The sequence below is a fragment of the Oncorhynchus nerka genome, linkage group LG2 (assembly GCF_034236695.1).
Source record: "Oncorhynchus nerka isolate Pitt River linkage group LG2, Oner_Uvic_2.0, whole genome shotgun sequence".
Lineage (NCBI taxonomy): Eukaryota > Metazoa > Chordata > Actinopteri > Salmoniformes > Salmonidae > Oncorhynchus > Oncorhynchus nerka.
The window spans coordinates 22,354,146-22,639,417 of NC_088397.1; the positions used below are offsets into that span (position 1 = coordinate 22,354,146).

A 285,272-nucleotide genomic window follows, 5' to 3' on the forward strand; every position below is an offset into this window, starting at 1 on the left:
TATATTTTAGCAATTCCGTTTACTTTTAATACTGAAGTATATTTAAAACCAAATACTTTTAAACTTTAACTCAATTAATATTTTAATGGGTGACTTTCACTCAAGTTATTTTCTATTAAGGTATCTTTACTTTTACTGAAGTATGACTTTTCAGTACTTTCTCCACCAGTGCTTTTAGTCTACACCTGTTGTTTACCAATCATCTGACAAATACAATTTGATTTGTATGGTTTCCACGCATTGCCATTCCAATCTGAATAGTTTGCGAATGTTTGGCACAAGCCTGCTACGTTAGGTTAAGCACAAGCTGCACATCTATAAATGATAACTTCGTCCATGCTCTAAAGTGGAGTGAAGTCCACAGGGTTCCATATTTCAACTTCTTCCAGACACTCTTTTTTTTAAATGAAAGACACGACTGAACTACAACTTCCGTTTAAGAATAAAATGGAAATCAACAGCATTTGGAGTAAACGGTTTCTGTTGCGAAACGTTTTCCAACTAGCTCGTGAAAAATAATTGTTGTGGACTTAGAACATCCCATTTTTTTTGTTTTTCTGTAAGAAAAAGTGTGATTTAGAGAGTGGAAACAAGAAAACACTGTAGGAAAACTCAGAAACCCGGACAAACAAAACCTTGAAAACAGAATTCAGCGTAATGTAATGAAACAGCAGGAAGCAGGTCTCGAGGCCTCGACCTTCTAGCCGGAGGTCCGGCGCGCTATCGACTGTGCCGCAAAAGCATGCTCGTGCGGCAGGGTCGATTTCCGAGCATATAAACTCAGGGTCGTTACAGTAAAATAAAACAGATTTTTTAAAGGGCCTTAGAACTGACTGTTCAAAATCACCAACAAGAACACCCTTTTTGAGGTTGCGCAAGTTTTATTTTTCCCCTCAAAACAATCAATGTAAATATTAAATTGTCAAGTTAAAATGTTATTATTTTTGTATGGAGAGTAGGTTATAGGCTATACACTAGCTTGCTCAGCCCGCTTGCTCAGGCCCCCCAACTATCCGCTCAAGAAACAATTGGCCCACGGCTGAATCTAGTTGATGATCTCCACACCACGCAATCCCCTGATATTTAAATTATGCACGCATCATCCACTATCCTTTGAGATATTGGCCCCGGTCTGTATGTTTTTCATTTGGACAAGTAGCTTTCAGGTCGCACTGGCCCGGTGTTTTACTTGAACATTTACCTGAATCTTTATTAGACAAAACACTCACACACATTACCTCGTTAAAAACTGGGTACATGACAGCGTAAAGCGTCATGGAGACCATGGAGTTTGTCTCGGTTTCAATCCTCATCTCTTCCATGGTCATCCTCCAAGGAGGTGCAGAGAATACACACTCACCTTTTCCTCTCTTTCACTCTCACACACACACACAGAGAGAGAGAGAGAAGCTCCAAGAGTCCCCAGAGTGACAAGAGCCTAGAGAGAGAGAGAGAGAGATTTGTGCCCTGTTGCCACAAGGGCAACCAGTGAAAAACAAACACCATTGTAAATACAACCCATATTTATGTTTATTTATTTTCCCTTCAGTACTTTAACTATTTGCACATCATTTTAACACTTTACATAGCTATAATATGACATTTGAAATGTCTCTATTCCTTTGAAACTTTTGTGAGTAATGTTTACTGTTCATTTGATTGTTTATTTCACGTTTGTTTATTATCCATTTCACTTGCTTTGGCAATGTAAACATATGTTTCCCCTGCCAATAAATCCATTTGAATTGAATAGAGAGAACTTTGTCTATGTTGTCATGTAGACAGACCTAAGGCGTTATTAACTTCCTCTTCTACTGTGACATGATTAGCTACTGTACACAACAACGTTGCCATGTAAGTTAACGTTAAACATGTTCGGTTCCTAAGAAGCTAGCTAACTTAACTGGCACACATGCTCGCTAACATTAGTTACCAAAGTTTGGTAACTAACTACATAGCTAGTTTGCAGATTCTATGTCAATTTAGGCGGACCTTTAACTGTGAAAATCACCAAGGAATATAGCTAACATTAACTAGCTAACGTCACCCATCAGTATCATGCTCTACTGTAGCTAATACGTTAGTTACGCTTGAGCAACTCGCAAATGTGTGGCTAATGCACTGTCATTCAGTAGAGATAAGTCTAACGGTCAAATGGTGGTTATCTTAACTAACCACAGATAGTTACCTTTCTTGTCACCGTTCTAATAGCGAGAATGTCTGGTTAGCTGCGTTGTTATCATCAACTTCTCCTTCAGCGACACTTCCGGGTCACGGAATTTTGGAAACGCTCTAAATAAAAGTCCCCAACATAATAGTAGAAAAGTGTCAATATCCTCAATTATTCATGATACATTAAAAATAATTGTCGAAACATGAACAATGATTCAATTTTTTTCAAATTTAAGTGACATTTGCATTAAATGTTCCAAGGTCGAATAAATGCCCACAATAAAAATCATTGTACATTTTGCATACAGCATACAATGACATTCTACACGATTCTATGCTTCCAACTTTGTGGCAACAGTTTGGGGGAAGCCCTTTCCTGTTTCAACATGACCATGCCACTGTGCACAAAGCGAGGTCCATACAGAAATGGTTTGTCGAGATCGGTGTGGAAAAACTTGACTGGCCTGCACAGAGTCCTGACTTCAACCCCATCGAACACCTTCGGAATGAATTAGAATGCCGACTGCGAGCCAGGCCTAATCCCCCAACATCCGTGCCCAACCTCACAAATGCTCTTGTAACTGAATGGAAGCAAGTCCTCGCAGCAATGTTCCAACATCTAGTAGAAAGCCTTCCCAGAAGAGTGGAGGCTGTTATGGCAGCAAAGGGGGGACCAACTCCATATTAATTCCCATGATTTTGGAATGAGATGTTTGACCAGCAGGTGTCCACATACTTTCAGTCATGTAGTGTGTCTAATGTATGGTGTCATTTCATAGTGGTCTGAATAATATGGAGTGTTGCTGGCCTTTTACTGTGGTCAAACTGCTTAAAATGGAACCACTGGACACTGTATGGTACAAATATTGCACTGTGCAGGCAAAGCAATCAAATCGCACAACGTAAAGACTTGTGTTCAATGAGAGGCTGTAGAGAGGCTGCTCAATGTGTGTGTGTGTGTGTGTGTGTGTGTGTGTGTGTGTGTGTGTGTGTGTGCTTGTGTGTGTGTCACTGTGTGTGTTGGTGTTTGTTGCTTGGTTGCTCCTCTGGTGTCGCATGGGTATGTGTTTTAAATGGAAGCCAGTCTGTTTCTGCTGATTTACTTGATCTTTTCTCTCTCATCCAGTCCTCTTTGTTCTAAACAGAAGCTACTGTCTTTTTCCCCACTGCTCTCTCTCCCTATGCTGAGCCACTTGAAAAAGACCATTGGTCAGTGGTTTCAATAGCCTACTCTGGTAGCCTACTAATACATGTTTGGCTATTTTTGTATTTTATCCCAACTTCTGCCCTTTAACTAATTACCAATATGTCGACTTTGACTACACAGTGTTATATTTCCTGTCTGCCCTCAGGCACAGATCTAGGATCAGATAACCTTATGAGTATCATTTTAATTACAGATGCAAAGGTCTACGCCAGGGTTTTATTTGGCCCCCCAAGTTCTGAGCAAAAAAATCAAGATGTTTTTTAAATGTTCATTGTTGGATATTCAACAAAAAAAAATTAAAAACACATGAAAATCAGCTTCAAGTCATTTTAATTTGGAAAATGTGTTCGCAAGTATTCACATGAATAATAGAAACACGTGTGTCACGTTCGTCATAACGAGGAGACCAAGGTGCAGCGTGATAAGCAAACATTCTGACCTAACCAAAATAATAAAGAAAACAAAGATAACTAAAGTCAGGGCGTGACAACGTGATCATAAACAAATGTAAGCAAGGTTTTGAAAGTATTACGTTTTTATTCCAATATTATATCTGTTTGGGCTTATTATTTGTAATTATGTTCAGGCCCCCCAACTATCCGCTCAAGAAACAATTGGCCCACGGCTGAATCTAGTTGATGATCTCCACACCACGCAATCTAGTTGATGATCTCTACACCACGCAATCTAGTTGATGATCTCTACAATCTACGCAATCTAGTTGATGATCTCTACACCACGCAATCTAGTTGATGATCTCTACACCACGCAATCTAGTTGATGATCTCTACACCACGCAATCTAGTTGATGATCTCTACACCACGCAATCTAGTTGATGATCTCTACACCACGCAATCTAGTTGATGATCTCTACACCACGCAATCTAGTTGATGATCTCTACACCACGCAATCTAGTTGATGATCTCTACACCACGCAATCTAGTTGATGATCTCTACACCACCAGTTGCAATCTAGTTGATGATCTCTACACCACGCAATCTAGTTGATGATCTCTACACCACGCAATCTAGTTGATGATCTCTACACCACGCAATCTAGTTGATGATCTCTACACCACGCAATCTAGTTGATGATCTCTACACCACGCTCTAGTTGATGATCTCACACCACGCAATCTAGTTGATGATCTAGTTGATGATCTCTACACCACGCAATCTAGTTGATGATCTCTACACCACGCAATCTAGTTGATGATCTCTACACCACGCAATCTAGTTGATGATCTCTACACCACGCAATCTAGTTGATGACCACCACGCAATCTAGTTGATGATCTCTACACCACGCAATCTAGTTGATGATCTCTACACCACGCAATCTAGTTGATGATCTCTACACCACGCAATCTAGTTGATGATGATCAATCTGACACCACGCAATCTAGTTGATGATCTCTACACCACGCAATCTAGTTGATGATCTCTACACCACGCAATCTAGTTGATGATCTCCACACCACGCAATCTAGTTGATGATCTCTACACCACGCAATCTAGTTGATGATCTCTACACCACGCAATCTAGTTGATGATCTCCCACGCAATCTAGTTGATGATCTCTACACCACGCAATCTAGTTGATGATCTCTACACCACGCAATCTATGATCTTGATGATCTCTACACCACGCAATCTAGTTGATGATCTCTACACCACGCAATCTAGTTGATGATCTCTACACCACGCAATCTAGTTGATGATCTCTACACCACGCAATCTAGTTGATGATCTCTACACCACGCAATCTAGTTGATGATCTCACGCAACACCACGCAATCTAGTTGATGATCTCTACACACCACCTAGTTGATGATCTCTACACCACGCAATCTAGTTGATGATCTCTACACCACGCAATCTAGTTGATGATCTCTACACCACGCAATCTAGTTGATGATCTCTGACACCACCGCAATCTAGTTGATGATCTCTACACCACGCAATCTAGTTGATGATCTCTACACCACGCAATCTAGTTGATGATCTCTACACCACGCAATCTAGTTGATGATCTCTACACCACGCAATCTAGTTGATGATCTCTACACCACGCAATCTAGTTGATGATCTCTACACCACGCAATCTAGTTGATGATCTCTACACCACGCAATCTAGTTGATGATCTCTACACCACGCAATCTAGTTGATGATCTCTACATCACGCAATCTAGTTGATGATCTCTACACCACGCAATCTAGTTGATGATCTCTACACCATGCAATCTAGTTGATGATCTCTACACCACGCAATCTAGTTGATGATCTCTACACCATGCAATCTAATTGATCATCTCTACATCACGCAATCTCTACACCAGGTAATCTAGTTGATGAGCTCTACACCACGCAATCGAGTTGATGATCTCTACACCACGCAATCTAGTTGATGATCTCTACACCACGCAATCTAGTTGATGATCTCTACACCACGCAGTCTAGTTGATGATCTCTACACCACGCAATCTAGTTGATGATCTCTACACCACGTAATCTAGTTGATGATCTCTACACCACGCAATCTAGTTGATGATCTCTACACCACGTAATCTAGTTGATGATCTCTACACCACGTAATCTAGTTGATGATCTCTACACCACGCAATCTAGTTGATGATCTCTACACCACGCAATCTAGTTGATGATCTCCAAACCACGCAATCTAGTTGATGATCTCTACACCATGCAATCTAGTTGATGATCTCTACACCACGCAATCTAGTTGATGATCTCTACACCACGCAATCTAGTTGATGATCTCTACACCACGCAATCTAGTTGATGATCTCTACACCACGCAATCTAGTTGATGATCTCTACACCACGCAATCTAGTTGATGATCTCCACACCACGCAATCTAGTTGATGATCTCTACACCACGCAATCTAGTTGATGATCTCCACACCACGCAATCTAGTTGATGATCTCTACACCACGCAATCTAGTTGATGATCTCTACACCACGCAATCTAGTTGATGATCTCTACACCACGCAATCTAGTTGATGATCTCTACACCACGCAATCTAGTTGATGATCTCTACACCACGCAATCTAGTTGATGATCTCTACACCACGCAATCTAGTTGATGATCTCTAGTTGATGACACCCCCGCAATCTAGTTGATCATCTCTACACCATGCAATCTAGTTGATGATCTCCACACCCGCAATCTAGTTGATGATCTCCACACCATGCAATCTAGTTGATCATCTCTACATCACGCAATCTCTACACCAGGTAATCTAGTTGATGATCTCTACACCACGCAATCTAGTTGATGATCTCTACACCATGCAATCTAGTTGATCATCTCTACATCACGCAATCTCTACACCAGGTAATCTAGTTGATGATCTCTACACCACGCAATCTAGTTGATGATCTCCACACCACGCAATCTAGTTGATGATCTCTACACCACGCAATCTAGTTGATGATCTCTACACCACGCAATCTAGTTGATGATCTCCACACCACGCAATATAGTTGATGATCTCTACACCACGCAATCTAGTTGATGATCTCTACACCACGCAATCTAGTTGATGATCTCTACACCACGCAATATAGTTGATGATCTCTACACCACGCAATCTAGTTGATCATCTCTACACCACGCAATCTAGTTGATGATCTCTACACCACGCAATCTAGTTGATGATCTCCACACCACGCAATATAGTTGATGATCTCTACACCACGCAGTCTAGTTGATGATCTCTACACCACGCAATCTAGTTGATGATCTCTACACCACGTAATCTAGTTGATGATCTCTACACCACGCAATCTAGTTGATGATCTCTACACCACGTAATCTAGTTGATGATCTCTACACCACGTAATCTAGTTGATGATCTCTACACCACGCAATCTAGTTGATGATCTCTACACCACGCAATCTAGTTGATGATCTCCAAACCACGCAATCTAGTTGATGATCTCTACACCACGCAATCTAGTTGATGATCTCTACACCACGCAATCTAGTTGATGATCTCTACACCACGCAATCTAGTTGATGATCTCTACACCACGCAATCTAGTTGATGATCTCTACACCACGCAATCTAGTTGATGATCTCCACACCACGCAATCTAGTTGATGATCTCCACACCACGCAATCTAGTTGATGATCTCCACACCACGCAATCTAGTTGATGATCTCCACACCACGCAATGTAGTTGATGATCTCTACACCACGCAATCTAGTTGATGATCTCTACACCACGCAATCTAGTTGATGATCTCTACACCACGCAATCTAGTTGATGATCTCTACACCACGCAATCTAGTTGATGATCTCTACACCACGCAATCTAGTTGATGATCTCTACACCACGCAATCTAGTTGATGATCTCCACACCCCGCAATCTAGTTGATCATCTCTACACCATGCAATCTAGTTGATGATCTCCACACCCCGCAATCTAGTTGATGATCTCCACACCATGCAATCTAGTTGATCATCTCTACATCACGCAATCTCTACACCAGGTAATCTAGTTGATGATCTCTACACCACGCAATCTAGTTGATGATCTCTACACCATGCAATCTAGTTGATCATCTCTACATCACGCAATCTCTACACCAGGTAATCTAGTTGATGATCTCTACACCACGCAATCTAGTTGATGATCTCCACACCACGCAATCTAGTTGATGATCTCTACACCACGCAATCTAGTTGATGATCTCTACACCACGCAATCTAGTTGATGATCTCCACACCACGCAATATAGTTGATGATCTCTACACCACGCAATCTAGTTGATGATCTCTAGTTGATGATCTCTACACCACGCAATCTAGTTGATGATCTCTACACCACGCAATATAGTTGATGATCTCCACACCACGCAATATAGTTGATGATCTCTACACCACGCAATCTAGTTGATGATCTCCACACCACGCAATATAGTTGATGATCTCTACACCACGCAATCTAGTTGATGATCTCTACACCACGCAATCTAGTTGATGATCTCTACACCACGCAATATAGTTGATGATCTCTACACCACGCAATCTAGTTGATGATCTCTACACCACGCAATATAGTTGATGATCTCTACACCACGCAATCTAGTTGATGATCTCTACACCACGCAATCTAGTTGATGATCTCTACACCACGCAATATAGTTGATGATCTCTACACCACGCAATCTAGTTGATGATCTCTACACCACGCAATATAGTTGATGATCTCCACTGGCCTACACCTTGCAACCCTGCATACAGCTAGTTCAGCCCTGTTTATTTTTGTCAAATCACAGTTGTTGTCGGGACAAGAACTGCATGGCCATTAAACCATATGACCTGATTAGAAAAATAATCTGGTTCCATGAAAACTTCTTTTTTGCATCTGATTTATTACTATGTCATACACTACCACCAGGGAAGGGAAAGAGGATCACTGATCAGTTGTACAACTGAATACATTCAACCGAAATGTGTCTTCCCCATTTAACCCAACCCCTCTGGTGCAGGGGGCTGCCTTAATCAACATCCACTGCACAGATGTTGTGGGTGTTAACTGCCTTGCTCAAGGCCAGAACAGCCGTTTTTCCCACCTTGCCAGCTCGGGGAGTCAAACAAGCAACCTTTCAGTTACTGTCCCAATGCTCTAACCGCTAGGCTACCTGCTACTTCCAGAGGTAGCGGTCGAGTTTAGGCTGTAGCTCAGTGGGCTAACATAGAGCCTCTTCACACTTTTCATCAAAATACCGTCTGCTACACATATTACTAAAATGTAAACTTGCTACATCTCGACCTCTACTTCTGGAAGTAGCGCAGGACACTCAACAGTTGCCGCCCTTGAAGCAGGACAATGTGAACAGAATTGTCTCATTGAGCCAACATTTCTACAGTTGAAATGGTAATAGTTTTAGAAACAGCTGAAATGCACAGACATGTTCCTAATATTTGAGACTTGTTTTACTGAATTTGTAGTGTGAAGAGGCTCTATGTTAGCCCACTGAGCTACAGCCTAGACATTTTTAGGGAGGTTACTCATTATCCTATGAGCCTGGTTAGCGAAGGTGAGTGAAGGACAGAGTGTCTGGTCAGACCACATGTTGTCAGGGTGCGGTTGAGAGGCAGTAGGGAGGTGACTGGTTTGTCTAGTTTGCACACAGGATGGGCTGTGGTGGACGTGGACCTCAGTGGTGTGTGTGTGTGTGTGTGTGTGTGTGTGTGTGTGTGTGTGTGTGTGTGTGTGTGTGTGTGTGTGTGTGTGTGTGTGTGTGTATGTGTGTGTGTAGGTAGGTAGGTAGGTTGGTTGGAATTATGTTGAATATAATAAGAAACTACAAATGAACAAAAATAGAAACGCAACATGCAATACTTTAAAAACAGTTACAGTTCAAAGAAAGAAATCAGTCAATTGAAATAAATGATTTAGGCGCTAATCTATGGATTTCACATTTCTGGGAATACCGATATGCATCCGTTGGTCACAGATACCTTAAGAAAAAAGGTAGGGATGTGGATCAGAAAACCAGCCAGCATATGGTGTGACCACCATTTACATAATGCAGCGTGACATCTCCTTCGCATAGAGTTGATCAGGTTGTTGATTGTGGCCTGTGGAATGTTGTCCCACTCCTCTTCAATGGCTGTGCGAAGTTGCTGAATATTGGCAGGAACTGGAACATGCTGTCATACACATCGATCCAGAGTATCCCAAACAAGCTCAATGGGTGACATGTCTGGTGAGTGTGCAGGCCATGGAAGAACTGGGACATTTTCAGCATCCGGGAATTGTGTACAGATCCTTGCGACATGGGGCCATGCTGAAACATGAGGTCATGGTGGCAGATGAATTGCACAATAATGGGCCACGGTATCTCATCACGGTATCTCTGTGCATTCAAAGTGCAATCGATAAAATGTAATCGTGTTCGTTGTCCATAGCTTATGCCTTGCCTTGCCATACCATAAATAACCCCACAACCACCATGGGCACTCTGTTCAAAACGTTGACATCAGTAAACCGCTCGCCCACATGACAATATACACAATGTCTGCGTATCTAAAACCGTGATTTATCTGTGAAGAGTGGCCATTGAAGGTGAGCATTTGCCCACTGAAGTTGGTTACAACGCCGAACTGCAGTCAGGTCAAGACCCTGGTGAGGACAACGAGCACACAGATGAGCTTCCGTGAGATGGTTTCTGACAGTTTGTGCAAAAATTCTTTGGTTGTGCAAACCCACAGTTTCATCAGCTGTCCGGGTGGCTAGTTCAGCCGATCCTGCAGGTGAAGAAGCAGGATGTGGCGTTCCTGTGGAACTACTGGGCTGACATACTGCCAAATTCTCTAAAATGACGTTGGAGGCGGCTTATGGTAGAGAAATGAACATTAAATTCTCTGGCAACAGCTCTGGAGAAATGCTCACTAACAGTGATGTAAACAAATTTGTGCACAAAATGTTGTGTGTATGACAAACTTCTGGGATCTTTTATTTCAGCTCATAAAACATGGGACCAACACTTTATTTGTTGCGTTTATATTTTTGTTCAGAGTACATTCATTAATCTGACTTCATTATTATGTGAATGCTGTAGGCCCATAAGCATTTCCAACGTATCTATCCATGGTAGCGAGCCTTGCTTCACCACTGAATACTATTAAGGGGCTAAGAGACAAAATAACTAACATCTTATGTCCTAGCATTAAATGATTGAGTTGACCTTAGCTCAGAGCTGCACATTTAGAGGCCAAGCATTTGGATGTGTAGTGTGAATAACACTTACCATTAGACCATTCACCAAATAATAATACAAAGAATATTAGCTTCTCTGAAATATGAGGACTACAGTTTCGTATCCATTTAAAAGTAATACGATTTATTACAGTTATGCAATTAGAATACAATCATCAAATGGTACACACCATACCACATCTTTAACTTCAAAAGATACAAACATATCTAAAAGTCTATAGGCTAAGTTTTAAAAAACACACTATAGTGTAATGGAACGCTACACCAGGAGATTGGTCTACAATTTTTCAGTTTCAGGTTTTAATGTCACGTGCAGTGAAATGTCTTTCTTGCGAGCTCTAAACCCAACAATGCAGTAATCAATAGCAATGTAATACTAAAAATAACATGAGGTAGTACAAATAACACACGAGAAATAGAACTAAGAAGAACACTAGAAAGTAAATAAGCATACTATGTATATACAGGGTCAGTCAGTTCCAGTACCATATTTACAATGTGCCGGGACACAGGAGTGATAGAGGTATATATGTATAGGGGTAAGGGGACTAAGCATCAGGATATACAGTCCCGTTTAAAAGTATTTGCCCCCTTTCTGATTTTCTCTGTTTATGCATATTTTTTATACGGAACGTTATCAGATCTTCAACCAAAACCTAATATTAGATAAAGGGAACCTGAGTTAACAAATGTTTTTTTAAATTATACTTATTTTATTTATTTAAATGAACAAAGTTATGTAACACCCAATCCCCCTTACACTCAATAACTGGTTGTGCCACCTTTAGCTGCAATGAGTGAAACCAAATGCTTCCTGTAGTTGTTGATCAGTCTGACATCTCTGTGGAGGAATTTTGGCCCACTCTTGCATGCAGAACTGATTTAACTCAGCGCCATTTGTGGGTTTTCAAGCATGAACTGCTCATTTCATGTTCTGCCACAACATCTCAATTGGGATTAGGTCTGAACTCAGCCTCCAGTATTTATGCTGCAGTAGTTTGTGTCGGGGGGCTAGGATCAGTTTGTTATATCTGGAGTACTTCTCCTGTCCTATTCGGTGTCCTGTGTGAATCTAAGTGTGCGTTCTGTAATTCTCTCCTTCTTTCTTTCTCTCTCTCGGAGGACCTGAGCCCTAGGACCATGCCCCAGGACTACCTGACATGATGACTCCTTGCTGTCCCCAGTCCACCTGGCCATGCTGCTGCTCCAGTTTCAACTGACCTGAGCCCTAGGACCATGCCCCAGGACTACCTGACATGATGACTCCTTGCTGTCCCCAGTCCACCTGGCCATGCTGCTGCTCCAGTTTCAACTGACCTGAGCCCTAGGACCATGCCCCAGGACTACCTGACATGATGACTCCTTGCTGTCCCCAGTCCACCTGGCCATGCTGCTGCTCCAGTTTCAACTGTTCTGCCTTACTATTATTCGACCATGCTGGTCATTTATGAACATTTGAACATCTTGGCCATGTTCTGTTATAATCTCCACCCGGCACATCCAGAAGAGGACTGGCCACCCCACATATGCTCTCTCTAATTCTCTCTTTCTTTCTCTCTCTCGGAGGACCTGAGCCCTAGGACCGTGCCCCAGGACTACCTGACATGATGACTCCTTGCTGTCCCCAGTCCACCTGACTGTGCTGCTGCTCCAGTTTCAACTGTTCTGCCTTATTATTATTCGACCATGCTGGTCATTTATGAACATTTGGCCATGTTCTGTTATAATCTCCACCCGGCACAGCCAGAAGAGGACTGGCCACCCCACATAGCCTGGTTCCTCTCTAGGTTTCTTCCTAGGTTTTGGCCTTTCTAGGGAGTTTTTCCTAGCCACCGTGCTTCTACACCTGCATTGCTTGCTATTTGGGGTTTTAGGCTGGGTTTCTGTACAGCACTTTGAGATATCAGCTGATGTACAAAGGGCTATATAAATAAATTTGATTTGATTTGATTTTAACTTTGACTAGGCCATTCCAAAACGTACAATTTGTTGCTTTTTAGCCATTTTCATGTAGACTTGATTGTGTGTTTTGGATCATTGTCTTGCTGCATGACCCAGCTGTGCTTCAGCTTCAGCTCACAGACAGATGGCCTGACATTCTCCTGCAGAATGTTCTGATACAGAGCAGAATTCATGGTTCTGTTAGGTTCTAATTCTCAGAGTAAAAAACTCAGCAGGCATTATGGAAGCTTAACCAGGTTTATTCTTCCCAGAGGATCAATACAGCTGCATTAGACAAATACATGTTTCCACCACCACAAGTATGTATACTGTCACGGCTTTCTTCCTGGGAAGGAGAGGTGGACCAAAACGCAGCGTGGTTATAGTTCATGGTTCTTTAATAAGCAAACTTAAACATGAACAAACTACAAAAACAATCAACGTGAAAACCGTAACAGTCCTAACTGGTGCATAAAACACAAAGACAGGAAACAATCACCCACAAAATACCCAAAGAATATGGCTGCCTAAATATGGCTCCCAATCAGAGACAACGATAAACGCCTGCCTCTGATTGAGAATCAATCCAGGCAACCATAGACTTACCTAGACACCTAAAAGAACACAACCCCATAAATCTTCAAAAAACCCTAGACAAGACAAAACACATACAGTGCCTTGCGAAAGTATTCGGCCCCCTTGAACTTTGTGACCTTTTGCCACATTTCAGGCTTCAAACATAAAGATATAAAACTGTATTTTTTTGTGAAGAATCAACAACAAGTGGGACACGATCATGAAGTGGAACGACATTTATTGGATATTTCAAACTTTTTTAACAAATCAAAAACTGAAAAATTGGGCGTGCAAAATTATTCAGACCCTTTACTTTCAGTGCAGCAAACTCTCTCCAGAAGTTCAGTGAGGATCTCTGAATGATCCAATGTTGACCTAAATGACTAATGATGATAAATACAATCCACCTGTGTGTAATCAAGTCTCCGTATGAATGCACCTGCACTGTGATAGTCTCAGAGGTCCGTTAAAAGCGCAGAGCATCATGAAGAACAAGGAACACACCAAGCAGGTCCGAGATACTGTTGTGAAGAAGTTTAAAGCCGGATTTGGATACAAAAAGATTTCCCAAGCTTTAAACATCCCAAGGAGCACTGTGCAAGCGATAATATTGAAATGGAAGGAGTATCAGACCACTGCAAATCTACCAAGACCTGGCCGTCCCTCTAAACTTTCAGCTCATACAAGGAGAAGACTGATCAGAGATGCAGCCAAGAGGCCCATGATCACTCTGGATGAACTGCAGAGATCTACAGCTGAGGTGGGAGACTCTGTCCATAGGACAACAATCAGTCGTATATTGCACAAATCTGGCCTTTATGGAAGAGTGGCAAGAAGAAAGCCATTTCTTAAAGATATCCATAAAAAGTGTTGTTTAAAGTTTGCCACAAGCCACCTGGGAGACACACCAAACATGTGGAAGAAGGTGCTCTGGTCAGATGAAACCAAAATTGAACTTTTTGGCAACAATGCAAAACGTTATGTTTGGCGTAAAAGCAACACAGCTCATCACCCTGAACACACCATCCCCACTGTCAAACATGGTGGTGGCAGCATCATGGTTTGGGCCTGCTTTTCTTCAGCAGGGACAGGGAAGATGGTTCAAATTGATGGGAAGATGGATGGAGCCAAATACAGGACCATTCTGGAAGAAAACCTGATGGAGTCTGCAAAAGACCTGAGACTGGGACGGAGATTTGTCTTCCAACAAGACAATGATCCAAAACATAAAGCAAAATCTACAATGGAATGGTTCAAAAATAAACATATACAGGTGTTAGAATGGCCAAGTCAAAGTCCAGACCTGAATCCAATCGAGAATCTGTGGAAAGAACTGAAAACTGCTGTTCACAAATGCTCTCCATCCAACCTCACTGAGCTCGAGCTGTTTTGCAAGGAGGAATGGGAAAAAATGTCAGTCTCTCGATGTGCAAAACTGATAGAGACATACCCCAAGCCACTTACAGCTGTAATCGCAGCAAAAGGTGGCGCTACAAAGTATTAACTTAAGGGGGCTGAATAATTTTGCACGCCCAATTTTTCAGTTTTTGATTTGTTAAAAAAGTTTGAAATATCCAATAAATGTCGTTCCACTTCATGATTGTGTCCCACTTGTTGTTGATTCTTCACAAAAAAATACAGTTTTATATCTTTATGTTTGAAGCCTGAAATGTGGCAAAAGGTCGCAAAGTTCAAGGGGGCCGAATACGTTCGCAAGGCACTGTAAACCCATGTCACACCCTTAGGCACTCCTCCTTCTCTCCAATCCTTACATCTTTAATGGCTTGACAGGAAGACGAAGTGATGGGGTAATAAACCATTCCTTCTCCCTTAAGGTGATCTGACCTGACCTCCGCACCCTTGATGCCTAATCCAAAGATCTCCACCTGTATCACCTATAGCAATCCTGTGAATTCCTCCCATCTACCCAGCACATTCCAAAGCTAGTCTGGCTCCTACAGATAACCATTAACTTCTGATGTAAAAACCAGTATCTTTCACCCCTCATAGACTATAGTTTTACTTCTGATGTATCATGTCTCTAGGATAGCAATGTTCAAAGTTTAACCAAGTTTAACCAAGAATCCAACAGTTCCTTCTATTAAGGCAAGTTGTTCAGGTCCTGGGGCAGCAAAGCATCCCCAAACCATCCCACTACCACCACCATGCTTGACCGTTGGTGTGAGGTTCTTACTGTGGATGCAGTGTTTGGTTTTCGCCAGGCATAATGGGACCCATGTCGTCCAAGAAGTTTACTCAAGTTTGCCAAAAAAGCACCTGGAAGCACCTGGATGATCATCAAGACGCTTGGAAGAATGTTCTATGGACAGATGATTCAAAAGTATAACTTTTTGGATGACATGGGTCCCATTATTCCTGGCGAAAACCAAACACTGTGTAGCTCTTTATGAATTTTTGAAGCAATCCAAACATGACAATTTAATTCACACAGTAACATTAATTTCGTCGATTTCACGTTTTCATCTGTCTTCACACCTCACAGGGGTCTGTGAGAACGTCCCTGACCCCTGTGATACCCCACAAACAGTAACGATTTTAGCATGTAAATCTTGGTGGGGCAAACTCACAAAAAATGTTTTAGATGCATGCCAGCAAAGCCACTACACAATACATTAATTGGACACTAATGTTGACAAACGGTGCCCACAAAATTTTAGGGCCTACATGAAAATGTCCCAACACCAAAGTCCCAAAAGCAATCCCAACATCTTACCATTGCTACACCTGGCTATCAGCTGAGCCTTGTCTGGCAGCGAAACAGTTCATTCAGCCTCATTTGCAACCTTTAAAAAAAACATAGCTGATATGGATATGGCTGACTTGCTTAAACAAATGTGGTTTCTACTTACAATTGAGATGTACAAACTATGGTATAAGGGGACGACAAGCGGATAAGAGGTCCATAATTTCGATTAAGACATTAATGAGCAAGCTAGGACGAACATAGCCAATATAACTATTTGTTCAGCACTTTTGAAATGTACAGCAACAGAATTCAGAACATGGGCCGTTCATACAGTATTGTCCCTGTACACCAAGTCAGAATCCGTAGGGTAAATAAAGGAGGCATATAAGCAGACAATGAAAGCTTTTACAATATTCAATGATTACATTTCTCTAGAACAGGCTATAGGCTACATGTGCACCACCAAGTCAGAACAGTAAGCTAAATTATGAAGGGAAAAGGCACCAAATTATTAGGGTGAGGCACATGGGCTACTAACAGCTTACTACCCAACATGCACTTAGCATTACTTTCTTAGCTACAGTATACATATCTCCCTGGCATATTACATAATTTATGTAGCAGCATACAATACATTTTTGGACTCACCTTGTTTTGCTGGACTCACTTGAACAGGAAGGTGGCGCGGCGGGCCTTCGTGGGCAAATTTTGTCATCAAACTTTGTCATCAAAGTCTGGCTTCTCTGGATTTATGGTGCATTCAAGACAACTGGGAACTCAGAAAAAAAACAAGGTTGAATCATGACGTTAGTGTTCTTCAGGTCGGAGCTCTAGAAAGAGGCCAGAGTAATCCGATTTGAGAATTTCGAGTTGGATGATCAATTCAAAACTTATTTTCCCAGTCGGAGTTCATTTTTTCCTCGAGTTCCCAGTTGTCTTGAACTTACTGAAGTCTGAGATTACCCATTTCGGAGTTTCCAGTTGTTTTAAACGCAGCAGAAGTCATGCTGGATTGACAGCATGGCTAATGTTGATTGTTTATCCTTTTAAGTTTGGAAAAGAGACCTTTAAACCCAGACTTGGACCACACATCCACTCCACTGAATAGTAGGCTAGTGATTGCTTTGTAATGCTCGCAGTGAGCCACTGATTCCTTCCAAACCACTCATTGTTGAATTTGAGATTTCCAACTTGTTGTGTAATGTTTATGTCCACTGGCCGATGAGCACCAATACATTTTATCTATAATTTCTCTACATAATTTACCTTCATATGACAAGGATTGAAAAGAATTTGCCAGTATATTGTTGACTTGATTCATGATGATGACTGCTAGCTTGCAGGTAAGATTTTGAAAGTGTGACGATAACATGATCAGTCCAATCAAAACTACGGTACATATAACGTAATTTGGCATAATTTTATCTGTGGCCAATGGCCTTGAGCCTTCTTGGATGGGCACTTCTAATATGACTCTATGACAGCACCCAGGTGGCTTGAATTTTCGAGCTCTCCCCGGCAGATATTGCGGTAACATAGTGTCCCCATGAGTGACAAAACACCCAGCCAATCACGGCACAATTACAACTACAACTACAACATTACAAACCCCTAGGCTCCGTATTTTCCGCTGGCTGCCCCACCACCACAGAAAGCACTGAGCTTGGCTGAAACACCTGCATGTTGGAGGTGCCATACTTTCTTTTTTAAGTTGTTTGCCAACTGAAATGTGACACGGAATAATGCCAAAATAACATGCAAAACAGGCAACACAACATAAACAGGTGGGGATCTGCCTGCCCTGAATGACGGGTTGCCTCTGCCTACAAATGGTCAGCTATTCAAATAATGTCATACATCGTGATTTATAGTCATCAGGCTGGGCCTCCGGGCGGCTGCAAGTCACCAGTCGCCAGCATCACCTTCTCTCATTCTATCATAACTACACCATCAATGCTTCGAGAGTGATGGTAACAAACTATTTGATTCACATCAGCTTAACATTATTATCAATCACATGTATTTATGAAGCCCTTCTTACATCAGCTGATGTCACAAAGTGCTGTACAGAAACCCAGTCTAAAACCCCAAACAGCAAGCAATGCAGGTGTAGAAGCACAGTGGCTAGGAAAAACTCTCTAGAAAGGCCAGAACCTAGGAAGAAACCTAGAGGGGAACCAGGCTATGCGGGGTGGCCAGTCCTCTTCTGGCTGTGCCGGGTGGAGATTATAACAGAACATGGCCAAGATGTTTAAATGTTCATAGATGACCAGCATGGTCCAATAATAAAAAGGAGTAATCAGGAGTAAATGTCCGTTGGCTTTTCATAGCCGATCATTCAGAGTATCTCTACCGCTCCTGCTGAGAGTTGAAAACAGCAGGTCTGGGACAGGTAGCACGTCTGGTGAACAGGTCAGGGTTCCATAGACGCAGGCAGAACAGTTGAATCTGGAGCAGCATGACCAGGTGACACCGTGATTTGATTGTGAAATAGAAAAAAAGCACAACATTGTCAGAATCACTGACCAATAAATCATATTGATCAGAGTGTAATAGGAGTAATATATATTAAATAATTATAAGATATCCCTTATTAAGTATTACTTTCCATAAAGCACAAGTCAACTGCTGAAACGTTAGGACTTCTTGACTTGTATGATATAATAATGTTTTGTGTCTATATTTTCCTAATAGCAAGACTAGTCTAATTTTACTGGCGTGTACATATATGTAAATGTCAGGGATTTTGCATAGACACTCCTCTGCCTACAAGTAGCCAGTCCGGCTCTGCCACTAAGCTATCTATAAATGAACAGGGCTCTACTGGAGATCCTCCTGCACTCGCAACTGCAATTTTGGAACATCCCATCTTCAGGTCACTTGACGAATTGAAGAGGTCGGGCTGCGCTTCAGAACAAGCGATTTAATAGGTTATTAGATGAAATATAAAATAAATATCGAAACAAGCAAGCAATCAAATCAACGAATAACCGTCCGTAACCTATCATTGTTGTTTAGAAGAGAAAATTTAATCTCCTGACTCCAACGTATTCCACGGTAAGTAGGCTAAAGTGCGTAGGCTTTAAGTGCGTACTTGGCTTTTTTTTACTACTAAAGTGAATTCCCACTGTCAAAGTTCCGCAATAGGCTACTCTTCAGAAATGTGTTTTTGTAGGCGTCACGGATTAGCCTGAAACTCCTTGTCATGTATTCACAATCTAACGGTAATTATGTACAGTGTGTTAACATCAACTCGCTTGCCAAGTTTAACCAGTTGAGGATTTCTCATTTTCAGCCATCAATTTCCTTTGTGTTTCCTGTAGCCTATTGTCACTGGATCGATTGCTTTCATTTTACGCTGGCGACTCAAACCCAATCTTGCTTTTGCCATTCGTTTTTCCCGGTTAACGTTTAGTAATAACCTGTCAAACACACTCCAGTAATGGCTGAAATAAGCTCAAAGCAATACAATGTTTTTGCATCTCAGGCGATTTTGGGGTTAGCTCAAACCCGCATTTGTTTTTGAATCTCAGGCGATTTTGGGGGTAGCCCAAACCCACATTTGTTTTTGCATCTCAGGCGATTTTGGGGTTAGCACAAACCCGCATTTGTTTTTGCATCTCAGGCGATTTTGGGGGTTGCCCAAACCCACATTTGTTTTTGCATCTCAGGCGATTTTGGGAGTAGCCCAAACCCGCATTCGAACCCTGGCCCAGCGACTATCAAGCCAACACTTAAACCGCTAGGTCAAGAGATCCGAACCTTTTGACAAGGTGGCTAGGTATTGGTTAAGGTTGATATGTTACTTGCTGTCCCCACGCCTCTCTATACCAGTGGTTCCCAACCTTTTTCGGTTTCCAAACCACCAAACTGAATTTTGCTCTGCCCGGATTACCCCTGAAGTACCCCCTCATGTGCATTTTACCAGTATGTCTATGGTCTCGAGTCTTCTCAACTATCCTCTGTGGAAAAGCCAAGTACCCCTAGGGGTCCTACTACCCCTGGTGGGGAACCAATGCTCTATACCAAGTCCCTCCTCACCAGGCAGAAACTGGTTGAATCAACATTGTTTCCACTTAATTTCAACAAAAATAAATTAATGTTATGATGTTGAATCAATGTGGAAACTGGATTGGATTGCATTGCATTTGCAAAAAGTAATCAATGTAAAGGAATTCCATGTTTTTTTTTTCACACAATAAAAAAAATATAAAAAATCCAATGTCATGGTGACATGTTCTGTTGATTTCACGTTAGTTGACAACTCAACCAAATGTTAATCAAAAATAGACATTGAACTGTATGTACCCAGTTGGTCACATCTACATGCCTCTGCGAGGGCGCCATTCCCACATCTGTCACCAACTTCACCTCGGACACAGCGACTGTCAAACAACCGCTTTAACCGTTAGGCCAAGAGATCAGAACCTCTTGATGAGACCTATGTAGGCTATAGATGGGTGTAATCTAGAGCCAGGCGGGGAAAAAATGATTATAAGGGGAATTATAATGGTAGGCCTGATCACCGACAACGATGAGACAGCCTATAGGAAGGAGGTCCGAGACCTGACCGTGTGGTGCAATGACGACAACCTCTCCCTCAACGTGATCAAGACAAAGGAGATGATTGTGGACTACAGGAAAAGGAGGACCGAGCACACCCCATTCTCATCGACGGGGCTGTAGTGGAGCAGGTTGAGAGCGTTATGTTCCCTGGCGTCCACATCACCAACAAACTAACATGGTCCAAGCACACCAAGACCGATGACAAAACCTATTCCCCCTTAGGAGACTGAAAAGATTTGGCCTGGGTCCTTAGATCCTCAGAAGGTTTTACAGTTGCCCCTTCGAGAGCATCCTGACGGGTTGCATCACCGCCTGGTATGGCAACTGCTCGGCCTCCGACCGCAAGGCACTACAGAGGGTAGTGCGTATGGCCCAGTACATCACCGGGGCCAAGCTTTCTGCCATCCAGGACCTCTATACTAGGCGGTGTCAGAGGAAGACCCTAAAAATGGCCAAAGACTCCAGCCACCCTAGTCATAGACTGTTCTCTCTGCTACCGCACGGCAAGCACCAAGTCTAGGTCCAAGAGGCTTCTAAACATATTCTACCCCTAAGCCATAAGACGCCTGAACAGCTAATGCAATGTCTACCCAGACTATTGCTCCCCCCTCCTCGTATCGGTACCCCCTGTATATAGCTCCGCTATTGTTATTTACTGTGTTGTCTAATTATTTGTCATGCGTATCTCTTAATTTGGGGGGGGTATTTTCTTAACTGCATTGTTGGTTAAGGGCTTGTAAGTAAGCTTTTCACTGTAAGGTCTACCTACACCTGTTCTATTTGGAGCATGTGAAAAATCAAATTAGATTTGAAGCCCCAATGCAATTCTGAAGTATATTGGGCCTACATCCACAGTGTGATTTCAACTGATTTTTGCTGTATATTCTAAAATGAATTAATTATTGTCTTTTGTTGAAATTTGAACGACATTCCAACCATGTTCACCATTATCCAGTCCAATTGTGGCAAATGTTACTCCAGTTGTGATGTTTCACCACTGACGTTTCATCTTTTCAACCAAAAGATGATGACAAATACGCTTTTGACAATTAGCCTCTAAACGTATCAATGTGGATAATGTAGATAGTTTGACCATATTGTCAATGTTAAGCGACCTAGCTAACTTTTTTTATTTGCATCGTTAGCTACCTTATCAATTTATTCAGTCTATATGTAGCCGATGTGAAATGGCTAGCTAGTTAGCACTAGTGGCGTTTCAATCGGTGACGTCACTTGCTCTGAGACCTTGAAGTAGTGGTTCCCCTTACTCTGCAAGGGCCGCGCCTTTTGTGGAGCGATAGGTAACGATGCTTCGAGGGTGACTGTTGACGTGTGCAGAGCGTCCCAGGTTCGCGCCCAAGTCGGGGTGAGGGGATGGGCGTAAAGTCTATACTGTTACATATACTTATTTTTCAAATTGTAATATTTTTTTACTATATTTGTGGCTATGTTATAATCTCCACCCGGCACAGCCAGAAGAGGACTGGCCACCCCTCAGCCTGGTTTCTTCCTAGGTTTTGGCCTTTCTAGGGAGTTTTTCCTAGCCAACGTGCTTCAACACCTGCATTGCTTGCTGTTTGGGGTTTTAGGCTGGGTTTCTGTACAGCACTTTGAGATATCAGCTGATGTACGAAGGGCTATATAAATTGATTTGATTTAGATTTGATTTAAAATAAATAAATGAAGCCAAAGAACTAGGCTAACTCTGTTAATATCTTCCCTAACTGTCCTGTTGCACTCTTTCACACTTTTTTTGTCTCTATGCTTCTCTCTGTCACTCTCTCTCAAGCCTGCAGTCATGACTGAGAACATTCGTATCAACAATCCCAATGTGAAGTACACAGATACACACATCGAGGCTCAGTACTGCTACCATACTACTGCTGTACGCAGGGACGGAGACACACTCACAGTAAGTTTCTCACACACACACACACACCAGCATCACCTATCTCATTTCTAACTGTGTAAATCTCTCCACTCCACCCCTCCAGGTGACCCCGTCCGTTAGTGAGCTTGAGTTCCGTACTGAGCGACATGTCCCCAGGCTGGGGGTGATGCTAGTTGGCTGGGGAGGAAACAATGGGACCACCGTCACCGCTGCTGTACTGGCCAACAGACTGGGACTCACCTGGAGAACCAAAACTGGAGAACAGGTAATGTGGTGTGTGTGTCGTTGATCCTACTTTGTGACCGTTTTATAGCATATTTTCCAAAGACATGTCTCTCCTCTGATGCAGAGCTAGCTAGCAGAGCCTCATTATACCCCTGATACAGCGATGGGTTCACACACACACACACACACTGATATGATGGGTTTAGTGGAGTTTTAAGGGTTTAACTTTGACTGACACACGAACGTTTACAACACAGGCAGTCCTTTACCTTTATATGGGCATCATTACTTCCCCAAATGTGTCCTTTTTTTCCTGTTTGAAAAAAATCCTCAAATCATTCTTTATTTAATGCAGATATTCAAAGTTTGGGTCGCGGGGGGAATTGCAGTGGGCTAGCCAAAACTAATTTAAAAGTCAACATTATTGTATAGGATAATATAAAATGTTTTTGAGAAAGATCCTTTAAAAAATAATTGAGTACATTTATTTATTGTTTTTCTTAATTTTGATAAGAGAGATAAAAATGTAGTGAATCGAAGGTTATTTGTTTAATGTACAAATCCAAAATGTAATTTTTTTTAAATGTAAGGTTGTGTCATTAGATTTCGGGTGGGGTCGGCTGAAATTCTGGCGGGGAAAAAAGGAGTCCCTGTAGAAAACGTTTGAATACCACTGATTTAGTGTGTTGTTATTATTCAAGACTTGTTATTTATTTTTCTTCTGTTTATTTTATTACCCTCTCTCCTTTTTCGAACCCCCCTCCCCCTTCCCAGAAAGCCAACTACTACGGTTCCCTCTTCCAGTCCTCAACTGTGTGTTTAGGTGCGGGGTCAGATGGAAAGGAAGTTAACATTCCATTCCGTGACCTCTTACCCATGATGCACCCTAATGATATCGTCTTTGATGGTAAAGGAGTGTGTGTGTATGTGTGTATGTAATAAGGGAAGGAATGCTGACCCTAGGTCAGTTCTTCAGGGGCCACTGTGGAGAAGGAAAAGTTAAGTCTCCATGTGGACTGTCTGTCAGGCTCGTTATTTAACCTCCTGTTTAACCTCCTCCATTATTCATCACTGCCCTGGAGGCAGAGGGAGAGTACACACCTCTGGTCCTCTAGTCTAACTGGTCCTCTATGTTCTTTTGGGCCTGTCTGACGGGTTTTCTTTTAAGAGACATTAGGCTTGTAAAACTTTAGCTAACTAATTAAACATTGGATCCAAGATGGCGTAGCAGTAAGACGTCTTGTCGTGTCGCATCCCTTTGTATATATCGTTTTTTTCCCGGTTTTTTTTTCCGTTTTTCTTCGCATATCTTTTAAAACATTTTGCTAAACCTCAACTTCTAAATACTCTCCTGCAACCCGCCTCACCCAATGTAGCTATTTTTCCTAAAGTATTTATATTTACTTCGGATCCGGAACCCCTCGACTGAAGCTAGCCAGCTAACTACCAGCTATCAGTCAGCAAAACATTGCTAGCGGTCTTCAGCTAACCGGTCATCAGCTAACCTTTAGCTCAGAAAGCTCTCGCCAGTTCGAACAACGCGACTCTAACCAGAGCATAACGGACCTTTTTTTTTTTTTTTTATCCCCGGATTCCCACCGCAAACGGAACATCTTCAGCTGGATCTTCACAACTAGCTATCTAGCTAACCGCAACCCTGGATGATTACTCCTGGCTAGCGTTTCCACCCACTTAGCTTGAAGCTAGCCCGGCCAGAGCCCTTGTGCTACCACCGTAGCATACTCCTGGGCTACAATATCCGGACCCACGACCGGTCTATCGATGTCACCGCATGAAGAGGAATAAACAGACTCACCCCATCGCGACATCCCCCAAAGGCTAACTCTCTAGCCCTTGCTATCTCCTTGCTTGCTAATTCGGCCTGCTAACTGCTACCTTGTTTAGCCCCGGTCCGCTAACTGCTACCTTGTTTAGCCCCGGCCTACTAACTGTTAGCTTGTTAGCACAGGCCTGCTAACCGTCTGAATCGCCGCGTCCCAAACACTCACTGGACCCATATTTACTTTCTAGCTCTTTCGATTTTTAATTTGTTTATACCTTCCGGTAACCTGCCTCACCCAATGTGATACGGAATCGCTATTATTTTAAATTTTTACAACACACTCAAGAACCTCCAGAAGCTAACTAGCTACAAGCTATTTAGTCATTGTTTTTTTTAACCTGGATAACACTCGCCAGTCCAGCTTCCCTGCCCCATCCACCGCTGCCCCCTGGACACTGATCACTTGGCTACACAGCTGATGCATGCTGGACTGTCCATTAATCACGGTACTCCATTCTGCTTGTTTATGTTTTATCTGTCGGCCCCAGCCGCACTCAGGCTCTGTGTGTAGTTAATCCGACCCTCCCTCTGCCTAGTTAATGCCATTTTACCTGCTGTTGTTGTGCTAGCTGATTAGCTGCTGTTGTCTCACCTACTGTTTTAGCTAGCTCTCCCAATTCAACACCTGTGATTACTGTATGCCTCGCTGTATGTCTCTCAAATGTCAATATGCCTTGTATACTGTTGTTCAGGTTAGTTATCATTGTTTTAGTTCACAATGGAGCCCCTAGTTCCACTCTTCATACCCCTGATACCTCCTTTGTCCCACCTCCCACACATGCGGTGACCTCACCCATTACAACCAGCATGTCCAGAGATACAACCTCTCTCATCATCACCCAGTGCCTGGGCTTACCTCCGCTGTACCCGCACCCCACCATACCCCTGTCTGCGCATTATGCCCTGAATATATTCTACCATGCCCAGAAACCTGCTCCTCTTATTCTCTGTCCCCAACGCTCTAGGCGACCAGTTTTGATAGCCTTTAGCCGCACCCTCAAACTACTCCTCCTTTGTTCCGCGGGTGATGTGGAGGTAAACCCAGGCCCTGCATGTCCCCAGGCACCCTCATTTGATGACTTCTGTGATCGAAAAAGCCTTGGTTTCATGCATGTCAACATCAGAAGCCTCCTCCTAAGTTTGTTTTACTCACTGCTTTAGCACACTCTGCTAACCCTGATGTCCTTGCCGTGTCTGAATCCTGGCTCAGGAAGGCCACCAAAAATTCAGAGATTTCCATACCCAACTATAACATCTTCCGTCAAGATAGAACTGCCAAAGGGGGAGGAGTTAGCCTGCAAAGTAATGTCATACTTTCCAGGTCCATACCCAAACAGTTCGAACTACTAATTTTGACAATTACTCTCTCCAGAAATAAGTCTCTCACTGTTGCCGCCTGCTACCGACCCCCCTCAGCTCCCAGCTGTGCCCTGGACACCATTTGTGAATTGATCGCCCCCCATCTAGCTTCAGAGTTTGTTCTGTTAGGTGACCTAAACTGGGATATGCTTAACACCCCGGCAGTCCTACAATCTAAGCTAGATGCCCTCAATCTCACACAAATCATCAAGGAACCCACCAGGTACAACCCTAACTCTGTAAACAAGGGCACCCTCATAGACGTCATCCTGACCAACTGGCCCTCCAAATACACCTCCGCTGTCTTCAACCAGGATCTCAGCGATCACTGCCTCATTGCCTGTATCCGCTACGGAGCCGCAGTCAAACGACCACCCTCATCACTGTCAAACGCTCCCTAAAACACTTCTGTGAGCAGGCCTTTCTAATCGACCTGGCCCGGGTATCCTGGAAGGACATTGACCTCATCCCGTCAGTTGAGGATGCCTGGTCATTCTTTAAAAGTAACTTCCTCACCATTTTAGATAAGCATGCTCCGTTCAAAAAATGCAGAACTAAGAACAGATACAGCCCTTGGTTCACTCCAGACCTGACTGCCCTCGACCAGCACAAAAACATCCTGTGGCGGACTGCAATAGCATCGAATAGTCCCCGCGATATGCAACTGTTCAGGGAAGTCAGGAACCAATACACGCAGTCAGTCAGGAAAGCTAAGGCCAGCTTCTTCAGGCAGAAGTTTGCATCCTGTAGCTCCAACTCCAAAAAGTTCTGGGACACTGAAGTCCATGGAGAACAAGAGCACCTCCTCCCAGCTGCCCACTGCACTGAGGCTAGGTAACACGGTCACCACCGATAAATCCATGATTATCGAAAACTTCAACAAGCATTTCTCAACGGCTGGCCATGCCTTCCGCCTGGCTACTCCAACCTCGGCCAACAGCTCCCCCCCCGCAGCTACTCGCCCAAGCCTCTCCAGGTTCTCCTTTTTGAAAGAGCTGCAAAACCTGGACCCGTACAAATCAGCTGGGCTTGACAATCCGGACCCTCTATTTCTGAAACTATCCGCCGCCATTGTCGCAATCCCTATTACCAGCCTGTTCAACCTCTCTTTCATATTGTCTGAGATCCCCAAGGATTGGAAAGCTGCCGCAGTCATCCCCCTCTTCAAAGGGGGAGACACCCTGGACCCAAACTGTTATAGACCTATATCCATCCTGCCCTGCCTATCTAAGGTCTTCGAAAGCCAAGTCAACAAACAGGTCACTGACCATCTCGAATCCCACCGTACCTTCTCCGCTGTGCAATCTGGTTTCCGAGCCGGTCACGGGTGCACCTCAGCCACGCTCAAGGTACTAAACGATATCATAACCGCCATCGATAAAAGACAGTACTGTGCAGCCGTCTTCATCGACCTTGCCAAGGCTTTCGACTCTGTCAATCACCATATTCTTATCGGCAGACTCAGTAGCCTCGGTTTTTCGGATGACTGCCTTGCCTGGTTCACCAATTACTTTGCAGACAGAGTTCAGTGTGTCAAATCGGAGGGCATGCTGTCCGGTCCTCTGGCAGTCTCTATGGGGGTGCCACAGGGTTCAATTCTCGGGCCGACTCTTTTCTCTGTATATATCAATGATGTTGCTCTTGCTGCGGGCGATTCCATGATCCACCTCTACGCAGACGACACCATTCTATATACTTCCGGCCCGTCATTGGACACTGTGCTATCTAACCTCCAAACGACCTTCAATGCCATACAACACTCCTTCCGTGGCCTCCAACTGCTCTTAAACGCTAGTAAAACCAAATGCATGCTTTTCAACCGTTCGCTGCCTGCACCCGCACGCCTGACCAGCATCACCACCCTGGATGGTTCCGACCTTATAGATGTCCACATATTAAAGTACCTAGGTGTCTGGCTAGACCGTAAACTCTCCTATCAAACATCTCCAATCGAAAATCAAATCAAGAGTCGGCTTTCTATTCCGCAACAAAGCCTCCTTCACTCACGCCGCCAAACTTACCCTAGTAAAACTGACTATCCTACCGATCCTCGACTTTGGCGATCTCATCTACAAAATTGCTTCCAACACTCTACTCAGCAAACTGGATGCAGTTTATCACAGTGCCATCCGTTTTGTCACTAAAGCACCTTATACCACCCACCACTGCGACTTGTATGCTCTAGTCGGCTGGCCCTCGCAACATATTCGTCGCCAGACCCACTGGCTCCAGGTCATCTACAAGTCCATGCTAGGTAAAGCTCCGCCTTATCTCAGTTCACTGGTCACGATGGCAACACCCATCCGTAGCACGCGCTCCAGCAGGTGTATCTCACTGATCATCCCTAAAGCCAACACCTCATTTGGCCGCCTTTCGTTCCAGTACTCTGCTGCCTGTGACTGGAACAAATTGCTTAAGTTGGAGACTTTTATCTCCCTCACCAACTTCAAACATCTGCTATCTGAGCAGCTAACCGATTGCTGCAGCTGTACATAGTCTATTGGTAAATAGCCCACCCATTTTCACCTACCTCATCCCCATACTGTTTTTATTTATTTACTTTTCTGCTCTTTTGCACACCAATATCTCTACCTGTACATGTCCATCTGATCATTTATCACTCCAGTGTTAATCTGCAAAATTGTAATTATTCGCCTACCTCCTCATGCCTTTTGCACACAATGTATATAGACTCCCCTTTTTTTCTACTGTGTTATTGACTTGTTAATTGTTTACTCCATGTGTAACTCTGTCTGTTCACACTGCTATGCTTTATCTTGGCCAGGTCGCAGTTGCAAATGAGAACTTGTTCTCAACTAGCCTACCTGGTTAAATAAAAATAAAAATAAAGAGTGTGTGTGTGTCAGGCTGGGACATCTCATCCATGGATCTGGGCAGTGCGATGGAGAGAGCAGAGGTCCTTGATTGGTCCCTCCAGGAGAAGCTCCGCCCACACATGAGCCACCTCCGACCCCGGGCCTCCATCTATATCCCAGAATTCATAGCTGCCAACCAGGCGGGCCGAGCAGACAACGTTCTGAAAGGGACCATGGCTGAACAGGTACGCCCAATCCCAAGTAGTGTGTGCCTCGTACACCCTGTCCCCTAACCCTTTAGCTCTTACCCCATATACCCTAGACCCTATGTGTCTCTGTGTGTCTGAATAGTGATTATTCTCTCTCTCCCTGCAGGTGGAGCAGATCAGAGCAGACATTCAGGACTTCCGGCATTCAAGCGGCGTGGACAAGGTCATCGTTTTGTGGACGGCTAACACCGAACGTTTCTGTGACCTCACAGCCGGGGTCAACGACACGGCCAAGAATCTCCTGGCTGCCATACAGGTAGAGATCTGATGGATCTATCTATACTATTATGTCTGTCTCGCTCTTGCCTTCTCTCTCTCTTACTCTCTCTCTCTTACTCTCTCTCTCTACTCTCTCTATCAGTCAGGTGGGGAGGTGTCTCCCTCTACTTTGTTTGCTGTAGCCAGTATCCTGGAGGGCTGTGCCTACATTAACGGTTCTCCCCAGAACACGTTTGTCCCTGGGGCGATAGAGCTGGCTGTGGAAAGAAACGTGTTCATAGCAGGAGACGACTTCAAGTCTGGTCAGACAAAGATCAAGTCAGTCCTGGTCGACTTCCTCATCAGTGCTGGGATCAAGGTGAGAGGTCGACCCAGTCCATTTGATGTTTCATTCACTTACATTTACATTTACTTCAATAGGACTTCTGTTCTGTGAACAGTTCCAGTTCCACTTGTATAATGACAAAGTACATCATTATACAATTACTAAGTTATTCTAAAATTACTATACAACATGTTAAAACACTGTTATTACAACAATTGTACCCAGGTAAAAGGGCAATTTCATGTGTGTAACACTAGGTTAATACCAGACTGTAAAATAACGTGTTGCCGTCTGTTGCCATGACAGCCCACCTCCATTGTCAGCTACAATCACCTTGGCAACAACGATGGTATGAACCTCTCAGCACCGCAGCAGTTCCGCTCCAAGGAGATCTCCAAGAGCAATGTGGTGGACGACATGGTCAACTCCAACCCTATACTGTACCACAAAGGGGAGAAACCTGACCACTGTGTAAGTCTGCGTGTGTGTGTAACACAGAGAAACCTGATCTAAATTAAGAGTTGAATGTGTGTTTTTTCATACCTGGTAGATATCAATAGCACCGCATTTTGTTTTACTAAGTGGCAGAAAGTATCCATAGTTTTTCTTGAGAAATACTTGACTCAGTTGTCTTGCTGTGTGTGTGTAGGTGGTGATTAAGTATGTACCGTATGTGGGGGACAGTAAGAGGGCGATGGATGAATACACCTCTGAGATCATGATGGGAGGAACCAACACTATCGCAATGCACAACACCTGTGAGGTGAGTCTCTCTCTCACACACACACACACACACACACACACCTCAACCTGATTTTTTTTTTTCTAACAAAAGGTGTCTCTCTCCAGGACTCTCTGCTAGCCAGTCCTATCATCCTGGACCTGGTCCTCCTCACAGAGTTGTGTCAGCGTGTATGTGTTCGGCCCCAAGGATCAGAGACCTTCCAGTCCTTCCACAGTGTCCTGGCTATCCTCTCCTTCATGTGTAAAGCTCCCCTCGTCCCCCCTGGGGCCCCGCTGGTCAATGCCTACTTCAGACAGAGAGCCTGCATTGAGAACATCATGAGGTCAGAACACCTACCACCCTGTCGCTGGGCAATAATGTTGTGCCGGTCTCTGTGGTTATATTCCTTCAGTTTTGCAACTGACTAGGTATCCCTTTTCCCTTTCAGAGCGTGCCTTGGTCTCCCTCCTCAGAACCACATGCACCTGGAGCACAAGCTGCAGAGGGGCTTCCTGCCTCGCCACGACAACCGTATCTACGACAATGTGGCTACCAAGAGGGTCCTAAGCAACGGTTACCACGCCTCCCAACAGAATGGTGTCTGCGCACACGTGGTGAAAGAGGCAACGATTGGATAATGGCTGCAGATTAGGTCTCTGTCATCACGGGGAAGATTCTAGAAGTGTCTACAGCCACAGAGAAACAATTACATCCATAGTTTAGTTTATTAGGATCCCCATTAGCAGTTGCACATGCAGCAGCTACTCTTCCACGGGTTACACACTATTACATATTTAGATAGTTATTTACAGTGCAGTTAAATTAGATCAATAGAAAGTTAGCCAAACTCTTTATACAGCATACTGTATGATGATCATGTTGTATTTGACCTATTTGTGTAAGATACATACAGTAGGAAACATAACCTCTAGTTGGCTTTAACCATTGTCACTTTTGGACAACCAGTTTAATATTCTGTGGTTTTAGACTCTTGTTGCTCATATACATACAAACTTAACCAAAATCTGTTCATGTATTTGTTCCAATGATACAGTGGGGAGAACAAGTATTTGATACACTGCTGATTTTGCAGGTTTTCTTACAAAGCATGTAGAGGTCTGTAATTTGTATCATAGGTACACTTCAACTGTGAGAGACGGCATCTAAAACACAAATCCAGAAAATGTATGATTTTTAAGTAAATAATTAGCATTTTATTGCATGACATAAGTATTTGCTACATCAGAAAAGCAGAACGTAATAGTTGGTACAGAAACCTTTGTTAGCAATTACAGAGATCATATGTTTCCTGTAGTTCTTGACCAGGTTTGCACACACTGCCGCAGGGATTTTGGCCCACTCCTCCATACAGACCTTCTCCAGATCTTTCAGGTTTCGGGGCTGTCGCTGGGCAATACGGATTTTCAGCTCCCTCCAAAGATTTTCTATTGGGTTCAGGTCTGGAGACTGGCTAGGCTACTCCAGGACCTTGAGATGCTTCTTACGGAGCCACTCCTTAGTTGCCCTGGCTCTGTGTTTTGGGTCGTTGTCATGCTGGAAGACCCAGCCACGACCCATCTTCAATGCTCTTACTGAGGGAAGGAGGTCGTTGGCCAAGATCTCGCGATACATGGCCCCATCCATCCTCCCCTCAATACGGTGCAGACGTCCAGTCCTCTTTGCAGAAAAACATCCCCAAAGAATGATATTTCCACCTCCATGCTTCGCGGTTGGGATGGTGTTCTTGGGGTTGTACTCATCCTTCTTCCTCCAAACACGGCGAGTGGAGTTTAGATCAAAAAGCTATTTTTGTCTCATCAGACCACATGACCTTCTCCCATTCCTCCTCTGGATCATCCAGATGGTCATTGGCAAACTTCAGATAGTCCTGGACATGTGCTGGCTTGAGCAGGGGGACCTTGCGTGCGCTGCAGGATTTTAATCCATGACGACGTAGTGTGTTACTAATGGTTCTCTTTGAGACTGTGGTCCCAGCTCTCTTCAGGTCATTGACCAGGTCCCGCCGTGTAGTTCTGGGCTGATCCCTCACCTTCCTCATGATCATTGATGCCCTACGAGGTGAGATCTTGCATGGAGCCCCAGACCGAGGGTGATTGACCATCATCTTGAACTTCTTCCATTTTCTAATAATTGCGCCAACAGTTGTTGCCTTCTCACCAAGCTGCTTGCCTATTGTCCTGTAGCCCATCCCAGCCTTGTGCAGGTCTACAATTTAACCCTGATGTCCTTACACAGCTCTCTGGTCTTGGACATTGTGGAGAGGTTGGAGTCTGTTTGATCGAGTGTGTGGACAGGTGTCTTTCGTACAAGTAACGAGTTCAAACAGGTGCAGTTAATACAGGTAATGAGTGGAGAACAGGAGGGCTTCTTAAAGAAAAACTAACAGGTCTGTGAGAGCTGGAATTCTTACTGGTTGGTAGGTGATCAAATACTTATGTCATGCAATAAAATGCAAATTAATTACTTAAAAATCATACAATGTGATTTTCTGGATTTTTGTTTTAGATTCCGTCTCTCACAGTTGAAGTGTACCTATGATGATAAATTACAGACCTCTACATGCTTTGTAAGTAGGAAACGCTGACGATTTTGCAGTTTATCAAATACTTGTTCTCCCCACTGTATGTTACATGCAATGTTACCCTACCATCCCTACCCTGATTGGAGTCAACTAACAATACTGCTACTTGCAGCTATTTTCGCGCACATCTACGATGTCCGTATTTAAACAATTACACACATATTTCTAATTTCCCCTTTCTTCAAGTGATGGATTGTCACCCACAGTGGCCAATCCACCATTCATTCTGATCTTAAATCCAACCCTCCAATGTCCACAGATTAACCCATCTTTCCCAGTATAATGCCATTTTTATACTTCCTTTTGCAATACATTCCTCCATTTTACTATGCTGTCTTTTTGTGTCCTTGTAACATTTCTACTGATATTGCCCAAAAAATAAAGAGTATAAAAAAATAAAATAAAGAGTATAATCATATTTCATGTGTTTTCAGATGTCTTAACAATACAGTTTGCATGTCCCTGATTTTATAACATAACAACCATAACTGGACCTGACTCCAAAAGTGAGCCACCAATAGACAGTACCAGAAAATATATTCTAGTGATTCTGCTTCCTCATGGCAGTCTGCACAAGGCTGACTGCTCAATGTCCCATATATTGAGCATTATTTTTGTAGAAAGTATTTTTATGTAATAGTTTAAATTGAAACAAACGGATTGATGTCACTTGTTGTTTTTATGTCAGTTCATAGACCCGATGCCAAGGTATTGGGACATCAAAAACTAGAATTTTTACACAAGTATTGCTGTCAAACCTTTTGTCTTCATTAATTCAAAATTTTTAAGCTATTTTTTTTTTATTTTTTTTTATGGGGGGAGACTAATTCTAAAATTTCTTGTTTGAGTAATTTTCTCTTCCAATTTTGTGGCAGAGCCACAATGCGTTGTAATTTTTTTATCGAGCATACACCTCCATATACTGTTAGCTGCTTGTGTGACAATTTTACCATTCCTGTTTACAATGACCTTCATAAACATTATCCCATTGTACATTTCTTCCCCAAAATGTTTCTCTATCAGTACATTGGAGTTTAGCCATATTATTTGCTGTCATATTAGTTCTCCCTTTTCTGGAGGAGGGAAGTGAAAGACTTTAAAAAGGAGGATACTTTAAAACAGGGACCCATTCAAATGAAAATGTTTAATATGCAAAGAGCTCGAAAACAGGATGGGCCTCGCTTAGTAGCTTGCTAGAAAACCAATTTGGATTTAGATACAATGGAGACTTTAAGAGAGAGGTTTAATGCCGTAATATTTAATAGTTTGAACCCTACAAACTCATGTTGGTTATATAAATATGCTCGTTTAACCTTATCTGGTCTGCCATTCCAAATAATATGAAATATTTTTTGCCCCCATGATTTGAAAAAGGATTCTCCTGGAGACGGTTGAGCCATGGAATAAATATGTAAACTGCAATATCACGAGATAATTAATCAGGGTCATTTTCCCTTAATAGATAGGTGTTTGCCTTTCCACTGTTTTCAAGATTCTATCTATTTTGCTTTCGATCGAAGTTAATAGTTGCAAGATCGCTCAACTTTTCCAGGATATGTTACATCAAGCACATGAACTTCACCATCCGCCCATGTAAATCGACAGACCACATGGCAATTTAAAGTTTATCTTTTAGAAACCCAATCCGTATTATAGTTGGGTTTTAGTCCAGAGAAAATTGAGAAAATATCCAGGTCCTCAATGAGGCCATTCAAGGTTGAAGATTGCGGACTTCAGAATTTGAGTCATCAGCATACATTGATACTTTCGTCTATAGTCCCTTAACTTTAAGCCCTTTAATGTTAACAATTCAATGGCCATAATAAAATAGGTATGGTGACAGAAGGCAGCCTTGTTTTACGCCTCTTGACAATTCAAAGTTCTCAGAGAAGTAACGGTTATTTGTTATTTCAGTAGTTCATAAAAAGTTTATATCCCCATCTAAAAGGTATCAATTACCAACCATAGTTCATTATGTGTAATTAGGCCTTCACCAAAAACTGTCGCAGATAGTTTAACATGATTTTTGGGGAGAAGGATATCACAAAATGTATCCTCAAGGGAGGTTGGAGAAACTTGACAAAATAACATTTGTTTAAAATATTTTACATCATTCAAAATCTCTGTTAGTGAGATAAAGATTTCTCCAGGTTTGTAAAACAATTCTAGGTTATTTTTGGTCGCAGTTCTATATTGAATGTTCGGGAAAAGTTGGTGCATTTTGTGCCATTCTCCATCCAATTTGCTGTTTTTTAGATAAATGAAACCTGATCTTTCCTGAATAATCCTCAAACTCCTTTTGTTTTGCGTCTGCATTATTCCGTGCTTCAGTATTACATTAATTTACACCTGTGGATCCCAAAGTTTTTATAGTCCCGTACCCCTTCAAGCATTCAACCTTCAGCTTTGTACCCCCTCTAGCACCAGGGTCAGTGCACTCTCAAATGTTTTTTTTTGTTGTCATCATTGTAAGCCTGCCACACACACATACAAACTATACGATACATTTATTAAACATAAGAATGAGTGAGTTTTTGTCACAACCTGCTCGTGGGAAGTGACAAAGAACTCTTATAGGACTATGGCACAAATAATGTAATAATAATAATTAATAATTTAGCTCTTTATTTAACAATCTTACATATAAAACATTATTTATTCATTGAAAATTGTGAATAACTCATCACAGGTTAATGAGAAGGGTGTGCATGAAAGGATGTACATAACTCTGCAATGTTGGGTTGTATTGGAGATATTCTCAGTCTTAAATCATTTTCCACAAACAGTCTGTGCCTGTATTTAGTTTTCATGCTAGTGAGGGCCGAGAATCTGCTCTCACATAGGTATGTGGTTGCAAAGGGCATCAGTGTCTTAACAGCGCGATTTGACAAGGCAGGATACTCTGAGCGCAGCCCAATCCAGAAATATGGCAGTGGCTTCTGATTAAATTCCATTATCACAGAACAACTTGTTGCAATTTCGATGAGGCTCTCTTGTTCAGATATCGGTAAGTGGACTGGAGGCAGGGCATGAAAGGGATAACGAATCCAGTTGTTTGTGCCGTCTGTTTTCAACTCACTCAGGTGCTTCAAAAAAATAATACAGTGATGGAAAGACCTGTGTGTTTTTCTTGTTAATGCAGACAGAGAAGAGCTCCAACTTCTTAATCATAGCCTCAATTTAGTCCCGTACATTGAATATAGTTGTGGAGAGTCCCTGTAATCCTAGATTCAGATCATTCTGACGAGAAAAAACATCACCTAAATAGGCCAGTCGTGTGAGAAACTAGTCATCATGCAAGCGGTCAGACAAGTGAAAATTAGGCTCAGTAAAGAAAACTTTAAGCTCATCTCTCAATTAAAAGAAAATGTGTCAATACTTTATCCCTTGATAACCAGAGCACTTCTGTATGTTGTAAAAGCGTTACATGGTCGCTGCCCATATCATTGCATAATGCAGAAAATACAAGAGAGTTCAGGGGCCTCGCTTGCTTTAACAACGTTAACAATTTTTACTGTAGTGTCCAAAATGTCTTCCAAGCTGACAGGCATTCCCTTGGCAGCAAGATCAATTAATCAATCAAATGTATTTATGAAGCCCTTCATACATCAGCTGATGTCACAAAGTGCTGTACAGAAACCTAGCCTAAAACCCCAAACAGCAAGCAATGCAGGTGTAGAAGCACAGTGGCTAGGAAAAACTCTCTAGAAAGGCCAGAACCTAGGAAGAAACCTAGAGAGGAACCAGGCTATGAGGGGTGGCCAGTCCTCTTCTGGCTGTGCCAGGTGGAGATTATAACAGAACATGGCCAAGATGTTTAAATGTTCATAGATGACCAGCAGGGTCAAATAATAACAATCACAGTGGTTGTAGAGGGTGCAACAGGTCAGCACCTCAGGAGTAAATGTCAGTTGGCTTTTCATAGCCGATCATTCACAGTATCTCTACCGCTCCTGCTGTCTCTAGAGAGTTGAAAACAGCAGGTCTGGGACAGGTAGCACGTCTGGTGAACAGGTAAGGGTTCCATAGCCGCAGGCAGAACAGTTGAAACTGGAGCAGCAGCACGACCAGGTGGACTGGGGACAGCAAGGAGTCATCAGGCCAGGTAGTCCTGAGGCATGGTCCTAGGGCTCAGGTCGTCCAAGAAAAGAAAGAGAGAGGGAGAGAGAGAAGGACACCAGTTAAGACAGGATAAATACTCCAGATATAACAGACTGACCCTAGCCCCCGACATATAAACTAATGCAGCATAAATACTGAAGTCTGAGACAGGAGGGGTCGGGAGACACTGTGGCCCTGTCCGACGATACACCCAGACAGAGCCAAACAGGCAGGATATAACGCCACCCACTTTGCCAAAGCACAGCCCCCACACCACTAGAGGGATATCTCCAACCACCAACCTACCATCCTGAGACAAGGCCGAGTATAGCCCACTAAGTTCTCCCCACAGCACAACCCAAGGGGGTGCGCCAATCCGGACAGAAAGATCACATCAGTGAACCCACTCAACCCACCCAAGTGACGCACCCCTCCTAGGGGTGGCATGGAAGAGCACCAGAAAGCCAGTGACTCAGCCCCTGTAATATGGTTTGAAGCAGAGAATCCCAGTGGAGCGAGGGGAACCGGCCAGGCAGACAGCAAGGGCGCTTCGTTACTCCAGTGCCTTTCCGTTTACCTTCCCCAAACTGGGGTACATGAAATGCCATCAGGGGTATGCCAACTTGAAACCTCGGTTGTTTGAAAATGTGAATCACATTATTATTTGGCGTACCCCCGACGGCATTGCACGTACCCCAGTTTGGGAATACCTGCTCTAGGGGAATTGAGAAATCTGATTGAGCACCTCATTACTGATGAATGTGTTTCTTATGATCGTGTTTTGCTTTCTGCTTGCATTTTATGTCATTCGGGGCTCATCTGTAGGAGACCTTGGTCTCAGTATGACTCCCTGATCAAATAAAGGTACAAAAAAAGGTCAGAGTTAGGTTTTAAACTCAAATTTTAAGAAGATAAATTGTAGAAATGGGCAGGGTTTATGACTTTGTGGCCATAGACCCTAGTGACGACCAAATTACAGCTCTTGATGTGTTTGTCACTGAACGACTTATGCCACATTCACGTGCAGGTAGGAATTAGGAGTCATTTCAAATATGATCAAACCGGTCACATGGGTAAGAGACCGCATCCTTGCAAAGAATGTGGCAAATGCTACAGAACGAAGGTATGCTTGACCAGACATTCAAGTGTGCACTCAAGGAAACCAAAATGACTGTAAAGTCTGTGGCAAATGTTTCAAAAGAAAGGAAGACATGGCAAAACATACAGAGATACATACAAGAGATCAATTATATTGCTGCAAAGACTGTTGCAAATGCTTCAACATGATACTAAACCTAACCACGCACATGATATCTCACAGATTGGAGAAACCTTATCGCTGCATAGACTGTGGAAAACGCTTCACTCGGTCACAAGGCCTTAGAATGAATAAGACCATACACACAGGGAAGAAATTATACAGGTGTCCAATATGCAATTAATGCTTTGCCAACCGGAGTCATTTAAAATACCAGACTGTTCACACAGGGGAGAAACGTGGCTTCTCTTTCAAAGTAAAATTGAGAAGACATGATACTTTCACAACAAATAGAAAACTGTCATTGTGTCATCATTTCTTTTAAATGTGTTCACACATCACAACATGAATATGTTACGAATACATGAGTTAAGGCGTCAAGGTCGGAACTCAGCGGACCACTTGTTTGTATATATTTGAAAATTAAATCATCTCTTTTTACTATACTGTAGATGGAGCAAGAAGGTGACAACTTGATAGTGCCCCTGTGTGGAGTGAAAAACATCAGAACCAAATTTCTAAGAATATTTTACCTTCCAATTGTAGTGACCTACCCGCCAGGACACTGCTGGCTTCAGTTAGCCCACACCACTGTGTCTCAGAATATTTGTGATTTCTTAAGACTGCAGTCCCTGCAACACTGTCGTCTATATGTACAGAAAGCCCACCCAAACTGCTATTTGTTTCAAATACAGTATCTGTTTTTGACACAATTCAGAAATGTACATCTCTTGTTTTTTAAAGTTGTTTTTTTAATGGATGCAATTTGAATGCCTCCGTTTCCGTTATTGTACATGATTACAATGATGGATAACACTGGCCATGTTTGATCATATCTTTATTCTTTGGTGTCATTATGGGGTTTTGTGTGTAGATTGGTGAAAACTTTTGTATTTATTTAATACATTTTTGAACAAGGCTGTAACGTAACAAAATGTGGAAAAAGTCAATGGGTCTGAATACTTTCCGAAGGCACTGTACATAAAGATGTCCCAACAGCAAAGCTTTCTTTTCAGCACCATGGAGTGAATGCTTACCACTGCTAGAACTGGCTATCAGCGGAGTCTTGTCTGACAGTGAAACAGTTCATTCAGTCTCATTAACCGCCTTTTAAAAAATATAGCTGATATGGCTGACTTGCTTAAACAAAATGTGGTTTCTACTGACAATTGAGATGTACAAACTATGGCATAAGGGAACTAAGAGCAGATAAGAGGCTACCTGTAATTTCAAAGACATTAATGAGCGAGCTAGGACAGCCAATATAACTATTTGTTCTGCGCTTTTGAAATGTACAGCGACAGAATTCAGAACATGGGCAATTCTTACAGTATTCTCCCTGTACACCAAGTCAGAATGTAGCATAAATAAAAGGGGCATATAAGCAGACAATGAAAGCTCTTACAATATTCAATGATTAAATTTCTCTATAACATGCTATTGGCTACATGTGCACCACAAAGTCAGAACAGTAGGCTAAGTTATGAGGGGGAAAGGGACCAAATTATTAGGGTGAGGCACATGGGCTACTAACAACTTACGTAGTATTTCTTTCTTAGCTACATTATACATAAAAAAAAACAAGGTTGAATCATGAAGTCAGTGATCTTCAGGTCAGAGCTCTAGAAAGAGGCCTGAGTTCCCGACTTGGAATTCTGAGGTCAAACCGTATTTTCCCAGGTGGAGCTAGTTTTTTTCAGAGTTCCCAGTTGTCTTGATCTCACTGAAGTCTGAGATTTCCCAGTTCCGAGTTTCCAGTTGTTTTGATGCAGCAGAAGTCATCCTGAATTGACATCATGGCCAATGTATTCCACCTTTTCTGGCCCATGGTGTGTTGCGAGTGAATGTTTATCCTTTTAAGCTTGGAAAAGAGACCCTTGAACCCAGACCACACTCCTACTCCACTGAATAGCAGGCTAGTGATTGGTTTGAAAAGCTTGCAGTTAGCCGCCACTGATTCCTTCTAAACCACTCATTGTTCATTTTGTGATTTCCCACTTGTTGTGTAATATTTATGTCCAATGGCTGATGAGCACCGATACGTTTTGTCTTTAATTTCTCTTCATATGACAAGGTTTGAAAAGGATTTGCCAGTAGATTGTCGACTTGATTCATGATGATGACTGCAAGCTAAGATTGATGTATGATGTTGACATGATCAGTCCAATCAAAGCTATGGTAGATATAACGTGATTTGTTGTCATTTTATCTGTGGCCAATGACCTTGATCCTGCTTGGATGGGAACTTGTAATGTAAATCTATGGCAGCACCCAACGGGCTTGAATTTTCGAGCTCTCCCTGTAGATTCTGCGGTAACATAGTGTCCCCATGAGTGACAGAACACTGAGCCAATCACGGTGCAACTAGAGAACATTTCCAACCCTTACGCTCCGTATTTTCCGCTGGCTGCCCCACCACCACAGAAAGCACTGTGCTAGGCTGAAACACCTGCATTTTGTTTGTATGTGGCTTTATTAACACAATTATTATTTTTTTTTTACATTGTTTGCAAACTGATTAATGCCAAAATAACATGCAAAACAGGCAACAATAAAACAAATATATACATATGCAGTACCAGTCAAAAGTTTGGACACACCTACTCATTAAAGGGTTTTTCTACTTTTTTAAACTATTTTCTACATTGTAGAATAATAGTGAAGACATCAAAACTATGGGCTCAAACCACCACATTTATTTTTTAGGGCTTAAACTTTTTAATACTATTCTGTATCACTGGTGAAAACAAAGACCCCCCCTCTCTGTCTCTCCCTCGTTCTCTCTCCAGATGCTGACAGCTCAAGACTTGCACTGCAACTGTGACATCCGTACCCGACCCTGGACCAGCACGGAGTGCACTGATTGGTGGGAGCGGGAAGTGATGAATGAGTTCCAGCCCTCTGATTGGCTGGATAAGTTCCGCATGAGCCGGGAGACCTTCTTCTTCCTGTGTGGCAAGCTGAAACCTCGCCTGGCTCGCCAGGACACCCACTTCCGCCAGGCGCTTCCGCTGGAGAAGTGTGTGGCGGTTGCCCTGTGGCGGCTGGAGTCCAACATTGAGTACCGCACCATCAGTGGGCTGTTTGGCGTGGGCAGCTCCACGGTGTGTAAGTGTGTGAGAGACGTGTGTCATGCCATCGTCACACTACTCCGGCCTGTCTATCTATGCTCCCCAACGTACAGGAAGTGGAAGAATGCGCGTCACTTCCTGTCTCGCAGGGGCTTCCCTTACTACGTGGGCGCCGTTGCAATCCTCCACACCGCCATCCTCAAGCCGTCCGCTAATGTGGCCAACTACGCCAACCCAGACGGGTGGCTCTCTGTGGTCTCCCAGGTAGGACAGGACCTCTGCTGCAATTAATAGCCCAGGCTTTTATTTGCTTGAATCGCTGAACACAACCAGTGCTTATTACAGACAGGCATCTATTTTTGCTCAATAAAATGTTGAAAAGACACTGTTTATCGTGACCAGTATGACCCATGTAAACATTAGAATAACAAATCCTTCGCAGATCAGACTTGCAAAGACTAGGTTATCTATCATACACAGACGATTTTGCGGTTCAGCACCATGGAGAGCGTGTGCCGATAACAATTCGATAACAATTCATTTAGAGACACATTTGCTGAAATGTGTGCTGATGCCTGGCTATTGAAAGGGACAGGTGGCGTTTAATCGCTGTACTTTGCGCCGTTCATCTTTCCCTCAATCCTGACTAGTCTCCCAGTCCCTGCCACTGAAAACAGCATGATGCTGACATTGTTCTATGCCCTGATTTTAAAATATATATATATAACCTTTTTCTGGCTACCTAGTACCTACACTACACTTTTTTTTAGCTGTAAATAAGATCTATGGTCTGCACAATCTCTTACTCTCCCTCTACTGGAAGAAATCCTAGTGGAAACACTTCCGGCTAACGGATCTGCCCTCTTAGCAGAGAATGTGAACATTCTTGTCTTTCTGAAAAATAACTTTCAAATAGAATGACTGTCACTGAATATAAGCTGAAGGTGAGCAGGCCTACAGTGCCTTCGGAAAGTATTCAGACCTCTTTACTTTTGCCACATTTTGTTACGTTAAAAACATTTTTTTTTTTAAATTATCCTCATCAATCTACACACAATACCACATAATGACAAAGCGAAAACAGGTTTTTTATCAATTTGCAAATTTATTACAAATAAAAAACAGAAATACCTTATTTACATAAGTATTCAGACCCTTTGCTATGAGGCTTGAAATTGGTCTCACGTGCATCCTGTTTCCACTGATCATCCTTGAGATGTTTCTACAACTTGATTGCAGTCCACCTGTGGTAAATTCAATTTATTGGACATGACTTGGAAAGGCACACAGTTGGCAGTGCATGTCGGAGCAAAAAACAAGATATGAGGTCGAAGGAATTGTTGTGTCGCGGCACAGATCTAGGGAAGAGGTACCAAAACATTTCTGCAGAATTGAAGGTCCCCTAGAACTGTGGCCTCCATCATTCTTAAAATTAAGAAGTTTGGAACCACCAAGACTCTTCCTAGAGCTGGCTGCCCGGTCAAACAGCAATCGGGGGAGAAGGGCCTTGGTCAGGGAGGTGACCAAGAACCCGATGGTCACTCTGACAAAGCTCCAGAGTTCCTCTGTGGAAATGGGAGAACCTTCCAGAATGACAACCATCTCTGCAGCATTCCACAAATCAGGCCTTTATTGTCATGTATTGTCATGTTATGTCTTGTTCCTGTTCTTTCTCTTCACTTCGTTTCCCCCTGCTGGTCGTATCAGGTTACCTTCTCTTCCTTTCCTTCCCCCAGCTGTTCCTCATCTCCTTTAACTACCTCGTTTACCCTCTCCCACCTGTTCCCTTTTTCCCTCTGATTAGGTCTCTATTTCTCTCTCTGTTTCTGTTTCTGTCTTTGTCAGATTCTCGTTTGCTTCACCCTTGTCCTGTCCTGTCGTAATCTGCCTCTTCATCAGATGCTACGTGTGATCAGGTACCTCTGTCCTCTACAACCCGCGCCTACCCGGAGAGACCAGCAGTCTGTCGCCGCTAACCCTGCTATTCTCCTCTGCTGCTAGAAGGGGACTCTCCTGTTAAGATCAGAGGACTTTATGATTTATTTGTAGCCCTCTCTGCGGGTTGTCTATGTTGTCAATCGATACATCTGAAGAGGATCTATGTCTTCCCTGTGTTTTGACATTAAAAGACTCTGTTTCTGTTAAAGCGCTTTTGGGTCCTCACTCACCTGCATAACAGAAGAATCTAACCAAGAATGGACCCAGCGACGTCGGATCCTCTCCACTCAGCCGTCGAGATCCAGGGAGCGATGCTAGGCAGACACGAGCAGGAATTGTCTGCTGCTCGACATGCCGTTGAGACCCTGGCCGCCCAAGCCTCCGAACTCTCGAAACAGATTCACCATCTCCGCCTCGATCCACCGGCCACTTCCAGGGCTTCCGAATCTCCGGAGCCCAGAATTAATAACCCGCCGTGTTACTCTGGGGAGCCCACTGAATGCCGCTCGTTCCTCACCCAGTGTGATATTGTGTTTTCTCTCCAGCCCAACACTTACTCCAGGGGCACAGCTCGTATCGCCTACGTCATATCTCTCCTTACTGGACGGGCTCGTGAGTGGGGCACGGCAATCTGGGAGGCGAGGGCTGAGTGTACTAACCAGTATCAGGACTTTAAGGAGGAGATGATACAGGTTTTTGATCGTTCTGTTTTTGGGGAAGAAGCTTCCAGGGTCCTGTCTTCCCTATGTCAAGGTAATCGATCCATAACAGATTACTCTATTGAGTTTCGCACTCTTGCTGCCTCCAGTGACTGGAACGAGCCGGCTTTGCTCGCTCGTTTTCTGGAGGGTCGCATAGAACGACGGGTTGATCTTCGTCACCGAGCTCGTGGAAGGGAGCTCGCGTTATCCGTTGCCCCCCTCTCCGCATCACTACCATCTTCCTCCACTGGCTCGGGTGCTGAGCCTATGCAGCTGGGGGGTATCCGCATCTCGACTAAGGAGAGGGAACAGAGAATCTCCAACCGCCTCTGTCTCTATTGCGGTTCCGCTGGTCATTTTGTCACTTCATGTCCAGTAAAAGGCCAGAGCTCATCAGTAAGCGGAGGGCTACTGGTGAGCGCTACTACTCAGGTCTCTCCTTCAAGATCCTGTACTACCTTGTCGGTCCATCTACGCTGGACCGGTTCGGCAGCTTCCTGCAGTGCCTTGATAGACTCTGGGGCGGAGGGCTGTTTTATGGACGAAGCCTGGGCTCGGGAACATGACATTCCTCTCAGACGGTTAGGGGAGTCCACGGCCTTGTTCGCTTTGGATGGTAGCCCTCTCCCCAGGATTCAGCGTGAAACGCTACCTTTAACCCTCACTGTCTCTGGTAATCATAGCGAGACCATTTCTTTTTTAATTTTTCGTTCACCTTTTACTCCTGTTGTTTTGGGCCATCCCTGGCTAGTGTGTCATAATCCTTCTATTAATTGGTCTAGTAATTCTATCCTCTCCTGGAACGTCTCTTGTCATGTGAAGTGTTTAATGTCTGCTATCCCTCCTGTTTCCTCTGTCTCTTCTTCACAGGAGGAGCCTGGTGATTTGACGGGGGTGCCGGAGGAATATCACGATCTGCGCACGGTGTTCAGTCGGTCCAGGGCCACCTCTCTTCCTCCGCACCGGTCGTATGATTGTAGTATTGATCTCCTTCCGGGAACCACTCCCCCCCGGGGTAGACTATACTCTCTGTCGGCTCCCGAACGTAAGGCTCTCGAAGATTATTTGTCTGTAGCTCTCGACGCCGGTACCATAGTTCCCTCCTCCTCTCCCGCCGGAGCGGGGTTCTTTTTTCTTAAGAAGGGTCCCTGCGCCCCTGCGTGGATTATCGAGGGCTGAATGACATAACGGTTAAGAATCGTTATCCGCTTCCCCTTATGTCTTCAGCCTTCGAGATCCTGCAGGGAGCCAGGTTTTTCACTAAGTTGGACCTTCGTAACGCTTACCATCTCGTGCGCATCAGGGAGGGGGACGAGTGGAAAACGGCGTTTAACACTCCGTTAGGGCACTTTGAATACCGGGTTCTGCCGTTCAGCCTCGCTAACGCTCCAGCTGTATTTCAGGCATTAGTGAATGATGTCCTGAGAGACATGCTGAACATCTTTGTTTTCGTTTACCTTGACGATATCCTGATTTTTTCACCGTCACTCCAGATTCATGTTCAGCACGTTCGACGTGTCCTCCAGCGCCTTTTAGAGAATTGTCTTTATGTGAAGGCTGAGAAGTGCTCTTTTCATGCCTCCTCCGTCACATTTCTCGGTTCTGTTATTTCCGCTGAAGGCATTAAGATGGATCCCGCTAAGGTCCAAGCTGTCATCGATTGGCCCGTCCCTAAGTCACGCGTCGAGCTGCAGCGCTTTCTCGGCTTCGCGAATTTCTATCGTCGTTTCATCCGTAATTTCGGTCAGGTGGCAGCTCCTCTCACAGCCCTTACTTCTGTCAAGACGTGCTTTAAGTGGTCCGTTTCTGCCCAGGGAGCTTTTGATCTCCTCAAGAAGCGTTTTACATCCGCACCTATCCTTGTTACACCTGACGTCTCTAGACAGTTCATTGTCGAGGTTGGCGCGTCAGAGGTGGGCGTGGGAGCCATTCTTTCCCAGCGCTCCCGTTCTGACGACAAGGTCCACCCTTGCGCGTATTTTTCTCATCGCCTGTCGCCGTCGGAACGTAACTATGATGTGGGAAACCGCGAACTGCTCGCCATCCGCTTAGCCCTAGGTGAATGGCGACAGTGGTTGGAGGGGGCGACCGTTCCTTTTGTCGTTTGGACTGACCATAGGAACCTTGAGTACATCCGTTCTGCCAAACGACTTAATGCACGTCAGGCTCGTTGGGCGCTGTTTTTCGCTCGTTTCGAGTTCGTAATTTCTTATCGTCCGGGCTCTAAGAACACCAAGCCTGATGCTTTATCCCGTCTCTTCAGTTCTTCAGTAGCCTCCACCGACCCAGAGGGGATTCTCCCTGAGGGGCGTGTTGTCGGGTTGACTGTCTGGGGAATTGAGAGGCAGGTAAAGCAAGCACTCACTCACACTCCGTCGCCGCACGCTTGTCCTAGGAACCTTCTTTTTGTTCCCGTTCCTACTCGTCTGGCCGTTCTTCAGTGGGCTCACTCTGCCAAGTTAGCCGGCCACCCCGGCGTTCGGGGTACGCTTGCTTCTATTCGCCAGCGTTTTTGGTGGCCCACTCAGGAGCGTGACACGCGTCGTTTCGTGGCTGCTTGTTCGGACTGCGCGCAGACTAAGTCCGGTAACTCCCCTCCTGCCGGCCGTCTCAGACCGCTTTCCATTCCCTCTCGACCGTGGTCTCACATCGCCTTAGACTTTATTACCGGACTGCCTTCGTCAGCGGGGAAGACTGTTATTCTAACGGTTGTCGATAGGTTCTCTAAGGCGGCTCATTTTATTCCCCTCGCTAAGCTTCCTTCTGCTAAAGAGACGGCACAAATCATCATTGAGAATGTTTTCAGAATTCATGGCCTTCCGTCAGACGTCGTTTCGGACAGGGGTCCGCAATTCACGTCTCAATTTTGGAGGAGTTTTGCCGTTTGATTGGGGCTTCCGTCAGTCTCTCTTCCGGCTTTCACCCCCAGTCTAACGGTCAAGCAGAACGGGCCAATCAGACTATTGGTCGCATCTTACGCAGTCTTTCTTTTCGTAACCCTGCGTCTTGGGCAGAACAGCTCCCCTGGGCAGAATATGCTCACAACTCGCTTCCTTCGTCTGCGACCGGGCTATCTCCTTTTCAGAGTAGCCTCGGGTACCAGCCTCCTCTGTTCTCGTCTCAGCTCGCCGAGTCCAGCGTCCCCTCCGCTCAGGCTTTTGTCCAACGTTGTGAGCGCACCTGGAAGAGGGTCAGGTCTGCACTTTGCCGTTATAGGGCGCAGACTGTGAGAGCCGCTAATAAGCGTAGGACTAAGAGTCCTAGATATTGTCGCGGTCAGAGAGTATGGCTCTCCACTCAAAACCTTCCCCTTAAGACAGCTTCTCGCAAGTTGACCCCGCGGTTCATTGGCCCGTTCCGTATTTCTCAGGTCATTAATCCTGTCGCAGTGCGACTTCTTCTTCCGCGACATCTTCGTCGCGTCCACCCGGTCTTCCATGTCTCCTGTGTTAAGCCCTTTCTTCGCGCCCCGTTCGTCTTCCTCCCCCCCCCCATCATTGTCGAGGGCGCACCTATCTACAGGGTCCGTAAGATTTTGGACATGCGTCCTCGGGGCCGTGGTCATCAGTACCTAGTGGATTGGGAGGGGTACGGTCCTGAGGAAAGGAGTTGGGTTCCATCTCGGGACATGCTGGACCGTTCGCTGATCGATGATTTCCTCCGTTGCCGCCAGGTTTCCTCCTCGAGTGCGCCAGGAGGCGCTCGGTGAGTTGGGGGGGTACTGTCATGTATTGTCATGTTATGTCTTGTTCCTGTTCTTTCTCTTCACTTCGTTTCCCCCTGCTGGTCGTATCAGGTTACCTTCTCTTCCTTTCCTTCCCCCAGCTGTTCCTCATCTCCTTTAACTACCTCGTTTACCCTCTCCCACCTGTTCCCTTTTTCCCTCTGATTAGGTCTCTATTTCTCTCTCTGTTTCTGCTTCTGTCTTTGTCAGATTCTCGTTTGCTTCACCCTTGTCCTGTCCTGTCGTAATCTGCCTCTTCATCAGATGCTACGTGTGATCAGGTACCTCTGTCCTCTACACCCGCGCCTAACCACTACTTGGATTGGAGCGAGCCGGTCGCATCCGCGCTTCGGTCTGCAGGTTGTATAACTTTTTCATTACATTTCATTACATTTCATTATAGTACAACGGTCTGATTTGTCTAATCTTAGCAATTTCTTCTTAGCTAGCTACATAGTCGTCGTTGTATCAAAGATAATTGCGTAATTATCGTATTTCGTCGTCTCCTATCTGCCCAACACGTTCACCGTCTACCGTAGCACTGTAGTAACTATCACACTCAACTGAACGACTTGATTAGTGTAGTGTTAGCTAGCTACATAGTTGTCTTTGCTGTCTTCGTATCCAAGATAATTGTGTAGTTTAGAGTGTGGAGTCTTAGAGTGATAATTGCGTTATTATCGTATTTCGTCGTCCTCCTATCTGCCTAGCAGCTAGCCAGCTAGCATACGTTCACCGGCTACCGTAGCACTGTAGTAACTATCACACTCAACTGAACGACTTGATTAGTGTAGTATTAGCTAGCTACATAGTTGTCTTTGCTGTCTTCGTATCCAAGACAATTGTGTAGTTTAGAGTGTGTAGTCTTAGAGTGATTATCTTAATTCACCGAGGTTAGCTAGCCAGCTATTTTGTCGTCCTTAACGTAGGAGACACTCCTAGCTAGCCAATAGCCAGCCAACGTCTACTGAATAGAACTTTCGCATTCCGGTCGCATTCCGCTTCGCTCCACAGGTAGTATCACATTTTCATTTCATTTCATTACAGTCCCAACGGTGTGATTTGTTTGATCGTAGCTAGCTACATAGCTAGCTACATAGCCGTCTTTGTTTCAAAGATAATTGTGTAGTCTAGAGCGATTTTCTAGGTTAGCTAGCCAGCTATTGTCGTTCTCCTAACGCAACGTAACGTAACCAACACTGCTAGCTAGCCAGCTAGCTCCCGAAAAGCAGCATTGTAGAAACTTCACACTCAACGGTACGACTTGATTAGGGTAGTGTCAACAACGCAGCTAGCCTACCCCAGCAGTACTGTATCATTTTAATCATTTTAGTCAATTAGATTCTTGCTACGTAAGCTTAACTTTCTGAACATTTGAGACGTGTAGTCCACTTGTCATTCTAATCTCCTCTGCATTAGCGTAGCCTCTTCTCTAGCCTGTCAACTATGTGTCTGTCTATCCCTGTTCTCTCCTCTCTGCACAGACCATACAAACGCTCCACACCGCATGGCCGCGGCCACCTAATCTGGTGGTCCCAGCGCAACGACCCACGTGGAGTTCCAGGTCTCCGGTAGCCTCTGGAACTGCCGATCTGCGGCCAACAAGGCAGAGTTCATCTCAGCCTATGCCTCCCTCCAGTCCCTCGACTTCTTGGCTCTGACGGAAACATGGATCACCACAGACAACACCGCTACTCCTACTGCTCTCTCTTCGTCCGCCCACGTGCTCTCGCACACCCCGAGAGCTTCTGGTCAGCGGGGTGGTGGCACCGGGATCCTCATCTCTCCCAAGTGGTCATTCTCTCTTTCTCCCCTTACCCATCTGTCTATCGTCTCCTTTGAATTCCATGCTGTCACAGTTACCAGCCCTTTCAAGCTTAACATCCTTATCATTTATCGCCCTCCAGGTTCCCTCGGAGAGTTCATCAATGAGCTTGATGCCTTGATAAGCTCCTTTCCTGAGGACGGCTCACCTCTCACAGTTCTGGGCGACTTTAACCTCCCCACGTCTACCTTTGACTCATTCCTCTCTGCCTCCTTCTTTCCACTCCTCTCCTCTTTTGACCTCACCCTCTCACCTTCCCCCTACTCACAAGGCAGGCAATACGCTCGACCTCATCTTTACTAGATGCTGTTCCTCCACTAACCTCATTGCAACTCCCCTCCAAGTCTCCGACCACTACCTTGTATCCTTTTCCCTCTCGCTCTCATCCAACACTTCCCACACTGCCCCTACTCGGATGGTATCGCGCCGTCCCAACCTTCGCTCTCTCTCCCCCGCTACTCTCTCCTCTTCCATCCTATCATCTCTTCCCTCTGCTCAAACCTTCTCCAACCTATCTCCTGATTCTGCCTCCTCAACCCTCCTCTCCTCCCTTTCTGCATCCTTTGACTCTCTATGTCCCCTATCCTCCAGGCCGGCTCGGTCCTCCCCTCCCGCTCCATGGCTCGACAACTCATTGCGAGCTCACAGAACAGGGCTCCGGGCAGCCGAACGGAAATGGAGGAAAACTCGCCTCCCTGCGGCCCTGGCATCCTTTCACTCCCTCCTCTCTACATTTTCCTCCTCTGTCTCTGCTGCTAAAGCCACTTTCTACCACTCTAAATTCCAAGCATCTGCCTCTAACCCTAGGAAGCTCTTTGCCACCTTCTCCTCCCTCCTGAATCCTCCTCCCCCCCCTCCTCCCTCTCTGCAGATGACTTCGTCAACCATTTTGAAAAGAAGGTCGACGACATCCGATCCTCGTTTGCTAAGTCAAACGACACCGCTGGTTCTGCTCACACTGCCCTACCCTGTGCTCTGACCTCTTTCTCCCCTCTCTCTTCAGATGACATCTCGCGTCTTGTGACGGCCGGCCGCCCAACAACCTGCCCGCTTGACCCTATCCCCTCCTCTCTTCTCCAGACCATCTCCGGTGACCTTCTCCCTTACCTCACCTCGCTCATCAACTCATCCCTGACCGCTGGCTACGTCCCTCCCGTCTTCAAGAGAGCGAGAGTTGCACCCCTTCTGAAAAAACCTACACTCGATCCCTCCGATGTCAACAACTACAGACCAGTATCCCTTCTTTCTTTTCTCTCCAAAACTCTTGAACGTGCCGTCCTTGGCCAGCTCTCCCGCTATCTCTCTCAGAATGACCTTCTTGATCCAAATCAGTCAGGTTTCAAGACTAGTCATTCAACTGAGACTGCTCTTCTCTGTATCACGGAGGCGCTCCGCACTGCTAAAGCTAACTCTCTCTCCTCTGCTCTCATCCTTCTAGACCTATCGGCTGCCTTCGATACTGTGAACCATCAGATCCTCCTCTCCACCCTCTCCGAGTTGGGCATCTCCGGCGCGGCCCACGCTTGGATTGCGTCCTACCTGACAGGTCGCTCCTACCAGGTGGCGTGGCGAGAATCCGTCTCCTCACCACGTGCTCTCACCACTGGTGTCCCCCAGGGCTCTGTTCTAGGCCCTCTCCTATTCTCGCTATACACCAAGTCACTTGGCTCTGTCATAACCTCACATGGTCTCTCCTATCATTGCTATGCAGACGACACACAATTAATCTTCTCCTTTCCCCCTTCTGACGACCAGGTGGCGAATCGCATCTCTGCATGTCTGGCAGACATATCAGTGTGGATGACGGATCATCACCTCAAGCTGAACCTCGGCAAGACGGAGCTGCTCTTCCTCCCGGGAAGGACTGCCCGTTCCATGATCTCGCCATCACGGTTGACAACTCCATTGTGTCCTCGTCCCAGAGCGCTAAGAACCTTGGCGTGATCCTGGACAACACCCTGTCGTTCTCAAATAACATCAAGGCGGTGGCCCGTTCCTGTAGGTTCATGCTCTACAACATCCGCAGAGTACGACCCTGCCTCACACAGGAAGCGGCGCAGGTCCTAATCCAGGCACTTGTCATCTCCCGTCTGGATTACTGCAACTCGCTGTTGGCTGGGCTCCCTGCCTGTGCCATTAAACCCCTACAACTCATCCAGAACGCCGCAGCCCGTCTGGTGTTCAACCTTCCCAAGTTCTCTCACGTCACCCCGCTCCTCCGCTCTCTCCACTGGCTTCCAGTTGAAGCTCGCATCCGCTACAAGACCATGGTGCTTGCCTACGGAGCTGTGAGGGGAACGGCACCTCAGTACCTCCAGGCTCTGATCAGGCCCTACACCCAAACAAGGGCACTGCGTTCATCCACCTCTGGCCTGCTCGCCTCCCTACCACTGAGGAAGTACAGTTCCCGCTCACCCCAGTCAAAACTGTTCGCTGCTCTGGCCCCCCAATGGTGGAACAAACTCCCTCACGACGCCAGGACAGCGGAGTCAATCACCACCTTCCGGAGACACCTGAAACCCCACCTCTTTAAGGAATACCTAGGATAGGATAAAGTAATCCTTCTCACCCCCCCCCCCCTTAAAAGACCTAGATGCACTATTGTAAAGTGGCTGTTCCACTGGATGTCATAAGGTGAAAGCACCAATTTGTAAGTCGCTCTGGATAAGAGCGTCTGCTAAATGACTTAAATGTAAAATGTAAATGTAAATGCACGGAGAGACCAGCAGTCTGTCGCCGCTAACCCTGCTATTCTCCTCTGCTGCTAGAAGGGGACTCTCCTGTTAAGATCAGAGGACTTTATGATTTATTTGTCGCCCTCTCTGCGGGTTGTCTATGTTGTCAATCGATACATCTGAAGAGGATCTATGTCTTCCCTGTGTTTTGACATTAAAAGACTCTGTTTCTGTTAAAGCGCTTTTGGGTCCTCACTCACCTGCATAACATTTATGGTAGAGAAACAAGATTCTCTTATCTGATGAAACCAAGATGCAACTCTTTGGCTTGAATGCCAAGCATCACATCTGGAGGAAACATGGCACCATCCCTACGGTGAAACATGGTGGTGGCAGCATCATGCTGTGGGGATGTTTTTCAGTGGCAGGGACTGGGAGACTAGTCAGGATTGAGGGAAAGATGAACGGCGCAAAAGTACAGCGAGATCCTTGATAAAAACCTGCTCCAGAGCACTCAGGACCTCAGACTGGGGTGAAGGTTCACCTTCTAACAGAACAGCGACCCTAGGCACACAGTCTCTGAATGTCCTTGAGTGGCACAGCCAGAGCCCGGAATTGAACCCGTATTGTGTGTAGATTGATGAGGAGAAAAAAATATTTCATTCAAAATGCTGTAATGTGAAAAAATGTGAAAAAAGTCAAGGGGTCTGAATACTTTCCATATGTGCTGGTGATTTGAATTGATTGTAGTCTACTGCAGTTAAATGTATGTTGTAATGAACATGATTTCCTTTCTGTGCCGAACACCCGTTATACCCCTAGACAAGACCTTTTTACAACATTTTACATTTTAGTAATTTAGCAGACGCTCTTATCCAGAGCAACATACAGTAGCAATTAAGGTTAAAATCTAGTGGCCTATCAGAGCTGAACTAGGTGCAACTCCTTTGCCCATATGAGGCCCTGCATGATAGTCCTAGTCCTAGAGGGTTGCTACAATACAAACAAATATATAAAGACGTATAAACTATATAGAAACTATAATACCGGTACCCTGAATGTCTTACCTTGTTTATGTCTGCAGCAGGCTTGTAGTGAAGTGAGCAGACTACTGACTGAGCCTATTGACTCTGTGTTGTTTGACTTTGTCCTCTCTTTAGCTGTAGCCTCCCTCTCAATAGGGTCGTCACTAGTTACCACCCCGCCTATTTCAAAAATGTCTCTTCTGAATAAAATGTGATTTTAAACCTAACTTTAACCCCACTGCTAAACATATGCCTAAACATAAATTAAGGCTTATTTTAGTTTTCAGGGATTTTTACGGTATAACCAAACTACAGACTTATAGCCAGATATATACTTTGTGATTGTGCTAGTGGAAACCCCTCAACAGTCGCCTCAGAATGGAAAGGGAATGTGATCTACGCTTGGAAAGGAAAACTCAAACTCCCGCTTCTTTCCAGTGATGTGTATCCCATCATACCCAGGTCTCATACCTATCATTGATAGATTTATAAACACTGCGTCTTTCCCTTGGCCTTGATTCCATTGTGTGTGGGGGTGTGTTCCCTTGACTCAAATGTGTGGTTGATATTTTAAGGCTCCTGCTGTTATTTTCAATCTGATATTTATCTCAGCTTTTTCAGGGACCCCGAAAGCTCTCGAGGGCCTGCCCCGTTTGAGACTGTAATTATGCAATTATGTAAAATGGCCACACGATGTCATTACACTTCTTCAAAGGTTTTTCCCACTACATTTGCTTTATCTTCGTTGTGATTCTGTTAATTTATTTATTATGTTTTTTTTTATATGCTGTAATGGAAATTGTCATCAGTGTTAAAACCTTTATTAAAAATTGGGTACCAGGGGGTGTCTTGGGAGGGAGCTACCAGGGAGCTAACTGCCCCACCCCTTGTAATTCACATTAAGACCACAAGATGTCACCAAATTATTTTCCAAACACTTTCCTGGCTGCCGCTGCTCTTGCTCAACACATTTGTTTTATTTATTTGATTTAACTAGGCAAGTCCCTCTGTGATTCTCTCTGTGTCATCAAAACTTTGGGAGATATTTCAACAAATTGATTGTGTGGTTAGTTTATCTATTATTTTTTAATTTTGAAAAAGTTGTAGATATATTCTAATGAAGTTAGAACTATACTTTTTTAAATATACAAATAGGAACGGCTTAAGATATATAATCCACTAGTTTAGAGAGAAATATTTAGATACATTTTTGTAAAGTAGTAATATGTTGGATGAGTGTGGGTAACTGACCCCTGGGGGCTAGTTACTCCTTTATGGTTATGAATGGGTTTCTACCTGTCATTTAGACAATGACTAGCCTAGTTAGCGCTAGTTTATGCTAACTTGCTAACTAGCAACTTCACTATCAGTAAATGCTAGCCAGCTAGTTAGTTAGCATTAGCTGCTAGGAGTGCTAGCGAGCAACCTCACTACCAATTTCGCATTGTTTGTCACTTATTTTGTACATGTTGCTGCTTCTGTCTCTTATGATCGAAAAGAGCTTCTGAATATCAGAACAGCTATTACTCACCTCAATTACTCACCTCATGAGTCCGACACAAAGGATATGCTGTTTCTCCGAGACCAGGTCCAAATCATTTGCGTGAGGAAAAGACAGAGGTACGGTGACGGCCATTGGGGTGCCTTGTGAGAATTCGTCGGCAATTGGGTAACCAGTCTCTAAATCAAATCAAGTTTTATTTGTCACATGCGCCGAATACAACAGGTGTAGACCTTACAGTGAAATGCTGAATACAACAGGTGTAGACCTTACAGTGAAATGCTTACCTACAAGCCCTTAACCAACAATGAGGTTAAGAAAAATACCTAAAAAAATAAGAAATAAAGTAACATAATTAATGAGCCGTAGTAAATAACAATAGCAGGGCTATATACAGGGGGTACCGGTACAGAGTAAATGTGCGGTGGCACCGGTGTCGAGGTAATATGTACATGTAGGTAGAGTTATTAAAGTGACTATGCATAGATAATAACAGAAAGTAGCAGCAGAAAGGGGGGGGGGGCAATGCAAATAGTCTGGGTAGCCATTTGATTAGCTGTTTAGGAGTCTTATGGTTTCAGGGTAGAAGCTGTTTAGAAGCCTCTTGGACCTAGACTTGGTGCTCCGGTATCGCTTGCCATGTGGTAGCAGGGAGATCAGTCTATGACTAGGGCTGAAATCCGCGATTGATATGACAACAGCCAGTGAAAGTGTAGAGCGCCAAATTCAAACAGCAGAAATCTCATAATTAAAATTCCTCAAACATACAGTACATGTATCTTATACCATTTTAAAAGTAATCTTGTTGTTAATCCCACCAAAGTGTCCGATTTCAAATAGGCTTTACAACGAAAGCACCACAAACGATTATGTTAGGTCACCGCCAAGTCACAGAAAAATTCAGCCATCTTTCCAGCCAAAGAGAGGAGTCACAAAAATCACAAATAGATATAAAGTGAATCACTAACCTTTGATGATCTTCATCAGATGACACTCATAGGACTTCATGTTACACAATACATGTATGTTTTGTTCGATAAAGTGCATATTTATATACAAAAATCTCAGTGTACATTGGCGCGTTATGTTCACTAGTTCCAAAAACATCCGGTGATATTGCAGAGAGTCACATCAGTTTATAGAAATACTCATTATAAATGTTGGTGAAAATACAAGTGTTAGACATGGAAATATAGATATGCTTCTCCTTAATGCAACCGCTGTGTCAGATTTTAAAAAAGCTTTAAGGAAAAAGCAAACCATGCAATAATCTGAGAACGGTGCTCAGAAAACAAATAGATATATCCGCCATGTTGGAGTCAACAGAAATCAGAAATAACATTATAAATATTCACTTACCTTTGATGATCTTCATCAGAAAGCACTCCCAGGAATCCCAGTTCCACGTGAAATGTTTGATTTGTTCGATAATGTCCATAATTTATGTCCAAATTGCTACTTTTGTTAGCGCGTTTGGTAAACAAATCCAAAGTCACGAAGTGCGTTCACTAGGCGCAGACGAAATGTCAAAAAGTTCTGTTACTGTCCGTAGAAACATGTCAAACGATGTGTGGAATCAATCTTTAGGAATCAATCTTTTTAACATAAAACTTAACAATAATATTCCAACTGGAGAATTCCTTTGTCTTCAGAAAAACAAAGGAGCACGAGCTACCTCTCATGTGAAATGTGCATGACCAGCGCGGGACTGCTGGCAGACATCTGACTCAATCTTCTCTCATTCTTTCCCCCTTCACAGTAGAATCCTCAAACAAGTTTCTAAAGACGGTTGGCCTCTAGTGGAAGCCTTAGGAAGTGCAAAATAACCAATATCCCACTGTGTATTCAATAGGGGTTGAGATGAAAATCGACCAACCTCAGATTTCGCACTTCCTGTTTGGATTTCTTCTCAGGTTTTTGCCTGCCATATGAGTTCTGTTATACTCACAGACATAATTCAAACAGTTTTAGAAACATCAGTGTTTTCTATCCAATACTAATAATAATATGCATATATTAGCAACTGGGACTGAGGAGCAGGCAGTTTACTCTGGGCACCTTTTCATCCAAGCTACTCAAAACTGCCCCTGCAGCCATAAGAAGTTATTAACACCGCTCTGGATGGCAGGAAGCTTGGCCTGGTGATGTACTGGGCCGTACACACCTCTGTAGAGCCTTGCAGTCAGAGGCTGAGCAGTTTCCATACCAGGCAGTGACGCAACCTGTCAGGATGCTCTCGATGGTGGAGCTGTAAAACCTTTTGAGGATCTGAGGACCCATGCCAAATCTTTTCAGTCTCCTGCGGGGGAATAGGTTTTGTCGTGCCCTCTTCACGACTGTCTTGGTGTGCTTGGACCATGTTAGTTTGTTGGTGATGTGGACGCCAAGGAACTTGAAGCTCTCAACTTGCTCCACTACAGCTCCGTTGATGAGAATGGGGGCGTGCTCGGTCCTCCTTTTCCTGTAGTCCACGATCATCTCCTTTGTCTTATTCATGTTGAGGGAGAGGTTGTTGTCCTTGCACCACACGGTCAGGTCTCTGACCTCCTTCCTATAGGCTGTCTCATCATTGTCGGTGATCAGGCCTACCACTGTTGTGAAAACTTAATGATGGTGTTGGAGTCGTGCCTGGCCATGCAGTCATGAGTGAACAGGGATTACAGGAGGGGACTGAGCACGCACCCCTAAGGGGCCCCCGTGTTGAGGATCAGCGTGGCAGAAATGTTGTTACCTGCCCTTACCACCTGGGAGCGGCCCGTCAGGAAGTCCTGGATCCAGTTTGAGAGGGAGGTGTTTCGTCCCAGGGTCCTTAGCTTAGTGATGAGCTTTGAGGGCACTATGGTGTTGAACGCTGAGCTGTAGTCAATGAATAGCATTTTCACATTGGTGTTTCTTTTGTCCAGGTGTGAAAGGGCAGTGTGGAGTGCAATACAGACTGCAAAATCTGTGGATCTGTTGGTGCAGAATGCAAATTGGAGTGTGTTACGGACTCCTCTTGGAGGAGGGAATGCAACACCCTGCTACATCTCAACTCCCCGTGGAGTGAAAAAGTATGTGATCGTAGGTGCGGGGAAAGACGACAGAGGCAGTGAAAAATACAGTTTACAGGGAATTTATTATTCCTTAACACAGTAATGTGGGGAAAAGGGGCTGGATGAAACCAAAGCATAGAACGTACAAATTTAAAAGAATCCCCTCTCCTACCTTACCTGCCTTCCCACTTCTTACCTAACCTTTAGCACCACCTGGCGCGCTACCAAAATACAGGGGGTGGTCCGCCCAATCAGTACTGGTATACATGCAATACTGGTATACATGCCAGCGTCTGAGGGCCCCTTGACTCTCCGGATGATATGGACTGGAGACCTGATGGGAAATACACATGTGTCTTTAACACATTTGACATAAAGTTGGTTCCCTGATCAGTTTGGATTACTTTAGGGAGTCCAAATGTAGAAAATAATTTCTCATCTCAGCAAGGGACACACATTGTATGTGGACAATTGTTACAGCAGTCTCACACTCTTCCAGCATCTGCGCTCCAACAGCACAGGGGCCTGTGGCACTGTCAGGTTGAACAGGAAGGGGAGCCGGCATTCAGATGCAGGAAGATGTAGAGAGGGGAGGTGAAGTTCAAGGACAACGGTCGACAGCTGGCGGTAAAGTGGCATGATAAACGAGACGTCCATGTCCTCTCCACTGTCCATACAGCAACCATGTCAGCCACAGGGAAGGTGGACCACCTTACGGGAGAGAGAAAACTCAAAACAGACTGCGTGCTTGACTAGAACCTCAAAATGGGGGCAGTGGATAAGGCAGACATGGTAAACAGCTTTGTGGAATGCACTCGGAAAATGACCAAGTGGTATAAGAAGATATTTTTCCATTGGATCGTCGCTGCCCTCAATGACCACATAGTTCACCGCCAACTAACAGGTGAGATGATTACTGAACAAGGTATTTTTTGTAATTGGACGTACAGTTCACATGCAAAATCACATCGAAACTATTAACGTAGTAAGGCACTTTGATTTTTGATTTATTTTATTTTATTTCACCTTTATTTAACCAGGTAGGCTAGTTGAGAACCAGTTCTCATTTACAACTGCGACCTGGCCAAGATAAAGCATAGCAGTGTGAACAGACAACAACACAGAGTTACACAAGTAAACAATAAACAAGTCAATAACACAGTGGAAAAAAAGAAAAAAAGAGTCTATATACATTGTGTGCAAAAGGCATGAGGAGGTAGGCGAATAATTTCAATTTTGCAGATTAACACTGGAGTGATAAATGATCAGATGGTCATGTGCAGGTAGAGATACTGGTGGGCAAAAGAGCAGAAAAATAAATAAATAAAAACAGTATGGGGATGAGGTAGGTAAATTGGGTGGGCTATTTACCGATGGACTATGTACAGCTGCAGCGATCGGTTAGCTGCTCAGATAGCAGATGTTTAAAGTTGGTGAGGGAGATAAACGTCTCCAACTTCAGCGATTTTTGCAATTCGTTCCAGTCACAGACAGCAGAGAACTGGAAGGAAAGGCGGCCAAATGAGGTGTTGGCTTTAGGGATGATCAGTGAAATACACCTGCTGGAGCGCGTGCTACGGGTGGGTGTTGCATCGTGACCAGTGAACTGAAATAAGACGGAGCTTTACTTAGCATGGACTTGTAGATGACGTGGAGCCAGTGGGTCTGGCGACGAATATGACTCTAGATTTTATTTTAGATCGGAGATGTTTGATATGAGTCTGGAAGGAGAGTTTACAGTCTAGCCAGACACCTAGGTACTTATAGATGTCCACATATTCTAGGTCGGAACCATCCAGGGTGGTGATGCTAGTCGGGCGTGCAGGTGCAGGCAGCGAACGGTTGAAAAGCATGCATTTGGTTTTACTAGCGTTTAAGAGCAGTTGGAGACCACGGAAAGAGTGTTGTATGGCATTGAAGCTCGTTTGGAGGTTAGATAGCACAGTGTCCAAGGAAGGGCCAGAAGTATACAGAATGGTGTCGTCTGCGTAGAGCTGGATCAGGGAATCGCCCGCAGCAAGAGCAACATCATTGATATATACAGAGAAAATTGTCGGCCCGAGAATTGAACCCTGTGGCACCCCCATAGAGACTTCCAGAGGACCGGAGAACATGCCCTCCGATTTGACACACTGAACTCTGTCTGCAAAGTAGTTGGTGAACCAGGCAAGGCAGTCATTAGAAAAACCGAGGCTACGGAGTCTGCCGATAAGAATATGGTGATTGACAGAGTCGAAAGCCTTGGCCAGGTCGATGAAGACGGCTGCACAGTACTGTCTTTTATCGATGCCGGTTATGATATCGTTTAGTACCTTGAGCGTGGCTGAGGTGCACCCGTGACCGGCTCGGAAAACAGATTGCACAGCGGAGAAGGTACGGTGGGATTCGAGATGGTCAGTGATCTGTTGACTTTGCTTTCGAAGACCTTAGATAGGCAGGGCAGGATGGATATAGGACTGTAACAGTTTGGGTCCAGGGTGTCTCCCCCTTTGAAGAGGGGGATGACTGCGGAAGCTTTCCAATCCTTGGGGATCTCAGACGATATGAAAGAGAGGTTGAACAGGCTGGTAATAGGGGTTGCGACAATGGCGGCGGATAGTTTCAGAAATAGAGGGTCCAGATTGTCAAGCCCAGCTGATTTTTACGGGTCCAGGTTTTGCAGCTCTTCCAGAACATCTGCTATCTGGATTTGGGTAAATGAGAAGCTGGGGATGCTTGGGCGAGTAGCTGCGGTGGGGGGGGCAGAGCTGTTGGCCGAGGTTGGAGTAGCCAGGAGGAAGGCATGGCCAGCCGTTGAGAAATGCTTGTTGAAGTTTTCGATTATCATGGATTTATCGGTGGTGTGTTACCTGGGCAGCTGGGAGGAGGTGCTCTTGTTATCCATAGATTTTACAGTGTCCCAGAACTTTTTGGAGTTAGAGCTACCGGATGCAAATTTCTGCTTGAAAAAGCTGGCCTTTGCTTTCCTGACTGACTACGTGTATTGGTTCCTGACCTCCTTGAACAGTTGCATGTCGCGGGGACTATTCGATGCTATTGCAGTCCGCCACAGGATGTTTTTGTGCTGGTTGAGGGCAGTCAGGTCTGGAGTGAACCAAGGGCTATATCTGTTCTTAATTCTGCATTTTTTGAACGGAGCATGCTTATCTAAGATGGTGAGGAAGTTACTTTTAAAGAGTGACCAGGCATCCTCAACTGACGGGATGAGGTCAATATCCTTCCAGGATACCCGGGCCAGGTCGATTAGAAAGGCCTGCTAGCAGAAGTGTTTTAGGGAGCGTTTGACAGTGATGAGGGTTTGTCGTTTGACTGCAGACCCGTAGAGGATACAGGCAATGAGGCAATGAGGGGGGTCGGTACTAGGCGGCAACAGTGAGAGACTTATTTCTGGAGAGAGTAATTTTTAAAATTAGAAGTTCGAACTGTTTGGGTATGGACCTGGAAAGTATGACATTATTTTGCAGGATATCTCTGCAGTAGACTGCAACTCCTCCCCCTTTGACAGTTCTATCTTGACGGAAAATGTTATAGTTGGGTATGGAAATCTCAGAATTTTTGGTGGCCTTCCTAAGCCAGGATTCAGACATGGCAAGGACATCAGGGTTGGCAGAGTGTGCTAAAGCAGTGAGTAAAACAAACTTAGGGAGGAGGCTTCTGATGTTGACATGCATGAAACCAAGGCTTTTTCGATCACAGAAGTCAACAAATGAGGGTGCCTGGGGACATGCAGGGCCTGGGTTTACCTCCACATCACCCGCGGAACAAAGGAGGAGTAGTTTGAGGGTGCGGCTAAAGGCTATCAAAACTGGTCGCCTAGAGTGTTGGGGACAAAGAATAAAAGTAGCAGAATTCTGGGCATGGTAGAATATATTCAGGGCACAATGCGCAGACAGGGGTATGGTGGGGTGCGGGTACATCGGAGAAAAGCCCAGGCACTGGGTGATGATAAGAGAGGTTGAATCTCTGAACATGTTGGTTGTAATGGGTGAGGTCACCGCATGTGTGGGAGGTGGGACAAAGGAGGTATCAGAGGTATGAAGAGTGGAACTCCATTGTAAACTAAAACAATGATAACTAACCTGAACAACAGGATACAAGGCATATTGACATTTGAGAGAGACATACAGCGAGGCATAAAGTAATCAAAGGTGTTGATTGGGAGAGCTAGCTAAAACAACAGGTGAGACAACAACAGCTAATCAGCTAACACAACAACAGCAGGTAAAATGGCGATGACTAGGCAGAGAGGGTCGGATTAACTACACACAGAGCCTGAGTTCGCGGCTGGGGCCGACAGATAAATAAATAAACAGAATGGAGTACCGTGATTAATGGACAGTCCAGCAGGCATCAGCTACTGTATGTAGCCAAGTGATCATAGTGTCCATGGGGCAGCAGTAGCTGGAACAGGGAACCCGCCTCTACGTTAGCAGGCGACAAGGCGTTTAAAGTTAGTAGCCCTCCGACGGAGGCCGGTTGAAGGCACAGCGGATGGAGTATTCGTCGGCAGACCAGTAGTGGTGGTGCGGCGGGGCGCCATGTCGACAGAGAATCCAAGCCAGATGGCGAAAAGAGGTATTGTAGAATTTTGTTTGCTGGCCGGGAGATGCGCCTGGCTCACGGCTAACTGGTGCTAGCTTCGTGGCAGTGGCGTTAGCCACTATAGCCAATCTGTAGCAGCGGTGATCCGGTGCCAAGGTCCAGAGTTTACAGCAAGGATCCGGTGGAGTATCGGGCTCTAGCCGTGTATGAGTGGGGTTCGGGTGAACAGCTGAGTAGGCCGGGAGGTTGGCCTCAGGGATAGCTTCGGTACTGGGTGCCATGGTGAGCTAGCTAGCTGCAAGCTGTGAGCTAGCTAGCTGCAAGCTAGCTGTGAAGATCACAAGTAGTGGTCCAGGGATTGCGGCAGGAATCCGGATTTGTTGTGGAGAGACAGTCCGATACTAGTAGACTGGCGAGTATTATCCAGACTAAGAACAGGGCTGGTATGCAGAAGGTAAAAGCCGCTAGCAGTGGCTAACAATGACTGAATAGCTAATTAGCTGGTTAGCTTCTGGAGGTTCTTGAATGTGTCCTAAAATTAAAAAATAATAGCGATACCGTATCACATTGGGTGAGGCAGGTTACCGGAAGGTATAATCAAAATAAAAGTCGAAAAGAGATTGCAAATAAAATTGAAGTATATATACAAAAAATACGAAAAATACAGAAGTACACGTGACACGAACAAAACACGTCTTCACTGCTACGCCATCTTGGTCACCAGAAACATAGCCTGGATTTGAACCAGGGTGTCTGTAGTGACACCTTTAACACTGAGATGTAGTGCCATAGACCGCTGCGCCACTTGGGAGTCATAAGGCCAGGGTAGCTTCAAAATACAACACAAGCTAACACTTCTGAGGCAATTAACATTGTTTTACAGAACTAATAGAAGAATGTAGCTAGCTACACAAGCACGATTGAATATAACACCATAAAGGTTATGAAATGAGTAACGTTACCTCATATGTCCACAGTTATAAGGAATATACACAAATACAGTGCCTTGCGAAAGTATTCGGCCACCTTGAACTTTGCGACCTTTTGCCACATTTCAGGCTTCAAACATAAATATATAAAACTGTATTTTTTTGTGAAGAATCAACAACAAGTGGGACACAATCATGAAGTGGAACGACATTTATTGGATATTTCAAACTTTTTAACAAATCAAAAACTGAAAAATTGGGCGTGCAAAATTATTCAGCCCCTTTACTTTCAGTGCAGCAAACTCTCTCCAGAAGTTCAGTGAGGATCTCTGAATGATCCAATGTTGACCTAAATGACTAATGATGATAAATACAATCCACTTCATGATTGTGTCCCACTTGTTGTTGATTCTTCACAAAAAAATAGAAGTTCAAGGGGGCCGAATACTTTCGCAAGGCACTGTATATTATGGTTCATACATAGTGAGCTACAGTAGAAATGATTTCCAGAAACTATTATAATGTAATTAGGCACTTACATTGATAGAAACACACACATTTCCAAAGTTATTATTGGTAACAAAAACAATGACTGCGATGCAGGCAACAGACAGAATGTGAACACGTGTGTGCAGATCCTATTCTGACGGGACATGCGCAAATGTCTGCAGACTTGAACTGCACAAACAATTGTGAAGTGCTTGGGGAATTTTGTCCAGGTCAGAAATGTTTAAAAAATGTATTGTAAAAAAGTAAAGCAATATTTTTGTGAGCGTGATGGATGGCAGGAGTGCATGATGCAGGGTAATCTGGCGCCTTCTAGCTCCGGGAGAAGGGAAGAGCGGGAGCAGACGTGACAGTACCCCTCCCTCTTGGGACGTCACCCTGTATCCACCTGGGCAAACCGGACGAGACATGGGCGCTGGGCAAGCCGGTTGGGGCGTGAAAACCCGACGAACCGGCAGGAGCGTGAGAGCCTGGCGAGCCGGCCGAGGCATGGGAGCCTGCCGATCCGGCTGAGGCAAGACGCCTGTTGATCCCGCTGAAGAAGCCCTGAGATCCAGCTCAGCGTGGCGTGGAATGGAAACCTGCCGAGCCAACCGAGGCAACGAAACTTCTCGAGCCAGCCAGGGCGTGGAAGCCCGACGGGCTGGCTGAGGTACCCCCGGTTACATCAGCGGCGGAATCCACCCTGACGTCACAAACAAAACACTCCTGGACCGGTTGGGCACACAAAAACTGACGATCCGGCTGAGGCCCGACGTGGGATGGGCACCCTCCGAGCCAACCGGGGCAAGGAAACCTCTCGAACCAGCTACGGCATAGAAGCCCGACGAGCTGGCTAGGCATCCCCGGGTCCATCGATGGCGACCCAGAGCCGCTGCCACCATTCCAACCGGAACGCCAGTACTCCCCGATGCTTCGTATGTTGGCTGCTGCATTCTGTCATGCGTAATGACGCTGGAGAGACGAAGCAGGTACGGGGAGTAACATTTAATAAATGACGGACATATAACGAGACAGGCACAGCGTCAGCAAACAGAAACTAAGACAAGAAACAATCAATGCAGCAGCAAGGAACAGAGCAAGGGAACAGACAAATATAGGGGAGGAAATGAACATGTGATAAGTGAGTCCGGGTGAGGCCAATCACGCTGATGCTAGTGACATTGGAAGGCAGGTGTGCGTGATGGATGGCAGGAGTGCGTGATGCAGGGTAATCTGGCGCCCTCAAGCTCCAGGGGAAGGGAAGAGCTGGAGCAGACGTGACACTATTCACATCGACGGGGCTGTAGTGGAGTGGGTTGAGAGTTTCAAGTTTCTTGGTGTCAACATCACCAACAAACTAATCATGGTTCAAACACACCAAGAATGTCGTGAAGAAGGCCTTTTCCCCCTCAGAAAACTGATAAGATTTGACATGTGTCCCGAGATCCTCAAAAAGTTCTACAGCTGCACCATCGAGAGAATCCTGACCAGTTGCATCACCGCCTGGTATAGCAACTGCTCGGTATCTGACCGTAAGGTGCTACATAGGGTAATGCATAAAGCTCAGTATATCACTGGGGCCTACATGTACAAATTTCCTTGAATAACCTGTACCCTGTATATTTTCACAACTTTATTTCTTGAACTGCATTTTTAGTTAGGGCTAGGCATCCTGCTAGTGGGACAACTTCCAGTGAAACTGGAGGGCGAACATTTAAAATAAATAATCATAAAAATTATGGATATTAAACATTTAGGTACATACAAGTGTCTTATATCGGTTGAAAGGTTAAATTGTTTTTAATCTAACTGCGCTGTCCGAGTTACAGTAGCCATTACGGCAAAAGCATGCCATGCGATTGTTTGAGGATGGCGCCCCACATCAAAATAATTATCCACTGGCACAGGTTTCATAAATTCACAAATAGCGATTAAATATTCACTTACTATTTGAAAATCTTCCTCTGATTTGTCATCCAAAGGGTCCCAGCTATAACATGTAGTGTCGTTTTGTTAGATAAAATCCTTCTTTATATGCCAAAAAGTCAGTTAAGTTGGCAACATCGATTTGAGTAATCCACTCGTTCAACATGCAGAGAAAGCAATCTGAAGTCATAATACTGTAGCGACCCGCACAGACAGCTGTGTGTTATGTGCTAGGCTAGGAGGTGGTTGTGTTGTACTGACCAGTACCCGGTGTTCGCGGGTCCGACATGTCAATCAACCTGCTATCTGCCAATCACGGGAATGCCTGGAATGTTCTGATGCCGGGCATCCTGGTGGTTGGCGGAGTGGCGTGGAGGGGGGTTGGGCATTGGAAGTTAAGACCAGGTTCAGCCTTTGTTCTCTCTCTCTTACGTCTGGGCTTCACAAGAGAAGGTCACGATTGGCTTGTGGGTTATCTGTCATCTATTTGGCGTGTGCTACGGCCCAAACAGTAGCCTGTGTAAAGTTGGTTCAATAAACCGTCAATTCGCAAACTCAAGCCTCTGTCTGGACAATTGTTCATTTATGATCTAGTCAGGTCATTACAATACGTTTCTATTTACTTCTCAGATAATCAAAATGTAATCAAACTGTAATATGTCTTTTTTATTTTTATTTTATTTAAAATGACAGCCTAAGAACAGCCTGTTCAGGGGCAGAACGACAGATTCGTACCTTGTCAGCTCGGGGTTTGAACTTGCAACCTTCCGGTTACTAGTCCAACGCTCTAACCACTAGGCTACCCTGCCGCCCCGTCTTATGGAAAGAAGTATGTTCAATACATTAATTTCCAAGACTGTGTCCCTGTACTAAAACAAATCTTTCTTATTCGTTTTTGAAGTTACAAGCCTGAAAACTTGAACATAGACTGCTGACATCCTGTGGAAGCCATAGGAATTGCATCCTGGGAGCTAGGATTCAGTATGCTCTCAAAAAAAAATGTGATTGGCTTTTCTTTGGATTTTCTCCTACCATATCTATTGTATTATATTCTCCTACATTATTTTAAAAATGTCTTCAAATAACTTCAAAGTGTTTTCTTTCCAATGGTACCAATTATATGCATATCCTGGCTTTAGGGCCTGAGCAACAGGCAGTTTACTTTGGGCACATCACATGTCAGGCGGAAATTGAGAAAAAAGGGCCTAGCCCTAAGAAGATTAAAGGATTTAAGTAAGCATTGCACGGTAAGGTTGTATACCTGTTGTATTCAGGACATGTGAGAAATATGATTTGATTTGATATAGCCATATAGCTAGCTACGTTTTTAAGAGAGATCATTTCAATTGGCATCTCTCGCACTGTTTTTAGTTACAGGTAGGCTTATGAGTAGTGTTCCACTTTTACTGGGGATAGCTTTATTTGTGACCTATGTACAAATTAGAATTGTGCAATAGCAGAGCATAAGAGAATTGCCACATCAATGTTACACTGAATGAATTAGTTAAGTTATGAGTTATTGTTATTGAATGTTATATTCCAATGTTATTACTTATATTCCATTCCAATATTATATTCCAATAAATAACAAATTCTGAATGAAAAACTATTGAAAACCTTTTTATCCTGAATGTCATTTTAAAAACTGTTGTGATTTAAAATATTGTATTATTCAATTAATATGTAGCGTAATTGTACATAATGGATTGTATGGAAAAGGAACAACAGAGAAAATGTATGTGCAGGTGAATTAAAAATCTCCTCATAGTACGGATAATAATGGTGACATGCAATGTCGTGCGAATGTTGCTTTTTTGAATCAGCAATTAAGACATTGTTCTGAGGGGGGCTAGTTACCCCCCGAGTACCCTAACGGTCATAAACTCCATCATCTAATGGCGTGCATTTGCAGTGCAAACCCGCAGATCATGAGTGGGTGGAAACTGCGATATTAATCCGCTGATCCCTGTGCCATTGAAAAAACAATACCGGTAATCTCCCTAAATAGATCCATTATGAACTCATAAAGCAATATGGCAAAAATCGGAATTATTTGTCGTTGCTTTCTAGCTGCAATTTATGTATGCCGTTCGTTGAATGCATCGACCTAATTTGAGTGGTTCTCAGAATCCACATCCAGAATTAAAAGACGTCCCGCCCCTTTTCCTGCTCATGTAACGTGCAAACTCACTGTCACTCACTTTGGTTGCCTTAGTACCCTCCTGGCATCCAACTAGAGTGTGCCATGCCTACGGTTTTCAACAGAAACCCAACGATCAGCTAATAAATGGAACTGCTAGTTGCTAGCGAGGCCATCAATACGCATTTTGTTTTCTGTTTATTTAACTAGCGGCTGTGTTTTCATGGGAAATGTATTAGCAAGCTAACGTCAGATAGCGCGATAACTGCGCCAAAAATGATGCGAGATTCAATCGAATGCTGCACTGCTAGCTAGTCAGCCAAATCTGACTGGGGAATGGTCATTGCTCAGTTTGCCAGCATCACATCTCTGACACATCACGAAGCCGTTCAGCTATCGAGACATAACGCTGGAAACTAGCTAGCGTTTAGTTGGATAGAAAAAGGAGGACGAGCATTTGCTGGGAAGTGGTGACTGTGCCATTGCAAGACTGGCCATATGGATGCATTGCCTTTGTGTGCATTTTATTGACAATTGTGGCTTGGCTCTAGCTAGGGGGCGGACGGCGCTGAGAAGGCGGACAGTTGGCTACGTTAGCTAACTAGCTTGTTGGATGTCGCGACAGTGCAGTTAGCCCCGTTCGTTGTGTCAGGCCAAGGACCAGGGGACGCACGAACCCAAGTCAGTGAACAGGGGGTATCGCAATCAAGGCGGGTAATAGGGATAGTTAGCTAGCTAGCTAGTTGTCCAACTAGCTAGCTAACGTGAGAAATCTAAACAAGGCTTGAAGCGCGCATCAACGGAGAGGCCCTCAACACACCCCCTCGCACCGACACTGCCCCCTCTTCGCCGATCCTCCCGTGATTTGCTGAGATCTGTACACGGGTGAAGTCGGACAGTTCTCGGTTGGGGACAACTTGACAGCGAGGCCCCTAGCTCCCCTCCCCCATCCAAGACCCCTCAGTCCACCTCCTCGCCAGACATTAGAAGCGAGGATCGGGATATTAGATACCTAACTAAAGTTAACCCAACCAGCTAGTCCATTCTAACCCGCGGGCTGCCAAAACCAGGAGGGATGACTTTGGAGTCGATGATGGCTTGCTGCCTGAGCGAAGAGGCGAAGGAATCGAAACGAATCAATGCGGAGATAGACAAACAACTCCGGCGAGACAAGCGGGACTCGAGGAGAGAACTGAAATTGCTCCTTCTCGGTAACGCAAACTGTCATCCATATTTTGGTGTTTCTTTGAACCATAGGTAGCTAGTTGCCGTTTTGTGAAATATCAATTTAGTTAACTAGATAGGTTAGCTAGCTAGCTTCAGGCCTCCATTTCCCCCCAAGTGAACTAGCTAGATGTCTAATGTTAGCTAACCAGTCAATATGTATTAGTTAGTTCACGTTAGCTTGCTAGATATGTGTTTGGTTAGCAAACGAGTTTGTTAGCTAGTCAGATGGGTAGGTAGCTAGCTACCTTCTGTTGCTAGCTAAATCACCAAGCCACTTGGCCAACATCTTGGCACTTTAGCTGTTGGTGCTACTAAGTGCTTGCTAACCAACTAGCTACTTAACGTTGGCATCTAGCTATTTTCTGTCATTGCTTGCTTGCTTGCTAACTAACTGTATCTTGCTTACCATCGACTCACCCCTGGTTTAACTAGTCAATTAGTCTATGAACGGTTAGTTAGCTAAGTGCTAGGCTTCAATTTAATTCTTAGAACGGGGGAATGGTCCATAATCAAATCAAGTGGTTATGCTAACTATGTATTATTAGATGAGTAACGTTAGTGTCGCCATATTGTTATATCTGCTGACTAGTACTGAATCCAAGTTCTACTACCACTAATACTATTACTTCAAGGACTGGAGAGGTCCATTTCAGAATGAATCTGATGGTGAAAAGAATTTAAGCATATATGGTCATGTTAATGGTACTGTATTGCAGAAAACAGGTCCCTCCCTGCTGTTTTTATGTTAACCCCAGCCCCAATAAATGATCCATTGGAAGGTGATGGATTGTAACAGTTGCACTGCTAAATAAAGAATACAGGTGAGCTGAAAAGGATGTCTTGCACATCCTATAGCTTGGCCTAGGCTCTATTTATTTTACCTTTATTTAACTAGGCAAGTCAGTTAAGAACACCATTTTTATTTTCAACAACAGCCTAGGAACAGTGCAGGTTAACTGCCTGTTCAGGGGCAGAATGACAGATTTGTACCTTGTCAGCTCGGGGATATGAACTTGCAACCTTTCGGTTACTAGTCCAACGCTCTAACCACTAGGCTACCCTGCCTAGGAAAGAGTTCTGGTGTGCTCTCTGAATTAAATGTATATATGAAACATTGGGTGCAGCTTCTCAACATCAGTCAGAAGCATAAGCATGTAGATACTTGTGTGTGTGTGTATATGTGTGTCTGCTTTTACAGACCACCACGAAGGAGACGCTCCTGGCAGTAGAAGTTGTCCTAAGACACTGGTCTCTAGGATCAGTTTGGCATTCCTAAATTGTAACCTTAGCCACAGGAGAAAAATAACTGGCCTTAGATTGCCAGTGTCTACCAGTCTTTTAGACATAAAAAATAGCATTGTGTTTCTATTGGACAAGTTCATTTTGGGTAGTAGACTAGCTCTGTTTCAGAAACGTTTGCTCCCGTTTCACACTTACAAAACATATCCCAGGTTGTCTGACACGTGTGATTGCCCCTCTCTCCAGTCGTTTCCCTGTGGACCCTGGCTCAGTTCTGAGAAGTAGGCCAAACCACACAGAGACACACTATTCTATTGTAGGCTATTTAGTCATTTTTACAAATTTTATCACACTCTATCCTACTGTATTGTATTCTTGACTTGAACCTGTGGGGAGCATATTAGACCGAGGTCACGAAGAAAAAAATTATATCTTTCACACAGAACAAAAAATATTAACACAACATGTAAAGTGTTGGTCCCATGTTTCATGAGCTGAAATAAAAGATCCCCGAAATGTTTCATACGCACAAAAAGCTTATTTCTCTCATTCTGTGCACAAATTTGATTGTATCTCTGTTAGTGACTATTTCTACCTTTTGCCAAGATAATCCATCCACCTGATAGGTGTGGCATATCAAGAAGCAAATTAAACAGCAGGATCATTACACAGGTGCACCTTGTGCTGGGGGCAATAAAAGGCCACTAAGATGTGCAGTTTTCTCACACAATGCCACAGATGTCTCAAGTTTTGAGGGAGTGTGAAGTTGGCATGCTGACTGAAGGAATGTCCACCAGAGCTATTGCTAGAGAATTTAATGTTAATTTCTATACCATAAGCCGCCTTCAATGTCGTTTTGGAGAATTTGGCATTACATCCAACCGGCCTCACAACTACAGACCATGTGTAACCATGCCAGCCGAGGACCTCCTCATCTGGCTTCTTCAGCCACCTGGACAGCTGATGAAACTGGGTTTGCACAACCAAAGAATTTCTGCACAGACTGTCAAAAACCATCTCAGGGAAGCTCATCTGGGTTCTCGACATCCTCACCAGGGTCTTGACCTAACTGCGGTTCGGCATCGTAACTTACTTCAGTGGGCAAATGCTTACCTTTGATGCCCACTGATATGCTGGAGAAGTGTGCTCTTCATGGATGAATCCTGGTTTCAACTGTACCGGGCAGATGGCAGACAGTGGTATATGGTGTAGTGGGGAGAGCGGTTTTCTGATGTCAACGTTGTGATCAGAGTGCTCCATGGTAGCAGTGGGGTTATGGAATAGGCAGGCATAAGCTGTGGACAACGAACACAATTGCATTTAAGCGATGGCAATTTGATTGCACAGAGATACCATGACGAGATCCTGAGACCCATTCATCCGCCGCCATCACTTCATGTTTCAGCATGATAATGCACGTCCCCATGTTGCAAGGATCTATGCACAATTCCTGGAAGCTGAAAATGTCCCAGTTCTTCCATGGCCTGCGTACTCACCAGACATGTCACCCATTGAGCATGTTTGGTATGCTCTGGATCGGCGTGTACGACAGCGTGTTCCAGTTCCTGCCAATGTCCAACAATTTCACATAGCCATTGAAGAGGCCACAATCAACAGCCTGATCAACTCTGTGTGAAGGAGATGTCACGCTGCATGAGGCAAATGGTGCTGAAACCAGATACTGACTGGTTTTCTGACCCCCCCCCCCCCTACTTTAAAAAAAAAAGTATCTGTGACCAACATATGCATATCTGTATTCACAGTCATGTGAATTCCATAGATTAGGGCCTCATTAATTGAATTCCATTGATTTGATTTCCTTTGAACAGTAACTCAGTAAAATCTTTGAAATTCTTGCAATGTTGCATTTTATATATTTCTTTACACACACACACACTATCTGTATGCAGTAGGCTCAGTTGGATTACTGTTCCCCACTTCCATTTCTCAATTCTACTGCTTCAGAGTGGAGCACAGAGATGATGGATGTGTGGGTTGGGACTGTTCACTTCATCATCAATATATCTCTGTTTATACCTACTGACTATTCCTACTCTTGTGTTGCAATGCTGTGTGAGTCTAGCACCAGGGCTGGAACTAAAACCAGGACTAGTTCTGCAGGATCAGCTAGCCCTGATCAGTGGAGAAGTCTACTTCCTGTATCAGATTTTAGTCAGTCAGTGGGACTTCTGTGAGAGGCAGTGTGTGCCTGTGCCTCTGTGTGACCAGTCGTGCAGTAAACAGACTATTCTAAGTGAGTTTAGGCTGTGTATTTGTGTCTGAGCAGGGATAAGGAGGTGTAAAGAAGGATTAGTCCAGGTCTATAATAGGCTTTGTTAAACATGGATAAAGCTTAGACTGATATGTCACTGACTCCTATTAGTCACACCAGGGCTATGCGTGGTTTTCCGGGTCAATTACCTTGTTTTTAAATGTTCCATAGTTCTACACTCTCCTGTTCAATGCATGATGTTACAAGTACCACAGAGCTGTTGCATTTATCAGGAGTTGATTGTACATGCAAATACTGTGGTTTCCTATGGCTCGGTTGGTTGAAGTGCTTGTATGACCAAAGTTGAATTTTGATCCCCGAAGATGGGACAGGCCATGGAGACCTCACTCACTCTACCTCCCCCCATCTCCCCTGTAACATGTGCTGCTGAGGGCCATATCAGGCCATGGGACCAGCCATGCTCCACAGCTCTGGTGGCGTTTTCCTCTACTTGGTCAAAACACAGAGAGGGCTCTAGGCTGGCTGGGCTGGGGGCTGCTGTAGCTTCACTAGGGACTGGCTGGCTGGGCTGGGGGCTGCTGTAGCTTGACTAGGGACTGGCTGACTGGGCTGGGGGCTGCTGTAGCTTGACTAGGGACTGGCTGGCTGGGCTGGGGGCTGCTGTAGCTTGACTAGGGACTGGCTGGCTGGGCTGGGGGCTGCTGTAGCTTGACAAGGGACTGGCTGGCTGAGCTGGGGGCTGCTGTAGCTTGACTAGGGACTGGCTGGCTGGGCTGGGGGCTGCTGTAGCTTGACTAGGGACTGGCTGGCTGGGCTGGGGGCTGCTGTAGCTTGACTAGGGACTGGCTGGCTGGGCTGGGGGCTGCTGTAGCTTGACTAGGGACTGGCTGGCTGGGCTGGGGGCTGCTGTAGCTTGACTAGGGACTGGCTGGCTGGGCTGGGGGCTGCTGTAGCTTGACTAGGGGCTGGCTGGCTGGGCTGGGGGCTGCTGTAGCTTGACTAGGGACTGGCTGGCTGGGCTGGGGGCTGCTGTAGCTTGACTAGGGACTGGCTGGCTGGGCTGGGGGCTGCTGTAGCTTGACTAGGGACTGGCTGGCTGGGCTGGGGGCTGCTGTAGCTTGACTAGGGACTGGCTGACTGGGCTGGGGGCTGCTGTAGCTTGAATAGGGACTGGCTGGCTGGGCTGGGGGCTGCTGTAGCTTAACTTGGCTGTCTGGCTTGGGCTGCTATTGCCGGGCTTGGGGTTGTGCTGGCTGGCTGGGATGGGGGCTGCTGTAGCTTGACTAGGGACTAGCTGGCTGGGTTGGGGGCTGCTGTAGCTTGACTTGGGCCTGGCTGGCTGGGCTGGGGGCAGCTGTTGCCTGAATTGGGGCTGTGTTGGCTGGGCTGGGGACTGCTGCAGCATGACTTGGAGCTGTGTATCTGTGACCTGGGTGACCTGGGCTGTTGGCTAAGTGAACTGCTGCCTACTCAGTCACTTTCTTGCCCTGCTGCTTCGCTCCAAATGGGAGGGGTTTTCATGTCGGGCTAGCAGGGCTCAGACTCTCCGAATGGAGGAGAAACTAGCTCAGATGAAGTTCGTTTTGGGTGGTCACTCACTAGCCAGGGGCAGGTTGATGGGTTTAGTTTTAAACCCTGGTGACGGTCAGAGCAGAAATAGCCTGCAGGAGAGAAGACTCAGGTGTTCTCTCATTATTTTGGTCATATAAGGGAATGTTGTCATGCTTCTTGAGCTAGATTTGACAGCCTTGTGTGTGTGTGTGTTAAATCCCTCCATGCCAAGGGTCAGGTTTAGGGATAATTATCTGACTTGCATTACATAAATACTATTCTAAAAAAATGGCATTCTATATTCCATTTTTTTTAACCTCCTAGGCCATCAACATGGTGTTCAGGTTCACCAAACTTTTTCTATGATTCTGACCCACTGTGACTGACTGACTGGCTGGTTCACAGTCCGACACACACACACCCACACCCACACACACAGAAGCCAGCCTATAAATACTTTCCCAGGTGCTCGCCTTGTTAATGAAGAGCATTTTAATCGAGTGTGTGTCCCACAGCCGCCAATCCTCATGGAACACCACGCACACACAGCCCAAACGGGGTCAGGCGTTCCTCTCTGGAGATGTAGGGGGGTTATGAGGCAGAGTTCCAGACTAACTTTTATTCTGGTGGCGCTGGTGCTCCCAACGTTTTCAGTTGATGGCACCAGCACCTGGGTTTTCACCACTGCTCAGCGATAATGACCTGACCTGTGTCTCGTATTGTGCCTGCATTCCATACAGAACCTAATAATGACTAGCTGTCTTTTATATTCACATGCCCTTGCAGAGCTTGACATTCAGGTGGGCCAGTGCCAACTGGAAGCTACTGGCCCAAATTAAAATAATACTGACCAGGGAAAGCGGATGATGCACACATCATTTAAATGTTATCTTTCGCTTGCGGGCTGAGCAAGTAGCCTATAGTCTATAATGACCTTTTAACTTGACATTATCATTTATATTGATTTTTTGGAGGGAAAAAAATTGTGCAAAGATTTTATTTGATCTCAAAAGGGTGTTAAAGATTTAAAGTCACTTTGTAGGGTTCTATAAAATCAGTTTTTATATTTTGGTAAATTCAGTTTTATTTTTCCAGGCTTCTGAGTTATCCTAGATTTTTTTTCAGGTTTTCACTCTCAAAATTACCTTTTTATAGAAAAGAACATTCCATTTCTGTATTTAAGTCCACGACAATGCTTAAACCACATCAGGAGAACAAAAGCAACGTTGGAGGGTGTAGTTGCCCTTTAATTTGTGTAAACTAGCAAGAGACCATTGGTTGGCTAGTTGTGTTTTTACTGTAGGCTACATCTGATGGCAGTTTGCTAAACAAATGTCCTGCGATTGATACAAATCATCATGAAATCATTCTGCCAGGTAGGCCTACTTTGCAGTCATTTAATTGGGAAGGTTCTTTGGGGAATGCCTTTAGAGATGTTCATTCAGCCTCCCAAGTGGCACTGCAGCGCAGTGTTGCGAAGTCACTACAGCCTGGGGTTCAATCCCAAACGGCCGTGACTGGGAGTTCCATAGGGCGGTGCATAATTTCCCAGCACCGTCCGGGTTAGTGGAGGGTTTGGGCGGGGGGGGGGGGGCTTTACTTGGCTCATCGAGCTCTAGCGACTCCTTTTGGTGGGCCGGGCGCCTGCAGGCTGACTTCGGTTGTCAGTTGAACGGTGTTTCCTCCGACACATTGCTGCTGGCTTCAGGGTTAAGCGAACAGGTGTTAAGAAGCGCAGTTTGGTGTGTCTTGTTTTGGAAGAGGCATGACTCGACCTTCGCCTCTCACTCTCGAGCCGGTTGGGGAGTTTCAGCAATGAGACAAAATCATAATCACAAAAATTGGGGATAAAAAGGGGGTAAAAATTACAACAAAGTTAATTCAAAAAGTGCATGATGACTGAATTGCGCATCGCAAAGATTCAACCAAGACTTCGGACCAACATTTTTGGATACCTGGTTTACTTACCCATTGCTGTTTTGAAAAGCTAATTGTGAACCAAAGACTAACGTGACCAGCTATATTTTCTTTTTTCACTTGCATCCTAGCGACCAATAAAAAAATTCTGTCTTACTGCCAAGTCAAATGGTTGCAAATGCAAGTGTTTGTTTTTTTTGTTGCCGTTTTGAGCCTTGTGAGGGTAGAGGTGAAAGTGGTCACATTTACAACCCCCTTGTCAGTCCCAAGAGGCCAAGGTTCCGTTCTAGAAGCACGGTTTTGACTGCTCCTACAGTTTTGCTTCGGTACTGCAGATTAACTGACACCCAGCCCAGAAAGATAATTGCCACATAGAGAAATCAGATTAGAAAATTCCTAATAAGCAGCTCCAATTTCCCGGCGGCATCGACGGCCATGGCCTTATTGCCCCCGGAAAAAAAATTATGCCTTGCACCCAAAGTGGCCATCGTGCACTTGCGCCTAATACAATAATTATTCTTCCCTTCTCCCAGCTGCCAATCACCATGCTCCGAAGCACCTCTCGCTCACATGTCTTTCTCAGACAATTACATTCTTATTAACCAATGCCTGTCACGTGATTGGGTCCTTCTCACTGGCATCGCAGCTCCAAAGGGAGGCAACAAGTGAAGACAGACTCATCAGGGATGCAACCACGGGCCATTCTTATCCGAATTCCGATGTGCATATAACCTGTTATCAGCAGTCTGCTTTACCACAATGCAAATGTCTACCTCTGGATTTGCATACACACACACACACATAAATCACTAGTTAGGGCCCTATAAAAACGGAATCCAGACATAAAAGCGGAATAAAAAAACTAACCAATTTTAGTTAAATGATTCCGAGGCGCATCAACAAGATGAGTATGCCTAATGAACAGCACTAGCCTATGTCAATCTACTATGCTCCATAGTACAAAAGGTGAGACATTCTATTGTGCATTAAATAAATGTCACAAACACTCTGGGACAGTTGTGGGATGCGACGGAACCACTTTACATACGTTTTTTAATATTTTTTTTAAAGCAATGAGGCTGATGCAATAGATCAGAAAGTTAAGCTGAAAATGTTGATAAACTATTAGGCTATTTCTTCACATTTATAAAGCACAGCTATGCGCACACGGCAGTAGGCTATAAGTATGAAAGTTCCAAAATGCATTTATCAGCAAAAGTGCACCACACATGCGATATGACAGAGATACAAATACCCTTCAGAAATGTATACCTCCATTACACCTAAATTGTCATTGTTCAAAATGGTACGCATCATCAATGTGTGCAACAAAAGTTCAACATTCACCTTCTGCTACCATTTCTGTCAGGCAGTTAACGCATACAGTTTGATGCCTACGTTGGATAAATCCAACCTATGAACCAAACAGAACGCACTGCAACTGCCTCTGCAACGTAATGCTGCAAGGCAAACGCAGCGTTCCATTGGAAATGAATGTACTGCTGGTGTACCAGAATGCACTGCAACTGCCTCTGCAACGTAATGCTGCAAGGCAAACGCAGCGTTCCATTGGAAATGAATGTACTGCTGGTGTACCAGAATGCACTGCAACTGCCTCTGCAACGTAATGCTGCAAGGCAAACGCAGCGTTCCATTGGAAATGAATGTACTGCTGGTGTACCAGAATGCAATGATGCTGTCGGTGTGATTGGGGAGTTAGAAAGAGGGAAGACATAAAGATGCACGGGTTGTTAATGACTGGAATTGTGTCTTTGGCTGCTGGACAACAACCGTTGAGAACACGAGACACTGGTTTCAATGGCATATGAGGAAGTGTTTATAAAAGAATCCCCTTAGCATTCCCATGGTCAGAACATGGTAAGACATGCCTCATAAAATGATCAACTTCCAGGTTTGAACCTATTGTGTTTATGGTTAAGTGGTTTCAAAATGTTGACTGCCTCCATTCAGATTGCAAGGTGGGTGATGCTGAAGTGCACAGCAGACACTGGCCTTTCTTTCCTATCGGAACGAACGAGTATGTGGACAGAATCAAGCCTTTAGATCGTAGTAATGATCCTACTTTATACATATCAAACATGACTGGCGTTTAGCCTATATCTATGTAATTAAAAGTCTCATTTAAAGTTTGGCTACATTTTCAGGCGCCTCCCTCATGTCAGCATCGGCCTGGACATGATATGCTCTTGCCAATACGCGTAGGCTATCACCTGCACTTCGACATGTAGGCTAATTATTTCTGTATTACATACATTATGTTACGAAAAACATGTGTTTCAAGTTTTCAAATTGATTTAAATGGACTATTTTGGTTAATGGCCTTGGTGCCCTGGCAGATGGCCTTGGTGCCCTGGCACATTGGGCTCCTCTTGAAGGCCAAATGGCCTTGCCCCTAAGAAATTCCAGGCCTGCTAATAAGACCCTTTAGTCAAATAATTAGTCAAATAATTGTAGCAGACGCCGAAAATTAAAACTAAATAAACCTAACTTAATTTGTCACTCACAGCCAAATATATTAACATTTTTAAATTCATCCAATGTCTGCCATATTATTGGATAAGGTGATGATGTTGTTGTGGCTGCCCCTGCTGCTCCCTGTGTGCACTGAGTGGTAGTGCACATGTGATGCTGGTCTGTATAAACCGGGTGCAACCCTGATATAGACGGTCCATGAATTGGCGAACGTGATTAGATTACCTTGAAAACAACAGAGTGGTCATCTTGGACGCAGTATCCAGTTCTTATACCCCAGTGGTCAGACCCCCCAGACCCCCCTTTCTGTATCCCTATTTCTCTGCAACCCCCCCCATTCACTCTTTTTTTCTGTCTCTTTATACCCCCTCCCTTCCCGCTGGGGATGTCAGAATGGAACTGATACACTGGTACATATGTTTGTTCCTCCTTCTTACCCTAAGCTTGGGGATAAGGGGTGTGTGTGTGTGTTTTTTTTTTAGGTAGGCCAACTAAGGGAAGTGGGGCTTCACAGCGTAGGTAACATTGACTGGCCTGGGGCTGACCACAGGATCTCTATAACCACAGTTAGTAGGCAGCTGGTGTGTGTTGTATTCCTTAGGGCTGCCTTGGCTGTGTGTTTGTCTCCTAAATGCTGCCAGAGAGATACGGATACGTTGAGTCGCCCAGCAGGCTCCTGTCTCTTTGCTCCAGATGTCTCCGTGTTAACTATGATTAGCTGAATAGTCCTTTATTTCTTCTCCTTTCTAAAGTAGGACACACACATCTACGTTTCCACAACAGGTTCAGGGTACAACAAAACCATCATGGGGAAAAACAAACTGGAAAATACCCAGACGCTAAGTAGTAGTTGTGTTTTCTGTTCGGTGCGAGGCATTGCAGACGAAGCTTGGGCAGCATCGACACAGTCTATGATCACGTTCCCATCCCACAGTGGGGAAGTCCAGAAATGAACTACACAGATAATCAACCACAGCTCACCACTGGTTAACCTCACCTAACCTGTTATCAGCAGTCTGCTTTACCACAATGCAAATGTCTACCTCTGGATTTGCATACACACTTATGTATATATACACACACACACACACACAAATCACTAGGTAGGGCCCTATAAAAACGGAATCCAGACATAGAAACAGAATTTTAAAAATGATTGAACTTATTAGAAAAGTATTTAAATTGCACTGAACTGTCAGCAGAGGAAATCCATTCTGAGATATTACAGGTTGTGTCTGCATGTGCCGACTTTGGTCTGGTTTGTTGGGGTTCAGTGTTTTTTTATTTGTTTCTAAATCGGAAATCTACTATGTACAGTACCAGTCAAAGGTTTGGACACACCTACTCATTCAAGGGTTTTTCTTTATTTTTACTATTTTCTACGTTGTAGAATAATAATGAAGACATCAAAACTATGAAATAACACATATGGAATCATGTATTAACCAAAAGTTTTAAACAAATCAAAATATATTTTAGATTCTAGAAAGTAGCCACCCTAAGCCTTGATTACAGCTTTGCACACACATGGCATTCTCTCAACCAACTTCACCTGGAATGCTTTTCCAACAGTCTTGAAGGAGTTCCCACACATGCTGAGCTCTTGTTGGCTGCTTTTCCTTCACTCTGTGGTCCAACTCATCCCAAACCATCTCAACTGGGTTGAGGTCACATGGTTGTGGATACCAGGTCATCTGATGCAGCACTCCATCACTCTCCTTCTTGGTCAAATAGTTCTTACACAGCCTATTGTTGTGTTGAGCCATTGTCCTGTCGAAAAACAAATGATAGTCCCACTAATCGCAAACCAGAAGGGATGGCGTATCGCTGCAGAATGCTGTGTGCCTTGATTTTTTAAATAAAACACAGTGTCACCAGCAAAGCACCCCCACACCACCACCTCAATGCTTCACTGTGGGAACCTCACATGCGGAGATCATCCGTTCACCTACTCTGCGTCTCACAAAGACACGGCGGATGGAACCAAAAATCTCCCATTTGTACTGATCAGACCAAAGGACAGATTTCCACCGGTCTAATGTCCATTGCTCTTGTTTCTTGGCCCAAGCAAGTCTCTTCTTATTGGTGTCCTTTAGTAGTGGTTTATTTGCAGTAATTTGACCATGAAGGCCTGATTCACCCAGTCTCTTCTGAACAGTTGAGGTTGAGATGTGTCTGTTACTTGAACTCTGTGAAGCATTTATTTGGGATGCAATCTGAGGTGCAGCTAACTCTAATGAACTTATCCTCTGCAGCAGAGTTAACTCTGGGTCTTCCTTTCCCGTGGTGGTCCTCATGAGAGCCAGTTTCATCATAGCACTTGATGGGTTTTTGCGACTGCACCCTACCAGCACCCTATCTTGTCACAACACAACTAATTGTCTCAAACGCATTAAGAAGGAAAGAAATTCCACAAATGAACTTTTAACAAGACACCCGTTGAAATGCATTCCAGATGATTACCTTGTGAAATTGGTTGAGAGAATGGCAAGAGTATGCAAAGCTGTCATCAAGGCAAATGGTGGCTACTTTGAAGAATCTCAAATATAAAATATATTTTGATTTGAACAACTTTTGGTTATTACATGATTCCTTATGTGTTATATCATAGTTTTGATTTCTTCACAATTATTCTACAACGTAGAAAATAATTAAAATAAAGAAAAACTCTTGAATGCGTAGGTGTATCCAAACTTTTGACTTGTGTGTACACACATACACACTACTCAAGTTCAACACAACCTCCAGATTTTTTTTTGCTGACCACGTTCTTTCTGTTTCCCTGAAGAATTGTATGTTAAACAAACACATTCAACATTTGTGTGCATTTACCACATTTTTCCAATGTAGTATTTAGTGTCCGCTAAAAATCAGTGCTGTGTGTGTGTTTCTGTTTGCTGAGGTATTTGCGCAAGGTTCCTCTATTACTCTGCTCTCTTGCCACCATCATATCTGATACCACATACACCCCTCTTTTTACCAGACGTGTGTGTGTGTGTGTGGGCTGTGTTTCTCACCCTGCGCTGTAGCCTCGTGGGCGTTTTTCTAAGCGCTGCTGTCTTTCTCGCGCTGCTGCCTGGAAAGACCCAAGTAGTGTCAGCTAGTAAAAGGTGTGTGAGTGTATATGTAAGCGTTGCTCTAGTTCGCTCTCGCTCTCTCTCTGTCTCTCTCTGTCTCTCTCTGTCTCTCTCTCGCGCTCTCTCTCTCTCTGCCGACTGGGAAGGAAAGCGTTATCAAACCCAGTAGTGTGGTCTATTAAAAGGTGACCTCTGTTTTTCTAGGTTGCCACCAAAAAAGAATGGACAGATTCTAGTTCTGAATATCCCAAATGCTTGACAGGGAGGTGGATGAGAGAGTGAGGGATGGGAGAGGCGAAGGGAAGAGAGGAAGGGGGAGGTGGATGAGAGAGTGAGGGATGGGAGAGGCAAAGGGAAGAGAGGAAGGGGGAGGTGGATGAGAGAGTGAGGGATGGGAGAGGTGAAGGGAAGAGAGGAAGGGGGAGGTGGATGAGAGAGTGAGGGACGGGAGAGGCGAAGGGAAGAGAGGAAGGGGGAGGTGGATGAGAGAGTGAGGGATGGGAGAGGCGAAGGGAAGAGAGGAAGGGGGAGGTGGATGAGAGAGTGAGGGATGGGAGAGGCGAAGGGAAGAGAGGAAGGGGAGGTGGATGAGAGAGTGAGGGATGGAAGAGAGGAAGGGGGAGGTGGATGAGAGAGTGAGGGATGGGAGAGGCGAAGGAAAGAGAGGAAGGGGAGGTGGATGTGAGAGTGAGGGATGGGAGAGGCGAAGGGAAGAGAGGAAGGGGAGGTGGATGAGAGAGTGAGGGATGGGAGAGGCGAAGGGGGAGGTGGATGAGAGAGTGAGGGATGGGAGAGGCGAAGGGAAGAGAGGAAGGGGAGGAGGGAGACAGGCTGGTAGTGTGCTCTAGAGGAGAGATGGAGTAAGGGTGAGGCTGGGTGAAGAGAAGGGGGTGGGCTGGGGGAGAGGAGGGAGACAGAGGCTGGTAGTGTGCTCTAGAGGAGAGATGGAGTAAGGGTGAGGCTGGGTGAAGAGAAGGGAAGGTGGGGGTGGGCTGGTGGAGAGGAGGGTGACAGAGGCTGGTAGTGTGCTCTAGAGGAGAGGAAGCGAGATGGAGGGAGAGATCTTATGACAGGGTCACGAGAAATAAATCAGACCTCAGACTGATCTTTCACTGAGGACACGGGCCGTGTTCCAGTACTGTAACACAGCCTCTTCTCTCCTTGGGCAATGTCCCAATACTGTTACATCCTCTTCTCTCTTTGGGCTGCATCCCAATACTGTGAAGAGGAAATACAAAACTGACCTTACATCAGCAGCGTCTTTTATATATTATACGGGACCAGTCATAAATTTGGACACACCTATTCATTCCAGGGGTTTTCTTTATTTTTTACTATTTTCTACATTGTAGAATAATAGTGAAGACATCAAAACTCTGAAATAACACATATGAAATCATATTAACCAAAAAATCTATTGTTCAAAGTAGCCACCCTTTGCCTTGACAGCTTTGCACACTCTTGGCATTCTCTCAACCTGCTTCATGAGGTAATCACCTGGAATGCAATTAGCAAGTGTGCCTTGTTAAAAGTTTGTTTGTGGAATTTCTTTCCTTAATGCATTTGAGCCAATCAGTTGCGTTGTGACAAGGGAGGGGTGGTATACAGAAGATATCCCTATTTGGTAAAAGACCAAGTTCCATATTATGGCAAGAACAGCTCTAAAAAAGCAAAGAGAAACGACAGTCCATCATTACTTTAAGACATGTTCAATCAGGAACATTTCAAGAACTTCGAAAGTTTCTTTAAGTGCAGTCACAAAAACCATCAAGCTCTATGATGAAACTGGCTCTCATGAGGACCTTCACAGGAAAGGAAAACCCAAATTTACCTCTGCAGGAGTGGCTAAGTTCATTAACTGCACCTCAGATTGCAGCCCAAATAAATGCTTCACAGAGTTCAAGTAACAGACACATCTCAACATCAACTGTTCAGAGGAGACTGCATGAATCAGTCCTTCATGGTCAAATTGCTGCAAAGAAACCACTACTAAAGGACACCAATAAGTAGAAGAGACTTGAATGGGCTAAGAAACACGAGCAATGGACATAACACCAGTGGAAATCTGTCCTTTGGTCTGATGAGTCCAAACTGTCTTTGTGAGACGCAGAGTAGGTGAACGGATGATCTCCGCATGTGTTGTTCCCACCATGAAGGAGGAGGTGTGATGGTGTGGGGGTGCTCTGCTGTTGACACGGTCTGTGACTTGTTTACAATTCAAGGCACACTTAACCAGCATGGCAACCACAGCATTCTGCAGCGATCTGCCATCCCATCTGGTTTGCGTTTAGTGGGACTATCATTTGTTTTTCAACAGGACAATGACCCAAAACACACCTCCAGGCTGTATAAGGGCTATTTGAACAAGAAGGAGAGTGATGAGTGCTGCATCAGATGACCTGGCCTCCACAACCACCCGACCTCAACCCAGTTGAGATGGTTTGAGATGAGTAGGGCTGCAGAGTGAAGGAAAAGCAGCCAACAAGCTGAGCAGCTTATGTGGGAAATCCTTCAAGACTGTTGGAAAAGGAAAGAAATTCCACCGGTTAACTTTTAACAAGGCACACCTGTTAGATGAAATGCATTCCAGGTGACTACCTCATGAAGCTGGTTGAGAGAATGCCAAGAGTTTGCAAAGCTGACATCATGGCAAAGGGTGGCTACTTTGAACAATCTAAATTATATTTTGATTTTAACACTTTTTTTTGGTGACTACATGATTCCATGTGTTATTTCATAGTTTTGATGTCTTCACTATTATTCTACAATGTAGAAAATATTAAAAATAAAGAAAACCCTTAAATGAGTAGGCGTGTCCAAACGTTTGACTGGTAATGTATATATTTTTTTATTGAACCTTTATTTAAGTAGGCAAGTCATTTAAGAACAAATTCTTATTCCCAATGATGGCCTACCAAAAAGGCCTCCTACGGGGGCGAGGGCTGGGATTAAAAACATAATACAAAGCACACATCACGACAAGAGACACCACGACGCTACATGAAGAGAGACAAAAGACAACACCATAGCGTGGCAGCAACAGACAACACCGCATGGTAGCGACACCACATGACAACAACATGGTAGCATCACAACATGGCAGCAGCACAACAGTTGTCTAGGAACAACTTCATCCTCCTCCTCAGTGTTGTATCAGACTGAAGAGAGGAGCAGGGCCCTTCTACATGGCAGCAGAGAGAGATGGAGAGAGAGAGAGAGCCTGAGGCACAGTTATATTTACTATCCGCTAGGAAAGAAAGAGGAACAACTGCAGGGGGAGAGAAGAGGGGTTTCCATGGCAACCGAGATATGGCTGCTCTTCACAAACCTTGAATGTAGGTGTTGGTGTTTCTTTCTCCAGCTCTTTCAGTTTGCAGATATAGCAGATCTCTGTTTAGGGATTGACATGGCAGTAGCCTGGTGGTAGCCTGCCTCAGGGTATATGTGTTACCAGCAGCCCCCTTGGCTAGTGAGGGTTTAGCCAGCTAGCTGAAGTAAATCTAGCTAAAACGGTTACTTTGCCAAATGTGTGTGTTGTGAATTTTCATAAAACCACTGCATCAGAAAGTGAATTTCTGATTTGGACAAGTTCGGATGGTACCTCGCCGTTTCTTTCTGTCTCATGCGTGCTAGACACGACCCCGGTGAGGACAGCTGGTGACAGAAATCAATTCATTACCAGGGAGAACAGAGAAGCAGCGGTATTATGGACCTGTAGGCTTGGAGGGGAACACCACTCCTTTAAAAGACAAGCGGCTCAAGTTGTTTAATCTCACTCAATGATATGGCTGTTATTGTCTTCCATACCCCCCTCCCCCCTCATCTCACTCACTCACAGATGGATGTAGTATTGGGACAAAGAACCTTTGACATATCTGAGAGCATAAACAGTTTAGCGTAATCAATTAGGCCTGTTCCCAGTACTGTTTTGTAGTGCATGGTGTCTGGCTGGGCCCTGGAGAGGCTTGTGTTTGCTAAAGGAGATGAGGGTCTGGCTGGGCCCTGGAGAGGCTTGTGTTTGCTAAAGGAGATGAGGGTCTGGCTGGGTCCTGAGTTTCTACTGGAAAGACGGGGGTCTACTTCTGGCAGTCAGGTCATGTGACAGTTTTGTTTGAACCAATCCCCTGCCTCTCCTGGATTATATACGGAACAAAAATAGAAACGCAACATGCAAAAATGTCATTGATTTTTACTGAGTTACAGTTTCAGGAATTCAGTCAATTAAAATAAATAAATGAGGCCCTAATCTATGGATTTCACGACTTGGAATACAGATGTGCATCTGTTGGTCACAGATACCTTAAAAAAAAAAAAATGGGACTCACAGTGGTCCACAGGATCTCGTCACTGTATTTTTTGTGCATTCAAATTGCCATCAATTTGAAATGCATTCTCTAAAACGATGTTTGTAGAGAAATCGACATTCAATTCTGGCAACAGCTCTGGTGGATATTCCTGTAGTCAGCATGCCAATTGCACGCTCCTCAACCTGAGAAATCTGTGGCATTGTGTTGTGACAAAACTTCACGTTATAGATTGGTCTTTTTTTAATTGTCCCCAGCACAAGGTGCACCTGTATAATGTTTAATCAGCTTCTTGATATGCCGCACCTGTCAGGTGGATGGATTATTTTGGCAAAGGAAAAAAACTCACTAACAGGGATGGAAACAAATTTGTGCACAAAATTTGAGCGAGAGTTTTTGTGCGTATGGAACATTTCTGGGATATTTCAGCCCATGAAATATGGGACCAACACTTTACATGTTGTGTTTTCTTTTGTTGTTCAGTGTTTGTCATTGGTTGGATGGAGCCTCATTTCAACCCATTCCTCTGTTTACGATTGTTACTCTTCTCACGGAAGTGCACTCATTCATTCCTCTTCATGGATTGGAAAGGAAAGGACTGGTGAAAGAAGGACTGTGAAGTCAGTGGAAACTCCCTGTAGCCCATGCCTACACCAAGCCAATGATTTTACATTCATGAGGTGGGAGTGAGCAAGTACTATTTTATGGAAACTGTGAGGGGAGTCTAACTAGTTGGTCGTACAGTAGTAGGATTTCATAGTAACCCCAAACTGTCCTATGCTTTGTAGTTGACCATGGGGGTGAAACGAGCCACTGTGCGAATGGATACTGCAGTGCAGGCTGGGTTGAATGGTGCTTTGGGTGGTTCTGGTGGGGGTGTCGGTCTGAGGAGGAGGACATGGCTGTGGCGATCTGACAATCATCTGGTTCCCCTTCACCCTGGCACTCACAACTCTCGCTCTCTCTCGCCTGCTCGCTCTCTCTCGCCTGCTCGCTCTCTGGCTCACCCGCTCGCTCTCTGGCTCACCCGCTCGCTCTCTGGCTCGCCTGCTCGCTCTCTTTCACCCGCTCGCTCTCTGGGTCGCCCGCTTGCTCTCTGGCTCACCCGCACGCTCTCTGGCTCACCCGCTTGCTCTCTGGCTCGCTCTCTCTCGCCCGCTCGCTCTCTGGCTCGCCTGCTCGCTCTCTTTCACCCGCTCGCTCTCTGGGTCGCCCGCTCGCTCTCTGGCTCGCCTGCTCGCTCTCTCTCGCCCGCTCGCTCTCTGGCTCACCCGCTCGCTCTCTGGCTCACCCGCTCGCTCTCTGGCTCACCCGCTCGCTCTCTGGGTCGCCTGCTCGCTCTCTGGCTCGCCCGCTCGCTCTCTCTCACCCGCTCGCCCACTCGCTCTCTGGCTCGCCCGCTCGCTCTCTGTCTCGCTCTCTGTCTCGTGAGAAAGTTAGAGGCATAAATATCATACCCCTCCTAAAACATGCTAATCTCTCACCATTCCAATAACAGGGGAGATTAGCATGTTTTAGGGGTATGATATTTATGCCTCTAACTTTCTCACTTATCATTATTCACAATTCATTCAGGACTATCAGTAATCATGGTAGCATCCACATTTAAAGTAGAAGTGTAAGAAACATTATTTTCTAAAAAAGTGACTCTAAAATGACACTACTTTATTTGGTGCCCAATAAAAATGAATGGTAAATAATCTGAAACACAACCAAAACAAACAACAAATGCATCAAACACATTTGTAGAGTCACAAGCTTCATGTAATCGTTGCATTCTAGGGTTATGGGACCAAATGCTAAAATGTTGACTACTTTAATACACAGGTGAATTTGTCCCAATACTTTTGGCCCCCTACAATGGGGGGGGGGGGGACTATGTACAAAAATAGTTGTAATTTCTAAACCGTTAACACAATATGGATGAAAATACCCTCAAAGTTGACAGTCTGCACTTTAACCTAGTAGTCATTGTGTCATTTCAAATCCAAAGTGCTGAACTACAGAGTCAAAACAAGTACTTCTAGAGCTCAATGTAGGTGTGTGTGTCCAGGTACAGGAGAGAGTGGTGCTAACAGTGGGTGTTCAGGTACAGGAGAGAGTGGTGCTAACAGTGGGTGTTCAGGTACAGGACAGAGTTATGCTAACAGTAGTTGTTCTGTCTGTGTGACCAGGTACAGGAGAGAGTGGTGCTAACAGTGGGTGTTCAGGTACAGGACAGAGTTATGCTAACAGTGGGTGTTCTATGTGTGTGACCAGGTACAGGAGAGAGTGATGCTAACAGTGGGTGTTCTGTGTGTGTGACCAGGTACAGGAGAGCGTGATGCTAACAGTGGTTGTTCTGTGTGTGTGACCAGGTACAGGAGAGAGTGGTGCTAACAGTGGGTGTTCTATGTGTGTGACCAGGTACAGGAGAGAGTGGTGCTAACAGTGGTTGTTCTATGTGTGTGACCAGGTACAGGAGAGAGTGGTGCTAACAGTGGGTGTTCTATGTGTGTGACCAGGTACAGGAGAGAGTGGTGCTAACAGTGGGTGTTCTATGTGTGTGACCAGGTACAGGAGAGAGTGATGCTAACAGTGGTTGTTCTATGTGTGTGACCAGGTACAGGAGAGAGTGGTGCTAACAGTGGGTGTTCTATGTGTGTGACCAGGTACAGGAGAGAGTGGTGCTAACAGTGGGTGTTCTATGTGTGTGACCAGGTACAGGAGAGAGTGATGCTAACAGTGGGTGTTCTATGTGTGTGACCAGGTACAGGAGAGAGTGGTGCTAACAGTGGTTGTTCTATGTGTGTGACCAGGTACAGGAGAGAGTGGTGCTAACAGTGGGTGTTCTATGTGTGTGACCAGGTACAGGAGAGAGTGATGCTAACAGTGGTTGTTCTATGTGTGTGACCAGGTACAGGAGAGAGTGGTGCTAACAGTGGGTGTTCTATGTGTGTGACCAGGTACAGGAGAGAGTGATGCTAACAGTGGGTGTTCTATGTGTGTGTTCAGGTACAGGAGAGAGTGATGCTAACAGTGGGTGTTCAGGTACAGGACAGAGTGGTGCTAACAGTGGGTGTTCTATGTGTGTGACCAGGTACAGGAGAGAGTGGTGCTAACAGTGGGTGTTCTATGTGTGTGACCAGGTACAGGAGAGAGTGATGCTAACAGTGGTTGTTCAGGTACAGGAGAGAGTGATGCTAACAGTGGGTGTTCAGGTACAGGAGAGAGTGATGCTAACAGTGGGTGTTCTATGTGTGTGACCAGGTACAGGAGAGAGTGGTGCTAACAGTGGGTGTTCTATGTGTGTGACCAGGTACAGGAGAGAGTGATGCTAACAGTGGGTGTTCTATGTGTGTGACCAGGTACAGGAGAGAGTGATGCTAACAGTGGGTGTTCTATGTGTGTGACCAGGTACAGGAGAGAGTGGTGCTAACAGTGGGTGTTCAGGTACAGGAGAGAGTGGTGCTAACAGTGGGTGTTCTTTGTGTGTGACCAGGTACAGGAGAGAGTGGTGCTAACAGTGGTTGTTATATGTGTGTGACCAGGTACAGCAGAGAGTGATGCTAACAGTGGGTGTTCTATGTGTGTGACCAGGTACAGGAGAGAGTGGTGCTAACAGTGGTTGTTCTATGTGTGTGTCCAGGTACAGCAGAGAGTGATGCTAACAGTGGGTGTTCAGGTACAGGAGAGAGTGATGCTAACAGTGGGTGTTCTATGTGTGTGACCAGGTACAGGAGAGAGTGGTGCTAACAGTGAGTGTCCAGGTACTGCAGAGAGTGGTGGTAACAGTGGTTGTTCATGTACAGGAATGAGTGGTGCTAACAGTGGGTGTTCAGGTACAGGAGAGAGTGGTGCTAACAGTGGGTGTCCAGGTACAGCAGAGAGTGATGCTAACAGTAGTTGTTCTATATGTGTGTGACCAGGTACAGGAGAGAGTGGTGCTAACAGTGGGTGTTCAGGTACAGGAGAGAGTGATGCTAACAGTGGTTGTTCTATGTGTGTGACCAGGTACAGGAGAGAGTGATGCTAACAGTAGTTGTTCTATATGTGTGTGACCAGGTACATGAGAGAGTGATGCTAACAGTGGGTGTTCTATGTGTGTGACCAGGTACAGGAGAGAGTGGTGCTAACAGTGGGTGTTCTTTGTGTGTGACCAGGTACAGGAGAGAGTGGTGCTAACAGTGGTTGTTATATGTGTGTGACCAGGTACAGCAGAGAGTGATGCTAACAGTGGTTGTCCAGGTACAGGAGAGAGTGATGCTAACAGTGGTTGTTCAGGTACAGGAGAGAGTGATGCTAACAGTGGGTGTTCAGGTACAGGAGAGAGTGATGCTGACAGTGGGTGTTCAGGTACAGGAGAGAGTGATGCTAACAGTGGGTGTTCTATGTGTGTGACCAGGTACAGGAGAGAGTGGTGCTAACAGTGGGTGTTCAGGTACAGGAGAGAGTGATGCTAACAGTGGTTGTTCAGGTACAGGAGAGAGTGATGCTAACAGTGGGTGTTCAGGTACAGGAGAGAGTGATGCTAACAGTGGGTGTTCTATGTGTGTGACCAGGTACAGGAGAGAGTGGTGCTAACAGTGGGTGTTCTATGTGTGTGACCAGGTACAGAAGAGAGTGATGCTAACAGTGGGTGTTCTATGTGTGTGTCCAGGTACAGCAGAGAGTGATGCTAACAGTGGGTGTTCAGGTACATGAGAGAGTGATGCTAACAGTGGGTGTTCTATGTGTGTGACCAGGTACAGGAGAGAGTGGTGCTAACAGTGAGTGTCCAGGTACTGCAGAGAGTGGTGGTAACAGTGGTTGTTCATGTACAGGAATGAGTGGTGCTAACAGTGGGTGTTCAGGTACAGGAGAGAGTGGTGCTAACAGTGGGTGTTCTATGTGTGTGACCAGGTACAGGAGAGAGTGGTGCTAACAGTGGGTGTTCTATGTGTGTGACCAGGTACAGGAGAGAGTGATGCTAACAGTGGGTGTTCTATGTGTGTGACCAGGTACAGGAGAGAGTGATGCTAACAGTGGGTGTTCTATGTGTGTGACCAGGTACAGGAGAGAGTGATGCTAACAGTGGGTGTTCTATGTGTGTGACCAGGTACAGGAGAGAGTGGTGCTAACAGTGGGTGTTCTATGTGTGTGACCAGGTACAGGAGAGAGTGATGCTAACAGTGAGTGTTCTATGTGTGTGACCAGGTACAGGAGAGTGTGATGCTAACAGTGGTTGTTCTGTGTGTGTGACCAGGTACAGGAGAGAGTGGTGCTAACAGTGGTTGTTCAGGTACAGGACAGAGTGATGCTAACAGTAGTTGTTCTGTCTGTGTGACCAGGTACAGGAGAGAGTGATGCTAACAGTAGGGGTGTTCAGGTACAGGACAGAGTGATGCTAACAGTAGTTGTTCTGTCTGTGTGACCAGGTACAGGAGAGAGTGATGCTAACAGTGGGTGTTCAGGTACAGGACAGAGTGGTGCTAACAGTGGGTGTTCTATGTGTGTGACCAGGTACAGGAGAGAGTGATGCTAACAGTGGTTGTTCTGTGTGTGTGACCAGGTACAGGAGAGAGTGGTGCTAACAGTGGTTGTTCTGTGTGAGTGTCCAGGTACAGGAGAGAGTGGTGCTAACAGTGGGTGTTCAGGTACAGGAGAGAGTGATGCTAACAGTGGGTGTTCTATCTGTGTGACCAGGTACAGGAGAGAGTGGTGCTAACAGTGGTTGTTCTGTGTGTGTGACCAGGTACAGGAGAGAGTGGTGCTAACAGTGGTTGTTCTGTGTGTGTGACCAGGTACAGGAGAGAGTGGTGCTAACAGTGGGTGTTCTTTGTGTGTGACCAGGTACAGGAGAGAGTGGTGCTAACAGTGGTTGTTATATGTGTGTGACCAGGTACAGCAGAGAGTGATGCTAACAGTGGGTGTTCTATGTGTGTGACCAGGTACAGGAGAGAGTGGTGCTAACAGTGGTTGTTCTATGTGTGTGACCAGGTACAGCAGAGAGTGATGCTAACAGTGGTTGTTCAGGTACAGGAGAGAGTGATGCTAACAGTGGTTGTTCAGGTACAGGAGAGAGTGATGCTAACAGTGGGTGTTCAGGTACAGGAGAGAGTGATGCTAACAGTGGGTGTTCAGGTACAGGAGAGAGTGATGCTAACAGTGGGTGTTCTATGTGTGTGACCAGGTACAGGAGAGAGTGGTGCTAACAGTGGGTGTTCAGGTACAGGAGAGAGTGATGCTAACAGTGGTTGTTCAGGTACAGGAGAGAGTGATGCTAACAGTGGGTGTTCAGGTACAGGAGAGAGTGATGCTAACAGTGGGTGTTCTATGTGTGTGACCAGGTACAGGAGAGAGTGGTGCTAACAGTGGGTGTTCTATGTGTGTGACCAGGTACAGAAGAGAGTGATGCTAACAGTGGGTGTTCTATGTGTGTGTCCAGGTACAGCAGAGAGTGATGCTAACAGTGGGTGTTCAGGTACATGAGAGAGTGATGCTAACAGTGGGTGTTCTATGTGTGTGACCAGGTACAGGAGAGAGTGGTGCTAACAGTGAGTGTCCAGGTACTGCAGAGAGTGGTGGTAACAGTGGTTGTTCATGTACAGGAATGAGTGGTGCTAACAGTGGGTGTTCAGGTACAGGAGAGAGTGGTGCTAACAGTGGGTGTCCAGGTACAGCAGAGAGTGATGCTAACAGTAGTTGTTCTATATGTGTGTGACCAGGTACAGGAGAGAGTGGTGCTAACAGTGGGTGTTCAGGTACAGGAGAGAGTGATGCTAACAGTGGTTGTTCTATGTGTGTGACCAGGTACAGGAGAGAGTGATGCTAACAGTAGTTGTTCTATATGTGTGTGACCAGGTACATGAGAGAGTGATGCTAACAGTGGTTGTTCTATGTGTGTGACCAAGTACAGGAGAGAGTGATGCTAACAGTGGGTGTTCTATGTGTGTGACCAGGTACAGGAGAGAGTGGTGCTAACAGTGGGTGTTCTATGTGTGTGACCAGGTACAGGAGAGAGTGATGCTAACAGTGGGTGTTCTGTGTGTGTGACCAGGTACAGGAGAGAGTGATGTTAACAGTGGGTGTTATATGTGTGTGCCCAGGTACAGGAGAGAGTGATGCTAACAGTGGGTGTTCAGGTACAGGAGAGAGTGATGCTAACAGTTGGTGTTCTATGTGTGTGACCAGGTACAGGAGAGAGTGGTGCTAACAGTGGTTGTTCAGGTACAGGAGAGAGTGATGCTAACAGTGGTTGTTCAGGTACAGGAGAGAGTGATGCTAACAGTGGGTGTTCAGGTACAGGAGAGAGTGATGCTAACAGTAGTTGTTCAGGTACAGGAGAGAGTGGTGCTAACAGTGGTTGTTCAGGTACAGGAGAGAGTGATGCTAACAGTGGTTGTTCAGGTACAGGACAGAGTGATGCTAACAGTGGGTGTTCTGTCTGTGTGACCAGGTACAGGAGAGAGTGATGCTAACAGTGGGTGTTCTATGTGTGTGTCCAGGTACAGCAGAGAGTGATGCTAACAGTGGGTGTTCAGGTACAGGAGAGAGTGATGCTAACAGTGGGTGTTCTATGTGTGTGACCAGGTACAGGAGAGAGTGATGCTAACAGTGGGTGTTCTATGTGTGTGACCAGGTACAGGAGAGAGTGGTGCTAACAGTGAGTGTCCAGGTACTGCAGAGAGTGGTGGTAACAGTTGTTGTTCATGTACAGGAATGAGTGGTGCTAACAGTGGTTGTTCAGGTACAGGAGAGAGTGATGCTAACAGTGGGTGTTCTATGTGTGTGACCAGGTACAGGAGAGAGTGATGCTAACAGTGGGTGTTCTATGTGTGTGACCAGGTACAGGAGAGAGTGGTGCTAACAGTGAGTGTCCAGGTACTGCAGAGAGTGGTGGTAACAGTGGTTGTTCATGTACAGGAATGAGTGGTGCTAACAGTGGTTGTTCAGGTACAGGAGAGAGTGATGCTAACAGTGGGTGTCCAGGTACAGCAGAGAGTGGTGCTAACAGTGAGTGTTCAGTTACAGGAGAGAGTGATGCTAACAGTAGTTGTTATATATGTGTGTGACCAGGTACAGGAGAGAGTGGTGCTAACAGTGGGTGTTCAGGTACAGGAGAGAGTGATGCTAACAGTGGTTGTTCTATGTGTGTGACCAGGTACAGGAGAGAGTGATGCTAACAGTAGTTGTTCTATATGTGTGTGACCAGGTACAGGAGAGAGTGATGCTAACAGTGGTTGTTCTATGTGTGTGACCAGGTACAGCAGAGAGTGGTGCTAACAGTGAGTGTTCAGGTACAGGAGAGAGTGATGCTAACAGTAGTTGTTCTATATGTGTGTGACCAGGTACAGGAGAGAGTGATGCTAACAGTGGTTGTTCTATGTGTGTGACCAGGTACAGGAGAGAGTGGTGCTAACAGTGGGTGTTCAGGTACAGGAGAGAGTGATGCTAACAGTGGGTGTTCAGGTACAGGACAGAGTGATGCTAACAGTAGTTGTTCTGTCTGTGTGACCAGGTACAGGAGAGAGTGATGCTAACAGTGGGTGTTCTATGTGTGTGACCAGGTACAGGAGAGAGTGGTGCTAACAGTGGTTGTTCTATGTGGGTGTCTGGTACAGGAGAGAGTGGTGCTAACAGTGGTTGGTCTGTGTGTGTGACCAGGTACAGGAGAGAGTGATGCTAACAGTGGGTGTTCAGGTACAGGAGAGAGTGATGTTAACAGTGGGTGTTATATGTGTGTGACCAGGTACAGGAGAGAGTGATGCTAACAGTGGGTGTTCTATGTGTGTGACCAGGTACAGGAGAGAGTGATGTTAACAGTGGGTGTTCTATGTACAGGAGAGGAGTGAGTGGGTGTTCTATGTGTGTGACCAGGTACAGGAGAGAGTGATGTTAACAGTGGGTGTTCTATGTGTGTGACCAGGTACAGGAGAGAGTGATGCTAACAGTGGTTGTTCTATGTGTGTGACCAGGTACAGGAGAGAGTGATGCTAACAGTGGTTGTTCTGGGTGACCAGGTACAGGAGAGAGTGATGTTCAACAGTGGGTGTTATATGTGTGTGACCAGGTACAGGAGAGAGTGATGCTAACAGTGGGTCTTATATGTGTGTGACCAGGTACAGGAGAGAGTGGTGCTAACAGTGGGTGTTCTATGTGTGTGACCAGGTACAGGAGAGAGTGATGCTAACAGTGGGTGTTCTATGTGTGTGACCAGGTACAGGAGAGAGTGATGTTAACAGTGGGTGTTATATGTGTGTGACCAGGTACAGGAGAGAGTGATGCTAACAGTGGGTGTTCAGGTACAGGAGAGAGTGATGCTAACAGTGGTTGTTCAGGTACAGGAGAGAGTGGTGCTAACAGTGGTTGTTCAGGTACAGGAGAGAGTGATGCTAACAGTGGTTGTTCAGGTACAGGAGAGAGTGATGCTAACAGTGGTTGTTCAGGTACAGGAGAGAGTGATGCTAACAGTGGTTGTTCAGGTACAGGAGAGAGTGATGCTAACAGTGGTTGTTCTATGTGTGTGACCAGGTACAGGAGAGAGTGATGCTAACAGTGGTTGTTCAGGTACAGGAGAGAGTGATGCTAACAGTGGGTGTTCTATGTGTGTGACCAGGTACAGGAGAGAGTGATGCTAACAGTGGTTGTTCAGGTACAGGAGAGAGTGATGCTAACAGTGGTTGTTCAGGTACAGGAGAGAGTGATGCTAACAGTGGTTGTTCAGGTACAGGAGAGAGTGATGCTAACAGTGGGTGTTCTATGTGTGTGACCAGTTACAGGAGAGAGTGATGCTAACAGTGGGTGTTCTATGTGTGTGACCAGGTACAGGAGAGAGTGATGCTAACAGTGGGTGTTCTATGTGTGTGACCAGGTACAGGAGAGAGTGATGCTAACAGTGGGTGTTCTATGTGTGTGACCAGGTACAGGAGAGAGGGATGTTAACAGTGGGTGTTATATGTGTGTGGCCAGGTACAGGAGAGAGTGATGCTAACAGTGGGTGTTCAGGTACAGGAGAGAGTGATGCTAACAGTTGGTGTTCTATGTGTGTGACCAGGTACAGGAGAGAGTGGTGCTAACAGTGGTTGTTCAGGTACAGGAGAGAGTGATGCTAACAGTGGTTGTTCAGGTACAGGAGAGAGTGATGCTAACAGTGGGTGTTCAGGTACAGGAGAGAGTGATGCTAACAGTAGTTGTTCAGGTACAGGAGAGAGTGGTGCTAACAGTGGTTGTTCAGGTACAGGAGAGAGTGATGCTAACAGTGGTTGTTCAGGTACAGGACAGAGTGATGCTAACAGTAGTTGTTCTGTCTGTGTGACCAGGTACAGGAGAGAGTGATGCTAACAGTGGGTGTTCTATGTGTGTGTCCAGGTACAGCAGAGAGTGATGCTAACAGTGGGTGTTCAGGTACAGGAGAGAGTGATGCTAACAGTGGGTGTTCTATGTGTGTGACCAGGTACAGGAGAGAGTGGTGCTAACAGTGAGTGTCCAGGTACTGCAGAGAGTGGTGGTAACAGTGGTTGTTCATGTACAGGAATGAGTGGTGCTAACAGTGGTTGTTCAGGTACAGGAGAGAGTGATGCTAACAGTGGGTGTTCTATGTGTGTGACCAGGTACAGGAGAGAGTGATGCTAACAGTGGGTGTTCTATGTGTGTGACCAGGTACAGGAGAGAGTGGTGCTAACAGTGAGTGTCCAGGTACTGCAGAGAGTGGTGGTAACAGTGGTTGTTCATGTACAGGAATGAGTGGTGCTAACAGTGGGTGTTCAGGTACAGGAGAGAGTGGTGCTAACAGTGGGTGTCCAGGTACAGCAGAGAGTGGTGCTAACAGTGAGTGTTCAGGTACAGGAGAGAGTGATGCTAACAGTGGTTGTTCAGGTACAGGAGAGAGTGGTGCTAACAGTGGTTGTTCAGGTACAGGAGAGAGTGATGCTAACAGTGGTTGTTCAGGTACAGGAGAGAGTGATGCTAACAGTGGTTGTTCAGGTACAGGAGAGAGTGATGCTAACAGTGGTTGTTCTATGTGTGTGACCAGGTACAGGAGAGAGTGATGCTAACAGTGGTTGTTCAGGTACAGGAGAGAGTGATGCTAACAGTGGGTGTTCTATGTGTGTGATCAGGTACAAGAGAGAGTGATGCTAACAGTGGGTGTTCTATGTGTGTGACCAGGTACAGGAGAGAGTGGTGCTAACAGTGAGTGTCCAGGTACTGCAGAGAGTGGTGGTAACAGTGGTTGTTCATGTACAGGAATGAGTGGTGCTAACAGTGGGTGTTCAGGTACAGGAGAGAGTGGTGCTAACAGTGGGTGTCCAGGTACAGCAGAGAGTGGTGCTAACAGTGAGTGTTCAGGTACAGGAGAGAGTGGTGCTAACAGTGGTTGTTCAGGTACAGGAGAGAGTGATGCTAACAGTGGTTGTTCAGGTACAGGAGAGAGTGATGCTAACAGTGGTTGTTCAGGTACAGGAGAGAGTGATGCTAACAGTGGTTGTTCTATGTGTGTGACCAGGTACAGGAGAGAGTGATGCTAACAGTGGTTGTTCAGGTACAGGAGAGAGTGATGCTAACAGTGGGTGTTCTGTGTGTGTGACCAGGTACAGGAGAGAGTGATGTTAACAGTGGGTGTTCTATGTGTGTGACCAGGTACAGGAGAGAGTGATGTTAACAGTGGGTGTTATATGTGTGTGACCAGGTACAGGAGAGAGTGATGCTAACAGTGGGTGTTCAGGTACAGGAGAGAGTGATGCTAACAGTGGTTGTTCAGGTACAGGAGAGAGTGGTGCTAACAGTGGTTGTTCAGGTACAGGAGAGAGTGATGCTAACAGTGGTTGTTCAGGTACAGGAGAGAGTGATGCTAACAGTGGTTGTTCAGGTACAGGAGAGAGTGATGCTAACAGTGGTTGTTCTATGTGTGTGACCAGGTACAGGAGAGAGTGATGCTAACAGTGGTTGTTCAGGTACAGGAGAGAGTGATGCTAACAGTGGTTGTTCAGGTACAGGAGAGAGTGATGCTAACAGTGGGTGTTCTATGTCTGTGACCAGGTACAGGAGAGAGTGATGCTAACAGTGGGTATTCTATGTGTGTGACCAGTTACAGGAGAGAGTGATGCTAACAGTGGGTGTTCTATGTGTGTGACCAGGTACAGGAGAGAGTGATGCTAACAGTGGGTGTTCTATGTGTGTGACCAGGTACAGGAGAGAGTGATGCTAACAGTGGGTGTTCTATGTGTGTGACCAGGTACAGGAGAGAGGGATGTTAACAGTGGGTGTTATATGTGTGTGGCCAGGTACAGGAGAGAGTGATGCTAACAGTGGGTGTTCAGGTACAGGAGAGAGTGATGCTAACAGTTGGTGTTCTATGTGTGTGACCAGGTACAGGAGAGAGTGGTGCTAACAGTGGTTGTTCAGGTACAGGAGAGAGTGATGCTAACAGTGGGTGTTCAGGTACAGGAGAGAGTGATGCTAACAGTAGTTGTTCAGGTACAGGAGAGAGTGGTGCTAACAGTGGTTGTTCAGGTACAGGAGAGAGTGATGCTAACAGTGGTTGTTCAGGTACAGGACAGAGTGATGCTAACAGTAGTTGTTCTGTCTGTGTGACCAGGTACAGGAGAGAGTGGTGCTAACAGTGGGTGTTCTATGTGTGTGACCAGGTACAGGAGAGAGTGATGCTAACAGTGGGTGTTCTATGTGTGTGTCCAGGTACAGCAGAGAGTGATGCTAACAGTGGGTGTTCAGGTACAGGAGAGAGTGATGCTAACAGTGGGTGTTCTATGTGTGTGACCAGGTACAGGAGAGAGTGGTGCTAACAGTGAGTGTCCAGGTACTGCAGAGAGTGGTGGTAACAGTGGTTGTTCATGTACAGGAATGAGTGGTGCTAACAGTGGTTGTTCAGGTACAGGAGAGAGTGATGCTAACAGTGGGTGTTCTATGTGTGTGACCAGGTACAGGAGAGAGTGATGCTAACAGTGGGTGTTCTATGTGTGTGACCAGGTACAGGAGAGAGTGGTGCTAACAGTGAGTGTCCAGGTACTGCAGAGAGTGGTGGTAACAGTGGTTGTTCATGTACAGGAATGAGTGGTGCTAACAGTGGGTGTTCAGGTACAGGAGAGAGTGGTGCTAACAGTGGGTGTCCAGGTACAGCAGAGAGTGGTGCTAACAGTGAGTGTTCAGGTACAGGAGAGAGTGATGCTAACAGTGGTTGTTCAGGTACAGGAGAGAGTGGTGCTAACAGTGGTTGTTCAGGTACAGGAGAGAGTGATGCTAACAGTGGTTGTTCAGGTACAGGAGAGAGTGATGCTAACAGTGGTTGTTCAGGTACAGGAGAGAGTGATGCTAACAGTGGTTGTTCTATGTGTGTGACCAGGTACAGGAGAGAGTGATGCTAACAGTGGTTGTTCAGGTACAGGAGAGAGTGATGCTAACAGTGGGTGTTCTATGTGTGTGACCAGGTACAGGAGAGAGTGATGCTAACAGTGGGTGTTCTATGTGTGTGACCAGGTACAGGAGAGAGTGGTGCTAACAGTGAGTGTCCAGGTACTGCAGAGAGTGGTGGTAACAGTGGTTGTTCATGTACAGGAATGAGTGGTGCTAACAGTGGGTGTTCAGGTACAGGAGAGAGTGGTGCTAACAGTGGGTGTCCAGGTACAGCAGAGAGTGGTGCTAACAGTGAGTGTTCAGGTACAGGAGAGAGTGGTGCTAACAGTGGTTGTTCAGGTACAGGAGAGAGTGATGCTAACAGTGGTTGTTCAGGTACAGGAGAGAGTGATGCTAACAGTGGTTGTTCAGGTACAGGAGAGAGTGATGCTAACAGTGGTTGTTCTATGTGTGTGACCAGGTACAGGAGAGAGTGATGCTAACAGTGGTTGTTCAGGTACAGGAGAGAGTGATGCTAACAGTGGGTGTTCTATGTGTGTGATCAGGTACAAGAGAGAGTGATGCTAACAGTGGGTGTTCTATGTGTGTGACCAGGTACAGGAGAGAGTGGTGCTAACAGTGAGTGTCCAGGTACTGCAGAGAGTGGTGGTAACAGTGGTTGTTCATGTACAGGAATGAGTGGTGCTAACAGTGGGTGTTCAGGTACAGGAGAGAGTGGTGCTAACAGTGGGTGTCCAGGTACAGCAGAGAGTGGTGCTAACAGTGAGTGTTCAGGTACAGGAGAGAGTGGTGCTAACAGTGGTTGTTCAGGTACAGGAGAGAGTGATGCTAACAGTGGTTGTTCAGGTACAGGAGAGAGTGATGCTAACAGTGGTTGTTCAGGTACAGGAGAGAGTGATGCTAACAGTGGTTGTTCTATGTGTGTGACCAGGTACAGGAGAGAGTGATGCTAACAGTGGTTGTTCAGGTACAGGAGAGAGTGATGCTAACAGTGGGTGTTCTGTGTGTGTGACCAGGTACAGGAGAGAGTGATGTTAACAGTGGGTGTTCTATGTGTGTGACCAGGTACAGGAGAGAGTGATGTTAACAGTGGGTGTTATATGTGTGTGACCAGGTACAGGAGAGAGTGATGCTAACAGTGGGTGTTCAGGTACAGGAGAGAGTGATGCTAACAGTGGTTGTTCAGGTACAGGAGAGAGTGGTGCTAACAGTGGTTGTTCAGGTACAGGAGAGAGTGATGCTAACAGTGGTTGTTCAGGTACAGGAGAGAGTGATGCTAACAGTGGTTGTTCAGGTACAGGAGAGAGTGATGCTAACAGTGGTTGTTCTATGTGTGTGACCAGGTACAGGAGAGAGTGATGCTAACAGTGGTTGTTCAGGTACAGGAGAGAGTGATGCTAACAGTGGTTGTTCAGGTACAGGAGAGAGTGATGCTAACAGTGGGTGTTCTATGTCTGTGACCAGGTACAGGAGAGAGTGATGCTAACAGTGGGTGTTCTATGTGTGTGACCAGTTACAGGAGAGAGTGATGCTAACAGTGGGTGTTCTATGTGTGTGACCAGGTACAGGAGAGAGTGATGCTAACAGTGGGTGTTCTATGTGTGTGACCAGGTACAGGAGAGAGTGATGCTAACAGTGGGTGTTCTATGTGTGTGACCAGGTACAGGAGAGAGGGATGTTAACAGTGGGTGTTATATGTGTGTGGCCAGGTACAGGAGAGAGTGATGCTAACAGTGGGTGTTCAGGTACAGGAGAGAGTGATGCTAACAGTTGGTGTTCTATGTGTGTGACCAGGTACAGGAGAGAGTGGTGCTAACAGTGGTTGTTCAGGTACAGGAGAGAGTGATGCTAACAGTGGTTGTTCAGGTACAGGAGAGAGTGATGCTAACAGTGGGTGTTCAGGTACAGGAGAGAGTGATGCTAACAGTAGTTGTTCAGGTACAGGAGAGAGTGGTGCTAACAGTGGTTGTTCAGGTACAGGAGAGAGTGATGCTAACAGTGGTTGTTCAGGTACAGGACAGAGTGATGCTAACAGTAGTTGTTCTGTCTGTGTGACCAGGTACAGGAGAGAGTGGTGCTAACAGTGGGTGTTCTATGTGTGTGACCAGGTACAGGAGAGAGTGATGCTAACAGTGGGTGTTCTATGTGTGTGTCCAGGTACAGCAGAGAGTGATGCTAACAGTGGGTGTTCAGGTACAGGAGAGAGTGATGCTAACAGTGGGTGTTCTATGTGTGTGACCAGGTACAGGAGAGAGTGGTGCTAACAGTGAGTGTCCAGGTACTGCAGAGAGTGGTGGTAACAGTGGTTGTTCATGTACAGGAATGAGTGGTGCTAACAGTGGTTGTTCAGGTACAGGAGAGAGTGATGCTAACAGTGGGTGTTCTATGTGTGTGACCAGGTACAGGAGAGAGTGATGCTAACAGTGGGTGTTCTATGTGTGTGACCAGGTACAGGAGAGAGTGGTGCTAACAGTGAGTGTCCAGGTACTGCAGAGAGTGGTGGTAACAGTGGTTGTTCATGTACAGGAATGAGTGGTGCTAACAGTGGGTGTTCAGGTACAGGAGAGAGTGGTGCTAACAGTGGGTGTTCTATGTGTGTGACCAGGTACAGGAGAGAGTGGTGCTAACAGTGAGTGTCCAGGTACTGCAGAGAGTGGTGGTAACAGTGGTTGTTCATGTACAGGAATGAGTGGTGCTAACAGTGGTTGTTCAGGTACAGAGAGAGTGATGCTAACAGTGGGTGTTCTATGTGTGTGACCAGGTACAGGAGAGAGTGATGCTAACAGTGGGTGTTCTATGTGTGTGACCAGGTACAGGAGAGAGTGGTGCTAACAGTGAGTGTCCAGGTACTGCAGAGAGTGGTGGTAACAGTGGTTGTTCATGTACAGGAATGAGTGGTGCTAACAGTGGGTGTTCAGGTACAGGAGAGAGTGGTGCTAACAGTGGGTGTCCAGGTACAGCAGAGAGTGGTGCTAACAGTGAGTGTTCAGGTACAGGAGAGAGTGATGCTAACAGTGGTTGTTCAGGTACAGGAGAGAGTGGTGCTAACAGTGGTTGTTCAGGTACAGGAGAGAGTGATGCTAACAGTGGTTGTTCAGGTACAGGAGAGAGTGATGCTAACAGTGGTTGTTCAGGTACAGGAGAGAGTGATGCTAACAGTGGTTGTTCTATGTGTGTGACCAGGTACAGGAGAGAGTGATGCTAACAGTGGTTGTTCAGGTACAGGAGAGAGTGATGCTAACAGTGGGTGTTCTATGTGTGTGACCAGGTACAGGAGAGAGTGATGCTAACAGTGGGTGTTCTATGTGTGTGACCAGGTACAGGAGAGAGTGGTGCTAACAGTGAGTGTCCAGGTACTGCAGAGAGTGGTGGTAACAGTGGTTGTTCATGTACAGGAATGAGTGGTGCTAACAGTGGGTGTTCAGGTACAGGAGAGAGTGGTGCTAACAGTGGGTGTCCAGGTACAGCAGAGAGTGGTGCTAACAGTGAGTGTTCAGGTACAGGAGAGAGTGGTGCTAACAGTGGTTGTTCAGGTACAGGAGAGAGTGATGCTAACAGTGGTTGTTCAGGTACAGGAGAGAGTGATGCTAACAGTGGTTGTTCAGGTACAGGAGAGAGTGATGCTAACAGTGGTTGTTCTATGTGTGTGACCAGGTACAGGAGAGAGTGATGCTAACAGTGGTTGTTCAGGTACAGGAGAGAGTGATGCTAACAGTGGGTGTTCTGTGTGTGTGACCAGGTACAGGAGAGAGTGATGTTAACAGTGGGTGTTATATGTGTGTGGCCAGGTACAGGAGAGAGTGATGCTAACAGTGGGTGTTCAGGTACAGGAGAGAGTGATGCTAACATTTGATGTTCTATGTGTGTGACCAGGTACAGGAGAGAGTGGTGCTAACAGTGGTTGTTCAGGTACAGGAGAGAGTGATGCTAACAGTGGGTGTTCAGGTACAGGAGAGAGTGATGCTAACAGTAGTTGTTCAGGTACAGGAGAGAGTGGTGCTAACAGTGGTTGTTCAGGTACAGGAGAGAGTGATGCTAACAGTGGTTGTTCAGGTACAGGACAGAGTGATGCTAACAGTAGTTGTTCTGTCTGTGTGACCAGGTACAGGAGAGAGTGGTGCTAACAGTGGGTGTTCTATGTGTGTGACCAGGTACAGGAGAGAGTGGTGCTAACAGTGAGTGTCCAGGTACTGCAGAGAGTGGTGGTAACAGTGGTTGTTCATGTACAGGAATGAGTGGTGCTAACAGTGGTTGTTCAGGTACAGGAGAGAGTGATGCTAACAGTGGGTGTTCTATGTGTGTGACCAGGTACAGGAGAGAGTGATGCTAACAGTGGGTGTTCTATGTGTGTGACCAGGTACAGGAGAGAGTGGTGCTAACAGTGAGTGTCCAGGTACTGCAGAGAGTGGTGGTAACAGTGGTTGTTCATGTACAGGAATGAGTGGTGCTAACAGTGGTTGTTCAGGTACAGGAGAGAGTGATGCTAACAGTGAGTGTCCAGGTACTGCAGAGAGTGGTGGTAACAGTGGTTGTTCATGTACAGGAATGAGTGGTGCTAACAGTGGTTGTTCAGGTACAGGAGAGAGTGATGCTAACAGTGGGTGTTCTATGTGTGTGACCAGGTACAGGAGAGAGTGATGCTAACAGTGGGTGTTCTATGTGTGTGACCAGGTACAGGAGAGAGTGGTGCTAACAGTGAGTGTCCAGGTACAGGAGAGAGTGATGCTAACAGTGGTTGTTCAGGTACAGGACAGAGTGATGCTAACAGTAGTTGTTCTGTCTGTGTGACCAGGTACAGGAGAGAGTGGTGCTAACAGTGGGTGTTCTATGTGTGTGACCAGGTACAGGAGAGAGTGATGCTAACAGTGGGTGTTCAGGTACAGGAGAGAGTGATGCTAACAGTGGGTGTTCTATGTGTGTGACCAGGTACAGGAGAGAGTGATGCTAACAGTGGGTGTTCTATGTGTGTGACCAGGTACAGGAGAGAGTGGTGGTAACAGTGGTTGTTCATGTACAGGAATGAGTGGTGCTAACAGTGGTTGTTCAGGTACAGGAGAGAGTGATGCTAACAGTGGGTGTTCTATGTGTGTGACCAGGTACAGGAGAGAGTGATGCTAACAGTGGGTGTTCTATGTGTGTGACCGGGTACAGGAGAGAGTGGTGCTAACAGTGGGTGTTCTATGTGTGTGACCAGGTACAGGAGAGAGTGGTGCTAACAGTGGGTGTTCTATGTGTGTGACCAGGTACAGGAGAGAGTGATGCTAACAGTGGGTGTTCTATGTGTGTGACCAGGTACAGGAGAGAGTGATGCTAACAGTGGGTGTTCTATGTGTGTGACCAGGTACAGGAGAGAGTGGTGCTAACAGTGGGTGTTCTATGTGTGTGACCAGGTACAGGAGAGAGTGATGCTAACAGTGGGTGTTCTGTGTGTGTGACCAGGTACAGGAGAGAGTGATGTTAACAGTGGGTGTTATATGTGTGTGGCCAGGTACAGGAGAGAGTGATGCTAACAGTGGGTGTTCAGGTACAGGAGAGAGTGATGCTAACAGTGGGTGTTCTATGTGTGTGACCAGGTACAGGAGAGAGTGATGCTAACAGTGGGTGTTCTATGTGTGTGACCAGGTACAGGAGAGAGTGGTGGTAACAGTGGTTGTTCATGTACAGGAATGAGTGGTGCTAACAGTGGTTGTTCAGGTACAGGAGAGAGTGATGCTAACAGTGGGTGTTCTATGTGTGTGACCAGGTACAGGAGAGAGTGATGCTAACAGTGGGTGTTCTATGTGTGTGACCAGGTACAGGAGAGAGTGGTGCTAACAGTGGGTGTTCTATGTGTGTGACCAGGTACAGGAGAGAGTGATGCTAACAGTGGGTGTTCTGTGTGTGTGACCAGGTACAGGAGAGAGTGATGTTAACAGTGGGTGTTATATGTGTGTGGCCAGGTACAGGAGAGAGTGATGCTAACAGTGGGTGTTCAGGTACAGGAGAGAGTGATGCTAACAGTTGGTGTTCTATGTGTGTGACCAGGTACAGGAGAGAGTGGTGCTAACAGTGGTTGTTCAGGTACAGGAGAGAGTGATGCTAACAGTGGTTGTTCAGGTACAGGAGAGAGTGATGCTAACAGTGGGTGTTCAGGTACAGGAGAGAGTGATGCTAACAGTGGGTGTTCTATGTGTGTGACCAGGTACAGGAGAGAGTGATGCTAACAGTGGGTGTTCTATGTGTGTGACCAGGTACAGGAGAGAGTGGTGGTAACAGTGGTTGTTCATGTACAGGAATGAGTGGTGCTAACAGTGGTTGTTCAGGTACAGGAGAGAGTGATGCTAACAGTGGGTGTTCTATGTGTGTGACCAGGTACAGGAGAGAGTGATGCTAACAGTGGGTGTTCTATGTGTGTGACCAGGTACAGGAGAGAGTGGTGCTAACAGTGAGTGTCCAGGTACTGCAGAGAGTGGTGGTAACAGTGGTTGTTCATGTACAGGAATGAGTGGTGCTAACAGTGGTTGTTCAGGTACAGGAGAGAGTGATGCTAACAGTGGGTGTTCTATGTGTGTGACCAGGTACAGGAGAGAGTGATGCTAACAGTGGGTGTTCTATGTGTGTGACCAGGTACAGGAGAGAGTGGTGCTAACAGTGAGTGTCCAGGTACTGCAGAGAGTGGTGGTAACAGTGGTTGTTCATGTACAGGAATGAGTGGTGCTAACAGTGGGTGTTCAGGTACAGGAGAGAGTGGTGCTAACAGTGGGTGTCCAGGTACAGCAGAGAGTGGTGCTAACAGTGAGTGTTCAGGTACAGGAGAGAGTGATGCTAACAGTAGTTGTTATATATGTGTGTGACCAGGTACAGGAGAGAGTGGTGCTAACAGTGGGTGTTCAGGTACAGGAGAGAGTGATGCTAACAGTGGTTGTTCTATGTGTGTGACCAGGTACAGGAGAGAGTGATGCTAACAGTCGTTGTTCTATATGTGTGTGACCAGGTACAGGAGAGAGTGATGCTAACAGTGGTTGTTCTATGTGTGTGACCAGGTACAGCAGAGAGTGGTGCTAACAGTGAGTGTTCAGGTACAGGAGAGAGTGATGCTAACAGTAGTTGTTCTATATGTGTGTGACCAGGTACAGGAGAGAGTGATGCTAACAGTGGGTGTTCTATGTGTGTGACCAGGTACAGGAGAGAGTGGTGCTAACAGTGAGTGTCCAGGTACTGCAGAGAGTGGTGGTAACAGTGGTTGTTCATGTACAGGAATGAGTGGTGCTAACAGTGGGTGTTCAGGTACAGGAGAGAGTGGTGCTAACAGTGGGTGTCCAGGTACAGCAGAGAGTGGTGCTAACAGTGAGTGTTCAGGTACAGGAGAGAGTGATGCTAACAGTAGTTGTTATATATGTGTGTGACCAGGTACAGGAGAGAGTGGTGCTAACAGTGGGTGTTCAGGTACAGGAGAGAGTGATGCTAACAGTGGTTGTTCTATGTGTGTGACCAGGTACAGGAGAGAGTGATGCTAACAGTCGTTGTTCTATATGTGTGTGACCAGGTACAGGAGAGAGTGATGCTAACAGTGGTTGTTCTATGTGTGTGACCAGGTACAGCAGAGAGTGGTGCTAACAGTGAGTGTTCAGGTACAGGAGAGAGTGATGCTAACAGTAGTTGTTCTATATGTGTGTGACCAGGTACAGGAGAGAGTGATGCTAACAGTGGTTGTTCTATGTGTGTGACCAGGTACAGGAGAGAGTGGTGCTAACAGTGGGTGTTCAGGTACAGGAGAGAGTGATGCTAACAGTGGGTGTTCTATGTGTGTGACCAGGTACAGGAGAGAGTGATGCTAACAGTGGGTGTTCTATGTGTGTGACCGGGTACAGGAGAGAGTGGTGCTAACAGTGGGTGTTCTATGTGTGTGACCAGGTACAGGAGAGAGTGGTGCTAACAGTGGGTGTTCTATGTGTGTGACCAGGTACAGGAGAGAGTGATGCTAACAGTGGGTGTTCTATGTGTGTGACCGGGTACAGGAGAGAGTGGTGCTAACAGTGGGTGTTCTATGTGTGTGACCAGGTACAGGAGAGAGTGGTGCTAACAGTGGGTGTTCTATGTGTGTGACCAGGTACAGGAGAGAGTGATGCTAACAGTGGGTGTTCTATGTGTGTGACCAGGTACAGGAGAGAGTGATGCTAACAGTGGGTGTTCTATGTGTGTGACCAGGTACAGGAGAGAGTGGTGCTAACAGTGGGTGTTCTATGTGTGTGACCAGGTACAGGAGAGAGTGATGCTAACAGTGGGTGTTCTGTGTGTGTGACCAGGTACAGGAGAGAGTGATGTTAACAGTGGGTGTTATATGTGTGTGGCCAGGTACAGGAGAGAGTGATGCTAACAGTGGGTGTTCAGGTACAGGAGAGAGTGATGCTAACAGTGGGTGTTCTATGTGTGTGACCAGGTACAGGAGAGAGTGATGCTAACAGTGGGTGTTCTATGTGTGTGACCAGGTACAGGAGAGAGTGGTGGTAACAGTGGTTGTTCATGTACAGGAATGAGTGGTGCTAACAGTGGTTGTTCAGGTACAGGAGAGAGTGATGCTAACAGTGGGTGTTCTATGTGTGTGACCAGGTACAGGAGAGAGTGATGCTAACAGTGGGTGTTCTATGTGTGTGACCAGGTACAGGAGAGAGTGGTGCTAACAGTGAGTGTCCAGGTACTGCAGAGAGTGGTGGTAACAGTGGTTGTTCATGTACAGGAATGAGTGGTGCTAACAGTGGTTGTTCAGGTACAGGAGAGAGTGATGCTAACAGTGGGTGTTCTATGTGTGTGACCAGGTACAGGAGAGAGTGATGCTAACAGTGGGTGTTCTATGTGTGTGACCAGGTACAGGAGAGAGTGGTGGTAACAGTGGTTGTTCATGTACAGGAATGAGTGGTGCTAACAGTGGGTGTTCAGGTACAGGAGAGAGTGGTGCTAACAGTGGGTGTCCAGGTACAGCAGAGAGTGGTGCTAACAGTGAGTGTTCAGGTACAGGAGAGAGTGATGCTAACAGTAGTTGTTATATATGTGTGTGACCAGGTACAGGAGAGAGTGGTGCTAACAGTGGGTGTTCAGGTACAGGAGAGAGTGATGCTAACAGTGGTTGTTCTATGTGTGTGACCAGGTACAGGAGAGAGTGATGCTAACAGTCGTTGTTCTATATGTGTGTGACCAGGTACAGGAGAGAGTGATGCTAACAGTGGTTGTTCTATGTGTGTGACCAGGTACAGCAGAGAGTGGTGCTAACAGTGAGTGTTCAGGTACAGGAGAGAGTGATGCTAACAGTAGTTGTTCTATATGTGTGTGACCAGGTACAGGAGAGAGTGATGCTAACAGTGGTTGTTCTATGTGTGTGACCAGGTACAGGAGAGAGTGGTGCTAACAGTGGGTGTTCAGGTACAGGAGAGAGTGATGCTAACAGTGGGTGTTCTATGTGTGTGACCAGGTACAGGAGAGAGTGATGCTAACAGTGGGTGTTCTATGTGTGTGACCGGGTACAGGAGAGAGTGGTGCTAACAGTGGGTGTTCTATGTGTGTGACCAGGTACAGGAGAGAGTGGTGCTAACAGTGGGTGTTCTATGTGTGTGACCAGGTACAGGAGAGAGTGATGCTAACAGTGGGTGTTCTATGTGTGTGACCGGGTACAGAGAGAGTGGTGCTAACAGTGGGTGTTCTATGTGTGTGACCAGGTACAGGAGAGAGTGGTGCTAACAGTGGGTGTTCTATGTGTGTGACCAGGTACAGGAGAGAGTGATGCTAACAGTGGGTGTTCTATGTGTGTGACCAGGTACAGGAGAGAGTGATGCTAACAGTGGGTGTTCTATGTGTGTGACCAGGTACAGGAGAGAGTGGTGCTAACAGTGGGTGTTCTATGTGTGTGACCAGGTACAGGAGAGAGTGATGCTAACAGTGGGTGTTCTGTGTGTGTGACCAGGTACAGGAGAGAGTGATGTTAACAGTGGGTGTTATATGTGTGTGGCCAGGTACAGGAGAGAGTGATGCTAACAGTGGGTGTTCAGGTACAGGAGAGAGTGATGCTAACAGTGGGTGTTCTATGTGTGTGACCAGGTACAGGAGAGAGTGATGCTAACAGTGGGTGTTCTATGTGTGTGACCAGGTACAGGAGAGAGTGGTGGTAACAGTGGTTGTTCATGTACAGGAATGAGTGGTGCTAACAGTGGTTGTTCAGGTACAGGAGAGAGTGATGCTAACAGTGGGTGTTCTGTGTGTGTGGCCAGGTACAGGAGAGAGTGATGCTAACAGTGGGTGTTCAGGTACAGGAGATAGTGATGCTAACAGTTGGTGTTCTATGTGTGTGACCAGGTACAGGAGAGAGTGGTGCTAACAGTGGTTGTTCAGGTACAGGAGAGAGTGATGCTAACAGTGGGTGTTCTATGTGTGTGACCAGGTACAGGAGAGAGTGATGTTAACAGTGGGTGTTCTATGTGTGTGACCAGGTACAGGAGAGAGTGATGCTAACAGTGGGTGTTCTATGTGTGTGACCAGGTACAGGAGAGAGTGGTGCTAACAGTGGGTGTTCTATGTGTGTGACCAGGTACAGGAGAGAGTGATGCTAACAGTGGGTGTTCTGTGTGTGTGACCAGGTACAGGAGAGAGTGATGTTAACAGTGGGTGTTATATGTGTGTGGCCAGGTACAGGAGAGAGTGATGCTAACAGTGGGTGTTCAGGTACAGGAGAGAGTGATGCTAACAGTTGGTGTTCTATGTGTGTGACCAGGTACAGGAGAGAGTGGTGCTAACAGTGGTTGTTCAGGTACAGGAGAGAGTGATGCTAACAGTGGTTGTTCAGGTACAGGAGAGAGTGATGCTAACAGTGGGTGTTCAGGTACAGGAGAGAGTGATGCTAACAGTGGGTGTTCTATGTGTGTGACCAGGTACAGGAGAGAGTGATGCTAACAGTGGGTGTTCTATGTGTGTGACCAGGTACAGGAGAGAGTGGTGCTAACAGTGAGTGTCCAGGTACTGCAGAGAGTGGTGGTAACAGTGGTTGTTCATGTACAGGAATGAGTGGTGCTAACAGTGGTTGTTCAGGTACAGGAGAGAGTGATGCTAACAGTGGGTGTTCTATGTGTGTGACCAGGTACAGGAGAGAGTGATGCTAACAGTGGGTGTTCTATGTGTGTGACCAGGTACAGGAGAGAGTGGTGCTAACAGTGAGTGTCCAGGTACTGCAGAGAGTGGTGGTAACAGTGGTTGTTCATGTACAGGAATGAGTGGTGCTAACAGTGGGTGTTCAGGTACAGGAGAGAGTGGTGCTAACAGTGGGTGTCCAGGTACAGCAGAGAGTGGTGCTAACAGTGAGTGTTCAGGTACAGGAGAGAGTGATGCTAACAGTAGTTGTTATATATGTGTGTGACCAGGTACAGGAGAGAGTGGTGATAACAGTGGGTGTTCAGGTACAGGAGAGAGTGATGCTAACAGTGGTTGTTCTATGTGTGTGACCAGGTACAGGAGAGAGTGATGCTAACAGTCGTTGTTCTATATGTGTGTGACCAGGTACAGGAGAGAGTGATGCTAACAGTGGTTGTTCTATGTGTGTGACCAGGTACAGCAGAGAGTGGTGCTAACAGTGAGTGTTCAGGTACAGGAGAGAGTGATGCTAACAGTAGTTGTTCTATATGTGTGTGACCAGGTACAGGAGAGAGTGATGCTAACAGTGGTTGTTCTATGTGTGTGACCAGGTACAGGAGAGAGTGGTGCTAACAGTGGGTGTTCAGGTACAGGAGAGAGTGATGCTAACAGTGGGTGTTCAGGTACAGGACAGAGTGATGCTAACAGTGGTTGTTCTATGTGTGTGACCAGGTACAGGAGAGAGTGATGCTAACAGTCGTTGTTCTATATGTGTGTGACCAGGTACAGGAGAGAGTGATGCTAACAGTGGTTGTTCTATGTGTGTGACCAGGTACAGCAGAGAGTGGTGCTAACAGTGAGTGTTCAGGTACAGGAGAGAGTGATGCTAACAGTAGTTGTTCTATATGTGTGTGACCAGGTACAGGAGAGAGTGATGCTAACAGTGGGTCTTATATGTGTGTGACCAGGTACAGGAGAGAGTGGTGCTAACAGTGGGTGTTCTATGTGTGTGACCAGGTACAGGAGAGAGTGATGCTAACAGTGGGTGTTCTATGTGTGTGACCAGGTACAGGAGAGAGTGATGTTAACAGTGGGTGTTATATGTGTGTGACCAGGTACAGGAGAGAGTGATGCTAACAGTGGGTGTTCAGGTACAGGAGAGAGTGATGCTAACAGTGGTTGTTCAGGTACAGGAGAGAGTGGTGCTAACAGTGGTTGTTCAGGTACAGGAGAGAGTGATGCTAACAGTGGTTGTTCAGGTACAGGAGAGAGTGATGCTAACAGTGGTTGTTCAGGTACAGGAGAGAGTGATGCTAACAGTGGTTGTTCTATGTGTGTGACCAGGTATAGGAGAGAGTGATGCTAACAGTGGTTGTTCAGGTACAGGAGAGAGTGATGCTAACAGTGGGTGTTCTATGTGTGTGACCAGGTACAGGAGAGAGTGATGCTAACAGTGGGTGTTCTATGTGTGTGACCAGGTAGAGAGAGTGATGCTAACAGTGGATGTTCTATGTGTGTGACCAGGTACAGGAGAGAGTGATGCTAACAGTGGGTGTTCTATGTGTGTGACCAGGTAGAGGAGAGAGTGATGCTAACAGTGGGTGTTCAGGTACAGGAGAGAGTGATGCTAACAGTGGGTGTTCTATGTGTGTGACCAGGTACAGGAGAGAGTGATGCTAACAGTGGGTGTTCTATGTGTGTGACCAGGTACAGGAGAGAGTGATGCTAACAGTGGGTGTTCTATGTGTGTGACCAGGTAGAGGAGAGAGTGATGCTAACAGTGGATGTTCTATGTGTGTGACCAGGTACAGGAGAGAGTGATGCTAACAGTGGGTGTTCTATGTGTGTGGCCAGGTACAGGAGAGAGTGATGCTAACAGTGGGTGTTCAGGTACAGGAGAGAGTGATGCTAACAGTGGGTGTTCTATGTGTGTGACCAGGTACAGGAGAGAGTGATGCTAACAGTGGGTGTTATATGTGTGTGACCAGGTACAGGAGAGAGTGGTGCTAACAGTGGGTGTTCTATGTGTGTGACCAGGTACAGGAGAGAGTGGTGCTAACAGTGGGTGTTCTATGTGTGTGACCAGGTACAGGAGAGAGTGATGCTAACAGTGGGTGTTATATGTGTGTGACCAGGTACAGGAGAGAGTGATGCTAACAGTGGGTGTTCAGGTACAGGAGAGAGGGATGCTAACAGTGGGTGTTCTATGTGTGTGTCCAGGTACAGGAGAGAGTGATGCTAACAGTGGGTGTTCAGGTACAGGAGAGAGTGATGCTAACAGTGGGTGTTCTATGTGTGTGACCAGGTACAGGAGAGAGTGATGCTAACAGTGGGTGTTCTATGTGTGTGACCAGGTACAGGAGAGAGTGGTGCTAACAGTGGGTGTTCTATGTGTGTGACCAGGTACAGGAGAGAGTGATGCTAACAGTGGGTGTTATATGTGTGTGACCAGGTACAGGAGAGAGTGATGCTAACAGTGGGTGTTCAGGTACAGGAGAGAGGGATGCTAACAGTGGGTGTTCTATGTGTGTGACCAGGTACAGGAGAGAGTGATGCTAACAGTGGGTGTTCTATGTGTGTGACCAGGTACAGGAGAGAGTGATGCTAACAGTGGGTGTTCTATGTGTGTGACCAGGTAGAGGAGAGAGTGATGCTAACAGTGGATGTTCTATGTGTGTGACCAGGTACAGGAGAGAGTGATGCTAACAGTGGGTGTTCTATGTGTGTGGCCAGGTACAGGAGAGAGTGATGCTAACAGTGGGTGTTCAGGTACAGGAGAGAGTGATGCTAACAGTGGGTGTTCTATGTGTGTGACCAGGTACAGGAGAGAGTGATGCTAACAGTGGGTGTTATATGTGTGTGACCAGGTACAGGAGAGAGTGGTGCTAACAGTGGGTGTTCTATGTGTGTGACCAGGTACAGGAGAGAGTGGTGCTAACAGTGGGTGTTCTATGTGTGTGACCAGGTACAGGAGAGAGTGATGCTAACAGTGGGTGTTATATGTGTGTGACCAGGTACAGGAGAGAGTGATGCTAACAGTGGGTGTTCAGGTACAGGAGAGAGGGATGCTAACAGTGGGTGTTCTATGTGTGTGTCCAGGTACAGGAGAGAGTGATGCTAACAGTGGGTGTTCAGGTACAGGAGAGAGTGATGCTAACAGTGGGTGTTCTATGTGTGTGACCAGGTACAGGAGAGAGTGATGCTAACAGTGGGTGTTCTATGTGTGTGGCCAGGTACAGGAGAGAGTGATGCTAACAGTGGGTGTTCAGGTACAGGAGAGAGTGATGCTAACAGTGGGTGTTCTATGTGTGTGACCAGGTACAGGAGAGAGTGATGCTAACAGTGGGTGTTATATGTGTGTGACCAGGTACAGGAGAGAGTGGTGCTAACAGTGGGTGTTCTATGTGTGTGACCAGGTACAGGAGAGAGTGGTGCTAACAGTGGGTGTTCTATGTGTGTGACCAGGTACAGGAGAGAGTGATGCTAACAGTGGGTGTTATATGTGTGTGACCAGGTACAGGAGAGAGTGATGCTAACAGTGGGTGTTCAGGTACAGGAGAGAGGGATGCTAACAGTGGGTGTTCTATGTGTGTGTCCAGGTACAGGAGAGAGTGATGCTAACAGTGGGTGTTCAGGTACAGGAGAGAGTGATGCTAACAGTGGGTGTTCTATGTGTGTGACCAGGTACAGGAGAGAGTGATGCTAACAGTGGGTGTTCTATGTGTGTGACCAGGTACAGGAGAGAGTGGTGCTAACAGTGAGTGTCCAGGTACTGCAGAGAGTGGTGGTAACAGTGGTTGTTCATGTACAGGAATGAGTGGTGCTAACAGTGGTTGTTCAGGTACAGGAGAGAGTGATGCTAACAGTGGGTGTTCTATGTGTGTGACCAGGTACAGGAGAGAGTGATGCTAACAGTGGGTGTTCTATGTGTGTGACCAGGTACAGGAGAGAGTGGTGCTAACAGTGAGTGTCCAGGTACTGCAGAGAGTGGTGGTAACAGTGGTTGTTCATGTACAGGAATGAGTGGTGCTAACAGTGGTTGTTCAGGTACAGGAGAGAGTGATGCTAACAGTGGGTGTTCTATGTGTGTGACCAGGTACAGGAGAGAGTGGTGCTAACAGTGGGTGTTCTATGTGTGTGACCAGGTACAGGAGAGAGTGATGCTAACAGTGGGTGTTATATGTGTGTGACCAGGTACAGGAGAGAGTGATGCTAACAGTGGGTGTTCAGGTACAGGAGAGAGGGATGCTAACAGTGGGTGTTCTATGTGTGTGACCAGGTACAGGAGAGAGTGATGCTAACAGTGGGTGTTCTATGTGTGTGACCAGGTACAGGAGAGAGTGATGCTAACAGTGGGTGTTCTATGTGTGTGACCAGGTAGAGGAGAGAGTGATGCTAACAGTGGATGTTCTATGTGTGTGACCAGGTACAGGAGAGAGTGATGCTAACAGTGGGTGTTCTATGTGTGTGGCCAGGTACAGGAGAGAGTGATGCTAACAGTGGGTGTTCAGGTACAGGAGAGAGTGATGCTAACAGTGGGTGTTCTATGTGTGTGACCAGGTACAGGAGAGAGTGATGCTAACAGTGGGTGTTATATGTGTGTGACCAGGTACAGGAGAGAGTGGTGCTAACAGTGGGTGTTCTATGTGTGTGACCAGGTACAGGAGAGAGTGGTGCTAACAGTGGGTGTTCTATGTGTGTGACCAGGTACAGGAGAGAGTGATGCTAACAGTGGGTGTTATATGTGTGTGACCAGGTACAGGAGAGTGATGCTAACAGTGGGTGTTCAGGTACAGGAGAGAGGGATGCTAACAGTGGGTGTTCTATGTGTGTGTCCAGGTACAGGAGAGAGTGATGCTAACAGTGGGTGTTCAGGTACAGGAGAGAGTGATGCTAACAGTGGGTGTTCTATGTGTGTGACCAGGTACAGGAGAGAGTGATGCTAACAGTGGGTGTTCTATGTGTGTGGCCAGGTACAGGAGAGAGTGATGCTAACAGTGGGTGTTCAGGTACAGGAGAGAGTGATGCTAACAGTGGGTGTTCTATGTGTGTGACCAGGTACAGGAGAGAGTGATGCTAACAGTGGGTGTTATATGTGTGTGACCAGGTACAGGAGAGAGTGGTGCTAACAGTGGGTGTTCTATGTGTGTGACCAGGTACAGGAGAGAGTGGTGCTAACAGTGGGTGTTCTATGTGTGTGACCAGGTACAGGAGAGAGTGATGCTAACAGTGGGTGTTATATGTGTGTGACCAGGTACAGGAGAGAGTGATGCTAACAGTGGGTGTTCAGGTACAGGAGAGAGGGATGCTAACAGTGGGTGTTCTATGTGTGTGTCCAGGTACAGGAGAGAGTGATGCTAACAGTGGGTGTTCAGGTACAGGAGAGAGTGATGCTAACAGTGGGTGTTCTATGTGTGTGACCAGGTACAGGAGAGAGTGATGCTAACAGTGGGTGTTCTATGTGTGTGACCAGGTACAGGAGAGAGTGGTGCTAACAGTGAGTGTCCAGGTACTGCAGAGAGTGGTGGTAACAGTGGTTGTTCATGTACAGGAATGAGTGGTGCTAACAGTGGTTGTTCAGGTACAGGAGAGAGTGATGCTAACAGTGGGTGTTCTATGTGTGTGACCAGGTACAGGAGAGAGTGATGCTAACAGTGGGTGTTCTATGTGTGTGACCAGGTACAGGAGAGAGTGGTGCTAACAGTGAGTGTCCAGGTACTGCAGAGAGTGGTGGTAACAGTGGTTGTTCATGTACAGGAATGAGTGGTGCTAACAGTGGGTGTTCAGGTACAGGAGAGAGTGGTGCTAACAGTGGGTGTCCAGGTACAGCAGAGAGTGGTGCTAACAGTGAGTGTTCAGGTACAGGAGAGAGTGATGCTAACAGTAGTTGTTATATATGTGTGTGACCAGGTACAGGAGAGAGTGGTGCTAACAGTGGGTGTTCAGGTACAGGAGAGAGTGATGCTAACAGTGGTTGTTCTATGTGTGTGACCAGGTACAGGAGAGAGTGATGCTAACAGTCGTTGTTCTATATGTGTGTGACCAGGTACAGGAGAGAGTGATGCTAACAGTGGTTGTTCTATGTGTGTGACCAGGTACAGCAGAGAGTGGTGCTAACAGTGAGTGTTCAGGTACAGGAGAGAGTGATGCTAACAGTAGTTGTTCTATATGTGTGTGACCAGGTACAGGAGAGAGTGATGCTAACAGTGGTTGTTCTATGTGTGTGACCAGGTACAGGAGAGAGTGGTGCTAACAGTGGGTGTTCAGGTACAGGAGAGAGTGATGCTAACAGTGGGTGTTCAGGTACAGGACAGAGTGATGCTAACAGTAGTTGTTCTGTCTGTGTGACCAGGTACAGGAGAGAGTGATGCTAACAGTGGGTGTTCTATGTGTGTCACCAGGTACAGGAGAGAGTGGTGCTAACAGTGGTTGTTCTATGTGGGTGTCTGGTACAGGAGAGAGTGGTGCTAACAGTGGTTGTTCTGTGTGTGTGACCAGGTACAGGAGAGAGTGATGCTAACAGTGGGTGTTCAGGTACAGGAGAGAGTGATGTTAACAGTGGGTGTTATATGTGTGTGACCAGGTACAGGAGAGAGTGATGCTAACAGTGGGTGTTCTATGTGTGTGACCAGGTACAGGAGAGAGTGATGTTAACAGTGGGTGTTCTATGTGTGTGACCAGGTACAGGAGAGAGTGATGTTAACAGTGGGTGTTCTATGTGTGTGACCAGGTACAGGAGAGAGTGATGCTAACAGTGGTTGTTCTGTGTGTGTGACCAGGTACAGGAGAGAGTGATGCTAACAGTGGGTGTTCAGGTACAGGAGAGAGTGATGTTAACAGTGGGTGTTATATGTGTGTGACCAGGTACAGGAGAGAGTGATGCTAACAGTGGGTGTTCTATGTGTGTGACCAGGTACAGGAGAGAGTGATGTTAACAGTGGGTGTTATATGTGTGTGACCAGGTACAGGAGAGAGTGATGCTAACAGTGGGTCTTATATGTGTGTGACCAGGTACAGGAGAGAGTGGTGCTAACAGTGGGTGTTCTATGTGTGTGACCAGGTACAGGAGAGAGTGATGCTAACAGTGGGTGTTCTATGTGTGTGACCAGGTACAGGAGAGAGTGATGTTAACAGTGGGTGTTATATGTGTGTGACCAGGTACAGGAGAGAGTGATGCTAACAGTGGGTGTTCAGGTACAGGAGAGAGTGATGCTAACAGTGGTTGTTCAGGTACAGGAGAGAGTGGTGCTAACAGTGGTTGTTCAGGTACAGGAGAGAGTGATGCTAACAGTGGTTGTTCAGGTACAGGAGAGAGTGATGCTAACAGTGGTTGTTCAGGTACAGGAGAGAGTGATGCTAACAGTGGTTGTTCTATGTGTGTGACCAGGTATAGGAGAGAGTGATGCTAACAGTGGTTGTTCAGGTACAGGAGAGAGTGATGCTAACAGTGGGTGTTCTATGTGTGTGACCAGGTACAGGAGAGAGTGATGCTAACAGTGGGTGTTCTATGTGTGTGACCAGGTAGAGAGAGTGATGCTAACAGTGGATGTTCTATGTGTGTGACCAGGTACAGGAGAGAGTGATGCTAACAGTGGGTGTTCTATGTGTGTGACCAGGTAGAGGAGAGAGTGATGCTAACAGTGGGTGTTCAGGTACAGGAGAGAGTGATGCTAACAGTGGGTGTTCTATGTGTGTGACCAGGTACAGGAGAGAGTGATGCTAACAGTGGGTGTTCTATGTGTGTGACCAGGTACAGGAGAGAGTGATGCTAACAGTGGGTGTTCTATGTGTGTGACCAGGTAGAGGAGAGAGTGATGCTAACAGTGGATGTTCTATGTGTGTGACCAGGTACAGGAGAGAGTGATGCTAACAGTGGGTGTTCTATGTGTGTGGCCAGGTACAGGAGAGAGTGATGCTAACAGTGGGTGTTCAGGTACAGGAGAGAGTGATGCTAACAGTGGGTGTTCTATGTGTGTGACCAGGTAGAGAGAGTGATGCTAACAGTGGATGTTCTATGTGTGTGACCAGGTACAGGAGAGAGTGATGCTAACAGTGGGTGTTCTATGTGTGTGACCAGGTAGAGGAGAGAGTGATGCTAACAGTGGGTGTTCAGGTACAGGAGAGAGTGATGCTAACAGTGGGTGTTCTATGTGTGTGACCAGGTACAGGAGAGAGTGATGCTAACAGTGGGTGTTCTATGTGTGTGACCAGGTACAGGAGAGAGTGATGCTAACAGTGGGTGTTCTATGTGTGTGACCAGGTAGAGGAGAGAGTGATGCTAACAGTGGATGTTCTATGTGTGTGACCAGGTACAGGAGAGAGTGATGCTAACAGTGGGTGTTCTATGTGTGTGGCCAGGTACAGGAGAGAGTGATGCTAACAGTGGGTGTTCAGGTACAGGAGAGAGTGATGCTAACAGTGGGTCTTATATGTGTGTGACCAGGTACAGGAGAGAGTGGTGCTAACAGTGGGTGTTCTATGTGTGTGACCAGGTACAGGAGAGAGTGATGCTAACAGTGGGTGTTCTATGTGTGTGACCAGGTACAGGAGAGAGTGATGTTAACAGTGGGTGTTATATGTGTGTGACCAGGTACAGGAGAGAGTGATGCTAACAGTGGGTGTTCAGGTACAGGAGAGAGTGATGCTAACAGTGGTTGTTCAGGTACAGGAGAGAGTGGTGCTAACAGTGGTTGTTCAGGTACAGGAGAGAGTGATGCTAACAGTGGTTGTTCAGGTACAGGAGAGAGTGATGCTAACAGTGGTTGTTCAGGTACAGGAGAGAGTGATGCTAACAGTGGTTGTTCTATGTGTGTGACCAGGTATAGGAGAGAGTGATGCTAACAGTGGTTGTTCAGGTACAGGAGAGAGTGATGCTAACAGTGGGTGTTCTATGTGTGTGACCAGGTACAGGAGAGAGTGATGTTAACAGTGGGTGTTATATGTGTGTGACCAGGTACAGGAGAGAGTGATGCTAACAGTGGGTCTTATATGTGTGTGACCAGGTACAGGAGAGAGTGGTGCTAACAGTGGGTGTTCTATGTGTGTGACCAGGTACAGGAGAGAGTGATGCTAACAGTGGGTGTTCTATGTGTGTGACCAGGTACAGGAGAGAGTGATGTTAACAGTGGGTGTTATATGTGTGTGACCAGGTACAGGAGAGAGTGATGCTAACAGTGGGTGTTCAGGTACAGGAGAGAGTGATGCTAACAGTGGTTGTTCAGGTACAGGAGAGAGTGGTGCTAACAGTGGTTGTTCAGGTACAGGAGAGAGTGATGCTAACAGTGGTTGTTCAGGTACAGGAGAGAGTGATGCTAACAGTGGTTGTTCAGGTACAGAGAGAGTGATGCTAACAGTGGTTGTTCTATGTGTGTGACCAGGTATAGGAGAGAGTGATGCTAACAGTGGTTGTTCAGGTACAGGAGAGAGTGATGCTAACAGTGGGTGTTCTATGTGTGTGACCAGGTACAGGAGAGAGTGATGCTAACAGTGGGTGTTCTATGTGTGTGACCAGGTAGAGAGAGTGATGCTAACAGTGGATGTTCTATGTGTGTGACCAGGTACAGGAGAGAGTGATGCTAACAGTGGGTGTTCTATGTGTGTGACCAGGTAGAGGAGAGAGTGATGCTAACAGTGGGTGTTCAGGTACAGGAGAGAGTGATGCTAACAGTGGGTGTTCTATGTGTGTGACCAGGTACAGGAGAGAGTGATGCTAACAGTGGGTGTTCTATGTGTGTGACCAGGTACAGGAGAGAGTGATGCTAACAGTGGGTGTTCTATGTGTGTGACCAGGTAGAGGAGAGAGTGATGCTAACAGTGGATGTTCTATGTGTGTGACCAGGTACAGGAGAGAGTGATGCTAACAGTGGGTGTTCTATGTGTGTGGCCAGGTACAGGAGAGAGTGATGCTAACAGTGGGTGTTCAGGTACAGGAGAGAGTGATGCTAACAGTGGGTGTTCTATGTGTGTGACCAGGTACAGGAGAGAGTGATGCTAACAGTGGGTGTTATATGTGTGTGACCAGGTACAGGAGAGAGTGGTGCTAACAGTGGGTGTTCTATGTGTGTGACCAGGTACAGGAGAGAGTGGTGCTAACAGTGGGTGTTCTATGTGTGTGACCAGGTACAGGAGAGAGTGATGCTAACAGTGGGTGTTCTATGTGTGTGACCAGGTACAGGAGAGAGTGGTGCTAACAGTGGGTGTTCTATGTGTGTGACCAGGTACAGGAGAGAGTGATGCTAACAGTGGGTGTTCTGTGTGTGTGGCCAGGTACAGGAGAGAGTGATGCTAACAGTGGGTGTTCAGGTACAGGAGAGAGTGATGCTAACAGTTGGTGTTCTATGTGTGTGACCAGGTACAGGAGAGAGTGGTGCTAAAAGTGGTTGTTCAGGTACCAGAGAGAGTGATGCTAACAGTGGGTGTTCTATGTGTGTGACCAGGTACAGGAGAGAGTGGTGCTAACAGTGGGTGTTCTATGTGTGTGACCAGGTACAGGAGAGAGTGATGCTAACAGTGGATGTTCTATGTGTGTGACCAGGTACAGGAGAGAGTGATGCTAACAGTGGGTGTTCAGGTACAGGAGAGAGTGATGTTAACAGTGGGTGTTCAGGTACAGGAGAGAGTGATGCTAACAGTGGGTGTTATATGTGTGTGGCCAGGTACAGGAGAGAGTGATGCTAACAGTGGGTGTTATATGTGTGTGACCAGGTACAGGAGAGAGTGATGCTAACAGTGGGTGTTATATGTGTGTGACCAGGTACAGGAGAGAGTGATGCTAACAGTGGGTGTTCAGGTACAGGAGAGAGGGATGCTAACAGTGGGTGTTCTATGTGTGTGTCCAGGTACAGGAGAGAGTGATGCTAACAGTGGGTGTTCAGGTACAGGAGAGAGTGATGCTAACAGTGGGTGTTCTATGTGTGTGACCAGGTACAGGAGAGAGTGATGCTAACAGTGGGTGTTCTATGTGTGTGACCAGGTACAGGAGAGAGTGATGCTAACAGTGGGTGTTCTATGTGTGTGTCCAGGTACAGGAGAGAGTGGGAAGAGTACATTCATCAAGCAGATGAGGATCATCCACGGGGCGGGCTACACAGAGGAGGACAAGAGGGGTTTCATCAGGCTGGTGTACCAGAACATCTTCACCTCCATGCAGTCTATGATCAAAGCCACAGAGAACCTCAAGATCCCCTTCAAATACGAACAGAATCGGGTAGGATGTAATAACACAACCACAAAAAAACAATACCTTCTACACACACAACCAGAATTAGCTTGGTCACAACGCATCCACAGTCTCTCACTCTTCCCTCCTCTCTCTGTCTTTCTCTCCCCTCCCTCCCCAGTCTAATGCCATGTTAGTGAAGGAGGTGGACATAGAGAAGATCTGTGGTTTCGACCAGCCCTACATCAGCGCCATCAAGACCCTGTGGGCCGACCCTGGGATACAGGAGGCCTACGACAGACGCAGGGAATACCAGCTATCAGACTCCACTAAATAGTATGTCCTGGTGTGTCTCTGTGTGTAAGAGGTTGTTCGGGTGGTGGAGGGGTGGGTGTGAGCGCACTTGGATGTGTGTGTTGGGGTTAAGGCATTGTGTGTGTGTGTGTGTGGTTCACTGCAGTGCCTCTCGACCGGTTGCCCCCACTCCGGAGAGCTGATGGATAGAAATAGAGTGAGAGACTGGCTCTCACTCACACACACACACACACACACACACACACACACAGTGCTTTTGGAAAGTATTCAGACCCCTTCACTTTTTTCACGTATAGTTACGTTACAGCTTTATTTTAAAATACAAATGTATACCTGTATTTGGAGTTTCTCCCCATTCTTTTCTGCAGATCCTCTCAAGCTCTGTCCGGTTGGATGGGGAGCGTCGCTGCACAGATATTTTCAGGTCTCTCCAGAGATGTTCGATCAGGTTCAAGTCCGGGCTCTGGCTGGGCCACTCAAGGACATTGAGATTTGTCCCGAAGCCAATCCTACATGTCTTCGGGACACTCTTGGCTCTGTGCTTAGGGTTGTTATCCTGTTGGAAGGTGAACCTTTGCCCCAGTCTGAGGTCCTGAACCCTCTGGAGCAGGTTTTCTTCAAGATCTCTCTGTACTTTGCTCCTAGTCCCTGCCGCATAAAAACATCCCCACAGCATGATGCTGCCACCACCATGCTTCACTGTATGTATGGTATTGGCCAGGTGATGAGCAGTACCTGGTTTCCTCCAGATGTGAAGCTTGGCATATAGGCCAAAGTGTTCAATCTTGGTTTCATCAGACCAGAGAATCTTGTTTCTCTTGGTCTGAGAGTTCTTTAGGTGCCTTTTGACCAACTCCATGCGGGCTGTCATGTGCCTTTTTACTTAGGCTGAGTGGCTTCCGTCTGGCCACTTTAACATACAGGCCTGATTGGTGGAGTGCTGCAGAGATGGTGTCCTTCTGGAAGGTTCTCCCATCTCCACAGAGGAACTCTATAGCTCTGTCAGAGTGACCATTGGGTTCTTGGTCACCTCCCTGACCAAGGCTCTTCTCCCCCGATTACTCAGTTTGGCCGGGCGGCCAGCTCTAGGAAGAGTTGGTGGTTCCAAACTTCTTCCATTTAAGAATGATGGAGGCCACTGTGTTCTTGGACCTTCAATGCTGCAGACATTTGTTGGTACCCTTCCCCAGATATGTGCCTCGACACTTTCCTGAGCTCAATTTTGAGTCTCATAGCAAAGGGTCTGAATACTTATGTAAATAAGGTATTTCTGTTTTTTTAAAAGCCTGTTTTCACTTTGTCATTATGGGGTGTTGTGTGTAGATTGATTGAAGATTTTTTTATGTAATCCATTTGAGAATAAGGCTGTAACGTAACAAAATGTGGAAAAAATCAATGGGTCTGAATGCACTACACACACACACACACACACACACACACACACACACACACACACTACAGTTCATACACTCCTCTCTCCACCCCTCACACTCAGCTAATTGAAAGCTAATATTGAACTTACACCATTGCTTTACCTTCTAAAGGTTCTGGAAATAATTCTCCAGTACTTATTCTTCAATAAAATGACTACTACACACACATTTACCATTTACACAATCTATTGCTGACATTTAAGTCAAGTCAAACCTTAGAATATAGTGAATCGTGTGTGTGAGCGTAATGTTGATCTTTGATTCATGGTTGATTGCCTGTTAATGTTATGAGAGGACACCATCTCTGCTGACACCCAGCTAATTGGACGTGAGGACCTTGATAAGCTGAAATGGGGGTGTTTGAGTTTGGACTGGGATGGAAAACGAACGCCTGCACACCCCAGGGCATCTCCAGGACCAGGGCTGAAGAATCGCTCCCAACGCTGCCCCCTGTCAAAAACCCTGTTGTATTACAGCTAATCAGTCTCTTCTGCCCTTTGTGCGTGTGCGTGTGTGTGTGTGTGTGTGTGTGTTACATGCTGACCACAGTGCTCACGTTGCGAGCATTGCAAAATAAATGTACACATACAGTCGTGGCCAAAAGTTTTGAGAATGACACAAATATACATTTTCACAAAGTCTGCTGCCTCAGTTTGTATGATGGCAATTTGCATATACTCCAGAATGTTATGAAGAGTGATCAGATGAATTGCAATTAATTGCAAAGTCCCTCTTTGCCATGCAAATGAACTGAATCCCCCAAAAACATTTCCACTGCATTTCAGCCCTGCCACAAAAGGACCAGCTGACATGTCAGTGATTCTCTCGTTAACACAGGTGTGAATGTTGACGAGGACAAGGCTGGAGATCAGGTCATGCTGATTGAGTTTGAATAACAGACTGGAAGCTTCAAAAGGAGGATGGTGCTTGGAATCATTGTTCTTCCTCTGTCAACCATGGTTACCTGCAAGGAAACACGTGCCATCATCATTGCTTTGCACAAAAAGGGCTTCACAGGCAAGGATATTGCTGCCTCTAAGATTGCACCTAAATCAACCATTTATCGGATCATCAAGAACTTCAAGGAGAGAGGTTCAATTGTTGTGAAGAAGGTTTCAGGGCGCCCAAGAGTCCCGCAAGCACCAGGACAGTCTCCTAAAGTTGATTCAGCTGTGGGATCGGGGCACCACCAGTACAGAGCTTGCTCAGGAATGGCAGCAGGCAGATGTGAGTGCATCTGCACGCACAGTGAGGAGAAGACTTTTGGAGGATGGCCTGGTGTCAAGAAGGGCAGCAAAGAAGCCACTTCTCTCCAGGAAAAACATCAGGGACAGACTGATATTCTGCGAAAGGTACAGGGATTGGCCTGCTGTGGGCTGGGGTAAAGTCATTTTCTCTGAATCCCCTTTCCGATTGTTTGGGGCATCTGGGGAAAAAAGCTTGTCCGGAGAAGACAAGGTGAGCGCTACCATCAGTCCTGTGTCATTCCAACAGTAAAGCATCCTGAGACCATTCATGTGTGGGGTTGCTTCTCAGCCAAGTGAGTGGGCTCACTCACAATTTTGCCTGAGAACACAGCTATGAATAAAGAATGGTTCTAACACATCCTCAGAGAGCAACTTCTCCCAACCATCCAGGAACAGTTTGGTGACGAACAATGCCTTTTCCAGCATGATGGAGCACCTTGCCATAAGGCAAAAGTGATAACTAAGTGGCTCGGGGAACAAAACATTGATATTTTGGGTCCATGGCCAGGATACTCCTCAGACCTTAATCCCATTGAGAACTTGTGGTCAATCCTCAAGAGGTGGGTGGACAAACACAAACCCACACATTCTGACAAAGTCCAAGCATTAATTATGCAAGAATGGGCTGCCATCAGTCAGGATGTGGCCCAGAAGTTAATTGACAGCAATGCCAGGGCGGATTGCAGAGGTCTTGAAAAAGAAGGGTCAACACTGCAAATATTGACTCTCTGCATCAACTTCATGTAATTGTCAATAAAAGCCTCTGTGACTTATGAAATGCTTGTACTTATACTTCAGTTTTCCATAGTAACATCTGACAAAAATATCTAAAGACACTGAAGCAGCAAACTTTGTGGAAATAAATATTTGTGTCATTCTCAAAACTTTTGGCAATGACTGTACATGTTATTCAATGATTGCACCCACACTGCTTGCGGGCGTCAACGAGCGTCTGCTTAGCCAGGCGCTAAAATAGAACTTGGTTCTATTTGTGACGCTTGACGCGCTGCAAGACCCGCCTCTCCCAGCTCCTCATTGGTTTTTAGGAGCATATACCCACGTGGGCGATTGAAAGATGAACTGAGGTCCACAGTCCAGTTGGTGGTGGTAATGCACCTTTAAAGTTGGTTGCCAACTGCCATATAAAGTCAAAGGAGAAGAAGAAACTTGAAGGAGGAGAGATTACCGGAATCAAACTCTGTTTACCCTTTTATCTGTGGATTCATTGTTGGAGTAGAGGACCTTGTGCATTTCAGGTCAAATAACAACCCAATGTTTATATAATGCTTATCGACCTGTGCCCAAATTAATATAGTTGGTTCAGAGTTCGTTTTGATATTTCAACCTGCGTGTCCTGATCGCGTCTGGCGTGGGTGGACAAAATCAACAAGCACGTGATGGCGCACAAATGAGCAGTCTGGTCAGCATGTTGGTGTGTATGTGCAGCCATCCAGTTACTTTAGTGATAGACTGTGTGTCTGTGTGTGTCTGCAGTTACCTTAGTGATATAGACCGCGTCACCGCGGAGGGATATGTTCCTACTCAGCAGGATGTGCTTCGTGTCCGGGTCCCCACCACGGGAATCATAGAGTACCCGTTTGACCTGGAGAACTGCATCTTCAGGTACCGTCACGGTACTGCAGCGAGGGACTGCTCCTTCTCTGCCTCTGCTGCTGCCACCGACGTCCTCACTATGTCACTGTCCTGCAACACACTGACACACACACACCCAGGTACCCACATAGCACCTCTCTGAGACTGGGCCCACTCAGGACAACCCAACTGTTATGCAATCGTTGCAGAACCCCAAACTAGAAATGATGCGAAATAGCATCAAAATGGCTTGTTGTGTTGATGCAAAAATGGCTACAACTAAACTAAAGCCTTTTATTGTGAAGGTAAAGACCTGAAACGGCCGTTCTCAGAGTTGCTTTGGGGGTTGAGTGGGTCTGTGTATGGGGCTCGGGGTGGTGGTAGAAGCCTAATATGGACCAACACTACTGTTCTAGACTTGGTACGGTCGCCCAAACCTTCCACACTGGACTGATCCACCTTCTCTGCATTGGTAGGGAGGTGTGGCGGTAATGCTTACTGTCTACCGTGCTTTATATGACTGTGGTCTGTCTCTTTCTATCTCTCTTTCTTTCTCCCTCGGTTTGTAGCTATCTAACTGATCTGGACCGTATCTCAGACAACAACTATCTGCCCACACAGCAAGATGTTCTGAGGGTGCGAATCCCCACCACCGGCATCATAGAGTACCCCTTCGACTTGTCAAGCATCATTTTCAGGTAGACAATGCTAGCGTGCTAACTTTAGCCTAGCAGACACGTCATAGTCAGGTGGAGTTGCTAACATTAGCCTAGCAAATACATCATTTTCAGGTAGACAATGCGGCCTAGCAAAAGCATCATGAGCCTAGCAAAAGCATCAGTCAGGTGGCGCAACTAACTTCAGCATCCTTTTCAAGTAGAAGAGGCTAAGGTGCTAACATGAGCCTAGCAAAAGCATCAGTCAGGTGGCGCAACTAACTTCAGCATCCTTTTCAAGTAGAAGAGGCTAAGGTGCTAACATTAGCCTAGCAAATGCATCATTCAGGAAGGGGATATCAGCATCAGTGCCCTTGTGCAGTCATGGTAACCAGTGAATCATCCCTTGGCCCTGCTCCATTACTTCTTAAAATGCATCCTCCTTTTCTCAAAGTAATCACCGCTTTGGCATGAGAGCATAGGTGAAAGTTAAGAGTCCCACATTAAGCTTTCACCAATCCAGTCATGTCATTAATTAGTGGTTACTTTAAATGAAGGAAGGATACATTTATCAGTATTTGGACAGGGCATACCGATGTGTACATCTCGCATGTCATACGCTCTGGTTGTTCCATAACTATCATTGAACTCCTCAATCAGCAGTGGACAGAGCTGTGTTTTATTGTAGGCTTGATCTCCACCATTGATCTCTCTCTCTCACACACACACACACCCAACCTCCTCCACTCATACACTCACACACGTCCTCGTGAGTCCAAAGTCCTACATTCTGGCGCCTGTCTTTTTAAAATGGGTCACCCTCTTTCTCCTCTCCTCCCCTCTGTTCATCCTGGCAGAGGAAAGGAGGTCGTCCTCTCTCTCTCTCCCAGTGAAGGATGTTATTTCGGGCCTGGGGTCCTGCAGGGCTCTGATTGGCTCTTGGTCTCTGTGGACTGCAGTACCCCATGCTACAGCAGGAGGGCGTTTCATCACAATTTAAATCACATACATTCACTTCTGGAAAAACGAAAAGAAAAAACCCAATCTGTTTAATTCAAAGACAGGACTATGCAAATCTAGGCCTCGAAGACCATAGTACTGCTGGTTGCCTTTTCCCTGGATGTTAAATCATTGATTAAGATCACTGACTTAGAACAAGTCTCACCTGGTCTGAATCAGTTCCTGGTACATAATGTAACTTTATCAGACAGACTAACATTTTACATGACTTACCTTTACTTCTACTTGAATCGTTTAACACAGAAGAACACTTAACAAAACCTAAAAGACAACCTAGGAGGACAGTGGCAAAGAGAAACGGAAGGAAGAAACCTTGACATGCACACACTCTCACACACACTCCAGTCAGAACTACTCGGAGGACACACTCCTGTCGTTCACCCAGCAAAGGAATCCCGCCATCAGAGGTGCCTTCTGTATCCCTCCATCTTCTTCCCTTTTGTATTCTCATCTGCTCCTCTTTCTCTGTTCCTAGTCCTCTCTCTACCTCCTCTCCCGTTCTCCTCTTTCTCTGTTCCTAGTCCTCTCTCTACCTCCTCTCCCGTTCTCCTCTTTCTCTGTTCCTAGTCCTCTCTCTACCTCCTCTCCTGTTCTCCTCTTTCTCTGTTCCTAGTCCTCTCTCTACCTCCTCTCCCGTTCTCCTCTTTCTCTGTTCCTAGTCCTCTCTCTACCTCCTCTCCCGTTCTCCTCTTTCTCTGTTCCTAGTCCTCTCTCTACCTCCTCTCCCGTTCTCCTCTTTCTCTGTTCCTAGTCCTCTCTCTACCTCCTCTCCCGTTCTCCTCTTTCTCTGTTCCTAGTCCTCTCTCTACCTCCTCTCCCGTTCTCCTCTTTCTCTGTTCCTAGTCCTCTCTCTACCTCCTCTTCCGTTCTCCTCTTTCTCTGTTCCTAGTCCTCTCTCTACCTCCTCTCCCGTTCTCCTCTTTCTCTGTTCCTAGTCCTCTCTACCTCCTCTCCCGTTCTCCTCTTTCTCTGTTCCTAGTCCTCTCCCGTTCTCCTCTTTCTCTGTTCCTAGTCCTCTCTCTACCTCTTCTCCCATTCTCCTCTTTCTCTGTTCCTAGTCCTCTCTCTACCGCCTCTCCCGTTCTCCTCTTTCTCTGTTCCTAGTCCTCTCTCTACCTCCTCTCTCGCTCTCTTCTTTCTCTGTTCCTAGTTCTCTCTCTACCTCCTCTCCCGTTCTCCTCTTTCTCTGTTCCTAGTCCTCTCTCTACCTCCTCTCCCGTTCTCCTCTTTCTCTGTTCCTAGTCCTCTCTCTACCTCCTCTCCCGTTCTCCTCTTTCTCTGTTCCTAGTCCTCTCTACCTCCTCTCCCGTTCTCCTCTTTCTCTGTTCCTAGTCCTCTCCCGTTCTCCTCTTTCTCTGTTCCTAGTCCTCTCTCTACCGCCTCTCCCGTTCTCCTCTTTCTCTGTTCCTAGTCCTCTCTCTACCTCCTCTCTCGCTCTCTTCTTTCTCTGTTCCTAGTCCTCTCTCTACCTCCTCTCCTGTTCTCCTCTTTCTCTGTTCCTAGTCCTCTCTCTACCTCCTCTCCCGTTCTCCTCTTTCTCTGTTCCTAGTCCTCTCTCTACCTCCTCTCCCGTTCTCCTCTTTCTCTGTTCCTAGTCCTCTCTCTACCTCCTCTCCCGTTCTCCTCTTTCTCTGTTCCTAGTCCTCTCTCTACCTCCTCTCCCGTTCTCCTCTTTCTCTGTTCCTAGTCCTCTCTCTACCTCCTCTCCCGTTCTCCTCTTTCTCTGTTCCTAGTCCTCTCTCTACCTCCTCTCCCGTTCTCCTCTTTCTCTGTTCCTAGTCCTCTCTCTACCTCCTCTTCCGTTCTCCTCTTTCTCTGTTCCTAGTCCTCTCTCTACCTCCTCTCCCGTTCTCCTCTTTCTCTGTTCCTAGTCCTCTCTACCTCCTCTCCCGTTCTCCTCTTTCTCTGTTCCTAGTCCTCTCCCGTTCTCCTCTTTCTCTGTTCCTAGTCCTCTCTCTACCTCTTCTCCCATTCTCCTCTTTCTCTGTTCCTAGTCCTCTCTCTACCGCTCTCCCGTTCTCCTCTTTCTCTGTTCCTAGTCCTCTCTCTACCTCCTCTCTCGCTCTCTTCTTTCTCTGTTCCTAGTTCTCTCTCTACCTCCTCTCCCGTTCTCCTCTTTCTCTGTTCCTAGTCCTCTCTCTACCTCCTCTCCCGTTCTCCTCTTTCTCTGTTCCTAGTCCTCTCTCTACCTCCTCTCCCGTTCTCCTCTTTCTCTGTTCCTAGTCCTCTCTACCTCCTCTCCCGTTCTCCTCTTTCTCTGTTCCTAGTCCTCTCCCGTTCTCCTCTTTCTCTGTTCCTAGTCCTCTCTCTACCTCTTCTCCCATTCTCCTCTTTCTCTGTTCCTAGTCCTCTCTCTACCGCCTCTCCCGTTCTCCTCTTTCTCTGTTCCTAGTCCTCTCTCTACCTCCTCTCTCGCTCTCTTCTTTCTCTGTTCCTAGTCCTCTCTCTACCTCTTCTAACGTTCTCCTTTTTCTCTGTTCCTAGTCCTCTCTCTACCTACTCTCCCGTTCTCCTCTTTCTCTGTTCCTAGTCCTCTCTCTACCTCTTCTCTCGTTCTCTTTTTTTTGTCTCACCTCCACCAGGGTTGCACAATTGCGCTTGGCTAATGCTTCAGGAACACAGACACACACACACTAGGGAATGGTGGGAGAGCTGGTTTGCTTTTTTTGCCCTCCCTTGCCACTGGGTGGACTAGGTAGAATTTTCCTCCATCCACTGATCCAGGATCTGATATACCTTCATCCCCCTTATGGTTAATGTTTGGAATTGTGGTACGGTTATCTGATCCTAGATCTGAGGTTAGGGGCAACTTGTGAATGGTGATGGGCACAGCTCACTCTTTACTGATGATCCATTCACTGGGTAACACTTTATGCATAGATAAGGTTATAAACTGCCTATAACATAGGCCTACATAAACTAAATGATGTAATGATAATAAGCAGTTTAAAGTCAGATCTTCAAGAAGTAAAGTGTTACCTACATTTGTTTCCACACTGTGTTACATACAGTACCAGTCAAAAGTTTGGACACAATCATGTAGTAACCAAATCAAAATATATTATAAGTAGCCACCCTTTTGCTTTGATGACAGCTTTGCAAACTCTTGGCATTCTCTCAACCAGCTTCATGAGGAATGCTTTTCCAAACGTCTTGGACTTCCCACATATGCTGAGCACTTGTTGGCCTCTTTTTCTTCACTCTGCGATCCAACTCATCCCCCGAGTGATTGTGGAGGCCAGGTCATCTGATGCAGCACTCCATCACACCCCTTTGTCAAATAGACTTAGACAGCCTAGAGGTGTGTTTTGGGTCATTTCCTGTTGAAAAACAAATGATAGTCCCACTACACCCAAACAAGATGGGATGGTGTATTGATGCAGAATGGTGTGGTAGCCATGCTGGTTAAATGTGCCTTGAATTGTAAATAAATCACAGACAGTGTCACCAGCAAAGCAACCCCACACCATCTTGCTTTCCTGTTCTTGAAATGTTCTGCATTGACTGACCTTCATGTCTTAGAGTAATTATGGACTGTTGTTTCTCTTTGCTTATTTGAGCTGTTCTTGCCATAATATGGACTTGGTCTTTTACGAAATATGGCTATCTTCAGTATACCACCCCTACCTTGTCACAACACAACTGATTGGCTCAAACGCATTAAGAAGGAAAGAAATTCCACAGATTAACTTTTAACAAGGCACACCTGTTAGATGAAATGCATTCCAGGTGACTACCTCATGAAGCTGGTTGAGAGAATGCCAAGAGTGTGCAAAGCTGTCATCAAGGCAAAGGGAGGCTACATTGAAGAAACTCAAATATAAAATATATTTTGATTTGTTTAACACTTTTTTGGTTACCACATGATTCCATATGTGTTATTTCATAGTGTTGATGTCTTCACTATTATTCTACAATGGATAAAATAGTCCAAATAAAGAAAACCCTGGAATGAGTAGGTGTGTCCAAACCTTTGACTGGTACTGTATGTCAGTTTATGATCTGCGTGTGTTTTCCACCGTAGGCTTTCCTAACTGGGACCTCTCAGGTTCATAGATGAGACAGTGAACAAACTGTCCTCCATGTTTCCACCAAACGTTCTCCTTTAGAGTCTCAGTTGAATGGGATTGTCTTGGAACGTTAGGTGCCAAAATGGCGGTCATTAGGATTCTACATCTCAAGTTCACTTTGAACCATCTCAAATGTTCCACCACCCTCTGTATATGTGTGTGGTTTTGGGCTAGGTCTTCATGTGGCTGTTGAATCCATCCATACACTAACTGTAAGTGGAGTTAAATCACAGACATAGAAAATCAATGAGGACTGATTGACACCAACCCTTCTGCGTGGGTGGATTCAGGAAGTCATTTTAGAGTTTTTAGACAGTCTTATTAGTTGTTCTACAAACACAGCAACACTTTAACATCTCTTCTCTCTCGTCCTCCGTGTCCTGGCACCTCTCCTCCCGCCGTCCATGCTCCAGGATGGTGGATGTAGGGGGTCAAAGGTCAGAGAGGAGGAAGTGGATCCACTGTTTTGAGAATGTCACTTCCATCATGTTCCTGGTAGCCCTCAGCGAGTACGACCAAGTCCTGGTGGAGTCTGACAACGAGGTGTGTACACACACACTAGGGAAAGGTGGGAGAGATGTTTCGCCTTTTTGTCTTCCCGGTTTCCCATAGTGAAACATTGGTGAGCTAGGTAGAATTTGACTCTTTCCAGTGATCCAGGGTCAGATATGCCTTTAATCCCCTAATGGTTCGTTTTTGGAGTTGGGATTAGGTCATCTGATCCTAAATCTATGGTTATCATGTCAAAGATACCACACACTCGCCCGCCCGCACACATCACGGCACACACACATCAAACACCTTTACTAACTGTCCTCTGTCCCTCTGTCAGAACCGTATGGAGGAGAGTAAGGCGTTGTTTAGGACCATCATCACCTACCCCTGGTTCCAGAACTCCTCAGTCATCCTGTTCCTCAACAAGAAGGATCTGCTGGAGGAGAAGATCTCATACTCCCACCTGGTCGATTACTTCCCTGAGTTTGATGGTGTGTGTGTGTGTCTACAGTTACCTTAGTGATATACCGTGTGTCTGATGGTTTCTGACTACCGTGATGCGGGATTGACTGTGTGTGTGCCCCAGGTCCCCAGCGAGATGCCCAGGCGGGCCGGGAGTTTATCCTGAAGATGTTTGTGGACCTGAACCCGGATAGCGACAAGATCATCTACTCCCACTTCACCTGCGCCACGGACACCGAGAACATCCGCTTCGTCTTCGCTGCCGTCAAAGACACCATCCTGCAGCTCAACCTCAAAGAATACAACCTGGTCTGAGAGACTCTTGCACGCAAACACACACTCTTCCCAGTTGCACAGCTTAGCCTACACACACACACTTATGAAGCTTACACACACCTACAAATCTAGTTGATCTTTCCCCCTCCTGCTTTTCACTCCAGCGATTTAAGACCCCCTCTTCCTATATCTCTCCTCCCGTTCGCTCTCTCATTCCTTCCCTATTTTCTATCCTTTTGCCATAAGCCTGTCCTCTCCCTCGTTCTCAGCAGCTTGTCAGTCTCCTCTTCTCCACACACATGCCATGACTACGGGAGGGGACAATTGTGTGTGTGTGTGTGTGTGTGTGTGTGTGTGTGTGGGGAAGAGGACCAGTGCGGTCAGTGAACTGTGGGTCTTTAACCCTTAAACCCTCAGTCAACTGACCTGAGATCACATCCTCTGATTGGTGGAAGGAGTGACCCAACCGCACTCTATAAGGGAGGGGCTATAGACTGGGAGGGGGGTGGAGACGATGAGGTAACCGAAGGAAGCCACCAGGACGCGAGCAGGAAGTGATGTCACACAGAAGTGAGGGGGCAGACCAAAGATTCTGTTTCGACCTTGCATCGATGAATGTATACTCTTAAGTGAGCATCGCAAACGCAAAAATATATAATTAACTATGTTATAAAGTAATTACGTATGTAGACAAATTACACTAAGACTGAAAGCACCAGAGGGAGAGGAAAAAGCAAATCGATTAAATCTGTGTATCGCTGAGCTTTTTTACAAGTAGTTTTTAATAATAGTAACTTGTTGCTATGTCAACTTCTATCCGACGACTAAGAAGTCGTTTGAAAAGTTATAGAAGCGGTTAGCAAAACAAGATCTTGTATTTAAAAAATTTGCAAAATAGCCAAAATATCACAAAAACAAGATGGTAATCAGAAACGGACTAATTTGATCCTTTACAGAAGGTTGTGGTTGTTCATGTTTAGGTTTGATCACATCGCTTCCCTCCTTCACTGGTTTACTGACTGATAGATCGAAACCTTCCGTTTGACATCCGCAGTACCACGTTCTGTTTGATACACGCCACATTAAGATTACCGAACATCCGATACTTGCTACTATGTTCTGATTGGACAGTCGCTGAGGGGGAGGGAGTCATGTATGGATATGATGTCATCACTGTACGGTACATCAGTCTGTGAAAGAATGACATCACGTGTTAAGTCGCCCAGCGACCCAATTAGATGTGCTCTGGAGATTCTGGGCAATCCATCCCCACAAATGACACGGTGGCATCCATTATCCAAGACACACAGGAAGCTTTATGTTGTTTACCTTTTTTTTTTACTGTATAGACACTTTTGTTTGTTGATGAGAGGTGGTTGTTGATTGGTGGGAGCAGGAGACGTAAGATCCTGTCTCCCAGATGGACAGGCAAGCATACTCTGAAGTCAAAAAGTTATTGTTTGTGTATATTTCTGTTTGTAAATACATGTACACAGAAACGCTCCTGTACAAAAACACTCTGTGGTACAGTACACCATCTTTGGCAACAAAAAAAAAATAGAAGAAAATCCCATTTTTTCCTTTTCAATAGTGTACTGTTTTTGTTTTCCTATGAATTTACTAGTATTTATACTGTGATTCTGGATTTTTAAAAAATGATTATAAGAGGACTACACACACAGAGGGCTGCAGTGAGAGGAAAGGAAGGGTCTCAGAACGGAGGTTCTAAACCATCAGGAGCCTTCTATTCTAGAACATTCTAGATCCACGCCTCTCTGCAGCTTCTCCCTACTAACACTAGAGCAGATTAGTTATTCACAATATGTTGACAAAATACATGATATTAAAAGAGTAACTAAATAAAGTTTTAATTTGTTTTATTTTAATTTATCTAATAATTTATGGAACCAGGTTTGAAGGTGTTGATAATTTGACTGCTTTTGTTTCTATCATGTTGAAATGCGGTCGGGGCTAGACTTGAGTCTAATCTGCTGTAACAAAACAGACGTCTACTATAGTATGTACTAAATCTCTGCTTTCTTTTTTATCTTAAGACAATTCCAGATGTACTTTGCCATTCTATCTATATCCATGTTAAATTCAATGGTTTTCTTCTCACATTAAGTCACTTTGTTTCGTTTCATTGATGAAAACTTGTATTTCTCCTCTTGGGTTTCTAATAGGCACAGCTCTGTAACTGCATACATAGGAAATGTACCATATGAACGTAGGTGAATTTTTATAACCAGTGATTGGAGACCAGTACGGTCTATGCTTGCTCTGTCGTTGTAATTTAAACACAGTTTGCGTTGTCGTTGGTTTGAGTTGTTTTAGTTCAAGTTCCAAGGCTTGCTTTGATAGAACCAGTGACGTTGCAGATCTACTTTTGAACCTCTTTCTACAGGCAACTTGTTCTTCATTATTCTCATTAAGGGCTATCGCCATGAATCAGACAGGCAGGCAGATGGGGGAGATAACTAGTAAAGGACAGGGCTCAATTCGGTTTTCAATTCATGAGGTGACTGGAAATTCAATGAGTGAATTCAAAAAATCTTAGAAAGCGATGGGCAGTAGAGGACAAGGGTCCACTGTTGCGTTCTGTCCTCAAGGGCTGCAGTCTTGCTGGTTTTTTTTCTGTTGCCTTCTAACCAAAAACGGATTTCTATCTGTGAAATCAGGTGTTTGCAATCTCCAGCCGATTGGTAACATTCATTGATCAAGTAAATGCCGGGAAGAAATGAAAGCCAGCAGGAATGCGGACTTCGAAGCACTGGGTCGTGCACCCCTGGTTTTAGGTTCACAGTCAACTAAGCCATTCACTCAAGAGTGTTTGTGGGGATCATTTTGTTCAACAAAGACCGTGTGTGAATGCAGCTGTGGTGGGATACATGACCAACACTACCATTCATTTTTTTACTTTCTCTTTCTCTGGATCAGACAAGCTTCCAGCTCCGAATGAGGGAATCTGTCAAGCCCCAAGTTCCCTACTTCACTGTTTGATGTGTTATCAAGGGTGTGATCCTGGATCAGCTTACCCTCCCTCAATGCTAACCTTAAAGGCCCAGTGCAGTCAAATGTGAATTTCCTGTGTTTTGTATAGATTTCCACACTAAGGTTGGAATAATACTGTGAAAATGGTGATAATGCTATTTTAGTGTAAGAGCTGTTTGAAAAGACCACCTGAAATTTCTGCCTGTTTTGGTGGGTTTGAGTTTTGGTTTGTCTGTTTGATATCACCATGTGGTAAATTAGTTAATAAGCCATTTTTAAAAAAACGTTTCAAACCTCTACCAATAACAGCTAGTTTTCAGTTGTCCCCTCGCCATTCAGACCACCACTTCCAGACAGTCCTAGCAAAATTCATGCTTGAGAAATGACTCTTGCTAAGAAGCTGTTTTTTTGTTGTTGACTATTTTGAGTAAAAACAATCACATTATGGTACTTAATTGTTACCCAGAAATTACTTGATTTTGAGGTAAAAATGTCTGCATTGGGCCTTTTATCCATTTAAGGGGGGGGGGGGGGGGGGGGAATGCAAAACTGACCTTAGATCAGTGTTAAAGGGAACTTTCCTTCTACTGTCCTACTGCTAGTTTTACCATCCGGGGGTGTGCTTTGTGCCTGTTGAGGAGATTTTGCACATTGTCATTAGACACTCCTGCAGTAGAGGCGGGGTGTTAAACCAGGTGTTAAAATTATATTCCAAGTTAAAGCATAGCTGCGCAACACACAGCTCTAGCACACCTGTGCAGACTTTTGTTCCATACCAGCCCTAACACCCCAGTCAACTGATTGAGAACTAATCATGGTCTTGAATTTAGACCACAACTAGTTGAACCAAGTGTGTTAGTGTTGTACTGGAACTAAAGCCTGCACACTGCAGCCAGTATTCGAGGATATTATCCAAGTATGACATTCAGTATTTCATTCGGTGTTGACCTGCCCACAAACAATGTGTTGAATACAACTCACATACCAAACAGACAAGCACTTAGGCTCCTGTACTGCCTCCACAATGAAGGGTGAAAACAGTCCTAACTACAATCATCTGACTTGGTGATTAATCAGTTATATTTATAGGAAACACTACTAATCTCTTGTTTACCACTTCCTGTGGGTTAATTGGTTGGCTCTCCTGAAGTGTCTGCACATTAGGGCCCAGAGTTGTTCCTAGGCTGTAACTAGGACCCAGAGTTTTACCTGGTCAGATTAACATGGACATGGTGCATATTGAGAACTTAGCTTGACTTCTTTCCTTTAAATCTTTTTTGTAAGATAAAAAAAATATTACCGGAACACTATTGTATTTAGGACCACTTGATTTATTTTTTAATCTAAGGAAACCTGAGGGTTAAATGTTTTAGTTGGTGTATAAAATATACAATGCTGTTTTTTTTTTTTGTATGTAAACCAAATGTAAATGATGTATTATACTGTGTGCCAACCCAACTCTCTCTAGAGCCAGGCTCTCTCTCTCTTAAGTGCCAACGCTGACATCATCATCAGGGGACAGCCATCTTGGATGGTCCCATTTTTAAGAACACCAGAGACCTAAACACCTGGCATGTTTGACTACGCCACCCCTAACAAAAACTATAAGTACACTTTTTTTATTTTAAATTGTGTAATTATACAATTGCATGTATTTAGTGTTGGGAGGAGGTGAGGGCTCAGAAAAATGTATTGGCTGATGCAGAGACCTTGATGAAAGGGTGGAATCGGTTATTGATTGATCGGTTGGTTATTATGGATTATTGATTTGCATTACTCTCGCCATATTTCTTTTCTTTTTTTAATGTGTTTTCATGCATTTGTTTCAACCACTGTTGCCTGATCCTCATTCAAACATGAACATGATTTATTACGATCATCGTCGCCTTCTAAGAGAGAACATAATGACAAGGTATCTGTTTTAAATTGAAATAAATTTGTTCGTATACTTGCTGATTGTGTGTGTGTGTGTGGTTAATGACTAGTCTGGCATATGCCATGTCTAGAAATGACCCAAGCCCTTCTCTTCTAACCACTATGCACTTGTGTAGTTCTCATAGGATTTGATAAGTAGGCCTTCAAGTGCCTATGGTTAGGAACAACAGGGGTTGTTTCTGGACCTGGCCATTGTTCCATCAAAGAGGGTCTATACAATATGGCTTTTGGGTCTATATAGAGGTTTTCCTTCCTCTTGGTGTTATTGAAATGCTGTCATTTCTCAGAATTGTCAGTTGTCATTCTGTGACTTCTGCTAGTGAAATAGATAGGAGTGTCACAGAATAGAAATAATCAGTGATGGACATATTTCGTCTACATTATGAGGATCATGATTACGAAGTTATGGGATTGGGGTTATTATACATTAAATGAGAAGGCTATTGTTATTACATTTACATTTAAGTCATTTAGCAGACGCTCTTATCCAGAGCGACTTACAAATTGGTGCTTTCACCTTATGACATCCAGTGGAACAGCCACTTTACAATAGTGCATCTAGGTCTTTTAAGGGGGGGGGGGAGGGGGAGAAGGATTACTTTATCCATTACTTTATGAGTGTTAGGGAACCACCACATCTCACATTTGCGTGCATCATTAGGGGACAGTTCTGCACACCTTCCACCAGGGGCACACGGCAGCAGCAACACTTCCGCAAACTGTAATTTTATACATTTGACATCTAAAATGGGCCTTCGGAGCGCCACCTCATTCTCTCATCACATGCAACGCCCGCTCATCGATGACTCGTACATTTTGTAGCGCAAGGGGTGGTTTCAGCTAGTAGTGAAGGCTTGTGTGTGGACATTAGCTAGCCAGCTAATGGTAGCTAGCTAACACATTGTGGAATTGAAGACGCTTTTCAAGAACAGATTTTCGACACGATTGCCCCACTTGACAGCTATAATATCTACGAGGAATTGGACAATATACAAATCTGCTACCTAAACTTACGTTGGCTCGCTTCTCTGCTAAGATTTGCTAGCTAACGTTAGTTAGTTAGCTAACAAGAAAGGATATTTCTGTGACTTAGTCAACATCTACCTAGCCCAGGTTTATTTTAAGATTCTTCAATCGGTGCCATATTATCTAACGTTGCACGTCTTGGTGTTCAGCCTCTTTTGGTGCCATTTGTTAATTTTTTGACAAGGGACCAAATCAAAACCAACGCTAGCTAGCCAACAACGTTGGAGAAAAAACAATCACTACGTGAGACCGGGTAACTGGTGTCCTAGATAACGTTAAGATAAATAGCTAGCCAGCCAACGTTAACGTAGCTGTCTAAAAAAACAAAACAAGGGAAGACGCTATAGTTGTCCAAAAACGGGGTCTAGATATTTTTATCCTGGTTGCTGAGGAACACCGATAAATCCATTGACATGATGTTTCCACAATCAAGACACTCGGTAAGTAGCTAACGTTAGCATAACTAGCTAGATGATAGCTAAATTCCAGCTATTCTAGCTAGCTACATAAGCAATTAAGCTTTTATCCATGTAAGAATAAAGGGGGATATCTACGATGGCCGTGGTATGTTTTCGTTTGTGTTGTTGATGATGGATTCAATCGCTTGTCTGTCACGCGCCCCCGGCATTTGTTTACATTCCAGGCTAGTTCCCACTTAGCTAGCTAACGTTAGCTAACCAATATTACTAACTACAGCGGTTTTCATTAAGCTTTGGAAATGGATGTTCACCTTTTAGCCAGTCTATAATATTACACTAAACGTTTGCCACTCATTAGTAACGTAATGTGAAATATTTGAACATGGATATCTCAGCTATCTAGGTAAAGTGGCATGTGCTAATAAAACGTAGCTAACTAGATTGCGGAGACAAATTCGAGAACATTTTTTCTTGACAGTCTTTTAGTCAAACCTAACACGTAAGGGCATGTGGAATTAAGTCAATTCGTACAATCATAATTAAACGTTTACTATCAATTGAATCCTCAATCAAGGTGTCTTTTAATTTGGATCCTTGATTACATTGAAGTCCCAAGGACTGCCAGCCACTATGCCATCACAACAGAAGTGGATGTAATATACAATAAAATATGCCATTTAGCAGACTCTTTTATTCAAAGCGACTTAATCATGCCCACATTTGATGTGTGTGTGGCCCAGGGAATCGAGCCCACAACCCTGGCGATGCAAGCGCCATGCTCTACCAACTGAAATATACGGGAAACTGAAATATACGGGATGTTGTACCTATATAACGTAGACCTAAAGGTTTTTTAATTTAATACTGGTGCGCTAATGATGATACTGGTTGGGAAATATGAATGTACACAGTTTGTTATGGTAGAGCCTATTTCTGTGTTTCTTCTTTCTCTTTAGCGTCCTACTACCCCCTAGGCCGGGATCCTAGTTCACACTATCAGGGTTTGCCCCTGCATAAACCTGTCCTCTTTCAATTCCAAGGATGACCAGCCCCTCCTGGAGAGCTGTTTGTGTGTGTGCTACTGGGTGTGCAGGCTTTTGCTCTAGCCCTACTAATCACCTCATCGGGACCTTGCTTAGCCAAACCAAGTGTGTTTGTGTAGGGGCTGGAGCAAAAGCATTCACAGTCAGTAAGTCTACAGGATGGTAGTTGTTAGAGCCCTGGTGTAATCTGGGTGGTGGCATCCTTCTACCAGTCTGAAGTAGTAAGGCCTTGGTGAGAATCTTAACACTGGATTATGGCTCTGACTCAGCCTGGGGTCATTCTTGTCAGTTGGTCACCTCTGGAAACTCATCTAACCCTGACCATACTCACAGACACACACATCCTCTCAGCCTGCGCTAATTTAATTTGACCTTTTATTTAACCAGGCAAGTCAGTTAAGAACACATTCTTATTTTCAATGACGGCCTGGGAACAGTGGGTTAACTGCCTGTTCAGGGGCAGAACGACAGATTTGTACCTTGTCAGCTCGGGGGTTTGAACTTGCAACCTTCCGGTTACTAGTCCAACGCTCTAACCACTAGGCTAGAAGAATGGCCCAGTAAAAGCCCAGAAAACCCCCTGCTGTTAGGTTAATCTCAGATCCCTCTGTTACTGAACATTCAATATCACCCCCATGTGTCTCACACACATACACACAGTCCCAAACCGTGCCTGTCCCCTTTCTATCACACACCCATACAGTCCCACATACAGGGGGAGTGAAGAAATGCACACGTCAGTGAGAAGGGTAGGGGATGGAAACGCAGCTTCTCACTGATTGTTGTTATCTTGTTGATTGTCTAACTGTTTGTTGTTGTCTTGGGGATTCTGACTGTTGTATGTTTGTTATTGTGTTGTCCCCCAGGCTTCCTCCCAGTCCTCCCAGCCTCTCAAGTTCACCACCTCCGACTCCTGCGACCGCATTAAGGACGAGTTTCAGTTCCTACAAGCACAATACCATAGGTAACACTTAAACAAACACGTGCTCAGTCATACACTCAAAATACCCACCCACAAACACTCAAGTCACGCACACTGCATGCACTCAGATTCCAACATGCACTCACTCATATACACAGACATGTCCGTAACCAAATGTTGTCATATATCCAATCAGCTTGAAGATGGAGTGTGACAAGCTAGCTAGTGAGAAGTCAGAGATGCAGCGTCATTACATCATGGTGAGTGACATCATCACCTCTTCTTTTACTTTTTGCCTACCTAGGATACACGTTGGCCATTACTACAATTCTCTCAGATATACAGTACCAGTCAAAGGTTTGGACACACCTACTCATTCCATGGTTTTTCTTTTATTTATACTATTTTCTACATTGTAGAATAATAGGGAAGACATCAAAACTATAAAAGAACACATGGAATTATATTAACCAAAAAACGTGTTAAACAAATCAAAATATATTTTATATTTGAGATTCTTCAAAGTAGCCACCCTTTGCCTTGACAGCTTTGCACACACTTGGTAGTCACCTGGAATGCATTTCAATTAACAGGTGTACCTTGTTAAATGTACATTTTTATGGAATTTCTTTCCTTAATGCGTTTGAGCCAATCAGTTGTGTTGTGACAAGGTGGGGGTGGTATACAGAAGATGGCCCTATTTGGTAAAAGATCAAGTCCATGTTATGGCAAGAATAGCTCAAATAAGCACAGTGAAAGACAGTCCATTACTTTAAGACATGAAGGTTAGTCAATGCGGAAAATTTCAAGGACTTTGAAAGTTTCTTCAAGTGCAGTCGCAAAAACCATCAAGTGCTATGATGAAACTGGCTCTCATGAGGACCGCCACGGGAAAGGAAGACCCAGAGTTAACTCTGCTGCAGAGGATAAGTTCATTAGAGTTAACTGCATCTCAGATTGCAGCCCAAATAAGTGCTTCACAGAGTTCAAGTAACAGACACATCTCCAACTCAACTGTTCAGAGGAGACTGCGGGAATCAGGCCTTCATGGTTGAATTTCTGCAAAGAAACCACTACTAAAGGACACCAACAAGAAGAGACTTGCTTGGGCCAAGAAACATGAGCAATGGACATTAGACCGGTGGAAATCTGTCCTTTGGTCTGACTGGCGATTTTTGGTTCCAACCGCCTTGTTTTTGTGAGACGCAGAGTAGGTAAACGGATGATCTCCGCCTGTGTGGTTCCCACAGTGAAGCATGGAGGAGGTGGTGTGATGGTATGGGGGTGCCCTGCTGCTGACACTGTGTGATTTATTTACAATTCAATGCACACTTAACCAGCATGGCTACCACAGCATTCTGCAGCGATACGCCATCCCATCTGGTTTGTGCTTAGTGAGACTATCATTTGTTTTTCAACAGGACAATGGCTCAACACACCAATAGGCTGTGTAAGAACTATTTGACCAATAAGGAGAGTGATGGAGTGCTGCATCAGATGATCTGGCATCCACAATCACCTGACCTCAACCCAATTAAGATGGTTTGGGATGAGTTGGACCGCAGAGTGAAGGAAAAGCATCCAACATGTGCTCAGCATATGTGGGAACTCCTTCAAGATTGTTGGAAAAGCATTCCTCATGAAGCTGGTTGAGAAAATGCCAAGTGTGCAAATCTATCAAGGCAAAGAGTGGCTACTTTGAAGAATCTAAAATATACAATATATTTTGATTTAACACTTTTTTTGGGGGGGGGGGGGGGTACTACATGATTCCATGTGGGGTATTTCATAGTTTGTCTTCACTATTCTACAATGTAGAGAATTGTAAAAAATAAAGAACCCCTTGAATGAGTAGGTGTGTCCAAACTTTTGACTGGTACTGTACACAAGTGTATCTGGGCAAGGGATTGATTGGAATTCTGCAGTATGTTAGTGTTACGTCACATACTCCCAAATCTTCTTTTTGCAGTACTACGAGATGTCTTATGGACTGAACATTGAAATGCACAAACAGGTAGCTTATTTTCTCTCTTGCTCTCTGTCTTTCCCCCTCTTCCCTCTCTGGTACTGTGTTGTATGGTAAAGCCAGTGTTGTATTCGGACCATAGAGATCTTTAGAGTACGCAACATTGCATCTTTCCCATTATGGCATCTGTGAGAGCATTGGCACCATTGAGGCCATCTCCATTTTGAAGTAGTACATTCTTCTACTACTGAGTTGGTTAACAAACTGAAAGGGTGCACACGGCCACCTAAAGTGTTGTTTTCAACTGGTATACAGCCAAAGTCGGCGATTTACTGCCATCTGCAGTTGAGGAATGTTTCCTCACGAGTATAAATCATTGGCTGATCCCTACCGATGATCTGGATGGAATTATGTGATCCTTCCTTAACCCATAGGAAGTACCACTCAGTTAACTACTTCAAAATGGTGAGTGACCTCAATGGTGCTTCCCATGCTAAAACGGGCTTTGGGCACTAGACACCTCTATCTCTATGATTCTGACTGTCTGTCTGTCTCTTCTCCCCAGGCTGAGATCGTGAAGAGACTAAACGGGATCTGTGCTCAGGTGCTCCCCTACCTATCTCAAGAGGTATTACTCTCCTCTCTACAAATACTTTTCCTAAGGTTAACATAATCCCATATCAACGTGCTGTACAATCTCAATCTATTTAATTCTGTACAATAGCTAAATGTGTTTGGATGTGTGTGTTGCAGCATCAGCAGCAGGTCCTAGGGGCCATAGAGAGAGCCAAGCAGGTCACTCCTCCTGAGATGAACTCTATCATACGGGTAGGCTGGTGTGTGTGTGTTAACCGTGCATATGTGACTCGTGTATGAATATGTGTGTATATAACCATGTGTATCTGTCTGTGCGTTTAGCAGCAGCTCCAGGTGCACCAGTTGTCTCAGCTCCAGGGCTTGGGCCTCCCCACGATGGCCCCTCTCCCCATGGGTCTGTCTGCTCCCAGCCTCCCCCCAACCTCCAGCGCCGGACTGATGTCCCTGTCCTCCATCCTGGCCTCTCACTCCCACTCACAGGCAGCACATGCACAGGTAACACACACCTGACCCGGGCGACGCACACGCCTCACACGGGCAACACACACCTCCAGGGCTCTACAGTGTGACCATTTCACTTGCATATGTGACTAGAAATAAATGTGCGCTAATGGCAAAAGTGAAAGATCCAAGTGGGGACTTGTACCCCCAGAACCACGAATATCATAATGCAACATGCAGCTCAACGAGCCAATCGTAGCCTAATGTTGTCCGAGGCTGGAACTACCTCCGTAGGCTGGAAACGCAAGCCTTTGAATAGCTACCTTGAGAGGATCTGCATTCGCTTCTGTCAGGAGAAGGATGAAGAGGATCACATTTTATTTTAAAGGTGTACCATGAGGAAATCGCTCCGCTTGGTTGCAAAAATGTTAACCGTTCGCCTCATTTCAGTTTGTGACAAAACAAGCAGGTAGTGTACAGAATCATTGTACAATCTAAACCGCTGTGAAATATACTTTCCATAACCAAACATATTGTATTTTCACTGTTTTGAAGCTGGTGTACAAAACTGAACGTAAAAGACGCAAAAAATAAACTTCAGAACGAGAAGCATAGAAATGGTGGACATAGAACATATCTACCTCTTCTTAGGCTTGCTTTCAATGAGAATTTCAGATCTATAACTCCACTTTTCTATGTTAATTTGGTGGGCCAGACAAAAAGTTGCATATTGCAGCTTTAAGCGACAAGATCAACAACAGGAGGCCGATGTTTTTGCCAGTGATACTGATGTGGCTGAGTCCATGGTCGTCGAGTCACAAGCAACACAAGAAGACGAAGCTTTAACTAGCACTAATAGTGACGTTGGCGCCAACGTTGCTCTGCTAGCCAGTGCCACTGCCAGCGCGAAGCATACAAGAACATCCAACAATGAGGAAAAAGCTTTCTTCTGGTTAGAGTTTGAATGTGAATAAAAGCTTATGTTTTGCAAGTATTGTAAGGCCGAACCAATACTTGCAAGCCAGCATTCTAGCTTTGTGGTGGGGACTCTTCACTTAAAGGGAAATGTCATAAAAATCTTTACTTCATATTCAGCACTTTTCTATGACATCATTAACCAATTCTTAGACAATTTAGTATGGAATGCCTACTTGTAATTTTAACCAATTAGGAGTAGGCATTCCATACTAAATTGTCTAAGAATTGGTTGATGTCATTGGAAACACTTATCTTCCTGTCTTTTTAACTACAAAACATAGAAATTCACTGTTTTCACATGTAGTGCTGGAGATGTTGAAAAATTGTGAAACAGACACTGTTAACAGATCATTGTGCCAGCCTTAGAGACATTTAAAACACTACCTCAGACTACTTTTCAATGTGCGCCTGCATTTATGTGTGTATGCACCTACATTTTGCTATTTAGGCGCACATGTTTTCCTTGTATAAAATGCCAGCGTAGAGCCCTGACCCTGACATTCAACACCCCCCCTACAGGTAACACCCCCCCCCCCCCACACACACACACACACACACCCCTAGCAGGTAACACACACAAATGATAGTTCACGGCTCTCTTCCACTCCTTGTGTTTTGTTCTCTGGTCTCCTCCCCACCAGGCTCAGGCCCAGCTGGCTAAAGAAGACAAGGCCAGAGACGCAGCAGAGAGAGAACAGAGGGAAGAGGACGGAGACAAGTCCGACTGATGGTGGAGCATGAATAGGAAGGAGTGGAGAGAGGGGTGAGACAAGTTGGACTGATGGACAACCAGGCGTGGATCTACTGTGGGAGGGCTAAGGGGGGGGGGTGAGTTGAGTGTTCATGCAGTAGGTGTCACCCCGTGGTTCAGGTCTCTAGAATTACTCTCTGGGCCTCCACTCCATCGCTTTCTTATCCTTCTTTTTCATCTTCTATTATCATCAAATCAGTTCGTCACCAAGCCTGTTGGACAGGTCTCCTCTGTCTGACTCCTTCCTCTTTTCCTTTCCTCTCCTCTGTTCACTATTGCCGCTGACAACCCATTGCCAACAGATACTACCCTGACCTCTAACCCAGAGATGTGGACTCGAGTCACGTGACTTGGACATTTCATGACTTGATACTTAACTTGGCAAAAAGAAACAAACACTTGCCAATCGACATTGACTTGAACATTTATGACTGGTGACTTTACTTGGACAAGCTATGTGAGTCGAGACTCTGTTTGTCATCTTGCTCACAAGGTAGGCCTCTCTGTCCTTCATATCGGAGTGCTGCAGGTTTTCTGACTTTTGTTCTGTCTTCACCAATCATATTCACGGAAATCACAAAGCACGTCATCTAGCAAAGCGCCCCACTCTCCACTGTCCTGCGGTATTTATTTAGCAAACGTGATAACACATCATTCCCAACAAACAAAAGCAAGAACTCTTAACAGAAATGTTTCAGCAGCCTACACCTAAACTGTATGGGAGGAAAACGAGATGACTTCCCAGTCTGATCAACTAGGCTACTGATAACAACCAGGTGGTAATGTTATGTAGCCTATTTTATAGACCATTTATTTGTGTTAGGGGAAAATGTGACTGATTAAATTTGGTGTAAGTTGAATTCAAACTTGGACTGGCTAGGCTGCCTTGACCTTTTCAATCCAAAACTATTAACTGAAATGAATCAAACATGACTGATTTACATGGACTGTGTGCGTTACTTTTGAATTAAAGTTGCAGAGGCCTACACGATGCAAACCTGCATAAAGCAAAGCCCTGTGAGTTGTATTGTCCAATTGTTGTGTCTGTAGAGGAAACCGCTGTTAGTCAGTTTGTAAAACACGTTGGTCCAAAATCATTGCAATGAAATTGGCAAAAAAAAACACTTAGCCTTTGACTTGAGGACCCGAAACCCAAAATTGGGGACTTGTGACTTGACTCGACCTGAGCTGTGGGACTTGACTTGGGACTTGCCCGTTATTTCTTGGGACTTGACTCAAAGCTTAAACTTGAGACTTGCAAAATTGTGACTTGGTCCCATCTCAGCTCTAACCCTTTAACCCCTGACCTCTGTTCCTCTTCTCCTAGTAGAAGTTGCCCTTAAGCTCAGATTTAAACAATCAAAACATTACTGACCTTTGATCAGTGTCTAGGGACGACTTCCTCCTGTAGGTCTCTGCTGATTGGCTGCAGAGTTACTGCTAACTCTGCTCACTGATCTCACAGACAGTGTTCTGAAAGGGCCACTTGAATAAGACAGTCGAGTGTAAAAGTCAGGAGCTTAGGGTGTGTGTGTGTGCAAACTTACGTTTTATTTTTATCAACCACCTTTTCCTATTCTCCCTCCCGCCCCTGTCTGTCCACTCTCTTAACTGACCAAGTCTATGGTCCAGTCCCAAATCAACACCTAGCCCTTAGGCACTTTCCCCTAGACAGAGGAAGTGTCCAAGGGGTAAGGGTTGATTCTGGACGGGGCCTACATTTTAACGGGAACAAATCTTCACATCAATCATGTTCTCATTCAGATCAGATTCTATTGGTGGAAAGGGAGAGGAATACATTTGCATATGTCGTTCTGTTGGTTAGCATAGCACTTGGAGCTAGAACACAGCTGTAGCGCACTAACCTATAACCTACCCGCAGATGCATAAGAGGCGATAAGGTTTAGTTCTTCTACAGGACAGTAGGTGGCAGCAAAGCCAAACCAGACCCAGGGCTGTATTCAATCAAACCCCCATTACAGTATTTACACAGACTTTATCCCCCCCCCCAATGGGTTAATTAAAATCACAGGACCCTAAAAACCTACTACTGCTGCCAGGTAGACTCCCCTCACAGGTAGATGTCTAAATGTTCAGAATGAGAAGAGCGTTTTTGGGCTGTAGTTTGTAAACCAAGACACTGTAAACTTTGCTATGGCAGGTTTGATTGAATGTAGAGAGAAACTTGGACATGAATGGTTTGTGTTTCTGTCGTGAAGGGCCCATTTATATATCAATATACATATACTTTTTTAAGCATTTTTGTATGTTTCAAAGCTGCTTTTAGTGTGTATGCGTGTGATGGAAGACGACATGTCAGTGCAGCGTGTGTATTATGTGATGTGCTATGGAAAGAGGTACTACCCAATATCCCCCCCTCCTCTCCTGCCCCCTTGACAATGCTGAGGAAATGTCGCCTCCTTGTTGAGCTTTGTAAATGTAATTTTTAAAACTCTTCATTTTTGTCATTGTATGTGAAACTTCATAGGTGTGTACTTGGCGATAATGTATGTCATCTGTGTTATGAAAAACCAATACTTATAGCTTCATTTAAAAGACGTGGTGGGGAAATGTCACATCTAATGTAAACCAACCAAACAAACATTGACTACACAACATGACTGAAAGCGCTCGGCAGTAAGGAAATGTCTATGGTGCCTTACAAATAAATGACTCAACGGAGAGACTGTTTCTAGTGGTTTTTCTATTTGTGTGTCTGTATTTGCTTGCCTGTGGGTATCGATGAGTTAGCCAGGTAACTTTGATGAACAACCAGAAAGAATTTCTGATTTTCTGGTTTATTAAGAAAGCTTAAATGAATTTACAGAAGTATTGACCCCATGCATTTCTTCGCATGTAATTGTTCAAAAAAAATTGTCAACAATCTACACAATACTTTGTCAAAGTGGAAGATATTTTTTTTAAAGATTCATAAAAATGTAGTGACAAATAGTTATTACATAAGTATTCAGCTCCCTGAGTCAATACATGTTACAGCACCTTTGGCAGTGATTACAGCTGTGAGTCTTCTTGGGTAAGTCTAAGAGCTTTACTCACCTGACTTGTGCAATATTTGCCTAATATTCTCTTTAAAATTCTGCATGCTCGGTCAAGATGTTGGGGATCATGGCTATGACAGCAATTATCAAGGTGATTTAAGTCAACTAACTTGGCCACTCAGGAACATTTGTCTTTTTGGTAAGCAACTCCAGTGAGGATTCGGCCATTTGTGGTAGGTTATTGTCCTGCTGAATTCCTCTCCCATTCTCTGCTGTGAAGCAGGTTTTCCTCTAGGATTTTGCCTGTGCTTAGCTCCATCCTGTTTCTTTTTATCCTGAAAAACTCCACAGTATTTTCCAATGACAACCATACCGATACCATGATGCAGCCACCACCATGCTTGAAAGTAAGGAGGCGGTTACTCAGTGTTGTGCTGGCTTTACATTTAGGCCTTTCTGTGTTTCTTTGTATTACATTAGTGCCTTGTTGCATACAAGATCGCATGCATTTTTATTCTGTATGTTTGTTCTTTTCACTCAATGTTTTTCTCCCAGCACAGCCATTGAAGCGGTTTTAAAATCACCAATGGCCTCATGGTAACATCCCTGAGCAGTTTCATTCCTGTCCTGCATCTTTGTGTCTGGCTGGTTTAATACATTGTCCACAGCATCATTATGAACTTGACCATGTTTAAAGAGAGATTCAATGTCTGATGTGTTATTGTTACCCATCTATCAACCACTGCCCTTCTTGAGGAGGCTTTCAAAGCTCCCTGGTCTTTGTAGTTTCATCTTTGCTTGAAATTCAAAACTTGACTGCGGGACCTTACAGAGGAAGGGTTAGTCATTCAAAAATCATGACATCCCCTTATTTAACACAGCGAGTCAATGTAACTGATTTGTTAAGCCAAATTTGACTCCTGAACTCATTTATGCTTGCCTAAACAAAGGGGCTGAATACTTATGAAAGCACTATATTTCAGTTAATAATTTATCCACTTTGACATTAGTCTTATGTAGACTGTTGACAAAAAATGACATCTTAATCCCACTTTGTAACACAATGTCAAAAACAATCCAAGGGGTGAATACTTTTGCAAGGCACTGTGTTTTTGGTTGTGGAGTCAATTATAGTTCCTTCAGAAACTATTCATACACCTTGGCTTATTCCATATGGTTTCAGCCTGAATTCAAAATAGATTTTTTTCTCTCACCCACAGTACCTCATAACGACAAAGGGAAAACATATTTTTTTAAACTTCCCAAATTTATTAAAATAAAATACATATCTAATTTACATGAGTATTCACACCCCTCAGGTGCATCCAATTTCCTTCGAGCATCCTTGCGATGTTGCTACAACTTAGTCCACCTGTGGCCAATTCATTTTTTGGGGCATGAGTTAGAAAGAAACACACCTGTCTATATAAGGTCCCACATGTGACAGTGCATGTCAGAGTGGAAATTGAAAAAATATAGAACTACCCAGACTCTGCTTAGAGCTGGCTGTCCCAATGACCACTAACAGAACTACAGAGTCCCTTGGCTGAGATGGGAGAACCTGCCAGAAGGACAACAGTCTCTGCAGCACTTCACACATCTGGGCTTCATGGGAGAGTGGCCAGATGGAAGCCACTCCTGAGAAAAATGCACGAGTTTACAGAAAGGCACGTGAAAGACCCATCATAAGCCAAACGATTCTGTGGTGTGATGAGACATAAATGTAACTATTTGGCCTGAATGCAAAATGTTATGTCTGGAGAAAACCAGGCACAGCTCATCACCCCTCTAACACCATCCCTACTGTGAAGCATGGTGGTGGAAGCATCAGGATATTGGGATGTTTTTCAGTGGGAGGGACTGGGAGACTGGTAAGGATAGAGAGAACAATAAATGGAGCCAAATACAGGCAAATCCTTAATAACCTGTTTCAGAGTGCAAGTGACAGACTGAGGGTGAAGATGTACGTTAACAGGACAATGACCCAAAGCAATGCTGGAATGGCTTCAGTCTGTGGAAAGACTTGATTGCTGTTCACCATCGTGCCCCATCTAACTTAACAGAACTTGAGAAAATCCCCAAATCCAGATGTGCAAACCTGATAGACATACCCAAGAGGACTCAGAGATGTAATCGCCACCAAAGGTGCTTGCTTCTACAAAGACTTGACTTAGGTGTGTGAATACTTATGTAATTTAGATATTTCTGTACTTCATTTTTCAATACATTTGCAAACATTTCTAAAAGCATGCTTTTACTTAGTCACAAAGGTTTGTGTGTAGATGGGTGAGAAACTATTGAATCCAGGCTGTAACAAAGTGGAATATGTCGAGGTGTATGAATATTTTCTGAAGGCACCATTCCCATTTCTAACCTTTTCTTTAAAATTAAAATAAATAAAAAATAAACCTCAGGATATTTAGGCAAATTAGCTGGCTAACTCATTGACTCTGCTTGTAGTATATCCCTATGGAGTTTGTTTTCCAACTGACAAGAGTTATCCCACAACTCAGACAAGTCTGGACAGGCCTGCAGCATCCTGGGAGTTCCACTGTTGTCAACAGGATAGTGTTTCACCTGAGTACATCCAAGAACATGTCGCTGTGGCAATACTGATGTTTTTTAACATGCAGGTTAGAATACCTGACATAGCAGGTTAGGAGAATTAACTAGGCAGGTTAGGAGAATTAGGTTAAGGTTAGGCCTAGCTAAAATGCTATAGTTGTCAACAACTGTTATCCTCAATGTGACAACTAGAAGGTGCTGCACTGGTAGCCACAAACGTACAAACCATCAGTAACATAACATTGTCTGTTCTTACAAGGAAGCGCATAGAGTATACAGCGAAAGGGTTTGCAAAGAGGGTCTTTATCTGCAAGGACCACCCAAACTAAACAAATGGAATCATGCCTAGGGCTTTATATCAACTGTGGATGAGATACAGGGAATTTATACCTGCACCCTTTTCAGTAACTATTCCCTCATTAGGCTACAGAATCAACTAACACACACACGCTTTAATAAAACAATCAGTCAGATGCACAATGGAGATTTAGTTTATCTTTATGCATAAACTACAAAAAAAAGCAACACAGAGAAATAAAACAAAACAAATTGAAATAAAGATATGACAACATGCAAGTGTCTTCATCACTGGGTCTGATGTGCCCTCACTCCAACCAACATTGGGAAAGTCCTAGTGAATGACATGGATGAATCCATGAAGTTGAAGACATCCTACAACTCTATGGTTCTGTATGCACTTTCGTCTCAGCATGAGTTGTCAGATTATAAAGGAAAAATACTTCCATAAACTCAAGTTCTCTTTTCCATCAAGAAGAAATACACACATTTGATTGCAGCTACAGTTTGTTACAGACAAGCTTATGAAGGAATACAGTGTGGATACAAACACAATAAAATACACTACATGGCCAAAAGTAGGTTGACACCCCTTCAAATTAGTGGATTCTGCGATTTCAGCCACACCCGTGCTGACAGGTGTATAAATTGAACACCCAGTCATGCAATCTCCATAGACAAACAATGACCTGTACTGAAAAGCTCAGTGACTTTCAACGTGGCACCGTAATAGGATGCCACCATTTCAACAAGTCAGTTCGTCAAATTTCTGCCCTGCTAGAGATGCCCCAGTCAACTGTAAGTGCTGTTATTGTGAGTGGAAATGTCTAGGAGAAACAATGGCTCAACTACAAAGTGGTAGGCCACACAAGCTCACAGAACGGGACTGCTTGTCCTCGGTTGCAACACTCACTACCGAGTTCCAAACCACCTCTGGAAGCAACGTCAACACAAGAACTGTTTGTCTGGAGCTTCATGAAATGTGTTTCCATGGCCGAGCAGCAGCACACAAGCCTAAGATAACCATGTGCAATGCCAAGCGTCAGCTGGAGTGGTGTAAAGCTCGCAATTGGACTCTGGATCAGTGGAAATACGTTCTCTGGAGTGATAAATCACGCTTCACCGGACATCTTTGAGATTAATTGTAACACCGACTGTAAACCAGGCATAATTGCCTATCAGTGCCCAACCTCACTAATGCTGGTGGCTGAATAGAAGCAAGTCCCCGTAGCAATGTTCCAACATCTAGTGGAAAGCCTTCCCAGAAGATCGGAGGCTGTTATAGCAGCAAAGGGAGGACCAACTCCATATTAATGCCCATGATTTCAGAATGAGATGTTCGGCGAGCAGGTGTCCACATACTTTTGGTCATATAGTGTATATATTAACCCTTTGCAGAAGTGTAATGTGTTTTTCAGAGAACATCTCAGTGAGCGACTCAATCATTGACACACTGACGATTATCAATAACATTTCAAAGGCAGCACATGGAATCATGATCTCACAGGACCTACTGTGTGCACACGCAGGTAGGCAGGTTATACACAGCTTTATATATAATAAACTGGAGTAACTAATACAAGTTGCGTCAATAACATAAGAAAAACATCACAGTGGGCTAGTAGTGGTATTACAATCTTAAGAGATACGACAGAAATAAACAGTTAGAAAGTAATTATCTATGCAACACTGTTTTACATTCCATATACTGTACATGCATGTCTTCTACAGACATGTTAGGTATCAGTAGGCCTAACACTGAACTCCAGACCATTGGCCTTCCCCCGTCCTGGAGAACTACAGGATGAGCACACTAACCCACCCGATTCAGCTAATCAAGGTCTTAACAACTAGTTAAATCAGGTAGGTTGGTGGTGGGCGGGAACAAACAAAAAAAGGACACAAAAAAAAAACTACAAACACCAGGAAGACCTGGTTGATGCTGCTGCACAAAGGAAATATAAATGAATCGTAACAAAATGTAAAACTGTTGTTTCAGTGTTTCCTGTTAGCATAATTGAAATCTAGGGAACTACACAGTACGTCTTTCTCTCTGCTAAAACGGTTTCATCCGCCATACTTTTAGTACGTTGTATTAAAATACAAAGTTAAAATGCATGTGCATGTGAGTAGTTATACACATCCTCTCATACACACCAGTGGCGGCTGGTGGGAGAAGCTATCGGAGGACGGGATCATTGTAATGGCTGGACTGGAATAAATGGAACAGAGTCAAACGTGTGTTTGATACCGTTCCATTTATTCCATTCCAGCCAATACAATGAGCCTACACTGATATACACACTTCTCTCACACAGACAGCTCCATGGCAGTGGCGTAGGCATGGGTGGGCGTAGGCATGGGTGGGCGTAGGCATGGGTGGGAAACTTAGCTACCTAGCTAGCAATCTGTGCTACGTATGTGCCAACACTGGACTGGCGCCAAAGTGCACACTCGTCCTTGATACAAAAAGAAGACCGATACTGTCAGGGCCTATTATGTTAGCTAGTGGGCTAATTTAGTTCGTTTTCTGAAATATGCAATCTGCAAAAAACAAGACAGTTGGCGCAGGTCTATCATTCAGGCCATGTGCTTGCCTTCATTATGAGATAAGTAGCTAATGTTAGCTAGCTCGCGAAATTGGAACGTGTGACAAAAACCAGTGCAGCAAGAATTTACATGCATAAACATTTTCAGTCATCAGCGCATGCCATTTGTAGTTGAAATGTATAGCCAATACATTTTCTTTGAATAACAGTGTTATGTAAATATGGTTTCTGTAAGAAAACATTGTTGTAATGAACAGCTAGCTTGTGCTTGTCATTACGTACTCCCATTGCAAGTTTGCCATAAAGTGTTTGTTTCCATGACCTTTGACTGCTGTAAAACACGAGTAAATCTACTCACCCTTATGGTGGTTTAGCACAAACACTTTTTCATACCTCTTTTCCACTGCCATAGACATTTTGAAGTTGCACCTAAGAAAGTCAACTAAACAAGCTTTGTATTCACTGGATCTCTTGTAAAACCACAAATAAAATGTTCTTAAATAATGTTAACTATAATAGTTAGTTAAGAAATCATCATTTAGAGTATCTGTTGATCCTATGAAGCACAATTTGGTCTGTTTTTCATTCAACCTCTAAAAAAACAATATATCGACAGATATCAGTAATCTGTGAGTTTTCCCTCCCCCAAAATCGGTATCGGACCCAAAAATCCAATACGGGTCGGGCTCTATTTATTTGTTGTCTTTTCACTTAAGCATGCAAACATCATCCGATAGAATTCATAAACAGCTATAAAACTGTACATTTCTCTCTTGGCCCAATGGCAACATTGCAGAAAGTTAGCTCCTTTCCCCAACAACAAAACATTTTAATTAAAAATAATTGCCCACCCAAATTTCTGCAGGCCCACCCACCAACAAATTACTGTCTACGCCACTTCCCCACGGTTACCGTGATTGTTGTGTAGAGGTTGTTGTGTAGTTGCAGTGGTTGTTGTGTAGTTGTTAGTCTGAGTTCGGGCTGAAGTAGTTGTGTAGTTGTAGTGGTTGTTGTGTAGTTGTGTGTCTGGGTCCAGGCCAGGTTTGGCCTCTAGGTGTTCGTCTTCAGCCGCCTCGGATCGTGGGCGGCGAGGAGGGGGGCGGAGCTTAAAGAAATCAGAGACGTAGCAAACCTGAGAGAAAAGGATAATTTATAGTCAGTAGTGCTGAGAGATTAGTGCTTTTTGAGTTCGATTCTGTTTCAGTTCGATTACGAAGAAAAAAATGCGTTTTCGATTTCGGTCACAATTTTGTATTTATTTACATTAAATGCATTATGCATTGTGGGTTAAATGTTATTACACAGAATAAAACAATAAAAGTCCCATGATGGTAGTGACTGTCCATTACTGCTCATCACTTATTAACCATCATTTATTCACATTACTTTCATCAAATATCTCGGTTGTTGTGTATATTACATTTGTTTTATTTGTGAACTTTATTATTTTATGCCAAGTCCCTATGCTTTCTAACAAAATCACTATTTTAGTAGTTCATCAAAGTTAAGAAGGCATACTTTTGTGACTGCTGAATACCAACTATCAATCACTTAGATAATGTATTTTCTGGAAACTACAACTACCTACTACATCGCACAGTTCGGGCTTGATCTGATTTATCTGTATAGAAACTGTGCAATGTGCACATTGAGCTCACAGAAAACCCCCGAAATGGAATTAAAATAATTGAACTGACATCGGTCAATTAGTTGTTCCAAAACCAAAATATTACAAACATTTTGGGTTAATTGCTCATCATTAATAGTCAGACATGTACAAACACACACCTCCTACAACCCCCTAGACACACACCTCCTACAATCCCCTAGACACACACCTCCTACAACCCCCTACACACACACCTCCTACAACCCCCTACACACACACCTCCTACAACCCCCTACACACACACCTCCTACAACACCCTATACACACACACCTCCTACAACCCCTAGACACACACCTCCTACAACCCCCTAGACACACACCTCCTACAACCCCCTAGACACACACCTCCTACAACCCCCTAGACACACACCTCCTACAACCCCCTACACACACACTCACGTTGAGCACAGCGATGAGAGTTCCCTGCAGCAGTCCCACCAGTACGTCGCTCCAGTGGTGTTTGTAGTCGCTAACCCGTGTGTATCCAACGTACAACGCAAACGCCACGAGGAAGAACTGCACTGTGGGTCTGACCAGACGAGTCCACTTCCCCTGCATACGTGCTTGCACATACAACTAAACACACACACACACACACACATTAATCGTCATCTCACGTGTGTGAAACTCACACAAATAAAAACCACTCACTGCTAGAAACAGCATGCTGTACATCCCGAAGGCAGAGTGTCCGGAGTAAAACGACAATCTGGAACACAGAGAGAAACATGTTGACATTGCATCACACAGCAAGAGAAGAAAGACAGACAGACAGACACACACACCTGGACTCAGTGACGTTTCGAGGGTTGCCGGTACAGTTGAGTTGCAGCATGTACCCAGAACACACCGTGGGATTACACACAGACAGGAAGTTAGGGCGTGGCCTGCCAATGGTGAACTTGGCCAGGTCAGTCAGTGATTGGCTCACAGCTGCTCCAAACAGGAAGGTCCCCACCACCTAGTAGAGGCACAGCACAGGCCAATTTAACCCCTTTCACGAACCAATGAAATTGGGAAGAGGCAGCTAGCCAATCTGAGCTAAGACCACATATCGTCAGCCCAAAACTATGACCCGTGTTCCAACTGACCTTGTAGAGAGCTGACATATACTGGTTAAAGTTAGAGTTGGAGTGGAGACGCTTGGAGTACACCAGGTACGCTTCTCCTGTAGTTATCTATGGAGAGAGAGGGGCAAACTCATAGCATAGCAGAGGTAAACTCGCACCATAGCAGAGGTAAACTCGCACCATAGCAGAGGTAAACTCGTACCATAGCAGAGGTAAACTCGTACCATAGCAGAGGTAAATTCGTAGCATAGCAGAGGTAAATTCGTACCATAGCAGAGGTAAATTCGTACCATAGCAGAGGTAAACTCGCACCATAGCAGAGGTAAACTCGTACCATAGCAGAGGTAAACTCGTACCATAGCAGAGGTAAACTTGTACCATAGCAGAGGTAAACTCGTACCATAGCGTGCCATAACCATCAAGTTGTTCATCAAACTTACTATGACTATGGAGGAGGGGATGGTGACTGCAGCCATTGCCCTGTGGGAGATGGTGTCTCTTCTGTAAGGATATCTGATGCTCTCGTCATCACAGTAGATACCCCTCTGGTACGGGCTGAACATTAACGTCAAGACCGCGGACGGAAGGGCCGCTGGGAAGGGGGGAGAGCGATAGGAAGGGTAGAGGGAGAGAGAGGAGGGGTGTCAGAGTGGGTCAAGGGAGACAGTATCAACATGGTGCTGAACTTGTCTCTGTATAGGCCTAGGTGAGATTGAGGTTCAAGAAGCAGCTCAACAGGCTCTGACAGACATGTTTAAATCTATCAGCTGGACAGGAACTGTGAACAATACATGGGCATGTGAAGGCACATCGAGGCACTTACTGGTCAGCAGTATATCAGTGACCTCCGTCCCCTGGGGAGGAAGCTGCTAGCTAACACCACACACACGCCATCCAAAGATTGTATAGTTGACCATGCCTAGAAACGGCTTCTCCAATAGAAATCCCCAATCACGCTTGTAGGCGATGTCATGGCAACGTTGGCTAGCTAAGCTCAGAAACTTCATCGGGTCTAACGATCGTCTCGCTCCGAACTGCGCATGAGCAGGCCGTCAAATCAAAGGCCCTCCTTAGATTTAAAGTTATTTTACACCAAAATGAAAACATGTCAGTTTGTCACTTTCACACAAGATTGGAGTAACATCTTCAGCTACTTAAGACATTTAGTTTGTGCCTTTCGATTTAGAGAATATTAACGGCAAAGGAAGACTTTCTCAATTCTCCCATTGACTTCCCAAACCCCTGTCTGGTCTGTCGAGTCTGCATCACAAAGCGTTCCTGGAAGTTTTGCGTCGTTGGGCCTCTGGGTTTAGATACTGTGTGCGCTCTGATGCTCATGCACGCACACACATCCATCACCATAGATATGCCTAACAGCGTAACAGCCTTAAACATTCACCACTGAGCCCTGCTGACAAGGGCATGGGAGCGGACTACCGGACCCCCACACACACACACACACACACACACACACACACACACACACACACACACACACACACACACACACACACACACACACACACACACACACACACACACACACACACACACACACACACACACACACACACACACACACACACACACAGAGAGAGAGAGATGAATGTCCCAAAGTTACCATGAGAAATTCCCTTAAACTGATCTCTCACAGAAGAGACCATGGACTTTTCTTTGAACCTTTCTCCTCTCTTTACCACATTCAAACCTCACCCCCTCTTTCTTTCCCTCCCTCGCTCTCCCCCCATAGTTCAGTGACTCCCAGAGCAGAGAGACTGGCACCAGGATAAACTATAAAACTGTCTCAACTGACAACACAATGGTGTGCAAACACACACACTCAAATCTGACAGGACAATGGTTTTACACACCCTGATGTTTTTCTCTCCTGTTTTCATGAACCCTGTCACTAGACAACATGCTCCCCTGATGCAGACTGAACTTCCACCAGTCATATACTGAACAAAAATATCAAAAGCAACATGCAACAATTTCAAAGATTTTACTGAGTAACAGTTCATAGAAGGAAATCAGTCAATTGAAATAAATAAATTAGGCTCTAATCTATGGATTTCACATGACTGGGCAGGGGCACAGCCATGGGTGGGCCTGGGAGGGCATAGGCCCACCAACTTGGGAGCCAGGCCCTCCCAATCCGAATTAGTTTTCCCCCACAAAATGGCTTCATTACAGACAGAAATACAGCTGTTCGGTCATGGAAACCCATTTCAGGAAGCTCCTGACAAACAGTTCTTGTGCTGGCAGTTTGGAACTCAGTAGTGAGTATTGCAAATAGAGGACAGACAATGTTTTATGTGCTTTAGCACTCAGCAGTCCCATTCTGTGTGCTTGTGTGGCCTACCACTTTGCGGCTGAGCCGTTGTTGCTCCCAGACGTTTCCACTTCACAATAACAGCACTTACAGTTGACCGGGGCAGCTCTAGCAGCACAGAAATTTGACAAACTGACTTTTTGGAACCACATTGAAAGTCACTGAGCTCTTCAGTAAGGCCATTTAACTGCCAATGTTTGTCTATGGAGATTGCATGGCTGTGTTTCTATGGGTATAATAAAGTGCATTCGAAAATTATTCAGACCCCTTGGCTTTTTCCACATTTTGTTACATTACAGCTGTATTCTAAAATGGATTAAATCGTTTTTTCCCTCATCAATCAACACACAATACCCCATATTGACAAAGCATAAAACAGTTTTTTCTTATTTTTTTGCAAATGTATGAAATATTTTTCTCGCTGTACTATGCTCCATTCATCTTTCCCTCGATCCTGTCTAGTCTCCCAGTCCCTGCCACTGAAAAACATCCTCACAGCAGGATGCTGCCACCACCATACATCACCGTAGGGATGGTGCCAGGTTTCCTCCAGGCGTGACATTTGGCATTCAGGCCAAAGACTTCAAACCATTGGGTACTTGGTCACCTCCCTGACCAAGGCCCTTTTTCCCTGATTGCTCAGTTTGGCCGGGCGGCCAGCTCTAGGACGAGTCTTGGTGGATCCAAACTTCTTCCATTCAAGAATGATGGGGCCACTGTGTTCCTGTTCCTGTTCCTGCGAAGGGTCTGAATACTTATGTACATTTTAATTTTTTATTACATTTCCAAAAAATTCAAAAAAACTGTTTTCGCTGTCATTATGGGGTATGGTGTGTAGATTGATGAGGAAAAACATTAAATGTAATCCATTTTAGAATAAGGCTGTAACCTAACAACATGTGGAGAAAGGGAAGGGCTCTGGTTACTTTCTGTATCATGCAGACCTAGCTTGTGCCTGCATTCCTGCCTTTGGGACAACGACTCAAATTGTTAGGAGGGAGACACGAGCATCTCGTCATTATATCCAGATCTGGTTTCATCCTCTTGCGAACTAGAAAGGGAAATTGGCGGGTGCACAGCGCACTGCTCAGATTCTGGCTTCCCCTGAAGTAAAATTATAATTATTCTGTCTAAATAAAATAATTCAAAGTACTTTACCAGATAGCTTGACTTAGCCATAGATGATGATCATTTTTTATTTTATTTTTAAACAATAGTGGATTGTTTCACATCACAAGTGCATAGGCCTATGCCTATTTCAGAAGCAAGCAATTTGGGAGCGCGTGTGGCAATAGGCTTAGCGTAAAGCATCGAGAATGTGTCTTGAGTATAATTTAAAATGATGAGACAAGAAGAAGGGGAGGAGTGTGTGACGGAGATATGGACGTCTCTCTCCAGAATAGTTTGCCCTTCGATTGTTTATTTGTATCAATTTACCATTACATATAAACTCAGCAAAAAAAGAAACATCCTCTCACTGTCAACTGTTTATTTTCAGCAAACTTTACATGTGTAAATATTTGTATGAACATAACAAGATTCAACAACTGAGACATAAACTGAACAAGTTCCACAGACATGTGACTAACAGAAATGGAATAATGTGTCCCTGAACAGGGGGGGATAAAAATCAAAAGTAACAGTCAGTATTTGGTACTGCAGTACTTCCCCTCCTCATGGACTGCACCAGATTTGCCAGTTATTGCTGTGAGATGTTACCCCACTCTTCCACCAAGACAGTGAGAAACAGGTTTATTTCATTACCATATTTTTTGGATTTTTTTCGCTGTCTTTTGTTTTGAGTGCTCTATGTGAGCAATGCTGATTTTCTGTCCAGATAATGTTAATGGAGGGAGCGCGCACGCCTGAGCACACCAACATGCTGAGTTGATACAATGTTACACTTCATTACGCATAGCGCAAAACAAGACAGATTGAGAGGCAGACAGGCAGAGTATACATTAATACAATTGAAATAACCTGCATTTTCATCAGGATATTTTATACTGTTTTTATTTGTCAGATTTAGGCTTATGTATTTTACTTAGTTGATGGTGGAAGTTATAGGGGCTCCCGAGAGGCGTCACTGCAGTACCTGGTTCGAATCCAGGCTGCATCACATCCGGACGTGAGCACAATTGGCCCAGTGTCGTTCGGTTTTGGCCGGGGTAGGCCGTGATTGTAAATAAGAATTTGTTCTTAAATAATTTGCCTAGTTAAATAAAATGTTAAATAAAATAAGCCTACTGTAGCATTGGCCCATAGGTTCTCTCTTAGTTCCATGTGCTCATGTCTTCCAATGGATCACGGTGTAGGCTGTGTCCATATGGCAAAGGCTGGTGCTCTTGCATTAGTTTAATTTAAACGTCTAGATTTGTCTTATTTAAATTAAGATTAACCGTGTGACAATAATTTTGAGAAACGAAAAACATTATTGAAATGAAACTGTTCCACGAAAATGTACACAGTACTAAAATAATCAGAACAGGTAGAAATTGTAGGATAACTTGTAAGCTTCCCCAAACTTGAAACTCACAAGCTGTCTTTATCATAAAACACATTAACAAAATGTGTGAAGGCGCAAGTGCTTGCACATAGGAGGTCCCGTGAAAAAAACGGGCCCGCCTATAAAAACCTAACGCCACAGTCCAACTGATTCCTTCTGGCGCCCGCCCTGCTCACATTGTCACGAGTGATGCATTCCGGCTCTTTTCAGTGAGCCGGACCTTTAAAAAAATATGTTTTGTATTTTTTCAAGTCAAACAGTTTGCAATAGTTTGACTATGATTGGTGTTAAAACAATTCTAATTCAATCATACTCTACCTTAATTAACCACAATGTATTTAAAAATGCATTGGTTTGTTATGGAAAATAATGTTATTAAAACATTTGCATTTAAAGTATAACTGTTTTAATGTATATAAACAAAGTGCATATAAATGTAACAATTCAAAACAAATACAATCTGAACAACATAATAGAATATTGCACCATATCAATGAAAAATAAAGTACAATGTGCAAAACTTCAGCATCCCACTTAAAACATTAAACTGGTCCCTCTTTTCTCTCTATTCTTTATTGCCATGTTATAACCAGCAGCACACAGCACTGCTGACCACATTTTGCTTTCATGAGAGATTTACATTCAGAAATGCAAGCTGCCTCACTTTCGAGGGGTTGATGCGGTTTCTTCTCTCAGTAATTATTTGTCACATTTTCGAGAAGACCCTCTCAGAGGGAATGGATGTGGCAGTCTCCCTGTCATGACTTTAATAAGCCGTGTAGACAGAGGCCTTGTTCTTCCACCAGCTCAGAGGATCTGCAGAGGGGCTCCTCCAAATAGGATAAGACCTCCGTTAAGGCTTCTGCTGAGGGATTCCTTCGTGCTGCATCCCCAATTGCTCTCTCTTCAAACAGCAAATGTTTGTGGCACTACTGCTGGTGCTTCTGCTCCCTCTTCTTCCTGTTGCCCTGGTGGCCTGAGGCTGTCCCTCCCTGTTGCCCAGTTGACTGCTGGGGCTGTCCCTCCCTGTTGCCCAGTTGACTGCTGGGGTTGTCCCTCCCTGTTGCCCAGTTGACTGCTGGGGCTGTCCCTCCCTGTTGCCCTGAGGCTGTCCCTCCCTGTTGCCCAGCTGACTGCTGGGGCTGTCCCTCCCTGTTGCCCTGGTGGCCTGAGGCTGTCCCTCCCTGTTGCCCAGTTGACTGCTGGGGCTGTCCCTCCCTGTTGCCCAGTTGACTGTCCCTCCCTGTTGCCCAGTTGACTGCTGGGGCTGTCCCTCCCTGTTGCCCAGTTGACTGCTGGGGCTGTCCCTCCCTGTTGCCCAGTTGACTGCTGGGGCTGTCCCTCCCTGTTGCCCAGTTGACTGCTGGGGCTGTCCCTCCCTGTTGCCCAGTTGACTGCTGGGGCTGTCCCTCCCTGTTGCCCAGTTGACTGCTGGGGTTGTCCCTCCCTGTTGCCCAGTTGACTGCTGGGGCTGTCCCTCCCTGTTGCCCAGCTGACTGCTGGGGCTGTCCCTCCCTGTTGCCCAGTTGACTGCTGGGGCTGTCCCTCCCTGTTGCCCAGTTGACTGCTGGGGCTGTCCCTCCCTGTTGCCCAGTTGACTGCTGGGGCTGTCCCTCCCTGTTGCCCAGTTGACTGCTGGGGCTGTCCCTCCCTGTTGCCCAGTTGACTGCTGGGGCTGTCCCTCCCTGTTGCCCAGTTGACTGTCCCTCTCTGTTGCCCAGTTGACTGCTGGGGCTGTCCCTCCCTGTTGCCCAGTTGACTGCTGGGGCTGTCCCTCCCTGTTGCCCAGCTGACTGCTGGGGCTGTCCCTCCCTGTTGCCCAGCTGACTGCTGGGGCTGTCCCTCCCTGTTGCCCAGCTGACTGCTGGGGCTGTCCCTCCCTGTTGCCCAGTTGACTGCTGGGGCTGTCCCTCCCTGTTGCCCAGCTGACTGCTGGGGCTGTCCCTCCCTGTTGCCCAGTTGACTGTCCCTCCCTGTTGCCCAGTTGACTGCTGGGGCTGTCCCTCCCTGTTGCCCAGTTGACTGCTGGGGCTGTCCCTCCCTGTTGCCCAGTTGACTGCTGGGGCTGTCCCTCCCTGTTGCCCAGTTGACTGCTGGGGCTGTCCCTCCCTGTTGCCCAGTTGACTGCTGGGGTTGTCCCTCCCTGTTGCCCAGTTGACTGCTGGGGCTGTCCCTCCCTGTTGCCCAGCTGACTGCTGGGGCTGTCCCTCCCTGTTGCCCAGTTGACTGCTGGGGCTGTCCCTCCCTGTTGCCCAGTTGACTGCTGGGGCTGTCCCTCCCTGTTGCCCAGTTGACTGCTGGGGCTGTCCCTCCCTGTTGCCCAGTTGACTGCTGGGGCTGTCCCTCCCTGTTGCCCAGTTGACTACTGGGGCTGTCCCTCCCTGTTGCCCAGTTGACTGTCCCTCTCTGTTGCCCAGTTGACTGCTGGGGCTGTCCCTCCCTGTTGCCCATTTGACTGCTGGGGCTGTCCCTCCCTGTTGCCCAGCTGACTGCTGGGGCTGTCCCTCCCTGTTGCCCAGCTGACTGCTGGGGCTGTCCCTCCCTGTTGCCCAGCTGACTGCTGGGGCTGTCCCTCCCTGTTGCCCAGCTGACTGCTGGGGCTGTCCCTCCCTGTTGCCCAGTTGACTGCTGGGGCTGTCCCTCCCTGTTGCCCAGCTGACTGCTGGGGCTGTCCCTCCCTGTTGCCCAGTTGACTGCTGGGGCTGTCCCTCCCTGTTGCCCAGTTGACTGCTGGGGCTGTCCCTCCCTGTTGCCCAGTTGACTGCTGGGGCTGTCCCTCTCTGTTGCCCAGTTGACTGCTGGGGCTGTCCCTCCCTGTTGCCCAGTTGACTGCTGGGGCTGTCCCTCCCTGTTGCCCAGCTGACTGCTGGGGCTGTCCCTCCCTGTTGCCCAGCTGACTGCTGGGGCTGTCCCTCCCTGTTGCCCAGCTGACTGCTGGGGCTGTCCTCCCTGTTGCCCAGCTGACTGCTGGGGCTGTCCCTCCCTGTTGCCCAGTTGACTGCTGGGGCTGTCCCTCCCTGTTGCCCAGTTGACTGCTGGGGCTGTCCCTCTCTGTTGCCCAGTTGACTGCTGGGGCTGTCCCTCCCTGTTGCCCAGTTGACTGCTGGGGCTGTCCCTCCCTGTTGCCCAGCTGACTGCTGGGGCTGTCCCTCCCTGTTGCCCAGCTGACTGCTGGGGCTGTCCCTCCCTGTTGCCCAGCTGACTGCTGGGGCTGTCCCTCCCTGTTGCCCAGCTGACTGCTGGGGTTGTCCCTCCCTGTTGCCCAGTTGACTGCTGGGGCTGTCCCTCCCTGTTGCCCAGTTGACTGCTGGGGCTGTCCCTCCCTGTTGCCCAGTTGACTGCTGGGGCTGTCCCTCCCTGTTGCCCAGCTGACTGCTGGGGCTGTCCCTCCCTGTTGCCCAGCTGACTGCTGGGGCTGTCCCTCCCCGTTGCCCAGTTGACTGCTGGGGCTGTCCCTCCCTGTTGCCCAGTTGACTGTCCCTCCCTGTTGCCCAGTTGACTGCTGGGGCTGTCCCTCCCTGTTGCCCAGCTGACTGCTGGGGCTGTCCCTCCCTGTTGCCCAGCTGACTGCTGGGGCTGTCCCTCCCTGTTGCCCAGCTGACTGCTGGGGCTGTCCCTCCCTGTTGCCCAGTTGACTGCTGGGGCTGTCCCTCCCTGTTGCCCAGCTGACTGCTGGGGCTGTCCCTCCCTGTTGCCCAGTTGACTGCTGGGGCTGTCCCTCCCTGTTGCCCAGCTGACTGCTGGGGCTGTCCCTCCCTGTTGCCCAGTTGACTGCTAGGGCTGTCCATCCCTGTTGCCCAGTTGACTGCTGGGGCTGTCCCTCCCTGTTGCCCAGTTGACTGCTGGGGTTGTCCCTCCCTGTTGCCCAGTTGACTGCTGGGGCTGTCCCTCCCTGTTGCCCAGTTGACTGTCCCTCCCTGTTGCCCAGTTGACTGCTGGGGTTGTCCCTCCCTGTTTCCCAGTTGACTGTCCCTCCCTGTTGCCCAGTTGACTGCTGGGGCTGTCCCTCCCTGTTGCCCAGTTGACTGCTGGGGCTGTCCCTCCCTGTTGCCCAGTTGACTGCTGGGGCTGTCCCTCCCTGTTGCCCAGTTGACTGCTGGGGCTGTCCCTCCCTGTTGCCCAGTTGACTGCTGGGGCTGTCCCTCCCTGTTGCCCAGTTGACTGCTGGGGCTGTCCCTCCCTGTTGCCCAGTTGACTGCTGGGGCTGTCCCTCCCTGTTGCCCAGTTGACTGCTGGGGCTGTCCCTCCCTGTTGCCCAGTTGACTGCTGGGGCTGTTGCTGAGGTTATTCTTTGAAGAGCCTCATCAATCGCTCTGGCATCACTGAAGGCTTTCTTCTTAAACCTGGGGTCAAGTGCAATGGTTTCTGATAGCACGTGATTATATTATATTCTGTGGAACTTCCTGTCCATTGATGAACATAGGGTGTCCATCAACTCTGTCACATGTCCTGTGGTTACATTTGCTTCTCTCTGGCGGCTGGCTGTGATTCGCTGCAGACCCTGACACAGGAGTGTCATTTTTGAAGCTGTCACATAGCTGAAAAGAGAGAACAGTAACTTATTAGTTCAGATTCATGTTTTGTCTACTGATACTACATTCTCATCTACTGCTCATATACATATATAATACTGGATTAAATGATGTAGTAATAACTGATTACTGTACCTCTCTCCACTGATCTCCACTGTGACCTGCTCAAAGGGTTCCAGGACTCTGCACACCTCCTCCACCACCTCCCATTCCTCTTGGGTCAGAGCATCAACAGGTGCATTGACAATGGCCAGGCTAGAAATGACGGCATCCTTTGACTCAAGAAACCACTTCAACATGTAAAATGTTGAATTCCACCTTGTAGTGCAGTGTTGTTTAGGCCTCAGCTCAGGCATCCCCATCTGGTGTTGTGTAGACTTTAGTTTTTCAGCACCTACTGTGTTCCTGTGGAAGTATTCCACAACTGCTTTCATTTTGTCCACAGTGGACTTCATCACCTTCAGAGCATCTCTTACAATCAGGTTGATTGAGTGGGCAAGACATGGATGATGGGTCCATTTTAAAATGTTCATGGCTTTGGTTATGTTAGCTGCATTGTCGCTAACACCACAGACCACTTTTCCATCTACTTGCCATTCTCTGACCACTCAACAGTTCCTCTGCCAAGTTCTCTGGTGTGTCTGTCTGTCGCTGAACTCAAAGCAGTCCAGAAGACAGCTAGACATCAAACCATCTTCAATGTAGTGACATGTAACCGACATGATGCCCAGCAGTCAGTGGTAAGGCAAACTTCAGTAGCTTTTTGGACTCTTTCCCACACTGAAGCCTGTGTGGTCTAGTACAGTTGTGGAATAAGTGATTTTGAAAGGGTTTTCCTGATTGGAATTGTGTACATTGGATTTAGACTATTGCTATAATATCTAAAAACCTCTTTCCTCCACGATCGAAAATGGCTGGAAATCGGTGGCAATCATTTTAGCCAATGCAATATCAATTTCGCCTTGTTTTGCTACAGACATAGACTTTGGCATAAACTGGTCCATAGAAGACTGCGTTGCTGTAGGTCGCAGAGTAGGCCTATTTGACTGAGTGGATACATCTCCACGTGTGGAGGTGCTGCTGGCTCCACCACTATCACTAGCAGGCCTGCTAGTTTCTCGAAGCTCCGCTACAGCTACTAGCTTCACAGTTGGGTGCACAGTTCGCATACGCCGGTGTAGGTTGTGCGTAGAACCGGCTTTATATGAGATTTTGTTTAAGCAAATTCTACACTGGGATCTAACGTTGTCTACATTATTAAAATGCATCCAAATGCTACGGTGCTTCCGACTCATTTTCCAGCTGTTGTTTTCACAGCTGTCCTTCCTTCTCCTCGGCTGCTAAGTGTGTGACTGAGTTGCCTCGGCCCTCCCTCACGCATTGGTTGACACTACGTGTCTGATTGACAGGAACAACAGGTGAGGCTGTTAGTCTGAGCAGACAGTCAGAGCGAATGTGTGCGCTTGAGCATTTAGGCCTATATTATGTTCATTTTTCCTTCTTTGAATTAGTTAATTATATTCATTTAAATCTTTTGAGGATTCATTTCTTAATTTTTGTATATTTTTATAAATAGATTCAGCTCTTCTGATATGCGAGCCGGCTCCCAACGTTCACCTACAAGAGCCGGCTCTTAGAGCCGGCTCGTTCGCGAACGACCCACCACTAATTGTCACTCATCAGCGGCTTATGAACAGCGTGACTATTTGGTCAACCTTAATTCGCTAGGTCAAGCACGCACTCAGACACGTTGAAGTGTACTAACTGGTATTTACTTTAAAGTCATGTCGACTTTGTATGGTGCTAGGATAACAGATAAGACAGCTCTCTGAAGAGTAGTGGTTAGGATGATGTGTACTAACTGGTATTTACTTTAAAGTCATGTCGACTTTGTATGGTGCTAGGATAACAGATAAGACAGCTCTCTGGAGAGTAGTGGTTAGGATGATGTGTACTAACTGGTATTTACTTTAAAGTCATGTCGACTTTGTATGGTGCTAGGATAACAGATAAGACAGCTCTCTGGAGAGTAGTGGTTAGGATGATGTGTACTAACTGGTATTTACTTTGAAGTCATGTCGACTTTGTAGGGTGCTAGCATAACAGTTAGATAAGACAGCTCTCTGGAGAGTAGTGGTTAGGGTGAGGATGAAGTGTGCATGTGTGTAGCACTCTGCTGCAGTGCCAGAGAAATAAACACACAAACAGAATTTTAGTCATCTCCAGTTTTATTCCAGTAAGGTTTCTGCTACATTGTTATTGTAGCCAAGGGTTGAGTTGAACCAAGATCATTATTGTTCCTCTCTCCAGAGAGTGGGCTGAGCTGGATTTGATTTTTAAAAAAGGAAGGAGAAAGGGGAGTGTGTGAATAAATAGATGAAAGATTGAAAACCAACACTATTAAGACAACGTGGTAACAGTGAATCTGGAACCCTGCCGAATGGCATATATTGTAACAGAACTGGCGACGACCCGTACCTGGGATCCAGTGGTACTGGAGATGTTTTAATGAACCCAAAGGAAAACGGATTCAAGCATTATCTTCGGGAAGAGGTTAGTTTGTAGCACACATCTTGACCTTCCTCAGAGATGTAGAAAGAACAGCGATGTGGCACAGACACAGAGGGCTGGGCGTTTGTGTGTCCAGTGGCAGATACAGGAAGCAGAGTCCATAGTCCGTCTTCTTTAACCCCCCCCGCCCCACACAGTTATCTGGGCTGAGGGGGGGGGGGGGGTCTTCAGTAACAGAATGGACAGCACGGTCAGAGAGAAAGAACATTGGATAACATTGTTTCTCATCTGGTTGATAGAAAGTTCCAGATTTCTCCCAGAGAAAACAAACATGGAGGAATGTCTGGTGAGATATGACACATGATCAACTTCCTCTTGACCTTTGACCTCACAGGAAGGAGGGACCTGAGAAGTGTTCCTGTTATTCTCCAGACTGTCCTACTAGTCACATCCAAAAGCTACAACACACACACACACACTGATTAAATCTAGACAATAGAGAGATTCCAATAGGGAGACAGTGCAGGAAGAGGATCAGTACTCTATGGCTGTAGTAATCCCGCTGTACTGTCAGAATCCTGGTTATTTTCCACACAGGAAAGGTCAACCCCCCCCTCCCCTCTCTCTCACACACACACACACACACACACACCCCATCTCTCTGTGCCAACTATGTGTGTGTGTGTGTGTGAGTGAGAGAGAGAGAGAGTCAGTAAAACAGCAGCAGAGTATCTTTAACTCTGTGCGCAAAGAAAATGAAACAGATAAATAACAAACTAACATTTACATTTTACATTTAAGTCATTTAGCAGACGCTCTTATCCAGAGCGACTTACAAATTGGTGCGTTCACAACAACACAACAACAGTTGGTATCAGTCTATAGTTTGATGCAGATGCTCTTCAAACCCCAAGTCACATAAATAACAGTAATAACTTAGAGCAACGGCAGCTGCCTTAGAATGACCCTTAGAATGAACATGATCACTGTCTGCCAATCAGATTCTTCCAGAGGGTGTGTACAGGTCTTACAACAGTAATCTGTCCCATTCACACAATTACCAGTCAATATTGAACGATCTAAAGGTCCAAATGAAATTATGGATACGTTAGGCCTTTGTGTTATGCATATAACAGCAGAGTGCTTGGTGCTGGTGGCGTTTGGTTGGTATTTTTGTTAAAAGAGTGTTGCAGAAATAACTCAGTGTGCCTCTCTTTCTGTGTGTGTGTGTGTGTGTGTGTAATGTTTCTTTGTCTGCAGTGATAACAAGGCAAAGGACAAGAGGCAAAGGAGAGGAGAAAAGAGTAAAACAGAGAAAGAGGATAGAGCGAGTGAGCGTAAAAGAGGGATGGGAGAAAGAGAGAGGGGTGGGAGAAAGAGAGGGGTGGGAGAAAGAGAGAGGGGTGGGAGAAAGAGAGAGGGGTGGGAGAAAGAGGGATAGGTGAAGGAGGGAGAGAAAGAGGGATAGGTGAAGGAGGGAGAGAAAGAGGGATAGGAGAATGAGAGTGAGTAAAAGAGGGATGGGAGAAAGAGAGGGATGGGAGAAAGAGAGGGATGGGAGAAAGAGAGGGATGGGAGAAAGAGAGGGATGGGAGAAAGAGAGAGGGATGGGAGAAAGAGAGAGATGGGAGAAAGAGAGAGATGGGAGAAAGAGAGAGGGATGGGAGAAAGAGAGAGGGATGGGAGAAAGAGAGAGGGATGGGAGAAAGAGAGGGATGGGAGAAAGAGAGGGATGGGAGAAAGAGAGGGATGGGAGAAGAGAGGGATGGGAGAAAGAGAGGGATGGGAGAAAGAGAGAGGGGGAGAAAGAGGGATAGGTGAATGAGATAGGGAGAGAAAGAAAGAGGAGTGAGGAAAAGCTTTGTCAGATCAGATCCAGTTTGTCGACTCGGCACATTCCTACTATATTAATGACACAGTGAGGAAGCTGGGTTAACACACACGCACACACACACACACACACACGCACAATCCTGTATCACTTATCTGGACTGGGAATAAAAAAAATCACAATAGTATTCTTGTCACTAATTACTGCTATCCCCAGAGACCACTATCTATCTATTTTTCGAGAGAGGAGAGAGAGGGTGGAGGCAGGAGAGATGAAAGAAAAAAGAACCAACTGGAGAGATTGAGGGAGGAAATAATGAAAGAAGAAGGAAAGTGATTTTACTGTCGTCAGACCCCAGGCCCAGACACACAGGCCTCCGAGACAGTCAACAAACATGGTTACTGTGGTCAGACCCCAGGCCCAGACACACAGGCCTCCGAGACAGTCAACAAACATGGTTACTGTGGTCAGACCCCAGGCCCAGACACACAGGCCTCCGAGACAGTCAACAAACATGGTTACTGTCGTCAGACCCCAGGCCCAGACACACAGGCCTCCGAGACAGTCAACAAACATGGTTACTGTCGTCAGACCCCAGGCCCAGACACACAGGCCTCCGAGACAGTCAACAAACATGGTTACTGTCGTCAGACCCCAGGCCCAGACACACAGGCCTCCGAGACAGTCAACAAACATGGTTACTGTCGTCAGACACCAGGCCCAGACACACAGGCCTCCGAGACAGTCAACAAACATGGTTACTGTCGTCAGACCCCAGGCCCAGACACACAGGCCTCCGAGACTGTCAACAAACATGGTTACTGTCGTCAGACCCCAGGCCCAGACACACAGGCCTCCGAGACTGTCAACAAACATGGTTACTGTCGTCAGACCCCAGGCCCAGACACACAGGCCACCGAGACTGTCAACACACATGGTTACTGTCGTCAGACCCCAGGCCCAGACACACAGGCCACCGAGACAGTCAACAAACATGGTTACTGTCGTCAGACCCCAGGCCCGGACACACAGGCCTCCGAGACTGTCAACAAACATGGTTACTGTCGTCAGACCCCAGGCCCGGACACACAGGCCTCCGAGACTGTCAACAAACATGGTTACTGTCGTCAGACCCCAGGCTCGGACACACAGGCCTCCGAGACTGTCAACAAACATGGTTACTGTCGTCAGACCCCAGGCCTGGACACACAGGCCTCCGAGACTGTCAACAAACATGGTTACTGTCGTCAGACCCCAGGCCCGGACACACAGGCCTCCGAGACTGTCAACAAACATGGTTACTGTCTTCAGACCCCAGGCCCAGACACACAGGCCTCCGAGACTGTCAACAAACATGGTTACTGTCGTCAGACCCCAGGACCAGACACACAGGCCTCCGAGACTGTCAACAAACATGGTTACTGTCGTCAGACCCCAGGCCCAGACACACAGGCCTCCGAGACTGTCAACAAACATGGTTACTGTCGTCAGACCCCAGGCCCAGACACACAGGCCTCCGAGACTGTCAACAAACATGGTTACTGTCGTCAGACCCCAGGCCCAGACACACAGGCCTCCGAGACTGTCAACAAACATGGTTACTGTCGTCAGACCCCAGGCCCAGACACACAGGCCACCGAGACTGTCAACAAACATGGTTACTGTCGTCAGACCCCAGGCCCAGACACACAGGCCTCCGAGACTGTCAACAAACATGGTTACTGTCGTCAGACCCCAGGCCCAGACACACAGGCCTCCGAGACTGTCAACAAACATGGTTACTGTCGTCAGATCCCAGGCCCAGACACACAGGCCTCCGAGACTGTCAACAAACATGGTTACTGTCGTCAGACCCCAGGCCCAGACACACAGGCCTCCGAGACTGTCAACAAACATGGTTACTGTCGTCAGACCCCAGGCCCAGACACACAGGCCACCGAGACTGTCAACAAACATGGTTACTGTCGTCAGACCCCAGGCCCAGACACACACGCCTCCGAGACTGTCAACAAACATGGTTACTGTCGTCAGACCCCAGGCCCAGACACACAGGCCACCGAGACTGTCAACAAACATGGTTACTGTCGTCAGACCCCAGGCCCGGACACACAGGCCTCCGAGACTGTCAACAAACATGGTTACTGTCGTCAGACCCCAGGCCCGGACACACAGGCCTCCGAGACTGTCAACAAACATGGTTACTGTCGTCAGACCCCAGGCCCGGACACACAGGCCTCCGAGACTGTCAACAAACATGGTTACTGTCGTCAGACCCCAGGCCCGGACACACAGGCCTCCGAGACAGTCAACAAACATGGTTACTGTCGTCAGACCCCAGGCCCAGACACACAGGCCTCCGAGACAGTCAACAAACATGGTTACTGTCGTCAGACCCCAGGCCCAGACACACAGGCCTCCTATACAGTCAACAAACATGGTTACTGTCGTCAGACCCCAGGCCCAGACACACAGGCCTCCGAGACAGTCAACAAACATGGTTACTGTCGTCAGACCCCAGGCCCAGACACACAGGCCTCCGAGACTGTCAACAAACATGGTTACTGTCGTCAGACCCCAGGCCCAGACACACAGGCCTCCGAGACAGTCAACAAACATGGTTACTGTCGTCAGACCCCAGGCCCAGACACACAGGCCTCCGAGACTGTCAACAAACATGGTTACTGTCGTCAGACCCCAGGCCCAGACACACAGGCCACCGAGACTGTCAACAAACATGGTTACTGTCGTCAGACCCCAGGCCCAGACACACAGGCCTCCGAGACTGTCAACAAACATGGTTACTGTCGTCAGACCCCAGGCCCAGACACACAGGCCTCCGAGACTGTCAACAAACATGGTTACTGTCGTCAGACCCCAGGCCCAGACACACAGGCCTCCGAGACTGTCAACAAACATGGTTACTGTCGTCAGACCCCAGGCCCAGACACACAGGCCTCCGAGACTGTCAACAAACATGGTTACTGTCGTCAGACCCCAGGGCCAGACACACAGGCCTCCGAGACAGTCAACAAACATGGTTACTGTCGTCAGACCCCAGGCCCAGACACACAGGCCTCCGAGACTGTCAACAAACATGGTTACTGTCGTCAGACCCCAGGCCCAGACACACAGGCCTCCGAGACTGTCAACAAACATGGTTACTGTCGTCAGACCCCAGGCCCAGACACACAGGCCTCCGAGACAGTCAACAAACATGGTTACTGTCGTCAGACCCCAGGCCCAGACACACAGGCCTCCGAGACAGTCAACAAACATGGTTACTGTCGTCAGACCCCAGGCCCAGACACACAGGCCTCCGAGACTGTCAACAAACATGGTTACTGTCGTCAGACCCCAGGCCCAGACACACAGGCCTCCGAGACTGTCAACAAACATGGTTACTGTCGTCAGACCCCAGGCCCAGACACACAGGCCACCGAGACTGTCAACAAACATGGTTACTGTCGTCAGACCCCAGGCCCAGACACACAGGCCTCCGAGACTGTCAACAAACATGGTTACTGTCGTCAGACCCCAGGCCCAGACACACAGGCCACCGAGACTGTCAACAAACATGGTTACTGTCGTCAGACCCCAGGCCCAGACACACAGGCCACCGAGACTGTCGACAAACATGGTTACTGTCGTCAGACCCCAGGCCCAGACACACAGGCCTCCGAGACTGTCGACAAACATGGTTACTGTCGTCAGACCCCAGGCCCAGACACACAGGCCTCCGAGACTGTCAACAAACATGGTTACTGTCGTCAGACCCCAGGCCCAGACACACAGGCCTCCGAGACAGTCAACAAACATGGTTACTGTCGTCAGACCCCAGGCCCAGACACACAGGCCTCCGAGACTGTCAACAAACATGGTTACTGTCGTCAGACCCCAGGCCCAGACACACAGGCCTCCGAGACTGTCAACAAACATGGTTACTGTCGTCAGACCCCAGGCCCAGACACACAGGCCTCCGAGACAGTCAACAAACATGGTTACTGTCGTCAGACCCCAGGCCCAGACACACAGGCCTCAGAGACAGTCAACAAACATGGTTACTGTCGTCAGACCCCAGGCCCAGGCACACAGGCCTCCGAGACAGTCAACAAACATGGTTACTGTCGTCAGACCCCAGGCCCAGACACACAGGCCTCCGAGACAGTCAACAAACATGGTTACTGTCGTCAGACCCCAGGCCCGGACACACAGGCCTCCGAGACTGTCAACAAACATGGTTACTGTCGTCAGACCCCAGGCCCGGACACACAGGCCTCCGAGACTGTCAACAAACATGGTTACTGTCGTCAGACCCCAGGCCCGGACACACAGGCCTCCGAGACTGTCAACAAACATGGTTACTGTCGTCAGACCCCAGGCCCGGACACACAGGCCTCCGAGACAGTCAACAAACATGGTTACTGTCGTCAGACCCCAGGCCCAGACACACAGGCCTCCGAGACAGTCAACAAACATGGTTACTGTCGTCAGACCCCAGGCCCAGACACACAGGCCTCCGAGACTGTCAACAAACATGGTTACTGTCGTCAGACCCCAGGCCCAGACACACAGGCCACCGAGACTGTCAACAAACATGGTTACTGTCGTCAGACCCCAGGCCCAGACACACAGGCCTCCGAGACTGTCAACAAACATGGTTACTGTCGTCAGACCCCAGGCCCAGACACACAGGCCACCGAGACTGTCAACAAACATGGTTACTGTCGTCAGACCCCAGGCCCAGACACACAGGCCACCGAGACTGTCAACAAACATGGTTACTGTCGTCAGACCCCAGGCCCAGACACACAGGCCTCCGAGACTGTCGACAAACATGGTTACTGTCGTCAGACCCCAGGCCCAGACACACAGGCCTCCGAGACTGTCAACAAACATGGTTACTGTCGTCAGACCCCAGGCCCAGACACACAGGCCTCCGAGACAGTCAACAAACATGGTTACTGTCGTCAGACCCCAGGCCCAGACACACAGGCCTCCGAGACTGTCAACAAACATGGTTACTGTCGTCAGACCCCAGGCCCAGACACACAGGCCTCCGAGACTGTCAACAAACATGGTTACTGTCGTCAGACCCCAGGCCCAGACACACAGGCCTCCGAGACAGTCAACAAACATGGTTACTGTCGTCAGACCCCAGGCCCAGACACACAGGCCTCAGAGACAGTCAACAAACATGGTTACTGTCGTCAGACCCCAGGCCCAGGCACACAGGCCTCCGAGACAGTCAACAAACATGGTTACTGTCGTCAGACCGCAGGCCCAGACACACAGGCCTCCGAGACAGTCAACAAACATGGTTACTGTCGTCAGACCCCAGGCCCGGACACACAGGCCTCCGAGACTGTCAACAAACATGGTTACTGTCGTCAGACCCCAGGCCCGGACACACAGGCCTCCGAGACTGTCAACAAACATGGTTACTGTCGTCAGACCCAGGCCCGGACACACAGGCCTCCGAGACTGTCAACAAACATGGTTACTGTCGTCAGACCCCAGGCCCGGACACACAGGCCTCCGAGACAGTCAACAAACATGGTTACTGTCGTCAGACCCCAGGCCCAGACACACAGGCCTCCGAGACAGTCAACAAACATGGTTACTGTCGTCAGACCCCAGGCCCAGACACACAGGCCTCCGAGACAGTCAACAAACATGGTTACTGTCGTCAGACCCCAGGCCCAGACACACAGGCCTCCGAGACAGTCAACAAACATGGTTACTGTCGTCAGACCCCAGGCCCAGACACACAGGCCTCCGAGACTGTCAACAAACATGGTTACTGTCGTCAGACCCCAGGCCCAGCACACAGGCCACCGAGACTGTCAACAAACATGGTTACTGTCGTCAGACCCCAGGCCCAGACACACAGGCCTCCGAGACTGTCAACAAACATGGTTACTGTCGTCAGACCCCAGGCCCAGACACACAGGCCTCCGAGACTGTCAACAAACATGGTTACTGTCGTCAGACCCCAGGCCCAGACACACAGGCCTCCGAGACTGTCAACAAACATGGTTACTGTCGTCAGACCCCAGGCCCAGACACACAGGCCTCCGAGACAGTCAACAAACATGGTTACTGTCGTCAGACCCCAGGCCCAGACACACAGGCCTCCGAGACAGTCAACAAACATGGTTACTGTCGTCAGACCCCAGGCCCAGACACACAGGCCTCCGAGACTGTCAACAAACATGGTTACTGTCGTCAGACCCCAGGCCCAGCACACAGGCCACCGAGACTGTCAACAAACATGGTTACTGTCGTCAGACCCCAGGCCCAGACACACAGGCCTCCGAGACTGTCAACAAACATGGTTACTGTCGTCAGACCCCAGGCCCAGACACACAGGCCTCCGAGACTGTCAACAAACATGGTTACTGTCGTCAGACCCCAGGCCCAGACACACAGGCCTCCGAGACTGTCAACAAACATGGTTACTGTCGTCAGACCCCAGGCCCAGACACACAGGCCTCCGAGACGGTCAACAAACATGGTTACTGTCGTCAGACCCCAGGCCCAGACACACAGGCCTCCGAGACGGTCAACAAACATGGTTACTGTCGTCAGACCCCAGGCCCAGACACACAGGCCTCCGAGACAGTCAACAAACATGGTTACTGTCGTCAGACCCCAGGCCCAGACACACAGGCCTCCGAGACAGTCAACAAACATGGTTACTGTCGTCAGACCCCAGGCCCAGACACACAGGCCTCCGAGACAGTCAACAAACATGGTTACTGTCGTCAGACCCCAGGCCCAGACACACAGGCCTCCGAGACTGTCAACAAACATGGTTACTGTCGTCAGACCCCAGGCCCAGACACACAGGCCTCCGAGACTGTCAACAAACATGGTTACTGTCGTCAGACCCCAGGCCCAGACACACAGGCCTCCGAGACTGTCAACAAACATGGTTACTGTCGTCAGACCCCAGGCCCAGACACACAGGCCTCCGAGACTGTCAACAAACATGGTTACTGTCGTCAGACCCAGGCCCAGACACACAGGCCACCGAGACTGTCAACAAACATGGTTACTGTCGTCAGACCCCAGGCCCAGACACACAGGCCTCCGAGACTGTCAACAAACATGGTTACTGTCGTCAGACCCCAGGCTCAGACACACAGGCCTCCGAGACTGTCAACAAACATGGTTACTGTCGTCAGACCCCAGGCCCAGACACACAGGCCTCCGAGACTGTCAACAAACATGGTTACTGTCGTCAGACCCCAGGCCCAGACACACAGGCCACCGAGACTGTCAACAAACATGGTTACTGTCGTCAGACCCCAGGCCCAGACACACAGGCCACCGAGACTGTCAACAAACATGGTTACTGTCGTCAGACCCCAGGCCCAGACACACAGGCCTCCGAGACTGTCAACAAACATGGTTACTGTCGTCAGACCCCAGGCCCAGACACACAGGCCTCCGAGACTGTCAACAAACATGGTTACTGTCGTCAGACCCCAGGCCCAGACACACAGGCCTCCGAGACTGTCAACAAACATGGTTACTGTCGTCAGACCCCAGGCCCAGACACACAGGCCACCGAGACTGTCAATAAACATGGTTACTGTCGTCAGACCCCAGGCCCAGACACAGCCCTCCGAGACTGTCAACAAACATGGTTATGCCACAAGGTGATGTCGTCTGTTAACAAGGACCAGCTTACCTCCGTTTAACTGTTAAACAATCCTACTCTCTCACTCACTCACTAAATACCATGAGAGAAAGAGAGCAAGGGAGTGGGGGAGGAAGACAAAGAGTGGGGGACAGGGGGAAGAAAGAAAGAAAGAAAGAAAGGGATGAAGATGGAAAGAGGTGGAGGGAGTGGGAGATAAAGGGGGAAGTAGACTGCCCACCCAAATGTCTATTCTAAACTACAGATCCTGTAGTACTGAGAGTCCAGTACAAGTCTGAACATGCAAACCCAGGCTCCACACACACACACAAACGCAGCAACCACACTGGAAGCTACAGGGCAAAGCCCAACAAGCAGGACACTTTCCATGGAATGCCAGTCAAAAGAACAGGTGTTCTGTTACAAGTGCACACACACACACACACTCACAAGCAATTACAGATTAAAAAATAAATAAAAAAAGATCATAAATTGTAACTGTGATATAGTGAACTTAAAATCATAGTAATTGTGACTATGCATTTTGTGTTACTAACCCATGCTGACGGATGACTAGCCTACAATCTATAGTACTTGAATCAATACAGATCAGTGTTACACCACTCCACCAGGCACTGTGCCCACCTGTAATGTGTTGACAGACAATGATAGAATCCATTAAACAAGCTATAACACGAGCAATGCTGACTCTCTTCCTATTACAATACTATTGCGGTGTGTCTGTCTGTATGACTGGCCTTCCATGGAAAGTGCCCTGCATGTTGGGCTTTGGCTTGTGTGTGTGTGTGTGTAGCCTGCATATCATTGTTTACAAAGTCCCCACCATCTCAGTCTTATCCAGCATTTACCCAATAAACAATTATACATAAACAACTATTTTATTGATTTATCGGTGGCTAGTGCTACCCTATTGCATTGAGCATGTATAGACGGCAGAGAGCGAGTTTTGTCCTTGGTTATTACAACAAATAGTGTTATATCAGCCATGTTGCTGGAGAGAGAGAGAAATAGGGCACTTACCGACAAACACACAGAGAACATCAACTAGAATCAGCATATTTTTCTTGTGAACTGGTAGTTCCGTCATCTTCACACTTCTACTCTCTCCGAAGAATTATCAAAACTGCATATACGTTATTGGGAGAAGTTCAGTTGCAAAGGTAAGAGAAAAATAGTGGGAACAATCAGATGTGCTTGTTCTTCCGGATTTCGCTCCCGTAGCCTACCTGGTCTACCTGTTTAAGCCTACACTCTATATGTGAGTCAGGGAAAACCACAACTGTAGGATACACCACACACACGGAGTGTCCTGCGCTGTCAACACACGGACATGTGTCTGTCGCACATTGTCCCCTCGCAAGCAGAGATGCCGGAAGAAAAAAAACGTCTGAAATCGTTTCCTTTACGGAAAGTTGAGAGTGGGCAACTTTTTCCAACTAAATACGTGTGTGCGTTTACACTCTCCACTACCCAGAGCTGACGTCAGAGTTTTTGTGAAAATAAAAGTGAACCAGACCGCAGGGAGGAGTCAGAGGATGAAGAGATTATTTTTGTTGAAGAGGTGAAGAGAGAAGCGGTGTTGCAGCAACATCCAGAAAACAATTAAAAAAGATGCAAGGTAAACGAGATGGGTCATGGAAGATGTAGGCTTTCTGATAATATATAAATAAACGACTTTTACCCCCCCCACACATCCATATCAATCAATCACATTAATTTATAAAGCCCTTTTTACATCAGCCGATGTCACAAAGTGCTGTACAGAACCCAGCCTGAAACACCAAACAGCAAGCAATGCAGATGTAAAAGCATGGTGGCTAGGAAAAACTCCCTAAAGGAAGGTGGCTAGGAAAAACTCCCTAAAGGAAGGAACCTAGGAAGAAACCTGGAGAGGAACCAGGCTCTGACGGGAGGACTGGGTGGAGATCATAACAGTACCTTGGCAAGATGTTCAAACGTTCATAGATGACCAGCAGGGTCAAATAATACTCATCACAGTGGTTGTAGAGGGTGCAACAGGTCAGCACCTCAGGAGTAAATGTCAGTTGGCTTTTCATACCCGATCATTTAGAGTTTGAGACAGCAGGTGAGGTAGAGAGAGAGTTGAAAACAGCAGGTCCGGAACAAGGTAGCACGTCCGGTGAACAGGTCAGGGTTTCATAGCCGCAGGCAGAACAGTTGAAACTGGAACAGCAGCACGACCAGGTGAACTGGGGACAGCAAGGAGTCATCAGGCCAGGTAGTCCTGAGGCATGGTCCTAGGGCTCAGGTCCTCCGAGAGAAGAGAGAAAGAGAATGAGAGAGAATTAGAGGGAGCATACTAAAATTCACAAAGGACACCGGATAAGACAGGAGAAATACTCCAGATATAACAGACTGACCCTAGCCCCCCGACACAAACTATTGCAGCATAAATGAATCATTGTTTTTGTTGCCTCAGGGCAACGCTGTGCCATAAAGGTAGGCTAAAACACAAAGGAAAATCAGAAACAGAACATGTATTAAGTGAAATATAGTAGAAACAAGCACTCTTTTCCTAAGAAAATACAAGTTGGGCATAACCTAGTATTTCACTGCCTATCCAACCAGATTCTGGGGTCCACTCTTCTTCGCTGTCACTGTCCTCAAGCTGACTGTCCTCACTATCAGAGGGTATGATCCAACTGCTCCATTAGGCTCCCTTTGCTCATAGAATGTCCCTGCGTGAGTCTTTATGGGTGTTGCAGCGATGAGACAAGACTGTAACAACCAATTGGATACCATGAAAAAGGGGTCAAAAAAAGATCAAATGTTTCTTACCATGTGCTCACATGTTTTTGTTGTTTCCTGGAAGAAGTTCCCTGCCCAAACTGATACATCATACCAACCTCTGCACCTCATTGGATTGTTCAATTTAAAACAATTCACATGGGAGGTTGTAGGGTCAAACTGGTTTTCTGTTGCCTTAGTGCAACTATGTGCAGTAGCGGGTTAACAGGAGAGGGAATATTCGTAAAGGATATTACATCCCTTTTCAGGTTTCCTACATCTGTCACATACTACAATTGCACACTAAAAGATATAAGGTACACTTTTACATTCAGGTGGCTCTCTTTATGTTTAATGTGAGTTGTAATATTCTAGGTCTGTGACAACTCCCATTTGGTGATAGTAGAAGTCACTTCAGTTCAGTTGAATGATCAGCCCGCTGTTGAACATCGCAGCACTAAAACAATCCACCTTCTAAAGCCAGTGGTCCCGTTGGACCAGAACAAAGACCCAGCAACATGCCTCAATGAGATCATAGAGGGTCTTTATTATGGAGCAGTGGTGATCAGGGACATAGACATGCTGTACAGGAGACAGAGTATCTGAAGAAGAGGCGGCTGGAGGTACTGTAGAGGTGCGAGATGAGATGCATTCGTCTATTTGCCCTTGCATTTCCGCGGCAGGGGTAGACAAAGCTCCTGTAATAAACAAACAGACAAACGAATGACATTTTTATTAAATTATTTAAATGAATGAGTAAATGAGAGAAACACAGCTCACCTGTAGGCGCGGCGAGGCGCTAGCGGAGCGTGCAGCTAGGGTAACCGTGTACGGGTTGTAGCCTTGGAACAGCGCCTTCCGCTGGTTGGGCCGTGAAAGGACCTGCACCCTCTCACTGGCTACTGCCTTCCTCACTGGCCCAGGCACTGGCCAGATGACTGGACGGTCCTGGGCATACTGGGGGTGGTCAGACTTAGGGACTAGGAGAGGGGAGGTGGGATGGGGATGTGGAGGAGGAAGGAGATGGAGAGAGTAATGGAAAAAGAGAGAGTGTGTGCGAGACAGGTAGAGTAGCGACAATTTTCAGGCTAAAAATTAACACCACATTTACTTTGCAATGTAGTTGGATGGCCGTTACTAAATGTTACTGTCTGAAGTAAATACGAGGTATCCTAAGTGTCTTACTGGCAAGGAGCTGTAGTCGGGAGGAGGTTGCAGCTGGGTGGGGGGGTGCCAGTGAGGTCTTGGATGAATGGGGCGAATAGAGACCCTGCCTCCGCTTGGGACAGGCCAACTGGCAGACCCTAGGACTGGCTACTGCAGTCCGCACCGCTCTGCTCAGCTAGAGAGAGAGACACATACAAAGAGAGGAAACAAGGAGAAATAGCTAGATATAGAGAGACACAGATAGAGAGGGTTATACATTGAGGTGTGTGTGTGATGTGCTCACGGAGGCCAGTAGGGGGCGGTCAGATACCCAGCCTGCGGTGGGGAGGCGGGGCAAAGCCAGAGAACACACTCTATTGGATGGATAGGCACTCAGAGCTGCTACACTGACCTCCCATTGGGGAGATGATCTGGAGAGGGAGGAGGAGAGTCATCAGTAGTCATCATAGACATCATGCATTATACACATCATTAACATACTGTACAACATTATGATGTCGCACCTGCTCTGTTCGAACCCAGAATTAAGCCGCTTCCTGCCACACAGCTGGGACCAGTGGGGCGTCAACTCTATAACAAAAACACTAACATTAAAAAGGTCATTATAAAGTCAATTATCCACAACACAAACATCATAGAGACAGAAAGAGAGTGAAAAAGGGATAGGGACAGAAAGAGAGTGGGGTGATCTTACCAAACATGGTGGTGGAGCCATTTCTTTCAGGTGGGAGTTCATCTAGCCAGTAGACTGACCGTCTGGAAGGAAAAGAATCAGTCAGTCTGTCAGTGTGCGTGTGCATGTGTGTGTTTGTGTGGCAGTACCGGTCAGGGAATCGGAGCAGGTTGGGTTTGGGCTGAGCGAGTTGCACCATCCGGGTAGTCATGGATACGCGAGCTGCTGAAGCATAACAAAAAGATGACTGTTTATTGCACAGAAGGTTGGTGGCACCTTAATTGGGGATGACAGGCTCGTGGTAATGGCTGGAGAGGCATTGGTGGAATGGTATCAAAGACATCAAACACATGGTTTCCACGTGTAAGATGCCATTCCATTAACTCCTTTCCAGCCATTATTATGTGCCTTGCTCCCCTCAGCAGCCTCCACTGGTTTATTGTACTTTCCTTTAAATGTCTCTGAACACAGTGCACACACACACACACACCTTTTCTTCAATGGGAGACAAGTACAAAGTCAAAGGGGTGACAATAACACCTCATTATGACATGTAAATAGCCTAACAATAACACCTCATTATGACATGTAAATAGCCTAACAATGACACCTCAGCCTAACAATAACACCTCATTATGACATGTAAATACCCTAACAAAAACACCTCATTATGAAATGTAAATAGCCTAACAATGACACCTCATTATGACATGTAAATACCCTAACAAAAACACCTCATTATGACATGTAAATACCCTAACAAAAACACCTCATTATGACATGTAAATAGCCTAACAATAACACCTCATTATGACATGTAAATAGCCTAACAATAACACCTCATTATGACATGTAAATAGCCTAACAATGACACCTCAGCCTAACAATAACACCTCATTATGACATGTAAATACCCTAACAAAAACACCTCATTATGACATGTAAATAGCCTAACAATAACACCTCATTATGACATGTAAATAGCCTAACAATAACACCTCATTATGACATGTAAATAGCCTAACAATGACACCTCAGCCTAACAATAACACCTCATTATGACATGTAAATACCCTAACAAAAACACCTCATTATGACATGTAAATAGCCTAACAATGACACCTCATTATGACATGTAAATAGCCTAACAATAACACCTCATTATGACATGTAAATAGCCTAACAATGACACCTCATTATGACATGTAAATAGCCTAACAATAACACCTCATTATGACATGTAAATAGCCTAACAATGGCATAAACATGACATAAGAGCTTTCTCAACTTTCTCTCAAATATGCTGTCAACTATGCACTGGATGCCAAGTTGCCACCGACTTTATTTACTACTACAGTAGGAATAATTCACCTTGAACAATGATAACATAGGCTAGTGAGTCAGTTCATGAGTATACAGTATTAACCAGATACGTTTTTAACAAAGTAAACGCAATATCCACGATTAGCAGCCTAAAATATTTGCACACATCATCACGTTATTTTATCACGTCGCCTACCTGCCGCTGCCTCGCGATCAACTTGGGGTGTGTTCGTAAATTCGCTCTGGAGTGCCAGAGTGCGCTCTGTGCGTTCGTAAATTTAGAAAAATGTCAGATTGATCTTTCGTAAATTCAGAGCACACAGTTGACGCTCTGGCCGAGGAGTAGGGTTGATCCGAGCGTTCTGACCACACAACGGCAGTCGAGCACCCAAGATAACTGGCTAAAGTTGGCTTGCTAGCTACTTCCAGACATAAATGAGAGAACACCTCACTCTGACCATTTTACTCGCCCAAGCAGAGCAGGCTAGGCTCGTGTCATCTAGAGAGTTGGTGGACTGTAACTGTGCTGCTGGCAACAATTTAAAAACGTTTTTTTTTGCCGACATTTCCTGATAGGTGTAGTATTCAACAGGTGTTGTGCGTTCATACATTCATTAGCTAGTTATTCTGAGCTCTGATAAACTAGAGTGCACTGAAAACTGAGTAGGGGTGCGTTCGTAAATGCACTCTGGCTATCTACTCCAATTTCAGAGCACTCTCGTTTGTGCCAGAGCACTGAATAACTGATGAATTTACGAACGCGCAACACCCATTGCATATTACCGGTTGGTAGACGATTGCAAACAAAAACTATGAAATTGTTGCCAGCAGCAGTTCGTCACAAACGCTCTAGATAACATCTAAAAAGCCTAATCTTCACTGCTATGGCGAGTGAGGTGTTCTTTCATGTGTTTGGAAGTAGCTAGCAATCTAGCCAATTTCAGCTTGTTAGTAGTCAAGCACCCAATCTAGCCACCTTTAGCCAGTTAGCTTGGGTGCTTGACAGCTAGCCAAAGCGTCCAGTGTGCGCTCTGAACGCTCCGAGAGCGAAACACATTTATGAATGCCAAGAACGCAGTCTGAGCGCACACTGGCACTCCAGATTGAATTTACAACTACACCCTAAATAGCCAGTCAAAGTGAATTTACGAACGCACCCTTGATGTTTATCCTTGTTTGCGCTGATACTGACCCCTGGTGGTTGCTATGGTGACGCCGGAATCTATATCATCGGTCATGTCACACACTGTGATGTGAAACGCTTCCATAATGAGGACGTCATTGAACGCACATGCGGGTATTGTTTCGATTTCTCTTGCAATTCCAATTTAAACACCAATTAGAACGAAGCAATTATATTAGTATGGACAATGGAAAGTAGGAAATATATTTATCTGAACAACCCTTTATCCCTTCCCTCTACCTGTGTATATGGGGTTAGACTTAACAGTTTTTTAAAAACAAAATCACACTTTAATTTCATAGAACACAAGAAAACCTTACAAACAGCACCACAGTAACAAACCTACCTATTATTCTTTAGCTTTCATGATCAAAGTCCAAAAAACATTCACACTTTAACACACTACATTAGGAACACCTGCTCTTCCCATTACATTCCGACTAGGCGAACGCTATGATCCCTTATTGATGTCATCTGTGTCTATGAAGTGGAGGAGACAGGTTAAAGGAGGATATTTTAAGCTTTGAGACAATTCAGACATGGATTGTGTATATGTGCCATTCAGAGGGTGAATGGGCAAGACAAAATATTTAAATGCCTTTGAACAGGACGTGGTAGTAGGCACTCCGGTTTGAGTGTGTCAAGAACTGCAACACTGCTGGGTTTTTTACACTCAACAGTTTGTGTGTATCAATAATGGTCCACCACTCAAAGGACATCCAACTTTGGAAGTGTTGGAGTCAACATGGGCCAGTATCCCTGTGGAGCGCTTTCAACAGCTTGTAGTCTATGACCCGGCGAACTGAGGCTGTACAGAGGGCAAAAGGGGGTAAGGAAGGTGTTCCTAATATTTTGTACACTCGGGGTATAATACCAGCATTCATACATATAAGTACTGAAATAGCTTTCAAGCACACGTTTCTATAATAGCTTTCCACTATAGCGATGTAGCGTTCTACTGTATAGCACTATTGGATGAAACTCCCACCCTGGTACAGCTAGCTAATCAATGTGCCAGACAGATGATCAATAACACTATTGACATACAGTAACCTGCTCTGTTACAGCATTTGCCTTTGGCCATATACAGTTTAACCATTGTGGTTTCTACCAGAACCATGTTGACTCTCTAAGAAAAACATCACACAGTTCCACAGCAGCCATGTTAGCATCTCCGCAGACGACAGCACCTTCTGTAATAGTATCACATGTGTCCCACTCTATTGCCTATATAGTGCACTACTTTTGATCAGAGTGCACTAAAGTAGTGCACTACGTAGGGATTAGGGTGCCAGTTGGGATGCTGATAATGAGTGGAGAAGGGTCAGAGGGTCTGTACTATGACAGGGTAGAGCAGAGACAGGTGTTCAGCTCCTCTGATAGGTAGTTTGTGCATGGTGTAGTAGTGGATGACCTCTGGTACAGAGGAGAATGGAGGACTGTTCTCTCCCAGGACGTAACGACTCTCTGAACTCCGAGTGAACTTCATATGCATGAAGCCCTGACAACTCCTGAAAGAGAGAGAGAGAAAAAGAGAGAGCAGCGTTACAAGAGCACCTCCTCCCAGCTGCCCACTGCACTGAGGCTAGGTAACACGGTCACCACTGATAAATCAACGATAATTGACCATTTCAATAAGCATTTCTCAATGGCTGGCCATGCCTTCCTCCTGGCTACTCCTACCCCGGCCAACAGCTCCGCCTCCCCCGCAGCTACTCGCCCGAGCCTCCCCAGCTTCTCCTTCACTCAAATCCAGATCGCAGATGTTCTGAAAGAGCTGCAAAACCTGGACCCGTAAACAAATCAGCTGGGCTAGACAATCTGGACCCTCTATTTCTAAAACTATCCGCCGCCATTGTTGCAACCCCTATTACCAGCCTGTTCAACCTCTCATATCGTCCGAGATCCCTAAAGATTGGAAAGCTGCCGCAGTCATCCCCCTATTCAAAGGGGGTGACACCATAGACCCAAACTGTTACAGACCTATATCCATCCTGCCCTATCTAAAGTCTTCGAAAGCCAAGTTACTAAACAGATCACTGACCATTTCGAATCCCACCGCACCTTCTCTGCTGTGCAATCCGGCTTCCAAGCCGGTCACGGGTGCACCTCAGCCACGCTCAAGGTACTAAACGATATCATAACCGCCATCAAGAAAAGACAGTACTGTGCAGCCGTCTTCATCGACCTTGCCAAGGCTTTCGACTCTGTCAATCACCTTATTCTTATCGGCAGACTTGGTTTTTCTAATGACTGCCTCGCCTGGTTCACCAACTACTTTGCAGACAGAGTTCAGTGTGTCAAATCGGAGGGCATGTTGTCCGGACCTCTGGCAGTCTATGGGGGTGCCACAGGGTTCAATTCTCGGGCTGACTATTTTCTCTGTATACATCAATGATGTCGATCTTGCTCTTGCTGCGGGCGATTCCCTGATCCACCTCTACGCAGACGACACCATTCTGTATACTTCTGGCCCTTCCTTGGACACTGTGCTTTCTAACCTCCAAACGAGCTTCAATGCCATACAACACTCTTTCCGTGGCCTCCAACTGCTCTTAAACGCTAGTAAAACCAAATGTATGCTTTTCAACCGTTCGCTGCCCGCACCCGCCCGACTAGCATCACCACCCTGGACGGTTCCAACCTAGAATATGTGGACAACTATAAATACCTAGGTGTCTGGCTAGACTGTAAACTCTCCTTCCAGCCTCATATTAAACTTCTCCAATCCAAAATCAAATCTAGAATCGTCTTTCTATTTCGCAACAAAGCCTCCTGCACTCACGCCGCTAAAACTTACCCTAGTAAAACTGACTATCCTACCGATCCTCAACTTCGGTGATGTCATCTACAAAATAGCCTCCAACACTCTACTCAGCAAACTGGATGCAGTCAATCACAGTGCCATCTGTTTTGTTACCAAATCACCTTATACCACCCACCACTGCGACCTGTATGCTCTAGTTGGCTGGCCCTCGCTACATATTCGTCGCCTGGCTCCAGGTCATCTATAAGTCTATGCTAGGTAAAGCTTCGCCTTATCCCAGTTCACTGGTCACAATAACACCCACCCGTAGCACACGTTCCAGCAGGTATATCTCACTGATCATCCCCAAAGCCAACACCTCATTTGGCCGCCTTTCCTTACAGATCTCTGCTGCCAGTGACTGGAACGAATTGCAAAAATGGCTGAAGTTGACCTTTGATTTCCCTCACCAACTTTAAACATCAACTATCTGAGCAGCTAACCGATCGATGAAGCTGTACATAGTCTATCTGTAAATAGCCCACCCAATCTACCTACCTCATCCCCATACTGTTTTCATTTAATTTACTTTTCTGCTTTACTTGCACATCATCTGCTCATTTATCACTCTAGTGTTAATCTGCTAAATTGTAATTATTCGCTACTATGGCCTATTTATTGCCTACTTCCTCATGCCATTGCACACACTGTATAGAGACCTTTTTCTACTGTGTCATTGACTTGTTTATTGTTTACTCCATGTGTAACTCTGTTGTTGTCTGTGTCACACTGCTTCGCTTTATCTTGGCCAGGTCGCAGTTGCAAATGAGAACTTGTTCTCAACTAGCCTACCTGGTTAAATAAAGGTGAAAAAAAAAAATAAAAATAAAACTTAACACCTTATTAGGCCCTAGATAAATATTGAAAACCCATGGAAAACACATTTACGATGATGTGATTAGCATAATGTAGAACATCAGGAAGGCTTCCTGAGTGGTCCAGTGGTCTAAGGCACTAGAGATCCTGGGTCAAGTCCAGGCTCTGTTGCAGCCGGCCGCGCCCGGACCCATGGGGCGGCGCACAATTGGCCCAGCATCGTCCGTTTTAGGGGAGGGTTTGGCCGGCAGGGATGTCCTTGTCCCATCGCGCATTAGTGACTCCTGTGGCGGGCCAGGCTCAATTCAAGCTGACATGGTCGCCAGGTGTTTCCTCCGACACATTGGTGCGGCTGGCTTCCGGGTTAAGCGGGCGCTGTGTCAAGAAGCAGTGCGGCTTGGCTGGGTTGTGTTTCGGGGGACGCACGGCTCTCGATCTTCGCCTCTCCCGAGTCCGTACGGGAGTTGCAGCGATGGGACAAGACTAACTACCAATTGGATACCACAAAATTGTGGAGAAGAACAAACGAACAAAAAAATAACACCAGGAGAATGAGAGAGGGAGAGTGTGTAAAGGTACCTGAGGGAGAGAGAGTAGTCTTGTGGGCAGGTCTGGCTCTTCCTCACCAGGTAGGAACTCTCTTTGCACAACGTCAGTAGAGTCTCTGCCTCCGCACGACTCACAGCACCGTGGTACCACCTGCAAGGGGGACATATTACCGTGTGACGCATAGCAAGGGACACAAAATTGTGACACACGGCCAGGGGGAGCTTCTTAAATTATACTGAGAGTCAGCGGTTTAGGGGAGGAACTTACACCTGTCTCTCCAGGGGCAGGCAGGGGTCCACTCTCTCACCCAGGATAGGGGGGGTGTCACCAGGCCTCCGAAGGTTGGCTGCGCCCCCTGGGGCTGTGGGGCTGGTCCTGGGTAGTTTGGCCTGGTCTGACTGGCCTAACGACTTCTCCCACTCCGCCCCCTCAAACTTCACTACAAATGGAGAGTTTTATTAGCCAACTACTTAAATAGCTGGGCAACAGGTAGTCTAGCGGTTAAGAGATTTGAGCCAGTTACCGAAAGGTCGCTGGTTCGAATCCCGGCGCAGACTAGGTGAAAAATGTGCCCTTGAGCAAGGCACTGAACTCTGATTGGTCCTGTAAATCGCTCTGGATAAGAGTGTCAGCTAAATGACTAAAATGTAAAACTGCAGCATCTACTGAGTGCCTCCTACACCAGAATAGAGCATAGCACTGGTCTACTTGCTAGAACTTTAGAGATTATGTATTTTAGAGCCCAACAATTCAGTGATGCTTTCCTCTATTAGATATCTACCTGCTAGAGCTTTGGAGATGTTGTCCTTCTTCCATTCCCAGGGCTGGTCGTACTCCTCTGCTGGTCTCTCATCGTCCTGGGGCAGCCTGCTCTCTCTGACCTCTCTCTGGAAGAGGAAGAGGAGAGGATGTAGGAGGATGATGAAATCAAAACAGAGAAGAAGAAGAAGATTGTTACCGGTTCGTCCCTGAGGAACTCTCTCCCCTGCTGCGGTGGCGCTTCCCGGTGGCGATGTCGAGTCCTCTCATCATAGGGGTCATCATAGAGTTGATCTCCGATCCCAACCACAACCCTTCCACTGCCCACTCCTGGTCGGCCCCGCTCTGGGCCCTGCTGGAGCTCTACACACACAATCAATTAATTAACTGTGAGTCTATGCATCTCAGTAGTATGTCAGTCATTTTAGACAGCCAGGCGTGAAGTCCAATGTGTGGGTGTGTAGGCAACAGCTAAAAGTAACCAACCTGTGATGACCCTCTGGGCTTCAAAGGGTTCCATGTAGCTGCTGCTGTCCCCTGGACGGAGACTGAGGCCTAGGATCGGGTTAGGGCTGAAGGCTACCAGGGTAGGACTGGTGATGGGGCTGAGGCCCAAGGAAAGGTGTGGGCTAGGGTTAGGCTCCCAATCTGCTCTAAGCCGTGGAACTGGTCTGGCATCAAACGGGTCCGAGTAGACAGTGTCGGAGTCCCCTACTGCTGCAGGAGCAGAGGGAAGCACCTGAAGAGAGTGATGGAGGGTGGGTGGGATAGTGAGAAAATAACATGAAAGAGGGAGATCAACAATAAAAACAACAACTCATGCCATACCGGTTCCTGGTGGATGGTGACGGGGCTCAGGGGGATCTTACTGCGACTGAACTCCTGAGAATCCACCTTGATCAGCCTGTGTTTGGGAGACACCACCTTCACCTGGAATACATTATAACAACCTTTAAAGACCTGTAATAACATGGTCATAACACCTGTAAAGCCATGTGTTTGATACTGTTAAATCCACCCCATTCCAGCAATTACATTGAGCCCGTCCTCCTATATCTCTGCCAATCAGCCTCCTCTGCTGTAATAACAGCAGAAGATATAACATTTCCCACCTCTGCATCGTTGGGAAGGACAGAAGCGAAGGCAGGAAATGCATGCAGGCTTACTGTCCCCCTGCAGCCACCGTAGCAGCCATTTTGTGGTTTCTCTGCGCTCTGGTAAGGGTCTTCAAAGTCCAGGTCTTTCTGGGCTCTGTAGGCCCTCAGGATCGCACTCTCTGTGTAGTCAGGACGCGGAAGCTGGGGGCCGTCACGACGGCTGCCGAAGTTCAGGTAGTCCTTTAACCACTTTGCCATGGGTCTGAGGGAAGGAGAATAAATCAGAATATTACATCGTATCTAACAAACACTGTCAACACTTCCAATAATGTGTTTACCGTGACAATGGAATAAGTCAAAACAACACACACAGGCATTCAGTGGATGCTCATCAGACTGGGTATGAGAGGGAATAATACACTGGGTCTGGCAGTCAGTCATTGGACAATGCAAGTGATCAGGGTAGGTCAGACAATTTATCAAAGAGGAATATTAACGTTCTAATGTAACGAATTACATAACTTGCTTGGTATGGGGGCAGTGGACATGAAATGAGGAAAGACTGGCAGGAAAAACTCTGGGCCCTAGTTGTTTAAAGGCCCATATATATAACATATTGAGCAAAAGAAAGGGCTATTTCAATCACACTAGCTACCTATGTATCCTTTGCTTTGTGACAGGAGGATCGGAGCTAGATAAAGCTAGGTAGCTGAACTGGAATGCATTCATCAAACTAACGTTTGAGAGAGTAGTAACTGTTTGTTATCTGGTTAGATATAGCACTGTATTTCCATATTTTTATATTTACAAGAAGGCTATATTTCGTTTGAATCTGGAATGCGACTGACAAGCTACTCAGTCATGGATATAACGTTACCTACTACGAATGTTTGGCTAGCTATAATCAGCTGATGTTAGCTAGCTAGCTAACGTTAGTCGTGTTTGGTGCAACATTGAAGACATAACGTTAACTAGCTAACGTTGGCTATGCAGCTTATATTTGCATAATATAAAAACGATACTTACGTTTTGATGGAAATCGGGGCCGTCAGCCAATTACGTATTTAATTGTGTGTCCACCCCCATGAATTCACAGAAATGTCATTGTAGCTTGCTAACGTTAGCTTCCCTCGGCTTGAGCTGAAGAAAACAAGTTTGCCTGCCACCAACGTAAATTAACTACGCTACGTCAGTCAGTTTAAAACAAAGATTAAATGCATTTTGTAGAATATTATTTCAGTTAGCAAGCTAGCTAGCTAGTTGGCTAAAGTTACAATTTCTATCTAGCTAACTGATTCGACTATTTTAGTCCGAAATGGTTATCTCACTGAGCTATAACAAAAAGGGTTAGCTAGCTACAAGAAAGTATTATTCGGTGGGGTTTAACGGCGGTTGGCATCCAATATTAATGGCCCATTACCGCCACCAAATGGACTGGAGTACAAATCCATTATACTTCGTAATACAAAAAAAGTATTGCCAACCCTTCACTCATTAAAAAAAGCCACCACTCCATTCCACTATTTGGAACCTATCTGATCCTATACCAGGCAGAGGGTCTGGGAGGACGGGACACCGTCCTGCTTTAAAATCTTGTAAACCCAAGTACTTCTCTGCAGCTGCCATCACAACACCTATTTTCTGTGATTTTACAATCTATTCCTGCAGGACAGTTGACAGCAATAGCAATAAACACTAAAAAGCCAACCTTACTGAAGCACACTGCATTCGTAGGCCCATCACTCTGTACTGGCAACATTCTACTACTCACCTGGAGCCTCTTAGGATCCCTTACCCTTGACACATCTTCCTCTACTTTCTTCACTGCCTCAGTATATGACACATTCTGTACTACTCTGATCATGGCAACTTCAACCTGCCTCTCTGGCACTGGAGACTTCTGATCCCCAGGAACATGAGCACCCCTACATTTAGCCCAATATTGGACTAAAGGAGCCTAACGTTACTCATTAGTCCAAGGACCTTAAATGTTCTGTTTAATTGGTGAATTGGCTCTGGAAACCAAAACAGACAAATACTCCATCTAAACGTGAATCGATTCTCATTTGCAGTATTGTTCTAGAAACATAAATACTTCTACTTTCATATCGCATCAAAATAATATCACAAATGCAAAATATACACTTACTGTCCACTGTTTTACCAGTTAGATTAGATTTTTTTTGTTTGTCACATGCACAGAGTCGCATTTGTAATTGCAGGGTACAGTGAAATGCTCACTTTTGTTTCTAAGTATACAGACGAGGCATACAAAGATATGTCAATTGGTATTGGTATGTTATGCAGATCACATTTACCATCCTCCTCCCTTACTTCTTCAAATATCCCATAGGCCTCTACATTATGGACAAGGTATGTATATGAAAAGCATTATCAAAAGTTTTTATTTAGCATATTCTTATAGCCTACATATTCTTACCTCTGTTGATTGATATCCAGTGAATTGTGTCCATTTTCTGTTTTAGAAAGATTTGCACAAATATGTAAAGATAGATGGTATCATGATAAAACAATATCAATTTAGATCATATAAGGGACAAAACTTACCTAAAAATGTAGGAAATCTTTAAACATTCTCAGTTATGTACCTGTCTTTTCAAATCGAAATGTTTCAGTTGGGCAGTTAGGTTCCTGCAATAACCCCCACCAACTAAGGAGGTTCCACCATGAACCCGACCTCCTATGGGGTTCTTGGAAGAACCTATTGGGGGCCATTTTGAGTTCCAAGAACCCTAAGGTTCTTCTAAGAACTTTGAGGATCTTAAAAGAACCCTTGTTGAACCCCTAATTTTTAGAGTGTAGGCCGTATTTGTACTGTTTAACCATACAATTGTCCCCGGTCACCTTGCTGTGTTTAAAAGCAGTATCTTTAACACAGTTGCAGCTGACAGTATTTTTCAGTGAAAACACATTTGTGGCGTTTGTCTTCTGTTGACACACAGGTGTTCGGAGACACAAATAGCTAATTAGCACAGGTAGTCCACTCTGTCATGTCTGTTTTCCGTAAACAAGAGCTGTAACATGGAAATAATGGCCATGTGGGAATCTTAACCCTAGCACTATAAAGTTGTATCAATTAAAACTCTTGTTTTTTATATGAAAGATAAGGTCCTTATGCTTCTAAAACCATACACGTGTTAATGTTCAGACCGAGCTTTGTAGTTCTTAACAAAACTCCCCCCTACAGAAGACTCCTTCGTCTAATGACTCGTATGTGTAATGGAACTGATAGTCATGACCAAGGCTACCCTACAGTTAACACATACTGCTTTACTGATGCTACAAAGTCAATTGTCCCATGCCCTCCTGCACACTTCTCACATATAGGAATCTCCCTTCTACACTGCCGCAACATGACCATAAGCTTGGCACCTGAAACACCGTAGTGGGTTCGGCACAAAAGCTCTTACGGGATAACTGATATAGCCTAACATGATTTTTGTCAGGTAACGACTCAGAATTAAAACTCAAAAGGACAGACAGTGACTCTTCTGTTTCACCATGCTCGCCATCGGGTCTGCGTTGCACCAAATGGCAGGCATCACAGACACCGGGAATCATCTATTTCAGTTGCTCCACCTCCACCCTTACCCCAGTAATCACTCCTTTCAACGGCACCCTGTTTCTGAGAGCAAAGCAAGTAACAGGTCTTGTCCTCAGCTCCGTCTGGGTGGAAGAAACACAAAAAAGAACCACAAGTCCACTTCAGGTTACCTTCACTGATTCAACCCAATTCCATTTTCACCCAACCAGAAACCACATATTGGTCAGCCAAAAGGCAGGGGTCCACTTTCTCCAAACATGTCACTCCTACTGGATCTGAATCATCTTTATCATGACAATCAGTGTGAGGCAAGGGCTCAGAGATCTTCACCACATAGTGACATCTGAGCGAATCTGAGAATGAATGGCCAACATTTCAGATTTTTTTTACTGACAAAAAAACAAAAACTTTGGCTTATATTGATACTATTTAACACAGGCAGTCTTTGAATGTTTTGGCTAAATGTATATATTTTATTCTATTCACTTAAAAAAAGTGTTTTTTTGGCAATAAACAAAAACTCCACCTACAGGGCACGTGCCAGCCAGCCAGGAGAGCTCAGCAGCTCAAATAAAGAACATGCCAAACCCCTTTCGGAAACGTACCCTACCACACCGGCAGATGGTAATGTCGATCAGGCATCGAGTGTCATCTTTCATTCCAAACGCATTAGTAGCCAGCAATACATTTGAACCGCCCTAACCACATCTGTTTCAACAGAGCCACAACACTATGCAAGCGTGTCAGAATGAATGTGCAGGCAGAGAGTTGACATGCTGTACAGCATTGGAGACGGGGGCCAAATCTCCTTTTCCATGCCAGATGAGGTGGAAGAGAACACCTGAATGTTCTAGTTCCCCAGGACAAGTGGGGAGTGTGACCGTGTGAGAGCAGTTTTTTTTGTTGTTGTTGCCATTGTTACAATCACTTGATTGTTGAGTCAAGTACACACCAGTGCCTGTTCAGTAGCCAATTTAGTGTGATAACTTTTCTTAAAATGCTCCTTGATTGAACTTCAAGTTATCTGCTTCTGTCAAATTGATTTCATGTTCTAAACTTACAAAAGCGGCCTACTACAGCTGAGAATTGAGGTCTTTGGGTAAAGTCGTGTGTAGATGAAATTATCAAGTAAACTCTATTCTTTGTGGCAGGTAGCCTAGTGGTTAGAGCATTGGGCCAGTAACCGAAAGGTTGCTAGATTGAATCCCAATTGACAAGGTAAAAATCTGTTGTTCTGCCCTTGAACAAGGCAGTTAACACACTGTTCCTAGGCCATCATTGTAAATAAGAATTTGTTCTTAACTGACATGCCTAGTTAAATAAAAGGTTAAACAAAAATAAACATCTGGTATTTCTATCTGCAACACAGGCCTACATTTACAACCTCCACACGCAGTGTCTCTCCAGGACCAGTTCAGAGACCCCTGCCCAATAATACAAAACTGTAAATAAAAAACACACTAAAGTACATGTTTATGACTCCAGAAAAGTCAGACATTGTATTCAAATTGGGTAGGGCACAAGAGAAAAGAGTATTTAATGAAAAGTCAAAACATGACTTACACCTTTACAAAGTCGGAGGGTAGTTGGTAGATGAACATTTCAAAATATATTTTCTAAAAATCACAGGTGAAAACTAATTACATTGGGGGTAAGGGTCACAAAGCAGGATAATAAAATTCAGGCCGCTAACTATTTACTCCAAAACAACTACAGCAGTTTTAAATCATCACAGGCATCAAATTGCTTACCCCTTTGCTACACCTAATAACAACCCTTGTGTTGTGATCTTGAAAATCCAAAACTGTTCTGGGTTGTGTGGAACATGTGACTGGCCCAACATCATATCAACACATTTCCATATCAAAGTTCAGACAGACAGCCTTTTGATTAGCCAAAGCGACGCCAGCCTTTCTCTCATTCACTGTTGTTGCTGTCATCACTGTCGGAATACGCCCCCAGGAGGCTGAGCGACGACGACCCATTCTGTGCTGTGATTGGCTTAGTAGCCGCCGTCGGTACAATAGCAGCTGCCTTTGAAACTGCAAAGCAGAAAGTAGAGAGGTTAGAATGACAGAAATAGCAGTAAAAGTATCTTCAGCCCTACAACATGTAGAGCAGAGTGACTTCCTGCGGTGCAAACAGACAAAATACTGCTACAATTGTGTGTGTGCCCGAACAGCTGAAGTTCGGAGCCTAAGCCTACGCCCCTTCGTCAGTGATTGGTCAACAGTAGAGATTCTTCAATAAAGTCTTTGTTGTTATTCAACGAGACGACTCGTTTTTTTAATGCAAATGTTTTCATTGAGAAATATTGCACCAAACATCTTAGTTAGATGTAAAATTGCACGACTAAGATCTCCTCGTCAAAATGACTTCGGTTGCCAGCTGTACGGTGTTTCCTCCGACACATTGGTGCGGCTGGATTACGGGTTAAACCAGCAGTGTCAAGAAGCAGTGAGGATTGGTGGGGCGTGTTTCGGGGGACGCGTGACTCTCGACCTTTGCCTCTTCCGAGTCCATACGGGAGTTGCAGTGACGGGACAAGACTGACTACCAATTGGATTCATCACGAAATTGGGGAGAAAAAGTACAACAAAATAATAATTAAAAAATGTATGCCAGATTTCCTGCGTTCTATTTAGGGGAAATGTACGCTGGCTACAATGTCTCAAAATGCAAAATACTATGACTGTTTTTTCCCCTAATTTTTCGAGCGAAGGTCTTTTAAAGGAGTACAAGCACATTAGTTTGGCTAGGCGCCTGTCGAACTGAAGCATGCTGACGGCTTCAGCAGGAAATCACCTCGGTGTATACGAAGTCATTTCGATATTGCAGTTCCTGCCATAAAGCTTATGTTAAAGCCTCCATAGCTCACCTGTCTGTGTGTTAGAGCCTGCAGGAGTTACTCTGGTATCAGGTTTAGGGACAGAGGTCGCTGGTTTCTTTCTCACCACCAGTGATCCCAGTGCCCCTCCACCTCCCAGCCCCCCCACACTTCTCTCCCAGCTCTCCACCTTGGCCTTCTTCACCCCCCCCACTGACAGGCCCTGCAGAAACAACACACAGGCCATAAGTAGGCATGTTGGTTAACATGTATTGTGAGGCCTGTGTGTGTTTGGTGTGTGTGTTACCTGTGGGTCAGTGAGTCTGTCTGTGGTGAGGATGTCAGTAGGTCTGTCTGTGCTGGGTTTCTTTGGTCTGCTGCTGCTCTCGCCCTCCTGGTCTGAGTCTGAGTCGGAGTCTCTTAACCTCTTCACTAGAGCTCTCTCTAGCATCTCCCTGTAACACATACATAACCATTTTGTTATGCATTTTGTTATGCGTTGCTTAACAATTTCCCTTTTCATCATTCCTCTCTGTACTCACCGTGTCTCCCTCTCTCTGTCTGTACTCACCGTGTCTCCCTCTCTATGCCTGTACTCACCGTGTCTCCCTCTCTATGCCTGTACTCACCGTGTCTCCCTCTCTATGCCTGTACTCACCGTGTCTCCCTCTCTATGCCTGTACTCACCGTGTCTCCCCCTCTATGCCTGTACTCACCGTGTCTCCCCCCCTATGCCTGTACTCACCGTGTCTCCCCCTCTCTGTCTGTCCGTACTCACCGTGTCTCCCCTCTCTGTCTGTCCGTACTCACCGTGTCTCCCCCCTCTCTGTCTGTCCGTACTCACCGTGTCTCCCCCTCTCTGTCTGTCCGTACTCACCGTGTCTCCCCCTCTCTGTCTGTCCGTACTCACCGTGTCTCCCCCTCTCTGTCTGTCCGTACTCACCGTGTCTCCCCCTCTCTGTCTGTCCGTACTCACCGTGTCTCCCCCTCTCTGTCTGTCCGTACTCACCGTGTCTCCCCCTCTCTGTCTGTCCGTACTCACCGTGTCTCCCCCTCTCTGTCTGTCTGTACTCACCGTGTCTCCCCCTCTCTGTCTGTCTGTACTCACCGTGTCTCCCCCTCTCTGTCTGTCTGTACTCACCGTGTCTCCCCCTCTCTGTCTGTCTGTACTCACCGTGTCTCCCCCTCTCTGTCTGTCTGTACTCACCGTGTCTCCCCCTCTCTGTCTGTCTGTACTCACCGTGTCTCCCCCTCTCTGTCTGTCTGTACTCACCGTGTCTCCCCCTCTCTGTCTGTCTGTACTCACCGTGTCTCCCCCTCTCTGTCTGTCTGTACTCACCGTGTCTCCCCCTCTCTGTCTGTCTGTACTCACCGTGTCTCCCTCTCGTCCTCCTCCTTCTCCTGCTCTTTGGTCCTCTGCTCCAGCTCTTTGTATGTTCCCAGCATTCCTTCGAAGTCCACCGAAGCCTGTCTCTGGTTCAACTCCTTGAGCTCCTGAAGATTCTCCAGAACCTCCATCTCCATCTTAGAGTCCCGCGTACGGTTCTCCAACACCTAGAAAGGATCAGCACGGCTCTTCAACACAACATCGGTACGGTTCTCCAGAAACCTGGTAGAGAACATATCATCAGTCTGTCAGATTCTCCAGCATTGTTTATAGAAGTGTACCTTCATAGGGTTGTTCAACTCTTCCTCCTCTCTGTCCTTAGTTATCTTCTTCTCTTCCTCCTCTAGAAGTTTCTCCGCCTGGAAGTTCCTTGTGGCACCGTGTTCCATGGCATAGTCTGTGTTCTCCGGATCAGTCTGTAGACAACACACACTGGGCGAGTACACAAACTGTTCTAAGACGTAGTTTATGTTTTATGTCTCAGTCTACAGACACACACGCAGAAACAGATTTACCTTAAAGGTGATCTCGGCCAGGCATCGTGTACACTTGATGTAGAAGCGGAAGATGGGCAGTCCCATGTAGAGCTCATTCATCACAGTCTCCTTACGGGCATTGAACTTCTTCCCCTTGTAAATGTACTCCCCACAAGTCTTACACCTGCGAGAAACACACGCAGGGACAGGGTCAGAGCACACGCACGCATTCATGCACTCACAGTACCTGTTTCTGGGCAGGGTTGTAGAGTGTTGACATACCTCATGTTGAAGGGAGCCATCAGCCGGACCACATACTGCCTGTCTTTAGGGAGCTTGAGTTTGGGTATTTTAGCCGGGTCGAAGTCTGGCGGGTAGTATTTCTACAGGAGAACGAACACAGTCAGCAGTGTAATTTAACTACGAAATATCTGATTCACATTGCCTTTATCAGTCATTAGCTACAACAACGAGAGGAAAACATACAAGAATTAGACAAACACAATTCACATAAAGAGATGAAAACATTCAACGTTTACAGCAAGAGCATGCTCTATATCAGTATATCCTCATAAGGAAAGATAGGCAAGAAACAGCTAGTTTGCTAGTACAATGAGTACGACTACTAGCTATATAGCTAGCTAAGCGTATTGATCTAACTACTACTATTGTGTAACTTGGTGTCATGAGCATAGAAAAGTGTTTGCTTCAATGGCCAAGCCTGATTAGCAACACGCAGCTTGCTGCTAGCTAGCAAACATTACATTCGCAAAACAACTGCCCGTTTTCAGCGAATTGAAAATAAATCAAGACATAGTAAATAAGAATTGTACTTACGTTTAAAACTTTTCTTTCTGACATTCTTAATGTGAAATAAAACCTAACTTTAGCGACGAAATGGAAGGATAAACTGTGATAATGTTACATACAGCTAGCTTGCTGTAATGCGATCTCTGAGAAGAGCAGAAAATCACTTCCGCTTCCGGGGTAGGTCCAGCCTTCATAATAAAAGTCGCTCATGTAGAAAAACACGCATTTGATTTTACTCAATCTATAAATATTGTTTTATGATTTATATTTTAATTGAAAACAATTATTGTGTACATGAACGTGGGGTTGAGTCCCTACTACGTTATCTAAGGAATCGAGTGTCAACATGGATCTGCATCACAGCAACATTATAAATTGTGGATTACATTTGCCATCATAAAAGAGAGGATTTCAGAATGACCACCATTAATAAGAAAAACGTAATAAAATATTTTTGTCAACTGAGGGAACGGGAATAGAACCTGAGTTGCTGGCGTGAAAGGCAATCACGCTACTGCATTTTCCCAACAGGGTTAACCTATTTGGTGGGTATTGTAAGGTGTCTCATTAGCTAGGATTGCGACAATATAAATGTTGTTTATAGCGTGAATAAAAACAGACCTGAAGATCTTTTAAATGGCTCATTGTGATAAGGCTTTTATTTCATACAGGATACCTGAAAGCTAATGAGCAACTGAAACATTTGCCAGAGTGTTTAGTTTTTTACAGCAATACAATTCATTTCCTGTATTTAACATGAAATGCTTGGTCAATTTTATTTACATTTTTTAAATGTAAACTTCAGTTATGAACACATGATTATTTACAATGACAGCACACACTGGCCAAATCTGGGACTCGCAATCACAGCCAGTCGTGATACAGCCTGGAATCAAACCAGAGTGTCTGTATTGACACCTCAAGCATGAGATGCAGGGCCTTAGACCACTGTGCCACTCGGGAGCCCAAAAGAGCCCACTGTGATTCAAGCATTATCCACAGACTATGCAGCCATATGATTTCACCCCTGTGTGAGATACTGTACGGTCAGTCAAGTGACCCTTACAGCTAAAACATTTTCTCTACTTGCTGTGACAACCTTTAATATGTCTTCCCAGAGTTGCTGTCTGTCTGAAGCATTTGCCACAGTCATTACAGCGAAATGATTTCTCCCCTCTGTGTATCATGGTATGCATTATCAAGCCTATCCTATAAGGAAAACATTTGTCAGTCTCTGCACTGATATGATTTCTCCCCTATGTGAGATCTCATGTGCACGGTCAAATTTCTCATCTTGTTGAAGCACTTGCCACATTCATTACAACTGTCAGACTTCTCCCGTGTGAGATATTGTATGGAGGGTCAAGTTTTCCTTACGGTTGAAACATTGGCCACAGTCTTTACAGTGATAAGGAATTTCTCCTGAGTGTAGCTTTGTATGTCTGAATAAGTAAACCTTTGTGCTGAAACATTTGCCACAGTCTTTACACCAATTAATTTTCGCTGCATGTAATTTCTTATGTCTAGTAAATTTTGCCTTCTTGTTGAAGTATTTGCCAGTCTTTGCACTGATAAGACTTCTCCTCTCCAGACCCGTGGGTATTTTTTATATGCATGGTCAAGTTTCCTTTGTTGCCAAACGATTTGCTACAGTCTTTGCACCAATAAGATTTCTCCCTTGTGTGAGATCTTGCATGGCCAATTTAAGATTCCTTTGTTATTTAAACATTTGCCAGTCTTCACAGCTAAACGTTTTTTTCCTTGTGTGTATCCTCATATGATTAGTCAAGCCTATATTATTGTGGAAGCCTCTACCACAGTCTTTACATCGACATGGTTTCTCCCTTGCAGAACAGTCTGGATTTATTGACAGGCTGTGAGCCACTAGTTGGTTCAGGTACTCTGTAGCCCTCTCCATCAGTTTATGTTTTGATCTCTTCAGTTGTGAGGATAGGTAGAGTGTGCCTCTCTCTGTACTCCACAGTTTGGGTTTGGTAAAGATGTGAGGGCTGGGGTGGGTCTGCCTGATCCACAGGGAGGACAGAATATAGAGTCTTTGGTATCAAACTTCAGCTGTGAAGCTAGACCCCCCGTGAATGTGACCTTGCAAGCCGTTCCAGGGAAGCTGAAGCTGTTAGTGAAGTGGACCCTCCCTCTTCCTGGTCCGACCACACCCTCTTCCCCCTGAAGTACCAAGTCAGATACCACTGGGACAACAAGGGTACCCCACATGAGATCACTGTGAGTGCAGACTCTTATAGTGTGTGTGTGTGTGTGTGTGTGTGTGTGTGTGTGTGTGAGACACTCTCCTCCCCCCTCTCTCTCGATCTCTCTGGCTCCCTTTGTCTCTCTCCTTCTCTCTGTAGTTGGATCCGTTTGAGGACACCAAGAAAGTTCTACCAGGGCTGTCTCCTGAGAGGTATTATCTAGTTCAGGTGTGTTCCATGGAACTGATGTGGCTGGGACAGAGCAGTGACTGGAGCCTACCTATTACTGTCACCATGCCTGCACACTGAACACACACATGTACACACTGAGATAACAAACACACACACACACACACACACACACACACACACACACACACACACACACACACACAGGTCACACCCATAGATCCACAACTTGGCTTAACGATGATAATAAAAACACTCTATTTGTGACGCACTTTTCCAACATTGTGCTAAATGTGCTCATTAAAACAACACAGTGGTATTTAACTCAGAACTGACTCCAGCATTTCCACAAACTCCGTGTGAAACTCCAATAAAAATCAGTCGGAAACAACCACCACCAGAGGAGTAATGAACTCTGAGTGTCTGATGCCCAGGGAGAAGGCAGGAGGTCTGGGGAGGTGGAGCAGGACCTTCTCCGGGCTGTGGGTCCCTGGCCCAGGCTTCTGAGACTGATCGCTGGCCCGGGTAGTCCGGCTCTGGATCAAAATTAAAATCAAATCCAACTTTATTTTAAGGGAAACATCCCAATACTCTAATTTAGAGGAAGAGATATGCAAGAAAATACTATACAAAATATTAAATTGTAAATAAATAAATAAATAGCTAAAAAGCTAATTAAATACCTACATAAATATAAGATAAAGCTATGAACCTGCATAGAGAAGGACGGCTGTCGTGTGAGGTAGACGCTGGGGTCAGTACTGTTGTAGCGTCCTGGTCCAGGGGTCATGGACAGGTCTTCTGATGGAGCGCCAACCTGTCTGCGCCCCGCCAAGCTGTAGCTGGCACTGGACGGCTTGTGGGGCACCTGGGAACCCAGCAGGTTAGGGAGGGTGTACCTGGGAGGATGATTAGAATGATATGAATGATATAGGGTCCCTCTATACCCGCTCTCCCTCTCTCTCTCTCTTTCATTTGTACCGGTTAGGGGCGGGCACAGAATCCATTATACGGTAGCGTGACCGAGAGCCAATAGTGTAGGAGGGAGTTCTGAGATGAGGTTTCTCTGGGCTGTAGGCACCTGGACCTGGAGTCTGGAAGAGTTCAGCTAGAAGTGAGAGGGGGGGTGAGAGAGAGAGATAGAGAGAGAATGTAAAGAATGTCCAGCAGCCCACTGGGGTAATAGAGTTTGATTGAACAATTGATCTGATTCAGGGAGTAGCTAGTCTCACCGGAGTGTCTTGCCCTGCCGAGCATGGAGTAAGAAGGGGTACCGACGCGGCCGAACCGGGTCATCTTGTCATCGATGTGGTACTGGGGTCCTGGACTGCAATCCACAGAGACCACTGTGGAGAAGAACCCACAATAATTAATAATAACAAAGGTCAAAGGGTAATTTAAAGGTCAAACTTGAGGAAAATGTCAGCAGTACTTTCCATAGACTTCTGCTTCCTGCCCTACTAGCCTGGAGTGTGGATCCTTATGGCAACGGTGTGAATAACGTCTACTCACCATACAAGAGAAATAGGCAAAGAGACTGAGATTGACCTCAGAGACTTACTGTTGCTGCTCATACGTCTGTGGAAGGTGTAGGCGGGGCTACTGGGCTTGGTGAGGTCATGGTTGATGTAGCCAATGGTTGGAGGGAGAGCATAGCGCCCGGGGCCTGGCCCTAGCAACAAGTAATGATGGTGATGATAATGATCATGTTTATTTTCCAGTCATCTAAACCAAAAATACATACAAATTCCATACTCCTGCTCCTCCAGTTTCTAGAGATTCTACATTTCACTTTTCCATTGATGTTAAAACAGAAGTATGACAGTGTTGAATACTGTCCCTGTCAATTAAATTAAAGTTGTAATGTAAACATGTTACATAATAGATGTCTTCAACAAACCTTTCTCTCTGCCAGCGATTATCGGACGTCTCTTAACCTCCATGATTTATCGATCTCTCTCTCTCTCTCTATTTTCCAAACCCTCCTCTCTTCCTCTTTTACACGTTGTTCCTCTGTCACTCCCAGCTAGGGTTGCCAACCCTCAGAGAATGCTGAGGGACCTTCTCCCAGAGCAGTCAGTTGTGTCTGTGTGGGCAGCCCTGTGATTCGCTGGCAGCTAGAAATGCAATCACCAATCAGCACAACAATAACAAGCAGGAGAAGAGATTCGGTCTGGTTTGATCCCGTTAGTCCAAACATAAAGCAGGGTCCTTCCTGCTTCACGTCTGTCGACAAAACTTTGTTAGACCACTCTGGGAAAAAAAACTTTGTTAGACCACTCGGGGAAAAAAAACTTTGTTAGACCACTCGAAAGGTATCCCAGAATAAGTTGACAACTCTACTCCGTGTACACAGATCTCTCTCTCTCTCTCTTTCCTCTCTTCTTCCTTCTCTTCCCTTTACTGTTTGCTGTTCTGTCACTGATTCACTCTCGGCACCATCCAGCCTCTTCAGGAAAGGCACAGCCTCAAAGGCTGAATTATAGATGGTCTTCACAAGGTGAGGAAACGTTATCTCCATTCTGCAGCCCTGGGAACACCTGAATCACCATCTCACTTCTCTTCTTAGAGTTCATGTGTCATAGAGGCGACTCGATGTCCATGTGATGAGTACACTTCCCAGGCGACTGAAGACAGGCTTTAGCTCAGCTGGTTAATAATGTTGTGGCACGCAGATGACCGAGGTTTAAACCCATTTAGTCACGCATAGACAATTAGCTACACTTTGCCCACCTGCAGCAATCGTTAGATGCCCCCTCTGTCTCTCTGGTACAGACTCTGATGCAGGAGGTATTTCAAATCTGACCCTTCAAAGGGAGACTCAGCAATAGGATCATCGCACATATTGGGGTAACTTCCTGCTTAACATACATACATGAACAACAACAGAATTCAGATTTACCAAGACTGCCACTATTGTCTCTCCCTAATGTGCATTGCTGCTGATTCTGTAAGGAGAAATCTGACCGGCATAATGATGTCATATTGCTGAGTGTAGCTTTAAGTTACTGTATAGGATATCTTTACATAAAGGGTGCTGGGAGGCAGAGAGAGGTAACTAAAGACTGTGAGCAGAGCCCTGACCAACAAACACGGGTTAATTATTAACAGGCACTGACTCAGGACACCCGCAGGCCGCAGTAACGGGACCCTGCAGCCATGTCATCAACATCAGACAGACAACACGGCCGTTGACCCTAAACATGCTGGATAAACAGAGTCGGGTTGTTACCGATTATGTATCACCATAAACTGGGTTAATGGAGTCATGTATAGATTACATATAGAGAACATCATTCCTGTTCCCCCAGTGTAACATCAGTAACAGAAACATGACAGGCTTTAAGTGCATTGAGGAACACAGCTGTGTGTCTGGGGGTGTGTGTGTCTGTGGGTGTGTGTGTCTGTGGGTGTGTGTGTCCAGGGGTGTGTGTGTCTGGGGGAATGTGTGTCTGGGGTGTGTGTGTCTGGGGGTGTGTGTGTCCGGGGGTGTGTGTGTCTGGGGGTGTGTGCGAGTGTGTGTCTGGGGGTGTGTGTGTCTGTGGGTGTGTGTCTGGGGTGTGTGTGTCTGGGGGTGTGTGTCTGTGGGTGTGTGTCTGTGGGTGTGTGTGTCTGGGGTGTGTGTGTCTGGGGTGTGTGTGTCTGGGGGTGTGTGTGTCTGGGGGTGTGTGTGTCTGGGGGTGTGTGTGTCCGGGGGTGTGTGTGTCCGGGGGTGTGTGTGTCCGGGGGTGTGTGTGTCCGGGGGTGTGTGTGTCTGGGGGGGTGTGTGTGTCTGGGGGTGTGTGTGTCTGGGGGTGTGTGTGTCTGTGGGTGTGTGTGTCTGGGGGTGTGTGTGTCTGGGGGTGTGTGTGTCCGGGGGTGTGTGTCTGGGGGTGTGTGTGTCTGGGGGTGTGTGCGAGTGTGTGTGAATAGAATGACTTCCAAACTCTTTCAAACCAAACTATAATTCATAATTAAGTCAATAACATTATCAGTAACCAAACATAACTTAGTAACAAAAAATAATAGTTTAAATATGATAGTACAATTCTGTAGAAAAATACATTAGCATTATGGTCAGGAGGTGTTCCTGGGCAGGGCCATATGATCAGGAAAAACTCCTGACCCTATTTATTATTAAGACAGATCTCCACACTGACACAGACAACAATGTCAGTTAATAGTCCTGTAACACAATGTCAGTTAATAGTCCTTAATAGTCCCCCCTCCTCCCAGACCAGGGTTCCCAAATAGTGGGTCACAGACAGTTCCGATTGGGTCGTCATGGTTTAAGACTGGGATGTGACTAGAAACATTACTCTGGTCCTCGTCTCCACTGTTCCTCCCAGTATGTTAACTTCCACTAGAGGGTGCTGTGGATCTCTAGCTTTTCAGAGCTGCCAGTATTCCCACAGTAAGAAGAAGATGACTATTCCTCAATGTCTTATTCCTCCACGTCTTGTTAAATAATTACAGCACACACACCCTGCGGATGGGGCAGGGCTAGAGACACTGTCCCCAAAATTGTATTTCTGCCCCCTTCTTCCGTCGCTGAATGGTGTATGCAAAACCACAGCATTTAGGGGACACCATTTTTCACACACATGTTGTCTTGACTTTGTTGCTGGTTGTTTAAAGGCAGGGGTGATGCGTACTATGACTTATCCCCTTGTAGGACCTGAGAGAGAGAAAAACTTATGAGGATTTCCCTGCACAACAAAAAGCTGAACGATTCAAACATGATGATACAAATTATTCAATAAGACCTGTGTGCATGCCTGTGTGCATGCCTGTGTGCATGCCTGTGTGTGTGGTTGTTGTACGCGAGTGCAGGTGAGTTCTACTTAGCTCCTTACCTACCTGGTTGCGTGTTTTGTGGGACTTCTGCATCCAGACTCTCCATTGGTCGTAGAGTTTGATTGACATGCCGCCGCAGCCATACGCATTATTCCGTACCCAGCCGAAGAACTGCTTCAGCTCACGACGTAACGTAGAATTGGAGTCTCCAGACTTGGAGTCACACGAACCTGATAACACACGCTCTGTAGGAGGGGAGAGAGGGGGTTAGAGTGTGTGTGTTTGGGTGTGTGTGTGTCTGTGTGTGTGTGTGTGCGTCCTCACCACTATGAGGTGTAGAAGCAGCAGTAGGATGGCTCCATTCACTCCAGATACCAGCCCTACGAGACCCATAGATCCCTACTGGGTTACAGCGCACCTGCATAGAACACACTGGGATTACCACACACACACACACACACACACACACACACACACACACACACACACACACACACACACACACACCGTACCTGGACAAAATACACAGTACCCGGTCTCAGGCCTGCCAGGCGACATGATGTCAGGTTCCCAACGTCATCCATGACCTTCCAGTCTGAGATGTCCTCCAGCCGGTAGCGTATCTGGTACTTGGCCTGGAACAGGAAGTCTTTGAGAGCTGGGGGAGACTCCCATCGAACACTCAGATGGTCCTCCAGGTCACCCACACGACTCACACTCACACCTGACGGCGGGTCCGTCGTTACTGTGGACGGGGAGGGGAAAGAGGTAGCTCAGAACTACTTTAAAACAGAAAGATCCGTGTAAAAGAATGGTTATTTCTTTCACTGAGTGAATTGGATCTGACCGTAAGAGTAAGTCATACAGCACAGGTACTGTTGTGTTATTAGTTTCAGTGTGGAGGGAAAGGAGGGAGCAGCGAGTAGTAACTCGAGTGGTGTAACGCGTCAATCGCCCACCTTCCTAGCCCTGCCCCATCCGCAGGGTGTGTGTGTGTCCGTGTGTGTGTCCGTGTGTGTGTGTGTGACCACCCAGCGTGAGTAAAAGGAAAATGAGCTCATCAAAAGGCAGGGTGTGTCTGGTCTTCCATTCTACAAAATGCCCGTCCTCCCCCATTTGTGTGTGTGTGTGTTCCCCCTCACCCCCAAAATCCTGGGTCGGGATCTAAGTAGGTAGGATGAAGTTGGTCCTAGATGTTTATCTTAGGTCAGTTTTACGATTCTCCACTAATGGTTACTGTTAGGTCTTGGGCTAGGTAAGCTGATCCTGGATATGTGCCCCAGGGCAACTTTTAACTGGGGCAGATGTAAAGCTCTAAAGCCAGAGGGTCAAAGTTCAGGCACTTACTCTCTGTCTCTCTATCTGTCTCTGTCTCTCTCACACACACACACTCGCACGTACGCACACACTCACCCACGTCTAGGATATCCAGGGTTATGACATCAGAGGTGGCTGAGCCGAGCTGATTGGTGGCTTCCACCCAGATCTCGTAGGGCGTGAAGAGGGCGAGGTCACGAGGTATGTAGCAAGAGTATGGCTGGGCGGCACTGTACTCCTCACATTCTCTCTCTCTGCCATACCACCTACACACACACACACAAGTGTATTAGACACAGACTGTATTAGAATGTGTGCGTATGCGTGTGTATTAAGTGTGTGCAAGGAGTGTGTACCTGAGTTTGTATTTGAGTGTGTATTTGGTCTTGATGAAGGTCTCTCCCTGTCCTCCCGGTGCCCATCGACAGGTCAGGTCTTTGGTGTTTCTGGACCAGCAGGTTAAGTTGACTGGCTTCACTGGAGGCACTGAGGGAGAAGGTGGATGGAGGGAGAAAGGATATATTTTAGTCCAGAATGTTCTTCTGTCTGTCTGGGGTTTAAATTCTGGTACTTTGCCAAGATTCCATCCCTTTCTGAACACAAGGTGTTGAACAGGGACCTCACGCTGAGATTAGGGCACTGTGACAACACTGTGTGTGTGTGCGTGTGTCTGTATGTCAGACATGTGTGTGTGTGTGTGTCAGACTCCATGTCCAGGGAGTAGTAAAGGGAGTAATGCACCACAACATGGTGTAATAACACAGGAGTTAACAGGACTAAAGATCCTACAGTTACTCATCCACCACAGGTTGGTACTCTGACATAAGACTGGTATAAAACTGTTAACTTTTAACTATGTGTGCGCAAGGTGCTGCTGCTAGATGTGTGTTTGTGTGTGTGTGTGTGTGTTGCTCCACTTACTCCCAATGTACAGGCAGGACCCGGCCAGAACATGTCCTCCATGGTTGTGACACACCAGGTTGTCCCCTGACCTCTGCCTAGAGGCTGGCAGGCCCGGCAGGGTGACACTGAGGGCCGTAGGGCTCAACACGCTGTAGGAAGAGCTGGGCAGCCGGCGGCCATTCAGGCTCCAGAACAGAGAGCTGGCGTGGAGGCCCAGATCAGGGCTGACTGAACATGTGGCAGTGAGGGTGGAGCCGATGGGCAGGGCTGGGTCCTGGGGGAAGATCCCAGCCATCTCTGGAGGGGAGAGAGATGGGATGAGTGAATACATGGATTAAAGAATGGTTGATTGAGCTATTGATTCCCAGTAAGCAGAGGGAAAGAGACAGGCGAGAGGGGAAAGAGAGAGACGGGTTTTTACTGATTCAATTATTCAGAAGAGAATATCCGACAAATAGGCTACTGTATTCTAGAACACAGCCGTAACTCCCAGGTCAGTAGTGAACCATTTCCATTTCCATAGACGCAGAGTGTTTATCACATTGTCAGACCTCTACAAGTCTCATCCTCAAGCCACGAGTGTTGAACAGACAAAAAGGCTGTGTTGTGCTTTGATGAAGCTCATATGAAGACGTTAATTTGACCAAAACTCCTCCTCGACAACACACACACACACACACACATACACACTATTTACACCAAAACACTGTCAACGCTGATGCTGTAAATGTATCATCGTGGAGAGGAAGCCAGGCCGTGATTAGCCAATCAAACAACGATCCAGCTCCATAACAATCATGGTCTCACCACTGCAGTATTACAGGCCAGGCAGAGGGAATGGCCCTGAATTAAGGAGCAGAACATTCAGTCCAAAGACCTCAACGACAGATGCAATTACACTTGTGTATTTACTCTGCTGATGGGTTCTGAAGAAGTAACTATGGGCTGTAAAATCGTATTTGTTTCTAGAAAGGAGGTCCCCTGAGGTAAGGCTGCTCATGTAGATGATGGTTTAAAGGTGCAAATGCGTTTTTTTTCTTCTGGTGAGAGTGTTCTGTGCACTGATTATGCGGCTGGTACAGAATGTTTGTTTTCGTTCATGCCTGAGACTGAGCATTGATCATTTCGGCAGGGTTTTCTTTCCATCCAGGCACAGAGCCAAGATGGTGGTCAGTTAGATCAGATGTGTTAAGTGTTTGGATGGAACAAAAGTCTGCAACACCCTGTTTGTTTCTCAGGGGTGAAAAGCATTGCTTTAAATCTAAGTAAACACACAAGCTGTCGAGCTAAAGCCCTGTATTACAGCACTGGTGTTGTGAAGATGATAAATGGCCTCTGGTTTTAGACCCTCCTGGTTCTGGATGTCAGTCTTCAAGGATGCTTGGAAAGCGACTAATCCCCTGGTTTCTAAAGCCCTGTTTACCTTTCTCTCCTGCACGGAACAGTTCAAAGGTAGTCTGTGTTTCTGTCCGTCTACGGGACAAAGTCGCCACACGTGGAACGTGTGTATGGAACATGTGTATGTGAGTGAATTGAAACAAGAAGTCATGCAACATTTAGCCATATCGAGCCATGTGATGTTTTCTGAATGGCAGTAACTTTGACTATGATGAGTGAGTGGGAGATTTCACTGGAAACGCTGACAACAAGAACATCAACTAGAGAGCATCAACATGACATGGAAAGGAAGGCGAGAGACGTTCACAAGGCAGCCTAAAGGTCTTCAGTGGTGAGGAAAGTGCTGATGCACATCCAAACCAGGAAAAATAACCTTTCAGAAAAACGTGTATTGCAGTTGTTATGAATCTATCACTGGAGTAGCTGGGGAATGGCAGCAGTGGGTCTTGCTCTTCAACCAGCAACTCTGTGGAAACAATCTTCTGTGCCATAAAAGTCCAAGCCTTCTTGCTATGGAGGCAGTAGCTCACTACTGTCGCATACATTCATTTCTTCATTAAACAACTGAAAACACATACACAGTTCACGGTTAGACAGTAATAATCTCGGCCTCCGTAGTTTTATGACCTCACCTATACAAATAAACTGGACTCAGACACCAAATCTAGCCGACATACCGCAGCACATAACTGTGATTTATTTACTTTACTTTGTATTAAGCTGGCGGTTAATATTCCCTGAGACCCGACCATATGATGTCACCGTGGTGTTGCCTCCGTGACAGCCCAGTGCTACATGTGTTAAACGAATTAAGAGCCGACCTGTTGAAATCCATCCTCTTGGGACACGGTTTTTCAATAGCATGGTCAAGAAAACCGAGATCTGTGTTTAGCTAGGACTATTATTTCACCATTTCATGAAATCTATAAGGGCTAGTGATTGTTCATGGAAATTACTTTTTAAAATTGTTTTAATATTGCAATATTTTACATAAAGCAATATTGCATTATTTTACCTAATGTTTGATGCTGGATACAGATCTCAAATGTTATTTTATTTCTTTATGAAATGCATTATAATTAAGTTTAGCCTGTTCATTTAATTCAATTTGAAATGGTTGGAAAAATAAGGTAGCCTACTAAATCTGATTCCCTGCGTTCAAATCATTTCATATTTACCTCAAATTATTATTACAATATTATGGATAATCGTTTCAAAAGATGTAGGACTTTCCATTGTTAGAGCAATTATATTGTACACTCATTCCCTATGAAACCCGCATAAACAATACCGTTTTACCCGCATAAACAATACCGTTTAGCCCATTAACAAGGTAGGCTATTATCTAACAGTAGGCTATATCCTACCAAACCAGCTTTACAGACAACGTGTGTTCTCACATGGAAGAGCTGCTGTACTTACGTGACGATGAGGACACAACAGCAGGAATGTACAGAATCAAGAATAATAATGACAACATTTTATGGCAACTTTTATCTTCTTTCGTTCAGTCGGAAAAGTCTCCAATTTTTACGCTTCTAGAGTATAATTTACACAGGTTAGGATGGGGAAAACCGCACAGGTTCAAGGTGAATTGCACCGCAGTCCCAAGATGCGAGAAGAGGAGTCTTTCATGCCCAAGCTCGGTCCAAACCTATTATTTGATCAGTTGTTTGCAAACCATCTCCGGTCCGAAAGAGACCATCGGTAGTCGTGAGCTTTTCCAAACTCCGTTAAGTATTCTAGTGCTTCTCCTTCTGTCTGTCTGCGTCTTCACACACAAGTTCATACTTTTCAAGCTCCTCCTCTCTCTTCCCACACAGACGCCAATCGTTTTTCTTCCTCCCAGTCTTTTCCTCTCCTTTTCAACCCCCCCCCCCCCCCCATCTCTTGGCCTGTGATGCGTCAAGGAGTCAGATCCATTCACTTTCACCGAATCACTCTTCCCCCCTCTTTTCTCTCTCTCCCTCCTTCTTTTCTGCCTGGGGGGCTGTTGAGTCACAGAGCATTATAGGAAACTTCCTCATGATATGACTTTGACTCCCACACAGTGTGTGTGTGTATGTGCGTGCATGCGTGTGTCTGTGTGTCTATGAGTGCATGCTTGTGCATGTGTGTGATATCTGAGATGGTTTGGTGGTTGGGGTTTGTGTTTGTTTTGATGTTATGGTGACAGGTGGTGAAAGGGATGTAATTGTGGTATCTTGCATAACCCATATACCGAATGCCTTGGGCTGCAGGGAACAATACATATGATGTCTTACAGTAGTACATTCTGAGTCTACACCCATCCCTCCTCCACCAACTAGCTGTGATTGGAACTTGTCACTTTTCCCAATTATATGAAATATTTCATCAATATTTTCATCGGTCATTCCTTCCTTCAGTTCTTCTTTCATTCCTACCTTCCTTCCCTTTGACGTAATCCCTGATTTGACATTGTAGGATTGGTGAGAGTGGGTGTCATCTGATGCTTTGGATAACTCACTAGATGTCTTCATTCACATGAGCGAGACAGTGAGGTAAGGTAGACTACAGTCACGCCATCCAGTCTACTCAATCATACTGCATTGTCTTGTAGGATATAAAAAAACACTGTTCAAGTTGAACATCTCAATGGGCACTATGACTAATGTCTGAAGTTGGCATCCCCCTCTCTTTCAGTCGTTCTCTCTCTCTCTTCCCCCCTCATCCCCTCTCTCTCTTTCTTTCTCTCAGCCGTTCTCTCGGTCTCTCTCTTCCCCCCTCATCCTCTCTCTCTCTTGCTTTCTCTCTTTCTCCCCCTCTCTTCTTTGAGTCAGTTAGTGTAACAGAGACTAAGAATGTTAACTGATTCAGAGGCAAATGTCCCACAATGCCATGCTTTCTCTTGGCTCCGGGAGGCGACTGTTGTTCCCGAGGTGATTCCCGCTCGTGGTGTGGCGACTGTGTCCGGGCATCCCGTAAGTGTGATTTTTTGTTGTTGAATGAACAAGAACCCCATGTTGTGTCATTTATAAGCCCCTCTAAGACTGCTAGAATGAAACTGATTTGCTAAAAGGGGCGTCGATTGATCGGAAGGGACTGAAAGGAGAATGTTTCTCATCAATGCAAAAAAGATATGTTAGTTGGCACACATGCGTGCACACGCACACACACACACACACACACACACACACACACTGAGGGTAAGCTGGTTCTGGATCTGTGACTGACTCCCTACAACCATGCTGTAACATTGGGGAGGACAGAATGGAGATGGTTCAATCCAGCACTACTGTAACAGACATGGGAAGACAGGCTTATTCCCTTTAAACCAGACCACGCTGATGGGAACATGGGCCTATGGCAAAACCATGTGGCATGGGGTCAAAAAAAAGAATTGCAACATGTACAGGTCCTAAAGAAAAAAATGATGTCAAACACTACAGTGCCTTGCGAAAGTATTCGCCCCCCTTGAACTTTGCGACCTTTTGCCACATTTCAGGCTTCAAACATAAAGATATAAAACTGTATTTTTTTGTGAAGAATCAACAACAAGTGGGACACAATCATGAAGTGGAACGACATTTATTGGATATTTCAAACTTTTTTAACAAATCAAAAACTGAAAAATTGGGCATGCAAAATTATTCAGCCCCCTTAAGTTAATACTTTGTAGCGCCACCTTTTGCTGCGATTACAGCTGTAAGTCGCTTGGGGTATGTCTCTATCAGTTTTGCACATCGAGAGACTGACATTTTTTCCCATTCCTCCTTGCAAAACAGCTCGAGCTCAGTGAGGTTGGATGGAGAGCATTTGTGAACAGCAGTTTTCAGTTCTTTCACAGATTCTCGATTGGATTCAGGTCTGGACTTTGACTTGGCCATTCTAACACCTGGATATGTTTATTTTTGAACCATTCCATTGTAGATTTTGCTTTATGTTTTGGATCTTTTGCAGACTCCATCAGGTTTTCTTCCAGAATGGTCCTGTATTTGGCTCCATCCATCTTCCCATCAATTTTAACCATCTTCCCTGTCCCTGCTGAAGAAAAGCAGGCCCAAACCATGATGCTGCCACCACCATGTTTGACAGTGGGGATGGTGTGTTCAGGGTGATGAGCTGTGTTGCTTTTACGCCAAACATAACGTTTTGCATTGTTGCCAAAAAGTTCAATTTTGGTTTCATCTGACCAGAGCACCTTCTTCCACATGTTTGGTGTGTCTCCCAGGTGGCTTGTGGCAAACTTTAAACAACACTTTTTATGGATATCTTTAAGAAATGGCTTTCTTCTTGCCACTCTTCCATAAAGGCCAGATTTGTGCAATATACAACTGATTGTTGTCCTATGGACAGAGTCTCCCACCTCAGCTGTAGATCTCTGCAGTTCATCCAGAGTGATCATGGGCCTCTTGGCTGCATCTCTGATCAGTCTTCTCCTTGTATGAGCTGAAAGTTTAGAGGGACGGCCAGGTCTTGGTAGATTTGCAGTGGTCTGATACTCCTTCCATTTCAATATTATCGCTTGCACAGTGCTCCTTGGGATGTTTAAAGCTTGGGAAATCTTTTTGTATCCAAATCCGGCTTTAAACTTCTTCACAACAGTATCTCGGACCTGCCTGGTGTGTTCCTTGTTCTTCATGATGCTCTCTGCGCTTTTAACGGACCTCTGAGACTATCACAGTGCAGGTGCATTCATACGGAGACTTGATTACACACAGGTGGATTGTATTTATCATCATTAGTCATTTAGGTCAACATTGGATCATTCAGAGATCCTCACTGAACTTCTGGAGAGAGTTTGCTGCACTGAAAGTAAAGGGGCTGAATAATTTTGCACGCCCAATTTTTCAGTTTTTGATTTGTTAAAAAAGTTTGAAATATCCAATAAATGTCGTTCCACTTCATGATCGTGTCCCACTTGTTGTTGATTCTTCACAAAAAAAATACAGTTTTATATCTTTATGTTTGAAGCCTGAAATGTGGCAAAAGGTCGAGGGGGGGGGCGAATACTTTCGGAAGGCACTGTTCCTAGTGCATCTCCTTAGACCCAGATTCATCTCTTACTAGTATTTGCGTGTGTCAGTAGCATCGTTGTGGTATCAGTAGCCTCTGAAACACTAGAAACCTGTCCACTCGACTGAGACCACACTGGTCCCATAGACAATTACTTGAAATATTGTTTTCTGTGTTCTGATTCTGTAAATAAATCAAGAAACAAACATTCTGAGCCAGAGCTAAAGGTAGTTTTGCAAGTGATGCAACATTGGGCTTAAAAGGTTTGCAAACCTGAGACATGGGGCTGCATTCATATAGTAACAGAAACGTCTGAGAGATTGTTTCTCTTCCAAATTCTACAGATATGGACAACCAAAGACTTCAATAGCTACTTTGATGTTCCTTCTACACATCAAAAGAACAGGCAAACAAAAAGGTTTATGAGGTCAAAATACTGCAGTTGACAACCATTCATTTTGTTATAAAAGAGTAAGATAGGAGGTTATCCTCCAAGTTCAGCCAGAAAGGACAACTAAATAAAGCAGGTTAGATGTTCTTCATACATACTAAAAACACAAAATAGTTGATCCTTTCAAAAATATATGTTCACATTTGCTATTTTAGACAAAATGACTTCATTTCAGATTCATGTATAATTTGACATTATGCATCACATGTTAATGTTTTGGATTCATTTTGATGTGATTTTTTATAGATTTTCACGGTTTTCTTAACGTAAAGTTTTCATACATTGAAGCCCAATGTGGCTTTTTGCAAAGTTTCCAGAAAATTGTTCTATAAACTCGAAAATCAAAAATTGGATTATTTTCATATCGGGGGCCTATTACAAGTATTTCTGAAGGGGAATAACATGCTTTCCTCATTTGGTTCTATGCTTGTGTCTCACAGGGGAAAGATGATTCCATTAAGGGGCACATCAAAATGAATCCAGTACTGTAGATTCCAGTACAATGGAATAGAATAGATTGTGATGATACATGTATTATTCTCCTCTGTGTATAGACCCCGCAGGAGGTTTTAGGAGAGGTTGGAGTTAGAGCCCTCTAATCAGGACTGGGAACCACTCCAACTCTATCTGAGTACAAGATGATGTACCAAGGGAGAGATAGAAAGAACAAGAGGGAGGAAGAAAGTCAAGGGGATAGAGAGACAAAGAGTTGGAGAGAGAAAGGGAGAGATAGAAAGTAAGAGAGAGAGAGGTAATCAGAGAAAAGCAGAGAGAGGTCCAATCCTGCCTGATTAGGAGAAGAATGTCTTTTGAAGACCGTCAGTACCTGGTTATGAACCAGTTCCATCCAGAGACACAAATCAGGGCTACTACTCCAGAGGGATTGTGCATATGTGTGGGGATTATACCCCTGACAAAGGAGAGAACCAATCAGACTGTCATTCCTCCTCCTCACATAGTCTATCTTTCTTCTCTCTCTCTCTCTCTCTCTCTCTCTCTCTCTCTCTCTCTCTCTCAAGCAATGCTTTCCTGAAATAATGCATGACAGATGTATGTCAACCTCTTTCTTCTCCCTCTCTCTGCCTGTCTCTCTTATGGCAGGGCCTCTAAAACATGCCAATGTAACTTATGTTTCTCCTTCTCTGTCTCCCTACGTCTCTCTCTCAGCTTCTCTCCCTCTGTTCCCATCTGGACCCAATGTGTTGGTCTACTCTCTGCCATCAACAATCAAAAAAAGCAAAACACTACATTGAGGAGACGGGGATCAAGGTTTTGTCTGTAAATCCCTCTGGTTTTATGGCCTGAATTACAAGTACATGTGAAGTGCATGTTTATTTGAACTAGCTGGGTTGGATAGATTGGATACTGGCTTTCACCCGTAGACTACTCCCCAACCCAATAATGTGGAGCTACAGTACGACTGAGAGGGCCTGCTGCTCCATTTCTATCCATTGGAGGGCAGTACCTACAAGCTTGTTCTGTATGTGTCAATGGCTGTATATTTAAGCAATAAGGCCAGAGGTGGTGTGGTGTATGGCCAACATACCACGGCTAAGGGTTGTTCTTAAGCACGACGCAACGCGGAGTGCCTGGACACAGCCCTTAGCCGTGGTATATTGGCCATATACCACAAACCCCCGAAGTGCCGTATTGCTTAAATATACAGCCATTGACACATACAGAACAAGCTTGTAGGTACTGCCCTCCGATGGATAGAAATGGAGCAACAGTAAAAGCAGTAAATAATACATGTTTTGTCAAACCCGTGGTATACGGTCCGATATACCACAGCTGTCAGCCAATCAGCATTCAGGGCTCGAACCACCCAGTTTATAACAGTGCATATCATACTCAGCGTGGTCCTCTGTCGCTCAGTTGATAGAGCATGGCGTTGGCGCCATTCTACTCACGTTAGGCTGTCAAGCATGTCCAATCACCATCTCCATGTCCATGTTCAAAAAGCCAATCAATGTATAGCTTCTCATTCTTTGGGAGAAGGACACAGCCTATAGCGTCGCACACCTATGGAGGGGTGCAAAAGATGGAGGAGTTATAGGTTGACATAGCCAACCCCCTGGGGGAAAAGAGCGGCATCCAGAGAGTGAACGATTGAGACAGAACTGTAGCTAGCCAACCTTCTGAAATATCAACTTTTCATACCACAAGGCAAGATTAAAAACATGAATGGTACTGCAATTGTGATATTGATCAGAGCCAACTTGTTTTCCAACAGTATAATATATGTAGCAACTGCAGACTTGTGGCTATCAATAGCTGCTGCGAAGCTTAGATGCCTGGCAAGCTAACTAGCCTGCATGACAACGTTAACGGTGACGTTTCAGTGAAGTTACAGTACAGTTGCTCTAGCATAGGTAAGAGAACTGTCAACGTTTTTGAGATCTAAAATATAATGCAATCTGCCAAGGTTAAGTTATTGCCCATTTTAGTAAATGCTATTCAGCTAGCTAATTTCGTTAACTATCTAGCTAACATTTACTATCTATCATTAAACAAGATTTTACATCACATGTTAATGGTTTGGATTCATTTTGATGTGATTTTTATAGTTTTTCACAGTTTTCTTACCATAAAGGTTTCATACATTGAATTCAGAGGCTACATATCGGATAACTGTCATTCATATTCCATTCACCCAGTTCAATGTTACAGCAATAGGTTTAGGCTACTACATGATTCTCAAATTTTCCCAATTACCCATCGTGAGTTTGTTACAACCTAGCCTATGAATGAAAGTTTACAACGTAGGTGCACACAGGTCGAGATAATTTTTTTAGGTGACAGACAGTAACACATTCAATAGCGCCTTGCACACCGTTTCCTGCATCTAGCTGATCTAGTGTGTAATCATTAGTCTAACATTTGCAAACGAGAGTTTCCCTTGGACAAACTCTGGTATGTTTATGAATATACCCCTGATCACACGTAAAAACTTTCATAACAGCCACGTTGTATTCCTTCTTGCATATATGCCCTCCCCTCCTCTCACCTTTTCCGTTCGCTTGTGGACACCTCAGCTGTATGTGACCAAGCCAAACCATATCAACACCACTATACCCATCTGTCATGACTGTCCTGTAGGGATCCAAATAGGTCAGATCAGCTTTGCAGTAAATAACTTCAGCCAGACCCCCTTTCACCCGCAGAGGGGGGAGAAGGGAGCTGGTGGGGGGTTGACAGTTCACACTCTGTTGTAAATCAAGGATTAGAACATTCAGCATCTCCTTCTCCAAATTCACACAGGAATATGCCTTTGTTTCACAGACATTTTCCCGCCAAAACTCTAACATGTTCTAAAGCAAATACTGGAACAATTTTCCTGACATAGAATGTGATTTTTTCTTGTTGTTGCATTAAAATGTTATGAAGAAAATACTGTAATTTGAAAAGTACAGTGGGGAGAACAAGTATTTGATACACTGCCGATTTTGCAGGTTTTCCTACTTACAAAGCATGTAGAGGTCTGTAATTTTTTATCATAGGTACACTTCAACTGTGAGAGACGGAATCTAAAACAAAAATCCAGAAAATCACATTGTATGATTTTTAGTTATTTAATTTGCATTTTATTGCATGACATAAGTATTTGATACATCAGAAAAGCAGAACTTAATATTTGGTACAGAAACCTTTGTTTGCAATTACAGAGATCATACGTTTCCTGTAGTTCTTGACCAGGTTTGCACACACTGCAGCAGGGATTTTGGCCCACTCCTCCATACAGACCTTCTCCAGATCCTTCAGGTTTTGGGGCTGTCACTGGGCAATACAGACTTTCAGCTCCCTCCAAAGATGTTCTATTGGGTTCAGGTCTGGAGACTGGCTAGGCCACTCCAGGACCTTGAGATGCTTCTTACGGAGCCACTCCTTAGTTGCCCTGGCTGTGTGTTTCGGGTCGTTGTCATGGTGGAAGACCCAGCCACGACCCATCTTCAATGCTCTTACTGAGGGAAGGAGGTTGTTGGCCAAGATCTCGCGATACATGGCCCCATCCATCCTCCCCTCAATACGGTGCAGTCATCCTGTCCCCTTTGCAGAAAAGCATCCCCAAAGAATGATGTTTCCACCTCCATGCTTCATGGTTGGGATGGTGTTCTTGGGGTTGTACTCATCCTTCTTCTTCCTCCAAACACAACGAGTGGAGTTTAGACCAAAAAGCTCTATGTTTGTCTCATCAGACCACATGACCTTCTCCCATTCCTCCTCTGGATCATCCACATGGTCATTGGCAAACTTCAGACGGGCCTGGACATGCTCTGGCTTGAGCAGGGGGACCTTGCGTGCACTGCAGGATTTTAATCCATGATGGCGTAGTGTGTTACTAATTGTTTTCTTTGAGACTGTGGTCCCAGCTCTCTTCAGGTCGTTGACCAGGTCCTGCCGTGTGGTTCTGGGCTGATCCCTCACCTTTCTCATGATCATTGATGCCCTATGAGGTGAGATCTTGCATGGAGCCCCAGACCGAGGGTGATTGACCGTCATCTTGAACTTCTTCCATTTTCTAATAATTGCGCCAACAGTTGTTGCCTTCTCACCAAGCTGCTTGCCTATTGTCCTGTAGCCCATCCCTGCCTTGTGCAGGTCTACAATTTTACCCTGATGTCCTTACACAGCTCTCTGGTCTTGGCCATTGTGGAGAGGTTGGAGTCTGTTTGATTGAGTGTGTGGACAGGTGTATTTTATACAGGTAATGAGTTCAAACAGGTGCAGTTAATACAGGTAATGAGTGGAGAACAGGAGGGCTTCTTAAAGAAAAACGAACAGGTCTGTGAGAGCCAGAATTCATACTGGTTGGTAGGTGATCAAATACTTATGACATGCAATAAAATGCAAATTAATTACTTAAAATTCATCATACAATGTGATTTTCTGGATTTTTGTTTTAGATTCCATCTCTCACAGTTGAAGTGTACCTATGATAAAAAATTACAGACCTTTACACGCTTTGCAAGTAGGAAAACTTGCAAAATCGGCAGTGTATCAAATACTTGTTCTCCCCACTGTATATACAATATATGTACAAAGTTTCCATCTTCTATGTTGTGTATGAAATATGAAAAAATATGAAAGTACTTTTCTTAGAAAGTATTAGAGGAAATAGTTTTGTATCTAGGAAATAGTTTCGTATCTAGATAAGCAAATTTAAGTGGGACTATTGTATTACTCTCTTCAAACCATCGTATTCTACTCCTCTCATCACCCCACTGGGATCCATTGGCAAGGCTGGCTAGCCTATATTCAAATAATCATCTTCCAGAACGAATGGAAGAACAACAATAGAAGACGGATGGGGACCCCTTTTGGACAATCAGAGTCTTACAAGCATGCAGCAAAAAGGCCCAACACACTTTCCAAGAAGGCCTAGTTCTGACAGAAAACCACAACGAACCAAGACATTTACATGTAAATACATAATTTGATTTCTTACTTCATAAGGGTGGTGGTTCATGTGGAAAGTATATGATTACTGTGATAGCAGTTTCTAAATGTACCAAAGCATTATGTCTCTGTCCCTCTCTCTCTCTCTCTCCCTTTTGTCTTTTGTAACAAGCCACCATGTTGTGTCAGTCCACTAGGGACCTGTTTCTAATGTATTAAGTGTGTATGTTTATCCTGTGTTACCATTTAGTTAGCTAGTAAATAAATAATTAAACCAATTTGTGTAGTTCTGAATCATAAGTAAGACTGGGGTTTTTGTAGATGCAGGAGGTTTTGACTGTTCAGAATTATGATATGATATGAGGTTAGGATTAATAAATTGACTGTTTATGGATGTAATAGGTTAAGACCTTAGGAGTTTAATTCGGGAGACGGTAACTCTTTAAAGAACCACTCTCGTGGTGCCCCAAATCCTAATGAGTTAATTGTTACATGATTAATTTAAAGGGGTAAAAATTAACATAGTTAGTTGATTAGATAAATAACAGTAATCAGATTAAAGTAAAGTCACGACACTGCCTACATCATTGTCAAGATTTTAGCTAAAGTAACATCATAGTCAACATAGCTGATAGAACTAACACACTAGTAAACCCCCTACAATCATTCAGTAAAGTTTGTCTACAGTTAGTAAGCAGTTTAGCCCTTACACCGGCGGGCCCTGGTGGCAATAAATAAGTAAAACCAAAAGCTTGCCTTGACTTGGAAGAGTTCCAGTGTTGTGTTGGATAGTCATAGCCAGCTAGCTAACATAACATCCCACTGTTTGAGCAGGGTGTTTGAGTTGGCTAAACTAGCTAGCTGCATGTCCTAGCTAAGTAAGTGAAATTGAAAGTGAAAAAAAATACTCTCTCTCTTGCTTCTCCTTCATTTTGGAATAAATTAATTTGTTAAAAACTGTTCAACTATTGTCTTTCTCTCTATTTGAGTCAACTACTCACCACATTTTATGAACTGCAATGCTAGCTAGCTGTAGTTTCTGCTTTCAGTAATAGATTCATTCTCTGATCCTTTGATTGGGTGGACAACATGTCAGTTAATTGCAGCAAGAGCTCTGATAGGTTGGAGGACATCCTCCGGAACTTGTCATAATTACTGTGTAAGTCTATGAATGGGGGTGAGAACCATGAGCCTCCTAGGCTTTGCAATGAAGTTAACGTACCCAGAAGAGGACGGAACCTAGCTGTCCTCCGGCTACACCATGGTGCTACCCTATAGAGTGCTGCTGAGGTTACTGTAGACCTTCATTACAAAGCAGTGTGTTTTAATAAATTATTTGGTGTCATGTGAACATATTTAGTATAGTTTGATCTAAAAATTATAACTTTATTTTAATTTTTTTATTTTATAAAATTCACTGAGGAGGATGGTCCTCCCCTTCCTCCTCTGAGGAGCATCCACTGATTTAAACAACTTACAGTACGCATATCCTTTGGTAACATTACAGTAGTATTCACTTTCAATGGGGGGAGCTTTCAGAGTTAGTGCCACCTGATTTTCTTCAGACTTTGTTTTAGCTAGGTTTGCTATGTATTGCTTATTGTTCTTGTGGTAGTGTAATACATTTGTCCTGTTGGTTTCAGATGTCTTAAAAAAGACCCATAAGGAAGTGGATGTCCCTCTTGGGGACATTTGCCACCACAGGGATTTGGCCAGCCAATGTGGGCAACAGGCCACCCCCGAGGCAGAAGAGGTAGTATGACCTCAAATCAAATCAAAATGTATTGGTCACATACACATATTTAGCAGATGTTATTGCGGGTGTAGTGAAATGTTTGAGTTCCGAGCTCCAACAGTGCAGTAGTATCCAACAATACACAACAATACACATATCTAAAAGTAAAAGAATGGAATTAAGAAATACAATGAGCAATGTCGGAGTGGCATTGACTAAAATACAGTAGAAAACAATACAGTATATACATATGAGATGACTAAAGCAGTGTGTAAACATCATTAAAGTGACTAGTGTTCCATTATTAAAGTCACTGGTGATTCCATATCTATGTACATAGGGCAGCAGCCTCTAAGGTGCAGGGTTGAGTAACCGGGTGGTAGCCAGCTTGTGATGGCTACTTAACAGTCTGATGGCCTTGAGGTAGAAGCTGTTTTTCAGTCTCTCGGTCCCAGCTTTCATGCACCTGTACTGACCTTGCCTTCTGGATGATAGCGGGGTGATGGTTGATGTCCTTGATGATCTTTTTGGCCTTCCTGTGACATCGGGGGATGTAGGTGTCCTGGCTGGTCAATGAACAGCATTCTGATGTAGGTATTCTTCTTGTCCAGATGGGATAAGGCAGTGTGCAGTGCGATGGTGATTGCATTGTCTGTGGATCTATTGGGGCGGTAAGCAAATTGAAGTGGGTCTAGGGGTATCAGGTAAGGTAGAGGTGATATGACCCTTAACTAGCCTCTCAAAGCACTTCATGATGACAGAATGGGCCAGCATCCATGTGGAATGCTTTTGACACCTAGAGTCCATGCCCCAATGAATTTAGACTGTTCTCAGGGCAAAGGGGGGTGCAACTCAATTTTAGGAATGTGTTCCTGTAATGTTTTGTACACTCTGTGTATGTGGCTCTCAGAAGAAATGGTCATTTTCCCCACTGGGCACACACTGGTTGAATCAACGATGTTTCCATGTGGAACCAACGTGGGATAGATGTTGATTCAACCAGTGTGTGCCCAGTGGGGAAAATGACCATTTCTTCTGAGAGCCACATACACAGAGTGTACAAAACATTACAGGAACACCTTCCTAATATTGCGTTGCACAGCCTTGAAGTGACGTCTGTGCCCAGTGGGATGTGATGAATTTATAATTATATCATGTAATATGCAATCCACAAGAAACCTCAACAGATATCTGATAATTGAAGATACTAGTATAGTAATAATAAGCCAACCTCATTAGAACAACACTTCTTCTATATGTTAGGATTATATTACCATAAACCTTCCATCAACTCAGGTGATCTTAAATAGGTGGTTAGAAATATTATTTATTGGCCCGAGGCAGGATTCGACCTACATATTTAACATACTATTGTTCCCCAGTTTTGGTGCTTGCTATGCCAGGATAGTGGGTTTGAGTCCCGGGACCACTCATACCTAAAATGAATGCAAGCACATATTTTAAGTAAGTTGCTTTGGACAAAAGTGTCTGCATATATTATTTGTATGAAATGTTTTATTATATTACTGTAGGAAGAGATACCTGCTGGTGTCACTCTCCCATTCATTAAAAAAAATGTGATTTACTTTGTACAGAAACACACCATGTTGCTCAGCATGTAACCTGTAGCCTGAAATGATTTAATTGACATGGATAACGGTGTCAAGCAGCATTGCTTGAAGACTGTAGAGTCATGCTATGACATAGCAAATACCATTGTAAATGCCTCTAGTCAGGTTGTTAAATGATGAAGTGGATGAGCTTGCTGTCTCTGCCTGGCCGGTTCCCCTCTTTCCACTGGGATTCTCTGCCTCTAACCCTATTACAGGGGCTGAGTCACTGGCTTACTAGGGCTCTTTCATACCGTCCCTAGGACGGGTGCATCACTTGAGTGGGTTGAGTCAATGATGTGATCTTCCTGTCTGGGTTGGCGCTCCCCCCTTGGGTTGTGCCGTGGCGGAGATCTTTGTGGGCTATACTCGGCCTTGTCTCAGGATGGTAAATTGGTGGATGAAGATATCCCTCTAGTGGTGTGGGGGCTGTGCTTTGGCAAAGTGGGTGGGGTTATATCCTTCCTGTTTGGCCCTGTCCGGGGGTGTCCTCGGATGGGGCCACAGTGTCTCCTGACCCCTCCTGTCTCAGCCTCCAGTATTTATGCTGCAGTAGTTTGTGTCGGGGGCTAGGGTCAGTTTGTTATATCTGGAGTACTTCTCCTGTCCTATCCGGTGTCCTGTGTGTGTGAATTTAAGTATGCCCTCTCTAATTCTCTCTTTCTCTCTTTATTTCTCTCTCGGAGGAGGACCTGAGCCCTAAGACCATGCCTCAGGACTACCTGACATGATGACTCCTTGCTGTCCCCAGTCCACCTGGCTGTGCTGCTGCGCCAGTTTCAACTGTTCTGCCTGTGATTATTATTATTTGACCGTGCTGGTCATTTATGAACATTTGAACATTTTGGCCATGTTCTGTTATAATCTCCACCCGGCACAGCCAGAAGAGGACTGGCCACCCCACATAGCCTGGTTCCTATCTAGGTTTCTTCCTAGGTTTTGGCCTTTCTAGGGAGTTTTTCCTAGCCAACCTGCTTCTACACCTGCATTGCTTGCTGTTTGGGGTTTTAGGCTGGGTTTCTGTACAGCACTTTGAGATATCAGCTGATGTACGAAGGGCTATATAAATACATTTTATTTGATGAGCTGAGGAGAGGAGAGGAAGCCATTTCAAAGTATTGAGATGCAACCCTCAGTGATAGAACAGCACGGTGTGTTCTCGTCGGTTCTGTTTCATGTGGACACACCCACTGTTGATTCTATTAATGGTTAACTTTTGGCTACTGTCACAGTGACTGAATAGTGTGTGCTGCAAAACCACATCTTAGTTTCAACTAGTATTTGTTTACATTGTAGAGCATGTACAGTACTTGTCAAAAGTTTGGACACACCTACCCATTCCAGGGTTTTTCTTAATTTTTTTACTATTTTCTACGTTGAAGAATAATAGTGAAGACATCAAAACAATGAAATATTACACAGTATGGATTCATGTAGTAACCAAAAAAGTGTTAAACAAATCCAAATATATTTGAGATTCTTCAAAATAGCCACCGTTTGCCTTCATGACAGCTCTGCACAATCTTGGCATTTTCTCAACCAGCTTCATGAGGTAGTTACTTGGAATGAATTTCAATTAACAATTGTGCCTTGCTAAAAGTTAATTGGTGGAATTTCTTTCCTTCTTAATGCATTTGAGCCAATCAGTTGTGTGTGACAATCTAGGGGTGGTATACAGAAGATAGCCCTATTTGGTAAAAGATCACGTTCATATTATGGCAAGATCAGTTCAAAAAAGCAAAGAGAAACGACAGTCCATCATTACTTTAAGACCTAAAGGTCAGTCAATCTGGGAAATTTCAGGAACTTTGAAAGTTTTTTCAAGTGCAGTCGCCACAACCACCAAGCGCTATGATGAAACTGGCTCTCATGAGAACCGCCACAGGAAAGGAAGACCCAGAATAACCACTGCTGCAGAGGATAACTTCATTAGAGTTAACTGCGCCTTAGATTGCAGCCCAAATAAATGCTTCACACAGATTTCAAGTAACAGACACAGATCATCAACTATTCAGAAGAGACTGCGTGAATCAGGCCTTCATGGTTGAATTGCTGCAAAGAAACCATTATTAAAGGACACCAGAAAGAAGAAGATACTTGCTTGCGCCAAGAAACAACAGCAATGGACGTTTGACCGGTGGAAATCTGTCCTTTGGTCTGATGAGTCCAATTTTGAGATTTTTGGTTCCAACCGCCTAGTCTTTGTGAGATGCGGAGTAGGTGAACGGATGATCTCCACATGTGTGGTTCCCACCGTGAAGCATGGAGGAGGAGGTGTGATGGGGTGCTTTGCTAGTGACACTGTCTGTGATTTATTTTTATTTCAAGGCATACTTAATCAGCATGGCTACCACAGCATTCTGCAGCGATACGCCATCCCATCTGGTTTGCACTTAGTCCCACTATCATTTGTTTTTCAACGGGACAATGACCCAACACACCTCCAGGCTGTGTAAGGGCTATTTGACCAAGAAGGACAGTGATGTCGTGCTGCATCAGATGACCTGGCCTCCACAATCACCCAACCTCAACCCAATTGAGATGGTTTAGGATGAGTTGGATCGCAGAGTGAAGGAAAAGCAGCCAACATGTGCTCACCATATGTGAGAACTCCTTTAAGACTGTTGGAAAAGCATTACAGGTGAAGCTGGTTGAGACAATGCCAATAGTGTGCAAAGCTGTCATCAAAGGGTGGCTACTTTTGAAGAATATAAAATATAAAATCAAATTTGATTTGTTTAACACTTTTGTTACTACATGATTCCATACGTGTTATTTCATAGTTTTATGTCTTCACTGTTATTCTACAATGTATAAAATAGTCAAAATAAAGAAAAACCCTTGAATGAGTAGGTGTGTCCAAACTTCGGACTGGTACTGTAAGTCAGCAGTGTAACTTTGTTTCAGTAGTTCTGCAGATTTTTCACACTGTCTGCTGTGGACTGTATGCTTATTTGCTGTGACGACAGGGTTAGTTTTGGTGTGTAAAACCCCTTAAGCCAGATCAGGAGTTCAGTACCAGGGAACACAGCTCAGGACAATGGACCTTTTTATAGGAGGTAGTGGGGGGTGGGTGGGGTATGAAGGTCTTCTTCTCTCCCTCACTCCTGCTCTTTTTCTATCCCTTATCTCTCTCTTTTTGCCATTCACCACTCTCCCCCCCCCCCTTTCTCTCTCACTCCCCCTCTCTCTCCTGGCTGGTGGGTTTAGGTCTTATGACTTGTGATCAGGCTAGCTGTAGGGTGACACACACCCACACACTACACTAGGCCTATATCATTTCTGGTATAATTGTTTGTCCTTGTCTATTTATAAACCTTATGGAAGTGAAACTATGCTCGAGGTCTCATATAGTTTACCCAATAGCAAATTATCATATTTATGCTGAACGAAAATATAATCTCAACATGGAAAGTGTTGGTCCCATCTTTCATGAGCTGAAATAAAAGATACCAGAAATGTTCCATCCGCACAAAAAGCTTATTTCTCTCAAATTTTGTGCACAAATTCTTTTTACATCCCTGTTAGTGAGCATTTCTCCTTTGCCAAGATAATCCATCCACCTGACTTGACCTTACTGCAATTTGGTGTCGAAACCGACTTCAGTGGGAAAATGCTCACCTTCGGTGGCCACTGGCACGCTGGAGAAGTGTGCTCTTCAATAATGAATCCCGGTTTCAATTTTACCGGGCAGATGGTGTTGTGTGAGCGGTTTGCTGTTGTCAACGTTGTGAAGAGAGGCTCATTGTCGTGCCATTCATCTGCCACCATCACCTCATGTTTCAGCGTGATAATGCATGTCCCATTTCTTCCGTGGCCTGCATACTCACCAGACATGTCACCCATTGAGGATGTTTGGGATCCTCTGTATTGACGTGTATGACTGCTTGTTCCAGTTCCCGCCAATATCCAGCAACTTCGCACAGCCGTTGAAGAGGAGTGGGACTACAGGCCAAAATCAACAGGCTGATGAACGCTATGTGAAGGAGATGTGTCACGCTGCATGAGGCAAATGGTGGTCACACCAGATATTGACTGGTTTTCTGATCCATGACCCCAAGCTATTTTTTTTAAGGAATCTGTGACCAACAGATGCATATCTGTATACCCAGTCATGTGAAATCCATAGATTAGAGCATGATTCATTTATTTCAATTGACTGATTTTCTTAAATGTAACTCAGTAAAATCTTAGAAATTGTTGCATGCTGCATTTAAAAATATATATATTTTTTTATTTTACCCCTTTTTCTCCCCAATTTCTGGGTATCCAATTGTTTAGTAGCTACTATCTTGTCTCATGTGTACATGAAATTGATAATCATTTTACGAGCAGAACAGCTTAATATCCAAAAGTTTAAAACCATTTGTTTTTGAGATAGGGGTGTCACCAATGCTGTGTTCTATTCATTAGGTATGCCAAAGCTCATTTTAAAGGATATGTTACAAGCTCAAAACCATTTTAACCAAAATTACTACAATTATGACAATAACTGTGGTCATTTGCACAACAATGAAACTTTACACAGAATTCCATAATCATCACAGTCCTAGGTCTGTTGACAGTGGTGTGTGTGGGGGGGGTTAACACATTTGATATATACACACACTCCATTGGATACACACATGCTGCCTCTCCTAATGACTATATTGTCTTAATTTGCTCCCAGACAAACAGAAGCCACCAGGCCATCCCTGTGGTCATCTATCTTGGACTTGGATTTGGAGGACAACAAGTGAAGAATGACCAACCAATGATTCATCCCAGGATCCCAGAACTGGAAGCCCAACACCAAAGGACCAAGCCTTCACTCTCATGGACTAAATCAGAAATATCTGCTCTAAAGATGGAACCTCTGGACTAAACTACAACTCCATGGACTAAATAGGAATAGTTCTTAAACCGGGAATATCAGGACCAAAAGCTGAAATATCATGGACTCATTTAGGCATTTCTGGACTAAAATTGGAATCTTTGCACTGAATATGGAATTGCTGGACTGTAATAACAGATACAGTGTGGGAAAACCCACACTCCTGAACGTTTAGTAATATTGCTAAGTATCACTCATTGAGTGACTGCACTGTCACAATCATTCAAAGAGGATTAATCAGGTGCAGAATTTGACTTGGGGGATTCAGGGAAAATCAATGCTTAGTCCATTGATTGGTTAATCAGTCCCTAAGACAGACAAACGTCTTCTTCACAACAATTGAACCTGCTCTCCTTGAAGTTCTTGATGATCCGATAAATGGTTGATTTAGGTGCAATCTTAGAGGCAGCAATATCCTTGCCTGTGAAGCCCTTTTTGTGCAAAGCAATTATGACGGCACGTGTTTCCTTGCAGGTAACCATGGTTGACAGAGGAAGAACAAGGATTCCAAGCACCACCCTCCTTTTGAAGCTTCCAGTCTGTTATTCAAACTCAATCAGCATGACAGAGTGATCTCCAGGGCTTGTCCTCGTCAACACTCACACCTGTGTTAACGAGAGAATCACTGACATGATGTCAGCTGGACCTTTTGTGGCAGGGCTGAAATGCAGTGGAAATGTTTTTTTTGCGATTCAGTTCATTTGCATGGCAAAGAGGGACTTTGCAATTCATCTGATCACTCTTCATAACATTCTGGAGTATATGCAAATTGCCATCATACAAATTGAGGCAGCAGACTTTGACACAAATAATAATTTTCAATCTCAAAACTTTTGGCCACGACTGTATATACACCCTTCATCAGTTCCAGAGTGAAAGCATTAGAAATGTGCTTATGCTTATCGTCAGGCTTGAAGTCGTAATTATACAGGATTCTCTGACCTTTCTTGCACATGTACAGCGCCTTCAGAAAATAGTCACACCCCGTGACTTTTTCCACATTTTGTTGTTACAAAGTGGGTTTAAATTTGATTTAATTGTCATTTTTGGTAAACAATATACACAAAATACTCTGTCAAAGTGGAAGAATAATTCTAACATTTATAAAAAAATATATATATAAACTCAGCAAAAAAAGAAATGTCCCTTTTTCAGGACCGTGTCTTGGAAAGATTTTGTAAAAATCCAAATAACTTCACAGATCTTCATTGTAAAGGGTTTTAAGTATCACTGTTTCCCATGCTATGTTCAATGAACCATAAACAATTAATGAACATGCACCTGTGGAATGGTCGTTAAAACACTAACAGCTTACAGACGGTAGGCAATAAAGGTCACAGTTATGAAAACTTAGGACACTAAAGAGGCCTTTCTACTGACTCTGAAAGAAGGATGCCCAGGGTCCCTGCTCATCTGCGTGAACGGCCTTAGGCATGCTGCAAGGAGGAATGAGGTCTGCAGATGTGGACAGGGAAATAAATTGCAATGTCCGTACTGGGAGACACCTAAGACAGCGGTACAGGGAGACAGGACGGACAGCTGATCGTCCTCGCAGTGGCAGACCACATGTAACAACACCTGCACAGGATCAGTACATCCGAACATCACACCTGCGGGACAGGTACAGGATGGCAACATCTGCCAGAGTTAGACCAGGAATGCACAATCCCTCCATCAGTGCTCAGACTGTCCGCAATAGGCTGTGAAACTGACAATTAACATGTAAGTCTATATCGTTGTTTTTTGTTTGAATTGTTTATGTGTTCGCTATGCGGGGGAAATGATAAGACAAGCGGAACTACGTAGCTAGTAACTGTTGTAACGGGGATCATTATTGTAGTGTAACGGACGTGAAACGGCTAGCTAGTTAGCGGTGGTGCGCGCTAAATACATGAGTCCATGTCCCAGACAGACAGAACACCCTCCTGAGTCCATGCCCCAGACAGACAGAACACCCTCCACTCTCCTCCTGAGTCCATGTCCCAGACAGACAGAACACCCTCCTGTCTGTCTGGGGCATGGACTCATGAGGAGGGTGTTCTGTCTGTCTGGGACATGGACTCAGGAGGAGAGTGGAGGGTGTTCTGTCTGTCTGGGGCATGGACTCATGAAAACACCCTCCACTCTCCTCCTGAGTCCATGTCCCAGACAGACAGAACACCCTCCACTCTCCTCCTGAGTCCATGCCCCAGACAGACAGAACACCCTCCACTCTCCTCCTGAGTCCATGTCCCAGACAGACAGAACACCCTCCACTCGCCTCCTGAGTCCATGTCCCAGACAGACAGAACACCCTCCTCCTGAGTCCATGCCCCAGACAGACAGAACACCCTCCACTCTCCTCCTGAGTCCATGCCCCAGACAGACAGAACACCCTCCACTCGCCTCCCGAGTCCATGTCCCAGACAGACAGAACAACAACACCAGCAGAACAACAGTACCCCTCATTCTGAAATGATACCTGTTCAGATATGATACACTTTGAGGCTCAGACCCCTGACTCATATACACACATCTCAGTTAAGCAGTACGTGTACAAGAGACACGTCATGAAAAAGTCCAGGTTGGTACGTTTTATCAATGTTGTATCAGACCATGAGAGGTCCAACTGTTTGGTGACCGGTCCCCTGACGTCACCTGTTCCTTATAGACACAAACCGTGCGCTTAGTCAGACATAGAATTGCTTTGACGGACTGTGTGTGAGCATGTGACGCGTGTTGACTGTGTGTCTATTTGTCCCTACCCCAGGTAACCAAAGAGGAGGAGTTATTCAGTCTGTCTCACTGTCAGCTGTTGGAGTTCATCAGCCAGGACAGCCTCAAGGTGCTCTGTGAGTCAGAGGTATGGATTTGATTTATATTCTATATACATGGTTTATCCTGAGGTGTATATTTCTATACTTCACTTATATGCATATTTCTATGTGAAAATCAAGATAACCGCCTGCCAAAGTGTGACCATGAGCTCCTTGATGTCAGGTGTACAAGGCTTGTACAGACTGGCTGCGATGGGACGTGGAGAGCAGAGCTCCGTATCTCCACGCCCTCCTCAATGCTCTCCACGTCTACGCTCTGCCTCCCAAGTTCATCAAGATACAGCTCCAGTCCTGCCCCATCCTCAGCAAGGCAAGTCTCTATGTCGTCTATTTATCTATGACCGGTTGCTGGGATTGATTGATAGATTGAGGAATACCAAATTCGATTATTCAACTATTTTCATGTTCCTTCATTCCAGGCCAACTCCTGTAGCGACTTCCTGTCGAATATATTCCAGGAAATGGCGTTGAGGAAGCCCCTCCCCCCTGCGCCTCACTGTGGAACACAGCTTATCTACGTAGCCGGAGGGTAGTCTACAAACATATGATGGGGTGTAGTAGGATACGATACAATGAGATAACTGGATGATATGATATCATACGAGTATGACAATATAATCCTGATATGGTTATGTACTGTCTGATCCTCCTGTGTTCCATCCCAGGTATCGGCAGCACTCTCTGTCTTCTATGGAGGCCTATGACCCTGGTAGGAACATCTGGCTGAAGCTAGCTGACATGGGCTCTCCATGCAGTGGCCTGGGCTCCTGTGTGCTGTTTGGCCTGCTCTACACGGTACACGAACGCACGCACACACCTGGCTTTTTACAGCCTTGTCTGTCTATCTAACCTCTCTCTCTCTCTCACTCACTCACTCACTCACTCACTCACTCACTCACTCACTCACTCACTCACTCACTCACTCACTCACTCACATATATATATATATCCTCAGGTGGGAGGCAGGAACCTGTCCCTACAGAACAACAGTGAGTCCAGTTCCCTGTGCTGCTACAAACCCATGACCAATCAGTGGAGTCAGCACGCCACCCTCAACACCCCCAGGAACAGGGTGGGGGTGGACGGGAGCATTTACGCCGTGGGGGGGTCCCAGGGGTCCACACATCATAGCACTGAGGAGAGGTGGAGGAGAGAGAAATAGTGAGGAGAAGGGGGGGGGGGGGGTAGAGGAGAAAAGACAGAAAGAGAGAGAGATGGTAGTGTAAATTCCCCAGATAATGTAGAAATTCCTGACTAATTAGTGTGACCGCCTTTGGGCCGGCTGTGTTGTTACCTACTTCCAAGGAATGTCAATCTGGTTGGGAATGCTTCACAACTCGCTGCTGAGCGGCTAACCGGTAGGGAATCATCGTTACAGGACCCGTGGCTCTGGTAGAATACCTCAGGGATGTGTCCTTCCACCCTTGCCTCTCCTCTCCGCTGCTCTCTCACACAGCGTGTTACTAGACACAGCACAAAGCTGTTAGCTTTAGTTAATCCACTGTGAGTTACCTGGCTCCTATGCAATGAGTTAGTTATACTATCAAACTCACACTCTGATAGCTCCTACAGTCCCATGCACTCAGGTCATGATGATGAGCATTAAAGTTGCACTATGCAGAAATCGCTCCACCATTTCCTGAATGCAGAAATTCTAATAGTTTGCCTATCAATTTATGTGACAAAACAAGCAAGACAAGCAACTATAGTGTAGAGAATCATTGCACCATCTAAACCGCTGTGAAATATACTTTCCATAACCAAACATATTGTATTTTCAACTGTTGAAACTGGTGTACAAAACCCAAAGTAAAAGATGCAAAAGCGAAACTTAAGAATAGGAAGCCTAGAAATGCCGCACATAGAGCAGATCTACTGCTTCTTAGATTTGCTTTCTTTAACTGACATTTCTATGTGAATTTGGTCGGGAACACCTAAAAAAGTTACACATTGCAGCTTTAAGGCAACAATCACCATAAATTCTCTCTCTCCGCCAGGTATGACCCAGAGGCGAACTGCTGGGTGTTTGTGAGCCCCGTGTCAGTAGCCTGTTTGGGGGCGGGGGTAGCAGGTTGTGGCGGTTCTCTGTACGTGGTGGTCAGAACCGCTGGAACACAGCAGAGAGGTTCCACACCGACTCCAACACCTGGCACCAACTGGCCCCCACGACCACTGTACGCAGCAGACTGTGTGTGTGTGTGTGTGTACACCTGTCAGTGTGTGGATAACGTTTCTCCCTCTGTGTAGGTGTGGTGTGTGTGGACTCGTACCTGTATGCAGTAGGAGGGTATGACGGTCATACCCAGCTCAGCTCCATGGAGAGGTACAGTGTAACCAGAGATGTGTGGGAGCCAGTGGCCTCCATGCAGCACTCATGGGGTCACCATCTACCAGGGACGCATCTTCGTACTGGGTGAGTCTGGAGAAACCTGCCATCTTTCTGGAGAGTTTGGCCAACTTTAGAACCAGATACCATGTTGCTCCTGCTGAGCCTTGGATTCGCTCAGCCGGTGTTGAGAGTTACCTCCCTTACACCAGCCGGTGTTGAGAGTTACCTCCCTTACACCAGCCGGTGTTGAGAGTTACCTCCCTGACACCAGCCTGTGTTGAGAGTTACCTCCCTGACACCAGCCGGTGTTGAGAGTTACCTCCCTGACACCAGCCGGTGTTGAGAGTTACCTCCCTGACACCAGCCGGTGTTGAGAGTTACCTCCCTGACACCAGCCGGTGTGGAGAGTTACCTCCCTGACACCAGCCGGTGTGGAGAGTTACCTCCCTGACACCAGCCGGTGTGGAGAGTTACCTCCCTGACACCAGCCGGTGTGGAGAGTTACCCCCCTGACACCAGCCGGTGTGGAGAGTTACCCCCCTGACACCAGCCGGTGTGGAGAGTTACCTCCCTGACACCAGCCGGTGTGGAGAGTTACCTCCCTGACACCAGCCGGTGTGGAGAGTTACCTCCCTGACACCAGCCGGTGTGGAGAGTTACCTCCCTGACACCAGCCGGTGTTGAGAGTTACCTCCCTGACACCAGCCGGTGTTGAGAGTTACCTCCCTGACACCAGCCGGTGTTGAGAGTTACCTCCCTGACACCAGCCGGTGTTGCTAGGACGCAGTGGAATGGCCGTCACAGTAACAATGGAGCCCTGCCCCGGCAACCTGCCCGAGGAGGAAGAAGAAGAGGAAGTGACATAGAGTTAGAGCGAGGAGACATGACTCATCATAACTCTTTTTATATCTGACTCAACATGGCGGCAGTGCAGGACTTGTTGCAATAGAATTAGAATGAGTAGAAGGGACAAAGCTCTAAGATCACTTTTATCCAAAGCCACAAAGTTTGCATTAATCAGGAATGTCTGTTCTGCTCATTCTATGTGGAGTCAGTAGGAAGTGGACCAAGGGGAGGAAGTGATCTCACATTGACTTCAAAGTGACCATTATTAGGGTGCTACAAACAGAGTTAGGAATTAGAATACTAGAATGGACATGAACTTTCGTATGATGTCATTGTAAGACACTTTGTCTGAATCGCTAAATGGGCTGTCACTCCCAATCAGAAGACGACTGCATTGGTCACAATTTCTTTTTAAGTGTATCAACTTAAATTGAAGGAACACCTAACTTTACCAGACTCACATGACTTATTTCAACAACAGCAGCCATTACAGTCCAAGGGTACATCATGAGGTAACATCTTTCAGGTACAAAGACCCAACTGACTGGAATTATATACCTGTAGAAAAAACACAGTGAATTTAAGAGTCATTTTTCAAATGTTAAGAACAAACAGTTTATTTTTAACTAGCTAAAAATGTGAAGATATTTGTATGTATATATTATATGTACTTCGTTTTATTAGTTGTTGGAGCAGAAGTTAATTGTGTTAATGCATGTCGTTTTTTTGTATGTAATAATATATATTTTGTTATTATATTAGCAGTAGTTTCCATATTATTCTAAGTATTGTTTGTTTAGTTTTTTTCATTTGGACTGAAAATGAGATGCACCATCTCAAGAGATTTCCTCCTGCAAAATGTCAAATACATAAATAAGTGATGGGATAAAGGTCAGCCATTTTGGTCAGGGAGTTTGTCAACCATGGTTTGCCAGTGATAATTTCTTAAAATTCATTTTTTGACACTATCTGCACTGTATGTGTGTTAGCCTGCCAGCTAGTTTTAGAGGTTTGATTCCATAAACGTTTTAAATTAACTGCCAATATGCTCACATTCCATTTAAACAATGCAGTCAATCTCCAACCATACACTGTCTGGAAGTTGTAAACCAGACACTGTCTGGAAGTTGTAAACCAGACACTGTCTGGAAGTTGTAAACCAGACACTGTCTGGAAGTTGTAAACCAGACACTGTCTGGAAGTTGTAAACCAGACACTGTCTGGAAGTTGTAAACCAGACACTGTCTGAAGTTGTAAACCAGACACTGTCTGGAAGTTGTAAACCAGACACTGTCTGAAGTTGTAAACCAGACACTGTCTGGAAGTTGTAAACCAGACACTGTCTGGAAGTTGTAAACCAGACACTGTCTGGAAGTTGTAAACCAGACACTGTCTGGAAGTTGTAAACCAGACACTGTCTGGAAGTTGTAAACCAGACACTGTCTGGAAGTTGTAAACCAGACACTGTCTGGAAGTTGTAAACCAGACACTGTCTGGAAGTTGTAAACCAGACACTGTCTGGAAGTTGTAAACCAGACACTGTCTGAAGTTGTAAACCAGACACTGTCTGGAAGTTGTAAACCAGACACTGTCTGGAAGTTGTAAACCAGACACTGTCTGGAAGTTATAAACCAGACACTGTCTGAAGTTGTAAACCAGACACTGTCTGAAGTTGTAAACCAGACACTGTCTGGAAGTTGTAAACCAGACACTGTCTGGAAGTTGTAAACCAGACACTGTCGGGAAGTTGTAAAACAGACACTGTCGGGAAGTTGTAAAACAGACACTGTCGGGAAGTTGTAAACCAGACACTGTCGGGAAGTTGTAAACCAGACACTGTCGGGAAGTTGTAAACCAGACACTGTCGGGAAGTTGTAAACCAGACACTGTCGGGAAGTTGTAAACCAGACACTGTCGGGAAGTTGTAAACCAGACACTGTCGGGAAGTTGTAAACCAGACACTGTCTGGAAGTTGTAAACCAGACACTGTCTGGAAGTTGTAAACCAGACACTGTCTGGAAGTTGTAAAACAGACACTGTCTGGAAGTTGTAAAACAGACACTGTCTGGAAGTTGTAAAACAGACACTGTCTGGAAGTTGTAAAACAGACACTGTCTGGAAGTTGTAAACCAGACACTGTCTGGAAGTTGTAAAACAGACCCTGTCTGGAAGTTGTAAAACAGACACTGTCGGGAAGTTGTAAACCAGACACTGTCGGGAAATTGTAAACCAGACACTGTCGGGAAGTTGTAAACCAGACCCTGTCTGGAAGTTGTAAACCAGACCCTGTCTGGAAGTTGTAAACCAGACACTGTCTGGAAGTTGTAAACCAGACACTGTCTGGAAGTTGTAAACCAGACACTGTCTGGAAGTTGTAAACCAGACACTGTCTGGAAGTTGTAAACCAGACACTGTCTGGAAGTTGTAAACCAGACACTGTCTGGAAGTTGTAAACCAGACACTGTCTGAAATCAGTTGATGATTGGACGTAGACAAGTTGTAAATACAACAAGTACTGATATTGCATCATATAATAGACCTCTCAGCTTTCCAAGAAAACAACCATTTAAACATTTATGGCCTGTTTACATATATTTTAGTGGCTTTTTACTGCAAATGGTATAAAACCTATAAAGTGTATTTACGATTATATGACAATATTTTAGGTTGACAGTAATTCTATTAAATCATTTCTGATACATCACATGCCTTACTTACATTGTCCTGCATACATCAAACCAGGATTATGCCTGTACTGCCATTCATTACAATTAAACTGGTTTGGTTTTCTCCCTGACCACAACGGCTGCCATTTTCACTCTATTCTGGAACTTTGAGGGTTTATGACATAGATTCCATTAAATTACTAGAGGGGCTATTTTACTACAGAACTTCTCAGAGACTCTTCTAATTGACTGTGCCATCATGTCCCCTCTATCGACAACTCTGACCATAACTCTAGCAGTTTTTCACACGCAGTCTTTTAATAACCATAGTCCACCTTTATTATCGTTCACATACTGTTGTCTTTGTCCACATCATAGGAGGAGGCTCCAGAGAAGCTGAAATGAAGACCGTTCTCTCTCTGACCTCACGTAGTGTGTGTCACAAATGGCACCATATTCCCTTTATAGTGCCCTACTTTTGACCAGGGCCCCATATGTATTAAAACGTGTGGTTCGTTTCTCTTGCTGCGCTGCAGTAGAGCCTCGTCACTGTGGGAGCATGTTGGTTAACCACCACTAGGTGGAGGAAGACTACTACCAAAGACTAGAGGGATGAGAACACAACAGGGCACATAACAGAAAGCACATAACAACAGGACACATTCGAGTGTATTGTTCATTCTGTATTCTAACCATGGTCATAGGACTGTTTAGGAGACGTCACAGCATTAGTCACCACTGGTTTACGTCAGACTCCTGTTTACTTATCTCTCTCTGTGTGTGTGTGGGCCTGTGCGACCCCTCCCCCTCTGTGCTAGCTGATGTTATCTCTGTGTGTGTTCAGTAGGAGTCTTTAGGGTCAGGCATATTCACATCCAAACCTCCAGGTCTCCAGTACTGCCAGGGCAGCGTTCACCTGCTGTCCCAGGTCTCACACCTGAGATCTGAATCAGTCCCCGATAAGAGGGGAAAGATGAGGACTAAAAGTTTGTATATTGGAAATGGAAGGAGCAGAGAGGGAGGAATTGGAAGGAGCAGAGAGGGAGGAGGTGGAAGGAGCAGAGAGGGAGGAGGTGGAAGGAGCAGAGAGGGAGGAGGTGGAAGGAGCAGAGAGGGAGGAGGTGGAAGGAGCAGAGAGGGAGGAGGTGGAAGGAGCAGAGAGGGAATAGGTGGAAGGAGCAGAGAGGGGGAGATGGAAGGAACAGAGAGGGGAGATGACAGGAACAGAGAGGGGGAGATGGAAGGAACAGAGAGGGGGAGATGGAAGGAACAGAGAGGGGGAGATGGAAGGAACAGAGAGGGGGAGATGGAAGGAGCAGAGAGGGAGGAGATGGAAGGAACAGAGAGGGAGGTGATGGAAGGAACAGAGAGGGAGGAGATGGAAGGAACAGAGAGGGAGGAGATGGAAGGAACAGAGAGGGAGGAGATGGAAGGAACAGAGAGGGAGGAGATGGAAGGAACAGAGAGGGAGGAGATGGAAGGAACAGAGAGGGAGGAGATGGAAGGAACAGAGAGGGGGAGATGGAAGGAGCAGAGAGGGAGGAGATGGAAGGAACAGAGAGGGAGGAGATGGAAGGAGCAGAGAGGGAGGAGATGGAAGGAGCAGAGAGGGAGGAGATGGAAGGAACAGAGAGGGAGGAGATGGAAGGAACAGAGAGGGAGGAGAAGGAAGGAGCAGAGAGGGGGAGATGGAAGGAGCAGAGAGGGAGGAGATGGAAGGAACAGAGAGGGAGGAGATGGAAGGAGCAGAGAGGGAGGAGATGGAAGGAGCAGAGAGGGAGGAGATGGAAGGAGCAGAGAGGGAGGAGATGGAAGGAACAGAGAGGGAGGAGATGGAAGGAACAGAGAGGGGGAGATGGAAGGAACAGAGGGAGGAGATGGAAGGAACAGAGGGGGGAGATGGAAGGAACAGAGGGAGGAGATGGAAGGAACAGAGAGGGGGAGATGGAAGGAGCAGAGAGGGAGGAGATGGAAGGAGCAGAGAGGGAGGAGATGGAAGGAGCAGAGAGGGAGGAGATGGAAGGAGCAGAGAGGGAGGAGATGGAAGGAGCAGAGAGGGAGGAGATGGAAGGAACAGAGAGGGGGAGATGGAAGGAGCAGAGAGGGAGGAGATGGAAGGAACAGAGAGGGAGGAGATGGAAGGAACAGAGAGGGAGGAGATGGAAGGAACAGAGAGGGAGAAGATGGAAGGAACAGAGAGGGAGGAGATGGAAGGAGCAGAGAGGGGAGGTGGAAGGAGCAGAGAGGGGAGGTGGAAGGAGCAGAGAAGGAGGTGGAAGGAGCAGAGAGGGGAGGTGGAAGGAGCAGAGGAGTTGGAAGGAGCAGAGAGGGGGAGATGGAAGGAACAGAGAGGGGGAGATGGAAGGAACAGAGAGGGGGAGATGGAAGGAACAGAGAGGGAGGAGATGGAAGGAGGAGAGAGGGAGGAGATGGAAGGAACAGAGAGGGGGAGATGGAAGGAACAGAGAGGGGGAGATGGAAGGAACAGAGAGGGAGGAGATGGAAGGAACAGAGAGGAGGAGATGGAAGGAGCAGAGAGGGGGAGGTGGAAGGAACAGAGAGGGGGAGGTGGAAGGAACAGAGAGGGGGAGATGGAAGGAACAGAGAGGGAGGAGGTGGGAGGAACAGAGAGGGGGAGATGGAAGGAACAGAGAGGGGGAGATGGAAGGAACAGAGAGGGGAGATGGAAGGAACAGAGAGGGAGGAGATGGAAGGAACAGAGAGGAGGAGATGGAAGGAGCAGAGAGGGGAGGTGGAAGGAGCAGAGAAGGAGGTGGAAGGAGCAGAGAGGGGAGGTGGAAGGAGCAGAGGAGGTGGAAGGAGCAGAGAGGGGGAGATGGAAGGAACAGAGAGGGGGAGGTGGAAGGAGCAGAGAAGGTGGAAGGAGCAGAGAGGGAGGAGGTGGGAGGAGGTGGAAGGAGCAGAGAGAGGGGAGGTGGAAGGAACAGAGAGGGGGAGATGGAAGGAACAGAGAGGGGGAGATGGAAGGAACAGAGAGGAGGAGATGGAAGGAACAGAGAGGGGGAGATGGAAGGAACAGAGAGGGGGAGATGGAAGGAACAGAGAGGGGGAGATGGAAGGAGCAGAGAGGGAGGTGATGGAAGGAACAGAGAGGGGGGAGATGGAAGGAACAGAGAGGGAGGAGATGGAAGGAACAGAGAGGGGGAGATGGAAGGAACAGAGAGGGGGAGATGGAAGGAACAGAGAGGGGGAGATGGAAGGAACAGAGAGGGGAGATGGAAGGAACATAGAGGGAGGAGATGGAAGGAACAGAGAGGGAGGAGATGGAAGGAGCAGAGAGGGGAGGTGGAAGGAGCAGAGAAGGAGGTGGAAGGAGCAGAGAGGGGGAGGTGGAAGGAGCAGAGGAGGTGGAAGGAGCAGAGAGGGGGAGATGGAAGGAACAGAGAGGGGAGGTGGAAGGAGCAGAGAAGGTGGAAGGAGCAGAGAGGGAGGAGGTGGGAGGAGGTGGAAGGAGCAGAGAGGGGGAGGTGGAAGGAACAGAGAGGGGAGATGGAAGGAACAGAGAGGGGGAGATGGAAGGAACAGAGAGGGAGGAGATGGAAGGAACAGAGAGGGGGAGATGGAAGGAACAGAGAGGGGGAGATGGAAGGAGCAGAGAGGGAGGTGATGGAAGGAACAGAGAGGGGGAGATGGAAGGAACAGAGAGGGAGGAGATGGAAGGAACAGAGAGGGGGAGATGGAAGGAACAGAGAGGGGGAGATGGAAGGAACAGAGAGGGGGAGATGGAAGGAACAGAGAGGGAGGAGATGGAAGGAACAGAGAGGGAGGAGATGGAAGGAGCAGAGAGGGGAGGTGGAAGGAGCAGAGAGGGGGAGGTGGAAGGAGCAGAGAAGGAGGTGGAAGGAGCAGAGAGGGGGAGGTGGAAGGAGCAGAGGAGGTGGAAGGAGCAGAGAGGGGGAGATGGAAGGAACAGAGAGGGGAGGTGGAAGGAGCAGAGAAGGTGGAAGGAGCAGAGAGGGAGGAGGTGGGAGGAGGTGGAAGGAGCAGAGAGGGGAGGTGGAAGGAACAGAGAGGGGGAGATGGAAGGAACAGAGAGGGGAGATGGAAGGAACAGAGAGGGAGGAGATGGAAGGAACAGAGAGGGGGAGATGGAAGGAACAGAGAGGGGAGATGGAAGGAACAGAGAGGGAGGAGATGGAAGGAACAGAGAGGGAGGAGATGGAAGGAGCAGAGAGGGGGAGGTGGAAGGAGCAGAGAGGGGGAGGTGGAAGGAGCAGAGAAGGAGGTGGAAGGAGCAGAGAGGGGGAGGTGGAAGGAGCAGAGGAGGTGGAAGGAGCAGAGAGGGGGAGATGGAAGGAACAGAGAGGGGGAGGTGGAAGGAGCAGAGAAGGTGGAAGGAGCAGAGAGGAGGAGGTGGGAGGAGGTGGAAGGAGCAGAGAGGGGGAGGTGGAAGGAGCAGAGGAGGTGGAAGGAGCAGAGAGGGAGGAGGTGGGAGGAGGTGGAAGGAGCAGAGGGAGGAGGTGGAAGGAGCAGAGAGGAGGTGGAAGGAGAGGGAGGAGGTGAAAGGAGCAGAGAGGAGGTCAAAGGAGCAGAGAGAGGAGGTGAAATGAGTAGAGAGGGAGGAGGTGAATGGAGAAGAGGGGGAGGAGGTGGAGGAGGAGGCGAATGGAGAAGAGGAGGTGGAGGGGGAAGAGGTGGAAGCAGAAGAGGGGGAGGAGGTGGAGGGAGGAAAGGGAGAGGTGGGAGGAGGTGGAGGGAGGAGGTGGAAAGAGCAGAGGGAGGAGGTGGAAGAGGGAGAGGTGGGAGGGAGTGGAGGAGGTGGAAAGAGCAGAGGGAGGAGGTGGAAGGAGCAGAGAGGGAGATGGAAGGAGCAGAGAGGGAGGAGGTGGAAGGAGCAGAGAGGGAGGAGATGGAAGGAGCAGAGAGGTGGAAGGAGCAGAGAGGAGGAGATGAAAGGAGCAGAGAGGGAGTAGGTGGAAGGAGCAGAGGGAGGAGGTGGAATGAGAGGTGAAAGGAGGAAGTAGAAGGAAAGGGATGAGGTGGAAGGAGAGGGAGGAGGTGGAAGGAGTAGAGGGAGGAGGTGAAAGGAGCAGAAATGGGAGGTGAAAGGAGCAGAGAGAGGAGGTGGAATGAGTAGAGAGAGAGGAGGTGGAATTGAGGTGAATGGAGAAGAGGGGAGGAGGTGAATTGAGAAGAGGGGAGGAGGTGAATTGAGAAGAGGGGAGGAGGTGAATGGAGTAGAGGGAGGAGGTGAATGGAGAAGAGGGGGAAGAGGTGAAAGGAGTAGAGAGGGAGGGAGGGAGGAGGTGAAAGGAGTAGAGGGGGAGGAGGTGGAAGCAGACGAGGGGGAGGTGGAAGGCACAGAAATTAAGGTGGAAGGAGAGAAAGTGGAGGGAGGAGGAAGGAAGAAAGGGAGGAGGTGGAAGGGGCAGAAATGGAGGTGGAAGGAGTGGAGGTGGGAGGAGGTGGAGGGAGGGAGTGGAGGAGGTGGAAGGAGGAGAGGGAGGAGGTGGAATGAGCAGAGGGAGGAGGTGGAATGAGCAGAGGGAGGAGGTGGAAGGAGGAGAGGGAGGAGGTGGAAGGAGGAGAGGGAGGAGCAGAAAGGGAGGAGGTGGAAGGAGAAGAGAGAGGAGGTGGAATTGAGTAGAGAGGGGAGGATAATTGAAAAGAGGGGGAGCAGGTGAAAGGAGAAGAGGGGAGGAGGTGAATGGAGAAGAGGGGGAGGGAGAAGAGGAGGAGGAGGAGGGAGGAAGGACGTGGAAGGAGAGCAGAGGGAGGAGGTGGAATGAGCAGAGGGAGGAGGTGGAATGAGCAGAGGGAGGGGGTGGAAGGAGAGGGAGGAGATGAAAGGAGCAGAAATGGGAGGTGGAAGGAGTAGAGAGGGAGGAAGTGGAAGGAGTAGAGAGGGAGGAGGTGGAATGAGTAGAGAGGGAGGAGGTGAAAGGAGTAGAGAGGGGGGATGGGGAATGAGTAGAGAGAGTAAGTGGAATGAGTAGAGAGGGAGGAGGTGGAATGAGTAGAGAGGGAGGAGGTGGAATTGAGTAGAGAGGGAGGAGGTGGAATGAGTAGAGAGGTAGGAGGTGGAATTGAGTAGAGAGGGAGGAGGTGGAATTGAGTAGAGAGGGAGGAGGAGGAATTGAGTAGAGAGGGAGGAGGTGGAATGAGGAGAGGGAGGAGGTGAAAGGAGCAGAGAGAGGAGATGGAATGAGTAGAGAGGGAGGAGGTGAATGGAGAAGAGGGGGAGGAGAAGGAGGGGAGGAGGCGAATGGAGAAGAGGAGGTGGAGGGGGAAGAGGTGGAAGAGGTGGAAGAAGAAGAGGGGGAGGTGGAGGGAGGAAAGGGAGAGGTGGGAGGAGGTGGAAGGAGCAGAGAGGGGAGGTGGGAGGAGGTGGAAGGAGCAGAGAGGGGGAGGTGGAAGGAGCAGAGAGGGGGAGGTGGAAGGAGCAGAGAAGGAGGTGGAAGGAGCAGAGAGGGGGAGGTGGAAGGAGCAGAGAAGGAGGTGGAAGGAGCAGAGAGGGGAGATGGAAGGAACAGAGAGGGGGAGGTGGAAGGAGCAGAGAAGGTGGAAGGAGCAGAGAGGGAGGAGGTGGGAGGAGGTGGAAGGAGCAGAGGGAGGAGGTGGAAGGAGCAGAGAGGGAGGTGGAAGGAGAGGGAGGAGGTGAAAGGAGCAGAGAGGAGGTGAAAGGAGCAGAGAGAGGAGGTGAAATGAGTAGAGAGGAGGAGGTGAATGGAGAAGAGGGGAGGAGGTGAATGGAGAAGAGGGGGAGGACGTGGAGGGGGAGGAGGCGAATGGAGAAGAGGAGGTGGAGGGGAAGAGGTGGAAGCAGAAGAGGGGAGGAGGTGGAGGGAGGAAAGGGAGAGGTGGGAGGAGGTGGAGGGAGGAGGTGGAAAGAGCAGAGGGAGGAGGTGGAAGAGGGAGAGGTGGGAGGAGGTAGAGGGAGTGGAGGAGGTGGAAAGAGCAGAGGGAGGAGGTGGAAGGAGCAGAGAGGGAGATGGAAGGAGCAGAGATGGAGGAGGTGGAAGGAGCAGAGAGGGAGGAGATGGAAGGAGCAGAGAGGTGGAAGGAGCAGAGAGGAGGAGATGAAAGGAGCAGAGAGGGAGTAGGTGGAAGGGCAGAGGGAGGAGGTGGAATGGGAGTGAAAGGAGGAAGTAGAAGGAAAGGATGAGGTGGAAGGGAGGAAGTGGAAGGAAAGGGAGGTGGAATGAGTAGAGAAGGAGGTGGAGGGAATGGAGGGGGAGGAGGTGAATTGAGAAGAGGAGGTGAATTGAGAAGAGGGAGGAGAATGGATAGAGGGAGGAGGTGAATGGAGAAGAGGGGGGAGGAGGTGAAAGGAGTAGAGGGGGAGGTGGAAGGAGAGGGAGGAGATGAAAGGAGCAGAAATGGGAGGTGAAAGGAGCAGAAGGAGGTGGAATGAGTAGAGGAGGAGGTGGAATGAGGTGAATGGAGAAGAGGGGAGGAGGTGAATGGAGAAGGGAGGAGGTGAATTGAGAAGAGGGGAGGAGGTGAATGGAGTAGAGGGAGGAGGTGAATGGAGAAGAGGGGGAGGAGGTGAAAGGAGTAGAGGGGGAGGAGGTGGAAGGAGAGGGAGGAGATGAAAGGAGCAGAAATGGGAGGTGGAAGGAGTAGAGAGGGAGGAAGTGGAAGGAGTAGAGAGGGAGGAGGTGAAAGGAGTAGAGAGGGGGGATGGGGAATGAGTAGAGAGAGTAAGTGGAATGAGTAGAGAGGGAGGAGGTGGAATGAGTAGAGAGGGAGGAGGTGGAATTGAGTAGAGAGGGAGGAGGTGGAATGAGTAGAGAGGTAGGAGGTGGAATTGAGTAGAGAGGGAGGAGGTGGAATTGAGTAGAGAGGGAGGAGGAGGAATTGAGTAGAGAGGGAGGAGGTGAAAGGAGCAGAGAGAGGAGATGGAATGAGTAGAGAGGGAAGAGGGGGAGGAGAAGGAGGGGAGGAGGCGAATGGAGAAGAGGAGGTGGAGGGGGAAGAGGTGGAAGAGGTGGAAGAAGAAGGGGGGTGGAGGGAGGAAAGGGAGAGGTGGGAGGAGGTGGAAAGAGCAGAGGGAGGAGGTGGAAGGAGGAGAGGGAGAGGTGGGAGGAGGTAGAGGGAGGGAGGAGGTGGAAAGAGCAGAGGGAGGAGGTGGAAGGAGCAGAGAGGGAGATGGAAGGAGCAGAGAGGGAGGAGGTGGAAGGAGCAGAGAGGGAGGAGATGGAAGGAGCAGAGGGGTGGAAGGAGCAGAGAGAAGGAGATGAAAGGAGCAGAGAGGGAGTAGGTGGAAGGAGCAGAGGGAGGAGGTGGAATGAGAGGTGAAAGGAGGAAGTAGAAGGAAAGGGAGGAGGTGGAAGGAGAGAGAGGAGGTGGAAGGAGTAGAGGGAGGAGGTGAAAGGAGCAGAAATGGGAGGTGAAAGGAGCAGAGAGAGGAGGTGGAATGAGTAGAGAGAGAGGAGGTGGAATTGAGGTGAATGGAGAAGAGGGGAGGAGGTGAATTGAGAAGAGGGGGAGGAGGTGAAAGGAGTAGAGAGGGAGGAGATGGAAGGAGCAGAGAGGTGGAAGGAGCAGAGAGAAGGAGATGAAAGGAGCAGAGAGGGAGTAGGTGGAAGGAGCAGAGGGAGGAGGTGGAATGAGAGGTGAAAGGAGGAAGTAGAAGGAAAGGGAGGAGGTGGAAGGAGAGGGAGGAGGTGGAAGGAGTAGAGGGAGGAGGTGAAAGGAGCAGAGAGAGGAGGTGGAATGAGTAGAGAGAGAGGAGGTGGAATTGAGGTGAATGGAGAAGAGGGGAGGAGGTGAATTGAGAAGAGGGGAGGAGGTGAATTGAGAAGAGGGGAGTAGGTGAATGGAGTAGAGGGAGCAGGTGAATGGAGAAGAGGGGGAGGAGGTGAAAGGAGTAGAGAGGGAGGGAGGGAGGAGGTGAAAGGAGTAGAGGGGGAGGAGGTGGAAGCAGGCGAGGGGGAGGTGGAAGGCACAGAAATTGAGGTGGAAGGAGAGAAAGTGGAGGGAGGAGGAAGGAAGAAAGGGAGGAGGTGGAAGGATCAGAAATGGAGGTGGAAGGAGAGGAGGTGGGAGGAGGTGGAGGAGGTGGAAGGAGGAGAGGGAGGAGGTGGAATGAGCAGAGGGAGGAGGAGGAATGAGCAGAGGGAGGAGGTGGAAGGAGGAGAGGGAGGAGGTGGAAGGAGGAGAGGGAGGAGCAGAAAGGGAGGAGGTGGAAGGAGAAGAGAGAGGAGGTGGAATTGAGTAGAGAGGGGGAGGAGAATTGAAAAGAGGGGGAGCAGGTGAAAGGAGAAGAGGGGAGGAGGTGAATGGAGAAGAGGGGGAGGGAGAAGAGGAGGAGGGAGGAAAGACGTGGAAGGAGAGCAGAGGGAGGAGGTGGAATGAGCAGAGGGAGGAGGTGGAATGAGCAGAGGGAGGGGGTGGGAGGAGATGAAAGGAGCAGAAATGGGAGGTGGAAGGAGTAGAGAGGGAGGAAGTTGAAGGAGTAGAGAGGGGAGGTGGAATGGTGAGAGGGAGGAGGTAGAGAGAGGGGGATGGGGAATGAGTAGAGAGAGGAAGTGGAATGAGTAGAGAGGGAGGAGGTGGAACGAGTAGAGAGTGAGGAGGTGAGTGGAGAAGGGGGGAGGGGAGGTGAATGGATAAGAGGGGAGGAGGTGGAAGGCACAGAAATGGAGGTGGAAGGAGAGAAGGTGGAGGGAGGAGGAAGGAAGAAAGGGAGGAGGTAGAAGGAGGAGAGGAAGGAGGTGGAATGTGCAGAAATGGGAGGAAGTGGAAGGAGCAGAAAGGGAGGAGGTGGAAGGAGAAAAGAGGGAGGAGGTGTAAGGAGAAGAGGGGAGGGGTGAATGGAGAAGAGGAGGAGGAGGGAGGAAGGAGATGGAAGGAGAGCAGAGGTGGAGGAAGGAAGAAATGGAGAGGTGAGAGGAGGAGGGAGGGAGGAGGTGGAAGGAACAGAAATTGAGGTGGAAGGAGGAAAGGAGAAGTGGGAGGGGGTGGAGGGAGGAGGATAAGAGAGGGAGGAGGAAAGGGAGAGGATGTGGGAGGAGAGAGGAGGTGGAAGGAAGAGAGAGGAAGTGGAGGGAGGGGAGGAGGTGGAAGGAGGATAGGGAGGAGGTGGAATGAGCAGAGGGAGGAGGTGGAATGAGCAGAGGGAGGAGGTGGAAGGAGAGGGAGGAGATGAAAGGAGCAGAAATGGGAGGTGAAAGGAGTAGAGAGGAGGAAGTGGAAGGAGTAGATAGGGAGGAGGTGGAATGAGTAGAGAGGAGGTGGAATGAGTAGAGAGGGAGGAGTTGGAATGAGTAGAGAGGGAAGAAGTGGAATTGAGTAGAGAGGGAGGAGGTGAAAGTAGCAAAAATGGGAGGTGAAAGGAGCAGAGAGAGGTGGAATGAGTAGAGAGAGAGGTGAGTAGAGAAGGGGGGAGGAGGTGAATGGAGAAGGGGAGAGGAGGTGAATGGAGGAGGTGGAAGGCGCAGTAATGGAGGTGGGAGGAGAGAGGAAGGAGGTGGAGGAAGAGGGAAAGAGAGAAGAGTGGGAGGAGGTGGAAGGAGTGGAGGTCGAGGGAGGAAAGGTAGAGGTGAGAGGATGTGGAGGGAGGGAGTAGAGAGGATGGAGGAAAGGGAGAGGTGGAAGAAGGAAAGAGAGAGGTGGGAGGAGAGAGGGAGGGAGGGAGGAGAGGAGGTGGAAGGAGAGAAAGGGGGAGGAGAGGGATGAGGTGGAAGGAGGAGAGGGGCGGTGGAAGGGAGAGAGAGGAAGTGGAGGGAGGAGAGAGGGAGGAGGTGTAAGAAGACGAGGGGAGGTGGTGGAAGGAGGATGGGCGGTGCAAAGAGGAGAGAGGGATGATGTGAAAGAGCAGAAATTGAGGAGAGAGGGAGGAGGTGGGAGGAGAGAGGGAGGTAGAGGAACGAGGTGGAAGGAGCAGAAATGGAGGAGGAGAGAGGGAGGAGGTGGAAGGAGTAGAGAGAGGAGGTGGAATGAGTAGAGAGGGAGGAGTTGGAATGAGTAGAGAGGGAGGAGGTGAAAGGAGCAAAAATGGGAGGTGAAAGGAGCAGAGAGAGGAGGTGGAATGAGTAGAGAGAGAGGTGAGTGGAGAAGGGGGGAGGAGGTGAATGGAGAAGGGGAGAGGAGGTGAATGGAGGAGGTGGAAGGCGCAGTAATGGAGGTGGGAGGAGAGAGGAAGGAGGTGGAGGAAGAGGGAAAGAGAGAAGAGTGGGAGGAGGTGGAAGGAGTGGAGGTCGAGGGAGGAAAGGTAGAGGTGAGAGGAGGTGGAGGGAGGGAGTAGAGAGGATGGAGGAAAGGGAGAGGTGGAAGAAGGAAAGAGAGAGGTGGGAGGAGAGAGGGAGGGAGGAGAGGAGGTGGAAGGAGAGAAAGGGGGAGGAGAGGGATGAGGTGGAAGGAGGAGAGGGGCGGTGGAAGGAGAGAGAGAGGAAGGAGGAGAGAGGGGAAGTGGAGGGAGGAGGTGGAAGGAGGAGAGAGGGAGGAGGTGTAAGAAGACGAGGGGAGGTGGTGGAAGGAGGATGGGCGGTGCAAAGAGGAGAGAGGGATGATGTGAAAGAGCAGAAATTGAGGAGGTGGGAGGAGAGAGGGAGATGGGAGGAGAGAGAGAGGGAGGTAGAGGAATGAGGTGGAAGGAGCAGAAATGGAGGAGGAGAGAGGGAGGAGGTGGAAGGAGGAGAGAGAGAGGTAGGAGGTGGAAGGTGGAGAGAGGGAGAAGGTAGAAGAAGGGAGGTGGAAGGAGGAGAGGGATGGGGTGGAAGAAGGAGAGAGAGGGAGGTAGATGGAGGCGTGGGAGGAGAGAGGTGGAAGGAGGAGGTGGGAGGAGAGAGGGAGAGGTGGAGGGAGGAGAGAGGGAGGAGGTGGAAGGAGGAGAGAGAGAGAGATGGAAAGAGCAGAGAGAGAGGTGGAAGTAGGAGAGAGGGGGAGATGGAAGGAGGAGAAGATGGAAGGAGTAGAGATGAATGTGGAAGGAGGAGAGAGGGAGGAGGTGGGAGAAGAGGAGGTTGAGGGAGGAGGTGGAAGGAGGAGAGTTAGGAAGTGAAAGGAGGAGAGGGATGTGGGAGGAGAGAGAGAGGAGGTGGATGGAGGAGAGAGGGAGGAGGTGAAAGGAGGAGAGGGGAGACAGAAGACGGGGAGGGTGGAGGTGGAAGGAGGGAGGAGAGGGTGGAGGTGGAAGGAGGAGAGAGGGGAGGTGGGAGGTGGAATAAGGAGAGAGGGGAGGTGGAAGAAGAAGGAGAGGGGAGGTGGAAGAAGGAGAGGGGAGGTGGAAGAAGGAGAGCGGGGAGGTGGAAGGAGGAGAGAGGGGAGACAGAAGAAGGAGAGGGTGGAGGTAGAAGGAGGAGAGGATGGAGGTGGAAGGAGGAGAGAGGGGAGACAGAAGAAGGAGAGGGTGGAGGTGGAAGGAGGAGAGGTGGAAGGAGGAGAGAGGGAGACAGATGAAGGAGAGGGTGGAGGTGGAAGGAGGAGAGCCGTGAGGTAAAAGGAGGAGAGATGGAGGATGTGGAAGGAGGAGAGAGGGAGGTGGAAAGAGGAGCGAGGGGAGGTGGAAGGAGGAGCGAGGGAGGTGGAAGGAGGAGAGGGTGGAGATGGAAGGAGGAGAGCCGTGAGGTAAAAGGAGGAGAGATGGAGGAGAGAGGGAGGTGGAAAGAGGAGCGAGGGAGGTGGAAAGAGGAGAGGTGGGAGGTGGAAGGAGAGAGGGAGGAGGTTGGAAGGAGAGAAGGTTGAAGGAGGAGAGAGGGGGAGAGAGGAGTTGAGAGAGGAGTTGGAAGGAGAGAGAGGGAGGAGGTTGGAAGGAGGAGAGAGGGGGAGGGAGAAGTTGGAAGGAGAGAGAGGGAGGAGGTTGGAAGGAGAGAAGGTTGAAGGACGAGAGAGGGAGGAGGTGGAAAGAGGAGAGGGAGGAGGTGGAAAGAGGAGAGAGGAAGGAGGAGAGAGGGGAGGTGGAAGGAGGAGATTTGGAAGGAGGAGAGAGAAGAGGTGGAAGGAGTAGAAAGGTTGGAGAGGGAAGGTGGAGAAGGAGGAGGTTGGAAGGAGAGAGGGAGGAGGTTGGAAGGAGAGGAGGGAGGAGAGAGGGAGGAGGTGGAAGGAGGAGAGAGAGGAGGTGGAAGGAGGAGATAGGGAGAGAGGGAGGTGGAAGGAGAGGGAGGAGGATGGAAGGAGAGAGGGAGGAGGTTGTAAGGAGGAGAGAGGGAGGAGGTGGAAGGAGGAGAGTAGGAGCAGAGGATCTTTCTCCTTAGACACTTGAGGATGACTCACATGGCAAACACATGGCACACACTGACACGCATCACACACACTGACTGTTCCTGATCTGACTGGCTCATAGAGACCTCTTGCTTCAGTCTATGCAGTGTGTCCTTAATAAAGAAAGCAGAGCTCGGTTTCAACCCGTCTTAAACACATAGAAACAGATCATACAGAATATATATAGTCTTCTATATACATTATAGTCTATAATGTATATAGAAGATGAAATGGAATACGCAGTCATGTGGAAGTGACCTTGGGAAGGGATGACCTTATCAATATCTCTGCCTGCAAACATTGTGTTGCCTTCTGAAGCTCCAACGGCACACACACACACCAACATCCCTCCCTGCCTACAAACATGATCTGTTACATTCTGAAGGATGCTCCATGTTTAGTGTTCCATGAAGGTGACATTGGTGGTAACGCACACACACAAATACACACACAGATTACATTGATGCATATTGGTGATACACGCACACACACGATGGAATAGTGCGCCTGATTTCCCCAAGCCATGTTCCCTGTGACACAAAGTAATGTATGTACATGAGTGACATAAGTACAGCGCGCGGGTGTGTGTGTGTGAGTGTGTATGTGCTCAAAGCTCCAACGCATCTAGTTTGTTACCTGTCCAGTTCAACCTGCTCCAGGTGTGGTGGTGGCCTGGATACAGTGACCAGGTAAGACCATACATGACTGCCTGTCCCAAATGGCATCCTATTCCCTTCATAGTGCAGTAGTTTTGACCAGGGCCCACAGGGCTCTGGTCAAAAGTAGTGCACTACAGCATGGAGGGGAATAGGGACGTTTGGGATGGTGATTACGAGAAATCTCACTCATCACAGGGCTTCATCTAGATGTGATGGTTGCTATGTATCGCCCCCACCTACTTAGTTACTACCCAACTGCTACAATACTTTCAACTTCACACAATAGAGAAAGAAGCTTCACTTATATGGATTATGATCAGGGAACATTTCAGATATTCTTTTCAGTTTAATTGGAATTTCGATCGATTTTTGTTATGAGAGATCATCTTAAAGTTGAAGTGGGCATATTAATTTTGCATCCTAGCATATGAAGACATGTTTTTAAACCCTCTCAGTGTAAATGACTGAAGTGTTGAGCATTATGCACTCCATTTCAGTGCTCAAAACACAATGACTAGAGTTTAAGTATAGCCTTCATGTAGTTAATGTATTACACTGTTATTTAACTTCACATAATTCTTCATTTGATAATCGGTCAAGGAAAAGCAAAGATGAATGAGTGTGATCGACAGTGTGTGCAACTTGTGCGGTGCTGCTGATATCCCACTAGCTGACTGTATTCAGTTTGACTGTGTTTCTCCAGAGCTCCGAGGAAAGCATCAGTTGACAGTTTCAAGCTCCCCCTAGCTGAATTGATTCTACTATGGGGCCGCTCGAAACGCAGCATCGTATGGCGGGGGTCTGCGATGTTACTTCCTTCTTTAACCAACCCCTTTAAACAAACAAAACTCGTCGAAATAAAAATTAAGCCTATTCGTCTTCTTTGTTGTTTATTTTAGACTTTATAGTAGTCCAAATTAAAGTTGAGCAGCCAATGGTTAAGAATTCAATGTTTTGTCAAATATGCTCCCCCCTGTTCTTGGAAATAGTATATTCCACAATTTATTCCAGGCAAAGACTGACAGTTTTTTGGGTCACAGAACGGCTGTTGAAGTCACCAGTTTTCCCTCCCCCCGCCATAATAAGGAATTAGTACATTTTAGATAACGAAAAGATAACGAAAAGGTTAGTGGACTGAGGGAGAAAGCATGTTGACATGTCTGCCCATTTCTACTGAATGAAAAGTATTTTACCATCTTTATTAAAAGGCTTGAATGTTTTTCTCTAGTCTACCACATCCACCTTTCATTTTTTTAAATAAAAATAATAATATTTATATTTCACCTTTATTTAACCAGGCAGGCCAGTTGAGAACAAGTTCTCATTTGCAACTGCAACCTAGTCAAAATAAAGCAAAGCAGTGTGACAAAACAACAACACAGTTACACATGGAATAAACAAACGTACAGTCAATAACACAATAGAAAAATATGTATACAGTATGTGCAAATGAAGGAGGTAAAGCAATAAATAGGCCATTGTGGAGAAGTAATTCCAATTTAGCAATTAACACTGGAGTGATAGATGTGCATATGAAGATGTGCAAGTAGAAATACTGGTGTGCAAAAGAGCAGAAAAACAAATATGGGATAAGGTAGGTAGTTGGTTGGATGGGCTGTGTACAGCTGCAGCGATCGGTAAGCTGCTCTGACAGCTGATGCTTAAAGTTAGCGAGGGAGATATACGTGATATAACTTCAGTGATCTTTGGAACTGGAAGGAGAGGCTGCCAAAGAAGGTGCTGGCTTTGGGGATGACCAGTGAAATATACCTGCTGGAGTGCGTGCTACGGGTGGGTGTTGCTATGGTGACCAGTGAGCTGAGATAAGGAGGAGCATTACCTAGCAAAGACTTATAGGTGACCTGGAGTCAGTGGGTTTGGCGATGAATATGTAGAGAGGGCCAGCCGACGAGAGTATACATGTCGCAGTGGTGGGTAGTATATGGCACTGTGATAGACTGCATCCAATTTGCTGAGTAGAGTGTTGGAGGCTATTTTGTAAATTACTTCGCCGAAGTCAAGTACCGGTAGGATAGTCAGTTTTACGAAGGTATGTTTGGCAGCATGAGTTGTTTGGCAGCAAAGGAGGCTTTGTTGCTAAATAGGTAGCCAATTCTAGATGTCATTTTGGATTGGAGATGCTTAATATGACTCTGGAAGGAGAGTTTACAGTCTAGCCAGACACCTAGGTACAGTGGGGCATAAAAGTATTTAGTCAGTCACCAATTGTGCAAGTTCTCCTACTTAAAAAGATGAGAGGCCTGTAATTTTCATCATAGGTACACTTCAACTATGACAGACAAAATGAGAAGAAAAAAAATCCAGAAAATCACATTGTAGGATTTTTAATGAATTTATTTGCAAACTATGGTGGAAAATAAGTAGTTGGTCAATAACAAAAATGTATCTCAATACTTTGTTATATACCCTTTGTAGGCAATGACAGAGGTCAAACGTTTTCTGTAAGTCTTCACAAGGTTTTCACACACTGTTGCTGGTATTTTGGCCCATTCCTCCATGCAGATCTCCTCTAGAGCAGTGATGTTTTGGGGCTGTTGCTGGGCAACACGGACTTTCAACTCCCTCCAAAGATTTTCTTTGGGGTTGAGATCTGGAGACTGGCTAGGCCACTCCAGGACCTTGAAATGCTTCTTACGAAGCCACTCCTTCGTTGCCTGGGCGGTGTGTTTGGGATCATTGTCATGCTGAAAGACCCAGCCACGTTTCATCTTCAATGCCCTTGCTGATGGAAGGAGGTTTTCACTCAAAATCTCACGATACATGGCCCCATTCATTCTTTCCTTTACACGGATCAGTCGTCCTGGTCCCTTTGCAGAAAAACAGCCCCAAAGCATAATGTTTCCACCCCCATGCTTCACAGTAGGTATGGTGTTCTTTGGATGCAACTCAGCATTCTTTGTCCTCCAAACATGACGAGTAGAGTTTTTACCAAAAAGTTATATTTTTGTTTCATCTGACCATATGACATTCTCCCAATCTTCTTCTGGATCATCCAAATGCTCTCTACCAAACTTCAGACGGGCCTGGACATGTACTGGCTTAAGCAGGGGGACACGTCTGGCACTGCAGGATTTGAGTCCCTGGCGGCGTAGTGTGTTACTGATGGTAGACTTTGTTACTTTGGTCCCAGCTCTCTGCAGGTCATTCACTAGGTTCTCCTGTGTGGTCCTGGGATTTTTGCTCACCGTTCTTGTGATCATTTTGACCCCACGGGGTGAGATCTTGCGTGGAGCCCCAGATCGAGGGAGATTATCAGTGGTCTTGTATGTCTTCCATTTCCTAATAATTGCTCCCACAGTTGATTTCTTCAAACCAAGCTGCTTACCTATTGCAGATTCAGTCTTCCCAGCCTGGTGCAGGTCTACAATTTTGTTTCTGGTGTCCTTTGACAGCTCGGAGTGTGACTGTTTGAGGTTGTGGACAGGTGTCTTTTATACTGATAACAAGTTCAAACAGGTGTCATTGATACGGGTAACGAGTGGAGGACAGAGGAGCCTCTTAAAGAAGAAGTTACAGGTCTGTGAGAGCCAGAAATATTGCTTGTTTGTAGGTGACCAAATACTTATTTTCCACCATAATTTGGAAATAAATTCATTAAAAATCCTACAATGTGATTTTCTGGATTTTCTTTCTCATTTTGTCTGTCATAGTTGAAGTGTATCTATGATGAAAATTACAGGCCTCTCTCATATTTTTAAGTGGGAGAACTTGCACAATTGGTGGCTGACTAAATACTGTATTTATAGTTGTCCACATATTCTAAGTCAGAACCGTCGAGGTGGGTGCGGGCAGCGATCGGTTGAAGAGCATGCATTTAGTTTTACTAGTATTTAAGAGCAGTTGGAGGCCACGGAAGAAGTGTTGTATGGCATTGAAGCTCATTTGGAGGTTTGTTAACACAGTGTCCAAAGAAGGGCCAGATGTATACAGAATGGTGTCTGCGTAGAGGTGGATCAAAGAATCATCTGCAGCAAGAGCGACATCATTGATATATACAGAGAAAAGAGTCGGCCCGAGAATTGAACCCTGTGGCACCCCATTGAGACTGCCAGAGGTCCGGACAACAGGCCCTCCGATTTGACACACTGGACTCTGTCTGAGAAGTAGTTAGTGAACCAGGCAAGGAAACCAAGGCTGTTGAGTCTCTCAATAAGAATACAGGGATTGACAGAGTCGAAAGCTTTGGCCAGGTCGATGAAGATGGCTGCACAGTATTGTCTTATATCGATGGAGGTTATGATATCGTTTAGGACCTTGAGCGTGGCTGAGGTGCACCTGTGACCAGCTCAGAAACCGGATTGCCTAGCGGAGAAGGTATGGTGGGATTCTAAATGGTCAGTGATCTGTTTGTGCACTTGGCTTTCGAAGACTTTAGAAAGGCAGGGCAGGATGGCTATAGGTCTGTAACAGTTTGGGTCTAGAGTGTCTCCCCCTTTGAAGAGGGGGATGACTACGGCCGCTTTCCAATCTTTAGGAATCTCAGATGATATGAAAGAGAGGTTGAACAGACTAGTAATAGGGGTTCCAACAATGGCGGCAGATAATTTTAAGAAGAGAGGGTCCAGATTGTCTAGCCCAGCTGATTTGTAGGGATCCAGATTATGCAGTGCAGCTCTATCAGAACATCAGTTGTCTGGATTTGGTGAAGAACGAGAAGCGGGGGGGGGAATTGGGGCAGTTGCTGTGGGGGGGTGCAGAGCTGTTGGCCGGGGTCTGGGTAGCCAGATGGAAAGCATGGCCAGCCGTAGAGAAATGCTTATTGAAATTCTCGATTATTGTGGATTTATTGGTGGTGAAAGTGTTTCCTAGCTTCAGTGCAGTGGACAGCTGGGAGGAGGTGCTCTTATTCTCCATGGACTTTACAGTGTCCCAAAACTTATGGGAATTGGTGCTGCAGGATGCAAATTTCTGTTCGAAAAAGTTAGCATTTGCTTTCCTAACTGACTGTGTACTGTATATTGGTTCCTGACTTCCCTGAAAAGTTGCATATCGCTGGGACTATTCGATGCTCATGCAGTACGCCACAGGATGTTTTTGTGCTGGTCAAGGGCAGTCAAGTCTGGAATGAAGTAAGGGCTATATCTTTTCTTAGTTTCATTTTTTTTTGAAAGGGGCATGCTTATAAAGATGGTGAGGAAAGCACTTTTAAGAACAACCAGGCATCCTCTACTGACGGGATGAGGTCAATATCCTTCCAGAATACCCGGGCCAGGTCGATTAGAAAGGCCTGCTTGCAGAAGTGTTTTAGGGAGCGTTTGACAGTGATGAGAGGTGGTCGTTTGAACGTGGACATTTAACGCAGTCATCGCTGAGATCCTGGTTGAAAACAGCAGAGGTGTATTTAGAGGGCAAGTTGGTCAGGATGATCTCTATGAGGGTGCCCATGTTTACGGATTTGGGGTTGTACATGGTAGGTTCCTTGATAATTTGTGTGAGATTGAGGGCATCTAGCTTAGATTGTAGGACGGCCGGGGTGTTAAACTGACGATAGATGGGGGTCAATCAATTCACATATGGTGTCCAGGGCACAGCTGGGAGCTGAGGGGGGTCTATAACAAGTGGCAACAGTGAGGGACTTATTTCTGGAGAGATGGATTTTTAAAAGTAGAAGCTCGAACTGTTTGGGCATAGACCTGGATAGTATGACAGAACTCTGCAGGCTATATCTACAGTAGATTGCCTCTCCGGCCCCTTTAGCAGTTCTATATTGACAGAGAATGTTGTAATTTGGGATGGAAATTTCAGAATTTTTGGTGGCCTTCCTATGCCACGATTCAGACACGGCTAGGACATCAGGGTTGGCAGAGTGGGCTAAAGCAGTGAATAAAACAAACTTAGGGAGGAGGCTTCTACTGTTAACATGCATGAACACAAGGCTTTTACAGTTTGGGGTTGCATCTCTGCAGGCGCCAGTTAAGCTAGGTGCGGTCTCCGCATGTGTGGGGGGTGGGACAAAGGAGCTATCTGAGGCATGTTGAGCAGGACTAGGGGCTCCGCAGTAAAATTAAACAATGAGAGCTGCCCTAAACAACAGTATACAAGGCATTTGACATTAGAGAGAGGCATAAAGCAATCACAGGTGTTGATTGGGAGAGTGAAGACAACAACGGGTAAACAGCTAAGATGACAACAACAGGTAAACAGCTAAGATGACAACAACAGGTAAATGGCGATGAATGGGCAGAGAGGGTCAGTTAACTACACACAGGGCCTGAGTTCGAGGCTGGGGCCGACAGATAAACAAAATGAAGTGCCGTGTTAATGAACAGTCCAGCAGGCATCAGCTGTGTAGCAGAGTGATCATAGGGTCCAATGAGCAGCAATAGATGAAGCAGGGAGCCATTCGGTAGTCGATTACTATGCTAGGCGAGCGGGAGACACAGTGTTCAGGAAGCTAGCGGGCCGGGGATAGCAGATGGCTCTTCACCACATCCACAACGCAGAGGCCGGTTGAGAACACATCGGCTGAATTACGTCAGCAGACTAGTAGACCAGTCGTGATGGATTGGCGGGGCTCCGTGTTGACAAAGGGTCCAGGCCAATTGGCAAGAGAGGTATTGTAGTTGGTGTACTTCGTTTGCTGGCCGAGAGATGGGCCTAGATCGAGGCTAATTGGTGCTTGCTTCTGGATAAAGGCGTTAGCCACAATAGCTACTCGGTAGCAGCTAGCTAGCTGCGAAGATCCGGTGTAATGGTCCAGAGCTTGCGGCAGGAATCCGGTGATGTGGTGGGAAAAAATTGTGTCGCGCTGTGTAGACTGGCAGGTATTATCCGGGCTATCGTGTCTGAAATAAAGGTAAAGACCGCTATTAGTGGCCAACAATGACCAAATAGCCAGTAGCTAATTAGCTGGCTAGCTTCTGATGGAGGTTCCAGTTATAAGGTCTAAAAAAAAATAGCAGATCCGTACCACATTGGGTGAGGCGGGTTGCAGGAAGGTATATTTAATCCGAAAATGGGAAAAAAGAGATTGCAATGTATAGAAAAAAATGAGAAAAAACCCCGGAATGTTTACACGGGACAAAAACAAACATGTCTTACTGCTGCACCATTTTGGATCAGTTTCGCTGTGAAAATGTAGGCCTGCCTATGCTGTAACACATTTATCATAAAATATATTATAATAGAGTAATTCCGTGCCAGTGCACATCTTAGTGATGGGAACTATGATTGTCATGTTGTTTTATTTTCTCCAGAATAATAAAAGAAAAGACAAACAGAAGAGATAGAATAATAACATGTTGGACAATTATTCTCAATAACAGAAAACTCTCTCCCGTCTCTCTCTCTCCCCATATCCTGTACTGTACATATGGCTGGTAAATGAACAGTGGTAGCAGTTAAGGGAGAAGGACTAGTGACACTTGACTCTACAGGCTCTAATGTAGCCATTCATCAAATCAAATTCTATTAGTCACATGCGCCGAATACAACAGGTGTAGACCTTACAGTGAAATGCTTACTTACGAGCCCCTAACGGACAGTGCAGTTTCAAAAACTACGGATAAGTATGTGAGATAAAAGTAACAAGTTATTAAAGAGGAGCAGTAAAAAAATAACAATATATACAGGGGGTTCCGGTACAGAGTTAATGTGCGGGGGCACCGGTTAGTTGAGGTAGTATGTACATGTAGGTAGAGTTAAAGTGACTATGCATAGATGACAACAGAGAGTGCCACTGGTGTGGAGAGGGAGGGGGGCAATGTGCATAGTCTGGGTAGCCATTTGACTAGACGTTCAGGAGTTTTATGGCTTCGGGGTAGAAGCTGTTTAGAAGCCTCTTGGACCTAGAATTGGCGCTCCGGTACCACTTGCCATGTGGCAGCAGAGAGAACAGTCTATGACTACGGTGGCTGGAGTCTTTGACAAGTTTTAGGGCCTTCCTCTGACACTGTCTGGTATAGAGGTCCCGGATAGCAGGAAGCTTGGCCCCAGTGATGTACTGTGCCATTCACACTACCCTCTGTAGTGCCTTGCGGTCGGAGGCCAAGAAGTTGCAATACCAGGCAGTGATGCAACCAGTCAAGATTAGTTTGATGGTGCAGATGTTGAACCTTTTCAGGATCTGAGGACCCATGTCAAATATTTTCAGTCTCCTGAAGGGGAATAGGTTTTGTCGTGCACCCGCTTGACGACTGTCATGGTGTGCATGGACCATGTTAGTTTGTTGGCAATGTGGACACCAAGGAACTTGAAGCTCTCAACCTGCTCCACTGCAGCCCCTGTCGATGAGAATGGGGGTGTGCTGTGTCCTCTTTTTCCTGTAGTCCACAATCATCTCCTTTGTCTTGATCACGTTGAGGGAGAAGTTGTTGTCCTGGCACCACACGGCCAGGTCTCTGACCTTCTCTCTATGGGCTGTCTCGTTGTTGCCGGTGATCAAGCCTACCACTGTTGTGTCATTGGCAAATTTAATGATGGTGTTGGAGTCGTGCCTGGCCGTGCAGTCATGAGTGAACAGGAAGTACAGGAGGAGGCTTTGCAAGCACTCCTGAGGGGCCCCTGTGTTGAGGATCAATGTGGTGGATGTGTTGTTACCTACCCTTACCACCTGGGAGCGGCCCGTCAGGAAGTCCAGTATCCAGTTGCAGAGGGAGGTGTTTAGTCCCAGGGTCCTTAGCTTATTGATGGGCTTTGAGGGTACTATGGTGTTGAACGCTGAGCGGTAGTCAATGAATATCATTCTCACAGGTGTTATTTTTGTCCAGGTGGGAAAGGGCAGTGTGGAGTGCAATTCATACAATAATCATAATGCTTTAACACAGGTCAAGATCTGGAAGATAACATACATACTCACTGTGTGTGTGTGTTTATTAAAACAATACAGTGAATCGCCAGGACCAATCAAGCATTAGTGTAGTTAAGATCTGATTATCCCCTATTGGGCATCTGTGGTGGTTGATGATTATGTTTTTCATGTTGCTACAGTGCTAACCTTAAAAGCTCCAACCTATTTTTTTAGCTTAAAACGCGCCAACAAGGCTCATTTTGACCCCAAATTTGTAATGATTGCAAAGAGACACTGTCTGTCAAGCAATAACACAAATATAAATAGTTTGAACACACACAAGTAAATGGTTTATATTTCCCCAAAATAAGTATATAGTATTGCAGTTGAAGCACCCTCTAGTCGCTTCATGGGTGGAATGTTATTCATATTTTTCATAATTAATTAACATGATTAAATTTGTCACGAAAATCCGGTGTTTCTATGTCAAACGGTTTTGCTCTAGTTCATTCTTATGTGATGTATATAAAGTCTCATATTGGGATGCAAACTCAAAATGTAATACATTTCAACTCTATATCCAACATGGTAGAGTGTCTTCTTATTTTTAAGCCCACAACCATTTGTGTGAGGTGTATACTTTTGTTTCAAAGAAGATTTGTTTAAGACTACCAAGAAACACTCTGTGACCTTAATTTAGCCTACTGCAGTAAAAGGTTTAAAAACCTCTTGGCGCACTCTTTAGCGGGATCATTTTCATCAACATCCGGTGAATTGCAGAGCGCCAAATTCAAATTAAATGACTAAAAATATTTCATTTTCATGAAATCACAAGTGCAATATACCAAAACACAGCTTAGCTTGTTGATAATCCACCTGGCATGTCAGATTTCAAAAAGGCTTTACGGTGAAAGCAAACCATGCGATTATGTGAGGACAGCTCTCAGTAAACAAAACATTACAAACAGCTAGCAGCAAAGTAGATTGGTCATGAAAGTCAGAAAAGCAATAAAATGAATCGCTTACCTTTTATGATCTTCGTATGTTTGCACTCACGAGACTCCCAGTTAGACAATAAATGTTCATTTTGTTCAGTAAAGATTAGCTTTATATCCAAAAACCTCCATTTGGTTGGCGCGTTTTGTTTAGTAATCCACAGGCTCGCGCAGGTCACGATGGGCAGACGAAAATTCCAAATAGTATCCGTAAAGTCCGTAGAAACATGTCAAACGTTTTTTATAATCAATTCTCAGGTTGTTTTTACAATAAATAATATTTCAACCAGACGGTAGCCTTTTCAATAGAAGAGAGAAAGAAAAGGTCTCGCTCCAGTGGCGCGCACTGACGCGATGTGATCATTCTCGCTCATTTTTCAGAATAAAAGCCTGAAACTATGTCTAAAGACTGTTCACAACTTGTGGAAGCCATAGGGAAATGAATATGGTTGATATCCCTTTAAATGGAGGATAGGCTTGCAATGAAAAAGAGAGGTTTCAGAAAAACAGCACTTCCTGGATGGATTTTCCTCAAGTTTTCGCCTGCAATATCAGTTCTGTTATACTCACAGACAATATTTTGACAGTTTTGGAAATGTTAGTGTTTTCCTAATCTGCCAATTATATGCATATTCTAGCTTCTGGGCCTGAGAAATAGGCAGTTTACTTTGGGCATGTTTTTCATCCAAACATCAAAATACTGCCCCCTAGCCTCAAGAGGTTTTAAATAAAGAAATGCACACGTTTATAGTCAAATTTGATCTTTCAAAACATACGTTTGAATGTTTTTCCTGTTTTGAACAGATATTTTGATACACTTCATCCAGCCACTTATGAACATTTGTCTGTTATTCAAAGTGTTGTGTTTCGGTGATACTCAGAGGCTGAGAAATTAGGATTGAGCTAATCTGACATACTGACACGATTTAAAATGGCCAACGATATGGTCACTTGTGCCATCAGACTTTGAGCTCTAACTTTGGAACGCTATGGGCTGTCAACTCAGTTCTACTTGCATCTGAAACATGACACTCTGGACTTGGTATGGAGACATTGACTAGGAGAATGTGCATTAACATTTTTTTTTAATATAAAACAAATTGTTGTTCATGTTGTTTTCATGTCTCCGACACCTAATAATCGTTATAACCTTTAATCTACATCTACAATTTATAAATCTTTAAAGCAAAATATAAAGATGAATGTTTTATTCACAACATCTGAATAGTACATAATAGAACCTGATAGAATAGAGCAGGTATGTACAAGTGCTTTGTGATGTCTGCAGTAGATACTGCTGAACAGCTAGAATGGACCCATTATGGCTAACACTGGATTAACGTCATCCTTCACCGTGAGTGTGTGTATGTACCCCCGTTAGCTAATGGGGATCATATGTGGAGTCAGCACAGAAACACTAAACAATTTACTTTCCCCACCACCACCACACACACAAACATCCTCGGCCTTAAACCCCTCGTCAGTGAGTTAAACACTACTCCTTGGGGAGGTAGAGTACAGCCCTGCCACCGTGTGTGTTAGAGATAGGTGGATGTGGTGGTGAATGGAGGGAGAGGCGAGGAGAGAGAGCGAGCAGGAGGTATGGAGTGCGCAGACGGAGAGGGACAGCGGTAAAGAACTAGAAAGACAGAGAGAGAAAAGAAAGAGATGTTTAGAGGCCCACAGAGGGGTAGAGGGGCCCTGTAGTTCTGGCCGAGGGGCAAGACTGTCAACAACGCATGTATCAAAACCCCCAGACAACACACTCCATATATACACACACAGCCCGTTTTTGGTGTTTGTGTACGTACTGCATGGGACACCAAGAGCAGAGTTAAGACAAACATAATGCCAAGCATAACCTTCTCTACTGGAGAGAGTGGGGGAGGAAGAAGGATAAAAAAGGGGGAGGAAGAAGGGGAGAGGGGAGGAAGAAGGATAAAAAGGGGAGGAAGAAGGGGAGAGGGGGAGGGAGAAGGATAAAAAATGGGGAGGAAGAGGGGAGGGGAGGATAAAAAAGGGGAGGGAGGAGAAGGATAAAAAAAATGGGGAGGAAGAATGGGGAGGAGAGGGGGAGGGAGAAGGAGAGAGATGGGCAAGGGAGAAGGATAAAAAGGGGGAGGAAGACGGGGGGAGAGGGGGAGAAGGAGAGGGGGAGGGAGAAGGATAAAAAATGGGGAGGAAGAAGGGGAGAGGGGGAGGGAAGAGAGAGGGGAGGGAGAAGGATAAAAAGGGGGAGGAAGACGGGGAGGGGGAGAAGGAGAGGGGAGGGAGAATGATAAAAAGGGGGAGAAAGACGGGGAGAGGGAGGGAGAAGGATAAAAGGGGGAGGAAGACGGGGAGAGGGGGGAGAAGGATAAAAGGGGGAGGAAGATGGGGAGAGGGGAGGGAGAAGGATAAAAAATGGGGAGGAAGAAGGGGAGAGGGGGAGAGGGAGAAGGATAAAAGGGGAGGAAGATGGGGAGAGGGGAGGGAGAAGGATAAAAAATGGGGAGGAAGAAGGGAAGAGGGGGAGGGAGAAGGATAAAAATGGGGAGGGAAGGGAAGAGGAGGGGAAGGGGGAGGGATGGGGAGAGGAGGGAGAAGGAAAAAATGGGGAGGAAGAAGGGGAGAGGGGAGGGAGAAGGAGAGAGATGGGCAAGGGAGAAGGATAAAAGGGGGGGAGGAAGACGGGGAGAGGGGGAGAAGGAGAGGGGAGGGAGAAGGATAAAAAATGGGGAGGAAGAAGGGGAGAGGGGGAGGGAAGAGAGAGGGGAGGGAGAAGGATAAAAAGGGGAGGAAGACGGGGAGAGGGGGGAGAAGGAGAGGGAGGGAGAAGGATAAAAAGGGGGAGGAAGATGGGGAGAGGGGGGGAGGGAGAAGGATAAAAAATGGGGAGGAAGAAGTGGAGAGGGGGGAGGGAGAAGGAGAGAGATGGGCAAGGGAGAAGGATAAAAGGGGGAGGAAGACGGGGAGAGGGGGAGAGGGGGAGGGAGAAGGATAAAAAATGGGGAGGAAGGGGGGGAGGGGGAGGGAAGAGAGAGGGGAGGGAGAAGGATAAAAAGGGGGAGGAAGACGGGGAGAGGGGGAGAAGGATAAAAGGGGGAGGAAGACGGGGAGAGGGGGAGAAGGAGAGGGGGAGGGAGAAGGATAAAAAGGGGGAGGAAGACGGGGAGAGGGGGAAGGAAGAGAGAGGGGAGGGAGAATGGAAAAGATGGGAGAGAGAGAAGGAGAGAGAGGGGGAGGGGAGAGAGGGGGAGAAGGAGAGAGAGAGGGGGAGGGGAGAGAGGGAAAGCGGTAAATAGAGAGAACATTTAGAGAGAGATTAGGAGGGGGGATAAAATAGAGCATTATTTATTCAGTCAACAAACATACCTGGGAAAGTAGTTATATGGTCATTTTACCTAAAACCATTTAGACATTTTGGGAATAAAGCTATAAAGACATTACCAGATAACCATTGCAGTAAGAGTTTGATTGAATTCAACATTAAAATAAAATAGTGTTAAAAGCTGAGAACTGTGTACTGTCTGTGTAGTAGCAGATCACACCACAGTCTGTGTTCCTTTAATGAAAAATCTGTGTTCCGGGTGTGTGTGTGTGTGTGCGTGTGTATGTATGTGTGTGTGCGTGCCACTGTTAAAACCCTTCTTTAAGAGGACATGCAATCTGGATCCTATTTAACATCCATGTGTTTTTATTTCAGGGCTCTTAGGTCAGATGTACTTGACTCTGCTCCAACTGTTTAAAAGTTTGCCATTATTGACACACAGTATCAAAACTTTACTTAGATTAAAGTGGTGATATTTGACATTCTGATCCTAAAGCCTGTACGTACATGCATGTATGTGTGTGTGTTTGTGTGCCTACGGGTATGATATGACTGTACAGAGTTGTGTTCTGTCAGAAATAGGGCAGGTTAGGTCATAGACAGTTTCATAAGCCCAGTCTGACCTCTTTATACAGACACACACACAATCTCTCTCTCCCTCTCTTTCTTTCTCTCCTTTAATCTTCTCAGAATATTAGTCAACTCGCTCAAATTCCCACATCTCTCTCTCTTTCTCTCCCTCTACATCCCCTTTGTTTTCCACTGGCTGATTACAACCACGTGGATACGTAACAAAAATATAAACGCAACATGTAAAGTGTTGGTGCCATGTTTCATGAGCTGAAATAAAAGATCCCAGAAATGTTCCATATGCACAAAAAGCTTATTTCTCTCAAGTTGTGCACAGATTTGTTTACATCCTTGTTAGTGAGAATTTCTCCTTTGCCAAGATAATCCATCCACCTGACAGGTGTGGAATATCAAGAAGCTGATTAAACAGCACAATCATTACACAGGTGCACCTTGTGCTGGGGACAATAAAAGGCCACTCTAAAATGTGCAGTTTTGTCACACAACACAATGCCACAGATGTCTCAAGTTTTGAGAGAGCCTACAATTGGCATGCAGATTGCAGGAATGTCCACCAGAGCTGTTGCCAGAGAATTCAACGTTAATTTGTTTTAGAGAATTTGGCAGTACGTCAAACTGGCCTCATAACCGCAGACCACGTGTAACTACACCAGCCCAGGACCTCCACATCCGGCTATATCACCTGCAGGATCGTCTGAGGGGAGAAGGAGCTGAGGAGTATTTCTGTCTGTAATAAAGCCCTTTTTGTGGGGAAAAACTCATTCTGATTGGCTGTGCCTGGTTTCCCATTAGGTGGGCCTGGTACCAAAGTGAATGGGCTTATGCCTCCAAGGCCCACCCATGGCTGCACCCCTGCCCAGTCATGTGAAATCCATAGATTAGGGCCTAATTCATTTATTTCAATTGACTGATTTCCTTATATGAACTGTAACTCAGAAAAATCTTTGAAATGGTTGCATGTTGCAATTTTATATTTTTGTTCAGTATAAAACAGCAACCTGCCATTTAGTTTCTGGAAATATGGTCCACCTATATGTTGTGGTGCTAAAACCATGTACTTACATGGTAATTAGCAGGTAATCATTAGCGAGTAATGAGCATGAGCAGGCAGGGTGTAAATACAGTCCAGGTACACATTGTTGAAAAACACCTACAACTGATATATACCTGTTTGCAGCTTGCACAAGGAGTGGGGAGGATGGAGAAGATGGGTGGAAGAATGAATGAATGGGAGACAAGGGGAGAGGAAAGGAGAGGAGAGAAAAAGAGGCTGAAAAAGCAAGGAGAGGCAGCGTCATACCGAGGCAGTGGTTGTCTGTGGTTTTCCCCTCAGACAGAGTGAAAATAGGGGCGTAGAGAAACCAGGCAGTATGATCTTTAGAGAGATTACATTTCTATAGAGATAGAACGTATTCAGAGAAAACAGAGATTAGAGAGATACAGGAGCAGGTAGACATTTCCCTTAACTCTAAGGCTGTGTTTACACAGGCAGGCCAATTCTGATCTTCTGCCCAATTATTTACAAAAGAGCTCTTCTGATTGCTCAAAAGACCAATTAGTGGAAAAATAATCTGAATTGGGCTGCATGTGTAAACGCAGCCTAGCTGATCCCAGGTCAAACACTTGTTCAGTCCTGTTAATGGTTATGATTAGAATGTGAGGTCTGGTAACCTGATCCTAGATCTGAGGTTAAAGTGCTAACTTCTATTCTGAGAGATAGTAGAACTATCAGGTATCAGGAAGTGTGAGAAGCAAAATAGTTAACCGCATTGATTAAATGTGCTACTACTGAAACCACCACACTCTCTACTAGCTAGGTTGTGGTATTGACACACGGAGAGCCATGTTCCAGTAACCTCCTGCTTTCTTACTGCAGCATTGAAACGGGGCCCATGTCTTTCAGCCATCTATAGGAATCCAGTGTGTACTGATCCAGACATCCAACAAACAGCCTAATTGTTGAGTCAAACGGCCTCATTCAATTAGCAATGAAACATGTGAATGTAATATTCTGAGAGGTCCTCTTCTGGAGTGAACGAAAATACAGGTCTGGCTCGATTGAACACGTGTTTGGAGTGTGTGTGTGAGATGTGTGTGTGTGCGTGTGTACATTAGGGTGAATACCTCTGAATTCCAGGAGTGTAGTTGATTTATAATTACCCTAACGAATCATCCTACCCTATCAGAAATATACACACACACAGGCACACACGCTCAACAGTGTGTGTGTTCTGAGAGGTATGTGGGCTCAGACCAATCGATACTGATGCTATGATGAGACAGTGATAGAGTTTGTGGTCTAGAGCTGAGTAGATACAAACACACTCTCCCTCACTCTCTTCCCTATTGGAGCAACACAAGCACACTGACAGCTCTGCCTAGCTAGACGGTGTTTGTGTGTCCTAGCTCTGCACTCTCTCTTCTCTTTCCCCCTTTTTTTGGACAATATGTTTGCTTATGTGTGTCCTGTAGAAAACAGTGGAGGTGGCTAACCCCAAGAATGACACATGCATGCAGTCAGTGTGTCCTTCCCACAGATGAGCAACATTTAAGCAGATCACTTCGCTCCTGCACACACACACACACACACACACACACCCAGCCACTGCACTGGCACTCACACACATTCTTAAAGGGACAAGACACACACACATCCCTCAACTTCATACTTGGTATACATGTACACATTTTATTAATTATTCCCTCACACGACACATGGGCTGTGTTTAGACAGGCAGCCAAATTCTGATCTGTTTTTCTCCACTAAATTGGTCCTTTCACCAAACAGATCCGCTCTGAAAAAGATCTGATGTGATTCGTAAAAAGACCAATTAGTGACAAAATGATCATAATTTAGCTTATTGTGTAGACACAGCCATAGAACTATATCTAAAACAGGACACACAGAGCTGTTATATACCATTCCTGGCCGGAAAACATACCTTACAGAGCACACAGTTCCATGTGGGTACTGTTAAAAGAGGTATGTTAGTGCTGTGCTATATCAAAACCCTGCACACACCCATGTGGGTCTCCAGGCACAGGAATGAAGAACACTGACCAGTCTATCATAATTTAGTTTGGCAAATTTACCAAAAGGGATTTATCCCTTTAACAAGCCCCCACCATTCTATAACAGGGGGAGCGTGGGTAAAACCCTGGAACAGCGACAAAAAAAAAAACGATCACCAACAGACGGTTTCAAGCTCCCCGCGACGGCAGCAGCCCCTGTTCGGATCCGCAATTTTGAGGATGGATGTAGCCTGCTAGAAAAAAAAGACACCGGGGCACAGTGAGAGAGAGAACACTACTGCTGTGTAGCTATGGAGGTCGTAAGTGGTCGCTTTCTTTGACAGGTGTCGGAACCGGACTGAATAAAAAGTATCGAAACCAGCTTCAAGGATGTACGCCAAGGGGAAAGGTGCTGTTGTGCCCTCAGATAACCAAGCAAGAGAAAAGTAAGTGGGAATAGTGCAATGTCACAAAAACACTAGCTAGAGACACTAATGCTAGGATATCTACTGTTATCTCCAACGCTCACATACACCACCTCGCTTGTTGTCATAGAAAGGGTGCAGATTAGGATACGATATGCTCTCTTCGTAGTTTTGCTTCTTTGTTTTTCAGGTTGTTTTCTTGCATCGGTGAAGTCTTGTAGCCCTCACTAACAAGCAATCAGTTATTAGGGGTTGATTGCTAGCCTAGCTAACGTGCTTACTACTAAGGTATCCATTCCTACTAGTTTCATTCTCATCCGGTACAGCATAATAACTTAATGTATGACGTTGGAGATATTAAACAACATTGGCAAATTCGTTTGTTTTAAAACTGTCTGTGCAATATGTTGCATTTTAGAATTGAGTGGAAAAGAGCATCCCTACCTCTCTGGGTATTGGGAACAATGCATTCGTGAAGATGCTTGTGTGTTTCAGGAAAGCCTGGGATTGGTTTATGGTGAAATAACGTAGCCGACTGATAGCTTTTACAAAGTTGAAACCAATGTAACCGGTTTTGTTTCAATGTAACAAAGGAGTGCCCAACGTTCCAAAAAGGAACTAGTCGAACTCACTCTACATTGTATGAATGTGTACCTTCATACGCGAGTTACTGCTAGGTAGGCTAGGAGCTAGCTAGCGGCAAGTATGACAACTTTGTGTCCAAACAATTTGTTTAGCCCTTATTAAAGAGTAAAATACGTGTCCTTTTATAAAACTAGGTTTTCTGTCATTTTAAAATTGGCCACTATGCTGAGCATTTAGCCGAATAGTTGAGTTAAACTCTAGGCAGTGTGCTAGCTCAGTTAGCGGTAGCTTACCTATCCCTTTGTCTGCTAGCTACGGGTGCCGTTTTGTCCGTGAAGGATGCTGTTCCACTGAATTGGCTGCTAGTACGACAGAAACGTTATCTTATCCACCTAGTGCTACTGTGTTGCATTTATGTTTAGTTCCTAAACATGCTTGTCTCTCAACATGTGTTATTTGGTTTCTAAAGAGATTTATTTTATTTTTTGTTATGACCTGCAGAACCAGATACTCAAAATTATGCACCGTGAGCAACACAACTACTAGGCTATTCATACTGATTTATTTGAACTTTACTGACAAGCTGTCGGTGGCTCTTTTTTCCCTGTTTCTTTCCAAATGTCAACAAAGCCAATACCTCATTATTTGCCCATGCTTTTCCCCACACTTCAGTCCATATTTCAATAAAAACTGTTCTAAGCCTTGTCCCTTAAATGTGCAATTAAATTGTCAAAACATTTGTCTGCTCCTAATGTCTATGTCGCTGCTGTGCTTGAAAAGAGTATGTTAATCTCTACAATCTAGCCTAACTGATTTTATGAATCAACCTCAGCACTTGAGCTCTCGGCAGACCATAGCTTTGCTCAGAAGGCAAACTTTTGTTGATTTTCCTCCCCTCTGTCTCTATTCTTCTGCTTCCTCACCTCCCCTCCCTCTCCTCCTCTGTCTCCTCTACTTTCTTCCCCTCCTCTCCAATGCTCAGTTCTCCCTTCCTCTCTTCCAAGTCCTCATCTCCCTCTTCTGTGTTGAATTATTGAGTGTTTGACTGAAGCGGTTGCTCTGTGCTGTGAGTTGGAGTGGTGTGTGCGGTCGCTCTGAGCTAGAATAATGCGTGTGTTTTTCGGTCTGTGAGAAGGGGGGAGAGAGAGAGTGTGTGTGTGTCAGTGGGCTGGCTTATCCGTGTTTAAAGAGGGGTTTTGTCTGCAGCCGCAGGCAGAATGTCAGGTATACTGGTGGTGAACATCAGGAGGGAAGTTTGTGTGAGAGAGAAAGGGACTGAGGGAGGCGTGAGCTGTCCCTTTGCTGACTGAGTAATTGTGCGTGTGTGCAGAGACCCTACCTTCCCATCAAAACATCTCCCAGTGTTGCAGCTCAAGAAACTCTCTTCCTCTCAATGTGTGAGCTTAAATAATGCAGCAGACCAGGTGCACATAGCCCCCCCACCCCGCGCACACACAGACAGGCCTCCCATCACACATAAACATTTCATCAGTGCCCTTGTGGGGGAGATCAGTAGTTTCTGTTAACCGTAGCCTTCTGTAAACGGTCAGGAGAAGACATGGTGTGTATGTGCGAGAGTAGACCTACACTAACCAAAGTCAGTGGTGTAGTGGAGGGTAAAATCAGTTTACCCACCATGCATCCCACTTCTGGCTTGCCTCTGAAGCTAAGCAGAGACACTCTTTCCTCTGGTCTAAAAAAAAAGAAATTCCAATGCCCCAGGGCAGTGATTGGGGACGTTAGCCTGTGTAGAGTGCCGTCTTTCGGGTGGGATGTTAAGTGTCCTGACTGTGGCCACTAAAAGATCCCATTGCACGTAGCATGAGAGAAGGGGTGTTAACCCTGGTGTTCTGGCTAAATTTCCCCACCTTTTGGGGGAAAATGCATTGAAAGTATAGGCAGTGTTACTTTATTCACCGTGACCGCTGATCAGTTTGCCCGCCTGTTCATTTTTTAGTTTAGTTTACCCCTACAGCATTGACTAAGGTTTGTGCTTGTGTGTGTGCCGAGAGACCCACACTAAACCAGCAGTCTCAAAGAGCTAAGTGACTTTCAAATCATTGAGTGCCCTGTGCAGTGGTCACATTGGTCAGTTGTGAGAGGGAGGCCTAGCTGACCCAAGACAGACAGTAAACTCTACTACACCACCAGGCAGCCTCAGACGTGCGTGCGTGTGCGCGAACCACTACCTCTGACATCCTGGCTCATAAATCACAGGCTCACCTGTCTGAAGAGCTGCAACCTCACAATTGCCTCCTGCTCTTAAGAGGATTCGTACTCTTCTCTGGCAGTGTGTTTGTCCTCTCACCAGTTGTTTTATCTGTGATCACAGGGTGGGAACACCCCTCAGCTATTTATGGTCCTGTGAGACAGGCCTTACGACTCACACATCAGACCTAGGTTCAAATGCATGTGTATTTTGTTATTTAAGTACTTTATTTTCTGTGTATTTTCAAATAATGTGGGCCGACTCAACTACTTCTATTTTATTCACGAGCTGTTGCGTCTCAACTGATGTCAGGCACAACACAAACCTCAGATGATGAAAAGTCTAAGCTACAACACATGCAAATTAAAAATAAAATACGTTTTCATGAAATTATAAAATAGTTTGACAACCCTGTTTTTGTATGTACATTTAAAAAAAAAAATCAAACTCAACCATTTATCTTTTCCAATGATAAAGACATGGCTGTCTCATGGTATGTAAAATGGGTCAACATTGAGCACCATAATCTCCTGGATGTTTTGTATTCAGGTGTAAGAAGTCACTTTCTGACCATTTGGGTCATGGTCCAATATGTATGTCAATTTATTTATTTAAAAAAAATTATACACATTTTTCAATTAAAGGGGATATGGTGAAAAAGTGATTCCATTTAAATGTATTTACCCTATTTTCCAATACATGCCAATACCTTCCAAATGTATTTCCACACAGCATTCAAATATTCAACTACTTGTCTTTTCAAATAAAAAAAATATCTGAATATTTACTTGAAATGTGAAGGTAATTAAGATATTTGCAATAGTATTTTAACCCAGGTCTGACATACACAGGGCCAGCTATAGCCTATTGGGGGCTCTAAGTGAGATTTTATTGGGGGGGGCCCACCTCGCGGGCAAAACATTTGCGTGGACACTTACCCATGTCGTGTAGAAAGAAAAAAAAAAGAAAAGAAACATTTTAGCAATTTTATAACAAATTTCATAACATTCTACAAATTTTGCCATGTGGTAGAAAACATTTTCTTAGTTACTTTCCTGCAATTCTACCCATTTTGTCATGGGGTGAAATGTTTGGAGTTTTAAAGAGGCACTATGAAGAAATTTCTCATAAAATTCGAATAGTTCGCCTAATTTCCTTCTGACAAAACAAGCAAGTATAGTGAATCATTGTACCATCTAAACTGCTGTGAAATTGTTTCCATAAACAAAAGTATTTCACTTTCAGCTGTTTGAAGCTGGTGTACAAAATCAAAACTTAAAAATGGGAAGCATAGAAATAGAGCACATAGAATCTTCACACACAGATCTGTAACTCACTTTTCTATGACTTTTGTCAGGTCGCCCAAAAAGTAACATATTGTAGCTTTTGAAGCAAATTCACAACAGTTCTACACTTTGACTTATGCCGTGTTAACCCTTTCCCGCCTGAGCAGAATGTTCCACTGGGTCATGACCTCTGCGTGCCTTAATGAGTATAATGAAAACATGATGCCTATTTTGAAAGCTGAGAAACTGCCCTTTCAAATGACAATCAGTCAAGAAAGAACACCTATGAAAATGTATGTTATATGAAAATCTATGCTCCCCCCAAATGACTGCAACTTACAACACTTTCTAATGAAGATCGAGAAAAACGTAGAGCATATTGAGTCTCTTGTTTCGTAAGAATTGAAAATCAGAATAAAAATACCTTTTTACTGTGAATACGTTTTTTATATGGAATGTTCCTTGGTCGAACACTTATCTGCATAGTATATTCAACACATCTGCACCAAAAAAAATACAAATAGCATTTAGTCTGACATGATAAGGAAAGTCATAAACAAGTAATGTAATATTAATAATTCAGGAACTTTATTGAAAGAATAACATTAGGGAGGACATTGTCTCATTCTAAGCTATAAAAAAAATGTATCTCCATCATAGCCAGAACATTAAATACAACCACCTTAGAGATATTGTCATCAAAATGTATTTGTAATGACTTAAAAGCCGTTACACCTTCAATTTCTTCTGTACATTCATGACACTCATTACACTAGGCCTATCACGTGAGGAATCAGAACGGGAACAATTTAAAAGCCCAACATTATTTGAGTCTTTACATGTCCTTTACATCTCCAAGGCCATGAGAGTCATGTGTCAAACATGTAGGCAGGCTGGCATGCAGGATATATGGGGAAAGGAAAGGACAACATACAAGGGTGAGGAACATACAGGAGAAAGTCATGAAGGAGCCACGGTGGGGGGGCCTCTGGTGGGCAGAGGAGTCAGCTATCTCAGGTGGACCTGGAGGCTGGTATGCAGCCGGTGTCTGGTAGGACTAGGAGGCAAGGCCAGTGGGGGGGTAAGAGGGGGGACCAGAAGGGAAGAGGCAAGGGTGGAAGCGGTCTGGGGAGGGTGGAAGCGGTCTGGGGAGGGGGGAAGAGGTCTGGGGAGGGGCGTTGGGAGGCCAGGGAGCAACGCTGGGAAGTGTCTTAGACCTGTGGGGGCAGGGGGACATGCATCAAGAATACTGTATTTCCTTAACCTCCCTAAACCAGCCTGATCTGGCAAGATCACATATTTCACTGCAAGTGAAGTGAAACCAGTGTGAGCACAGTGGCCAATCTGGTTTAATTGACATTTGAGTCATTTAGCAGACACTCTTATCCAGACCGATTTACAGGAGCCATTAGGGTTAATTGCCTTGCTCAAGGGCATATCAACAGATAATTTTTTCATGTAGTCAGCTCAGGGATTCGAACCAGCAACCTTTTGGTTACTGGCCCAACGCTCTTAACCGCTAGTCTACCTGCTGATTTTTTTTATTTTTTTACTAGCCCATATCAGCGACAAACTTAGCTATGTTATTGACAGTACACAGAAAATGTAGCTCACTTGTTTTGCCAGCTAGAAAGAAATGGCCCAAAAAAATTCAGAGACGGAGGGAGTAGCAACTTTCTTTCCTCATCTGATCCACCTGCTGGTTTTCACTTTAAAGCTGTCAAAATATCACTCGGTCCACTCTCCTTCCAGTCATCTACCAGGGCACTGAGGCAAATGGAGGATTTGCGCCGTGACCTTTCATTGAAGTCAAAAAAGGTTCCCGCCCCTAAATCCCTAAACCAATTCTATCTATTTGTAGCTCATGTTGTCATGTGTAAATGGCAGTTTACAGAAATACATTTAGTGATTGGACGGCAGTGTTATTAAGGCTTTAAACCATTGTTTAACTGTTATTACAAAATTAGAATGCGGATGGAAAGGGTTTCAATGATATCTGAGTGACAAAGACTAACAAAATCAATTGGGGACCCTAGGCACATACCTGGTCGGTATTTCGCCATGATTACTACAAGTTTAGATTGGTAAATAAATCAAATAAATTGTTAGCTGAAATTGAGAAATTGCTGATGCACAACCAAATTTCGAACTTGCACCTTGTGTATTCTACTACTATCGCAACAGTAAGTTGAGCCCTGACTGAGTTCCCAAAAACAACCTAGCGGCCTGGGGCCCTAAGCGGCTGCCTATGCCTGGAGCCTGCCCTGCTCACACAGTCGGCCTTGTTGTTCTAGTAGGTTTGTGTAATCCTCATCCAGATCTTTGCTAATGCTAACTCCTATGGCTTTTTCTATAGTTTTGCTAATGCAATGTCCTGTTCTGTGTTGCAGGTTAGCACTGTACGTATATGAGTACCTGCTGCATGTAGGAGCACAGAAGTCTGCACAGACCTTCTTGTCGGAGGTAAGACTCACACACTTTTCTGTCCTACTTTGCTCCTTCCCAGTAAGGGACTAGAGTGAGACAGTGGGAGAAAGGTAGACTGACTGAGAGGAAAAGAGAGGGACACTGAGGTAGAGATGTGGACAGGTAGCGGTAGCCTAGATGGAGGCAGTGGTAGAGGGAGACTGCGAGAGGGAAGGACTGTGTTGACGAAGAGTTAGAACGAGGTGTAACTATCTCAGAGGGCATTGACTGAGAGGTAGGGAAAGGAGGCGAGCGGGAGAGAGCGTGGTTGAGAAAGAGGGACCGCATCGACTTGCTGAGACCGACTGATTATGTGTTCTTAACCTCTAGGCCAGGGGTGTCAAACTCATTCCACGGGGGGCCGAGTGTCTAAGGGTTTTTGGTTTTTCCTTTCAATTAAGACCTAGACGACCAGGTGAGGGGAGTTCTTCACTAATCAGTGACCTTAATTCATTATTCGAGTACAAAGGAGGCGTGAAAACCCGCAGACGCTCAGCCCTCAGTGGAATGAGTTTCACAGGTACTCTAGACACACACCCACCCTGACAGTCTCCTCTCCTGCTGAGTTTAGAACTAGACATCATGTTGCTTTCTCTCTTTCAGATACGATGGGAAAAGAACATTACGTTAGGGGAGCCTCCTGGATTCCTGCACTCGTGGTGGTGGTGAGTATCTCGGCCTCTTGCATCTTCTTGTGTTCACACGTTTGTGTATTCCATTAGAATATCATTTACATTCAGATGCATGCAGTTGAAGTCAGAAGTTTACATACACTTAGGTTGGAGTCATTAAAACTCCTTTTTCAACCACTCCACAAATGTCTTGTTTATAACAAACTATAGTGTTGGCAAGTCAGTTAGGACATCTACTTTGTGCATGACACAAGTAATTTTTCCAACAATTGTTTACAGACAGATTATTTCACTTATAATTCACTGTATCACAATTCCAGTGGGTCAGAAGTTTACATACGCTAAGTTGACTGTGCCTTTGGAGAATTCCAGAAAATGATGTAATGGCGTTAGAAGCTTCTGATAGGCTAATTGACATCATTTGAGTCAATTGGCAGTGTACCTGTGGATGTATTTCAAGGCCTATCTTCAAACTCAGTGCCTCTTTGCTTGACATCATGGGGAAATCAAAAGTAATCAGCCAAGACCTCAGAAAAACAATTGTAGACCTCCACAAGTCTGGTTCATCCTTGGGAGCAATTTCCAAACACCTGAGATACCACGTTCATCTGTACAAACAATAGTACGCAAGTATAAACACCATGGGACCACGCAGCCGTCATACTGCTCAGGAAAGAGACTCGTTCTGTCTCCTAGAGATGAACGTACTTTGGTGCGAAAAGTGCAAATCAATCCCAGAACAACAGCAAAGGTGAAGATGCTGGAGGAAATGGGTACAAAAGTAAATATCCACAGTAAAATGAGTCCTACATAGACACAACCTGAAAGGCCGCTCAGCAGGGAAGAAGCCACTGCTCCAAAACCGCCACACAAAAGCCAGACTACGGTTTGCAACTGCACATGGGGACAAAGATCGCACATTTTGGAGAAATGTTGTCTGGTCCGATGAAACAAAAATAGAACTGTTTGGCCATATGACCATAGATCTGTTTGAAGGAAAAAGGGGAGGCTTACAAGCCAAAGAACACCATCCCAACCGTGAAGCACGGGGTGGCAGCATCATGTTGTGGGGGTGTTTGTTGCAGGAGGGACTGGTGCACTACACAAAATAAATGGCATCATGAGGAAGGAAAATTATGTGGATATATTGAAGCAAAATCTCAAGACATCAGTCAGGAAGTTGAAGCTTGGTGTCAAATGGGTCTTCCAAATGGACAATGACCCCAAGCATACTTCCAAAGTTGTGACAAAATGGCTTGGAGTGGCCATCAATCCTAAAGAACATTTGTGGGCAGAACTGAAAAAGTGTGTGTGAGCAAGGAGGCCTACAAACCTGACTCGGTTACACCAGCTCTGTCAGGGGGAATGGGCCAACATTCACTCAACTTATTGTGGGACGCTTGTGGAAGGCTACCTGAAACGTTTGACCCAATTTAAACAATTTAAGGCAATGCTACCAAATACTAATTGAGTACATGTAAACTTCTGACCCACTGGGAATGTGATGAAAGAAATAAAAGCTGAAATAAATTCTCTCCTATTATTCTGACATTTCACATTCTTAAAATAAAGTGGTGATCCTAACTGACCTAAGACAGGGACTTTTTACTAGGATTAAATGTCAGGAATTGTGAAAAATGTAGTTGAAATGTATTTGGCTAAGGTGTATGTAAACTTCCGAATTCAACTGTACGTGTGAGTGAGAGAGCGCACATGTCTGTGTGATAGATGGCAAGTGAGAGTAGTATGGTGAATAACTGATGTACTGTATATAGATGTCGGTGGAACGCAGACGTTCCATTGACCAGGTTGGCACATGTTCTAAGAAAGTGGACATTTAAACAATAGCCTAAATGTAGGCTAATTTAGCTGGGGGGCAAATGAATCTTTCCCCCACGGTCCTTCATGCATTTCCATGGCAATTCAAATGCTTTGGTGGCGTTCGATTGACCACTTTACCGCCTCTATTGGCTCATCAGGTGCTCCTTGACATGAACCCTCTTCCTCTATTTCCCGTTGCAGTGTATTCTGGGATTTGTATTGCGCTGCGCCGGACAGACGGGAGAACTGCGAACACTCCAGCGAGGCCAAGGCCTTCCATGATTACGTGAGTGACAGGCCCAAGTGTGTGTTTGTGTGTCTTCGTCCCGCCTCTTCCCTTGGCCTAGGTGTGTGTGTGTGTGTGTGTCGCTATCGTCAGTGTGTGGAGATAATGGAATAGAGGTCTTAATCCAGTAATCCCAGCACTGGGCCGGGGCTAAACCAGGGATTTGTGTGTGTGTGTGTGTGTGTTGCAGCCCTGGCATCCGGCCCAGAGCAAGGGGGGCTTTCACATCCTCCGTGCCAGAGAGCTGGTTAACTGTGTGTGTGTGTTTTGTGTGCTCTGTTTTGTCTGCCTTGGCTGGCAACTGTTTGAGTGAAGTGCCAGTTTGTAAGTCTTGAGGACCAGATGGGCACTCAAACACACAAGGTGTGTGTGTCTATATCCATGAATAGCATTCTGTCTGTGTCTATATCCATGTCTGGCATTCTGTCTGTGTCTATATCCATGTCTGGCATTCTGTCTGTGTCTATATCCATGTCTGGCATTCTGTCTGTGTCTATATCCATGTCTGGCATTCTGTCTGTGTCTATATCCATGTCTGGCATTCTGTCTGTGTCTATATCCATGTCTGGCATTCTGTCTGTGTCTATACCCATGTCTGGCATTCTGTCTGTGTCTATACCCATGTCTGGCATTCTGGCTGTGTCTATATCCATGTCTGGCATTCTGGCTGTGTCTATATCCATGTCTGGCATTCTGGCTGTGTCTATATCCATGTCTGGCATTCTGGCTGTGTCTATATCCATGTCTGGCATTCTGGCTGTGTCTATATCCATGTCTGGCATTCTGGCTGTGTCTATATCCATGTCTGGCATTCTGGCTGTGTCTATATCCATGTCTGGCATTCTGGCTGTGTCTATGTCCATGTCTGGCATTCTGGCTGTGTCTATATCCATGTCTTGCAGGGGGCTCAGATATGCTGTTTTCTAAGTTCATAGATTTTTTCCCTCTTCGTTTTCCTGTAACTTTCTCTTTGCCTTCCTCCCTCTCTCATTTTACCCCCTTCACTCTCTTTTTTTTGAGGGGGGATTACCACTCTTCTCTCCCCCCTTTATTTCCTATTTTCTCATCACCCAATCAAATCATCAGTTTTTTGATTTGTGGATTAATTATTCATGGTGGTGGATTCCTATAGGCTGAGCCAGACATGAACCTTCCCTTGTGGTGCTTCCTGTCACTGTGTGTGTGTGTGTGTTGACATGTATTTCTGTTTGTGTGGGTGATAGTCAACCATGTAGCTGTATTGATGTACAGTTTTGTCATTGATATTTAGGATTGATCGGTGTTTTGTCTATGTCAAGCATGATGCCAGTAGCCTGGTTAGTGGTATTTCTATACGAACCTTGCCCTCTGGTATGATAGGTGGAGTTCTCACCATATTGCCTAGGGTGGCTAGGTCCTGGTTAGAGGTTGTTACGGAAAACTTGTCACTCTGTCTCTCTCCCCTACCTCGCTCTCTCTTTCTGAGAGGGGGATGCTAGAGGGACAGGGAGCAAAGGACTCGTCTCCATAGCAACAGCTTCGACTAACTACTGCAAGAGATGAGAGAGGGAGAAGGAGTGAGCAAAAGGAAGTGAGCGCAACGGGGAAGAACTGAGGGAGGGGAGGTTAGGGGGCGTGGGAGGGGGTTAGGGCCGTGGGAGGGAGGGAGGGGGTTAGGGCCGTGGGAGGGAGGGAGGGAGGTTAGGGCCGTGAGAGGGGGAGGGAGGGAGGGAGTTTAGGGCCGAGGGAGGGGAGAGGATGAGAAGGAGGAGTACAGATGTTTGGGGAGGGAGAGGGGTTTAAGGGGAATGAGCCGGATGGAAGAGAAGGAGCGAGATGGAGGGAGACCCAATGCATCTATTAGTGTGTGTGTGTTGCAGAGTGCGGCAGCAGCCCCCAGTCCTGTGATGGGGAATATGCCTCCTAATGATGGTATGCCAGGAGGACCCATGCCGCCTGGATTCTTCCAGGTAATACACCTCTTCATCCCTCTCTTCTGCTACCTCCCTCGTCCCCCCACTTTACGCATAGTTAAACTCCCTCTTGTCATCCCTCCCTCCACTCCTCCAAGCATCTACACCATCCATTACTTTATTCCATCTCTTCCTACATCTCGTCACACTTTTTCACCTCCCTCTGTTTCTCTCCACCTCCAATGATCCCACACTCCTCTTCTCTCGCTCTATATATATATATATCACACACACACACACACACACGCATACACACACACACACACGGCCAGACAGTGTGATGGACAGCACTGGCATTTGGCAGCAGCGACGATAAGGTGGAACGGGGAGAGAGAGGGGCCTCAATGTGTTTGTTTCTGTGGCTACCACTTCATTGTTTGTCTAGAGAGCGAGCGAGAGAGAGTGGAAGAGAACTAGAGAGAGAGCTGGAATGAAATAATGGAAGGGAGGAAGTAGGTGAGAGTGGGAGATGGCAAGAGTAGTGAGAGAGCGAGAAAAGAGAGGAGAGGCACGGAAGTGCTATTTATAACACAAGTGAGGGAGGAGGGTGTGTGTGCCTGTGTTGTCCTTTTTGTACAAGTGGCCTTATCATTAGCAAGAGCTGTTTGCTGCAAATATGCCTGTGTTGCTATTATCGTGTGTGTGTGTTTTGGTGTTTTGTTCGCCAAGAATTATTTTTTAAAATAGAAGATGCACACAACTCACAAAACAAACCTGAAGTGATACATGCAGTCTCTGCAGTTCGTCAGTCTAGTTGCATGTCCTGATGTTGAACAGTGTGGGATGAACTGTGACCAACCATGCTGTAGGCTCCTTTGATCCACTCGTTCTGAGCTGTGCGTTTTAGCTGTGTCAACATTGCCCTCTAGTGGTGAAGACACCCTCTTACCATGGATTAGGAAAAACGGCCTCCTCTCCCTCTCCGTGTTCTGATTGGCTACTGCCTAGCTTCTCTGCCACATCCCATCCCTTGCTCCTGAAGGTGTAATTGTGTTAGCTCCTCCCTCTCTCTGATGTCACTCTTCCCATCTCTCAGGGTCCGCCAGGCTCCCAGCAGTCTCCTCACGCACAGCCCCCCCACGGCATGGGACCACATGGACAGGTAACACACACACACACAGAGAGAGAGAGAGAGAGAGACTAATAATTGACTCTCTCCTCTGGAGCTGTTCTGGGGGGAGGGAGCTTTAGCCTCCACACAGACACACTCCACCAACACCTCATCAATAAAACAAGAGGAGCCACTGTGGACCTACACACTGAGCATGTGCACAGGACAGACAAAACCCACACACTGATCTACATGTAAGGCGCTAAGGGAGGAGAGCAAATCCTCTGTAAAATACCTTGTTAATGAGCCGGCTCATTGTTTTAGTTTTCTGTGTTCTCACCCCCCCTTTCTCCTCATCCTCCATTCACACTCTGTCCATCATCTGTCTGCTCTGCTCCTTTTCAGTCGGAATGACAAACTCTCTCTCTCGGTCTCTCTCAGCCTTTCATGTCGCCACGGTTTCCAGGTGGACCCCGCCCCTCACTCCGAATGCCAAATCAGGTATGGACCACCACGCTCACCTATACAGCTGAACATGCACTTCCAGGTAGGTATGTGCTGGTGGTCCATACTCACCATCGCCCTTTCTCTCGTCCATCTGTTTCCCTCAGCCTCCCGGGGGAATCCCTGGGTCTCAGCCTCTCCTGCCAAACAGCATGGACCCCACCAGACCACAAGGTGTGTGTGTACACATTATTCATGCTTGTGTTTTTATGGAAGCTTGCAGTTTTTCCAAGTGTCGTTCCTCTCTGAGAACGCCGGTGCCCCCAGGACCTTACAGATCTAGGGGTCATCTGGGTGGAAGATAGGATAGTGTGGGTCTCGGTGTGTGTTTTGGCTTGAGATTACAGGTTCAAATGAGAGATTACCATTTAACCTAACAGGGGTCCCAGTTAATGAGATTAGAGGAGAGTTTAGTCTGTTGCCTGCCATAAACCCTGCCTTCCAGGTTCAGACTGGCCATATGTGGATTAGGTGTGGAGGTGACCGTTTCATTGGATAAAAGCGTTTGCTAAGTGAATCGAATGATCCATTAGACCATCACATAGTATCTTTATGTTAACTACCAGTGTGTGTTGGTGTTAAGACTGTGTTCTTGCCATCTTTTCTCCTGTAGGACATCCTAATATGGGCGGGCCAATGAGAATGAACGCTCCACGAGGAATGGGGCCCATGGGTCCACAGGTAAGTGCGTGCGCACGCATACACACACACACACGCTCTATTGTTTTGACACTGTATCTCTTCTCTCCATGTAGAACTACGGGGGCATGAGACCCCCTCCTAACTCCATGGGTGGTCCTATGCCTGGGATGAACATGTAAGTGTTCCCTCCATAGGGAGAAATACAGTCTATCCCATAGCACCAGCTTCATGGTTGAATATCGAAGGCCCCGACATCGTGAATGTTGAACTGTTGTTTTCTTGGTTTATGGCAGTGTTCCCTATACTTAGTCTGTCTCTGTCTCTCAGGGGACCTGGTGGTAGAGGGCCGTGGCCTGGTCCCAATGCCAACTCAGTAAGTTGTTTCCTCCTCGCTCAATTTGTCATAGATTAGATCATTCATTAAAAGGATTGTTATTATTTTAACATGTTGCCTGAAAAGGTATTACACTGACCTCATGTTGCTGGAGGAAAGAACTACTGGTTAGTTGAGAGTCTCTCCTGGTGGTAACTATGACCCCCCCCTAACCTCTAGTTTCCCTTCTCTCATCACAGATACAATACTCCTCCTCATCTCCCGGCCACTATGTGGTGAGTAGCCAACCGTCAGTGTTTTCTATAACTTGTCACTTATAAAACTGTTCCTTAGCTGTGGAAATGGGAAATTGTGTGCACTGTTCTTATTGACCTTTTTTAAATGTTTCCCAGGGTCCTCCAGGAGGAGGGGGGCCGCCCGGAACTCCCATCATGCCCAGCCCAGGTGGTGCGTCTCTTAAATAAGCCCCCTCCCCCCCAGCACCAGTACTATATTTAGACACTGTGTTGCCTCTCTCTGTGTGTACTAATGTTGTGCTATTGTGTTGGTCTCCCCCAGACTCCAACAACTCCAGTGAAAACATCTACACTATGATGAACCCTATAGGACCAGGAGGAAACAGACCCAACGTGAGTCACATTACACGTCGTATTCCACCGCGTGATGTCACGCAGCGTGACCCCACCATACAGTATGACTTTACCCCCTGCTGATTAGATGGGGCAATAAAACCAGACTAAAGGTCCAGTCACTGAGACATCTTTATGTTGTGTGTGTGTGTGTGTGTGTCTCTCCCAGTTCCCTATGGGCCCGGGGCCTGATGGACCGATGGGAGCTATGGGAGCCATGGAACCTCACCACATGAATGGCTCACTAGGTGGGTGACAGGGTTATGAACACCTGTTATAATGCAGTCGTAAGGGTGACATAATGTTCAGTGCATGGATTTAACTGTTTTGAATCTCATCTCTCTCAGGCTCTGGGGACATGGACGGGTTGCCAAAGGTGAATATAAATCCCATTTTCTACAACATTTGACTTGAATCGCTCAAAC

At 45.9% G+C, this 285,272-nt stretch overlaps 11 protein-coding genes, 1 long non-coding RNA gene and 2 pseudogenes across 21 annotated transcripts in view; 6 read left to right on the top strand and 8 right to left on the bottom strand.

Moving 5' to 3' along the window:
- LOC115124087 (programmed cell death protein 10-B) overlaps positions 1 to 2,286 on the bottom strand; it is a 29,413-nt gene extending 27,127 nt beyond the window's left edge. For 2 of the 3 annotated variants that reach the window (XM_065024625.1, XM_065024627.1), the window contains exons 1-2: positions 2,189 to 2,286; positions 1,239 to 1,438 (exon numbers count right to left, since the gene is read on the bottom strand). In XM_065024625.1, coding sequence (XP_064880697.1) covers positions 1,239 to 1,328 — 90 coding nt within the window. In that variant the 5' untranslated portion in view covers positions 1,329 to 1,438; positions 2,189 to 2,286. Of the gene's footprint in view, positions 1 to 1,238; positions 1,468 to 2,188 lie in introns of all 3 variants that reach the window. The other variant, XM_065024626.1, reaches the window with a different exon arrangement.
- A 16,889-nt stretch (positions 2,287 to 19,175) lies between these two features.
- On the top strand, positions 19,176 to 33,625 carry LOC115132444 (inositol-3-phosphate synthase 1-B-like). The gene is made up of 11 exons (XM_029665104.2): positions 19,176 to 19,425; positions 22,724 to 22,846; positions 22,929 to 23,090; positions 23,825 to 23,957; positions 29,120 to 29,313; positions 29,444 to 29,593; positions 29,699 to 29,914; positions 30,188 to 30,352; positions 30,531 to 30,644; positions 30,731 to 30,948; positions 31,054 to 33,625. The coding sequence occupies exons 2-11, from the start codon at positions 22,733 to 22,735 to the stop codon at positions 31,241 to 31,243; spliced, it is 1,656 nt and encodes a 551-aa protein (XP_029520964.1). The 5' UTR covers positions 19,176 to 19,425; positions 22,724 to 22,732; the 3' UTR covers positions 31,244 to 33,625.
- Positions 33,626 to 68,176: 34,551 nt separating this feature from the next.
- On the top strand, positions 68,177 to 138,217 carry LOC115120284 (guanine nucleotide-binding protein subunit alpha-11-like). 3 transcript variants are annotated; one of them, XM_065024629.1, is made up of 8 exons: positions 68,177 to 69,295; positions 121,567 to 121,751; positions 121,885 to 122,039; positions 126,193 to 126,321; positions 126,861 to 126,989; positions 132,451 to 132,580; positions 132,870 to 133,023; positions 133,119 to 138,217. In XM_065024629.1, exons 1-8 carry the CDS (start codon positions 69,160 to 69,162, stop codon positions 133,307 to 133,309), a joined length of 1,209 nt encoding a protein of 402 aa, XP_064880701.1. In that variant the 5' UTR covers positions 68,177 to 69,159; the 3' UTR covers positions 133,310 to 138,217. The 3 variants fall into 3 exon arrangements, with proteins under 3 accessions (XP_064880701.1, XP_064880705.1, XP_064880703.1); XM_065024633.1 differs by lacking the exon at positions 126,861 to 126,989; XM_065024631.1 differs by lacking the exon at positions 126,193 to 126,321.
- A 681-nt stretch (positions 138,218 to 138,898) lies between these two features.
- On the top strand, positions 138,899 to 149,023 carry LOC115120287 (TLE family member 5-like). 2 transcript variants are annotated; one of them, XM_029649200.2, is made up of 8 exons: positions 138,899 to 139,662; positions 141,551 to 141,648; positions 141,803 to 141,866; positions 143,576 to 143,620; positions 144,138 to 144,200; positions 144,326 to 144,400; positions 144,491 to 144,664; positions 146,230 to 149,023. In XM_029649200.2, exons 1-8 carry the CDS (start codon positions 139,636 to 139,638, stop codon positions 146,314 to 146,316), a joined length of 633 nt encoding a protein of 210 aa, XP_029505060.1. In that variant the 5' UTR covers positions 138,899 to 139,635; the 3' UTR covers positions 146,317 to 149,023. The 2 variants fall into 2 exon arrangements, with proteins under 2 accessions (XP_029505060.1, XP_029505062.1); XM_029649202.2 differs by having other exon boundaries at positions 138,902 to 139,662; positions 144,494 to 144,664.
- Positions 149,024 to 152,378: 3,355 nt separating this feature from the next.
- On the bottom strand, positions 152,379 to 180,357 carry LOC115120290 (phospholipid phosphatase 2-like). The gene is made up of 7 exons (XM_029649203.2): positions 179,887 to 180,357; positions 157,929 to 158,080; positions 157,510 to 157,596; positions 157,204 to 157,379; positions 157,070 to 157,127; positions 156,818 to 156,994; positions 152,379 to 155,881 (listed from the first exon to the last, which is right to left on the bottom strand). The coding sequence occupies exons 1-7, from the start codon at positions 179,951 to 179,953 to the stop codon at positions 155,639 to 155,641; spliced, it is 960 nt and encodes a 319-aa protein (XP_029505063.1). The 5' UTR covers positions 179,954 to 180,357; the 3' UTR covers positions 152,379 to 155,638.
- On the bottom strand, positions 169,069 to 171,735 carry LOC115120291 (uncharacterized). Its single transcript, XR_003862123.2, has 2 exons — positions 169,337 to 171,735; positions 169,069 to 169,181 (listed from the first exon to the last, which is right to left on the bottom strand). It is a non-coding gene; the product is annotated as an uncharacterized LOC115120291 (long non-coding RNA).
- Positions 180,358 to 182,141: 1,784 nt separating the features above from the next.
- Positions 182,142 to 186,693, bottom strand: LOC115120282 (sperm microtubule associated protein 2-like). Of its 2 annotated transcripts, XM_029649194.2 has the most exons (7): positions 183,604 to 186,693; positions 183,476 to 183,537; positions 183,285 to 183,351; positions 183,065 to 183,191; positions 182,800 to 182,956; positions 182,395 to 182,594; positions 182,142 to 182,312 (listed from the first exon to the last, which is right to left on the bottom strand). In XM_029649194.2, exons 1-7 carry the CDS (start codon positions 183,663 to 183,665, stop codon positions 182,271 to 182,273), a joined length of 717 nt encoding a protein of 238 aa, XP_029505054.2. In that variant the 5' UTR covers positions 183,666 to 186,693; the 3' UTR covers positions 182,142 to 182,270. The 2 variants fall into 2 exon arrangements, with proteins under 2 accessions (XP_029505054.2, XP_029505052.2); XM_029649192.2 differs by having other exon boundaries at positions 183,476 to 186,693.
- On the bottom strand, positions 186,691 to 193,383 carry LOC115120292 (SH2 domain-containing adapter protein F-like). 2 transcript variants are annotated; one of them, XM_029649206.2, is made up of 9 exons: positions 193,014 to 193,383; positions 192,057 to 192,249; positions 191,719 to 191,820; positions 191,377 to 191,629; positions 191,090 to 191,253; positions 190,913 to 191,018; positions 190,399 to 190,570; positions 190,162 to 190,281; positions 186,691 to 187,471 (listed from the first exon to the last, which is right to left on the bottom strand). In XM_029649206.2, the coding sequence occupies exons 2-9, from the start codon at positions 192,243 to 192,245 to the stop codon at positions 187,285 to 187,287; spliced, it is 1,293 nt and encodes a 430-aa protein (XP_029505066.1). In that variant the 5' UTR covers positions 192,246 to 192,249; positions 193,014 to 193,383; the 3' UTR covers positions 186,691 to 187,284. The 2 variants fall into 2 exon arrangements, with proteins under 2 accessions (XP_029505066.1, XP_029505064.1); XM_029649204.2 differs by having other exon boundaries at positions 192,003 to 192,249.
- Positions 193,384 to 197,018: 3,635 nt separating this feature from the next.
- On the bottom strand, positions 197,019 to 201,216 carry LOC115120283 (splicing factor YJU2-like). The gene is made up of 8 exons (XM_029649195.2): positions 201,080 to 201,216; positions 200,525 to 200,625; positions 200,282 to 200,426; positions 200,048 to 200,182; positions 199,752 to 199,933; positions 198,687 to 198,834; positions 198,431 to 198,602; positions 197,019 to 197,594 (listed from the first exon to the last, which is right to left on the bottom strand). The coding sequence occupies exons 1-8, from the start codon at positions 201,101 to 201,103 to the stop codon at positions 197,470 to 197,472; spliced, it is 1,032 nt and encodes a 343-aa protein (XP_029505055.1). The 5' UTR covers positions 201,104 to 201,216; the 3' UTR covers positions 197,019 to 197,469.
- Positions 201,217 to 201,802: 586 nt separating this feature from the next.
- On the bottom strand, positions 201,803 to 207,001 carry LOC115120285 (protein CIMAP1D-like). The gene is made up of 6 exons (XM_029649198.2): positions 205,349 to 207,001; positions 205,010 to 205,120; positions 204,681 to 204,794; positions 204,430 to 204,556; positions 204,161 to 204,347; positions 201,803 to 203,984 (listed from the first exon to the last, which is right to left on the bottom strand). The coding sequence occupies exons 1-6, from the start codon at positions 205,389 to 205,391 to the stop codon at positions 203,826 to 203,828; spliced, it is 741 nt and encodes a 246-aa protein (XP_029505058.1). The 5' UTR covers positions 205,392 to 207,001; the 3' UTR covers positions 201,803 to 203,825.
- On the top strand, positions 202,886 to 203,568 carry LOC135572884 (interleukin-27 subunit beta-like; annotated as a pseudogene).
- Positions 207,002 to 207,098: 97 nt separating the features above from the next.
- On the bottom strand, positions 207,099 to 213,642 carry LOC115120286 (cytokine receptor-like factor 1). Its single transcript, XM_029649199.2, has 8 exons — positions 213,265 to 213,642; positions 210,463 to 210,741; positions 209,898 to 210,027; positions 209,638 to 209,807; positions 208,737 to 208,969; positions 208,549 to 208,642; positions 208,288 to 208,469; positions 207,099 to 208,105 (listed from the first exon to the last, which is right to left on the bottom strand). Exons 1-8 carry the CDS (start codon positions 213,320 to 213,322, stop codon positions 208,082 to 208,084), a joined length of 1,170 nt encoding a protein of 389 aa, XP_029505059.1. The 5' UTR covers positions 213,323 to 213,642; the 3' UTR covers positions 207,099 to 208,081.
- Positions 213,643 to 233,356: 19,714 nt separating this feature from the next.
- Positions 233,357 to 236,896, top strand: LOC115120281 (kelch-like ECH-associated protein 1A; annotated as a pseudogene).
- A 33,298-nt stretch (positions 236,897 to 270,194) lies between these two features.
- Positions 270,195 to 285,272, top strand: part of LOC115132449 (single-stranded DNA-binding protein 3-like) — a 19,282-nt gene continuing 4,204 nt past the window's right edge. For 2 of the 3 annotated variants that reach the window (XM_029665118.2, XM_029665136.2), the window contains exons 1-16: positions 270,195 to 270,471; positions 276,921 to 276,993; positions 277,600 to 277,661; positions 279,651 to 279,735; positions 281,595 to 281,684; positions 282,724 to 282,789; positions 283,180 to 283,239; positions 283,350 to 283,416; positions 283,856 to 283,923; positions 283,998 to 284,059; positions 284,212 to 284,257; positions 284,458 to 284,493; positions 284,611 to 284,665; positions 284,777 to 284,847; positions 285,017 to 285,095; positions 285,195 to 285,223. In XM_029665118.2, the coding sequence (XP_029520978.1) occupies positions 270,416 to 270,471; positions 276,921 to 276,993; positions 277,600 to 277,661; positions 279,651 to 279,735; positions 281,595 to 281,684; positions 282,724 to 282,789; positions 283,180 to 283,239; positions 283,350 to 283,416; positions 283,856 to 283,923; positions 283,998 to 284,059; positions 284,212 to 284,257; positions 284,458 to 284,493; positions 284,611 to 284,665; positions 284,777 to 284,847; positions 285,017 to 285,095; positions 285,195 to 285,223 (1,005 nt within the window). In that variant the 5' untranslated portion in view covers positions 270,195 to 270,415. The remainder of the gene's footprint in view (positions 270,472 to 276,920; positions 276,994 to 277,599; positions 277,662 to 279,650; positions 279,736 to 281,594; positions 281,685 to 282,723; positions 282,790 to 283,179; positions 283,240 to 283,349; positions 283,417 to 283,855; positions 283,924 to 283,997; positions 284,060 to 284,211; positions 284,258 to 284,457; positions 284,494 to 284,610; positions 284,666 to 284,776; positions 284,848 to 285,016; positions 285,096 to 285,194; positions 285,224 to 285,272) is intronic. The other variant, XM_029665127.2, reaches the window with a different exon arrangement.

Bases quoted from the DNA above. Each gene is read 5' to 3' on its own strand.
- LOC115132444 (XM_029665104.2), top strand. From the start codon at position 22,733: ATGACTGAGAACATTCGTATCAACAATCCCAATGTGAAGTACACAGAT. The intron at 22,847-22,928 runs GTAAGTTTCTCA...CCACCCCTCCAG, and splicing joins GGGACGGAGACACACTCACA to GTGACCCCGTCCGTTAGTGA. The intron at 29,915-30,187 runs GTGAGAGGTCGA...TTGCCATGACAG, and splicing joins TCATCAGTGCTGGGATCAAG to CCCACCTCCATTGTCAGCTA.
- LOC115120284 (XM_065024629.1), top strand. From the start codon at position 69,160: ATGACTTTGGAGTCGATGATGGCTTGCTGCCTGAGCGAAGAGGCGAAG. The intron at 126,322-126,860 runs GTACCGTCACGG...CTCGGTTTGTAG, and splicing joins CTGGAGAACTGCATCTTCAG to CTATCTAACTGATCTGGACC. The intron at 126,990-132,450 runs GTAGACAATGCT...TCCATGCTCCAG, and splicing joins TTGTCAAGCATCATTTTCAG to GATGGTGGATGTAGGGGGTC.
- LOC115120287 (XM_029649200.2), top strand. From the start codon at position 139,636: ATGATGTTTCCACAATCAAGACACTCG. The intron at 143,621-144,137 runs GTAGCTTATTTT...TCTTCTCCCCAG, and splicing joins ACATTGAAATGCACAAACAG to GCTGAGATCGTGAAGAGACT. The intron at 144,201-144,325 runs GTATTACTCTCC...TGTGTGTTGCAG, and splicing joins TCCCCTACCTATCTCAAGAG to CATCAGCAGCAGGTCCTAGG.
- LOC115120290 (XM_029649203.2), bottom strand. From the start codon at position 179,953: ATGACGGAACTACCAGTTCACAAGAAAAATATGCTGATTCTAGTTGAT. The intron at 158,081-179,886 runs GTAAGTGCCCTA...CCCCCTTCCCAG, and splicing joins TGTTCTCTGTGTGTTTGTCG to CGGCCCTTCCGTCCGCGGTC. The intron at 157,380-157,509 runs GTCAGTTGGAAC...TGCCTCTACTAG, and splicing joins ATATGTCAGCTCTCTACAAG to GTGGTGGGGACCTTCCTGTT.
- LOC115120282 (XM_029649192.2), bottom strand. From the start codon at position 183,665: ATGACTACCCGGATGGTGCAACTCGCTCAGCCCAAACCCAACCTGCTC. The intron at 182,957-183,064 runs GTGAGCACATCA...CTCTCTCTCTAG, and splicing joins ACCGCCCCCTACTGGCCTCC to CTGAGCAGAGCGGTGCGGAC. The intron at 182,313-182,394 runs GTGAGCTGTGTT...TGTTTATTACAG, and splicing joins GCGCCTCGCCGCGCCTACAG to GAGCTTTGTCTACCCCTGCC.
- LOC115120292 (XM_029649204.2), bottom strand. From the start codon at position 192,245: ATGGCAAAGTGGTTAAAGGACTACCTGAACTTCGGCAGCCGTCGTGAC. The intron at 191,019-191,089 runs GTAACAATCTTC...TTCCTCTTCCAG, and splicing joins AGTTCCTCAGGGACGAACCG to AGAGAGGTCAGAGAGAGCAG. The intron at 190,571-190,912 runs GTAGATATCTAA...CTCCATTTGTAG, and splicing joins CATCTCCAAAGCTCTAGCAG to TGAAGTTTGAGGGGGCGGAG.
- LOC115120283 (XM_029649195.2), bottom strand. From the start codon at position 201,103: ATGTCAGAAAGAAAAGTTTTAAAC. The intron at 200,183-200,281 runs GTAAATCTGTTT...TGTTGTCTACAG, and splicing joins TGGCCGAGATCACCTTTAAG to ACTGATCCGGAGAACACAGA. The intron at 197,595-198,430 runs GTGAGCTATGGA...TCTGCTTTGCAG, and splicing joins AGGCTCTAACACACAGACAG to TTTCAAAGGCAGCTGCTATT.
- LOC115120285 (XM_029649198.2), bottom strand. From the start codon at position 205,391: ATGGAGGTTAAGAGACGTCCGATAATCGCTGGCAGAGAGAAAG. The intron at 204,557-204,680 runs GTGAGACTAGCT...TCTCACTTCTAG, and splicing joins CGGCAGGGCAAGACACTCCG to CTGAACTCTTCCAGACTCCA. The intron at 204,348-204,429 runs GTACAAATGAAA...TCATCCTCCCAG, and splicing joins TCTGTGCCCGCCCCTAACCG to GTACACCCTCCCTAACCTGC.
- LOC115120286 (XM_029649199.2), bottom strand. From the start codon at position 213,322: ATGTTGTCATTATTATTCTTGATTCTGTACATTCCTGCTGTTGTGTCC. The intron at 209,808-209,897 runs GTACACACTCCT...GTGTGTGTGTAG, and splicing joins ACACTCAAATACAAACTCAG to GTGGTATGGCAGAGAGAGAG. The intron at 208,106-208,287 runs GTAGGTAAGGAG...TCTCTCTCTCAG, and splicing joins CCCACAAAACACGCAACCAG to GTCCTACAAGGGGATAAGTC.